Below are 283,208 nucleotides of genomic sequence, written 5' to 3'. Positions count from 1 at the left end.
AAATATTCACCGGAACAATATTAAATTTTCAGTGTGTATTCATAAATAGATACATATGTATATGTACATCAGAAAATAAAATAAAATAAAAATAGTTTTTTGAAAATTCTAACTGTTCATAACCCCATAAATGAAAAAAAAAAAATAAATAAAATGCAAAAGAACGAGTTTAGCATCACAAAGCATATTTTGTCCATAACAATTTGCTTTCTTCATCGCTGTCAGATGAAGAACATCGCATTAGCAATTGTAAATATTGTTATGACAATCACAGCTTCCTTCATATTTCCCTTGCTTTCGTCTATGCATCTAATGTAAATATGTTACCAAATTAGTTATTAACCAAGAAGCATAAAACATAAGATACCTTCAATGCTTTCGATTTGCATTTCGGAAACTGCAGCAACGGTGCCAGTCACCAGGCTGCGGTTCAGAAGTATATATGTACATATGTATATACCTCTATATCATTGGCCGATTCAATTGAAAAACATATTCCCTGTTGAATAACGTATATGACTTCCAATAAACTTTATAAATTTTATCTGAAATATATTTACTTACATTCTCCATTTTAATCGCAATTTGTATTTAAATTTAGAACTTTGACTCAATTGGCAAATTTTAATTCGCGTTTTTGTTTTTACTTTGCGATCAGCTGTTTCTCTCACTTGCAAATTCTTACAAGTAAAATTTGATCCAGTAAAAACTTGCAACTTCCCCTCAAAATGAAGTGCCATTTTGCTCTGTCACTTTCCCCTACCTTGCAAGTTTTTTGCATACATGAACACCAACAATTGGTACAAATTATATACAGATCTATTACCACAAGCTCTTCTTTTGCGTTGTGTTTTGATATCTATTAAATAACAGTACTTCATTAGATAAAAATATGTCTTTACTTCTAGTTAGGGAGACATAGCAAAATGAAAACTTTGAAGCCGTTTTTCTCAACTTTTTTTGGTTTTTTGAGTTGTGACGCTATTAAAGTAAATGAGCGATATATGTATAAGTATGTACGCGTATACTAGTGTGCTAATTTTTTTTCTAGATGTATTTCATTTGAAAATTCTTATAATTCTAAAAGTGCATTACTTCATATTTATTTATTTAATTTTATTTCCAATTGGCCGAAAATGCAATGCAGAAATATGTTTTCAGCTGTAGTGCAATTTCTAAAAACCACTTACTTATTACGTAAATAAATAAAGAAAGAACAAGCAAAGCATCATATTATGTATTAGCAACTACTTACTTATATATAAACCATACAAATAATGTATCAAATGGAACGCTGCAGTGATCCAGTGTTTGTAATTATCCATTAAGTATGAATTAATTTTATTTTATTAATATTTAAAGTAAATATATATACATAAAAGAAAAATACAATAACTAAAAACTATTTATGAAATAACTTTACAAAATAAATGTACACATATTTTCCTTCGAAAGCTCTCTTTCTCTTTTTTTACTTTTTAATGGCGACCAACAAGCAGACCAGCAAGCAGACAAATGTGTTTTTAGGCACTAGAATAGGTATGTACCGTATTTTTCCGAAAATAAGACATCCTCCGAAAATAAGCCATAGTTAAAATAATGTGACAAAAAGAATTCGTTAACAATGAGTACAAAATGAAGGAGCTATTCCGTCGAGTACAAAAAGTCAATCGTGGAAAACTCCAGTGTATGTATTTTGTAAAGAGAAGATGCTGGATCTACGTATGGTTCGTAAATGGCGTGCAGACTACGATTTCCTGTGTCAACTGGTGGACCAAGGAAATGAGAAAAAACGCAGAGTTGGATCAGGTCGGTAGCCGTTATTTTCTGAGTTGAAAGATTGCATCTGGGAATGGATGGATTGCAGGCAGGAGAGCAATAGCTTTGGTTGTGCGCAGGTCTGATATTGAAAAATTGCCGTTAAAACAGCAATTGAATTTGATATATCCACAGAAGAATTTAAAGCATCGTCATACTGGTTGGGCAACTTCCTTAAACTATATGAATTGTCTCTAACAGAGATCAAAAACATGGTTTAATCTGGAAGACAATGCAATTGTTAAGGGGCCCCGGTGATCAAGAAATTTCAAAAAATCGACTTTTTGTTTATTCGGTATTTCGAGAGTATAGTATCTTAAAAATATACTGTGAAATTTTCATGCGGAAATTCTCAATATTATAGCTTCTACAGCCCATTAACAAGGTAGAGAGCGGTCCGCACGCTCCTGTACCTCAAACTTTAACCTCGTTGATCTCGAAACGACTTTTTTCGGCACGGCGGGGATGAAAACAAAAGAACTATTCAACCGAATCACTTGAAATTTGGATATGTTGTTCACAACATTTATCGCTATCATCGGAAGTAGAATCATAATTTTATTTCAATAATTTCCTATTTATTAAACATAGAAAGTAGTGAAAAACCCGATTTTACGAACTTTTTTTCAAAAGTGCGCCATTTTGTCATTTTTTCATTTTTTCGATTTGTTCTAGTTCCGACTATAACTGCACTCTTTCTAATGAAGAATCTTCTTGAATTTTGTGTTTCAGATGAGTAGAAGTCTCGAAATCATCTACGCCGTCCGGGTTCGATTTTTCGAGAGGGTCATCTTCAGCGGCATTTTTATAATAATAAATATTGTTTCAAAAGTAAAAAAAAAAAAATTTTTATACGAGTGCTCAATAAACGTACTAATAAGCCCGAAAAGTTGAAACATCGTTTTTTAAATTTTTAATGGCAAAAAAAAAATCGTGAAAATAGGTGAAATTTTCGTGCTCTAGACCACCAGGTACCCTTAAGCGTGCACTTGCGTTTAAGTTTTTTGTTGATGGCATCGATTTTTTAAAATACCAACTCTCCAACATGATTGCTATGGATGAGACCGCGGTATTCCTATGCCAAGGAGCTCAAACGATAGTTCACCACAAGGCTTCTTCAATTCAATTTACGTTCCTTCTACCGGCTATTCGTCTAGATGGCAAGAAAATATCGCAATTTTTAATCACTAATGGTAAGAAAGACTAGATTCTACGTGTTTCAGGAATTTATGTAATTGAAAGTGAAACAGCCTGGTGCACCCAATCAGTCATAAGAAATGGGGATTGATTTTATGCTGCAACCACTATTGAGGGGTCAGAATAGAGGTTTAATAGTTTGGGACTCAACCAGTACTCACCTCACAGACAGTCCTCACCGCGCTAAAGGCATGAATAACTTTCTTGCGGAGAGGAAGATTGATCAAATAATGATTCCGCTAGGAATGACTGGTTACCTCCAGACACTTGACATTGCAATTAACAAGCCATTCAATGATGATTTGCGGATGGAAATCAATGAATTGAGAAGCAGTTGTGAATTGGGTAAAAAATGCATGGGACAAAATAACTGATAGTGATGTTTCCAATGCACTACGAACAGGCTACTTAGACAAGAAGTATTCATTTAAAGATCGATATATCGCAGAGAGAGATTTGGTTACCACCAGCTGAAGCGACTAACCACCAGGCCGGACTAAACTTACTACTACTAGCATTGCCCAGTGAGCAAAGTCAAGCAAGTAATCAAAACGAAATTAACATCTTAATTGGGAATTATCTCAGGAATAATGAAGTGCAACTGTTGCAAATTGACAACTAGACTTAGAAAAAAATTGGCGCGTACACTTCTGTTAGATGGGAGGGACCTACAGTTTTAAGCCAACTTCGAACGGCAGATATTTTTTATGCGGACCTTTTTCGTGACAGAAATAAACTATTGCCTGCCGAGGGGCGACCGCTACATTGTTAATAATTATTCTATCATTTGATGTTTTACGCACGGAAATTCGAGCCTACCTACGTACTCGTGAAAAGTAGTCACGTTCGAACCCATTCAAATACGGCGATCCCCCGGTACAGCTAAAAATGGCAGTTAATATCTACTGTGAATGAAAAATAATGCAACTTTTCAAGAGAAGAACAAGAGAGACTGGACAGTCTGACATTCCCACGACAGTCGGTTCTACGTAACCGGAACGATCAGGATTTATATCACTTCAGCAACATTCCACGTATATGTATGAAGAATGTTTATACTGCTACAACAGCAGCAACAACAGAGGCTGGATGCAATGCTAGTTTGCACTAACACGTTCGAAATGACATTAATTGTTTTGATATTTCGGATCAGTTTGAGAAATTACAATTTAAGATTTTTTAAAATAAATAATTATTTCTTAGCATCAGCGCAGCTAATACCCATATTTGTTGCCTGCGATTCATCTTTTACTAAAAAAACTATCCAATGCACAAATCAGCGGTCCTCTAATCCGCGTAGCAACCATCTGTCACACTCAAATTTTAATCACAATTAATCCCGATTTATACCGCCGTCTGTCTAGGCTGTACAAGGCCTCTTCCGAAACGCATCACGATTCACGTATGCGCACAACTGGCAACGCTGCGGATTTGACATATCATGCAACTAATATACACTCCAAATACACTCTGTCTAATGGAAGCGCGACTGGCAAAATTCAAACTTAGAGTTCCGTTATAAAAAAATGTAAATGCCTTTTCATAATGCGCGTTGTGCAATTTGTTAGGTGAAAAATTTAGAAAGCGTACGTTATTTTTACAAAATTAATTGCGAGTATAAAAAACGATTTGAAGTATTGTTTCTATATACACACAAACTAACTCCAAAAATTTCAGATAATTTTCAGATTTCAATAAATAAATGAGTGTAATGGTATACCGAAGTTAAAAACTTTGACGACTTCCCTGGATTAGGCCCCAAAAAAAATACCTCTCCAAAGCAAAATCAGAAGATTATTGTTTAGTTTCTGAGAAACCCAAACTTATTGTTGCGTGAAGCTGAAGCAGCTTTAAGGAAAAGTGGTATGAATGTCTGTCAGTGCAGAAGACCTCAAATTCCGGAGCAAATTGAAAAAAAAAACGCTGCTGTCATTATCACACATTAAAAAAAAGGTTTGCATGGGTTAAAGCAAATTCCTTTTGGGCAAATAGTTGCATATGTACATCGATTCTAGTGTTCTGCTGGTAATCGACAATTTCAACGCACTGCTAGGGCCTCCGCACACGGGTCGTATCGCCATCGTAGCGTATGCGATAAAATGTGCGCGAGGCATACGCTTCATTGCCGCAGACTTGTGTTCAAATGGCAAACCGCACATAGGTGTTCAGCTACTCGTACTCGTCCAAGGCGAATTTATTATTTATTATAATAAATCCACCTTGTACTCGTCACTGCAAGCATGCAGCAGGACGTTTATCCTACAGCAGAGTCGTCAAATGTCCTGTACGTTTGTAGTTTGTTTTTGATTTTCAGTGTTAGTTTTTGTTCTTGAATAGTCGGCTTCAATATTACTACAAGCTCTTTAAAAGCATTTTTAGACATTCTGTAAAATATCTGAAATTTATAATCATTGTAATCATTTGTGTAAGCAAAAGTCTGAAATTTCTAATCATCATCTTCTAACTCCCTTGTGGCAATGAATAATCTGCCTTTTGAGTTATTCCTAATGTCCGGATGCACCCGATGGAGGAGATAATACAATAAAATAAATTCCGCTTCATCTCTCGACATATTGACAACTCGTACCTACTTGTACGATAGCTAGTTGCAAGCAAGCGTGTCGTCATCGGCGCTACATTAAAAAATAATGTGCCGCTGACGTTCCGTGTGCGAAGGCCTTTAACCATCCAGGTAAGATTCATGTTTTAGGCTGATTCTCCGAAAAAAGGAATTAACCGTTTATTTGTGTTTACTGCCAATTTGAATACAGTTTTGATGAATAACATTAACCGTCAGCTGTAAAGGTGTTTGGAAGAAGTAGCTAACCCTGGATTTCGCAAGAAGACAACAATCTCAGGTATCGAAGCCGAAGGTGTGTAGAGTGGAAACAACAAAATGGTATTGAAATGTTGAATTAGGCTTCACAGTCTCCTAATGTCAACCCTATTTAAAATGTGTGTGCAAAAACTCAAGGGAAAACAAATATGGACGGCCACGCAGTTATCAAGGCAAAGTAAGTTGACTTAGTCGATGAGCTCCACAAATTGCTCAGAAATTAAAACAAAATTCATATGTACAGTGAGTCAATAAAGTTTAAGTACACCTTGTTATTTCTTACAAACACTAAGAATTAGCATAGTTATGTTAAAAAAAACTTCATGCAATATCTTTGTATCATTAAAAGAGTACATTGTTGTCATGAAAACCGGTTTTTTTGTTGTCCCCTCAATGAGCGCTAAAATTACGCAAAAAAAGTTTAAGTACAACACGCAAATTTGTATTGTTGCGTTGTTGTTTTTGTAAAAATAACGGATTTAAATTTGTTTGGGTGTTAGCAAACAAGTGTAGAAATGCGTTTGAAGCATTTTATTATTGATAATTTGTATACAGGCGCTACTTCAAAGTGGGCGAAATGGGAAAAGGTAAAGAAATATCGATGGAAATAAGAAAACTGATCATCAAATTGTATTTGGAAAAAAAATCATTGCGTGAAATTGGAAGAATTGTTGGAAAAACACATTCTACCGTACAAAATATTATTAACTTTCACAACAGCAATGGAAATGTGCAAAAAAAAACCACGTTCTGGTGGCCCAAAAAAAATTTCCGAACGGGAAAAGAGATATATTTTGAATGCCATAAAAGCTGATCCCAAAAAATCTGCTCCAAAAATACGTGGTGAATTGCTACAAGGAACTGCAACAAGCGTCAATCCTCAGACCATTAGAAATGTACTTCATAAAGCTGGTTGCAATGGAAGAGTTCTACGTAGAAACCCTCTAATATCACCTATTAATAAAAAAAAACGTTTGGATTTTGCAAAGGAGCACTTAGAAAAGCCAGATTCCTTTTGGGATAACGTATTATTTAGCGATGAATCTAAATATAATATTTATGGACCGGATGGAGCGACAAAAATATGGAGAAAGCCTAATGAGGAGATGCAGATAAAAAATTTAATACCGACTGTCAAACACGGTGGCGGTAACATAATGATTTGGGGGTGTATGGCGGCAGCTGGTGTGGGTAAAATGGTCTTTATTGAAACTACTATGGATAAGCATTCATATCTAAGCATTTTACGCAGCACCCTTAAGCAAAGTGCAACGCAATTGGGGCTCGATGAAATTACATTTCTTTTTCAGCAGGATAACGACCCCAAACACACATCATATTTAGTTAAGGAATGGCTCCTTTACAACTGCAAACAACTGCATACTCCCCCACAATCACCGGACCTAAATCCCATTGAACATGTCTGGGACTTGTTAGAAAAAAGAATTCGGAAACATAATATAACCTCAAAGGGATCGCTTAAAAATGCGTTATCAGAGGAGTGGGGCAAAATCGCAGAAAATCACACTAAAAGGTTAGTAAGAAGCATGCGTAGACGCTTACAAGCTGTTATCGATACAGGTGGAGGACCAACAAAATATTAATTTAATCCACGTTTTTTGCTTTTGTTCTTTTTTTAATATTATTTATAAAGTGTACTTAAACTTTTTTATGTGAAATCACGATAGTGCAAAGTTTTTTGTTTATTATTTTTTAAAGCTAGTATGTAATGAATTGAAAAGAATGATTTTATGTTCCTTACTTTATTTACAATGTGAAATATACAAGCTATTATAAATTTTTATGTAAATTGAATGAAACATATGAATTTGTTTATCTGACAGATGTGTGTACTTAAACTTTATTGACTCACTGTATATCGCTCATTTGCTGCAACGTCGTCATAACTCAAAAATCGCAAAATTTTAGTTAACATCACTAATATATCGGAAATAATATGTTTGATCAACTGACAAAGTGTTATATCCGAAGTTTTAACATTTCACGCAGCATCGCGATAGATGCCTTTCGCTCTAATTACATATCCTATTGCGTCGTATTTGCAACAACGTATTATCTCAGTTGTGCGTCGGCTTTTGTGTGGTTAACATCGTGAAGTTCTCTAGAAAAGTGTCATATTTCGTTTTGCGACAATATTAGTAAAAGGTAAGTTGACTTTTATATCTCTTTCTCTATCGTGTATATTGCATTATTTTAAAAATTTGAGTGAATTCCAGTAGTGATTTTGAGTGTTATGACGTTTTTGCAGAAAATAATAATTTTTATTTCAGTGGTGGGAATGGCTTTAAAAAAACAAGATGGAAAGGGTAAAAAATGCCAGATAAAAAGTACATCAACAGTGAATTTTGTTGAAATGAAATCAGACTCATTTAGCTCCAGCTCATTTTCTGAGGATGATGACGATTCCGTACGTGATACCACATACATTCCACCCTATATTGTCAGTAAGAGTAACAGTCACTGCGAACCAAATTCAACATCAGACAGTTCTGAGGCTAACACAACCGGTGTCGAAACTCCGATGATTTTAACGAGTCCACTAAAAAAAAAAATGTAAAGCGTAAACGAAATGAGAGGAAAAGGGGTAAGAAATGAAAACAAAAAGTTGAGAAATAGTAGAAAAGAATACAAAATGAGGTCTACGTGTCAAAAAATTCGAAAATAGAGAAAAATTTAACCTCCATGTACAGAGAAGTGTAAGCGAAAATGTTTTGAAAAATTTACAGAGGAACGGATGGGAATTTTTAGATCATACTGGGATTTGGCTATGTTCGAAAAACAGCGACTATTTATTCAGAATAGTATGGAGCTCATTCAGTCTAAATATCGTTATGTGCGCGAAGGTGCTACGAGAAAGAAGAGGGAAAATAATAATGGCATAAGAGCATTTTATACAAAACCTCAGATAGCGGACCGCAAAAAAAAGATCTGCTAGAATTGATACAGAAAAATCACATTCCTAAGTATTATAGACCTTTTTACGAGCAATTGTAATCCTTATTCAATTCATTTTTTTATTTAAAATGAATATTATTTTTTACATGAATTTATGTTTCTTAATTTTTGTACCTGAAGTAATATGTTAATTATTATGTTACAATAAAATATGCAATGAATGCAATAAATTTTATTTAATATCCATATTTTTTCTCCTATAATGTTTAGTAAGGTGCAAATATAATACAGGCACAAGTCAGAATTTGCAATAGGTTTTCAGCTTTAAAACTTTTTGTTATTTGCAGTAACGTCACAATTTTAATTATGTCAGACCATAAAACCTATTTTTGCAGCAACAACGTCATAAGAAAAACTCGGAGTACTTTTGAAGCTACAGAAAAAAGTCCATTATACATTTCAACCTTTAATTAACATATATGTCTTAACCAGATGCTATTTCAGCAAATTTGACCACAATCTTCTTTTCATATACAATTTTAATATATACAAAACAATTTAAAAACTGAAAAATGCGTCTCCTGTAAAATCACAATTTTTGAGTTATGACGACGTTGCAGCAAATGAGCGATATGTATGTAACTCGAAGATGGAAAGCCATTGTGGATAATGCTGGGGATGATACATTTTATTGAATATATTGCGTATAATAAATATTGTAATGCAGTTTTTTAGAATCGAATTGGTCAAATAGTTTCCAAGTTATGGGGGTCACACTTTCATTAGCCAGACTCTACATTTTGCTCATATATTGGTTGTATGTTGCGTCTTTTGCTGCAATAAAAATTATGGAAAACTTCCGGCTTAGCTGAATGGGCTTGTGCGTGCCTATTATTCGGGAGTGAATAGGTTCGAATCTCCGTGCATGAACATCAAATAATAAAAACACTTTTTTTTTTCTAGTAGCGGTCACCCCACGACCGGCAATGGCAAGCCTCCGAGTGTATTTCTGCCTTGAAAAACCTCCTAATTAAAAAACATATGCCATTCGGAGAAGTGTACTTGGTAGAGCCATAAGTCCTGTTACAACTTCAAATTAGTGTATAAGTTTAAGGAAACAATCACTACAAATTCATAACTGTGTGGAATATACATATAATAATAAACGCCATAATAATATTTCAGCGACCACATTTTAAGTATCATTTTTATGCAAAATGATGTACTTCAATCATCTTTTTATAAGCGGTCACCTTAGCCGAATGGATTTGTTCATGTACATGGGCGGAAATTCCCAATATTATAGCTTCTACAGCCCATTAACTAGGTAGAGAGCGGTCCGCACTCTCCTGTACCTCAAATTTTAAACTCATTTATCACGAAACGACTTTTTCGGCCTGGTGTTGTCAAAAAACAAAAAAAAAACTATTCAACCGAATCGTCTGAAATGCTAATATGTTGGTCACAACATCAATGCCCGTACTAGAATCATATTATTATTTCAATTACTTCGTATTTCTTTGATTAAAAAACTGAAAAAAAACCCGATTTTTAGAATGTCAAATTCAAAACGGCGCCATTTTGTAATTTTTTTTATATTTTTATTCTAATACGGGGCGTAGCTACAGTGCTACTGATTAATCATTTTTTTGGTTTTTGTGTTTCAGATAAATAGAAGAGTCATGGACAACACCGTCCAGGTTCAATTTTTCGGGAGGGTCAACTTCAGCGCCATTTTTGAAATTATTAAAATTAAAAAAAGAAGATTTTTTGTTCTCATTTTTTATGTAAAAGAAGTTAGATAAAAAGCCTGAAAAATTTAAATATCATTTTTCATGTTTTTATTGTAAAAAAAAAATCCTTAAAATACCTTAAATTTTCGAGCTCTTGACCACCGGGACCCCTAAAGCATTATTTGTTTTTTGAGTTTAGTGATGCCATTTAAACACAAGCGGATATCCTTGGGAATTCCTAAAGCACAAATAGTAAGGCGAACATGCAATCGACCAAAACAAAAGAAATCTGCTGTTGTAGTAACACCATCTTGTACGAATTCGCTTTGCCTAATACTTGCCTATAGTCACTAACTAGGCGAATTCACACAAGGTGAATTTGCTATAGCTACTGATTTGCGTTTCTTGCGATTTGCGAAATGCTGAAACAAGGCGAATTCAATATTTGTTTTCTAGTTGCTCAAAACTTTGCTTTGACAATCAAATGTACAGAACAGTGTTGTACCACCACTGCCACCACCTTTAATGAATGTGCCCTAGTATGTCGAAGTGTTGTTGTTTTATTTTTTATAATAATAAGAGGGCACACGTTTATGGACACACGTTTTTTTTGATTATATGAATGCATAGTTAATAATACCTAAAAAACATTTTATTAGAAGTATGTCTACGAACCTGTCATCCATTTTATTTAGTATTTACTTTGACGTTTTTCTTTACACGCGTAAAAATAATGATGTATTGCACAGAAAACACAGGGTTGTATGTCAAAAAAAAAAATTTTGGGAGAGAAATTTTGAATGGGAAACTCGCTTTTTAATTACGGATTGGGAGTTAAGTGCGAAAAACTAGATCATCTACTTATATGTGAACGTATTATGAGCAAACTAAACGATTACTAATATTTTTCGTAGAAGGTAAGTAAATAGATAATATGTACTGATATTCCTCTTTCTTCATAAAACGTAAGAGTTGCACACGAATTTATCATTCCAGGTATTTTCTGACTGTGTCCACAGGTCAGCCAAATTGCTGAATTTTACTTTTTTAATGGGGGGCTAAATATTATATCATACAAAAATATACCAAAAGTTCATTAAGCGATGCTATGGGTGTTTGTTTGATGAAATTTATCTATGCCAGGCTCATTCCCATAGCAGCCCTTTCTACGTTACGGGAATGACTCGGAGTTTTTCCCGACCAAGGGCTGTCATCCCAGTAAACTAGCCTTAATGCCCATACCATAACATTACCACCGTCACGCTTCGTAGAGTTCTGTGTGTAAAATGCTACTTGTTCGATGGGCACCAATTATATCTATTTCCATCAGACCCGAAACGGTAGAGCATTGATTCATAACCCCACAATGTTGATTCTTTTTTTGTAATAAAGAGCTTGCGTTGAGCTATGCACTCACGTAAATTTTTTCATCAATCGTCTACAATTTGTTTTGGAAAATATATTGATATCATATGGTGATGACACTTCACTCTGGATAGTACAGGAACTTTTAAATGTGTCTGCCAATGAGGCACCAACTCATCCTCTGTATTCCTAAATATGTTTAAGTCCATTATGAACTATCTTTCATGCTTCGGTATTTCCGGAATTGTGCTTGTAAAGGGTGGTTAAATTCCAAGGGCCGATGTTGAATGTGAACCACACCTAAACGTCAACGACACCGTTCTACTTTTTTTTATGGTTAGAAAAGGCGTACGTCGATAAGCCAGCAACAATTCAAGAGCTAAAGGATGAGATAATTCGGCACATTAACGGCATAGAACATCAATTATGCCTCAGCGTCATCGAAAATTTGTATCATCAGATGGAGGTGTGCCGCCGAGGCCGCGGCGGCCATTTGGCCGATATTTTGTTCCATACGTGATTGGGCCATACCAATATTATCATAATAAGAGAAATGCCAATAATTTCCTAAAAAAATTGTATTTTATTCAAAATCAACACCGGCCCTTGAAACTTAACTACCCTTTAGATGGTTTTATGCTCGAAATTAGCTATCGTTGCGCTTTATAACACCAGAGTCCTTTCCCTAGGATTTATAACACATTTTCTTGTTGTTTATCTCAACTTGTAGAAGGAATCTAATGTTAGAAAAATTTGAGCCCAGCTCTAACTGGCAGTATTTGCATGGAAATGAGTTTTATTAGGAAGAAAGCGATATATTAAACACCGATTAAGGCGGCACTTGTTCCCTACTTATAATAGCTTTCCAAGAAAAATTTTAATAATCATTTAGCTTGCTAAGAGGAAAACTTTAGAGAGAATGTTGTCTTGGTATTGAGCGCTAAATTCGTGGCCACCACTGTATATAGACAAGAAATATTGAAATTCCATGCTGTGAGAGGCTCAGGTAAAATATATATTTGTTATAACTGTCTAGCTTGCTATAAATTTGATAGACTGCCTGCAATGACTGAATGCTAATGGAGACAGCGAGTTACATGCAGCAAACGATCACAACAAAATATAAGAAATGCCACAGCAAATGAAGTCACCATGAGATATTGCATGCATTTGGGCTTACTTTAATTTCGTTCACTTTGCGAATATGCAAACTAAGCCATAAAAATGGTAATGGGAAAACTCTGCGTTTATATCTGTCATGCAAAGGCTCTTAGTAAAAAATTACCTGCCGTTCGGAAGCAGCATAAAACTATATGACAGTATTAAAATTCACACTATTCCATGAAAGAGGTGTTCGGTCAACCGCAGAAGAATAAATAAATATGCATAAAAACAATGAAATAAAAAAAAAATGAAATAAATTAGATACATCAGTATATGCATTTATATGAAATAAATTGTATACTTTGATTTTCACAAATGCATATGTGATTACGTTAGTAGTGTAGACGCCAGGTAATAACGTGATTACGTTCTAAAATTGTATTAAAATCAAACAAACTCTGTGATATGGCAATGCCAATTAGTATATTTCAAAGAGAGGGCTTCAGCAGCGACGAAATTAGCGAGAAACTAGTCGATTAGTCGCTCGAAGAAAGTTGGAAGAAAAATAAGTGTTGTTTGAGTGTAGCTGGAGTAAAATTTAAAAAATTTCAGTGCAATTCCTTCCAGATTGCACTATTTTAATCGATGCAAACAAATAATTCTCCGAGAAATTAGTAGCAAGCAAAGAACGTTAAAAACATTTGAAGTGCAACGCTATAGGTGTGGGCAATCGTGTCAGTGAAAATAAAGTCTTTGCGACGGGTAAAGTGCTGGTGCTAGATTTGAAGGAAGTTACATATTTTTAAAAGGCTTTGAATCGGTATTTGTCGCTAAAAAATCGTATAAAGTGAACAAATAACACAGAAGTGTTCTTCATAAGTGCATCGAAAGAAAGGATACAAAACAGACGCAGGCTGGAGTTTCAAGTATAATTCAAAGCGGTGAATATCCTTGTAATTTTCTTTGTGCTGTATAGTGCATTTGTTTCTGAGTTTAGTTAGATAGGATACATACTTATTTACTTGGGAGATTAGATTATAAGCGTCAGTTTCCTCAGGGAAATTATATGCCGCCTAATACCGGCTTTAGATTTGGCGTTGCTTTGTTTGCGTCTGCACGGAAAAGGGTGTGTGCTCTTACCAATGGAAACTTTTGCGGTGGCCGCGGCAGCGGCAGCTAAACCAACAACTATAGTGCACAACGTTTGCGCGAACTCCAAATAAGCAACAACAAAAGCTTGAAGGTTGCAAAAAGAAAAAAAAGATAAGAAAAAACCAAGAAGAGAGAGATTAAATAGAGCGAGCGAATGAGAAATCAAAAACAATGAAGAGAACGGAACTTTGTGTGTATTGCAAACGCAATTACTCATTTCTAATTAATTCCACTGATTAATTTTCTTAAATAAATGTCATTTCGATACAAAAATATCGTTAAAAAATAATAAAATGGTAGAGGCCATAAACATGAACAGCAGCGAAACAACTCTGTCAATGAGTGGAAGCATAAAAATGCGATAAGCAAAAACTCTTTGATTTAGTGGTCACGTCGGCGCCACAGTGTTTGTGCTTCCATAAAGCAAAAACAACAAAGCGGTTGAATCTGATAGAAATAAACTAAATAGCAACAACACTACCACCCTTTGCCTTTGTTATTGCATTATCCAATGCTTTTGTGTTTCTCTGCAGTGGGTGGTGGCGTTTGGGGTTGAAGGCATTGGTTAGTAGTTAAGAACAAAGTTGCCGGCATAGAGAGTAATATAAAAGGAAGGAAAACCAAGCCTTGGTAAACTATTATCAAGAGTGGAAAACATCAAATTGATAGCAACTAGAAAATTAAGTATGCAGTAACAAAAAAAAAAAACTTTCTTTATTGCTAAGAAATTTTCAATTACAAATCCGCAATTATGAATCATCAGCTATCAGGCTATGTTAGTTGTTGAATCATTTGTTGATAACAGAATCATAGTGTCATGGTAGTGCAAAAGCAATCAATGGAACGTCTACTTGTGTTAATGTGCACATATTCATACACATCTATTAGTGTCTTCAGTTATGAGTTATCATAGAAAGTATAATTTCCCGGTCCTTTTAAGGGACCAATGGAAAATACCTACATATTGCATTGTATTATATATTTTTTCTGTCGCCTGCCTACTCACAAGAATAGCATAGGCGATTGATCGGGGAGCTTATCCATTTGCCCTTGGCTGCAACTTTTTTCAGCGATGCGCCTATTCAGCGTACAATCAACCCTGTGCTTGTGGAAGCAGATACCTACAATGGTTAGCTTTAATGGCACTCTTTTCAATAGCTGCTTCTGGCTTTTTATATGACCAAAACAAAATAAAAATAACAGAAGTCAAAGAAACACGGTCTAGGTCGGCATTATGAGCTTTTTTTGTGTTTTTTCTTTGTGGCTTGCAATGACCATTGCATGGTCTTGTAATCGCTTGTTGGTATGTTTGTTGGATACGATGTCGACTACTTTCTATTGTTTCGTATCAGAAACGCAACTGCCGCAAAACAGAGCTTCATGAAGAAGACTCAAGCAAAATGCGATACCCAAACAAGCGAACTAAACAAATTTAGCTATAAATAATACAACTAAAATGAGTTAAATGTGCATACGTACATACATATTTAGATATGGATATGGATGTAGTATATACAGTGTCGAGCGAAATTGAAGCTCGTAATTCATATTGGACGAATTAAGGTAATACATTTTTACACGAATTTGCTTAATGTATTTTTGTATAGCAAAATTAAAGGGAAAAGATTTAGTTTATAAAAAAAAAAACAATGAACATTAAACAAATTCAGTTAACCTAATCTAAAATAAAAACAACCCAAAGGTATTATGTATTGAACAGTTGGTTGGAGTACGATGTTCTTATAGACGAAAAAAAATTATAAATCATCTCTCTAGGATTTAAAAATATATCAAATATAATATACATATATTGAAATAATAAAAATGCTGGCTTTTTATTGCGCGCCGGTAACCTTAAGCTCTTTCGTAGAATAAACTCTGATTGATGGTCTGTATTTAGAGAATACTATATTATAAATCATTTTGTTAGCGCTAAGCATTAAAAAATGTCTCTGTTTGGCCCTTAAACCGTGAATTTTTCTGATTCGTTGCCATCCTACTATTTTCGTTGTAAACTCATAAGCCTACAATTACTTAAAAATAGTGGATGCTGTTGTTGTTGTACCATATTTACATACGGGGAATGCTGTTGGAGTGACAGTCTTTGGCCGGATATAAATCCGAGTCGTTTCGGTAACGTCGAACCGACTGTCCTGGAAACGAAAAAAAAAATAGTCGTTCTGCCCATTTGTTTCTGTTTCTTTTTAATCTTAACTCTGAGTTTTTTGACTGGCCAGACCTTGTTGAGCAGATAAGTTTTATCGTGCGTCTTAGTTGTGTTCTAGTCTGTAAGATTTTTAGTATCACAGACTGGATAAATTGACTAGAATGCAGAACTCGAGTCTGTATGGTATTTACAGCGTCATAGAAATAGTGAAGCTAGTCGTGAACCAGGGGCTTCGCTAGTTGTGTGATACCTGCTGGTAGTGACTGGGAAAGGTTTCCTTTGCAATGGGGAGATCAAGTGGAGAAGCACTTGTCTTCAATGGGTAACTGGTATCCGTTTTCAAATCATATTTGTACTATCGCATTACCCATTAAATGCTTCTTTGACCTAGACTGTGTCTTGTATAGTATGTCTTCACACTGACTTCGAAGTACTAGATGACGTGCTTTAGTTTTATCGAATCAGAATCGGTAGTCAACGCTGCTCTTTTTGTTAAAGAATAAATAATTGTGTTTTGCGCATAATATTTTTGGTTATATTGACGGAACCAAATGTTTCTTCTGCATGCACACATATGTATTATATACGGTTAATGCTCTAGTGCTGTTTGTTACTGTACGTACGTACATACATATGTATGTGCATGTGGCTGAAAAAACCTTTTAAAAAGGTAGATGTCATTTTACATTGCGCACACTACCACATTGCGTTGTTGTTAATTTTGTTGTCAACGCTTATATGGCATAAAAAACATATTCTTGCTTGGTGTTGATTAGCGATATATGTATGAATGTTTGAATACTAAAGAGTAATAGCTAGATGTGGAGGTGTATATTCGCTTTAGGCAACTGGTTGATAGAAATTAACTGACCTCATTTATGTACGGGAACTCCATCAGCCACGCATGCTACTCTCTTTGCATTTTTTTAATGCAAACATTTCTATTCAAATCAGTTAAAACGAATTTTGTATCCAACTGACTAACATTATACATACATATGCATGTATGCATGTGTTCCTTGCGTGATGTGCAAATGTCAGCATCAGTGATTTTTAAGCAGTTTTTTCGAAATGATACAACAATAAAATAATTTGCGAATATTTGATTAAGGTTTTACTCTTACTCGTTTTTGTTGTTGTTTTTAGAAAGTATGATAAATCTCATTTTTTGCATGACTGACTCAAGTATGTTTTTTATGAACATTTTTTCTAGAGTTGACTATTTCGACATATGTACATACATACATATGTTAAGTAGAAATTTACTAAAATGAGTTCGGATAAAAACAATTAAATCCTCTACGAAAATGATGGATCCGTCAAAATTAAGTTTCACCTATTCGGTTGTTATAATCAAGGCGAAGGTGGTGTTGGTAAAACAGGTGAGTTGTTTTTTTTTTCTTTCGCTGTGTCCATGTGGCTGTCACCTCAGAATAAAAGAAGGCGAATTCATTATTTGTTTTATACTTTGCCAATACTTTGCTTTGGCAATCGAACGTACAAAAAATTGTTGTTGGTCTAGTGCCACCACCTTTAATTAATGCGCCTTGGATTGACCCGTTCAATTGAAAATATCGCAGTTGTAAGGGAAAACATTGAAAAGTCGATATAAAGATATGTTTAAACTTTTTTTTTTTTGACCTATTGTAAATTGTAATTATAGATATTAATGATATGTATTTTTAAGTGCCATACAATCAACAAAACAATTACATGCTTTACTGCAAGCGGAAACGCCGGGAAGAATAATTTAACGATATTTTGCAAAAATTTTAAAGCTGTTAGGCTAGTTTCTGTGAATTTTTAGAACATCATTTTTTTCTTCTTATAATTGAACTTTTCTACCACATTAAAATTATGCAAATATTTATAAAAATTTAAGGGGGAAGTCTACTGTGAATTTTTCAAAAAATCGATTTTTTTTTTATTAGCTTAAAAAATACTTTGAACCCTCTTAAATAAGGTACAATATGTGTTACAGCTGGCTAAATTTTTCTTCGCTGAAATTTCGACCTTTTCCCGAAGCGCTCCAAAGCGCGTACCTGCTATACTGAAACTTTAAACGCATTTTTCTCGAAACTAAGTTTTTGTATACGGTGTACACGATATCTCGAGTTCTGATAAATGAATCAGCTTAAAAATTTAATTATATATTCTCTGTAATAGTGTAATATCGTTATTTGTTAAATTGTTATAAACAATAGTAACATCAATTTTAGGCAAAAAAAAAGAAAAAAATTTCAAGAATTTTTTTTCAACGCCAAAATTTTTTATCGACATAATCCTACGTCAGACGAGAGTCAATACTATGTATATGATAACAATATTTTGTTTTTTTTGTTTTAGATCACCGAAACGTAAGATTTCATGTACACCGTTTAGGCACCTAAGAAAAGCGGACCTGCGCTTGCAGAAGTGCCACAGCGGCCATTTTGAATATTTTGACTTAAAATTTTTTTTTCAAAAACTTAAATATATAATAAAGATAAGAGTTTAAATAGATTTTATGTACGAGCAATATTTTGTTAGAAATAAAATCCGGAAAATAAGCCTGTTTTTTCCCTTGACACAGTAGACTTCCCCCTAATGAATTCTTCTGAATTTCGTACAAAGTTTGGAGTTTTGTTTCATATGGATTTTATGAAAGAAAGAACTACGTTTCGATTAAAAAATTAAATGTCATAGTTTATAATTACAAGAGGTGTGGGTTCTTTTCAAAGGATGTACATTAGGGCGGGTCGATTTAAAACTCGCTCATTGCTCTGTGAAAATCGTATTCTAGGGATCAAAATAAGAAACTTTGCCGAAGGAACCATACCTCTAAAACGAATTCTGATGTTCCCCAATTTAAAAATATCACCATTTTTGACCTTTACATGAAAAAATCAGCTAAATGGCTATGTTTTTTTCTTTATTTTTATTTATTTATAATAATATGTATTATTTATTTATAATAATATCTATTTTTTCTCTTAAACAATTTATTTAGTCAGAACATATGTAAATGAAAAAATTAATTTAAGTGAGCTCTAGAAAAGAAACTAAAAAGTTCGACCCAAATTGGGGGAAATCTGAATTCGTTTTAGAGGTATGGTTCCTTCGGCAAAGTTTCTTATTTTGATCCCTAGAATATGATTTTCACAGAGCAATGGGCGATTTTTTTGCCTCCCCACAAATCGACCCGGGCTAATGTACATACATATAAGGTGGATTTCATCTCGCAGCTTTTTTGTACGTTGTCCATTATACAATATTACCAACCAAATTGGGGTTGTTGTTGTTGTGGCAGTACCAAATTGGGGTAGTTGGCGCTGGTGTAGAATTTTTCAAAGCTCTAGTTTGTTTTTCCTTTACTTTCAAGCGGTGAGATTAAAAAAGGCAGCAATCTGAGCACTTTTTTTATAACCGTCGATTGTGGTAGTCTATTGTGGTATTACTTTTTTTTATTTGGAACTAAATTTTTAATTATAAAACCATCTGGACACGTGGGAAATTGGAGCAACTTGAACTATACTTAGCCTCGTATAAAGTCACCTTCCAATGGTCATCTCGATCGACAGATCTACCGACTTTGCTTCCGCGGAATCCACCTCCGATGCATGCTTGCGTATGAGTTGGCGAACATAATTTTCGTTAGGCTGAAATATTACTCTTCTCCCCGCTCGCCTTATTTTCGCTAGTCGAGTTGCGGAAATCCACTACAGTTTCTCGGCAGAAGTAGTCGTTTTGAGCTTAAACACCGATCACCAGCGCCGGGCCGATTGACCGATCTTTTATTAAGGGCGTTGGTTTAGAGGTTCGCCAACTAGTAAATCGATATGAGGGCATCAAATTCGTTGAAGCGCATCATGTGTATCACACTCGTGACTGCAAATCGTCATCGAACTCGAAGCGATATACCAACTAATTTATACTACATCCATTGCTTGCTAAGCTTCGTACAACTAGAAGCCTGCATAATCCGGCTTACACCAGTGCGTCCCTTGTTTTCACTCGATGTATTTCAGGTGCCTACCAACCTATCGTGCACCACTTTATGTAGTTATTTTTGAATTGTAGAAAAGTGAAGTGGTGCCACTGCCCTAATCCGGGCCCAACTAATAGGAGGTGTGGTTGTAGCAGCATAAACATTCGCCATACATAAATCCGAATCATTCCGGCAACTTAGAACCGACTATCGTGGGAACGAACCAATAGAAATCAAACGGCTATTTCTCCTTTCCTCTGTAGTGAAGACACATGCACACATCATGCACCATCTGATTCTAGAAGTACGACAGTACATCAGTACAATATAAACGTTATAGACCCCCAGATTAATTGTGGGCTGAACCCAAAACGTCCATGTAACATAAGATTCTGTTCCGTTCATCAAACTTCAATTAAATTAAGAGACGCAAACTACATGCTGAGAAGCATTAGGATGGTACATTTTCCCCATTACTGTAATTTACTTCTACATCTCGAAGCTTCTCCAACCACCGGGGTGAATTTCCCTGATTTTGTTGTTGTAGCAGCATAAACATTCACCATACATGTACGCGGGATGCTGCTGGAGTGACAGTCCTTGGCCGGATATAAATCCGGTAACGTAGAACTGATTGTCGTGGAAACGAGTTTCACTGATGTTGTTGTTGTTGTAGCAGCATAACATTCCCCGTGCATATACGAGGAATGCTGTTGAAGTGACAGTCCTTGGCTGGATATAAATCCGGGTCGTTTCGGTTACGTAGAACTGCCGTGGGAACGAGTTTCACTGATCTCATATGCTGCTGATGGCTGTTGGAAAGATGCAATGGAGAAGGATTTATCTTCTTTCGTTTGGTGTAGAAGAAACGTCTGGCGCGTTTTTTTTTAACTCGGCCAAAATTGCTTGTATAGTTACCTCATAAGTTAAGAAGCAAAAGAATACAAGGTGAAGTCCAAAATAAACAATACTGAGGTAAAATAGTATGACAGGAGCTATGTTCTGAGAACTTCGAGTTTATTTATTCAAAATAGTACCCTCTGGCTTCGATACACTGTTTTGCGCGATCTAAAAGCTTTTCGAAAGAGTGTTTCAGGTCATTGACCGGAATGTCCTTCAGGATGTCGGTACAAGCCTTTTGGATAACCTCTGCGGACACAAAACGTTTTCCTTTCATCACCAAATGCAATTTTCCGAATAAGTAGAAGTCAAAGGGAGCCATATCAGGTGAATGCGCGGAGTGATTGATGGTGAAAATGCGATTTCTTATTAAAAAACTCAGTCACAAGAGTGGATCGATGAGATGGTGCATTATCGTGCAATAAGCACCATCTTCCTCCTTTGCGGTATTCAGGGCGAATTCGACCAATGCGATGCAACAAACACTTCAAAATGCCAAGACAGAAAATTGCATTGACGGTTTGGCCCGTTGGCACGAACTTCTGCTTAATTGTAAAAACAAATGAGCATCAACTTGATTGTTGACTTCTCCAAAGGCTATTTTTTGGGTGGTGGCTCATCTGGGACCTTCCATTCGGAACTTTGACCCCTAGTTTCGGGTTCATATTGGAAACACCACGTTTCATTACCAGTTACAATGTTATAGAGGAAGTTCTCGTCTTTTCTCGCCTCTTTAATGAGGACTTTCGAATGTTGAGTTTTGAGCAATTTTTGGTCTTCAGTTAACTTGTGCGGAATGAAACGTGCACAGACCTTTCGGAAGCCCAAATGATCAGTTAAAATGCGATAAATCGATGTTTTGGAGATATTCAACTCCGATTCCATGAATTTCAAGGATGATTTCGGTTCATTTTGATAAATATACGAAGAATTTCGATGGAGTTTTTGGTAATCACTGATTTTGGGCGGCCCGTATGTTCATTGTCATTTATGTCCTCAACCATCTCTGATGCGTGTAAACCACTCATGAACTCTGGTACCAGATATACAAACATCGCCATCGCCAATATCGCATGTGAGACAAAATTTGATATTAGCTCTTTGTTCGAAACTCATTTTTGTACCGCTGACACAAACATACGGACACTTTAGACGCAATAACTTCGCTTCCACTGAACCGAATGTCACCAAACTTTCACTGGAGGTCAGCTAGGGATGTAACTTCCAACGCACTAACTCATTAAAAAGATGGCGCCATCAAAAACATTTTTATGACGTCAGTTTTGTTTATTTTGGACTTCACCTTGTATAACAAAAAAGTATAACTACTATCCTAAATATTGTATAATTTATCTATATTTTATGCGTTTAAATATAATCCAAATTCTTTTCCTCCTCCTTTATTTAAACTTAAGGAATGCGCATAGAAGAGCAAGAGCTTACGCTCAATGACCGTTCGTCAAGAATAAATAGGCTATTGTGCGCAAATGGGAATATATTTTATTGTGCACAGTTTATGTGAAATCAGGCAATGGCAGAATGGGGGCCACTGAATTCTGCCGTGCACAGGTGCAAACACACAGGTGCACATGGGGCGAAGCACATATTTATCGCTATTAGGAAATCGTATAGAAAAGTGACTGCACTATGTTAAATAAAAAATAACTACATCTATACACACATACCCACATACATACATACATCCATACATGCATTAATCTTCAATCAGTGTCCTACTGTTTTCGTGAGAACACCAAGTGAGTGTATTGCCTGCAGCTTTCTTTCATATGCCCCATGAATATATCCGTTTTTGCGCCTCTTTCCGTTTCATTCCGTTTTTTTTTTCTTAACTTTTCCTCCGCTTAATTGTGTAAATTGTGTTCGTTCGCCGCCTTGGAAAAGGCCTGAAATCATGTAGGTTTGCTGTCTGACTGGCTTTCTGTTCGGCACAAGTGCGACATGAATAGCGAAATCAAGTCAGCCGACAAGCACCAACTTGCCAGGAAAACGAACAAACACTTCAAGCCGCCAAGCAACTTTTATCTGTTTCCTTTTTCTGATTTTATTGTTATTACTTGTACTGTTGTCTGATATCTATATATTGTATATATGTATGTATATATATTTGCACGTAGTTGTAGCGTGGCCGGTTGTGGTATTCGGTCGATTGTTTGGTGGGTTTTGTTTAGCTGCAGGCTGCAGGCTGCTTGTTTAACTTCAAGCAGCTTTTTTGCCTCGTTGCTGCCTGTGGCTTCAGCGGCAAACGACAACAAGTTGCTCAGACTATGCTGGTGTCTCCAGTGTCATTGCTGCACGAATGCCTTGCAACGGCCTTATTACTGTAATCGGCGAGGAAATAGTTACACCGGGGAGGTGCCGCATATCTTTTGGCCTGCAACAACTATGCCAAAGTGAACCAGTGGGAAAAACAAAGACTCGTAATCGATGTGACAAACAAAAATGACGTATAGGACAGGTATTAGGAAAAACCAAAGACTAGGCGAGATCCGCAGCATTGTTCATGAAATGAGGGCAAAGATGTTTTTAGCTCAATCTTGCAAAATCAAAGCAGCTTAAGAGAAGTACTTGCTGAGATGACATTCATACATATTTATAACTAGTGGCCTAACTATCATCAGTTCCACGGGAACATGGCATTTACTTTCGAACCAAGTGGTGCTTGGTTGTGTTCTGTGGGGGAAAACTTTTTAGCAACTTTAACTAGTAAATCTGACAACAAATTCAGAGATTGGATAAGAAGTTTTAACTAGAGAATGACCTAATATCGATTTTTAAGATCGAATCAAACCGAATATTTTTAAGGGCCCAAGTTGCCCAAGTAATAAGCAAACGGCAGTCGCTGTAGCCGAATTTGTTGGTGCGCACTAACATGCGGTAGTGCCCGGGTTCGAATCTCCGTACAGGAACATAAATTAATAGAAAGTTTTTTCTAAAATCGGTCGCCCCTCGGCAGGCAATGGCAAACCTCCGAGTGTAAGTGTGCCATGAAAAAGCTCCTTTTTAAACAAATTATCTGCCATTCTGAGGCGGCACACAACTTCAGTTTACACAACATATAGGAGGAGGAGATCGGCCAAACATCATCATCATTCATAGTACTACAGCCAATTGTGAGTCTTACTTTCCCCACAATTCTTCTCCATGCATTTCGGTCCATAACCAGACTACGATAGTTGTTCACTTCTATGCTTCTTAGATCGTCCTCAACGTCGTCTAACCACCGCTTCCGCGGCCGTCCTCTTCACATTTCACCAAGCATGCGCGCATCTAGAACATTGCGAGGTATTCTTTCATCTGGAATTCTGTAAACGTGTCTTAGCCATCGGTGGGCTGCGATTTGGCAAACTGCACAACGTTTTCTCCTTGAAGTCTTCTAGCTCGCTGTCATCTCGATGCGATAGAGTCCTTGTTTTTCTCGTACTGGACCCAGTATCCAACATATAATAGGTCTATTTATAAGTTCGTGCGGTTTTACAACAGATGGCGTAACTTGATTATTATTCCATCGATCCACATTTCCAAACATTCATTGGAGAGCTACTGTCGTAAGGCACAAACGTCAGTATAAGTTTTTTATTTGAAGCGTAAACAACAATATTTTTACCACACTTGAAAATGTCGAATTTCGTGCCAAATAATGTGTTTTTGCGGGGAATTCTTCTTCATTATTTTAATATGAAGAAAAAAGCAGCCGAAAGTCATCGTATCTTGGTGGAAGTTTATGGTGAGCATGCTCTATCTGAGCGAACGTGCCAGAAGTGGTTTGCACGCTTTAAAAGTGGTGATTTTGGCTTGGAAGACGAAGAACGCGAGGGTGCGCCGCCAAAGTTCATGGATACCGAATTGGAGGAATTGCTCGATCAAGATCCGGCTCAAACGCAAGAAGAGGTTGCAAAAACTTTGGGAGTTGATCAATCAACCATTTCCAAACGTTTAAAAGCCATGGGAATGATCCGAAAGGTAGGCCATTGGGTGCCGTATGAATTGAAGCCAAGAGACGTTGAACGCCGTTTTATGGCATGCGAACAACTGCTTCAACGGCACAAAAGAAAGGGTTTTTTGCATCGAATTGTGACTGGCGATGAAAAGTGGGTCCATTACGACAATCCAAAACGTCGGGCAACGTATGGATACCCTGGCCATGCTTCAACATCGACGTCGGCGCAGAATATTCATGGCCTGAAGGTTATGCTGTGTATCTGGTGGGACCAGCTGGGTGTTCTGTATTATGAGCTACTGAAACCGAATGAAACGATTACGGGGGATGTCTACCGACGACAATTGATGCGTTTGAGCCGAGCACTGCGAGAAAAACGGCCGCAATACGCCGATAGACACGACAAAGTTATTTTGCAACATGACAATGCTCGGCCACATGTTGCACAAGTGGTCAAAACATACTTAGAAACGCTCAAATGGGATGTCCTACCCCACCCGCCGTATAGTCCAGACCTTCCGCCATCCGATTACTATCTCTTCCGATCGATGCAACATGGCCTGGCTGACCAGCACTTCCGTAATTACGATGAAGTCAAAAAATGGATCGATTCGTGGATTGCGGCAAAACCGACCGAATTTTTCACAAAGGGAATCCGTGAATTGCCAGAAAGATGGGAAAAAGTAGTAGTAAGCGATTTACAATATTTTGAATATTAAATTTGTAACCATTTTACGTCAATAAAGTTTCAAATTTCGAAAAAAACCGCACGAACTTATTCATAGTCCTATTACTTTAATTGACGCTTACACTCCCGTGTTTGGTAGAGCTCCTCCTTCTATTTGTGGTGTGCGTTGTTCCACAAATTGAGGGACCTACAGTTTTAAGCTGCATCCAGCCATATCCGAAAGGTAAATGGTTTGTGAGGAAAAATACACTTGGAGGTATGTCATTACCTGCCGAGGGGCGACCGTTATTAGAAAACAACTTTCTATCATTTTGGCGTTTCATGCACGGAAATTAGAATATACGCACTTCGGAATGGTAGTCCCACACTACTAACCCATTCGTCTGTGGCAGCCGAATGAAGAGAGTGCCTAAAAAATTAACATACCAAATGCTACTGACATTTTCCATTACATTTGCCAGCTTCACTGGCGATATGACTGCCATTTTGTTGTTGTAGCAGCATAAACATTCCCCATACTTACATACGGGGAATGCTGCTGGAGTGACAGTCCTTGGCCGGATATAAATCCGAGTTGTTTCGGTAACATAGAACCGACTGTTGTGGAAACGACTGCGATTTTGTCTCGAATCTTGCCTTTGAGATCTTTAAAAATCCCTATAAAAGAGTTGTTGTTGAGGCCAGAAGTTTTCCATAGCTTTTTTATGCGTTTGGGGTAGGTTTAATTTTAGGTTATACTGGCTGGCCAAAGCCGCACAGAGACCATTTTGGTCCAAAGCGATACGATATCAGAGTCCTATTTAGCGAAAAAATGCATTACTCAAGATGCGCGTCCTGTTCGCGAATTTTGGGAGCCGCTCAAGCTCCAGTTCAGGGATAGATTCTAGCCTTTCAAGGCTGAGAGCAACCAGGCAGCATGGTTTAGTTTTCGAGAGAGCCGGAAAGTAGCATAGGAAATGCATTTGCGGTAACACCAAATGTACTAACATACACAGATATCGGTTCTCCATTGACTGTTGCCAGCTCTAAGTAAGAATGAGCCAATTTTTTTGTGCAAACATGAATTTCTGCTCGTGCAGTTGTTTTATGAATGATTATTGTGATGATTATCAGTGCGCCCCTGCTATGGATTGTTACAGATTCGAGCTTGAACAATTTTTAGGCTAAATGACAAATTCTGCACACTGACTTAACAACTTTTCGATATTTCCAATATTCCTTGATGGAATGAATGTAAAGGACATTTGTATGCAAATTATTAAATCTGTTTCTGTAATAATGAGACATAAAGCAAGTCCTGCATATTTAAACGCACACTCTTCTAGGGTGTCTTATTAAGACCGCTTATTTGAGGTTGACTTGGAGGTTATAAATATATGGAACAAAATATCCGATAAAAGGTCGCATTGTGCGCTTTTGCCCTTTTGCGTTAAGGTGGTACTTTTGTCGAATCTTCCGACTACATTTTGGAGGACTCGATCCCACGGCAGTCGGTTCTACGTTACCAGAACGACCCGCAATTATATTCGGCCCAGCACAGTCACTCCAGCAGCATTCCCGTACATGTATGGGAAATTTGTATGCTGCTACAACAACAACAATATTTTGACATAGTGCGGCTTGTCTGTTAGTTCAGGAATTTTCTTCAATTATCGGCGCCTGTACTTCTCCATGTAATTCACCATGGCTTGGTGCGTGACTATCATTCGGAAGTGCACTGGTGTGGAAATCCGAGCGCTTAACACCAATTGATAGAAAACGTTTTTTCTAATGGTGGTCGCTCTTCGGCACGTTCGAGTATATTTTTGCCATGAAAAAACTTCTGCCGTTCGGAGGCGGCGTAAAACTGTAAGCCCTCCATTTGTGGAAAACATCAAGAAGCACACTACGAAATTTGAGTTTTACAAATTTTATTTTTGATCTGACAATGTTTTCTGTTTTCTTTTTCTCTACATGTACAGCTGCGGTCAAAATCTTAGTGGTGCACATACGTAAAATGGGTTGGGTTAATTCCACTAAAAATATGCACTTATTTATGAATTTTTTTTGGAAAGATAATTCATGTACATTTATTTATCCAATTAGTATACTGTAAACTCACATTTCAAAAATATTTTCAAAAATTTTCACAAGAAAATATTCAAAATTGAGCCGTTGACAGCAGATCTACGCAGACGTCTCGAAAAAAAGGCAATTTGCCGTGGACAGTTTTTCTCAGCATTGGATCATCTGAAATCAAAAAATCAAAGAGTTTTCATTAGGTAATCAATTGTCCGAGGTAACCCTGTCGAGTTTTTATTAAAAAAAAAAAAAAATTTCAATTTTTTTTTAACATTTGAAGTGGAAGTGCGATTTTTAGACGATAAATCGCATAATATTGTTTATTGTAAAATAAATAAAAATTGAAAAAAAACCTCCCAGGGTTACCTCGGTAATTATGAAAGATCGGTCGAGTAGATTCAGAGAAAAAGTGTCCACCGAATTGAAAAACGTCGTTTTCTAGAAAATCGATTTAAAGTTCGACCATAGCAGGTAGCCGAATCGTAGCGGCCAACGGTTATAATGCTCTAACTTTGTGAGTTTTGCACCGATTGACTTAAAATTTGGACACAACATTCTTGAGATTATGTACATTCATGTTCTCAAATAAACCAAACTCGATTTTTTTTACCCTAAAAAACGCCCCAAACAGTAGGCACCAAGGAAGTATAACACCAAAGAGTAGGCACCAAAAATATATTTCCTACAAGTTTACACCAACAAACAAGTGCCAAAAAGTCGGCAGTGTTATCTCTCACTAGAAATTAGCAACCACAAGGAAAAACTCAGGAAAAATAGCCTAAAGTGTATCTGAGAAATATATAAGGTATTGCTCTCTCTCTTTTTTTTCTTCTACGTCATATCTTTTTTCTCTCTCGCGGAACGAAATTGCCCAAAACGTTGCATGGCCTTGAAAATTTACTCTCCATTCTCGCCATCGACGCCTAAGAAGTTTCACTCCAAAAATTATTTAGTGTAAACCACTACCAAAATCGATAAACAAAATTGGTGCTAAATTTAACTAGTCGAACCAAATTGGACACCCAATATAAGTATTCCGAAATCTCACTGTACTACCGTACATATACTTTTGCAGTGCACTTGCAACTAAAGTCCTACTTGCGAAAGTAGCAGCAGAAATGCAATCAATGGAGCAGAAGACAGTTGACATGTTTTTCACCACATTTTTTGTTTTGCTGTTGCTTTCCTGTTGGTTGCAGTGCGGCCGTTGCTGTTACTGCTGCTGCTGCCTTGGCAGTTGGTTTTATGCATACTATATGTTGTTGTTGTTTTTTTTTTTTGCTTCTGTTAAATTTTTTTATATGCTTTTTTATTGTGCTTTTATGTATTTTCTTCATTTTTGAACTTCCGTTGTGGTATGCAACAAAGCGTAACCGATATTGCACCGAGCTGTTGCGAGCCTGCCTGCAAGTCAACAGCAGCAGAAGCAGCAATAATAATAATTGTGCATGCGAATCCCCCTGGATTTTGACATTTTGTATATAGTTGATGGCCAACCTGCGCTTGTTTTTTATTGTTTTTTAGACCTCTTATTAAAATGAACTGGTGTATTCATTTTGTCACGACACTCCGAATACCCAGAAGGGAACGAGAAAACGCATCTGTAACTACTCCCGTACTGAAATGATTAATAATATGATTTGGTTGATGGTGAAGGTATTCCGTCTCTCTGCTTAAATGGGAATGGATGATGTGTGAAGTTCTTCTCATTGATACATGAAACACTCAACATTTTGCACTTTAACGAGCATTTAGTTCAATACAAGCCATCTCATTTCATCCTACCCAGTAATTTTTACTAACTAAAATTTTCTTTATTAGTAATATTTAGTAATCAAAATCGCTGTTCTGCTTAAAGGTTAGGAAAGATTCACATGGTGCTTTTTAGTTTACATCGAAACATAGTATGAAAATCGTTAAGCTTAGTTCACTATAGGCCAAATAATGTGCCTAAGTTTTTGATCATTTTGGCGTTCGCGTACACATACAACAAACGAGAGCGTAACAATATGAGAGCTGAAAATTTATCTTGCAAAAATGTTTACAGCTTTTTCTTAGCAAGAAAAATAGCTGATCAAAAGCAGCTGGCTGCAATTTATAAAAATCAGAAATTTTTGATTTAGCTTTGGAAAACGTAAAAAGGTATAAAGAATTTAGATATAGAAGTAAGTACATTTCCTTTGGACTCTGCGGAATGCGCCTGAACAACACGCTATGTTCACGTTTTCTAAGTTTTCCATTTTTTTTTTATTTCACTTTTAATTTAATATCATCTGACCATATAAATGCACGTTTTTACTGGTTTTCTGTTCGTTTACTATTTTGAATATTTTTCTCTTTGGGGGAGATCAGTTGCCAATTCGCCAGAATTTCGCTGCTGCAAAAGCAAACGAATGCAACTTATGTCATACAAATAACACTTCTGTTGGGTGTTTGGCCGATCCTTTCCTCCTATTTGTGGTGTGCGTTTTGATGTTGTTCCACAAATGGAGGGACCTACAGTTTTAAGCCGACCGCGAACGGCAAATGGTTTTATGATGAGTTTTTTCATGGCAGAAATACACACGGAGGTTTGCCATTAGCCTACCGAGGGGCGACCGCTATCAGAAAATTTTTTTTTATCATTTTGGTATTACACGTACGAAGATTCGAACCTACCCGAATGGCAGGCTCGCACCAATCCATCCATTCGGCTACGACGGCCGCCCTTGTGTTATAGGTATAGCTAACTGAAATAAAGCGCTTACTTATACTTACGTATACATTGTTAAGAAATTTTGAAAGCACCATATATTGAGAATATTATTTATTTATTTTTAATTTAAATTTTTTTTTAGTTTCAATTTTTTTTATAGGTGATATATGTAGGTCATTCTATAACCCAGACCAAAATAACCTAAGTTTCAAACCTTGTACAAGGTTTAAAAAAATTCGACAAATTTCAAATTTTTAATCAGAATTAAAACAAATTTTTAATCAGAATGAAAACAAAAAATATTGGGTATTTTTATATGTTTTTATTTTATTTTACTAGTTTTTAATTTTATTATTGTATAATAATTTTTATTTAATTAATTTTTTTTTTTTTTATTATTTTTTTTTTTATTATATTATACTTATATATATTTTTTTAAATTTATCTTTTTTTTTAATTTATCTTTTTTATTTATCTTTTCTTTAATTTAATTTTTCTTCCCCCCGTTTTTTATATATTTTTGAGGATTTTTAAAATTTTTTACTAAATTTTAGTAAAGGATTTTCCAATAAGAGGTGTTTATTTTGATATTCAAAGAAAAATGCTATTTTTTAATATAGGTAAATGATCGGATGTTTATTTCATTATAAAGAGGAAGGTATGCCGTTAATAGTGGAAAATAACATCAGGCAAATGACCACCACGACCACGCTTACAGGACAATATCCTTTTCATGAAATTTTCCATAACCGAATTGCAAAGTGGCTGTCCTATGTCCTCGATAACCTCACGAATTCCATTTTTGAGGTCTTGAATCGACACTGAGCTGTTGGTGTGGACCTTCTCTTCCACGTGGCCCCAAAGAAAAAGGTCAAAAGGTGTTAAATCACAAGATCTCGGTGGCCAATTGCAATCATCTTTTCGAGAGCTAACATGGTCCGGAAACTTTTCCCGTAAAAGATCAATGGTTTCGTTGCTTGTGTGGCAGGTAGCGCCGTCTTGTTGAAAATAAACGTTGTCCAGATCAATACCATCCAATTCCGGCCATAAAAAATCGTTCATCATCTCTCGATAGCGCAATCCTATTCAAAATAACTCCTTTTATTGGAAACCCCTTTATAATAAAAATTATTGTTTGGTGTAGCTAAAATTTCTCTTTGATTTTACAATATATACTTTTTCCCTTGACGGAGTTGCGCATTTTCTCCATATGACGAATGCACAAACTTTTTTTTTTGTATACGGAGAAAATAGGAAACGGCGAGGGGTAAGATTATCAAAAGTCATTGAAAATTTTGAGCGGCTTCAAACTTGCACTATGTGTACTAAAATTGAATGCGTACCCGAATTTTGATTGAAAAGCTTGACATTTTGACGAAAATTTGACAAATTTTTATAAATCTGGTACAATAAATCTTATAGAATGAAATAAATAAATAAAAAAATATATATATATGAAAAAATGTATAAATAAATATTAAATAAATAATTGAAAAAATTATAAATAAATATTAAATAAAATAAATAATTGAAAAAAGTTATAAATAAAAATTAAATAAATAATTGAAAAAATTATAAATAAAAAATAAAAAAAAATTGAAAAAAATTATAAATAAATATTAAATAAATAATTGAAAAAATTTATAAATAAATAATTGAAAAAATTATAAATAAAAAATAAAAAAAATTTAAAAAAATTATAAATAAATATTTAATAAATAAATTGTGTTTTTATAATTTTGTTACGAAGTGTAATAGTCTTTAATATTTAGGCTAGAAACTTCATGTTTCCTGATTATCTTTTTTTTATTAAACATATCCAGTCTTCATTACAGTCGATGAGACAGCTGCTTCCTTTTTTGCTTTTATTCGCGCGCTCCTTTTATTGTCGGTTAGCAAGTCGCGAACAGCAGAATAACAATAACAAATAAATTTAATAAATGAAGATCTGGTAGTGGCGGTGGTGACTTGAGAGTGTGTGCTATTTGCTATTGCTGGCGCTTCGGTATTCGGCTAGGCTAGTTGGTGGTGGCAGCGAAAACGCTTGCATGCATGTGGATATGCATGTATGTATGTAGTAGAGCTCAGTAAATACTTTGTGTATCTAATTTTACGCCACTCGGCATCTACTATTTGGCTCACTTGGGTGGAAACTTGGTGTTTTCCGTTGCATTTTGGATGGTGGTGGTGGTAGTGGTGTAGTGTTGGTACTCGTTGTTCACATTGCCTCTCTTTCTACTTGCTGCTCAGCAATGGCAGTGGTGGCATAATTCACACTTGTCCAGCAGCACTTAAATATATACCAAAATAAACACTGAAGATTGAGTAACTGCAAGCAGCGAGGAACCAACCCCCGCCACAACTAACTCTAGTGGTGGCATTATTTATGCGGCGATGGTATCCATATTTGGTTATTACAGCTATACCACATATGTACATAGGTACATATTTGCTGAGGAGGTTATCCTGTATTGCTTGTTGGCCGTGTGTTGTTTGTTTTTCGTTGTTGCTTTCTCCTTTTCTTTGCACCGGCGACTAGGCTGCTTGCTCAGACTGCTGTTGTGAGAGAGTTTCTGAAACTAAAAAAAAAAAAAAAAAACAACAACAAAATACCCAACATTTGTTGTAAGGCGTCTGACGCGTACGCATATGTTGCGTGTGGCGCCCTGCATCCACCTACACACGAAGCGGAATTTTTATTTAAAATTCAGTTGCTTATTTTAATTGACATTTTATTTCACTTGCTGCTAGTTGCAGCAATTATATTTTTTTATCTGCATGGTGTTTAACGTACGTTGGTTGTTAGGCTGCGTGTGCAATGCGGTTTGGGTTTAGTGACGATCGGTAATTGCCCTGAGTTGAACGAGTGAATAGCGAAATTATTTTAATTGGTAATTATTTCAGAAATTGTATGAGTAACTAAACTCACCTATAAAATTTAAGTGTAAAGCTGAGCAGATGGAAGAGCTAAGTTACCATAAACTGAATGAGTTCAAAACTCTAGCTGATTGGTTCAGCACAAAAACTTGTAATGACTTTTTATGAAGATAAAAATGTATTAAGAAAATTTATTTCCTCTTAACTTGTTTTTCCCAACATGCATGCAGCGGAATGCAAAAATATTTCATTTGTTCTGCACACGTCTGCAATTCGTGGTAGATTTATGAATTATTGAAGTGGACTCCCTTAGCGAGGTTAATGAAAATGGTTGGTGCACCTTCATTACAAGGTTATATGCACGAAATCGGAGCAAAATTGTTTATATGGTTTTTTGGCTATAACTCGTCGACTAATTGATATTTTTTCAATCTGTAAAAGCCAAATTATTGCTAGAGACCTGTGCAACAATTACAATTTTTGAAAAAATTGATTTCGAAAATTTTTGTGGTACTTATGAAACAATATACTGAAAATCGGCATTTGACTGCAAACTTCGAAGGCCGATTAAAAAAAAATTCGAACTAACATAAAAAAACGGCGCGATACGGGTCTTCTAATTTCGCCTCTATTTTCACCCGCCACTCTCAGAATGGACCTAATTTTTGCTAACCTGAATTTGTTCCACAGTGATATGTTACAGCGATTCGCTTTGTCAATAAAAACGGTAGATCCCAATATGCCTCTGTTTATGAATAAATAATAGAAAAATATAAGTAAATGGTAAAAATAAAATAAATAAAAATAATAATCATAAATAATAAAAAAAAGTAAATAATAACAAATAAATAATAATAAAAAAATAATATAAAAAATAATAATACAATATAAAAAAAATAATATAAAAAAAATTTATAAAAAAATAATATAAAAAAATTTATAAAAAAATAATATAAAAAAAAATTTATAAAAAAATAATATAAAAAAAATAATATAAAAAAAATTATATTAAAAAAATTATATTAAAAAAAATTATATTAAAAAAAAAATTAAAAAAATACTAATAAAAAAAAGTAATAAAAAGGTAATAAAAAAAAATAAAAAAATAAAGAATAAATATTAGAAGCTATTCTTATGTAGCTAACCCCTACCGCATAATATTTTTTGTTAATTCGTAAGGTTTCATTACTGGCAATTAGAGGTGAGTCAGTGTAGTCCCACTAAAGAGGAGCAACTCCTCCCGACAACGACTTTTTCAATCATTTTTTGCAAAAAAGCTCAGAGTATTTATTATCTTAAAATAAATTACTTATTAATACTCATGCTGAAATGAATATACAACATTTTTTTAAATAAAAAAAATGTCTGCTCAAACGTGGCTCCTTTAATTTGCGCCGTGGAATGTAGCGCCTCAACTGAAATCAGACAAAAAACTTTCATTAAAATAAGCTAGTCCGCTTTGCCCTTACCTTTTTTAACGGGGGAAAAAAGAAAAATTAAAATTTAAAGTGAAAAAGAAAAAAAAATTACACTTCTTTTTATATACAAATTGATGAAAACAATATTTTTAGTGATAATTAACATAACATTTGCGGTACATGCAAAGGCCAATGTGTGAGAGAATGTCCCTGTAAAATTTTGAGTTGATATATTGATTACTTTTTGACTTATATTCGACAGCGCGGGAAAAAACGTATTTCGTGAAAAACACGATTAAAGTTTTCGTTCGACGCTTATCACTTCACTGACTTTATAAAAACTTTTTAGACTTTCTATTAAGTTTAAAACATTGAAAAGATATTATTTAGATTGTAAATGAATTTTTAAAGCAAAAAACAAAAAATGGAAAATTTGAAGGTGCTGGGATCTGCCCCCCTTAAGCGAAAATGGCCGAAACTTCTGGTGGATTATTGAATTGCCTTGCCATTATTTCCTAATAAAAGCCCGTGTGTCAAAGATACTCTCAAAATAATATATAAGCAAAATAATATAAAGGTGGTGGTTTATAAATTTTAATAATTTTTTGTACTGTTAAAATCAATTAAATAAAGAAAAAAACTTTTCATTGAAACTGCAAATAATAACCAACTAAATGGAAATTTTCGGCCACGGGCGTAACTGTTTATATCCACCAATGCACCCTTATAATTTTGTGTACTTAACGGTTGAATGTAATGGCTGAAAGGATGCTCAGAATGATGAGAGGCGTCGATCTAGCCATGTATGTATGTATGTCCCTCCGCCCATCCATCATAACGCAAACAAAAATTTCTATATTCCAATGAAACTTGGTGCACATTATTTTATGTCAAAGGTAGATTGGGATTGAAAATTGGCCAAATCCTTCAATAACCCTGCCCATTACCCATATAACGGTAATTTTTAAAAGAGAAACAAAAACGTGATATCTGCTATAAATAAAGCAAAGTTACTCAAATTTTCTACAAATGATGGACCCAAAACAATAAATTCGTTGCATGTACCACAGTACCACGCCCACTTTTGGGTAAATATGTGTATATACCGGTTACTTAATAAAATTCGCTCAAATTTAAAGTCGTAGTTCTCCTCGCCTCATTTTTATCCAATGTACATTTTTGGAGATCCTATAAAACCACGCCCTTTTTTTATATCTAAAAACTAATTTTCGTCCGTCCGTGAGTTTGTCTGATTATAAAAAACAGCCAGTCCAAATTAAATTTTATTTCAATTTCCGTGAATATAAAAGTTCGGTTTGGATGGAATTTAGCACTTCCTTTCTTTTTTAAATCTGTAACCCGCCGTCTGTGTGACTCTTGCCAGACAATCTTAAATATATAGGGTTATCTAATAAGAGGTGTTATTTTGATATTCATAGAAAAATGCTATTTAGTATAAATGATTTCATTATAAAGAGGAAGGTATGCCGTTAATAGTGGAAAATAACATCAGGCAAATGACCACCACGGCCACGCTTGCAGGACAATATCCTTTCCATGAAATTTTCCATAACCGAATTGCAAAGTGGCTGCCCTATGTCCCCTATGTCCTCCCTGGGCTGTAGGCGTACCTGTAGACCTTCTCTTTCACGTGGCTCCAAAGAAAAAAGTCACAAGGTGTTAAATCACAAGATCTCGGTGGCCAATTGTGATCACCTCTTCGAGAGATAACATGGCCCGGAAACTTTTCCCGTAAAAGATCAATGGTTTCGTTGCTTGTGTGACACGTAACGCCGTCTTGTTGAAAATAAACGTTGCCCAGATCAATACCATCCAATTCCGGCCATAAAAAATTGTTAATAATCTCTAATCTAATCTAAATAACACCTGTTATTGAAAAACCCTATATTATATTGTTTATAACAAGAAAAAAGCTTTAAAAAAATCTTTACGTTTACGTCAGCTTGACAGGCAAGTAGAGTTCCGCGGAATGCGCAACCTTCTGTATTCTCTCAACCTTGAATAGGCTAGGCTTAACTGTGGAACCCCACTTTTTTCCGCTAAAGAAAAAGAAAAGAGAGAAAGTTGATGTTTACAAGGCAACTTTTAAAGGAGTTGACAATATTGTAACACATTCCACCCCAAACAGATTTTATGACAACCTGTTTTACGGCAGAAATGCACTCAGAAATTTTCCATTGCCTGTCGTGCGTGTTCATCTTAAAAAAACACACTTTACTTATTCTTCTTTTTGAAGAGCAGTCGGTTCTACGTTACCGGAACGACCCGGATTTATATTCGTCCATGGACTGTCACTATTGCCGTTTATGCTGTTGCAACAACAGCAATGAATTTAGAACAAAAAATTATGAATTTTAATTTCAATTTGGCTCCAATTTGAAGAATTGTCAGTATTCTTTTTTGCATATTTGTAAGAGCCTATTTGAATTCCTAGTTGGATCTAACACATGGATGATTTATTTGGCTTGAAGCCTTGACAGGCGATGACGAATGAGCTGGCCCCTGGCCTTGGTGAAGAGGCGACAACAATTCTGGTCATTTTTCATTATTCTTCCACGGGGTTCGGATAGAACATGGACCTTCATCTTCTAACTGACTTAGTAATGGCATGAACACGTAACCGGTGAACCAGTTTAGAAAGCTATTCGATGTTTAATATTTTTTGGCAATACAAAAAAAAAAACCTAATGTGAAGGAAGGCTATGGCTATGATGATCTGTTTGCAGAAACGAGAGATGAGAAAAAGAAGGCTTCGTGCTAAGCAGCTGACCTATATATAAATATAATTGGCGCTTACACCCTTTCTGGGTGTTTGGGCGAGCTTCTCTTTTCTTCTTCTTTGTGGCGTGCGTCTTGGTCTCCCACAAATGGAGAGACCTACAGTTTCAAGCCGACTCCGAACGGCAGATATTTTTTATGTGGAGATTTGTCATGGCAAAAATACACTTGTAATTGCCTGCCGAGGGGCGACCGCTATTAGATATTACATATTTTGTTTTTAAAAAGCCACACCATCGACTCTTGTTGGTAGTTTTGTTATATAATTTTTATTCATTCTTTGCTTATTTTAGAATTTCTGGGATATCTTTGACTTAAAATAGGTATCCCGTTAGTTATATCGGTTAGGTAAGGTTAGGTTAAAGTGGTTGACTTGCAGTCACGCTTAGACCGTTTTGATCCATAGCGATACCGGGTGGAGTTCATTAGTTCTGCGTTTTGAAATAGTCCATCCGCATGGTTTCCATTTACCGATATTAGATGCTTCAGATCGTCAAAATGAACTGCGAATTAACAAATTAATAAACATTTAATAAAAAAAAACCTAGCCTGACACCAAAAATTATATTATAGAGATTCGATTGTTCTTAAGGTCCATGATAAACAAATACACAGGAAGCATTATCAATATAAACTTTTAATAACGAATTTCACCTTTATCTTACAGCTATAATATATAAAAGAAGTCAAGGCCATCCATCCATTGACTGCATAAGATTTCATCATTATGGCGTGGCGCTTCAAAGCATCGAAATACAAGAATGCCGCACCAATCGTCCCAAAGCCGGAGGCATGCATTCGCGACATTTGTGTCGGCTCCTACCAGACTTTCGGCAATAATATTGTCGCATCCGCCGCTTTTATGGCATTTAATTGGGAGCATACGGGTTCGAGTGTTGCAGTTTTGCCACTAGACGATTGTGGGCGCAAGAGTAAAACAATGCCGTTGCTGCATGGCCACACAGATACGGTGACTGATTTGGAGTTTTCACCATTTCATGATGGTCTCTTGGCAACAGCGTCCCAAGATTGTCTCGTCAAGATTTGGCACATACCCGAAAAAGGCCTTGAGGCATCGCTTTCAGATCCTGAATGTGTTTTTTCACACAAACAGCGCCGTGTAGAGACAGTTGGTTTTCATCCCACTGCCGATGGCCTGCTGCACTCCACCGCTGTCGGTTGTGTGACGCTCTTCGACATAACAACACAAAATGAAATTTTCTGTGAGTGCGAAAAGTGAAATGCACGAATTGTGTGTGTGTTTTTTGTAACTAATGGGCATTTGTTTTGCAGCTAACAACGAGCATCCCGAGGTCATACAGTCAGTTAGCTGGAAACAGGATGGCACAACTTTGGCTACAAGTTGTAAAGATAAAAATGTGCGCATATTGGATCCCCGCGCTGGTGATGCGCCCATTCAAATGATTGCTGAATCACATCAAAGCATCAAAGACTCGCGTGTCGTGTGGTTGGGCAACCAAACGCGTATTCTAACCACTGGGTTTGATGCGGCCCGTTTGCGTCAAGTGATCATTCGTGATTTGCGTAATTTCGCGGTGCCGGAAAAGACTTTGGAGCTTGACTGCTCGACGGGCATCCTAATGCCGCTCTTCGATCCAGACACAAACATGTTATTCCTTGCAGGAAAAGGAGACACAACCATCAATTACTTGGAAGTGAGCGACAAGGATCCCTATCTGACGGAAGGTTTGCGTCACACAGGCGAACAAACAAAAGGTGCTTGCTTGGTGCCAAAACGCGCGCTCAAAGTAATGGAAGGCGAGGTGAATCGAGTGCTGCAACTAACTTCCAACATGGTCATACCCATTATGTATCAGGTGCCACGTAAGGTATGTAACGCGTGCGAGGAAGTATCTCCTAAAATGTTACTAAATTTCTCTTACCTTTTGTATTTCCAGACTTATCGTGACTTCCATAGCGATCTGTATCCCGAAACAACAGGTTATAAGACCGAATTAACCGCTAGCGAATGGCTGCATGGTACCAACTTGCCGGTGCCAAAAATGAGCTTGGATCCGGCGAAGCGTGAGTTAGGCGACACACCAATAATTGTAAGTAAATAAAGCCTGTGAAAATGCGTACTCCATCAACGTCATTGGTCATGATTCGCTTACAAACATACACAAATTCAATTTTCCACTATGCATTCAACTGTTTTTGTATCCACTATTCGTACTCATTTTTTGTCTTGTTTCCAATCTCTATTTCTTTCTACAAATATTAACCTTAACTGATACATTGAACCACCACCGCGGACACCATTAGGTACATCGTGGTAATTTGAATGATTTAATTAAAAATATTGAAAATAAAAAAGTGTCCAACAAAACACCACCCCTAAAATCGCCAAGTAATGCAATGGAATCTGGTAATTTGTTGCAACAACGCAACGGCAATGGGAAAAACCACTTTCAAATGAAAACAAGCATAGGAAATGAAAAAGATGGCAGCGTCAAAGCGCTTTTGCACGCACACAGCATTAGCGAATCGGAGAAAGCCGAAGAGGTTGGTGGTGCCGGATTTACTAAATCTGAACTCATACGCAAATTTGACAACAAATATAAAACTGATTCAGAGAAGGATTTTAAAGAGTTGGAATTGACACGACGCTTTAGCCGTGAATCGCCGGCGGATGAGTCGACAGGCAGCAGCGAAGACGCTACAACCGATTTGTCATCGCCACCGCAACAACAACAGCGTGAGCGTGAAGGCAGCAGCGGTAGCGTTGGCAGCGGTGTGACCTCACCGCCCAGACCAATGCCTCGCACATCCCGAAATAATTCATTGGGGGATGCGGCTACCACAGCTGCATTTGCAAGTGGTGCTGGTGGCGATGAGGTCATGCCACGTCCACGCCCGCGCACTACCGCGGCGTCCGCTTACAAGGTGTGCAGGGGTTTGCTTGTATAAAAGAAATATGATAATGATGCGTCACTAGCTAGGCCAGATTGAAGTGCAGAAAAAAGTAGGCGACTAACGCAGATTTGTAAGTCGAATTAGCATACTAGTAAATTTGAATGCCAAAAGGGTTGTTGTAGAAGTAATGGGTTCGTTAATGTTTAATTGACCGAAGTAGTGTTTTAAAATAATTCGAAGATATTTAAAAAAAAAAAATGGAAGGAGTTCAAAATAAAAGGTGAACGGCTAGAAACCTTTTGAGCAGGTAACAGTTTTTTTTTGTTGTGTTTTTATGTAATTCGCCTCTTGGCCTTCAAGCTAAGACAAACGCCATACCAAATCTATAACAAGGTAATTCATAATTTTATTAAAAAAGGGGAGTTTTAGGCCCTTTTCTCAACTGGCGATAAAAAAATGTTCATTCGTGGGGAAAATAATATAACGGAAGTTATACCTGAACTTCGGAGTGTGCTCTTTTGTGGGTTAATTTATTTGAGCTCGATAACTCGTAAGGCCTGTTGGCGCACATCGATTTAGTGCAGCTAACTACCGTTCATTATTTTATTGCTTTACATAAGAAAAGATTGACCGCACAGCGATTTGCTAGGCAAATTAACCCCTTGCCAAGCAATTTAGCTCGACGAGACTCAGAGTGTTACGCATCAACGCGTGGTAAACGGATCAGACAAACTAACTTTCAATCTCGACCCAGGCTCGTGATGTTTATGTTTGATCCGACTACCTGCAAACGAAATCGGCTCGTCATATTTACGTTTGGCTCGACGATCTATTCACGAGCCTGGCTATTCATGTTTAGGCCAAAATTTTCATCATGAGTCGGACTCGTTAAAGCACGGCAGGGGGAGGGGTTAATGATAAACAAAAACAGACTTTGCTGCAATTTAACACAATCTTAATAGTTGAACAAAATACTGGCAAGGGCTTTTTACATAAAGGAATAGTTCGTTTGCTCGGTTAGTACTGTTGTTGTTGTTGCTGTAGTAGTAGTATAGTGTTGAAGTAGCACAGTGCTGCTGAAGTGACAGTCCTTGGCCGGGTATAAATCTGGGTCGTGCCGATTACGTACAACCGACTGTCGTCGGAACGCTCAATTAGTACTCTTAGAGTCCAGTTATTGGTTGATTAGAGTTACAGCCTCCATTAGTTAACAATTTTATTCCGATTTTGATGGCATTTATTAACAGAAAAGTAATTTTTACATGATTTTAGTAAAAGTGGATTAAAAGGGGTGTTTTTCCAAATAAATTTTGCTACAAAAAAAAAAGAAAAGTAAATTATGTTAAAATTAACTAATTTTGTTAGCAAAAAACAAGAAAAGAAAGATAAAGTGAGTTAAAAGGTGTGCTTTTCCGAATAAGTTTTGCTACCAAAAATAACAATTTTCTTTAATTTTTAGGGTTTTTAAAATTTTTTCATAAGGTTTTTTTTTTTAGGCATTTTTGAAGGGAAATTAAAAGATGAGATTAAATAACATCAATCTATAAACATTGTACACTAAAATTACGAAAAATGGCATTTTCCCCATGGGAATAAAATGGTAATTTTCAAAGCGTTAGCAACACTAGTAAATGTTAAAAAAAGAACAAATTTTAAAACAGTTGCCTTAATGGCTATATAACAAATTTAGGAGGTGGCATTAAGAAAACTACATTTTTTTGGGCCATCCTAATGCACGCATAACGTTCATAGGAATGCCAAGTAGGTATTTATATACTAGAGCTCTAGATAGCCGTGTATCGAGCAGTGCAAGTAGCTCTGTACTCGCTCGAAACTCGTTCATTCTACAACTGCTCAAATTTGTGTTCGAAAATATCGAGCCTTTGAACAATTTAAACAAAATTGTTAATTTTTTTATCAGCATTTCTTAAGCTTTCCAATGATTTTAGAACTGTATTTGAATAATTTGTAAAACTTAAAAAAAGTTATCTAAATAATCAAAACACATATCATTCAAATTGCTTGCAAAAATTCGACATACTCGAACTCACGTTCAGAAAAGTTTGATATACTCGAGTTCACTCGATTGAAAACTTTCGAGTAATGAGCATGAAACAGGTATACGACTACTCGTTGCTCATACTCCCGGGCTATTCGAAAATGTGCGAACTAAATCGAGAGCTCTGGTAAATACAAGTTTGCATTTTTTTCCATCAAACCATCACCGCTGAAGAAGCCAGTAAAATGATTAGCTGCTTAGTGAGTTTTAAGAGTAAAATTTGAAATCTGCATATTTAACTGAAGCTGATCTGCACTTCAACTGGAAGAAATTTGTACTTTTGAACCCGGTATATCCTCTTCCTTTTTCTATTTGATTTTTCAGTTGTGCAATTATGATTCGTGTCTTTGTTGCACATCCTTTGTTGTTGTTGTTCATTTAATTGCACCAGCGTTGTTATTATTGTTTGTTTTTTCGCTGTTTCGTTTTAAAATTTATGGTCGTCACGTTGTCTTATTTCCTCCACTTTTTGTTTTATATTTGTCAGTTCCATAATGTCCACTAATTTTCCTTTAAATATATTTTTATTTATTTATTTTCATCTTTCATCTAAACATCACACATTTCCCAGCTAAATCACATTAATGTGGTACAAAGCATGAGTTTATTTTATTAATAATGCTTTACACTTTTGCTTAATCCAGCCACGCCTTGGACCAAAGCCATTCTCAAGCAATTCGGGCGATGTTTCGTTCGACAAAGTCTTCGCTGTGCCAGTAGCGCCAGGATCACAAGAAAATATACATCACATTTCAACCGCAGGTGCAGCTGATAATGGAGGAGACACTTTCGTGGCGCCAGCACCAGTTGCGCCAGCGGCTACTCCAACACAAAACAAACCAGATTTGATTGTGGAAATTGAAATTAAAAGTAAGTCATTGAAATCTATCTGCAATTATCTTTTATTAACCAAATAATTACCAATTTATTTCATGTCATAGAACCCAATGTTGATAATGCCAACGAGAGCAACATACAAAAAACTCTGTCGACCTCGGAACGTCGGAAGGTAAGCACAAACAAAAACAAAAAATAATAATCAGGCACATCCAATAAAGAACTAAACAAATACTTTATGAATTTCTAATACCCAAATAAATATTTCAACTAACACTTAACTAACACATTTCGCTCTCACCTAATTAATGCTTCCCTCCAATTGCTAACCGTATTTTGGCAACACACACAAACACTCTACAACAGTCCTCGGCTGATGCTGATGAATCGCCCGATAAGGTTACTTTCTTTATAAATATTTGCAGAATCGCAAGTTCTATTTTGAATCGATGGTAATTTGCTTGCTTGTATTTGTTTAGATTTTCGAGCAAACTCATTCAGAATCCTCGGAGAATTCTACTGAAGGTGATGATAAACCTGATACGGAATTGCGTCGTTTCTCGGCTGCCAGGAGCAGCATTGCCGAGCGGCGGCGTTTATATGAGAATCGATCAAAGAGCACAGTGGAGGAGAAATCGCAATCGCCAGTGCCTTTGTAAGTACTCAATTATGTCTATTTAAGGGATAACATGGGTTTCGTTGGTTCAAAAAATCGATTTATTTTTTTTTTGGCTATTAATTTCTACAACATCTCAGGAATATTAATTTTCAAGTCGATCCGAATAATAAATTCGGAGATACAGCCTTTGGAATGTGTGCGCTCCAAGCCACTTTTATTGTTATTCAAAACTTTAAACGCGTTTTTCTCGGAACTGTGTTTTCAAAGTCAGTTGTCAAATGTTCTCAAAAACTACTCAACCGACCTTGATGAAATTTTACACAGGTGTTCGGAACCAATTTACTCGTGCTTGAACGAAGTATTTTGTTTTTTTTTTTTCAATTACAACTATTTAAAAAAAAACAAAGTGTCAAGCAAATTTGTCCGAAATTTTCATTTTTTTGCAAAAATGTCTGCCAAAATTCAAATTTTTACTTTTTTTCTTTCCTTCGTTCAAGCATGAGTTTATGGTCTTAACTAAAGAACTTATTTTTGTTTTTTCATTTGTGATGAGCCTGTCAGGAGTTATGTTTACAACGCGGACGCACCTTTTTCGAGGGGTCACCGGAAATGACGTCACAATGGAGGAGTTTTAATTTTTTTTTTTTTGAAATTTTCCAGAAATTATACTTTAAATATGTATCTATAAGACAGAAAAAAGTTTGCATTAAATAAATAATTTTTTACATAGAAAAAAATATTGAAAATATGCCTTTTTTATCCGACGAAACCCATGTAACCCCTTAAGAAAGTAATATTAGTTTGAGGAAAAAGAAATACCCAAGTTAGAAGTTTCATAATCATTAAAAAATCTCTTTTCAGGCGGCGTGAGCTTTCTAAGGGAGAACCCTTTAAACCCCAACAACAGCAACCCTCTTTAACTGCTCCTGTCACCGAAATTAAACGTATTTCTGCGCCTGAAGGCAAACTTTTAGAGGAACGTCGTCGCAATGTCACATCCGTTGTTGATGGTGGCGCTGCAATAAAGAAGTCGTCAACTGAAGCAGCCATTACTACCACACACAAGCGCACGTCGACCGTTTTCGGTAAAGTCTCGAAATTCCGCCATCTAAAAGGCACACCTGGCCACAAATCTACACACATTGAAAATTTGCGCAATCTCAGCCGCCAGATTCCGGGTGAATGCAACGGTTTCCATGCCAATCACGAACGAGTTGCTGTACCGTTATCGGGTCCTGGTGGTAAAATTGCCATATTCGAGCTAAGTCGTCCAGGTCGTTTGCCTGACGGTGTAATACCATCTTTGGTGAATGGCAGCAACATTATGGACTTTCAGTGGGATCCTTTTGATTCGTCACGTTTGGCTGTTGCTTGTGATGATGGCATCGTTAAGTTGTGGCGCATTCCCGAGGGTGGTCTCAATGAACCAACAAATACCACGGAACGTGAGCTAATTGCACATTTGGACAAAATCTACTTTATACGGTTTCATCCGTTGGCTGAAGACGTTTTGTTGACGGCTAGCTATGATATGACTGTAAAATTGTGGGATTTGCGTACTTTGGAGGAGAAAATTCTACTAACGGGCCATACAGATCAGATATTCGATTTAGCTTGGAGCCCTTGTGGCAAGTTGGCAGCAACCGTGTGTAAAGATGGTAAGTTGCGTGTCTATAATCCACGCAAGTCGGAGACTCCAATGCGCGAAGGTAATGGGCCGGTAGGTACGCGCGGTGCGCGTATCACCTGGGCGCTGGAGGGTCAGTACATCGTTTGCACTGGATTTGATAAGTGAGTAATAGATGAATTTGGTGCATGGCGCGATATTTTTCACCTATTTAATGCTTTTTTCATTTATTTTTTTCAGAGTGTCTGAGCGTCAAATAAGCGTATACAATGCACAAAAACTGAATGCGCCATTGAATACAGCCAGTCTCGACGTCTCGCCATCTATACTGATACCCTATTATGATGAGGACAGTTCGACTTTGTTTGTGACGGGCAAGGGTGACTCCACCATTTACTGCTATGAGATAACGGATGAGGAGCCATACGTTTGTCCTTTATCGCATCATCGCTGCACATCATTACACCAAGGATTGAGTTTTCTCACCAAAAATTATTGCGACGTAGCGAGTGTTGAGTTCTCGAAAGCGTACCGATTGACAAACACAACTATCGAGCCGTTGAGCTTCACTGTGCCACGTATTAAGGTAAAAGAGTGTTGACATATTGCAAATCAGTTTATTTTAATAGTTTTCCATGGATGTTAACCAAATAAATAAATATGATTTTAGAATGAATTATTCCAAGATGATCTCTTTCCACCAACTCGCGTCACCTGGAAGCCCACAATGTCGGCGGATGAATGGTTTGCATGCAATGATAGGAAACCGACAAAGTTGAGTTTGCAACCTAACGGCATGGAAGCTTGTAAGTGTTATTTGAAGTTGAAAATTTATAATTTTCACTATGCATTATGAACATTTTTTTTTTCTTCTTTAAAGTATCCTCCATTCAACAAGTGGCAACCGCCAAGAAGATTGAGCATGCGGGAAATGGCAACAGTACTGCGATGACAGGAGCAGAATTTGAGAAAAACAAGCAACAAGAGGTAAATAGGAGTAACATCTCATTTCATCTTGATAATTCCGAATTAAGGAAGGGAATTTTGTGGTTAGATGAGAAAACGGATATAAAATGTTTAAGTATAGGCCTCATCTAATCGCCACTTCTCTGCTCGCTATCTCTTTACTCGATTAACTTGACGAAAAATTTGCATGTGAAAGCAACAACAAAGTTATCGAGCCACTTGCTAACGCTTGGCAAAAAGAAGATGCCTTGTAACTACTTATTCTCGATCGGCAGAATTTGATGTGACAGTAAAGATAAGACGTAAAATAGGGAATCGACGATATCTTTTTTATAATAAGAAAAAAATCAACAACGTCAGGGAAAAGCTATCAAAAATTAACGAGAATTTTAAGCCATTTCACACTCACACTTTATTAATCTGAAATGTAATGGGCTGTAAAAGGGCGTATACATTTTTTTTTAAATTCTGAAATTTTGATGAAAATTTGTCGAATTTTTATAAATCTTCCACAAAATTTGAAACTTTGATTTATGTAATACTTATTGCAATTTTTGGGTGATTGGTCGAACTCTTCCTCCTATTTGTGGTGGCGCAGTTTAATGCGACCCGCAAACGGTAGATGTTTTTTTTATAAGGAGCTCTTTCATGGCAAGAATACTCTCGGAGATTTACCATTGCCAGCCGAGGGGCACCCGCTATTAGAAAAAAAATTTTTCTATAATTTGGTGTTTCGTGCCCGGCACCCGAATATATATACAGTGCACTCTCTCTTAAGTGGACACTGGGAGGTACACTGCAACAACAACAACAATAAAGGGTTAACGTGTTATGGGAGGGTTATCCGCTCAAGAGAAAACAATTTAAAAAAAATTCTTAAGGATTTGTGATATAAACTAAAAAAAGGGTCCGCTTAAGAGAGGTGTCCGTTAGGAGAGCGTACACTGTATATAAATAGACCTTACACCCTTTTAGGGGGTTTGGCCGAACTCCCCGTCTTATTTATCCCATTTTTGCTGTGAGTTTTGATGTCCCACAAATATTTGAACCCGAATAGGTTTAACAATTTTTAATCAAAATACTCCTCTAAATAATTATGTGTAAAAAATTTCATCATATAAATGTCCACTATGAGCAGTTCTACAGGTAAAATCCACTAAACAGTCGATTTGGTGAGAACATCGAGATATCGATGTTGAAGGTTGTTCAGCAACACTTTGCGCTACATCAGCAATATTCTTAACAAAACACCCAATTTTTGGTCTGCCAGTCCTTTTTTTATCCTCGACAGAATCAGTTTCTTAAATTTTCCACCCACCTTTGAATTGTTGACTCATTTGGACGATTATTTCCATAAAAAAATCACGTATTTTGCGGTATGTTCTTAAAGATCGACCATTTTCATAATAAATTTCAATAATTCAAAAAATTATCCACTTGACAAATGTCAAAGGTGGCATAAAAAAAGTTACCGTCTGGGAATTATTTACTATTGACATCTTTCACTTTTGAATAAACCTTTAAGACGCATTATAATAAAAGTGCGAGAGCATTCTTGAAAATGTATATGAATTTTTAAATTAATTGCTGACGGAAGTAAGAACTACAGGGTCGTTTGAATAGTCCGTGCCAAGGCACTGAGATGGCACTACTGGGGCGCATCGAAGTCCTGTTTAGCTAGTAGCATATCTTTAAGTTTCAGCCAGATCGGTCTATTTTTTCGAATAGTTTTCCTTTTCCATCACGACAACGCACCAGATCACGCCTCAGCAGTTGCGCTCGCAAAATTAATAGAAATAGGGTTCTAGGTCGTTTCCCCCACCTATTCTATAAATTGGCCCCCTTGGATCTCTCTGACAACTATTTGTTCCCGAATTAGAAAATTGTTGGCGGGGAAAAAGATTTTATTCAATCGAGGAGGTGATGGCAGATACGAATGGCTATTTCTGAGACTTAGCTAGATAGATAGATTTTTTACGAGGTTTGCACTTCGATTTCATGGTCTTTTGTGCCCTCTTGTCAGCCCAGTACCTCATCCAGACTCAATTCCCTTATTAAACCCCGGATAGAGCTGGGTTGGATTGAGCGTATGTGCCTTTCTTCTGACTGCAGTTGGCCGAGATGTTGCTCAAAATTGAGCTGCAGTAAACAGTCTTTTTGCAATAGCATCAGATCTTTTATTTATTTGAAGGCCAATATGTCCATGCGACCAAACCACCCCCACACTATGAAAACCATATTCATTTACCTTTTGTTTAAAAAGACTGCCACAGCAGTTGTGGGACTTACCTTCTTGAGTAGTAGGCATGAACTCAGACTATCAGTAAAAATACAAATCACAATTAACCACAACAGACGCATGAGTTGCCAGAAGATCAACATCATCGCGCTTAAGTTCATCGATTTTTTCAGCAAAAATGGTTTTAATTTTTTGGATGTTTTTAGCCCTGGACAAGGAATCGTCAATCACCGCCAAATTTTCAAAGTCAACAATCTTTGAGTTTACATTTGTATTCACAAAAATATCTTTAATCTTTTTGAAAACAAAACTATAACGGGATTTAACCTCTACAGAGTTTTCAATCATTTTTTAAACGCTAGGATTTATTTGTTTCAATTTCCAAAATTTCTTTGGCAATAAGCCAAAGAGACCTTTCAGCAGGTGGTAACTCATGGACAATCGCATACAGCAAGAGTGTAGTTAGAGCAACCGCTAAATTTCTCCTAAGGAAGCAGTTTTGAAAGTAACAGTTTCTGACAACGGGACTCCCCGAGAGTACCAAGGTTACAACAACGTTCTGGATACTGTAGCAGGTTAAACTCCTACTTATTCAGAATCGACCCCGACATACTAAACATATGTGCGACATGTGAAGGCACCCCGCACGACACTAACCACCTTTTCACATGCCCCATCAAACCCACTCATCTAACACACCTCTCTTTCTGGACCCAACCTGTCACAACAAGCAAGTTTCCTGGGCTTGATGAGCTAGACGAAGACAACCGGTGATTACACTACATTGACAGTGAAAAGTTACTGCTACAACAACAACAACAACAACAGTCTTATTAGTGCTCCTAAAATACTCAATTTTCGAACTTACAAAGCTGTTGTAGAACTTGATAGCAATCTGGGGGTGTAACCCAGCCCTGATAGAAGTCATCATCTTACAGAAATTCAAATTGAAAGCCGTGTCTTTGATCACCTGATCATAAAGCCCTCCTAGGGTCAATGATGAGCTCATGGGGATTTTGAAATCCTAAAATTAACTTCGTCTACACTTTTCGATCGCTATTATTTTTATATTTTCATATTAATTTTTATTCAAGCAGTAATCGGTAGCTTTTTATATCTGACATCTACTTTTCTGCTTTTCAGATTCAGAAGTCAGTGAGTGCCCGCCTGGAATACAATACCAAACTGGAGCAAGACGACATGGAAGGCGTGGATGAAAATGAGTGGCAAGAAGATTAAACATCTTTTTCAACAAAAATCATACCAGGTAGTAATAAGAAAAGGCCACGGTGCTGAACGCTTAGTACGTTCATGGCTAAAGGGTTTGTATGGAAGAGCAGGGAGGATGCAGTCAGCAGTTTAGCCCTGGCGTTTAGCAGTATGTTACGTTAAGTTAATATGAGCGTGCGTGTGTATAAGAACAGACAGACATTTGATAAATTGATAAGTTTTACATGCATGCATATACATACATACATACATACATACAAGAATATTTTTGCTACAATTAGAAGTTACATGCGTTTTCACGTTTGCAGACATTCTCAATTCTCATGAAACATTCTCAAAGCGTAAAGATATAGGTATAATATTTACCAATAACAACAACATTTTAACATTCATAAATTTTAAGTTTGATGATAAACCTCAAAAGGGTACCCAAAAACAATGCACGAAATGACAACTAGGACAGCAATAGCAAATATTGAGTTAAATTAAAAAATAAGTAACATTTCCAGGGACAAAATTCTTTAGAAATATTTATATAAAGGTATGTAACATGAAGACTGCATATAAATGTATTTTAGTTAGTTTGAAAATATTTATGTGACCCAAGAACTTTTCTTTTTTTACATTTACCTACATTTATACATAATGTAACTTCATTATTTTTAATCAATACTCAAGATTTGCCAAAAAGAAAAAGGAAAAAAAAAAGAAACCAACCGTGCATGTGTACATTTTCGCATTCCACATATGAAGCAAAAAGGAAAATTATACACGAAAAAGTATATTTATTTCGAAATGATTTGTATTCGGGCTGTTTACGAAAGAATATGATTATAATTATAATTATTGGTTTATACGATTTGACGTAACGTTGAAAATGATATTTTGACATGTGAACAAAGGAAAAGCGTTAGTTACACTGTTGCCATATGAAATGCAAATTCCTCTTGGTTATTTACAAATATTTAACTGCATTATATTTAAATTTATATTTATATACAAGTATATATGTGTATGTGTAGTAGTTTAGAAAGCGCGCATGTATTTTGCAATATATACATATATAAATATATATATATATATATATATGCATACATACACAATACATTTATTTAAGGCATACAAATTTATGTAATGTATTTTATTATAACTGATAACTGATACACTAATGAAATGATGATTATTACGATAATGACAAAGCTGATGTGACAACTTTTTCTCTTTAACATATTTATGATTATCTGTATATTTTAACCTTATAATGAGATAAACTTACAAAAAAAAAAAACAAAAAACAGTTTATATAGAACAATGGAAACTTATGCTCTCTAGTCTTCGTATGAAGAATTTTTTGAAATTTAAAAACATTCTCCGGCACTACTCACACACACTACCTTCAAGCAATCAAGCGATAAATCAGGACAACAATATTTTCAGCAGCAACATTAATTGTTCACAATAAGCTATGCTTATTTCGCCATATATGTATGAGAGGGGGGTATATGAAAATTAAATTTCGATTTACGGGGCTGCTATTTGCTGTTTTCGAACAACAATTGTTAGTGTGGTTTTTTTTTCGTTTCTTCCTGGTTTTTTGTTATTTGTATTTGGTATTTTGCATATTTCACTTTTACAAAGAAAACTTTCAATTTGCGTCTTTGATATTTTCCTACAAATCTATTATCTACTACATTGGGGAATAAGTTCGTAGCGTTTTTACCGAAGACTTTTATTTACATAAAAAACAGTAATTATAATGGCTGTACAACTAATCAATTTCGTATTTTTTTGTTAAAAAAACCATTCATTTAAGTATAAAAGTGAAAAAATATTTTATTCAAAATATTGTCCATCGGAAGTGGCAACTTTTTCCCATCTTTCAGGCAATTTATGGACTCCATCCCAAAAAAAACTTCTCTTCTTTTGCGCCGAGAAAGTCATCAAGCCCCATACCTTCAACATTGGTGAACCGTATTCCAGAAAGGTGATTTTGCATGGACCGAAACAAATGGTAATCAGAAGGAGCTATGTCTGGGCTATAAGGCGGGTGCGGCCTGGCTGGTTGGCCTGGCTTCACATATGATCTTTTACGCTTTGGGTTGTCGTAATGAATCCACTTTTCATCGCCACTGACAATACGATGCAAAAACGATTTCTTTTTGTGGCGATTAAGCAGCATTTCAGACATGCAAAATCGTCTCTCAACGTCTCTCGGCTTCAATTCGTGTGGCACCCAATTTCCTTGTTTGTGATTGTATCTGGCTGCTTTTAAACGTTTAGAAATGGCTTGTTGAGTGACTTCCAATGTTTTTCCAATTTCTTCTTGAGTTTGACATGGATCTTGATCGAGTAATGCCTCCAATTCTTCGTCTTCAAACTTTTTTGATGGACCTGATCGCTCTTTGTCTTCTGTGTCACAATCGCCACTTTTAAATCGTGCAAACCACTGCTGACATACTCCAAACTCTGGAGCATATTCAGGATAAGCTACTGAGAGTAAACGATGCGCTTCTGTTGCACTTTTCTTTAAATTGAAGAACAAAAGCAAACCCTGTTACTGTCAAAATATTGACTACATAAATAGATATGAGGTTAGTAACAAATTCGAAATTAATTAGTTGTACACCCGATATATATATATGTATGTACATATGTATATAATAATAAACAATAAGCTAATCAATTATATATTCGCCGTTGCTGTTTACAATCTCTTCCCACCTCTCGACCAATTTTTTGATGCCGTTCCGCCAAAAATCGCCTGATATCGGGTCAAAGAAATTGTTGAGCCAGTTTTTAAGGACCTCTTTGTTATCTTATGGTTTGGCAGGGAGCGGAAAAGACGGTAATCTGCCCGTGCAAGGTCCGGAGAATACGGCGGATGCTGAAGGACCTCCCATTCAAGCTCTTGCAGTGCGGCATTGACGACTTGTGCAATGGGGGGCTTAGCGTTGTCGTGAAGGAGTAGGGTGTGACCATGTCGATTAGGTTTTTTCAGTCGTATAGTCGGCCGCCGTAGCCGAATGGGTTGCTGCGTGACTACCACTCGGAATTCACAGAGAGAACGTTGGTTCGAATCTCGGTGAAACACCAAAATTAAGAAAACGTTTTTTTCTAATAACGGTCGCTCCTCGGCAGGCAATGGCAAACCTCTGAGTGTATTTCTGCCATGAAAAAGCTCCTCATAAAAATATCTGCCGTTCGGAGCCGGCTCGAAACTGTAGGTCCTTCCATTTGTGGAACAACATTAAGACGCACTCCATAAATAGGAGGAGGAGCTCGGCCAAACACCCAAAAAGGGTGTACGCGTCAATTATATATATATATATATATACCTATAGCCTCATTTACGCGGTGTAGCTGGCTAATGTAGAGCTCCTTGTTGACCGTGACATTGTTTTCGAGCATTTCCAGGGTGCACCATGCACGCCCAGTCCCACCAAACACATTTCATGATTTTCTTTGGATGAAGATCCGGTTTGACTCTCAGATTTGGCGTATCTTGTGGGAGCCAACCACTCCTTTCTTTGCTTCATATTGATGTATAGACACCATTTCTCATCTCCCGCGACGATTCGGTACAAAAAACGTTGTTTATGACGGCGGGCGAGATGCTGAGAAGCAATTTGAAGGCGACTTTCTTCGTTTTTTTTTCGTTGAGCTCGTGAGGCACCCAGGCTCTCAATTTTTCGGTAAATTCCATTGAATGAAGGTGATTGAGAATCGTTCTGTGATCGCACTTCATTTTTCCGCCAATTCACCACTAGTTTGGCAACCGTTTGCCTTCAAAAGTGATTTGAGACGTTCTTCATCGAATTCAAAGGCTTTCCGCTGTGGGACATTTCGTCGACGTCAAAGTCGTCATTTTTGAACTTCGCAAACCATTTCCCTGTATCCAATACTGTTATTTGTATAATTACTGGCCTGACTTTCGCTCCGGCTGTCACTTGTTTGGGACGACTTATTAAACCGATATTTGCGTTGTTCTTTGAGCCCAGTGCGACCGTTGCTCGTACTGCGGAACTGGTTGTTCCTGTCGGTCTGTTAGAAAGAGGACCGATCTTCTTTTTTTATTATTTGAACTAAACATTTTTGGACCCACGAGTGTCGGAGAAAAGATGTCTGCTCGCGCATAGCTCCGAACTACACGAGTAAGGCTAATTATTGCGGAGGGCTCCAGGTATCCGTAAGCTCCATTCGAGACTTGGTTATTTCCAAAAAGGGCCTCAAGCCTCCCAGATTCTCGGCACGGGTCGCATCACACTTTAATCCAGCCCTACACCCCTTACTACGTTAAAAATACTTTGAGTACTGTTGTGCTATTGAGGAGTATCGAACACTAACCATAGTACTCTTAACTTAGCTAAGTATATCCTAAAAATATGACAACTGTGGTACTTATTTCTAGCCGTTACTCTTGGGGAGGGTTCAGTGGAGGATTTTCGCCAGCCCTGCTTCAGCAGTCTCAGCACCTAAATCAAATCCATTACCTCCTTGAGCGATTTTAGTGGCTGTATCACTATGGTTAACTATTGATAAAGAGTATAAGCTAAGGCTATCGGACTCAGAGAGAATTGCTAGAGAACTATCAAAGCTTTGCGAAGTCGATGGACAAATACAGGAATCAATGTCACACTGATAATATTCACTCTTATTTCCTTCTGTTTTGATCTGAGGCTTCCTCTTTTTAAGATTAAGATTAGCTCTTTGTTTTAAGATACGAAATCCTGAAAGATGAGATTTCAACCCTACTAAAGTTGTAGTGTTATTTGGGAAGGCCTTATCAAGAACATTCTTTAATTTCCCTTCGTTGTACCCAGGAGATTTCATTCTCGAAACAAATAAAAAATTAAATAAATAACTCAAAAATACAATTAACAAAGTTTTGTAGAGCAGAAAGAGTTCTATCGAATGAACACTTACCCTTTGTCAAACAGCAAACAAATTGTTGTAAAATAAAAGAAAATATAAAAGCGCTATGAGTTTATTCCCCAACCCCACATTACCCTACACGCATTGCCGGTTATATCACAGAATTTTCATAAAAAAGTTTGGTAAAAGATATACCGCGACCGCCGCATTTCCGTGCATGACACAGGAAAATAATAGAAACAGTTTTTTCTAATAGCGGTCGCACCTCGGCAGGCAATGGCAAACCTCCGATTGTATTGTGCCATGAAAAAGCTCGTCATAAAAACCGTTTGCCTTTGGTATGTGCATAAATATGTTTTAAGCCCGAACCACTTCACCAACCTTGACTTATTTTATACAATGCAATAATTAAACAACAAACCATAACTAAAAAAACAACAGTATTGCATTATTTACTCTGCTGCCGCAAAAACATTTTCCAAAACCTTTTCTTTAATATATAGCGGAATTCGTTAGATGCCACTGTTCAATTTAATGTTGCTGCTGAAGAAAAAAAATTATGAAAATATTTAGGTATATTGTATGATAATACAAATCGCTGCAATAACGAAAAGACTTCAATAAAATATTGCCATAATGTTTACACAAAATTTTATACCAGAAAAGAAAAAAAATTATTAAAAATATTGTAGTATTTTGAAAAAATCTAACAAAAATATTTACACTAATTGAAAACTCAGAAAACTCGAAAAAAGGTTACATGAAAAATACGAAATAAATAAAACGCAGTTAGCTTGCATTGTAGCATGCAAAACGACACATAAATACATACTTACACACCTTATAGCTACAACTCAGGCCCACAATTTGGTGCTGCTCGTACACAATATCTTAAAAATAAGTATGAATAATACATCACTAAATGTTTAACAACAACAACAACAACAATATTACACCAACATGCAACGCATGATATCAATAACACTTGCAAGGCAACGTACATATGTACATACATACATACATATGTATGCAAAGATAATCTAAATTAATATAACACCAGTAGTTTTAGTACGACGAAAAAACAAAAAACAAAAAACAATCCTCAGAAGCGCCCCCATAACTCAAAGTCTCGTAATCATAAATAACACAATTTGACTGAAGTGTCGTAGAGGTGGACACAGACTCGAAAAATTTATTGAAATAATTGGTATTTCTAAAAATTAAAAACTACTACAATCAGTTCTGAATACCATTGTTTTTGTTATTTACTTATTTTGATAATTAAAAAAAAATTTTTTGTATACTTTTTTAATAACCTTAAATTCTTTCTGTAACTTAAAAAAAAATAGTTGTTTTCTTTAATATTCGTCATGCCTTTGAATATTGCACTTTTCCACTCAATAAATTAAATTAAATTTTGACAAATTCGCGAACGCATTCATCACATAAAATATAAAAATAAAAAATAAAAAATACGATATCGATTAAGCTTAACAATTAATAACAATATTTTATAATACGATATTAATATTTGAGTATTGGAGTAATAATAAAATAAATACATATATTTATATATCCAAAAAATCAAGGTTTTTCAATAAAACATATGCGAGAGGTGGGTAAGGGCACACTTAGGTAAACACCTGTGGCTTTTTATTACACCTTATTACACCCTGGCTTTGGTTTTAGCCATCCTTGGTGTTTTCTTAATTTTTATTTACGTGGCGAGATGACAATCCTCACAACGCCAGGGCATTCCACCGTCACTGGTGTGTAAGGCAATCGTAAAACTCGTGGATAACTTTAGTAATGTTAGCTTCCAATGCCTTAATCGCAACTGGTTTATCACAAGGCATTTAGAGTTACATATCCCTACAAATAAATGACCAAAGGTGTGATATCACACGATCTTAATGGCCAATCCACTGGTACGAGACGAGATCAATGTTTTCGTGGAAGTAAATCCATTGTTTCACAGGCTGTGTGGCAAGTACCGCCGTCTTGTTCGAACCAAATGTTGTGGAAATAACGAGCTTCCGGCATCAAAAAGTCGTTAGTCGTTTATCGTGGCGCTATAGCGTTCGCCATTCATTGTTGCATTGGCACCAGCCTCGTCTTTGAAGAAATATGGGCCGATGATTGCCCCAGCCCACAGGCTGCACCAAACCGTTTTTTTTTCAATGGATGTCATGGCTGTTCGTGAATGGCTTTGGATTGTTCTTCAGCCCAAATACGATAATTTTGCTTAATGACTTAGGCTTTAAGCTAAAAATGAGACTCATCACCAACTTATGGTGTAGCCTGAGTGCGCGATCAACATTTTTCACAGAGCGTGGATTTTCGTTATAAAATTTTACGATTTGTAAACGTTGGTGAAGCGTAAGCCTTTCCAGGGTCAAATGTCAATGAATACTTAAAAAAAATTATGTATTTAGTTTAACAGTAGTCATGTGGTACCTATAGATATCGCAGGCAGAATTGCCGCTGCACGTACCGCAATCAGACTGAGGGGCTCGGGCTATAAGCTCAATCTCACATATGGGCATTCAAGCATCCTCAGAAACTTTGAGTTCATCCCCTCGTCGACGGATCAACGTGTGCCCTCGCTTAGCGGAACTTTCTCCACCCATATTCCACCAAGGGAGAAGTGGACCGGGGGCTACACTTGAGGACAAGGCCTGGTTAACCTGTTCACGGATGGCTCGAAGCTGGACGATAGGGTTGGGGGAGGAGCATTCTGCAAAGAGCTCCCCATCAAACTCAAATTCAGGCTACCGGATCACTGCAGTGTGTTCCAAGCAGAGGTGGCCGCAATTAAAGAAGCAGCTGACTGGCTACTTACTTGCGTAATAACTGTTAAGAAGGTAAATATTTACTCCGATAGTCCAGCGGCAATTAGGGCCCTAGGCTCTATTATGGTGCATTCGAAACTGGTCAGAGAATGCCTGGTCTCTCTCTCGATTGCATCAGAATTCTTCGATATGAAGATAATTTGGGTACCTGGTCACAGTGGCATTGCTGGAAACTGCGAAGCCGACGAGCTGGCCAGACAAGGGACCTGTGAGGTGGTGTGCCCGCGAAAGGAGAGGACCAGGATGGGCTGCGCACCAACTCAGCGAGCGCTGGGTAAGTACACGAACGTGTAAGGTCGCGAAGTCCTTCTGGCCTCGTTTGGATAGGAGGCGTTTGAGGGATATTCTGAGGATGACAGAATCTCATCTCTCAAATTTCGTGGACATCCTTACGGGGCACTATCCGCGGGGTATAGGTACGCGCCGTGGGACTCGGAATTACTTCGAGCCATTTTTCGTCAGCTGTATGGAGGATGATCAAGCATCTTGGTTCTCACTATTTTTCTGCGCCTGCTGATATAGCAGGTATTGAAAACAAAAATCTGATGAACTTCATCAGCAGCATAAAGAGGTTAACACAACCGCAGACTAGTCCACAAACACACAACCCTGTTCCTTTCGTCCTTTTTCCTTCACCTCTGTTTCCCCTCTTGCAATGGTATCACAAAGGATGAACCAAACTTCTTTCGTCCAAGTGCACCCACTCTCTAGGCAACCATTACTACCTAACCTAACCTAACAGTAGTCGATCGTGATCTGTCAAAACAATAACACTATACGAAAAAGTACCTCCAATCTGATCACCTTTTATATCATCAGAGAACGAAGTCAATAGTGCGCATTTGATTTCCGTAAGCGATGAAGCCATGTCGTTCATGGAGAGAAAAAAGTGTATGAAGATTGTAGGCTTCTCTGTGAGAAACCACCTGACCACATTGGAAATAAACAGTAGCACCGAGTTGATCAAATTGTGTCTGTTCAACCTTGTCTGGTTTGCGGATACTCTCAGTTTTTAAACTCCTCAGTGTGGAATGACGTTGAGCAATAAATCGGCTTAATAGATTTTTAAAAACTTTGCCCAAGTAAGAAAATTATTCAAACAGATTTTGATTTATCGAAAGTTTTCGCAACGATTACTTTTAAATCGCTACCAGAACGCGTTTGGAACGTCTCATAGCTCAAACTACAAAGCACTGCAAGACACAGAGATCTGAAACACGCAAATAATTAGAACCCATTTTTGAAAGCTGGCTCCTCGCTTCTTCTTCTCCTGGCTCTTACTAACTTTAAAACCACTAAAGTAAAAACTACCAGAGTGAGTGGCTACAAACTCTGAACCTGCTTGCCTAGAGGAGCTACCGAAATACAATACTCAGGAAAGGATCGCGACGTCTGGGAAACGTTTCCACGACAGTCGATTCTACGAAGCCGGAATGACCCGGACTTATATCCGGCCAAGGACTGTCACTTCGGCATAATTCCCCGAATTGCCCGTGAAGAGCGCCGCGTTAGTATGGCTCGACTTCGTGCTTCCCAATCACAAGAGCAAAGCGGGGCAGCCCGTGAAACGGCTCGGTTGGCAATACGAAATCGTCGACTGAATAACAGAGATCAACAAGTAGATCATTTTCGACGCACAAGAAGAGAATTATCAAGTGCTGATTTGAATCGAGCAGCGTTTCGATATGATTGCAACACGTTTACTGCTTGCATCCTAGCGTTTGCATTGGGCCAATGAACGTTGAGTGTGAGTATTGTGGCGCATTGAAGTTTACCGGAGAAACGCCCGGATTGTGCTGCCTTAGTGGAAGAGTGAAATTGCCATTGTTGTTTTTTTTACTGTCCGGCGACTTTCGCCAAACAGTGGTAGTAATTCCAAGATCAACGGCTGCTGACGAAATAAACGCTTGCTTCAAATCATCGAATCTATGGCGCTCTGTGAAGAAACTTCAGCTGACAACAAACATGAGAGTTGCATTACTTAATGATACATCTACTGAAGATTTTTCTGAGCAATTACTCACTATCGGTAATGGGCGTGTACCTGTCGACGAATCGAGCAGATTGATTTCATTTCCTCAGAATTTCTGTAACTTTGTCTCATTGAAAGACGAACTTATCAATAAAGTATTCCCAACCATCATTAATAACTACAAAAATAATGAATGGTTGAGTGAGCGAGCAGTTTTAGCGGCTAAGAATAAAGATGTATATGCCCTAAACTACATAATTCAAAATGATATCATTCGAACAATCCATTCATTCAAATCCATTGACTGTGTAACAAATGAAGATGAAGCCACCAGCTATCCAATTGAATTTTTAAACTTCTTAGATGCGCCTGGCTTACCACAGCACAATTTACGTCTAAAAGTTGGCTCCGTATTAATCATGCTTCGAAACATAAGCCCACCAAAACTTTGCAATGGTACGCGTTTGCTGGTAAATAAATTGATGAACAATGTGATTTACGCCACGATACTCAAAGGAAAATTCGAAGGTGAAGAAGTTCTCATTCCGAGGATCCCGATGATCCCACCTGATCTTCCGTTTGAGTTTAAAAGACTTCAATTTCCGATCCGTCTTGCATTCGCCATGACCATTAACAAATCCCAAGGTCAATCCTTGAAAGTTTGTGGTCTGAATCTAGAAAATCGATGTTTCTCACATGGTCAATTATATGTGGCACGTTCACGGGTCGGAAAACTATCTGCGTTGTTTGTTCTTGCACCTGATAATAAAACAAAAAATGTCGTGTATCACAAGGTGCTTAACTGAAGTGAGCAATCTATTAATGCTTCATTGAAATACTTGATTAGTAAAAAAAATTAACTTAATCAAAAATATGCTTTTTTATTGCCTCTAGGGCGGAACAAAGTTCGCCGGGTCAGCTAGTATATGAATAGTAAATAGCCTCTTGAAGGCCAAAACCAAAAAATATTTTCTATTACACTTTTCAATGTGAGATTCGTTTTACACGACATTTAGTCGACATTTGATAGACTTTCCGCTCAAGAGTGCAATCGCAAATTGGTTTGGCTCTGAAATCGATTAAATAAATAAAAATATAGCGCAAATACAATATTTAAAATGACTACTTTATATATTTGTATTAAACTTTTGCACATTTACATACATAATTAACATCTAAATGATTTACTTCTTTGTATTTTTTTAAGTGTTTGTTCATGCGTGCCTACATTCGCAAACACATTTACATAATATTACCCATACTCTAAAAGACTCTTTTCATTACATTTTATAACTTTTATTTAATTCTAAAATAGATTTTGTATGTGCACGCGTACGGCGCAATAATATACAAGCTTACACTGCGGCTATTAATCACAGACTCGAATTAATTTCTTTTAAACCTGTATTGCTGCCGTTCATATCAGTTTGTTGACTTTTGAAACTTAGCACTAAAATCTATTTGGCCTTTCAGATTTTGCTATTTACACTTACAAGTCTATTTACTATTAAATTAAATTAATATATATAATTATTATATATATATCTATATACAGTGTACTCTCTCTTAAGCGGACACCTAAGGGACTGAAAAATATGTATGTTCACTTGTAAGAAAAGTGTAAAAAGTCAATAATATGTTACGGGAGGATTGCCCGCTCAAGAGAAAAAAATGTTCCAAAATTCTTAAGGATTTCTGGTATGTACTGAAAAAAAAGTGTTCGCTTATATGGGAGTTGTCCGTTAGGTGAGAGTACACTGTATTATAGATACCATATATGCATCAGCATAATTTACGAAGAATTTTAGAGATTCCGATCGTTTATCTTCGAAAATTATAATAGAAAGAAAGACCTTAAAACAGATATCCACGTCTCAAATGTGGTCACTACCATTATATTGTGTCGCTCTATGCGCTTTCGCTGTGAGAGAATTGTGATAAGTAGGTGGCGCTTGTTGGTGATAAATGAGCTCCGGAGGCTAGCAATTCGGTCTGTAAGTACCACCTAAAGAACGGTCTGTAGCGACAATCGACGCGCCCGCCACATTTACGTGCTGATGCTGCTGCTGCAGTTGTTGGTGTTGATGCTGCGCTGCAGCAACTTGTGGGGTGGCATTTATGAAAATGTTTGCTCCTGCATTAGGATGATGCTGCTGCTGCTGTTGCTGACCATGATGCTGTGTTTGCACCTGAGCAGTAGCAACGTTGTGAGAGGTAGTGACTGGGACGTTGTTGGAAGTGTTGAGATGCAGCAACTGTTGTGTTGCTGTAGGTTGCATTTGCAGTCGCAATAAATTTAATTGATTTGCGTTGATTGCAATCTGAAAAAAGTAAACAATTGATATTTAACTAGTGAATACGATTACAGATATTAGCTTCACTTACAGGGACGTTGGTCAACTCGCCTGTGGGTGTCACCACTTGCTGCAGCAGCTGAATTTGTGGTTGCTGCTGCTGCTGTTGATGTTGCGCCAAATTTTGTAAAATAGTAGCTTGTTGGTGCGCTGGGGTGGCCGGCGCGGGTGTAGCGGTGAATTGTCCATTGGGTCCTGCCGTCAATATGAGTTGTTGGGGTTGCTAATGGAGAAAAATTATATTTATAAAGGCTTAGCAGTAAACAGAAACTGGATACGAAAATCTTAAAGTGCTTAATTCAGTCAGTGTTCTATTTATTCCACCACCCTACTTACATGTGTTGTTATGAAATATTGCGGTTGCGCCGCTTGCTGTATGATTTGTAGCTGCTGCTGTGGTGCTGCATTTTGCCCGTGTGCTGCGTTCAACGCATCCGCTGTTGCAATGAAGTACTGCATTTGCTGCGGATGTGTAGCGGATGGTTGTTGTATAATTTGTAGTTGCTGTGGCGGATGCATTGTGGAGTGCGCTTGTGGCGCATTTTGTATTTGGGCCGCTGACTGCGCAAGTGCATCCGAGTTCAGTGCACTAAAAGTTAATACTTCTCCTTCCGTCGATTCCATCTTTATTGGTCCACTGGTTGTCGAATTCGACGTGTTTACCGTCGTGTGTTGAGAGGGGGTGTCCTTTTTGATTCCACTATTCGCACTAGGCTTGATATCTTCACGCGGCACAATATCAATAAGGAAATCAAATTGGTCATAATTTGCAATTGCTTGTGCAATATCTGAACGTTGCAGTGTACGCCGTTTGCTTTCTTCGGTATGTATCCAGGCGCGCATTGTCAGCTCCTGTATAAAATATTCACAGGCTTTCGCAAATAGAAGCGGCGCTTCAGCAGCTATCATTTTTGCGTTTTCGTCCAATTTCATTATCTTCTTTATGCGTGCAAGCGGCAGTGCTTGATGCTTTGCGTCCACTTGATTTATTTCTCGTACATCCGCCATGATATTCTGCCAGAAATTATCGATGGTGGGAGGGGGCTTACGGACATTTGTTATACGCGTGGTTTTTGGCGATTGTTTTATTTTAGGAATGATGGGCACACTGCTGCTGCTTACTAGCACATCACCTGATATGTTATATGTTCCAGACGATATGACTTGGATTGAGTTTGTCGAATTACTGTTGGGGCCATGACGGCCACCAGCGGTCGTAGTGGCTACATTTCCCGAGCCGCCACTACTACTCGGTGCGTTGGAGTAGGAGTGCGACATTTTTCCAATCAAACGTAATTACCTGTTACGGTGTATTAATATTATTTAAATATTTTCTCACAATAAAGTAAAATTGGGAAAAAATTTAGCAAAATATGGTTTTGGCGTCGAACTCGTCGCTGTCACTGTTGTGTTCCAATTTTTATTGGTTTCATTTATATGCTTCCTCTTCTTCAATGAACATATCACGTTGCTAACTTCATGTTCAGAAATTTATAGTAACAGAAGAACAACACTGATATGATACAATAATGATGGAATACGCCTCTTCTTTTCGCCAAGTGATAGCAAATTGCATAAATGCACATATCTTGGCAACGCCGTAATAGAGCTGCCTTAAAATACATGTGTTTGTAAGATAATGAGTCATACAATTTTAATTAGGTATAACTATACTCGGAGTGGCGAATCTTGCACGATAATTTTGTTGTTGCTCTCACACGCAAATTTTTCGTCAAGTTAGTCGAGCAGAGAGAATAGAATAGAAGATGCCAAATACATGATTGTATCTTCAAAATTCGGAGTGATATCATCTCTTCAAATAATCGACGAAAAAAATGAGCAAATGTAAGCGAAGCAATGGAAACTACTAAATACTACAAGGGTCTTCAATTTGTCTCTGGCCACTCTCATCATCCCTGACAAGTGGAAAGCAGGGAGAGTGGTCCCACTATTGAAACCTGGGAAACCCGCCAACCAAGGGGAGTCTTATCGGCCGATAACTCTCCTTTCCCCAGTAGTGAAGACACTTGAAGCCCTCCTACTCCCACTCTTCACGACCCACCTGGCCCCAGCCCCACATCAGCACGGATTCCGACGAGTGCACAGCACCACCACGGCACTCACCGCCATAAACGCCCAGATAAATCGCGGGCTTAACCAAAACCGCCCCTGCGAGAGGACTGTCCTAGTAGCGTTGGACCTAAAGAAGGCTTTCGATACAGTCAGCCATTCCACGCTACTAGATGATATTTATCAGTCGACACTCCCGCCAGGGCTGAAGAGGTGGTCCGCGAACTACCTGAGCGGTCGGCACTCGTCAGTGATTTTTCGAGATCAAATGTCAAAGCAGAGGAAGATTAAGCAAGGCGTACCGCAGGGTGGTGTCCTTTCACCCTTACTTTTTAACTTCTACATCTCGAAGCTCCCCCAACCACCAGCGGGAGTTTCCCTGATCTCATACGCTGACGATTGCACGATAATGGCGTCGGGCAATGACATCGATGGCCTGTGTTCCAAAGTGAACAACTACCTCACCGACCTTTCTCGCTTTTTCACTGCGAGGAATCTCCAACTTTCCCCCACCAAGTCCACGGCGACCCTCTTCACCACCTGGACAAAGGAGGTCAAGCTATCCCTTAAGGTAAAAGTCGACGACACACCAATTCCGACTGTGAATAACCCCAAAATTTTGGGTGTAACCTTTGACAGCTTGCTCTCCTTCTCTGCGCACACAACCGCAATTGCCACTAAAGTCCAAAATCGCAACAAGGTCCTCAAATCGCTGGCCGGCAGCACTTGGGGCAAGGACAAAGAACTGTTGCTTTCGACATTTAAGGCAATTGGCCGGCCGGTTCTAAACTATGCTGCGCCTGTCTGGTCGCCTGGTACTAGTGATTCGCAGTGGATAAAGCTTCAGACATGTCAGAATACCGCCATTCGGACAGCGACCGGGTGCCTCCTGATGTCACCCATACAACACCTGCACAACGAGGCACAAATGCTCCCAGTCGCGGAGCACAACAAATTGCTCAGCAAGCAGTTCCTGCTGGGGTGTTACCGCAGGTTTCACCCCTGCAGACACCTGCTTGAGCCTGAGCCGCCTCCCAGGCACGTCAGGAGACACCTCCTCGACTACGCTGACGAACTCCAGGACAAAACTGACCGAGACCTACTGGACCGGACAGTATTCAGACAGTCAATAAACGACATTCACCGGGAGTCCGTTACCACCTTCATGAACTCCCGTCCCGTGAATGCCGTAATCGGAGTCCAACCACCACCCATTGCAGATGAAGAGCTCCAGCTTCCCCGTGAGACTCGTGTAACATTGGCACAATTACGTTCTGGATATTGTAGCAGGTTAAACTCCTACTTATCCAGAATTGACCCCGACATACCAAACACATGTCCGGCATGTGAAGGTACCCCGCACGACACTAACCACCTCTTCACATGCCCCCTTAATCAGACTCATCTAACCCCCCTCTCCCTCTGGACCCAACCCGTCGAAACAGCATGTTTCCTGGGCCTACCCCTAGATGAGCTAGACGAAGACGACAGATGATATACCTACACTGACAGGGCAAACTATGCTGTTAAAACAACAACAACAACAACTAAATACGAAATTTATTCCCACGACAGTCGTTTCTAATCCGATCCGCTTTTATATTCGGCCGAGGACTTTCGCTTCAGCAGAACTTCCCGTATATGAATAAGGAATGTTCATGCTGTTACAACACCAACAACCAAATACAAAGAAATACTTCCACCTTCCCACGGCAAAATATTTAAAATTAATTTTAATTAGTTTGTTTCATTTAAAAATCCCTAATATTAAAATCACAATACCACCTAGCCATTCACTGAATATTTATAAACAAGTAGCTTTTCTTCATTTTGCTTGTTTATCTGCAGTGCTGACGTCATCCGGTTGTTAAAATCATGAAAAAAGTAGCAGTTTTCGGAGGGCGGCACCTTTTTATTCTCAATACTGTGGTAGAATAGTTATTTGAATCTACAGTGTGAACAAAATTTAGAGGGTGTGACCAACATCCGATAAGCGGCCCATAGTAGTTTTGAAGGATTCAGCAGATTTGCTGACGTATCAACGGACGTGACAGCGGTTTGCTTACGAAAAAACTGAGATTGAGTGTGTGACATACGAAAAAATCAACGCACTGTTTAGGCTTATTTGATACCGTCTGAACAACGGCAGGTAAAGGTCGTAAGACCTTCAAGGCCTTACATGTGAACCACCAGCAGAAGTTACTCTCAAAAGTTTGATTTGGATGGTCAAACCTTGTAATCTACCATCCTTGGACCCCTAGTAGAAATAAGGTCAGCAAATAGTCGAGAACTGACAGAAGCAAAATTTTATTGAAATATATGTATATTATACATGCCACGCGGAATGCGTGTAATCCCCATGAATAGAAAGAGAGGATGTAGGGAAATAAAAAATAATCTAATTAGCTTTTAATTTCAGAATTATACATAATTTTTGCTGAAACAAAGATATGTTTTATCTTGGAGTTCTAGTGAAATTGAGATAGAACTAAATTTTTGTCAGATTGATTTGAGTGATAAGATTTATTACTAGTATGGTGTTGGCAAAGATATTAATACAACAGCTTTTTTGCAACGCGCCTTTTACACAGGAATTCCCTACAAATAAATGCAGGATACCATCCAATACCCTCAGCAATCAGCCACACGGGCGCACCAACACCAACATCCAGAAGCAATACTTCCACACCACTTGAATTCCACAGCCATAGCAGCAATAGTTTAAACAATGACAGTGAATCGTCAGAATCGATTTCACAATTCTTCTCCACATTTTCCGATTCTTAAATATTATAGTAGTCATATCCTCATTTTAATGTTAAGCCGGCCAATAGTTATAAAAACAGTAATATTTTTGAATTATTTTCAGTTAAATATTTATAATTTGGTAAAAATGGATTTTTTATTATATATATATATATACATATGTATATTGGAATAAAAGTTGAATTTTTTTGAAAAAAGAAAAAAAGTAGTTAATCAATTTTTACATTCCTCTTTGCTTTCTTCAAAACTAAATTTTTTACTTGCTTAAATGTACTTACCTTAATAGCATTTGAAAGACATGAAATAATAGCCTCACAAGTTTCTATAACAATCACTCCCAGGGATCGTGGAGAAATTGCAGTTAAAAACTTCAGATCTTCAAACTTTTCTCCAGTCGCCAAATACCTTAATGTTGATGATAAGCGCATGTTGGGTGTTATTGCATCTCGCATACATGTATTTTGTTTTGCTATTAATGGCGCCACCATGCCCAAAAGCTCTTCAAATGTTTCCGAGTCCATTCGCATAAAATTTTTATGTTCGTCTTTACATGATAATTTTAATTCACTTAAAAGATGCTCATGAGTAAACTTTTTACGTTTTGCGTACAGGCTTTTCATCCACACTTTTTTTTTATCTCTTTTCTTCTTTTTTTTAACAAACCTGCAATAGTTGCAAGTAATAAAAATTCATCATCCGATGAAGACATATTTACTTCTAAATACAACTGTGGATTGATCGCTTTTTGTTTTGAACGTTACCGGGCAAACGACAAGCACCCGACACGCACACATATAAAGTGCTTGTCAAGCAATGCTGGATCGTCGCCAGAGGCCAAATCATCTGTAGTGTTACCACTATTTATTAACACAACTTTGAAACCAACTACTGCTGACTTTGGTGCTGCCATTTCTAGTTCTAGTTAACAGTGAGATGTGCGAACAGTTACTAATGAGTATCTCCAGTTTGAAAAAGAAATCCGTATTAGAATATTTCGTACTCAAGTCAAAGTAGAAGAGACTTGGTCTCTGAAAAAGTAGTTGAAACGGCAACACTGGGTTATTGTGTTTTTCAGTTTAACGTGAATGATCCCCAATTCCCTTTTTCTATTCTTAAGTATTTGTATCGCCCTGCAACAACCGGCACTGATTTTAATGTTTTGAGTTTGCTGCGCTGCCAAAGTCCTATAGAATCCATAAGAAATTTCCGTGTCTCGGTTCCTATTAAAATGGAGAGCCATTACTGGAAGCTCTTCGCTATTTCGAGCGCTTTCAAGCTGATGCTTGTTCCAGCGCCGTAAGTGTAAATCCCACGTTTATATGTTATCTACAAACATTACATGTGAGAATTGACGTGTCATTTAGCCATTCCACAGATTTCGAGGTACATCGCAACTGGCTAGCTATCACTCATTCTCTACCGCTTAAGGAGTGGTATTACGATGTGACCAGCGAATGGACACTTGACTATCCACCATTCTTTGCATATTTTGAATGGCTGCTGTCGCAGGTGGCTCATTTAGTCGATCCGGAAATGCTAGTTGTTAGAAATCTGAATTATGCATCTACAGCCACTATTTACTTCCAACGATGTTCGGTAATATTTGCCGATTTGTTATACGCATTTGGAGCTTGGCGATGCTTGCGCGTTTTGAACATCCCAAAAAAGTCGCAGCAACATTTCGCAGCGGAAGTGTTATTGTTGTTTAATGTTGGTTTAATTTTTGTGGATCATATACATTTTCAGTACAATGGTTTTTTATTCGGTATACTGCTGCTAAGTATCAGTTTTTTGCTGGAGGAACGGTACTTACTTTCAGCGTTCACTTTTGCCCTACTGCTGAATTTTAAACATATCTTCTTGTATATGGCACCTGCGTTCGCCGTTTACTTACTGAAGTTTTATTGCCTTGATGCTGGGCGCAATACCTACAAATGCATAGCTAAATTAGGTGTTGTTGGCTTGACACCCTTCATAGCTTCGTTTGGACCTTTTCTTAATCAACTACCGCAGGTGAAAGTTACTTTTTTCTTATTTTTAAAAAATTAAGCACATCTTTTCTTTTCAGGTTCTGAGCCGCCTTTTTCCGTTCAAGCGAGGATTAACGCACGCTTATTGGGCCCCAAACTTCTGGGCACTTTACAATGTCGCCGATAAAGTGGCTGCGAAATTGCTGGGTATTTCAAATGCATCTACACCTTCAACATCATCCGGTTTGGTGCAGGAATTTGAACCACTAGCATTGCCTAATATATCACCGCGTGTAACTTTTGTTTTGACGTTGCTATTCATGATGCCAGTGTTGATCAAACTTTTTTTCTTTACACCGAAAAGGTTCGGAAAACCGTTTTTTTTTCATTAAGATATATTCTAATCAGTTATTTTATAGAACATCGAAAGTCACTTTTCTACGCTCGGTTGTTCTCTGCTCATGTGCTTCTTTCATGTTTGGTTGGCATGTCCATGAAAAGGCGATACTTATGTGTCTCTTGCCACTTTGGTAAGTATTTCGTTCATTGGTGTGCTATTTTTTGTAATTGCGAGAAATCTCTTTCCAGTTTACTTTGCTTACTTGATTCAACGGACGCTAAATATGCTTTCTGGCTAAGTGCAGTTGGATATTTCTCCCTCTTCCCTTTACTTTTTCAGCCAAATTTGTTATTATTGCGATACGCTCTCTATATGGCCTATATGGCCTTCATGTATGGCCAACTTGTGCGCCTACATCCGACCGCACCCGATTTGAAAATGTATCGCATGGAAGACATCTACTTATTTGGTTTTTCATTGCTGCCTATCTACGAACACATTATCAGTCCGCTTTTGGGCCTACAAGAAAAACTGCCATTTATGCCGCTTTTACTGACCTCGCTTTACTGCAGTATAGGCGTCACATACTTCTTTATTTTGTATTATTTACATACTTTAGATATAAGTCTCAGTGCATTGTTTAAATCCATTCCTAATTCAATAGCTAAATCAAAATGTAAATCGAAACCTAAGGATAAGTCGAAACTTAGCTCGAAACCAAAGTCGAAGGTGCAATAAAAGTTACTGTTGTGTTGTAATTACGTAGTGGCTTTCTAGTGGATGCGACACAGCCCAACCAGGCGCTCGAAGTGCGTCTCGGGTAGCCGCGCATGGGCCGAACATTGACGTTGTCGTACAGCCAGTAAATATTATTTTTGAAAAAATACGTTTTGCCATTATTTAACGTTGCCGTTGCATCTATATGATTCGGTATGCCGGGCCAGCGACTCATTGACTTCGGATAGCCGTCATCTAACTTGCGCAGACGATCATTAAATCGCCAAAATTTCGTACCAGAAAATATATAGGTCCGATTATTTTTCGCTGAAAACAAAACGTCAAGTTTAAAGATTTTCAATGTGCTGCGAAATATTAACTTACGCCACATCATTACTGCATCAATGTTGGAAACGTAACTAATCAAGTTTGCTATCGGCAAAGGACTATCTTCAATAAGAGTTGGATGCATATTCTGCGCGTAGCTGAACACCCAATATTTGTCACCTAATAGGGGATATAAGTTAGATTTGAATTCTTTGTCGCAAAGTTGTAAGTGAAGACATTAGCTTTCGATACCTGTGAAAAATACGCCAGCTCCGTCGTAGCGTTGATAAGCTGCATCGATACGCTTTATGTCTGCCGGCAGAAATGGAAACATTTCGTAAATACTCAGGGGATAACTAAGCGAAACATATTTTTTTAATGAACAAAACTGATGGATTCATTTCTTAAAGTACCCATTCATGATGGTGTAACGCGGCGTTAGCTTGTAGACATATTCGTTCTTGAAGACATGAACCGTTCCATTTAAAACGCTGACCGCATCGAATTTGCCCTGGCAAATGCTTGGTATCTTGGAGAGTTCCGGCTTGATATCCGTTATTGCCGTAGTAGTGCGTAGCGTTGTAGAGCTTTCCTGTTCAGTTGGCTGTGTGGTATTGAATTCAAAACGATTCTGTAAGAAGAAAGTAAAGTAAAGTGTAAATATACAGACTTAGAGTAGAGATTTTTATCACTAATTCATTGCATATATAAAAATAAAACTGCGTTGATTAATTTGCTCTGTATCTTTGGAGGATGATTCCCTATTTGACTGCTGCTCAGCTGAGCGTGCCCAGGAATGATTACTTTGCATACGATTCAATCAGCTCACAATTTCCGACTTCTTTCAAGAGTCATCTGTGTTGTAACCAAACTTCTGTCTGGAGGTGCGCCGAAATGAGAAGGCGAACGCTGTGCTGTTGGGGTGACGATAGTCGGTTCTACCGGAATGACCTGGATTTGTATGCGACCAAGGACTGTCACTTCAGCAGTATTCCCCAATTATTTACGGGGCATGCTTATGCTGGTATAACAACAACAATTCACTATATAAACGTGTCCTTAAATATACTATCTAAAATATAATATCGCAGAAGCTTGCACGATGATATCCGATGAGGCGTCGCTTGGAGTGTTTGATAGTAAGATTCTGCGGAAGGTTTTGGACCTTTGCATGTTGGCGATGGCGAGTATCGCAGGCGATGGAACAATGAGCTGTATGAGCTTTACTACAACATGGGGCAGTAAATAAAAATTCAGGGACTTCGTTATCTGGGTCATATCGTCCGAATGGATACAAACGCTCCGGATTTGAAAGTATTCGATGCGGTACCAGCTGATGGTAGCAGAGGAAGAGAAGACCTGCTTGGCGTTGGAAATATTAGGTGGAGAAGGACTTGGCTTGACGTGTCTAATTGGCGCCGGTTAGCACGAGAATGAAACGACTGGCGCGCTTGGTTAAACTCGGCCAAAATCGCGTAAGCGGTTGTTGCGCCAATCAAGAAGAAGAAGAAATAAAATATCTCAGGGTCTGGTTGTACGTTGGGTTTGGTACCCGCCACTTAAAACAACTTCCAATGAAAGGTTCTGCAAAGCCCCACTTAAGATTGCTGGCTGTTTAATGCTACCGCAAGAGCAGAAACACGATATGCGATGATTCTTCAACATGTCACTAACCGTGGCACTTCTCACCTCATCTAACCTAACACTTATGTTTGGTGTTTGGCCTTCTTCTATTTGTGGCATGCACGCCAATTCATAGCGATTTGAAATCTTTTAATGCTTAGCTGAGATGCATGAGCTAAAGTGCTATATGACCACTACATATATCTAAGTAGAGTACGTATCGCGACAGCTATACCTCAAATACTTTGTATAAATATCTAAATGCTACCAATTCCCTCAGAACTCGGTCCCATGGACTTCATAAATGCGAGCTAGTCATTTTTCTTTCATGAGCAATCTTAAATTGTTCTTCACATGGCGGAGAGCAAGATTTCCCTCTCCTCAGATACTACTAGTGGAAGAGAGATTGAGAGGCTGAATCTGTTCGGAGGCTACCGTTATCATGAAAGTTATAACCCCAGTAGACAAAGAAAAGTTGGTTTGTGCATATAGACGCTTTGGGTCTAAGCCGTAGCAGGTTAGTGTAGCTGACGAAGGTTATATTTAATAATTTTCAACTATGAATTGTGTACTCCTTTTGCACCAAGATGGATGCGGTATTTCTTCTTTTTCTTGATTGGCGCGAGAGCCACTCTCTCGATTTTGGTCGAGCTTAACAAAGCGCGCCTATCGTGAAGCCAAGTCCTTCTCCACCTGATCTTTCTAACGCAGAGAACGGTTCCATATTTAGAAGTCCACTTAAGTGAGGAAAATTTCCGATCGCCATTCACTTGGGAGTGGCTAGAAATATTTTTCTGCTCAAATATTCTCTAGGTAGATTCCGAACTTCCGTTCGAGAGCGAGCTAAAGTGAGAAGGCGAAGCCACCCAGGATATCTGGTTATGCGCTGGGTTTGGGACCCGCCACTTATAAAGCGTTTCTTCGTGTTGGGGGTTACTCAAGGCTGGACTGGGCTACTATTTGAAACAGGTAAAATTGGGTAAAGAGGGTACGAGCCGCAGAACTTAATCGCTCAGGCACAATATTTTATAAGAGCGTACAATTGTTGGCGTATGCCGATGATATCGATATCATCGGCCTTAACAACCGCGCTGTTAGTTCTGCCTTTTCCAAACTGGATAAAGAGGCAAAGCGAATGGGTTTGGTGGTGAACGAGGACAAAACGAAGTACCTCCTGTCTTCAAACAAACAGTCGGCGCACTCGCGTATCGGCACCCACGTCACTGTAGACAATTACAATATAATTTCGAGGTTGTAAAAGACTTCGTTTATTTAGGAACCAGCATTAACACCGATAACAATGTCAGCCTTGAAATCCAACGTAGAATCTCTCTTGCCAACAAGTGCTACTTTGGACTAAGTAGGCAACTGAGCAGTAAAGTCCTCTCTCGACGAACAAAACTAACACTCTACCAGACTCTCATCATGCCCGTCCTGACGTATGGCGCAGAAGCTTGGACGATGACAACATCCGATGAAGCGACGCTTGGAGTGTTCGAGAGAAAGATTCGGCGTAAGATTTTTGGACCTTTGCACGTTGGCAACGGCGAATATCGCAGACGATGGAACGATGAGCTGTATGAGCTTTACGACGACATAGACATAGCGCAGCGAATTAAGATCCAGCGGCTTCGTTGGCTGGGTCATGTCGTCCGAATGGATACAAACGCTCCGGCTTTGAAAGTATTCGATGCGGTACCAGCTGGTGGTAGCAGAGGAAGAGGAAGGCTTCCTCTGCGTTGGAAAGATCAGGTGGAGAAGGACTTAGCTTCACTTAGTGTGTCCAATTGGCGCCGGTTAGCACGAGAAAGAAACGACTGGCGCGCTTTGTTAAGCTCGGCCACAATCGCGTAAGCGGTTATCGCGCCAATTAAGAAGAGAAGAAGAAGAAAATTGGGTAAATAATTACGTTCACCTTCTAAATATATAGCGGCCATATTTAAAATATAATATTTCAGTATTTAATAAGTAAAAATTCCTTAACCATGTCTTCAGGGATAATGGAAGAAAGGAGAACGGCAATCGGAGGATTCTTATTAGCTGGCGAAGCGCCTGCAATAAAGAACAACTTTTTTATAAATACATTTTTCATCCCCATAGTAGACTTAGATCCCGCACCTACCGAATGGTAGTTCTGTGTAAGCACACTCGACTGAGGTGGGCTTAGGTCATTCCGACCAATCACACAGTGGATATGAAGCATGAATTTACAGAGAAAGGATTTCCTTATGGCAGTCGCCCCTCGCCAATCAATGGAAGCCTCCGAACAGTGAACTCTCGACATTCATTGGCGCAACTCTCAGTGCATTTCTACTATCGAAAGGCTTACATACTTGCTTTACCTATAATTAATATACAAGCACAAATGCCTATTTTTCTCGACCGGAAAAGGCTTTCCTCTCTACTCACTTTGTGCTCGCTTACAGTTTCGAAGTCGTCATGAAAAGATGGCATTCTAGTTTGAGTTGGTTGTTTGGAACTCTCCTCCACAATGGCAGTAGTTTCGGTTATTTCCGGCTCCTCTGTTGTTGTTACGATATCCACATCATCCTCCAAAACCTTAGTCACTAAAATACGAAGTTTGTGTAAAAATATTTTCTAATTTGTTATTCACTCAATCTAATATTACAGTATATCGAATGCATTGCCAATGTGTCGTCATAATCTAACGTTGTGCCTGCACCCGACCCTTTATAGTACGGAAACATAATTGAGTTATAGTGTGGCGAATGGGCCAAACCCAAGCTATGGCCGATTTCATGAGCTGCAACTGCGTAAAAATCGACACCTGTTGCTAGATCGGTGGAGTTTTCTTGCCAGTTTTCATCCTCGTCGAAGTGGACATCACCACCCCAGGAGCCCATTTCGTAGGGATAAAAGGCGTGCGCGAGTATATTGCCAGGGCCATCAAAAGCGAAGCTGTGATGGGAGTAGAGGAAGAGTGAGGAGAAGTTAAAAATTACTTGTACATTTAAGAACATTTTCTCACGCACTTGTCTCCATGATAGCGTCTGGCAAACCCCACTATTATATCGGCGCTGGTGTCGTTGATGCGTTCAAATCGTAGTCCACTGTATTGAGCCCATAGTACAAGGGCGCGGGCAATGTCACGCTCCACTTGCGCTTGGGGGATTTTTTGAGACCAATTGGCTATACTAAGAGGAGAGTACAAGAAAAAAGGAAATTTTTTTGAAGCTGAAAGTAATAAGATTAATATGTTGAATTTAATAGGGGTATTTGGGCATTGATCCAGCAATTTGGTTGGCTAGGTCCTGTCGTCCGAATGGATACAAACGCTCCAGCTCTGAAAGAATTCGATGCGGTAAGTGTTATGTGGTGGTAGTAGAGGAAGAAGAAGGCCTTATCTGCGTTGGAAGGATTAGATGAAGAGACTTAGTTTCACTTGGTGAGCCCAACTGGCGCCGGTTAGGTCGAGAAAGAAAATGACTGGCGCGGTTTGTTAAACTCGCCCAAAATCGCGTAAGCAGGCAATGCCAAACTCCGGGAAATAGATTTAGAGGAATGAGAAGCTTGCCATGAACATCCTTAAAACATGGATGATTATTAATAACATCGAAGATGGAAAGTAAAGTTTTTGTAACTGGCAGTTAAACACAGTACGTGAACTTAAGTAGGTGCTGATATTGGCTGCGCAGTCTCATTGAAGACCAATAGTCATAAATGACCATCTGCTTTTCAGAGGCGGTGTAAAGACAATGCGTGACAAAGAAGTAAAGTGGAAAGGCCTCGGTTCAAACTCTTCACCTATAACTTCTTAGTAAGTGTTTCCAAAGTGAGTGAAGGATTGGAAAGAGCGATATTCTTCTCGGATCTTTGGTCTTAAACAGTCGTGCAAGTTTCTGGATTACGACAGTTTTTTACTAGTTGAGATCTATACTGCTACCGAGGCAGTGGAGTCGGCGTGTGAATTACTTGTTTTTACTGTAATGTGAATATGTTTATTGACAGTCAGACACCTTTAAGGCAGTAATAGCTGTCATGGACAATTTGCTTTATGCACGGCAATACAGAACTAAGATGGAAGAACCGTGTGCTAATGGAAGAAGTCGTCATTTGGGTGCCACTGGGTGTCTGGGCATTAGTGGATAGGCGGGAATAGGAGGAATGGGAATGTGCTGGTCAAAATCGGATAAGGTTATATTTACATATCTGCCTTCCTCTCCCAGACACCTAAGAGCTGAGGTAGGCATAGTTTTGATACTGAAGGCGAAACCTTCGTTGTGAAATCTCTGCACACTCCTCACACGAGAGGAGAAACCCATTAAATGCGCTTAGTCTATGCTGCACTGTTATTAAAATATGATTACTTTAGTACTCGTAGCAACTAACTCGCACTAGGCTGCTCACTTTTTATTAATCACAAAAATTATGCTTTCACATTCACACTTCCCATAGTTTCAATAAAATAAAGAAAGCAAAGAAATAGTCCTGGATGAAGGTTTGTGAATAATTGGAGCACACATCTGAGTTCTCAAGACTGAGAAAAAGAAAATGCCTCTTCAAGGCTCCCTGAAAACCAAGCAAAGACCGGATAGCAGCTTTCCAGAAACAAGGCAGGAAACACTAGAATATCTCACACAAATACTTTTCCTTGGATGCCAAGAATGGACGAACAATGCACAAAGTTTTAGCTCTTCTGGAATTCAGATAGATGAACTTATTAGGGAGATTATCTGTGAGACTAAGGTAACCCGTGCGTTAAACTCCTTCTAACAATACAAGTCAGTAGGGCCGGACGGAATTATACCAATATGTTACTACAGCAGTCAATAGGAATGATAAACATACGGTTAGCTAAAATCTTGAGGGAAGCTCTATCTTCAGAGTATATCCCTAACTCATGGCGGAAAGTGGGGGTGGTCTCTATCCCCAAAGCAGGGAAACCGGGTCATTATGCTGCACCGTTACTGTGGAACCTCGTCTTAAATGAATTACTTATCACCATGAGCAAGAAAAGGATCAAGATAGTTGCCTATGCGGACAATGTACTCATTCTGGGAAGTTTCTCTCGACTATCAGCGAACTCATCTAATTAGCGTTATGGGAACTCTCTAAGTTGGCGACCACAAAGGATCTAATGGTTAACCTAACCAAGACCGTAGTTCTGTTCGCTAGAAAATATAAGATATCGAGTTTTCAGTTACCGTCCATAGATGAAGTAATGCTAACCCTTGAGGATATTTGGTAAATAAAGGGGTCTTAAGCTTTATATAAATCCCTGTACGTACAATACGATCATCAGACTCATTCTGACTTATGAATCTTTCGTGTGGTGGGAGGCGGCGTAGACACAATCATACCTAAAGAAACTCATAAAATCTTCACCATGATTAGCTTGTGTAGGAATAACAGTTGTGCTCCGATCGACGCCTCAAGCGGCACTGAAAGTGATCCTACATACAGGGTTTGATTGAAAAGTAATGAGCCTTCCCGCGCGGAGCGTCTGCCAAGCGATCAACCGAATCGGCTGGTGGGGGAAAATTATCGTTGGACCTCCCCCTTCCACTAGAAACTGGTCCTAGTTCGCTGGCCACAGCGGTGCAGTCAACATCGCTCCGCGCGTGACAGCTGTTTTAAAAGTGTGTTAGGATTAAGTGTGTCGATTAAATGTTGTGTAAAGCTAAACAGTTTGTACCTCCAGGAAGCACTGTAAACGCGGACCCTTCATCACGACAATGCACCGGCGCACACTCTCTCTTTCCTCTGCCCCTCTGCATTGGCCAAGATGGGGGTTCCGGTGCTTCCCCACCCTCCCTACAGCCCAGACCTGTCCCCTCCGGACTTCCTCTTGTTCCCGCGCCTGAAAAGAAAGCTGAAGGGGAGGCGTTTCGACTCCATCGAGGCGATCCAAAAAACTGTGACAGCCGAATTGAACGCGATTCCGGCGGATGAGTTTTAAAAATGTTTCCTGCAGTGGAAGGACCGCTACCAGCGGTGCATTGACGCTCAAGGGTCCTATTTTGATTAATATTAGTTGTATAAGCCAAAAGATTTAATAAAACTGCTTAAAAAAATAAGCCTAATTACTTTTCAATCAAACCCTGTATTCCACCTATTGATTTATTGTAAAAGGATAGCGGCCATTTGATGTTTAAAGCAGAAGGCATGTTAAAACAGACTATCTGGTTCCCAGGATAGATCTGAACACAGACAATCAAATACGAATACCCGACTGAAAGGATTGACATACCAGTGGTAGAGATCTTTAGCATTCCTCTTAACGAACTGTACACTGCGATTGACTTGAGGTGGTCTCTGACTACTAACTGCAGGGTCTCCAGAGCGCCAAAACTAAATCTTAAAAGGACAAAATGCCTGCTTGCATACAATAGATCAACTACCAGTGTTCCCACAGGTGTTATAACAGGTCACTGCACTATTGCCACCCTAGCAGAAATTGAGTGGGTACAACACCTCCTCTGTGAATGGCCTGCACTTCAAAGAAACCTTGTCTAATATCTTGACGGTTATTTCTTTAAAGCCCTGGGAAATTTACAAAATGTCTCAATGGTGGGACTAGGTACCTCTTTAAAAAGATCTAAGCGGTTTAAGTAACTTATTTGGGGATGGAAAACAAATGCAGGTATCACAATGGATCTTATGGCCCCCGAGTTTCTTGTCTTAGACAAACAACTTGGCTAAACTAACCTAGCCTGACCACCCCTACCATATTTATGTGAGTAATATTTGTAGCCTCCTACTGCAATTTACTTACAGATAACTGATCCGCCGCTTCTTCCAAGTCGGCGCACCGACCACAAAACGCTTTTTACGTGTGGCAAAATCACTTTCCGCTTCTGAGTCACTTCTTTTGCTTCTGCTGCCATTGACAAATGAGCGTTGTGTGCTACTGGTGAGATAATAGGGAATGCCCTCAATGTCGGGAACACCGCAGCGTGGTTTGGTGAATAGCTTGAATATTTGAAAATAAATGAAAATTATAACGAAAACATTTCCGGTATTAAAATTGGAACTAATGAATTCAAGTTCAATATACTTCGCACGCTTATCACTATCAACAACCGCTAGGAAACATACATACAAACACGTACACGTACAAGTGAACTAAGCTCATATCATTTTGAATACCTCTAATGTTTCATTGTCCAGCTTCCCCGTCTGATTGAGCGCTCCATATTTTTGTACATTCTTTATAGCCTCTACAATCGCCGACTCATGATAAAGAGATTCCGAATCACTGGGATTGGGTTCTAAGTAGCCAAAGCGGCGCATAAAACTCAACTAAAATAGAATTAATTCAGCTTACTACTGATTTTGAATGTAGCTTTGTTTGTGTACTTGTGCATACAATTTCCGGTGGCGGCACTTCGATGTTCCGCTTTGTGCGCGGATCCTCTTGATGAGTAACATCCATTGTGTTTGTTGTTCCTGTATTTATGGGTGCTGATTGCGCCCCCCATATGAGCGACAGGTACGCAATTGCGAAGAGTATAAATGATGTCATAACTCGAGGAAATTAGAATTTTTCACGGCTTGCTGTTCGACTAGATTTACACGCACGAACCCTTCCACGCTGCGAGAGCGGAATTTTGCAACTGATTTGAATGTGCGGCCAGCCAAACGGCCAGAGGCGCAACATTATTTGGCGTCGGTAGCTTATCAACAACCAGTGCGTAAATATGCGTACATATGCGAGTGTGTGCAGTATGGAAATATAAATACAGAGCGTTTGAAAGCTCGTTTGATAGGTTGAGCCCTAGTTTGGCGGCTGGAGATCTGAATTTAAACATATGAAATGAAAAATGCAGCATACTTTGAAAATTAAGTAAAGAGTGTTTGTTTCATGGGTGGAGAACTTAAAACTAGTCGCACTGTTGAACTTGTGACTGCCGATTTGGCAGTTCTCGGTTGCTTTGAGGCTTCTTTGGTAACGCAGTTCTTCATGACGTGTGCATGCTGCTATGCCGGTATAGCAATACTCATGAGAGTTTCCTCTTCACGGGCGTCATCCCGGGGAAAAAAGACTCATGCCGAAACAGTGTTTAAAAATTATTCAAATTGTCTTTCAAAATCATGCTTTAATTCGCAATAACGCCTTCCCAATCTATTGTTGAAAAACTAATATATTCAGAAAACCCACCGTTTGGTGCGCTATCTAGGCTGGTGGAATCACTAGCCACCTGCTTCGCGCGATTCAGCCTCTTTCCATTAGTTGATTATTGGAAGCCAACCGGTCCATATTTTTTTCTTATGTTGGTAGGACTGTAAGACACACTTCTGTCACTTTTTAGCGCCATCGGATCATTAGTGTCTGCCTGGGCGGCCGGAAATGTGGGCAAACAATTCTTGGATTTTGCATGATGATAACGCGCCATCGCACCGAGCCCAAATTGTGCTGGATTATTTGATCAAACATCAAGTAAATACCATCGTGCAAGCACTGTATACCTACATCTGCCATGGCTCCGTGCGACTTCTTTTTGTTTCCCAAGTTGAAGTTACTACTTCGTGGAAGGAAATTTCAGTCGATAGAGGAGATCAAAGAGAGTGTGACGAAGGAGCTGAAGGCCATCCCTTCGTCGGCATACCAGGGGTTCATATAGGACTGGATTAAACGGTGGCACATGTGTGTTGCTTCAGACGCGTCATATTTTGAAGGAGATAAAATAAATTTGCCTGAAATTTAACTCTGTTTTGTTTTATTTAAACATTCCTGGTACTTTCATATCATAGGGCACATCCTTATTTACTGCGAAGATCACGTAAAAATTGGATGATACATGTACTTCGTCAAGTACACGCCAGTGGTCATATTCAACCATCTGTGAAATTTTGAGTTCGGTGGATATTATGGAAGGTGGATACTATTGTAAGGTCGCGAAATCCTTCTGGTCACGTGTGGACCGGGGACGCTCGGGTGAGCTTCTGAGGTTGACAAAATATCAGCTCTCGAATCAAGTGGGTTTTCTCACAGGACTCTATGAGCGAGGAGTGCATGCTGTGAGACTTGGAATTACCTCGAGTCCTTTTTGCGTTGGATGTATGGAGATGTGGTGGAATCATCTCAGCGAATTCTCCTTAGTGGCTCTATTCTAGCGGGGCTAAGATCCAGGTATCTTGACTCTTACTTCTTTGCTACGCGTGTTGATATAGCTGGCGTTGACATTAAAAAGCGGCATAAAGCGGTTAACGCAAAGGCAGCGCAGTCATCGTTCGTAATCCACACACTCTAAATCCACGCTTCTAGCCATCCCACCACCACCTCTCCCCGCCCTCTCCTTTCATCCCATCGGTTTTTCTCTTTCACCTCACCTCCTTCATAATGGTATCACAAAGGACGAATCCGTTTAGCTTCGTCCAAGTGTGCTCATTCCTTGGGCAACCATACCAACCTAACCTATTACCGAACACATTTTTTCTATGCTTTATTTTCTTGAAATATGTTTTGGTTGGCGAGGTTTGCTGACTGAAGATATAATAGAACTTGAAAGATAAAATATCGAGAGTGATAGGAAAAATTGGTTCCGGCAAAAAATTAAAGGAATACGGAAATACGTCCTAAAACCTTGCTGCCCACGACATCTTCAGCTTCCCTGATGAAAGCTAAAAGGTCATCAGCTAACGAATTCCTAAACCCTGGAGTTCAACTATACACGATTTCAAGTGCTCCGCCCACTTTACGGCTAACAACGAAGGAATTTTATTCCAAGTATGCACGGCCGTCTAAAACTCCTCAAGACAAAGATGAAAATTTCTCTTAGTGGGCAGACCTAGCAGGTGAATATAAAAACGCAATCGATAGATAACCAGTGAGTAACGACTTAATGCATTTTCTACCGAACTGATAACAAAGTAGTTCTGGTTGAGGCCCCCTAATGCTTTTGACTACTGATTTCCTCTCTGAGTTCGCCCATTTATAATTGTAAAGATGGTCGATAACCAGTTATATATATGTATATTTGAGTTATGATTTGATTTTTAAGAGCTATAGGAAAGTTTTTCAAAAAAACACACGTAAAATTCAGAAAAATGTATGAAATTTTTATTTAAATCGATAGTACAGTCCATATAATTTAATGTTTGAAGATTATTTCATGCAAATGTTGACCGCGACTGCCCTTCAAATGGTCCATCCGCTTAGTCCAACTTTGACATACTCTTTCCAATGCCTCGGCCGGTATCTCACATATAAATGTCGTCTTCCAATGCGTTAATTGAAGCAGGCTTGTCTGAATAGACATGAGCTTTAACATAGCCCCACAAAAAATAATGTAAAGGCATTATATCGCACGATCTGGGATACCAATTGATATGTCCCGAACGTCAAATAAAATGTTCACGGAACTCGCCTCTCAACAAGTCCATTGTTACGCGTGCTGTGTGGCATGTGGCACGGTCTTGCTGAAACCACATGTCATGCAAGTCAAGCTCTTGCATTTTGGGCAAAAAAAGTTGGATATCATTTCACGGTAGCGCTCACCATTCACACCTAAATCCTTTAGCAAAATTTTCCACGTTGTTGAGTAACAGAGGCCCAATTGCTGCGAACGGCGACGAATCGATAATTGATGGTCATCATTAACACTGGCCGATACAGCTGCGATATTTTCTTCAGTTCGCACTCTACGTAAGCGAGTTGGTGGTTTGATGTCCATTAATGTAAATTTGGTTATTAATAGCTCGAATAGCCGCTTCAGAGGGTCGATTAAACTGACCATAAAATGGAAAAAGCGCACGATAAATGTTGTTCCACAAATGGAGGGACCTACAGTTTCAAGCCGACTTCGAACAGTAGATATTTTTTATGAGAAGCTTTTTCTTGGCAGAAATACCCTCGCAGGTTTGCCATTGCCTAGTTAACCAGTTAAAGCTTTACAATAGTGACGGCTCCATGAACACATTGTCTCCTCTTAGTAGCACGTCGGCAAACTCATTGCCTTCGATGTAGATGGGGCTGGATACCCAGCGCTGCATCACCAGCGACGCACATTCAGTTGTCAGGACAACTTGGTTAAGCCAAGGCTTTTCTAGCTTTTTTTTTTTGAAAAGACAAGGGTGTATTTGAATTTACTCAATAAATTTAAATTCCATTTATTTTCTGCATTTAATTTGATATAATAAAAAAACAATATCGATAAAAATTTGCGCGGTACAAAAAAGTTTCTTCTTAAAAGGGTTGTCATTTTCGCCGCACTTTGCACTTTGCCGTACGGCAAAAGTAGGAAGTTGCCAGGTTTTGTTCATTGCGTCATGACGTACGGCACGTATGTATGTGGCGCCTTCGACTCATTGTGACGGGTTTATTCGCAAGAACTACTTTCATACCAGTTGGCGGTCACTGGGGTATGACGCATACATACTTCTGCTATAGCAGCTTTGGTTTAGTAATATAAGAGCCGCACCTCGCATTTAGAATAATCGTTTGATATCGAAGGTTTTACATGTAAAAAAAGCACCCATTATACAATATAATATTTATATACATTGCGTTTGTACGCAAGCAATTTTTTTTTAAATGTGTTATATATGTATGTATGTATGTATGTATGTATATATTACCATATCTTAAGATTAAAATGTAAGTTGATGTAAAAGTACTCGTACAACTATGCAAATAAGCAGTGAGATTAACGGTCAACTAGAAGCACACAATAACTGTATATTTTACTCTGAATAATAACAATTTCCAACACCATCTGTACATTTTGATAATAGTTCAATACTCATAATTTCCACCTATTTACTACATCTGACTAAAAATTGCATTCCTCTTTAGGATTAACTTTTTTTTAGCCACACAGCTGTTTGCAGAGATTCACTTTCATTTCGTTCTTTCAATCGATCTTGCCAAGCGCTTTGGCTTTCTCCTCATCTCAGTAATGATTACGACGCTTATTCGATGGGCAATACTCGGCGTATTCCTCCCAGGTGCAGCCAACTTTGGTGCAACACTCATTCGTAATCGATGGCGCATCTGCGCGTCGAGTGCGCAGTAAAGTGTTCACGTAATCCAGTTTTAGCCAGACGCGAGATATGGCTGCATAAATGGCGATATGTGAAATTTTTACTCAGATATGTAAATTGTAAGAAAATATTAAGTAATTTTTATAGAAAAAATTCGTCAAATTAAACTATTTGCATTACGTTTGCCTCTTTTCTGCATGGCTTCGTTCTCTGTGCGCTTGCGGTTGCGTCGTGTTAGCTGGTAAATATCCTTTTCACAGGCCCAATATAGCTGACGTATCAATTTGTCGCGGCAACGTGAATGTGTCTCCTGATGCCAAACATTCTCCCAATCCGATTGGGATCTGTAATGTGTAATGAAATATAGAACAATTAGATAGTTTACTTCATTTTTCTCTGTTCAAGTTTTTGTGCGTGCATAAGCAGTATAGGTAATTAATGAGCCTGGCGTTGCAACAGAAAAAGTGCGTATACAGGCTCCAGCACTCGAAGTGTAACCATTTAAAAAAGGCCATAAATTTAGTTTGGGAAATTACTTTTATTCAACTCAATGTAAAAAATGTGTGAAAATAATACAAAATTAAGAATCAACTTACTTTTGCTTGATATGACTATTTTTTGGTTTGACTATGGGCCTTGAGACGGTCCAGAAACGAATCGCAAGCTGCCCGACTGTGACTTGCAGGTATTTTGGCCACTCGCGTACAATGGCTTTTTTCAGCTCCTCGAGACTGGTGAATCTTTTAGTTCGGGCCTTGCACTCCAAAATGACCCAAAGAGAATAATCCATCGGATTCGCGTCTGGTGAGTTTGAGAGCCATTGTGTGGGCGTTATGAAGTTCGGAACGTTGTTTTTTAGCAATTCTTGGTTCACTCGAGTCTTGCGAGACGGTGGCGAGTCCCGTTGAAACGTCTATCGTCTGCCACCGAAATATTTGTCTGCTCACGGCTTCAAAGCAACCTCTAGAATACTTTCCCGATAATATTTCGCGTTTACTTTGAGCCTGGCGCGATGAAAACGATTGGAGAGAGCCCATCTGCGGTTACAGCGGCCCAAACCATTACCTGTGGTGGGTGCTGCCTCCTGGTGGCCAATCGGTGACTCGTCGGGGGTTTCGCTCAAGTGGCTTCTTCACTTTTTGAACCATTTCACGTGACGTGACGTTGCCGTCTTTTGATAACCACCTCAGTATCATTGTAACGAGTAATGGTGCGATATACAAAATCTTCATTTACTTTAAGGTGCTCGAGCTCACGAGCAATCACTGGTTGTGATTTTCCAGCCAAATATAATGCAATCGCACTATTATGTTTGAAATCCATTACTGATTTTCTTTTTTCGCGTTTACTCTCGGCAAAATGCTTCCGCGCGCTTGTAAACCATACTCTGGACTGTCGTTTAGCCAACTAATAGACTAACAAACTAACATCGAGTGCCGGACCCTGTACATACATCGATCGCAAACATTGTATACAATTAAATACCAGTAAAAACACTCTTATTCTTTCTATTTTTTTGAGGGGCATCTATGCGTAGGTTTGGGTGGCAGTCCTCTGACTGAACCCTCCGTGAAGTTAATGCCTGGGTAATGGGTCTCAACATCTTTGGTCTTCACACCCCCGTCTCACCTATAATAATCGAATTTTCGACATTTGATGTTGGGAAGGGGGTGAGGATGTGAGAACCAAGGCGGTAAGAGGCCTAGCTAAGGCCGTTTCACGGGTATGCATGTTTCCACTCAGTTCCTTTGTGATGGGCGAAGATATGCTATATATTTATTTACTTTTATCACTCTCTAGAAAAGACTGCATAATATTGGTTCGGGTACTGACGGGACACTGTCTCACCCCACATCAGGTAACCAAAATGCGATTATGGAAGAGCAAAATGTAACAAATGCAATAAAGCGATTGCAGGTGGTACTTTGGAATACCTACTTTACCACTGACCTGTTCTTTGTAGGACTCAACAAATGTGCCTAGGGTCAACATATTTTTCATCCTTGAAAAATATTGCTGACAGAAGGCTGAACGGCTTGTTAAACTCGCTTAGACGTGCATTAAGAATTACATAAAATAATATCTTCGACTCCAAATACATACCACTGGTAACACAATGGACCCTAGTGGTCTAAGTGCGATTTTTTTACAGATCAGCACTACCTCACCTAACCTAGATATAAGTTTGACAGGCAGCTAGGTGTGATGGTGTGAGTGCTTGGTATTTTTGCTTGATGGTATTGCCGGGGGTGCTATGGAAAATTAGAATTATTCTGGTAACATTAAAAACAATAAAAAATCGACAAAAATATATATTGGAAAATTTACAATGACAAATAGTTTTAATATATTTCTTAGCTATGATCAGGCTTTTTTATAGAGAAATATCTAAATTTGTACGACAGTTTTTAGATTTTTTGATACGATTTTCTATGAAATTTAATTATTTTGTTTTGCTTCGAAGTTACATAAAAGAGCGTTTTGAGATCAAGCGATCTCAGCTGTGGGTATTTTTTGACGACCTGTTGAGAGTGTTTTTACTCATGGATCTGCACAATGAACGCAAGCGATCATGAGCTGCATAGCATGAAGCCTTCTCCTTCGAATGTAGTACTTCTCGCTTCTGTAAAAGAATCAGTACAATGTTTGTTTTGCTCGAAAAATATTAAGGTAGAAGTAAACAACGAATGGTTGTGTAATTTCACTTGAAACTTAGAAAACTCGAGCTGATGTTACAACATGATCTCCGCTGACCAGGTAAAGTTCAGGTATTCAGCTCTAAAGTTGGCTCTGTACCCATTTGAAGGGGCTCCTTAACACATCCGCTTGTACACTCCATTCCGTGGTGGCTCATTTGTGATATCAAATGAGTCAAAATTCCTTAGACTATGTACAAACAGATACGAAACTCGGTGAAACACTAAAATTAAGAAACACATTTTTCTAATAGCGGTCACCCCTCGGCAATGGCGAACCTCCGAGTGTATTTCTGCCATGAAAAAGCTCTTCATAAAAAATATCTGCCATTCGGAGTCGGCTTGAACCTGTAGTCCCCTCCATTTGTGGAACAACATCAAGAGGCACACCACAAATAGGAGGAGGAACTCGGCCAAACACCCAAAAAGGTTGGACGCGCCAATTATATATATATAATATATATGTTCAAACAGATCAATCAGCTGAAGCAATTACGCTTTAAATTGCTTCACTGAGTTTGATGAGATGATGAAATTTAACTTACCGAATTGGTATTTGACAGCTGTTTCTTTGACAGAAAGTGTTTTGATTATGTTGCTGAAAAATTCGGTGCGAGGAAAACTTAACTTCAGAATGAATTTTATATTTTATAAAAGATATATAGTATATTGAAATTTCCCAGTCAATAAAATCGTGTGCCAGAGAAAAACTTGCTAAACCTTTAAAGTTTAAGGATGCAGCTTCTATGGCCAACTGATAGCTCAAAGTTGGATGAAAAAGTTGGTGGGAAAGTATTTTGAGAGGAGCTCTCAATCAACCAAAAATTTAGGCTTCCGAACTATTGTAGTGTTTTCCCAGCGGAGGTAGCCGCAATTAAGGAAGCAGTGGATTGGTTGATTACTTCTGTAATTACTGCAAAGAATGTAGATATCTACGTCAACAGCGAAGCGGCAATTAAGGTTTTGAACTTGTTGGTTGAGCGTTCGAAATTACTCGGGAAATGCTTGACTTATCGCACAATTGCTTGCGAATACTTCGATATTAGTCTCATCTGGGTTCCCGGCCACAGCAGTATAGAGGGAAACTGCTGGGCTGATGAGCTGGCTAGACAGGTGACTCTGGGGACGATTTCATCGCGAAATGAGATGATTGGGTTCCCTTGAAAACTTATGGGTTGTGATCTACTTCTGGAAAAACGTGCCTCGCGTCACCTCAGCGAGCGTTGGGCAAGTGCACAAATGTGCAAAGTCGCGAGATGCTGCTGGCTCAGAACTTCTAAGGCTAACAAAGCCGTAGCTCCTGAAATTGTGACATTGTCTTTGCTTCAAGTCCTTTCTGAAGGTGGATGAGGTGGAGTTATCTCAATACCTTCTCAGCTGCCTTGCTCTCGTCGGGCAAAGATTCAAACATATGGGTTTTCACTTTTTTGCTATACCTGCGGATATAGCAGGTTTAAATATAACACATCTGCGTTAGGAGTGCAGACTTCTGCAGAAACTGCTTCGATGAATAGGAACAGACAATGTTGCACTTTCCAAGCCGTATCTCTTCTCTATCCCGACGAAAATTCATCACTTTAGGTAGACAATTCTTTAATGGATTGTAAAATTTCAGCACTCGGATCTTCTAAAGTTTTTGATCAGTATTCATGCAAGTTTCCATACTTTTTCAGCACCTGCTGAGTTGACACGAGAGCCACTTTCCAGAAGCAGACCATAGATAGTCAAAGAGATCTCAAATCTCTCATTACGCGCGGAAACTACCTCACGGGTACCCCAGCAATTTCTCACAACCGCTACGACAGCAGTGCAGCGATTAATAGCTTTTACCTGAAAAAAACCGCAGTTGTTTGGGAGGCGAAGTGATATTACTTTTTGATACCTTTGGTAGAAGGTGAACACTTTCATACACTGGGTTGTACTGGTTGGTTGGACTCCGCACGTGTAGTTTTTCAAATATGGGGTATAATCACTAAGAACTGCCTTTAAGCTCTTTAGTTCCTACGGTTTCTGTGCACCACTTGCGGCACCTTGCTTTTCGATAATATCTATGGTAAGTTATTCAGAGGGTTAAGGGAGGTTAGCTGGCATCTAACTATGGGGATACACCAGGCGAAATTCTTACTGGAAGGGTACAACCAAAACGTTTTTAAAAAAACTCATAACTCTTCTCAAGGGCAAGTTGAGAATGCTCACGGATGTTCCTATGGACCACTGCAGAATGTGTAATCACCTGCACATGATCGGGATACGGACCACTGAATCTTGTCGTTTGAATGCAGCATTATAGCGCGGACCAGGTTGAGACATCTCGGCCAACTGTAGCCAGAAGAAAGGCACATGCGCTCAATCCAACTCAGTTCAATATTGAGTTTCATAACTGAACTGGGTCTGGCCGAGGTATTGTGATGAGTAGAGGGCACAGAAGACCATGAGATCGAAGCGCAAACCTCGAAGTAATCTAAATTATTCGAAATCACATTCACTACCTCAGCAGGGATTGTGCATAGAACTCCATTGACGTAGCGACTTGGAATGGCAAGGTCTACCCACTCTGATTGATTGTTTTAGGAAAAATACAGATCATAGATGATATATTGCTCCAATTGAGAGGAGTACAATACATTTTAGATTCAGTCATGTTTGTGAGAACTATTGGTGGACCCTTGAGGTGGTCTCTTGTGCTGAGGTGGTTTCAGCGCGTAGTGAGAGGATAGAGATCTCTTTGACTACCTACGAGCGGCTTCAGGAAAGGTGGGTGACGTGTGAACTCAGCAAGCACTGGAAAAGTACATAGACTTGGAAGACTGTGGGATATTTCTAGCCACAGGTGGATAGAAGGTGCTCTCAGCTCTTGAATCTTGTGGGCGCCCTTACAGGACACTGTCCCCGAGGTATGTATGCTGTAAAGTCCTGCGTTACTTTGGGTTTTTCCCAGTCCGCTTTGATCTGCTATTTCCCCTATTTAATTCTCTTCCAAGTGGGACCTTTTCAGGCAGCCATTTAATTAACCTAACCTCACAAAGGCAGAAACATCACATCAGCTGTATTAATTATTAGCTGCACAATGGAGCCTCGAAATAACTTGTCAAGACAGTAAACACTTTTTCAAATATTCTCGAAGATCACTCACTTATTGAAAGTCTTGTAGAGTAATTCCAACTACGTAAAACTTTTTATCGCACTCATTGAGCGGTATGAGTGTTTTAATTTCACTTTCTATACAAACCTTTCGCGAAATAATAGCTCTAATCCCTCCTCGGTATGTATAGATTCTACTTGCACGAAATACAGAATCAAGCAGCACACAACCAGACCACTGTTCAAAAGGTTTTGCGTTGGAATCATAGTTGAACGGCTGGGGAGTAACTTTTAATTATCTTCCAAATTAAATGCACTTTTGGTAAGACCAATGGAATGATGACACCAATTTAAGTACACTGCGCTCTGCTCCAGCGGAGTAGATCTGCACAACTGGACGAGTCAACGGCAAAGCGTAAACTGATTTTCCACCAGCAGATGCGGCAGCGTTTTGAAAAGTAACTTACAACCAATCCACCAAAAAGGCCAAGCCAAATGCGCAGGATGCCTGGGATTTAAAACACCTGCAACTACTGGTCGGTTGTTTGGTGTGTAGGAGTGCTAATAAGGGACGAGCGCCATATGAAATTTGAAATTACGACCTCGGAATATCCACTGCTGTTGTTGTGCGCTTGTTAAATTTGGCTCTGTTTATTTAATTTTATTGCTCTTTGTTTTTCATTATACCTATGCACCAACATACACACATAAACATCCACATACATGTGGATTTGTCATCCAATCTAATGAAGATACATCTGATTCTACAAGTGTGCTTGCGCTGGCTGCTTAATTCAGTTTTTCTTCCGTTACTGTGCTGCGTACGAGCAAATTAGGCGACGATAGGGTTGCACTCGTACGCTGGTACGTATGTGTGTGGGTAGGTATGTAAGTATATTCGGCCGCAAAATGCACAAAAGAATGGGTTCATTTGTTTCCTTTTGCGTGCAAATATTATATACTATATGCGAATTCTTATAAATATGTACCCACACACACACACACATACACGTCTACGCGTGCATATCAATTTGCCAGGTTAGACCAACACGATTGCGGACCAACCTGTTGCGCCATTTGCGCTTTTTCATTGTTTTCTAATAAACACCGTAAAAATCTGACAGTGTGAGCATGCGTTGTTTATTAAGTCTTAGCTGCATTCGAATATTTATTCGCTTAGTAACCCTGTCGGAAAATCCACCGACACTGATTATATAGTTCACTTTGGTATCGTTTTAAAGCAGGCACGTACGCCTAAGATTTTCGAAAAATCAGTATTTTAATAATTCGAAACTAAAGATCATCGAAAATACTTGAAACTAAAATTTGAAAAAGTCGAGGCAAGGAGTACCAGGAGATTTGGTGGCTCCTAAAACACTCAGGCTAAAAAGCTAATTGTATTTAAAGCTCTGGAAAGAGGGTAGATAGTCAAGGATTTAAGGAGAAAAGTACCAGAGAAAGAGATAGGAAAGAATAGAGACAGAGACAAAGGTAGTTCGACCCGTGAGAACTTTCCAGATTCTTTGGCAAATCTGTAAATATCTTCCAGTTTTAGAGAACGAATATTACTCAATTTCACGACATCGGAACCCAAAACTCGTAGCCGTGCTTTAGCAAAGGCAGGACACTCACAGAGAAAGTGCTCAGTGCTATCCGCCTCTTCCAAGCACCACAGGCACATTGGGTCTTCAATGATTCCAATGGTGGTCATATGCTGACCCCATGGGTTGTGTCCTGTAAGTCTACTGACCATCAAACGAACGTCTTTCCTTCCAAGTTTTAGTAGAAAGTTTGACAGCTTTCTGTTCGGACTTTTCACAAAACACTTTCCAGTTCTGCAGCGTTCTAGACCGGACCATCGCTCTCTATGTAGAGTAGATTGCCAATTCATGATTCCTGCGGAACTGATTCCGATTATTGGCTCTGGCCCTTGTGGGGGCACCGCTGATCCACGGTTGGCCAATTCGTCGACAATTTCGTTTCCTTGAACACCGGAGTGTCCTGGAACCTATATAAGTACAAGACTGTTTTGTCTTGCGACAGAATTAAACTTCTTCTTACATTTTTGAACAATCTGCTTCGCGTTCTCCAGGACCTTCAGTGCAGCCAGATTGCCACTGAAAACTCCAATCTGCTTCCGCTCCATCTTCGGTCGATTATCCATTCGGCTACTTCGGTTCGATAAGAAAAAATAAATTTTGTGATTTGAAATAGACTTTATTATTCAGTATAGTCTCCCTCCACATCAATAGACTTGTGTTCCAACGAGGTTTCAATTTATTTTTCAAATAATCTACCGTGCAAATTACCTTACAGACTAGACACAAATGTAAAGAAAAGCAATATTAAGTAACTAAATTTAATTTTTTTACAAAATTGATGATTCCAGTCGCCTTCCAACTTTTTCTTCTAATTCAAACTATGGGTGTAGATGGACGATGACGGTCTCGTATGTGGGGACAGTTCGAAAGCGAAGTTCTCTTTACTACGGCTCTACGTTATTGGAACGACCAAAAGGATAAATGCGCTACGGTTTACAGTGTTTCGTTAGCATGCCAGGTGCGCAGAACTCATCCCAACTAGGAAGTAGAAAAGCGTTATTGATTAACGCAATCTACAGCCCCAGATCACTAGCTAAATTTTTTTATTCCGCTATTCCGGCATTTGTGGAACAACATCAAGGCGCACACCACAAATACGAGGAGGAGCTCGGCCAAACACCCAAAAAGTGTGTTCGTGCCAATTACATATATTATCTATATATAGTATATATATTCCGGCATTTACTCTCGAGAGGACATTGATGTAAATTGTTGGGAAAGATAAAAAAAAAACGAAAGGCTCACATTAGGCATCGTTTGCAAGTGATAACCTAGTGAGTATCTAATTACTGGTGGCCTAGTTCCTAATTGGAAAAATAATAAAAGCATTGAACTAGAAATTTTTCGCAAGCCAATTCACGTCATTCTTGCAGGGATCTACACAAACACGCATACATACCTATATATATTAACTTAGATACATATGATATGACGACCCTCTCTTTCCAACGGCGTCAGCAAAATGTAGCAAGCTTAGCCTGCCAACTCATGCTTTCCGTGGAGCCGGTGTTTGCTTTTCTATTATATTAGCCTGTTTATAAATTCGCATAAATTGTGTGATATTTGTACAGTCTCACTGTATTCGCTAGCAGTCCTCCTACACTCACTTCCTGGCTTGTTTACTGTGCAAAATAATTATGCTACGTAGGAAAAACAAAAATAAAAATTCACATATTTACTTCCCGAATACACTGGCACGACATAAAATGCACACAGATTCAATTGGCCAATTTGTGCCACACAATGACGCACTTGAAGCTCCTGCCATTTATCCGCTCCAGCGGCGCAATATTCACTGCAGCCTCGTTTCATCTACGTAGTGAGAGCACTTAAGTGATGTTAGTTTTCAAATGTTTATCTGTGTATGTATGACATGAAAACTCGAACTTGTTGAACGCGAAGCTCTCGCGCAAATTCTATTTGAAGCATCTGGAGTACTTAAAGTGTGCTTTGCTACGAGTATTGACATTTAACCTATTTGCATTTTATATGACTTTTCGAAACGACTTTGGTGAGTAATGCTTGTAAAAAGGATAAAAAAGGACTTGAGACAAATTTAAGAGTTATTGCCTTTTTAAATATAGATATTTATTTTTTCGGTAAAAACAAGTTTGTGGGACCTTTATCAGAATATTATTCTGCAAAAAAATACAAAACAAAAAAACTAAAGAATTTACAAAAAGTCATATACAACAAAATGAAAATTACTCATTGCAGATATGTGCCAATTAATGCCTGCTGAGCACGACAGCGTACTGAATTTTTCTCATATAGTGGCTAAAAGAAAAAAATTCATAAAGAAAAAGAAAAAAGAAATATTTATTTACAGTCACTCTATGGCAACGATCTTATATACATATACGTATGTATATATATACTTGTATATGCAAATTTGAATGTTTCTTTGTATATTTGCAGCTGTGAAAATCCTTGTAGAATTCCTTTGGGACGGCGAGATATTTATGTACATATAAAAATAGTATTTATTGCCCGCTTAGGTTGATGCTCGTTGCTTATTTTACAAAGCATAGAAAATCGATTCCATTTCAAGTGATTCAAGTAATTGCACATTATTGGCAATTTTTCTAAAAGTTGGTTTATTTAAAAGCTTGGGTGTATAATAAGCCGTAAACTGAGATAATTTTAATAATTTTCAAATTTACTTAATGTTGCAAAGACTTGGAATAAAAAACATTAAAATATTGCGCTTGCCAAGAGCTAGCATGCGTACTCGTATATTACGTCCGTTTGCAAATCATTTGAAGCGCAGCTACGCACATTCGTAAGCAGATACACCACCTATTGCACTGATTTGCTGCACGTATTTGAATTTATGGAAAGTAACTCGAAAGTTATGGGGACACCATTATGAAACTTGCAGGGATTATTGAGTATAAATAGTTTCAGCTATTGTGTTACAAAAATGATAAAAAAAAATTCCAAAAATTTTGAAAAAAATTAAACTTAAAAACATAGAGGGGTGGATTTTAGAAATGGAACAATCAACTTTTTTCCAAATATTTTGAAACGAAATAAAACTAAAAAAATCTGAAGGGTGCAAACAGATAGAAATGGAGCAAATTAATTTTTTTAACCTAAGAAAGAAAAATTATCTGAGGGGTGGTGTTTTTCAGAAATGGAATACAAAAATTTATTTTGCTAAAACTAAAAAAAAATTTTTTAGGTGTGGTGTTTTTAGAAATGGAATAATATTTTATTTTACAAAAACTTTTTAAAAATAAAACATAAAAGAAATCGGGGGATGGAGTGTTTCAGAAATCGAAAAAAAATTTGAACAAAAAATAAAACTTAACCAAATTTTTTTTTAATATGTTTTATACAAAATAAAAAAAAATAAAAATGTTTAAAAGAAGGTATTTTACTTTAAAGAGCTCTATAAACTCTATAAAACTAAAAAAATTCCGAGGGGTGGTGTTTTTTAGAAATGGAATAAAATTTATTTAAACACATTTTTAAAAAATAAAACATAAAAAAAAAATTCAGGGGGTGGTGTTTTTCAGAAATGGGGGAATTTTTAATAAGTTTTATACAAAATAAAAAGAAAATTATAAAAACGTTAAAAAGAACCGAAGGTATTTTATTTTAAAGAACTCTATAAACTCTGTAAAACTAAAAACAAAAAAATCCGAGGGGTGGTGTTTTTTTGAAATGGAATAAAATTTATTTTTCAAAAATTAAAAAAAAAAAATCATAAAAAAATTCATTTTTTCAGAAATGGACAAACAATTTTTTCCAAAAATTTTGAACATAAAATAAACTTTCAAAGTTTTTTTTAATATGTTTTATGCAAAATAAAAAAAAAATTATAAAAATGTTAAAAAGAACCGAAGAAATGGAACAACCAATTTTTTTCCAAATATTTTGAAATAAAATAAAACTTAAAAAAAATCTGAGGGGAGCAAATAGAACAGAAATGGAACAAGCTGATTTTTTTAACTGAAAATTAAAAAAAGGTTAAACAATTATCCGAGGTGGGGTTTTTCCGAAATGGAAAAACAATTTTTTTTTCCAAAAATTTTGAACAAAAAATAGAAGTTTTCCAAATTTTTTTTTTATACAAATGTTTTTCTTTCATACAAAAAATATTATAAAAATGTTAAAAAGAACCGAAGGTATTTTGCTTAAAAAACTCTATACCAAAATGTTCAACATTGAATAAGTCTGAAAATTACCATATTAAACTTTTTTCAAAATGTCTTTAGTTTAGTTTCCATTATTTTTGCATACACTTTTTGTGCAAATGGTTTAAAACTGTTTTATGGTCAATCTTTAGCTCCTGAGCGATTCTACGACTACTAACACGACGGTCAACTACCATCACAGAATCACAGAAATGGATTTTGTCGACATATTCTTTAACATCAAAAATGCCCGAACGGAATGGACGAAACCAAAATTAATTGCGCGTAATTAGCAGCTACAGTATCAGCACCATAAACGCCGTTCACCATTTCAGTGGCCTGGTTTGCCTTTTCACTTCATATCAAAGAAAAACTGTAAAATGTACCCAGTACCGAATTGTTTCATTCACTTCCATTGTTAACACCCTGTAATTATATTAAAAACCGAATGGAACAAATAAAAATTAGCAAACTAATTTTTTAGTGCGAAAAAAAACTTGAAATAGTTTGATACTTTACGAGATATCAATCATTACAGCCATCTACCAAGAAAATAATGGATTTCTTTTTCCCCAAACTAATTTAACCAAATTTTCAAATAAACATTTCTTTTAGCAGAATTGACGTTGCTAAATCAGTCCAGAAATATTTAGAGGGACTGAATTGTGAAATATTGCCTCAGCCGCCGTCATCCCCAAACATTGCACCTTCGGATTACCATCTGTTGCGGTCAATGTAGTCAGCCCTTATTGGAGGGCGGTTCACTTCTTACGAGAGCATCACAAACTGGCTCACTGAATGGATCAGAGAATCAAGTGCTGCCTGAAAGATGAAGTAAAGTTGTAGCTTCCAATGGCACATGCTTCACATAATATCATGTAATATTTAATTGTTTAAATAATTCGTAACTTTGGCTAAGAAAGGACGGAAACTTATTACCATACCCAATATATGTATGCACAAGGGGGCATGAAATTACTCACCCCATCGGAAGGTTTATAATTTTTGCAAATGACATGCCCGTCTATCATGAAGTTCACAATAAAGATATCCATTACTCAAAATCTTTTTTTATTTAGCAAATGAATTATACAAAAGCAAAATGGGATGTATATTTGGCGCTTACAGTCTTTTTTGGCTGTTTGGCTCACTGATCCTGAACCATTTGTGGTGCGCGTCCTGATGTTTTTCTCCAAGTGGACAGACTTACGACTTTATGCCGCCTCCGAACGGCAGATGGCTTTTCTATAAGAAGCTTTTCAACGCAGATATACATAAAATCGGAGGTTTGCCACTGTTTGGAGAGGGGCGATCGCTAATAGAAAACAACTTTTTCTATCATTTCCTGTTTTGAGCCTTTGCACTACCGGATGGTTGGTTGAAGTGGTGATTCATCCAGAATCCAACTAGTGATTCCGCAACATTTCGTTGCCACATCTATATCCAGTCTGTGCGGTTCGGGAACCTTATCAGGCTGTTGACATCTAAGCTAGACAGTTTTTCGAGATTCTCGAACAGTGGTTTGCCCAGGGTCGACATTCTCTCCTTCCCTAAGGACAGGCATTCGTTTTCTTTTTCTCTGTTTGATTACAACTGTGACAGTGTGTGTTGTGAGGGATGCCCATTTTGGCTGCTTGTTCCCCGATAGATCAAAAGCCACTTATGATTGCCGTGAGTCTCCAGGCGCCCCGTTGTTTCATGTTTATCAATGTTGACGTTCGTTATAGCATGCCATCTGGTCTCTTCATCTATAATCTGCGATTTGGAGGTATTTTGAGAAAATTGCATTCTTGATTCCACCCAGTGCACCACCGATTCTGCAACAATGTTACTCATGGCAGATCCCCTCTTGCAGGTGAATTGCTTTTTCGTTACCTTAAATGTTCCGAGGACTCAGATTAAGGTAAAATTATGTTTTTTCCTCAAGGCGGTAAGGCTATTTCTGCTTTTTTCCACCAGTTTAGGCGTTGTTGTAACTGAATCCAGTCCTGGATTGCAGCTTGGCTCGAAAGAATAGTGATATTACCCTTTGAAGGTAAATCTGCGATTAGTAACCTACAAGATCTCCCAATTGCTAGTACTTCCACCTGGAGGATACTGCAGACATTAGGAAGATGTGCAGGTTTTTCAATTTTAAGTCTATCGGGATACTTGTATATACCTGTTCCAACAGCACAGTTCATTTTTGAACCATTTGTGTAGACTGTTGTGCCGAATTTTTTTGGTAGACGTCCTTTACTCAATTCCTCCCCAGATGGAAGGAGTGTGGCAAAATTCCTGTTGAATGTTATCGTCGGTATGATATAACCCGTCTTCTTCGATGATATAACCAGCCCTCTCCGTGGTATACTGAGTTTTTCGCAATAAAAGACTGGCATGACTATACGTTTTTCCTTTCTAGCGACCCGTTTCATTTAACCTAAATGCACTCATGGTTGCCATCATCTTGATCTATGTAGATCTGTGGGAGTAACGTGTGTCAGTGCACTAAGAGGTGCTCTAGGACATGATCTGATTGCACCGACAGTTATTGGGTAGGAAGATCTTTGTATTCTGCCAAGTAGTTTGATATTGCAAGCTTTCCACCTAACTACCATTCCATACGACAAAATTAGTCGCATAACCGGCTGGTAGTCACGTACTATTCGTTCACGGCGGCCGTTATATAACTATGTTATAGGTCTTGGAGGTGGTCATCAAAAGACTGCAACGTCACGTGAAATGGTTGAAAAAGTTAAGAAGCGACTTGAGCGAATTCACCGGCGAAGTGCTAATCAAATGGCGAAAGAACTGAAAATATCTAACCGTAGCATCCGCGCATACTGAAAAATTATTTCAAAGTCAAGCCTTATAAGATCCAAAAGGCGCACGACCTCACCAAACAGCAACAAGTCAGACTTGAGAGAGGGACGGAATTGTTTCGCTTGGCCGAAAGTGGTCAATTTCCGAACAGTGAGTTTTCTGATAAGAAAATTTTTCAAAAATTGAGCAATTCTTCAACTCCTAAAACGATAGGATTTACTTGACCGACCGTTCATATGTGAATTTGAGTCATCGATCAGGCACCAGGCGGCAGCACTCGTTGTAACCGTTGACTGGCGCTCCATAATCGTTTCCATCGAGTCTGGCGTCAACTTAAATGTGAAATATTATCGGGAAAGTATTCTGGAGGTTGCTTTAAAGCCGTGGGCAGACAAACATTTCGGTGGCAAACAACGTTTCAATAGGACTCGACGGCACCCTCACACAAAACTTGAGTGAACCAAGAACGGCTAAAAAACAACGTTCTGAACTTCATAACGTCCACACAATGGCTTTCAAACTCACCAGACGCGAATCCGATGGATTATTCTCTTTGAGCAATTTCGGAGAGCAAGGTGCGAACTAAAAGATTAACCAGTCTCGAGGCGCTGAAAAAAGTTATTTTCCGCGAGTGGGCCAAAATACCTGCAAGTCACATTCAGGCAGCTTGCAATTCATTTCTGGATCGTCTTAAGCTCATAGTCAAGACACGAATCTCTTTGGGCCATTTTGGCGAGCAAAGTCCGAACTAAAAGATTCACCAGTCTCGAGTCGCTGAAAAAAAGGCATTGCTCGCAACTGGATCAAAATACCTGCAAGTCACATTCAGGCAGTTTGCAATTCGTTTTTAAACCGCATCAAGGCCGTAGTCGAGGCAAAAGGTGGTTATATCGAGCAAATGTAAATTGATTCTTAATTTTGTATTATTTTCACACATTTTTGACTTTGAATTGACCAAAAGTAATTTTCCAAACTAAATTTATGGCCTTTTTAAATGGTTACACTTCGAGTGCCGGACCCTGTAGTAAAATTTAAAGAAACAGTGATTTTTTAATACTTTTCTTTATTTACAGAATATTTAAAACAACTATGCATTTCAGCGTATTTGTGTGTATGAAGAAAAAGGACAATAGATAGGAAAAATCAATGAGTTCCTAAAGTTATATAAATATACATATGTATGTATATATGTACATATGTAAACCAATATTTCTGTTTTGAAGAAATTATATTTTTCCATATATGCAATGCAATATATGTATATATATACATATTTTTAATAAATAAATGAAATAAATAAATGGTGGTTAAATTTCAAGGGCCGATGTTGAATGTGAACCATTTTTGAACCTAAACGTCAACGACACCGTTGGACTTCTTTCTTTGGGGTTATTTGAAAGAAAAGGTGTACGTTGATAAGCCAGCAACAATTCAAGAGCTAAAGGATGAGATAATTCGGCACATTAACGGCATATAACCTCAATTATGCGTCAGAACCTCAGCGTCATCGAAAATTTGGACCATCGGCTGGAGGTGTGTCGCCGAAGCCGCGGCAGCCATTTGGCCGATATTTTGTTCTATGCAAATTGAGCCATACCAGTATTATCATAATAAAGAGAAATGACAATAATTTCCTAAAAAAATTGTATTGTATTCAAAATCAACACCGGCCCTTGAAACTTAACGGGTGGTTTACATTTTCTTACGAGAACAATTTTTTTTTTGATTTAGTAAAGATGAGTGACTGACTGATCTGTAAATAGTATTTTAACAAATATTTGCTTTCACTGCAATTGTGTCAGGCATTTTATTGTTGCGTTCTTAAATTTACATATGTATGTACACATGTATGGATGTGGGTAACATTGATTTACAAATTTTTACAAATTTTCACAATTTGCACAATTTGCACAGTTTCCACAATTTCAACTTTCGTTGTCTTTATAACTACTCGGAACTAATTTTTAAAAAATCTAAATTTATTTTTGCTTAAAAAATATTTCCAAATAATGCTTACAACTCAGCTTAAAGGCTTTCACAAATACATACTCGCTACACACTTTGTTCTTCTTTAGTGTAAATTTCTACATACTAAATTTAAAAGTATTGTAGTTTATGAAGGTTTCTATTTATATATTTTAGCCAATCACATTGTACACATTTTTTTTGTCTACCACAAAGTTATATAACTGCGCTTGAATTTATACAATTTAAGGTAATTTGCTTCTCGTTAAAGGGGATTTATTATTATTTTTTAATTTCTTGTATTGTAATTGTAAACGTAACTGCACATATAATGTAGCTATGTATGCATGTATATATGTATGTATGTATGTATATAGTAACGGTTTGCGTTTTCTCTAAAATACCTCTGTCTAAATGTATGTCTAATATGTAGGTGCGTACTCATGTACAAAAACGTATTGTGTGCATTTACAAGTACAAGTACATATAAAACATTTCGATGTGTCCTGCTGCTATTGTAGCAAACTGGCAGCATACCAACGCATACTAACTTACAAAATTACAAAATTTTTTACAATAATACGTATTAAGGACTATTGTAGCAAAATACAATATGAATACCTGTCGCCTAGGAAACTTAAACGCAGCCTCGTTACACTCATACTATCTTATATATGTATATGTATGTACGTACAATATACTAAGTATTATGCGCATGTGTACGTATGCATACACAACAATAAAATAAACAATCCGAGCTCACTGCTATTCACATGTAATGACTTGTTTGTCTGCCTCTCATTTACAAATAATTTTTCACAGAATTCTGGAATTTTATTTTTTATTTAATTTTTTATTATTCTCATTTTTACAGCTACTTATTCTGATACAAACTATACACCTACATCTGCACTTATAATAGTTGCAATGAGTAACTAGAAATGTTGCCTTAATTTTTAAGAGTTTTTCTTTTCGAGCAAATTGTCGATTAATTCAAACTAGCTGCTTTAAATGGTTCAAATGAAAATTCCGAAACAACAGTTCGAGTTACTCGTTTAGCCCGGCAAGCTTAGGTAGCTTAATTGGCCCGGGCTTGGGCTCATTAGCCCGGGTTGTCCGGGTGGCCCGAGTACCACGAAAGTTTCTAATCTAAGAGTGTTTTTGTTTTTCTAGTATAACTATTACCGTTATTTATATATTCATTTAATGATATTTACATAATTGGAAAACCTTTGTTTACCAAGAAAAGTTTAGTATTTTGTAATATTCAGTGAATTTGCAAGTCCTTACAGTCTTACTAAATGGTCCTTCATTATCATCCCTTTGTATCTGTTAAATTCCAAGCATAGTTGGCCTTACGTTAAAGGAACTACTCGTGTTTTTATCAATGATAAGAATTATCACGTCAGCAGCATTCTAAAAATATTTATAGGTATTTTAAATGACGTTGCAACAACAACAATAACAATACATCCATTACAACTAGTCTTATAGAAAGTGGTAAAATTGTAATCCAACGATATTCGGATTATCTAAGCCTTAGCTTAGAAGTGAACCCTAGCATGTGAATTAAATATTCTAAAGTTTTAACTTCGGTGCTTTTCCATTGAATTGGATGAATGAATTGAATGGAACTGAGCGCGTATGTAAAGGGGCAGTGCCATGAAGTACGAAGCTTAGATTTATTCTACTTCATTTGGCTACAAAAATGAACGTTCTTATATTTACTGAGCGAGAATTTTCAAAATGTAATTATTCCTGTAGGAAAAGGACACCCTGTAATTCAAGAAACAATTTTGCGCTGTTTAACAACAGAAAATTTGAATTTGTATTTAGTTAAAGTATGATTATATGATATATAACACAAAACACGTCAAAAAAAAAAAATAAAATGAAATGAAAAAAACATATTTGTGTCATCGACCACCCTCCGTATTTTCCTAATCTATCACCATTCGACTATTTTCTGTTCCCTAAATTGAAAACTGCCATGAAAGGTACGTTTTATGATGATATTCCAGCAATTCAAGCAGCCGTGACACAGGTGTTAAAGAACATTCCCTTAGATGACATAAAAGAGTCCATGCAGAAATTGGTTGATCGTTCTGAACGTTGTATCGAGTTAAATGGAGACTATTTTGAATAAAAAATAACTTTCAAACACAGTACGATACGTGTTTTATTCTACATCTGAAAAGTTATGTTATTTATTGAACATACTGTGTATTTAACGCCAACCCTTGTACGGCCTACTACCCAAAAGCTTGGAAATGATCTTAAATCAATATGATTGGAAAGACTTAAGCTAAGCACTACTCTATTGTCTGTACTTTTGAAGTTATTTCAAAAGTGGCTCATGCAGAAAATCACGCCCTTTATTCATGAGAAAATTATTATTCCTCAACACCAATTTTGAGTTACAGCAAAACTAGTACAACTGAACAACTTCATTGCACAGTGCCCTTTATACGAAAGTCCTTTGAGAAGAAACAGTACTCCACTGCACTGTTCTTAGACGTAGCACAAGCATTCGAGGAGGTATTGCAACGCCGCCTAATTCACAAAATTACTAGTTGACTGCCTTCAAATGTACATCGCCTGCTGCGTAACTCCATGACTAATAGAGAATTTGTTGTAAGGCAAAACGGGGTGCAAATGCAGAGGGTGCAATGTAAAGCCTTGCGGATCATTACGGGAGCTCTATGGTACATACAGAACGCTAACAGTCACAGAGACATTTGCATACCTCGTGAAGTTGATGAAATAGTGCGGTTGAGCAAAAAATACCTACAAAAGATAGAAGGCCATCCCATAAAAGTAGCTCCAGGTCTACTTCTAAACGAAGGTCACACACGATTGAGAAAATAAGACATCATCAAGTCTGTACTATCGTAATTATCTCATCTCGCACGAGGGTCCATCCACCAACGCAATGGAGTCCCGATCATTCAGGCTTTCAGTACGGCCTTATTGTCATGAGAGATAAAGCAAGTTTCAAAGATGGCTGGAAACTAGGCCTTTCCGGCTCTCTCCAGACAATTCCATCACAAAAAAAAAAAAAAAAAAATTGCACGCAATTGTCGTGAGGGACAAGAGAAGCTTTAAGAGAGACCGGAAACTAGGCCTTTCCGACTCCCTCCATCCGATTCTACCACATAAAAAAAAACTCGCACGCAATCGTTGTGAGGGACAACGGAAGCTTTAAGGGAGACTCGAAACTAGGCCTTTCCGGCTCCTTCCATCCACATTTATCACACCCGAAAAAAAAAAATCTTACAGTATGGCCTCATGGTTGTGAGAGATAAAGGAAGTTTCGAAAGAGTCTGAAAACTCGTCCTTTTCGGATCTCTCCATCCAGATCTAACACATCCGAAAAAAAACTTGCATAAGCGACATGCGGGATAATCGAAACTTTAAAGGCGACTGGAAACTAGGCCTTTTCGGTTCTCTCCAGCCCATTCCATCACACAAAAAAAAAAAATCGCACGCAATCGTTATGAGGGACAACGGAAGCTTTAAGGGAGACCGGAAACTAGGCATTTCCGGCTCTATCCAGCCAATTCCATCGCATAAAAAAAAAGTAAAACGCACGCAATCGCCCTGAAGGACAACGGAAACTCTAAGGGAGACTGGAAACTAGATTTTACGGTTCCACATCTATCGCTCCCTTCATCCACATCTATCACACCCGAAAAGAAAAACCTTGCACAATCGACAAGAGGGACAAAGGAAGCTTTAAAAGATACTCGAAAGTAGGCCTTTCCGGCTCTCAGCTACGAAGAATCGGATACTGCTTTCTGGCTCTCTCCATTCATTCACTTCCATCACGTTCACATCCGACTTAAACATATATCTACAGATATACTTCATTTGAACAAATAATTAGTTTCTTACCACTGGCAATGAGACAGTTTACTCTAGCACATAAGATTTGTAAACTTATTATTAGTTGCATATGCAAGAAAGATTCAATAAATAATGAAAATTTGAAAAAAAAATCCCATCAATCGGTTAAAAAAAATTCAAATTATGCACTAATTTATTCTATGTGAAACTAATAAGTTTGCATATTAATCGAGAATTTGCTCTTCCCAGTATTGTTTCAATTAGTTACGACTTTACTGTTATTTTTATCACTTATTCTAGAGTCAGTTTGGCTGTTAAAACAACTAATTTAACCCATTTTTTACATTTCAAAAATACATATTTACGTATGTACATATGTAGTATGCAAGAATAAAATCTTTAAGAAACCGATAATTTGGAGCATTCATTCGTTGGCTGCTTGTGGGGGGCGTTGGAGGCCCGATAATATACGCCTATGCACGTGTTGTAGTACAATACATTAACTATTCATATGCATATATACATATATGTGGATGTACAGTAGGTTCTGTTTTTATGCGGCTTTTTTTTATGCGGTTTTGAAATAGTGCGGTTTTTTTTAAATTACAAAATGCATGTCGACCTATCGGGAATTGTACATATAACAAGATTCTAAACCAGCTAAGCAAAAACTCATCACAGATTACATCAGAAATGCTAACCCTACAAGTATGGAACCGCCTGCATAACTATCTAGATCAGACGTGTACATTTCCTAAAGTGACGAAAGTGATTTTACGCCAAATCCTAAACGAACAAAACGCGCAACATGTGGGTATTGTCTGATTCTATTTCTGACTTAAATTTATTTTTCGATTCTGACGTTTCTTAAATAAAGATATCATTTTCAAAAATACAATATTTTGTTTATGCGATTTTATTTAATTATTTCAGATTCATGCGGTCTATGGAACGTATCTATAGTAATAATATGGGACTAGTGCCCTTTTTTATGCGATTTTATTACAATATTTCAGATTTATGCGGTTTTAGCATTTGAAACGTATCTATAGTTTTACTATAGAACTAGTAGCTTTTTTTATGCTGTTTTTTTTATGCTGTTTCTTGCGGAACGTATCTACCGCATAAAAACAGACCCTACTGTATACGTATGTAAATAAATATTCGAGCATACACGCACACATTTAAATATTTATATTACAGTAAACAAATCAGATTCGATTGGCTGCAGTGTCGCATATGTGACATGCATCAATATTAGTGTATGTATGCACATATTATAGTTTGTATGTGTGTGTAAATATTTATTAATGCACGCGTGCATGTCAATACATAAGTATGTATTCAAATAACTATAGACACCTATATAAGTACATATATGCATGTATGGACGCGCTTATTTTTAAGCTCTACATCACATGTGTATGTATGTGTGTGTCGGTTTTCCGTATAAATTTTGTAATAACAACAAACCGAAGTGAATTAAAGTTGCACTACCTGTGGCTTGTCGCAGCCACGAATGTCACTGCGTGTGTTGCTTGAGCTGTTGCTTGTGGGCTTGCGGTCGACTTCTGCTTGTAGCCGGTTGCCTCTCCATTGCAGACTTATAACATTTCCACATTAGAGGTGCCATTGCAGTTGGTTGTGCGCGTCGTTTTGGTGATCTGCTGGTTGTTGATTAGCGGCGGCGGAGTACCACACCAAACGACCTGAAAATGCAAATAATACGAGAGAGTGTGAAGAGAGAGATAGAGAGAGGGAGAAAAAATATAACAATAAATTTGAAATTTGCATCAAACTTCCATAACCTACGTTCTCTTTGTTGTTATTGTTGTAGTTAGCACTCACCTTCCGGAATGCTTTGCGAAAATTCTCCGACAGGAAAGCATACAGAAACGGATTAATGCAAGAGTTCGTGTACGCCAGTACGTGCGAGATGATTTGAATTATAACCGTTAGGTGCGTGGATGCATACATATCCAATGCCTTTAGAACGAGTATAACCTGCGAATAGAGGAAGTATGGTTGAAGAAGGATCAATTGAAATTGTGTGAAATCTAGCAGGGGAATGGGGAAATACACTTGTCAGGTGTGTCCGTGCCAGAGTGGCGGCACAAATTCGATTAGCTAGCGAGCAGATGTGCGAGTTACGTTGGCGCAGCGCACGTGTGTGTGCTAAGGGCGCCTTTCGCATACAAATGCATACGAGTATAATCCACTCCATGCAGATTTCTATGAAGTGAAGTAAAAATTTGCATGCACATATGTTATTTTTTTAAAAGACAATTGCTTATGACACAAGCGGACCATATGCACATTGATATTATATGTACTATATTTGTGTGTGTGTGCATGTGTACTGCGGGTCTTAAGCTCTCTTATGCCCCACTTCATGTTCACTACTGGGCTTTTCAATGAAGAGAGCTGCTTCATATATGTACAGCAGCCGTGGTAAGGCAATCAAAGCCTCGTGAGAGATTATAGAAAATTAGACGGAAATATGATGGGCTATTGCCAGTGTCTAAATTAGCTCTTGTGCTATATTAATAATTGAATTTTTGCTTGACTAGCTGAGATTTAGTTACAGGCATTTGTTTTTGTTAAGAACTCCATTTCGCCAACGGAAAGTACACTTTGTTATTGGGTTGACAACTAAGTAATTGTGGATTTGTTTTAGAAAATCAAAGACAATTTTTTCATGGAACTAAATAAGTTTATTCTGTAATGTATTGCCTATTTTGATCAGTGACTTTTTGCCATCTTTCCGGCAGAGTCGTCATCACACGTTCATAAAACTTCTGTTTTTTATTAGCAAAACACTGAACCAGGCACGATTTGACATCATCATCATTATTGAAATCAGATGGTGCAAGGTCAGGACTATATGGTGGATGTGGTAAAACATCCCAACCAAGCTCCAATAATTTTTGCCAAGTGGCCAAAGATATGTGTGGCCTTGCATTGTCGTAATGGAATACAATACTTTTTCAATTTGTCAATTCGTGTCGATTTTCTTTAACTGCATTGTTTAATTTCATTAGTTGTTCAATGCAGGCATCAGAATTGATCGTTCGTTTGGTGGTAAGAGTTTAAAGTAGATAATTCCTTTGTAATCCCACCAAACTGATAACGAAATCTTTTGATGAATATCAGCTTTTGATGTTGTTTGAGTTGGTTCACCTGGCCTGCTCCACGACCTATTCCGCTTGATTACGTTTCTTTAGCAAATCGCAGCTGTTAATTGGGTGCGCTAAATGCGTTTCTTTCAGTTCGTGAGGAACCCACGTATGGAGTTTTTGAACATAGCCAAGTTGTTTTAAATGATTTTGAATGCATGTACTCTAGGCCGAGTCAATTTGTGGGGAGGCAAAAAAATCGCCCATTGCTGTGTGAAAATCATATTCTAGGGATCAAAATAAGAAACTTTGCCGAAGGAACCATACCTCTAAAACGAATTCTGATGCCCCCCAATTTGGGTCGAACTTTTAGTTTCTTTTGAGGGGAGGCAAAAAAATCGCCCCTTGCTCTGTGAAAATCATATTCTAGGGATCAAAATAAGAAACTTTGCCGAAGGAATCATAACTCTAAAACGAATTCTGATGTCCCCGAATTTGGGTCGAACTTTTTAGTTTCTTTTCTAGAACTCACTTAAATTAATTTTTTCATTTACATATGTTCTGACTAAATAAATTTCTTAAGAGAAAAAATAGATATTATTATAAATAAATAATAAATATTATTAAAAATAAATAAAAATAAACAAAAAACATAGCCATTTAGCTGATTTTTTCATGTAAAGGCCAAAAATGGTGATATTTTGAAATTGGGGGACATCCGAATTTTAGAGGTATGGTTCCTTCGGCAAAGTTTCTTATTTTGATCCCTAGAATACGAATTTCACAGAGCAATGAGCGATTTTTAAATCGACCCACCCTACATTGTACTCGTATGTAATACATGAAGCTTCTCTGCAATCTCACGTGTTGCACTGTAACGATCCGAATCGATTATTGCTTTGATTAGGGCGTCATCAACTTCAACTGGACGACCAGAGCGTTTTTCATCTTTGAGTGAAACGAAATTTGGCAAGCCAATTTTGACACTGCTCTTCTTTTAAGGCTTCGTCACCATAAACAGCAAATAACTTGTTATGAGCTTGCGGTTTTCCCTTTGCGGAAATAAAAAAGCAAAATATGACGAAAATGTTCCTTTGGATTTTCCAGTTTTCAACGAACGCCAAACGAAAACTACGCAATCGACCAAAAAACTTTGTTTACTGATTGCCAGCTGAAATATTGACTATCAAATAAGAAAATGAGTTTTACATTTGCATTACGTCTGCAAACCTAAAAATTCAACTGAATCCATCTATGAGTGAAATCCGCAATTACTTAGTTGCCAACCCAATAAATAAATATATCACTACACCTTGACACTCCCACTTTCACCTTTCCTAGTACGGAGTACTTCAGAGGATGGGAGGAAGTGATTGATGTTACTCTACTGTCTGAAAATAGCTTAGTAAGGGTAGATAACTGGAGGGTATCCAATAAAAGGTCCTTTTCTGATCCTCTACGATTTGGATCTTAAGGTAGATCCACCCCTACCGTATCGAAATCCTTTAAGAACCAACTGGAAGAGGTTCAAAAATGTAGTAAACAAGAGGATAGGAGGGACTCCTATCCCTCAAATCACTCTCACGGAAAGCCTCGAGAGTAGGGTCATAACACTGGAAAAGGCATTTAGTAGGGCCTACAAAATGTCCTGCCCCATAAAATTTAGCAAAAAAACTCACCATCCTTGGTGGAGCAGTGAGCTCTTAAAACTAAGGGAAAAATCTAGATCAACGTTTAACCTCAGCTACTCGACGGGAAATTGGGAATTGTACAGAGAAAGTCGGAGACAGTACAAGAAGGCAATCAGGGCCGCCAAAAAAGAGAGCTGGAGGGAATTTTGTTCGTCAATCGAATCCACTAGGGATTCTGCTAGGCTTAGCCGGGTTCTTTCCAAAGACCACTCTATGGCTTCTTGGGTCAAGAAACCTGATGGAACTTGGACTGCTACAGCAGAAGAATCGCTAGAGCTTCTGCTAAACACGCATTTTCCGGGATGCAGCGCTTACGAAAGTGAGAGGGGAAACATTAGGCGGAGCCAATATAATCCACAGCATCTTGCAAATGAAATCATTACCAAAGAAAAAGTTGCATGGGCAATCAAATCTTTCTCACCCTTTAAATCTCCGGGGCCAGATGGGATCATTCCAAAGATGTTACAGGAAACCTTGGACTGTATCCTACCATGGCTAGAGGAAATTTTTAAAGCGTGTTTAAACTTAGGCCATATTCCAGACAGCTGGAAACTAGTCAAGGTCGTCTTCATACCAAAAGTAGGTAGAAGAGGACATGAATCAGCGAAAGACTTCAGGCCAATCAGTCTCTCGTCTTTCCTGTTAAAAACTTTTGAAAGGCTTTTGGATACGCACCTCAGAAGCTCTTTGGAGAGCTCTGGTATATCAACTGCACAACACGCATACCTTAAAGGCAAATCTACGGAGACGGCGCTTCACGAGGTTATCGGAACAATAGAGGGCTCTCTAGAGAGCAAACATTATACCATGGCGGCATTCTTGGATATCGAAGGCGCCTTTAACAATGTTAGCACAGATGCCATCCAACGGGCGTTGATAGACCTGGAGGTGGACAGTTGCATTAGTAACTGGGTCATCTCCATGCTAGAAACGAGGATCATCAAAGCTAATATGGGTAATATCAACATAACCAAGAAGGTCCACGGGGGCACTCCACAAGGGGGAGTATTATCTCCACTTCTTTGGCTATGTGTGATCAGCAAAATCTTAACAAAACTTGACGGAGGTGGGGTAAAAGTGGTGGCGTACGCTGATGATGTGGTGTTAATGGTGTCAGGACTGTGCCCCAATACGATCAGTGGGATCACCCAAAGGGCGTTAGGCGAGCTTAACTCTTGGGCCACAGGATGTGGGCTAAGCTTAAACCCGCGTAAAACAGAACTTATGCTTTTTACCACCAGATACAAGGTACCAACTTTCACCCTACCAAATATCAACGGACAAACTCTGTCACTATCAACCAGTGCAAAGTACTTAGGAGTAATTCTGGACTCCAAACTTAGCTGGAAGTTAAACGTCGAAGAACGGGTAAGGAAAGCAGAAATTGCTTTATATGCCTGCAAACGTATGCTTGGAAGAAGATGGGGTCTTCAACCGAGGCATACATTATGGCTGTATAAGGCGGTTATACGACCCATTCTATCGTATGGTTCGGTAGTTTGGTGGAAAGCTCTAGGGAGAGAGTACAATACCAAATTACTCGGCAGAATACAAAGATCAGCCTGTGCAATAACGGTCGGCGCAATCAGATCATGTCCTAGGGAGGCTCTGAACGCACTGACACACGTTATTCCAATAGACCTACATATTAAGAAGACGGCAACCATGAGTGCGTTTAGGTTAAACGAAGCGGGCCGCTGGAAAGAAAACACTTATGGTCATGCCAGTCTATTATTGCGACAAACTCAGTTAACCTCGGTGAGGACTGACTACATCGTCCCGATGGTAACGTTCAATAGGAATTTTGCCACACTCTTTCCATCTAAAAAAGAATGGAATAAGGGATTCTCTCTAAACAACTTCGATACCACAGTCTATACAGATGGCAGTAAAATGGATTGTGGTGTTGGAGCTGGTATATATTCTCATAGACTTGGAATTGAAAAATCTGTGCGTCTCCCTAATACCAGCAGCGTCTTCCAAGCGGAAGTACTAGCAATTGGGGAAGCCTGTAGGTTACTAATCGCAGATTTTTCTTTTAAGGGCAATATCGCTATTCTTTCGGATAGCCAAGCCGCAATCCAGGCGCTGGACGCGACTATAACAACCTCCAAAGTGGTGGAGCAAAGTAGGAATAGCCTCACCAACTTGAGTGAAAACCATAGAGTAACCTTGATTTGGGTCCCGGGACACCGGAACATAGAAGGTAACGAAAAAGCTGATGAACTGGCAAGAGGGGGATCTGCCATGAATAGCGCTCTTGCAGTACCAGTATTCACTCCACTAGGTGCGGTCAAGAATGCAATTTCCCTAAAATACCTTCGAATTGCAGATTGTAGATGGAGAGACCAGACGAAATGCAAAATCAGCAGAACGTTATGGCCCACCTACAACCTCAAGCAATCGTTGACATTAATAAACATGAAACGACGGGACACCTGCAGACTTACGGCAGTCATAACTGGCTTCTGGTCTATCGGAGAACAAGCCGCCAAAATGGGTATCCCTCACAATACATACTGTCATAGTTGTAAACAACCGGAGGAAAAAGAAACAATCTTCCATTTCCTCTGTGAATGCCCTGCCCTATGGAAGGACAGAATGTTAACCCTGGGCAAACCGCTGTTCGAGAGTCTCGAGCAACTGTCTGGCGTAGACGTCAACAACCTAATAAGGTTCCTAAACCGCACAGACTGGATATAGTCCTGCTGCAAATAACTGTTTAACAATTTGGTAACGAGGATGTGGCAACAAAATGGTGCGGAAGCGCTAGTTGGATTCTGGATGAATCACCACTCTAACCAACCAACCAACCAACACCTTGACAATTTACTTGCTTCTTATTTGATGCTTAATTGGAAATTAAATAATACGAAAAAGTTATTATTGAGAAATAATTATTTAGGAAAATATAGTTGATTCTAAATACTACAAAAACTATATAGTTACTCCCAATCCTCAAACTTTATGCAAATTGATTTTTTCTAAATTTACACTAAATTTGAGATTTGGATTTATATGATTTTTGTAGTATTTAGAATGTTTGCAAAATCTCAGTTCTCGAGCCTCGTGGCTTTTCTCACAGGATACTATGCGCGAGGAGTGCATGCTGTGAGACTTGGAATTACCACGAGTTCTTTTTGCGTTGGATGTATGGAGATGAGGTGGAATCATCTCAGCGCCTTCTCCTCAGTGGTCCTACTCTAGCGGGGCTAAGATCTAGGCATCTTGGCTCTTACTTCTTTGCTACGCCTGCTGATATAGCTGGCGTTGACATTAACAATCTGATGAACTTCACAAAGCGGTTAACGCAAAGGCAGCACAGTCATCGTTCATAATCCACACACTCTAAACCCATCCTCGTAACCATTTCCCCCCCTCTTCTCCCCGCTCTCTCCTTTCATCCCATCGGAATCTCTTTCACCTTACCTCCTTCAAAATGGTATTGTTAAGGACGGATCCGTTTATCTTCGTCCAAGTGTGCCCATTCTTTGGGTAACCATTCCAATCTAACCTAACCTAGAATGTTTGCACTTACTTCCCATCGACTCTTACATTATTTCCATCGGTGCTCAAAGTGCAATCAGGTTAAAGGAGGTTGGCCTCTGGAGGCAATCTCTCAAAGGACATGATAGCATTTTCCGGCAGTTAACCACGTATTTCTTTGAACTTCGGACATATCTCTTTATCGTAAAACTGAAATTTGAGGGTCGGGCCAACTGGACAAGATTAGAATGAGTGTAAAATCTGGACCAAAGCCGGTACCTCTGTCTTCACTGACGGCTCCAAGATGGAATTTGATTTGAATTGAATTTATCTATTTCGTTAAAATTGCCGAATGCTCCCAGAGTTTTTCACGCGATCTATTTTTTTCTTTGCGATATTTGCAATATTTTCTGAGATATTAAAATTTTTTTCGATAGTCAAGCCACGATTAAGCCTCTTATGACGCCATGATGCAGATCTAACTCAGCCAACTCCTGCAAGGAGGAGGAGGAGATCAAATCTCTTGGATGTGCAGTTAACATTTCTCTGATTTGGGTTGCAGGACATACGAACATAGAAGAAAATGAAATTGCTGATGAGCTTGCCAGGAAGGGGACTGAATATGTCTCAGATGCCAGTCATAGGCATCCCCCCGACTGTTGTTAAAGGGGAATTGCACATTTTATTTCTCAAGAAAGCGGAAAAAAGATGGAGCTCCATTTCTTTATGTGATGTTCCGAAAACCCTGTGGCCTCAGTCCAATAGACGGAGAACTCACAAAGTCATGGGGACTTAACGCCATTAAATTTTCACACACGCGGAAAAGCTAGGTTTACCATTTAACCCCTATTGCAGAAGCTGCGGCGACCTTTCAGAGGAAGAGACTTTTGAGCGCTTTTTCTAGGAATGTCCGGTTATGGCAGCTAGACGATTAAGATCACTGAGTGCTCCTCTCTTCGACAGCCTCGGAAAGTGTTCCAACCTAAATCCCATCAACCTTCTCCAGGTGGAGGTCTCATAATGGTAACAAAACGGTGTTTTAGTACTACTTGGGGAGTGCCAGTTTGATACTTCAACCTATGACCGATTCATAAAAAATGATTAAAACTAAACGACGAACAAATTAATTATCAAAACTTGTTAATACAAGCAAGTCTCTGAGCTATGATTATTTAACGCAGTGTATTACATCTCAAGATTATAACAATGTTTTTATTTATTTATTTTTTATGTGTTTTTGTTTCTAAAGAAATAATGAGCTGCTTTAATTTTTTTAACTGTGCGTCACCTACCAGGCTTAGGCAAATCTTTGCCGCCAAAGAGTAGTCATGTTTTAAAACTTTGTTTTTTTTTGTTTTAAAGCAGCTCAGACACCTCTTTTGCCAAACCTCTTATTGAGGAGCCATAGCAACTCACATTTTGTAGTCGCCTTTTAAGTATTTTTAAGTCGATTTACCAAGTGTATCCAAAAACTTTTCCAATTTAAGAGCTTACTCAGCTTACACAACCACGCGCTCAAGCATTAAGCTAACTGTATGCTGTCAAAAGGCGACAGCAATCTGTAAGATGAGCTGTTGTTGCTACTCGCGTTGAGTTGCTCTGTCTTAAAGTCAGCACACGTAACAAAGTTTCTAGTATTTTTGAGGCGGAATTTCAGTTACATGCAGCTGGCGGCTGTCAGCTCATTTTCTCACAGCTTTCATTTGGTCTGCTCCCTTTGCTTCGTAATTCTTCCCAACGCCCGAAGATATGCAACACATTTTTGATAGGATTTGTATTTGCTTGGTTATATTCTAATTTATGCTTTATAGACATTGAAAATTCACCTTTTTTTAACAAACGTCGTACATTGGATAGTATATGTTGAGATGGTCAAAAACAAAAAAGGTTTTGTGAAAAAAAAACATTCATCTTAAAAAATTTTTAAAAACAACAATGAAAAGCACCAAAAACACAAAAATGTAACTGTTTAAGTAAGTTAAAAAAATATTAAAAACCAACAATGAAAAGCATTAAAAATATTCTCCAAACAAAAACAAAAAGACAACTTAAAACAAAAAAATTAATAATATATTTATTTGTTATTAACAACTTTTTAGTTCAAATATAAAAAAACGAGATAACATTTTTGTTTTTAATTCAAATTATACTTATATACAAGGTGAAGTCCAAAATAAACAAGACTGAGCTAAAATAGAAAAACAGGAACTTTGTTCTGAGAACTTCGAGTTTATTTATTAAAAATAGTCCCCTTTGGGCTCGATACACTGTTTTGCGCGATCTAAAAGCTTTTTGAAAGAGTGTTTCAGGTCATTCACCGGAATGTCCTTCAGGACGCGGGACAAGACGTTTGGATGGTCTCTAGGCACGGACGCAACACGTTTTTCTTTCATGGCCGAATGCAATTTTCCTAATAGGTAGAAGTCACAGGAAGCCATATCAGGGGAATGCGATAAGTGATTGATGGTTAAAATGCGATATCTAGTTAACAAATCAGTCACAAGAGTGGATCGATAAGATGGTGCATTATCATGCAATAAGCGCCAGCTTCCTCCTTTGCGGTATTGAGGCGAATTCGACGAGTGCGATGCAACAAACGATTCAAAACGCCAAGATAGAAAATTACATTAACGGTTTGGGCCGTTGGCATGAAGTTCTTGTGCACAATTCCCTTGGAATCGTATAAACAAATTATTTTTGACTTCTCCAAATGCGATTTTTTGGGTAGTGGCTCGTCTGGGTTATCCCATTCGACACTTTGACGCTTAGATTCATATTCAATGCAGTAAATGACGTTCTCGTCTTTTATCGCCTCTTTAATAAGGCCTTTCAAATGTTGAATTCTGAGCAATTTTTGGTCCTCAGTTAACCAGTGCCGAATGAAAAGTGCACAGACCTTTCGGAAGCCCAAATTATCAGTTAAAATGCGATAAATCGATGTTTTGGAGTTAGTCAACTCTGATTCCAGGAATTTCAATGATGGTTTCGGTTCATTTTTGATAAATTAACGAACAATTTCGGTGGAGTTTTTGGTGATTACTCCGGTGATTGGGCTTCATTGGGTTCATTGTTATTTATGTCCTCACAACCCTCTCTGAAACGTGTAAACACTCATGAACTCTGGCACGAGATTGGAAATCATCGCCATGAACTTTTTTCATTAGTTCAAATGTTTCGGTAAACGTTTTACCGATTTTAAAATAAAATTTGATATTAGCTCTTTGTTCGAAACTCATTTTTCTACCGATGATACAAACATACTGACCCTTTAGACGCAATAATTTCGCTTCCACTGAACCGAATGTCATCAAACTTTCACTGGAGGTCAGCTAGAACTTCCAACGCACTAACTCATTACAAAGATGTCGCAGTCAAAAACATTTTTATGACGCCAGTCTTGTATATTTTGGACTTCACCTTGTATAAGTACATATTTTTTAAATAAATCATTGGGTATCGCTTGTACACACATTTGTGAAGGGAAATTAAATTATAAAATTAAATAATACCGATCTGTACACATTTTACATCAAATTTTCGGGAAACTGCATTTTTCCCATCCCTATGATTTTGAGAATGGTAACACAAATGACATGTCAAATGTGTTCATAATTTACTTAAAGGTTTGACATTTACGAAATGGGACGCTATACGCTTGAACAAAATTGAGAAATATTGAAAACCTATTTCCAAAGTGGTGAGTCTTCTTTTCTGATTTTTACATCGGTGGCTACGTCAATAAGCAAAATTGTCGAATTTGGGGCTCAGCAAATCCACACGTTACTGTAGAGAAGCAAATGCATCCACAACGAGTCACTGTTTGGTGAGGTTTTTGGTCTGGCGGCATCATCGGGCCGTTTTTTTTTAAACTGAGCGAGGAGTCGCGGTTACAATAAATGGCGAGCGTTACCGTGACATGCTCAAGGAGTTGTTTCCAAAAATTGAAGAGGATGGCATGGACGACATTTGGTTTCAACAGGACGGTGCAACTTGTCACACTGCCAAAGTTACACTCGAACTTTTGGCTACCGTTTTTGAAAGCCGAAATTCCGATATCAATTGGCCCTTTGGACTATTTTTTGTGGGGAGCCGTTAAGGACAAATGCTATGCGAACCATCCAGAGACGATTGACGCTTTAAAACACGAAATCGAAGTTGCCATTCATGAAAATGGAGCCCAAACAATCGAAAATGTGCTTAAAAATTGGGTTGACCGAATGGCCTACTGTAAAGTCAGTCGTCGCAGTCATTTGAACGATATTATTTTTCATTCATAAATGACAATGTTCAATCTTCAAAATAAAAAATAAAGTTTGAAAAAATATTGATTAGTTTTTTGTTTATAGCCGATTCGAAAAGCAAATTTTACATCTTCTGCAACTTATACTGCAAGGAAAAATTGAAGGAAGACGAGGCATCGGAAGAAAAAAATTATCCTGGTTGCGAAATATACGTCAATGGATCGGAGTCCAAAATATCGGTCATGTTTTGGAATTAGTCCCAAACAGAGACGCTTTTTCAAATATTATAAAAACTTTATAAAAATGTTTTTATTTTTGTGAGCATATTTGTTAAGCTTTATTGAATTCATTTAATTTTGTATAAACTATAAAATTCTATAGTTACATTATATTTTATACATGATCGCTTACATTCGGTAACGAATTGCAAATAGAGAGAGTCAGGTTGAATTTTTGTTGTATAAGTTTTCGTTGATATTTTTCCTAAATATATATTAAAATTATTGGTTGAACTCTTATCTTACTCCTTTATAGTTTTTCATTTGAAAATACCCTTGCACATATACTTATTTCTGTGAGGTACATCCAAAGCCAATGGCTGCAAATTGGAAATTGAATTACTTTGAAGTGTTGGTACTATTTGATTTGATGCTATTTATTTTGCATTGACTTGCTGTCGACTCAATTTGCCATGACCAACGCTTTCACATTGATTTGCCAGAGTTGGCAGCGTTTCAATTCAAGCGCGTTGATGTGGACAAATGTAGACAAATGGAAACGAGAACAAGTAGATATATGTGTGTGTGTGTATATGGGCAGATGCTTTTCCTTTTTACAGATTTTAAGTGCAGTTTTTCATAAAGGTAAATCCTTGCTTTCCTTCTAATGTAATAGGACTATGAATAAGTTCGTGCGGTTTTTTTTCGAAATTTGAAACTTTATTGACGTAAAATGGTTACAAATTTAATATTCAAAATATTGTCCATCGCTTACTACTACTTTTTCCCATCTTTCTGGCAATTCACGGATTCCCTTTGTGAAAAATTCGGTCGGTTTTGCCGCAATCCACGAATCGATCCATTTTTTGACTTCATCGTAATTACGGAAGTGCTGGTCAGCCAGGCCATGTTGCATCGATCGGAAGAGATAGTAATCGGATGGCGCAAGGTCTGGACTATACGGCGGGTGGGGTAGGACATCCCATTTGAGCGTTTCTAAGTATGTTTTGACCACTTGTGCAACATGTGGCCGAGCATTGTCATGTTGCAAAATAACTTTGTCGTGTCTATCGGCGTATTGCGGCCGTTTTTCTCGCAGTGCTCGGCTCAAACGCATCAATTGTCGTCGGTAGACATCCCCCGTAATCGTTTCATTCGGTTTCAGTAGCTCATAATACACAACACCCAGCTGGTCCCACCAGATACACAGCATAACCTTCAGGCCATGAATATTCTGCGCCGACGTCGATGTTGACGCATGGCCAGGGTATCCATACGTTGCCCGACGTTTTGGATTGTCGTAATGGACCCACTTTTCATCGCCAGTCACAATTCGATGCAAAAAACCCTTTCTTTTGTGCCGTTGAAGCAGTTGTTCGCATGCCATAAAACGGCGTTCAACGTCTCTTGGCTTCAATTCATACGGCACCCAATGGCCTACCTTTCGGATCATTCCCATGGCTTTTAAACGTTTGGAAATGGTTGATTGATCAACTCCCAAAGTTTTTGCAACCTCTTCTTGCGTTTGAGCCGGATCTTGATCGAGCAATTCCTCCAATTCGGTATCCATGAACTTTGGCGGCGCACCCTCGCGTTCTTCGTCTTCCAAGCCAAAATCACCACTTTTAAAGCGTGCAAACCACTTCTGGCACGTTCGCTCAGATAGAGCATGCTCACCATAAACTTCCACCAAGATACGATGACTTTCGGCTGCTTTTTTCTTCATATTAAAATAATGAAGAAGAATTCCCCGCAAAAACACATTATTTGGCACGAAATTCGACATTTTCAAGTGTGGTAAAAATATTGTTGTTTACGCTTCAAATAAAAAACTTATACTGACGTTTGTGCCTTACGACAGTAGCTCTCCAATGAATGTTTGGAAATGTGGATCGATGGAATAATAATCAAGTTACGCCATCTGTTGTAAAACCGCACGAACTTATAAATAGACCTATTAATTACAAATAATTTTTATAGGTTACGCTATGCGCACGACTTAGTCATTATAGTAAGAGCGAGATTTGATAACAATCTGTACCAGCTTTGAAAAGACGATGAGTTGGTGTCTGGATAGGGCTCAAAACTAACACCTCTTATTCGGCCATCGTTACTATCACAAAGTGAATATAGACAAAGGTAGCGATGGGATTCAAGTCGGCGTAGTTTACGAAATTAGGTCTCCAGGCCATATTCGAACCTCCCCTCTCGACGAAAAAAACTAACACTCTACAAGGTTCTCATCATGCCCGTCTTAACGTATGGCGCACAAGCTTGGACGATGACAACATCCAGTGAAGCGACGCTTGGAGTGTTTGAGAGAAAGATCCTGCGTAAAATTTTTTGGACCTTTGCACGTTGGCAACGGCGAATGTCGCAGGCGATGGAACGATGAGCTGTATGAGCTTTACGACGACATAGACATAGCCCAGCGAATAAGCTGGGTCATCTCATCCGAATAGAACGCTCCGGCACTGAAAGTATTCGATGCGGTACCAGCTGGTGGTAGCAGAGGAAGATGAAGGCCTCCTCTACGTTGGAAAGATCAGGTGGAGAAGAACTTGGCTTCACTTGGACTGTCCAATTGACGCCAGTTAGCACGCTAAAGAAACGACTGGCACGCTTTGATAAACTCGGCCAAAATCGCGTAAGCGGTTATCGCGCCAATTAAGAAGAAGAAGAAGGCCATATTCGAGATGACAAATTTCTATGAAAAAGCTGTGTTGAAGCAAGCAGTCCAAAGCGATAAAGTTCCTTATAGGTTGGTAGGTGAAATGGTTAAAGTACCACGCTGACACTCCTCAAGTAGCACTAAAGCGCCGTTTTAATACCTTTATGAGACCTCTTACGGACAAATATCTATATCCAACTAGAGCTGTTGATGTAATGGAGAAGATTGATGTGATTTGGGTTAGTGCACTGCTTAGTGGCTGTCTAAAAAAGCAGCACCCAGTGACTTACATCATCGGCTGATAAGCCCTGACATTTACAAAGAAAGTGCTCAACAGTTTTCTGCTCTGAAAGACAGCTTCTGCAATAGGGGTTAAATGGTAAACCTGGCTTTCCTTCGTGAGTGTCGATATCCCAATGAGCGAAGGGGTTGGAATGAACTTTGTGAGTTATATGTCTATGGTACTGTGCCCAAGGGGTTTTCGAAAGTGATTTATTGATTTGGATCTGTGCTGTCCTGAGACATAAGTTGTGCCACCCCCCTATAACAACAGTCAGGTGCATGTCGATGACCGGGTAGGAAGTCTCTGAGAGCAATCCAGAACTCTCTCATAGTGTGCAAATGACTGGCAGGGCACCCCAGAATACTGGAATGCATCTATGCCATGATATAGTCTAGAGACTAAGAGAAATCTATCGAGTGGTCCCTTGGTTCTCAAGAACTACTCTATTGATAGTGCGACAAAAATTAACCAAGCTTCAAAGTCTAGCGTATATTTATATTATCTAGGCTTGGCAGCCGCATCGCACATAGAGACAACGATGCCACTTAGACCACGGAATGTTCCCGTTGTAAGTTATATTATATTATCTAAGTATAATGAAAGTATTGCACGCATGCAGCACACAAAAGTCAGCCCAATGAATTTTAACGAACATAGAAAAGGGAAATTTTTATTATCACAGAGTCGGCCAACTACCCATAAATGAAATCAGAAGGGTTACTAATTCTCAGAAAAGGTTCCAAATTGTGATGAACAACAGCGCAAGTCTGAGTATTATCGCTGTTGATAAACATCTAAAATAGCGCCCTCTGTAAGGATACACAGACGGCTCGCAGGTACCAGAAGGTATATGTGCATTCGCTCTCGGGGCAAAAATGTCTTTGTTGCCGGGAAATTCTTTGAAACGGGGTAACGCATCATCAGTCTGTCAAGCTTCGATCCCATCTCACGAAGAAGATATGACACCTGTACATGTTCTTTCTAGGTTTAATAAAAACACTGGGTTTCGATAAAGTATCGTGAAAAGAAAAACTCACAGTGGGTTTTCTCATTTGTTCCAGCTCTTCAATCATTTCTAGAACTCTATTTTCGTTCTTATTAACTGCTTGACTTCTAGCGAAAATTCTTAGTGTAGTTTAAAAACCGTTGTAATCCATAAACACCGTGAGCAACGCTTTCTTTTTTGACTGAAGACGACGTGTTTTTTTTGAGCTCTCCACTAACTCGCCTGTTGTCTGGATTGCGTGTCATACTCATAAATCCACGTGTCGTCTCCAATGATATGGTATTTGATGGCAATGCTGGATCGCCTGTTGAATGTTCAGCCTTGGAAATCATGTTTTTGGTGATATTGAAGTGACATTTTTTTTACATGAAATTCAGATTTTTTCGGATCAAATTTACAGTAACACGGTGCAGACTCAAATCAGTGACTGTTATGCCCTGAACGGATTCATAAGCAATGTTCAAGTCCTCTGTCTGCTCTCTGATGGTTATTTGCGGTTATTGATCAATTTTTCTTTCACTTTATTGATGTTTTCATCAGTTTTCGATGTCAATGGCGTGCGCCTACGTTCGTCATCCTCGATGGACTCATGATCTCTTCTGAAGCGTCCCTGCATCATAAACGAATTTTTCTTCAGAGTATTCGAAGTTACCGAAACAGTTTTCTAACATTTTCAAGGGTTTCGCACCATTGAATCTATTTTTAATGCAAAATTAAATACAATGTCGTTGTCACAAATTCAAGTCCAAAGTCCAAGTTTTAAAACTCTAAAAAGTCGAAAATCCGTGCAGAGGTAGATTTACTCAAGACGGCGTAACTTTTACAGATGCCAAGCCATGGCAATACAATATTGGTAGGAAAGCTAATCACAGATGTGACAACCGAACACAAAAAAATAGAACTCAAATTAATTGACTTAGAACGTCACCTGGCGGTTGTTGCGGGAACTTTTTGATCAATGTGGCATTTCTTTTTTTTTTAGATCCCAAAACGGTGCAAAAACTTCTATTCCAGCAAACTTTCTGCATCGGCGTAAGCGCAGTTGTGTATTTTGCTTGTCACCTGTGGCAACTCTCACATTGTGTAACCATTTTACAAATGCAATCATTAGTGGATTAGTTCCTAACTAGTAATTTCAAAAGGCTGCACCATTCTTCCTCGCAGTGTGGGAATTGCGGTGCACTTACTACGTATTTTTGTAATTTTTTTATGAGCTCGCCTTTGTTTGTTAAGCTCGCCTGTCGAACATATGGCTCTCAATTGACACAAATTATAGTAGTGAACGTGCACAGGCAAATGAGAATGGATGGCATGCATCCACCTTCTTTTGTGCTTCTGCCCGTTTGCTATTTCCAGCTAACTAATTGTTCATTGAGAGGCGACCGCGTGACAAAATACGATACAAGAATTAAGTACGGAATGCAATCAATACGCTGGTACAGGCATGCCGAAGTGAGAAAATTGAAAAGCTTTGCTTGGCAAATAAGGACAGCTGGCATTGGACTTTGCTAGCTAGCGTGGAAAGAAAAATGAAAGAGGCAGGTAGGGAATCGAAAAGTATTAACCACAGCAAATCAATGTAATTGAAGGTGAAATTGCATTTCGTATGTATGTATGCATGTGTATGCATATAAGTGAGAAACTAAGTTGCAGAGGCGACGGTTCAGAGCAAATGAATGAGCACACAATGCCAAAAGGGAGTGAACAGCTGCAATTATACATGATTTTGATACATAAATACAAGCACACCTACATATAAAACACACCTATAAAAAGTTAGCAGTATTGGCTGTTTATTACGACAAAAATTGTTCCGCTTTTGCCCATTTTCATCAGAAGGTCCTCCGCAGATCAAATATTAATGGCTACCCAGAAAATTTGCACCCTCTGCAATTTAAAAGAGGAGGTAGATATGCAGCACTTTTTAGGAAGATGTCCGGTACTGAAGGAGATCAGAACAAGATACCTAAACGCAGCGAAGCTAAATGAAGCAGAAGTAATAGATATACTTAATGTCCACAATTGGAAAAGACTAACTTGCTTTATATACTCAGCTTTAGGTTAGGTTAGGTTGAAGCGGTTGTCCTGTGGGACACACTCAGGCTCATAGCCCATTGTGATGCCGCGTGGGGAACTTGCCCCTATCTCTCCTAAAACCAGTGTGTGCTTTTCAACAATTTTAAAATATCTCTGATTTCTGTAGAACTGAGATCTTCCAACTCATCAAAAAATTGTTCACCCAGAATAGTAAACCTGCGTCTGGATAGAGCAGGACAGTGACACAGTAGGTGCGAGATTGTCTCTTCATCGCCCTCATCTAGACAACTTCTACAGAAGTCATGTGTTTGCATACCCATCCTTTGGGCATGTCTACCTATTAGGCAGTGCCCCGTTATGACTGAGATCAATGTGCTAAGACTGTGTTTATTTTGGCTTAGCAAAGATTCTGTGCGTTTAGCATTTAGAGTCGGCCACAGTTGACGTGCGATTTTGCAGGTGGCTTCATTGCGCCATCTTTCGTTTGCTTTCTTTACAATTTCTTCAAGAATGAGTAGCTTATATGTTTGTAAGGGTATCCCTATGTCATTATCTATGTACTCATCAGACAATTTAGTACCGAGTCTCGCTAGTTCATCGGCTCTACAGTTACCCTCAAAGTCGCGATGGCCAGGAACCCATGTTACCTTTAGGTGGAATGACTCAGCCATCTCGTTAAAAGATGTGCGGCATTTCATGACCACCTTGGAGGTTGTCGACTGTTTTGTGAGGGATTTTATCGCCGCTTGGCTATCAGTGAAAATGTAGATATCATTTCCGGATATCGCATCACACTGTATCAGTGTCGCGGCTTTTATTATTGCCATCAGTTCAGCCTGAAAAACACTACAGTAGTCCGCCCATCCTGCCCTCGAGCTTTGAGCCATCTGTATATACATGGATGGACTCGCCCTGTCTCACATTGTCCCGTTGCCACTCTTCCCTTGAGGGTAGGAGGGTCGTAAACGATGTAATGGCAAGTATGTATAGGCGGGATTGCATAGTCCACCAGTTTGGGAAGCCCCAAAGTGCCAGCCAGGATTTTACCGTGACCATAATCCGTGTTTGACCACTTATTTAGAGTATTCAGTCTTATTCCCGCCTTCGCTATAGAGAATTTCATATTGCAGAGTTTAATTTTTGATTAATTTTTGAGCTGTGACAGACAACATTGTTATTGCCACAAATTTATTATTCCTTTCTTTAAAAGGTAAAGGTAGTAAAAATTATTAAAAAGTAGAAGGTTTTCAAAAAACGCGTCTAGGTGTCGTTTTAAAATAAAACACGTAAAAATTTAGATTAACTCAGGTTCCACTATTTCTTTCTAAAATAGAGCTCCTAACATAGCAAAATTACAAAATACAGCTCTCTGCCAGTTGCGGCTTCCGAGTCAGCTGAGACAAAATGGAGCTCGTGGTATTTACTAGAAAATATAAATCTCCACACTTTAGGCTTCCCAAATTAAACGATCACGTTCTCCCGCTTTCATCGAAAGTTAGGTATCTTGGAGAGATACTTAAATCTAAACTCCATCGGGAGCTACACTTTGAAAATCGGGTAAAGAAGGTCAGTATGGCTTTCGACTCCAAATCTATGAATGAGGACTCCAGTCACAGGTCGTGCTTTGGATGTACACCGTAGTGGTTCTGCCAATTTTAACGTATGGATGCCTGCTTTAGTGGGAAGTTCTTCGGAACGGCTATAATATCACTAAGCTGAGGAGGTTACAAAGAACTGCATGCATTGGCATCACCGGAGCGTGCAGAACTTGCCGCAGAGCTGCCCTCAACATCATTTTGCACCTACTTCCCATCGGCTTTATGTTATTTCCATCACTGCTCAAAGAGCAATCAGGCTGAAGGAGGTTGACCTCTGGAGGCAATCTTTCAAGGGTAGTAATATGGGCAGTTATAACCGTATCTGTGTGAACTTCGAACAAATCTCTCTATTCGCACATTGAAGTTTGAGGCTCGTGCTAGGGCAAACTTTCCAAGCAGGCAGGATTTGAACGAGGTGAGCATCTGTACCGAAGCTGGTACCCCTGTCTTCACTGATGACTCCAAGATGGAATCGGGAGTCGGAGCAGTGGTTTTCTTTAAACCAGCCAATTTATCTATTTCCTTAAAACTGCCGAATACTGCTAAGGTTTTTGAGGCAGACGTCTTTGCTATCCTGCAGCCATACAAAATGCTTAGGGAACATTTTTTTCAATAATTAAGCCGCGATCAAGGTTCTGACGACGCAATGGTGCAGATCCAAACTAGTCAACTTCTGTAAGGAGGAGATGAAATCTCGTGGGTATGCAGGTGATATGCCTCTGATTTAGATTCCAGGACATAGGAACATAGATTGGAATAAAGTTACTGATGAGCTTGCCAGATCATTCGTTACCCGATCATTCGCATCCTCCCGACTGTTGTTAATCCCCACCTTATTTATCAGGCAGCTCAGATGGAGCTCCATTACTTCGTTTGGTACTTCGAATGTCCTTTGGCCCCAGTACAATAGGCGGAGAACTCAGAAAGTCCTAGGGGCTCCAAGCTGTTTTCAATTTCTAAACTCATAGCTGCGTTCACCGGTCATTTAATACCCATTTCAGAAGCCGTGACTGTTGAGCACTTCAGAGAAGGAGACTGTTGAGCACTTTCTCTGTAAATGGCCGAGCTTGGCAGCTAGGCGATTAAGGTCATTGAATGTGTCTTTCTTCGACAGCCTGGTGCAGTGCTCCAACCCAAATCCGATCAATCTTCGCCATTACTGCAACTGCTCGGACCGGTTGCAGATATCTGCCTGTTGATGGTCTCATAATTGTATCAAAAGGGCGCTTTAGTGCTACTTGGAGTGTGTCAGAGTGGTAATTCAACCATTTCACCTATGTTACCTATCTACCTATTCAGAATCTATATTCTAACGTGCATATGAATTTTTTTCGTTAAAGAAGTTTTTTTCGTACGGTGTAATATTTATGGAATTATATTTGTTTTTATTCCCCATTAGAATGACTAAACTCGTATATGCTGAATTATTTTAACGAGCTTAATATAAACACACAAAACATTTTCTGCTTGTTCCAATAGAAGAAACTTTACTCAAATATTTGCACAATCGTAATATGGGTGAGTGAATTTTACCAGAATAACATAAAATATTGATGACTCTAAAACAATTGTAAACAAGTTGATACATTTAGAATAAATAAAACATACGCACATATATTTGAAAATGATATATGCAAATTTTCTAGAAATGGTGTTATTAACTAAATAAACCAACAAACTAATTGGCGTTTGCTAGAAAATAAATAATAATTCACAACTGCCTTCTAAATAAATTCATGACAATCGATATGTTTGCGTAGTGAAAGATAAACAAATGACAGCAAATTAAACAGCAGTTTGTAATTGACTATAAAATCAAAGCAATTAGACATTTCGCAATAAAAATTTTAGACCAACTTCGATTCGTATGTACACACTTGTATGTGCACACAGGTATATGTAATAGTACTTAGTATTTAGTAGTAGTGGTGGTGGTAGTGGTAGTAGTCAACTTGAGTCGCCTTAAGTCAACTTGAGCATAAATTCAGATAAGAAAGTTGGTTTGAATTTGAATGAATGAATTATGTTATAGAACTTTCCAGGAATTTATAGTACACAGAGTTTTAGCTTTTCTCATTTAAATGATTTATTTAATTTGGAACAATAACTTAAATTAATTTATTGAGAAACTTATATCGGTAAAGTAGGAATAGGCTCACCACCTTGGGTGGAAACCTAAAGTTACTTTAATCTGTGTCCCGGGTCATCGGAACATTGAAGGAAACGAAAAAGCGCATGAACTGGCTAGAGGGAGATCTGCCATAAGTAACATTGTTGCAGAATTGGTGGTGCACTGGGTGCAATCAAGAATGCGATTTGCTCAAAATACCTCCAAATCGCAGATTATAGATGAAGAGACCAAACGACATGCTAAAATAGCAGAACTTTATGGCCCACATACAAGCAGAAACAAACGTCAACATTGATAAACATGAAACGACGGGACGCCTGGAGACTCACGGCAATCATAAGTGGCTTTTGGTCTATCGGAGAACAAGCAGCCAAAATGGGCATCCCTCACAACACACACAGTCACAGTTGTAAACAAACAGAGAAAAAGGAAACGAATGCCCGGCCTTATGGAAGGACAGAATGTTAATCCTGGGCAAACCGCTGTTCGAGAGTCTCGAACAACTGTCGGGCTTAGATGTCAACAAACTACGAAAGATTCCTAAACCGCACAGACTGGATATAGTCATGCTGTAAATAACCGTTAAACAAGTTGGTAACGAGGATGTGGCAACAAAATGGTGTGGAAGCGCTAGTTGGATTCTGGAAGAATCACCACTTTAACCAATCATATCGGCATAGGCCTCTTTTCTACGATATGCAGTTGGCTGAAAGAATAATTTAGCTACGCTACTGTGGCACACTTCGACAGTGTATGGTGTAAGAAAAATAGATATCTTTTTTTTTAGTTTTATAGAATTATCACTGAAATTTGTGTGATATTTTGTGGCAGCCATAGCCAAATGGCTTGGAGGGTGACTACCATTATGCAGAGCCTAGGTTCGAAACCTCCGTCATGAAACAGCAAATGTTAGAAAAAGTTTTCAAATAATACGAGTATTAGGTGCGCAACTAAGTTCCCGCTGTTTGTCAATAGATGCCGCCACCAGTGTGTGCTAGTCGATTCTAACATAACCTAAACGTCGTAAACCAAGCTTAGACATATGGTAAACAAACTGCTTCGACACATTAGTGATTTTGTTTTGGTGTCATATACTTTTGGTTTTGTGAAAATGTCTGATTTTGTGCTGAATAATCGTCATTTGCGGGAAGTGTTGATTTTCCTCTTTCATTCGAAAAAAAAACGGTGGCTGAAGCGCATCGAGAGCTACAAAAAGTTTATGGAAATACTGCTTTAAGTGAAACAACGTGCCGAGATTGGTTCCGTCGCTTCAAAGACGGTGATTTTAATGTCGACGCAGGAAGAGCTTGCTTCAGTATGAGGAGTTACCCGCCAATCCATTTCCAAGCGATTGCATGCTTTGGGAATGATTCAGAAACAAGGATCTTGGGTTCCTTATGAGTTAAAACCAAGGGACGTTGAACGTCGTGTTTTCGCCTGTGAACAACTGCTTCAGTGTCAAAAAAGAAGGGGTTTCTTCATAGCCTCGTGACGGATGATGAAAAATGGATTCATTACAGCAATCCAAAGAAAAGAAAGTCATAGGGATAGCCCGGTCATGATTCTACGTCGTCGCCTCGGCCGAATATTCATGCTGCGAAGGTTATGCTATGTATTTGGTGGGACCGAGTTGGTGTTATTTATTATGAACTGTTAAAACCAAGCGAAACCATTACTGGTGATCGGTATCGACTTCAATTGATGCGATAGAACCGAGCACTGCGCGAGAAGCGGCCGCAATACGTGGAGAGGCATGCAAACGTGATTCTACAGCATGACAACGCTCGGTATCACGTTGCCAAAGCCGTTAAAACCTACCTGGAAACACCGAAATAGGAAATCCTACCCCACCCGCCATATTCTCCAGGCATTGCGCCTTCTGATTATCACCTGTTCCGATCGACGGCACATGGTCTAGCTGATCAGCGGTTCCATTCATATGAAGACATCAAAAAATGGCTTGATCCGTGGATAGCCTCAAAAGATGAATAGTTTTACCGTGACGGTATACGAGATCTACCAGAAAGATGGAAAAAAGTAGTAGCCAGCGATGGGCAATACTTTCAATGATTCACTTGTAACCATTTTTTCCGAATAGAGTTGTATTTTCATAAAAAAAAAACAGCGTGAACTTAGTTGCGCACCTAATACAACTGGCAGAATCACAACTAAAAAGTTAGAAAAACTATCAAAAATATCTACTGATTAATAACACATTAGGAAAATCAAAAAGGGTCGGTTTGCTGGTTTTGTTGGCAAATCGTATGGAAAAATTCAAATAATTCAAAAAATTTTCTCGACCTTGGAATAGCCTATTGTTGTTGTTGGAACAACATAAATCATTTCCAATTTGTGCAAAAATTCTGCTGAAGTGACGGTTCTTGGCTTAATTGAAATCCGGGTCGTTCCGGCAACATAGAAACGACTGGAATGCATTCCGCATTCCTCAGTTTCGGAAATACTAAATATAGGTATTTCAAAAAAAAGTATCGCATTAGTAAAGCTAAGTAAATAAGTGTGTGATTTCTGGCTATGGAACGTTCTTAAAATGCAGCATAACGGGGAATGAGACTATGTTGACAAACCAAAAAACCGAAAAGTAAGGCACATATCATACCAAGGGTGAGTAGAAACCTAAAAAATTGCGCCAAAGACACTCGAACACAAAGCCACTTTCTTCGATTAGCGCGACTCCTTCACCGCCCCAAACTGCTATAAATAGTAAAGAGTGATTAATTTACAAATATCATATTTTAAATAGAAATAAAACAACGAAAATTCAAAACGGGCAATTTTTATTCTTTTTGTTTATTTATTTTTTAAATGTTGGCCGCAACTGCGCCTTAATTCAGTCATCCATAAACACAAATTTTGCATGAATCATTGGAGGACTTCAGACGGTATTTCGTAAATAACTGCAGTGAGGTTGGTTTCCAATAGCTCAGTCGAAGCTGGTTCATCACAAAGCATTTAGATTTTACATACCCCCCCAAATAAAAGTCCAAAGGAGTGATATCATACGATCTTGCAGGCCACTGCGTACGTCACTGGTACGAGACAAGAGATAAATTGCTCGACGGCACAGTAAATCCATTGTTTCACGGGTGTATAGTAAGAAACGCCGTCATGTTTGAACCCAATGTTGTGGAAATCACAGGCTTCAATTTACGACACCAAAAAGTTGTTTATCATGGCGCGAAAGCGATCGCCATTCACTGTCACATTGGCGCCAGCCTCGCTTATGAAGAAATATGGGCCGATGATTTCTCTAGCCCAGAGGCTGCACCAAACGGTTTTTTTCAATGGATGTCATGGTTGTTCGTGAATGGCTTTGGGTTATTCTTTAGCCCAAATATGATAATTTTGCTTATTGACATAGGCAATAAGCCAAAAATGAGACTCATCGCCGAACACCATAAGTTGGTCTGAGTGTGCGATGAATACACTCACAGAGCGTCGATTTTCGCAATGCATTTGTACGATTTGTTAACGTTGCTGAGGTGCAAACTTGTGAATACTGAAAATGTCAGTGAGTACTGAACAAAAGTATATATTTAGTTTGACAGTAGTCACGCGTGTTCTGTCAAAACAAAAAAAAAAAAACAAAAACCTATTGAAAGAAGTACCTCCAATCTGGACACTCTTTATTATTTGGGAAGTAATTAGTAAAAGGAGGCTGGATTTGAGCAAAAATTATTCTTTAAAATTTTTGTCCTAAAAGATGTGAGTCTTAACATGCAAAGCTTGTTTATTAGGCTAAAAATGTGAGCTGTTTAATATCACAACCCCCCCTGTTTTAGCAAAAGGTGACTTTTGTTTACTACATAAATAAACTGAGGCTACCTCTACAGAGACACCGTTTGGAGTCCATAGATACGATTTCACGTGAGTCGTTATTTGAGCCAATAATGGCCATTTCGGAAATCGAGTTTAACAAAAGTTTTGAGAATGAGAAGAATTGTTCGCGGGCATGTGTCTCGCCTGAGGGGAAAGTGTGAAGTAGATTTGGAGGAGTAAATATAAGCCAAAAAAAGATCATTTATCGCTTATGCTATTATTTTGTAATAAAAAAACAGCTCATCTAAAATATAACAAAACTGGAGGGTCGTCGAGTCTATACCTTGAAAATATTATAAAAAAATCGATTTTGAGCGATGTTAAAGTAAATATATTGTAGAATATAAATTTTTAATTCTATTATCATTACAAAATTTTATTTCAGAGCAAAGCAGTTCAAATATGGACATTACATTTAAATTACCTCATTTTCCGTATGTTAACAACAACAAAATAACTTTGCCATTAGTGTCGTTGGCGTAATTAACTACATGGAAAATTTGTATGTATGCCTTGTTTAACGTAACTGACAGTGCAAGGCCCAAGAACGGCAATGTTAAACGGTAATACATCACTCTTTCTGTCCTTCCCTTTCTCTTTTTTCTCTGTCAGTTTTTTTGTTTTATTAATACATTCGCGTTCTTGTGCATAGCTACCTACATACATATATATGTATGTGTGCATGTTTGCTTTTTCGCTTACATACAGCCTTTACCAAGGCACAGCTACGCACTTAATTCTCAGGCATGCACGCGTTGATATATAAATGTTGAATTCAATATCACTCATACGCCATGGCGAACCTGCAGTCACGTGAGTTAAATGATTTGCTGAGTGATTTCATTCAATTTTGTACTTTATAGCTTTTGCCGCTTAAGTGAAACGGTAAAATAATCTGATAGCTGCAAGATGGGAATGTTAAACGAAGTTATGGAAAACTTTCATACGGTTTTAAGCACTCAGCAGTTGATGAGAATTGTGCTTGCATTTGGATGTGTATGTTTAAGTATTTAAGTGGTGTCAGGAAGTCAGATGGCTCACCAGCTTTTCACTGAAATTTACGACCTTCATTTCCCATTGCAAATATGTACACATTTCGCTCGGGTTTATTGTTGTCCACTAGCACACTCTGCGTAGTGTCATTCATCAATTGTATTTTTGCCAAGTTTAATTTATGTCCTCGCGAGTGCCCTTTCACATCAGCCATAAATACATGTCTATCAATAAAATTGACTGATATAAGACTGTGCGGTGTTTGAAATTTCTGCTCAGATGTGTTACATACATAGTGGCCGCCGAATATGGGTATGTGGGTGTTTTCGCGCTTTAGGGAGGGTCGCGATTTTACGGCTGAATCAAAAAATGACTGGAACTATTGAAGTGGGGGAAATATTTTTTATTTAAAGTAATGAATATATTTAAAATAATAAAATGTTATGCATTTTTTCGTAATCCCAGTGGTTATTAAATCCAAATTTTAGACAAAAATTTTTCTATCTCGAGCCATATCAATTTTGCAGTCTCAAAATCATACTCGAGCTTGGCTTTTGTTAGACTTTTTTACATGATTCTCATGGTTGCTGGACCAAGTATATTGAACTTTGACATTTTAAACCTCTGGAGTTTTCTGGTCACTAAATATTGTCGCTTATAAACAACTTTGGGTCCTTGAGGAAGTATTTCGTGGCACTAAGAAATGATATCAATTTTATGAAGCCAAATTTTTGACTCTTTATTTATTCTTCAAAAACCCTTTTTTTGACAGTAAAATACCGCTTGTAAATACGATACGATGGTAAACAATTTTTCTTTGAGCTGCAATAATTTGCTGTGGTTGTTGACATTTAGAAAAAATGGCATTGACTTATATCTCTCCCAAAAAATCAGTCAATTCTGCCCAATATGCGAATGCCCCCTTTTTCCTTAGGCATGCTTTGGATCAGGTTAGTCTACAATGCGCAAGTCAAGAAATGATAGACCACAGAGCCTACTTCGAGATAACTCGAAAGGCCTAGCCGAATAGGAATGAGCATAGAACTGGTTGCCTCATCAATCTAGACCAGCCTTCTATTAATACAGATGTTGGTATCTTCAGTGGGCATTACCGAATGGGAATAACGTATAGGGGGTTCCCTCTAATAACTTCTGGCGCAGCTGTAGGAACAAGTAGAAATGGACAGCGTTGAACACTTTTCCTGTAACTGCCCCGCTCGAGCCGGAACGCGATATTGCTGTCAAAACTTTTACTTCTCTGGATATCTGGCAGACTTCGAATCGGCAGCCATTCATAGTATTTTATCGCTTACCCGAAAGACGAAGTGGTTTTTCCAGACCTAAGAGACTTACTCTACGCCCACTGTAGCCTAACCTAATTTGACAACTGATTGGACCTTATCAGTGTGGCTTTAGCCTTGGAAAATTCTTATTTGACCAGATATTCACAAAGTGCCAAGTTTTAGAAAAGATCCATGAAAGGGGAACCGATGCATACCATCTTTTCGTCAGTTTTTAATCCACATTCGACAGCATGAAAAAAAAGTTCCCTATATGCCGTAACGTTTCAATTTACTATCCCCGCACAACTAATACGCCTATGCAAGATGACGTTGCTCAATACCAGCAGCGCCGTCAGAATTGGGAAGGACCTCTTCGAGCCGTTTGATACCAAACAAGGTTTCTTACAGGATAACTCGCTATCGTCTGACTTCTTTACCTTCATCGGCCTTAATAATCGCACTGTTTGTTCTGCCTTTTCTAAGCTAGGTAAAGGAGCAGAACGAATAAGTCTGGCCAATCGTGTGGAGAGCGAGGAGAAGACGAAGTACTCCCTGTCTTCAAACCAACAGAGGGCGCACTCGCGTGTCTGCGCCCACGTCACTATTGAAAGTTATAAGGTTGTAAAAAAGAAATCCAACCGAGAATCTCTCTTACCAACAAGTGCTACTTTGGACTAAGTAGGCAATTGAGTAGTAAAGTCCTCTCCCGACGAACAAAAGTAACACTCTACAAGGCTCTCATCATGCGTGTCCTAACGTATGACGCAGAAACGTGAACGTAGATAACTTTCGATGAGGCGTCCCTATTAATGCTTGAGAGAAAGATTATGCGGAATATTTTTGGACATTTGCACGTTGGCGACGGCGAATATTGTAGGCGATGGAACGATGAGCTGTATGAGCTTTACGACGATATAGACATAGCGCAGAGAATAAAGATCCAGCGGCTCCTTGGCTGGGTCATGTCATCCGAATGGATACAAACGCTCCGGCTCTGAAAGTATTCGATGCGGTACCAGCTGGTGGTGGCAAAGGAAGACGAAGGCCTCCTCAGGTAGGAAAGGACTTGACCTCATATGGTGTGTCCAAGTGACACCAGTTAGCACTAGAAAGAAACGACTGGCGCGCTTTGTTAAACTCGGCCAAAATCGTGCATGCGGTTGTTGTCAATCGAGAAGATGAACAAGATTTTTCCTTTAACGCAATGTAGACAAGTTTACTTTTTCAATGAGCTCAGAGCTGGATAATATTCAGCACGTTATTCAGTGGCGATACTGCTAATAATCCGATCGTCTAAAACTTCTTCCTCCAAAATTTCTTTCAAATTATTATCTAAAAATCCTTTTTATCGACTTCGCTCTATTCATCAGAAGACTCGTCAAAGTCAAATTCCGAAACTACATCTTTATGCGCTTTCCAAAGTCTTTACGTGGTTTGCTCATGTTCTGTTATCATCATTATCATGTTTTTGTTATCACCGTGATACTAATTAGCTTACAAGGAACTGCAGTAAAAAAATTTGGTTTGAAACAGTTCCACTTTTTTTAATTTTTCTATTAAATTTTTTTTTAAGTTTTTAGTATTAAAACTGCGTGCTTGGTTTGCTTTTAATTATAATTTAAAAGTATTTTTTTATTATTTTTTTTTTTTTACTTTTTGTACTAAATACCCAGGAATTCGCTTTTGGCTTTGGTTTGTTTTTCTACGAACTATATTACATTAAACCAATTCGGCGCGTTCTTTAATGAGTTCGTTCCTTTTGGCTCCAATAAAACGGTACAAAAAACTAAAGCTGCCTATAAGCAAGTTTGATGCCGAAAGAGTAAAAAATCTTGCCTCAGAACTTTCGGTTTTTAATCACTGTACAAATAGTATTTGGATTTGTTTTTTCCCCCCATAATTCTGGGTTTTTCTACTTCACAAATCAACACAATCTAATGTGCATGTAAATAGTACACACACACACACACACACATACTTACATGCCCGATTTCCTGTTAATTCAATATTTTGTAGTTTGCATTTTGTGTTTTTGCTTTTTCTCGTTTTCTTGGAACTTACATGTATAGGCAGCCAGCATATTGCAAACGCAAGCACAACCACGACGACCATACGAGTTACACGCCGTTTGCCCTTTCTGAAGAAGCAGAAGAAATGGAAGAAAGAGAGAGGAATGCAAATTAGCGTACAAATCAAATCGAGTGTGTTATGTGAAAGGATGAGGAGGATACGAAAGAAAACAAAAAAAAACAATATTTATGAATGTCAAAAGTCCTCGCAGAAATTCTTGGTTAAAAATCGCATTGCATACCATTGCGTTGTAATTGGATGCCTTTGTTACAACAAATTGAGCATCCGTGCGGTAAATAAAATTGGTTCATATGTACGTATCTGAATGTGCGCATCGTTTCTAGAACTTAGTTGGCTCTAATTTTAGTAAAGTTGTATAAAAATAACAGATTTAAGCCGCCCACTCCTGCTGTGCGGAAATTAAGGGACATTGTAGTTTTTGCCCACTTTATGAATGAATAAATTTGCGTAAGTTTATATTACATATTTAAAAAAAAGGTTCTATCAAACGCCTACGCCGTCAATAATCCGTATATTCCTACATTACGTATGTATGTACGTATGTGCGTCAAAGCTGCTAGGAAGGACAAAATATCTTTTAAAATGCATACGCAATACATTTATTTCTGTTATATACAGTCAGCGTCAAAAGAAAGTGTACAGCATTTATTGAGCAGTTTTAACGCTTTGTTTATTTCTTTTTTTTTACTTTTTTTTATAAAAATATATTTCACACTTTAACCAAATCCACATAATACAAAGTCTGAAACTTTTTATAAAACTAAATTAAATTCCATCAAAATGGCAACCTCTTTTTTAACAGAATTGTTAGAGAAATTCTGCGTATGCAGTTTTATAGCCCATCGAATTTTAGTATAACAAAATACACGTTTGAAGTGGCTCAACATTTGCTCTGATTTCTGACACTTTTTTTCGCAAAGGTGTTGCGCATTTTCTTCCACATACAAAAATGTCGCACCTCCAAACAGCGAAGGTTGTTTTTGACAAACTTTTTTATGACAGATCTGAATTTTGAGCTTTGTTATTGCCTGTAATAAGTCTGCTTGGCTTGAGTAGTACAAACTCTTTCTATACTTAAATGCCTCGAGCTCGGTAGGCCGGCCTCAAATGAATAATAGACGCATGTAGAGACACTCATTGCTTCACCACTCATTTTTCGACTCGATTTGGAAATATGACCAGAACAGACTTCTGCGCCCAGACTGACAAAAATTTCGAATCAAGAACCACACTACCCTTTTCCGAAGGTGTTTGATGTGCTAGATCTGAATACGAACTCAGATTAGCTGTAATATTTTCGAGATGGTCCTGGTTAAAAGTGCAAAAAACAGGTTTTTGGATTTTATTTGAAGTTATCTAGCATCACAAGATAAGTTTTTGACAGGCTGTAACGGTCTATAAGAGCAAAACTCATCAGAGCAGGTTTTCTGGATAAATATTTTTTTTCAATTCTCTTACGGAACTACTATATCTTGGGGATGGGACCAATCGTGCGCTTCATAAGACCCACAAAATGGTACCACGAAGAAAAATAAGTATCGAGAACTGAATGTGCTAAGGACTGACATTCACCACCGATTAATTTGGCTCCCAGAACACAGTGGCATAACTGAGAACGAAGTAGCGGACGCACTGGCGAAAGAGGCTGCGGCTACGCTATTAATAGGACCCTTTCTATAAGATGACACACCATCAAGGAGAAGCTTAGGAGTGAGGAGGTTTGTTGGCACCAAACTATGGGGCCACGCCAGGCGAAATCCTTATTGGGAGGGTACAACCAAAAGTAGTTTAAAATACTCATAGCCCCCACCAAGAAAATAATGAGAGTGCTCACGGGTATTCTCACAGGCCATTGAAGACTGCACTGTCATCTGCACATGATCGGGATATGGTCCACTGACTCTTATCGTTTCTGCGAACAATCCCAGAAGACTCCAATGGATCTTTTCCTTGCATACAGCGCCATTGAGCAGAGAAATTAGAGACATCTCGACCATTCACAGCCAGAAGAAAGGCACATACGCTCAATCCAACCCAGTTCCAACCGGAATTTAATAAGGGAACTGGACCTGGATGAGGTATTGTGAGCAGAGGACATACAAGACCATGAGGTCGAAGTGCAAACCTCGTAGAAAATGTATCCTATGTATTTATCTATGTCGCCAGAAATATCCGATCACATCACTCTGTTTCACCACAGCGGCAGTTTATTTTAAGTCTGTATGTGACCTTAATGTCCTCACCTCTCATAAAGATGGTAGCTTAATCAATGCAACAGGCTCGGCATAACATAAGTACATATTGGAGACTATCTAAAAAGGGGCTGCAGGGGTACAATTGATATTTCTAGAATACCGCAATGTAAAATTCGTTAGTTGTTGTATACATAGGAGGAAGAGGAGGCAGCGCAATCTAGCCATTGTCTCCCTGATGAGTTGTGACAAGCTGGCACGCATGCATCTAAATACACCAAAATTTGTTGTCAATGCGGTGGCAATGTTTTCCCACATTGCATATGTAGGTGAGTATTACCAACATCCATAAAGTTTTATTGCAAACTGCAAGCTATTTCTGCATTCTAATTCTAAGAGACTTGTAAACAACATTGAAATTGGTCACAACAGTGATACCAAAGGGAAAATCGTTTACATTTCCATTTGCAAAAATTGGGGAAAAATGTAAAGTTGGAAAATATGTATATACATACATGCGTGCATGTGCTGGAATGTAAACTCAATGCTGCCTTTTCAATGGAACATTATCGAAAACGAAATTTGGTGACTATTTTGAAATTTGAAAATTCCTATCCCAGCAAGCGGGTAAATATGCATCCTACGCATCATGTAAGAATTGAGAGGGTGGCAGATTCACCGCCCACAAAGTCAAAGGCATAGCTCAGACAAATCCGAGAAAAGTAAAATAAGAGAAGTTTTCAAAAAACAAAAAAAAAACTTGATTCATTTGCCATATGTGAAACTTGGGCCTGGGATAATTTTTTGTGGAACAGTTTAGAAAAACTTTGACATTGCCACAATAGGTCCAATATGCGACGCTTGAAGAGCGCTGCTCACAAACTTCGTTGCGACAAAGATTACCAAAAGAATGTATAGAATTGTAAGGCAGGTATTACTAAAGAACATTAAAGACAAGAAGCTGGAATTCTGGGTCGCTCCTTTAGTAAAACTAGAGAGGGAAATTATTCTATGGAAATATGGGAATAAGGTTGGAGCACAGCCCCAAGTTGTTGAAGTAACAAACACCCAACGTCCCCTTTCTGTGTTAACCTCGTAACTTAATATTTTTCGAAATTGAGATTTTTAGTGAAAAACATTCCTTGGTACTCCTGTTACGTAAAAAAAACATACAATGTCCATAATGATTACAGATTTTCTTTCAGTGCGTTTCGATTTTTCTCATATCTACATGTTGGAATTCAAAAACCTCGCATCTACTATAAGTATCGCCAAAAATAAGTTATAACTTTTCATAGAAGTTAGGTAACTCTAAACATTTTTATCGATTTACTGAAAATTATGATTTCGTAGATACTAGGTTAACACAGAAAGGGGACGATTTAGAGACAAAATGCTCAATAGTTTCCTTTTCTGAAAGGTCCCCACAGCTCCTGCAATAGGGGTTAAATGGTAAACCTAGCTTTTGTGCGTGCGTGCCGATCATCTAATGTCCGTTTAACACAGCTACGAGTTTTTGAAAGTGAATGGCGTAGAGTCCTCAGGACATCCTGAGTCCTCCGTCTGTTGTATTGGGGGCAAAGGATTTTTTGAAATAGCACATGAAGAAATGAAGCTCCATCTCTTTTGCGTATTCCTGAGAAATAGGTCGTGCAAGTACCTTTTAACAACAGTCAGGGCGATGCCAAGGACCGGGCAGCAGGTCTCTGAGACCAATTCAGTCCCCATCCTGGCAAGCTCATCAGCAATGTAATTTTCCTCTATCTTCCTATGTCCTGGAACCCAGATCAGAGAAATATTTCCTGCACACTCAAGAGATTTGGTCTCCTTACAGGAGTTGACAAGTTTAGATCTGCCCCATGGCAACGTCAGAGCCTTGATCGCGGCTTGACTATTGGAAAAAATTTTAATATCTCTCTCACTTTTCACTTCGCAAAGACTTCTGCCCGAAAAATACTAACAGTTTTCGGCAGTTTTAAGGAAATAGATAAATTGGCTGATTTAGGGAGAGGCCCTACTTCGATTCCCGATCCCATCTTGGAACCGTCAGTGAAAACAGAGGTGCCAGCTTCGGTACAGATTTTCCCCTCGTTCTAATCCTGCCCACTTGAAAAGATTTCCCTGCCCCGACCCTCAAACTTCAGTTTGCGGATAGAGAGGTGTGTCCGAAGTTCCGAGAAATACGGTGATAACTGCTTAAAAACTGCTACCATGTCCCTCGAGATATTGCCAGTGGACGCCCTATTAATGAGATTTCAAACACATGCAAGTTTTCCCGGATGACGTCTGTGCTTTAGCATAAGCCAAATCTCTTGCGCTTGTGCAAAGGCTCGGAATATTCGGTACAGAAGTGATACACGATGCAGGGTACAGAGACAAGTTGTTAATCCTATGAAGACAAATCTGGGTATTCATATGGAAGTTTCTGGCAACTGTAGGAAAGTGACAACAGAAACCACTAAATCTCCTCATTTGAAACAAAATATGCAGCAAATGTTACAAAATGCAACACAACAACAAGAAAATGGACAAGAGAAGAAACATATATCGAGTCGTAGAGCTCTTTTGAACACCTGGAGCACTCAAATTTTCAGCCCCACCTTAACTAAATCCCAAATACGCAAATTGCCACAAATAATTGCTTATCAACAGCAGGACGCCTCCCCACAACCTTCAACCAAAAAATCTATACAAGGTAACGCTTGGCAAACTGTGGAGTCAAACAAGCGACAACTCGATAGCTCAGGTAAGCCCAAATCCTCTCAAAAACAAGCTAAATTGGACGAACATTGGCTGGACAGGTCTGAGCGCACCCAGAATAGATTTTCTACTCTGGAAATTCAAGAAGAGGGATATCCTAAACCTCGAAAAAAAAAAACAGCAACGGCCCGCCAATATTTGTTGACAAAGTCAACAACAGTATCTCACTAATGAAGCTACTAAAGGAAGTTGACCAAATCTCCTATGGTTTGAAGCTCATTAATGGAAACCAGGTCAAAATATAATACAACCATTTACCAGAAGTTTACAAATTATTTTCACTCTAGTGGAGGAAAACCAACGGAACTCCATACTTATAAGTCTAAGCAAGAGAGAAACTTTAAGGTAATATTCAAAAAGATGCACTCTTCCATTGCCATGCAAGATATTTCACATGAGCTGAAAGTGCTTGGAAATTCAGCCGAAAATATCTACAACATCAAATATAGAAGCTCGAAAAACTACTCTATGTTGATTGTCGAACTAAAGTTGATCCTGAATAATAAAGATATGTATCAAGTGAAGTATCTGCTCAACACGAGAATTGTCTTTGAACCCCCACGTACGAAAAGCGAAATTCCCCAATGCGCTAAATGCCAGCAGTACGGCCACACTAAAACCTACTGTCATGGAACACCAGTTTGTATCAAATGCGCTGGAGGCCACTTATTCTCAGATTGCTCGCGTAAAAACAAAACGGGCACGTAAAATGCGCTCTTTGCGCAGGAAATAACCCAGCTAATTATAAAGGCTGCATGGTGTACAAAAACATGCAAAGCTTAAATATCGGCCACTGAGAAAAAAAGGGTGATAATGAAGCACCTCTCGCCACAAAGTTCACCCAAACCCAGCTGTGTCAAGCAACCGCTGCACCACAACCCGAAGTCTCTTTGCAAAAATAACTTTCAATCCCATCTCCTTTGACAGACTGAAGGGGAAGTTAAAAACGGATTTATTATGCTAATATGCAAAAATCTGAAAAAAATATAAAAATATAAAACTGGGTTAATAAATCTACCTTAAGAGATGAGCTGTGTTGACCAAGCCAACACACTTCGATTATAGTAGAACAATCAGTTGAGTGGCGCTCCCCGCTCTACATGTTGTTCGTAGACTTTAGAGGGTGTTCAATACTATAAAACGAGACGCAATATGGCTGGCACTGAGTAGAAAGGAAGTTCCCGCCAAGATAATCCGCTTCATCAAAGCCCTCTACGAGAACTCCGAACTGGCAGTGCTTCACAAATGCGATATTAGCGATCCACTTACTATCAACGCAAGTGTAAGGCAAGGCAGTCCCTTGCCGCTCCTTCTCTTTGCCATTGTCCTTGATGACGTAATGAGCCAACTGATTCCATCGCATGGAGTTTCACAAGACATCTTGAGGACCTGGACTTCGCCGATGACATCTGCCTCCTCCCTCACAAACTCTTTGACGTGCAAGCGAAGGTGGACAAACTAGTCGCGCTGGCACGCACTGTCGGACTGGAGGTCAACATCGCCAAGATCAAGGCCATGAGAGTTAACCACAATAACGCAAGGCAGATTTTGGTTGACCGATGCCCGGTGGAATTCGTTGAAAGCTTCTGCTACCTCGGCTGCATCGTCACGGCAGATGGAAGAGCAGATAAAGATGTCAACTGCAGGCTAAACAAAGCAAGGGCGCACGCCCCAAATAGGAGGAGGAGCTCGGCCAAACACCCAAAAAGGGTGTACGCGCCAATTATATATATATATATTTTGTTGTTTCTGGTTCTATAACATTTCCTATGTGAAGAAAATGCGTAATATCGACAGGCAAAAGGGTGATTTTTTAACCACTTCAAACTTGCACTTTATTGTACTAATAATAATAATAATAAATAATAATAATTAGTAAACTATAAAACTGTATACTGAAGTCATTTTAAAACTGTGTCTGGAATTTTTCTAATTTTGTATAATTGATTAATTTGAAAATTTTCTATAAAAAATTTGAAAGCTCCATTATATGTGTATAGGTATATGTAATATGGTTTTTGTTAGACATTGCGCTATACTTTCATAGAAAATAATGAACGGCCAAATAAAAAAAGGAAAAATAGTCAAAACTGGTCAAGTATTGATGCCCCATCGTTTTTTCGTTGAGTGTACTGATTTGAAGAATAATTTGCCTGCCCGTCCTCGAGAAGGATATATATCATAGTACAGATGTAGGTGTGAATCGTTGGGTAGTTTGGATATGGAAATTTTTCTTCATTTCCCGCGGAAACGGCATGCTGGGCCGAAAATTCCAAAAATTAATTTCCATAATTAAATTTCTTGTCGCATGCGTCAGCACGCATAACTCTAGCGGATTTCTTAAAATACCCAGAAATCAAGTGATTGATGGGATTTAACGGATGCTCGTTCGAATTAGCAGCTGAGTGGTTTTACACAGATTCTTGCGGCTACATATTAACACACATACACTCCGACATGTTGTTACACAATTTAATGCAATGCCGAGACACGTTTCACTACTGCTGCTGCTGCTGCTGTGTTTATACTTGAAAATCCGATGCGGATAAATGAAATAACGAAGGATCTGCGAAACATGGCTAGCGGATGTTAACAACTCACTTCGGTATTTCATTTGTTTTCAAGTATGTGCGACACAATACGTAACGTGCGTATGTCTATGTTTGTGTGTGAATTATAATTAAATGAAATGAGCAAAGTTGAATGCTTAAAAATTCAGCTTTTCTTGCTTGGCAGTTTGAGTTGCTACGTCGCCATTTGCTTACCTCGATTCCGCTGATGGTTTACAGCCAGGCGCGCTCTTCCATAGGCGTGCCAACATGCACATATACAGGAAAAAGATCAGCGTCAATGGTGTGACGTAGGACGATGCACAGAAGGACACCTATACAGAAGAAAGAGAAGAAGCGGGAGAAAAGGTTAAAAAATGAGCCTGGGAAAATTAATTTAAATACTGAAAATTATGATTTCTTTTGCGAGGCGCGAGTGTAAAAATTTGCATCGTTCGAAGCGTTGTATGAAGGTAGAGTAATTTTTCTTAATGTTCAAAAAAAAAAATCTTTTTGTTAAAAAAAAAATTTTTAATCGTTTTTCTAGTAATGACCATTTTTTCTATACTCAGTACACAGCTTGTATGAAAAGAAAAATTATAAAGGTAGAATGTAAGCTTAAGGTAGCCTCTAGAATCAGTTTGTCAATGTTAGTTAAACGCTGCTTTTCACTTAAACTCCTTCTAAACTCTCAATTTATCAGAGTTACACTCAGTTTGAAAATTCACCACAGTTAAATCAGCACTGAAAGGGCCCTTAGGTGTTTAAATTACATAGACACAACTTTGATTGCGCCTAAAGTTATTATACATTTTTTTCTATGGATTCTTATTAGTTTTTTTTGAAATTTCTTTCAATATCATCTCTCTTTCTCTTAATTCCTGTGCTCCCAGATGTTGTATAGGAACTCTACAAAACGCTTCCAACAGGATACCTGCTCTAAGCCCCCTACTCTTGAGGGAATCACACTGTCAATTAGAGAAGAGAAGAGCTACCTAGGACTAGTATTAGATAGGAAGCTCTCGTGGAAACATACGACTAATGATAGAGTAAAAAAAGCAGCCACAGCCCTCCATACATGCAAAAGAATTGAGGGACCATGTTAGCTCTCGAAGAGGTGATCACAATAGGCCACCGAGATCTTGTGATTTATCAACTTGTGACTTTTTTCTTTGGGGCCACGTGAAAGAGAAGGTCTACTCTAGCAGCCCAGGGTCGGTTCAAGACCTCAAAGATGGAATTGGTGAGGCTATCAAGGACATAGGGAGCCAGTTTGCAATTTGGTTATGGAAAATTCCATGAAAAGGATATTGTCCTGTAAGCGTGGTCGTGGTGGTCATTTGCCTGATGTTATTTTCCACTATTAACGGTATACCTTCCTCTTTATAATGAAATAAACATCCGAACATTTATATTAAAAAATAGCATTTTTCTTTGAATATCAAAATAACACCTCTTATTGGAAAACCCTTTAGTACATATACGTAGATATGTGGGACATGTACATACAATTGTGTTTTTTGTACAAATAATGTTTTTGTGTTTTAAATACATATTTTTTTACCAATAAAAATTAACAAGACACCTTTTTTCCACTTTTTTTCAAATTAATTTTTCTTCCACAAAATATTGGTTTTTTTTTCAAAGAAAAAATCAGTAAAATTAAGAATATTTGCGTCCAAATGTATGAGAAATCCTGTATATATCCGTGCTATATTAATATTGTTTATTATGTCTAAATGAAGGCGATTCGGTGTATAAACTTTTGTATCGAATAAATTTCTTGATACCAATAAAGTAATGGTTTCACCCTGTATCCTCATATAGTCTACTACTGTGCGCTAAATTAGAATTCAGTGCGAGATTCTTATATGTTTTCCAAATTATGACTCATTAAAAATTTCACGCCTTTGGGCGGTGACACACTCCCCCAATTTTTATGGAACTGGGTGTCACAGTAATGATGAATATCATTTTCTAGGTGAAAGCCAGAATATCTAACTGTATAATAACATTTTGATTTTCATGTGTATTTCATATAAAAGAAGGAAATTTTCATTGCGGAAAGTTGAATTGTTTCCCCTATTTTCTCAGTAAAATTTTTGGACTTCAATATATTTATTTATGTACACTTTACACCATAGAACTTTTCAACAATATTCGTCGCATACCATTTTATATCACTTTATGACTTAACAATTTTGAAATTTTATTTGGCTGTTTTCATTACCGATTTATTGTTTTTCGATTACATTGTTCTGGCGCAAAATAATATCGTAAAATATACAAGTGCACTCTCCGCATATCATATTTCCCCATACAAGTGCGCGTTCCTATACAATCGCGCTGTCAAGTTTTATAAGCATCCGCCCGCATTTCCATATGTGAGTGCTTATTCCACTTTACAGTTTTCGTATTGTTGCACTTTCCAATTCATTTCATTCGCCATTTTCAGTTTTAACACCGAAGCGTTGACGATTGTTGTTGAATTTTGTCCTTAGTTGAAAATTTATAGCATGATTTATTTTTATGCTGAAATATGTGCACATACATACGCACGTACATTTGAGGTAGAAAATGCGTCGCTTTTCAATATTTTGCTTAAAATTCTACCTCTGCGATTTGTAGGCAAGGCTATGAGCGCGATGAAAAATAGAATAGCGAAGCTTTATTGCTCATTTTTCAATGAGTGCTTTTCCACGTACAGAACTGCAGTGGGAAGTCGAGTTCACAAAAGAATTATTATTATTATTTACTATTTTATTTTCCGCTTTCTATCAAAAGTTAACATTGCCAGGTCACTCAGTGAAAGGAAACTCTTCAAGTGTCTCATCCATTCAGATTAACCTTTAAAAAATGCATTTTAAATTGAATTGGTTTTAGTCATACAGATTTAGATTTTTATATAAAAAATGTCATGTTTTATTGCTGTGGAACTAAAATGTCATGCAATTTTAAACTGAGCAGCGAGAAATTCTTAAGTTTTTTTATTCAGCAACGCCAGAACGTCATTAGAGATTTGCGTTTTGTCATGGAGAAGTTCATGTATGAGAAACGATTGTGGATGGCGCCTAACTATGCATAATAGTGAGAGTTTTGGAATTCTAATGACCTGCGATTCTTATGACTGCGGCTAACAATATCCAGTTCACATGATATATTCCACACAGCTACACTTTTTTTCCAGTGTTAATTAGATATGTGCCTTCAAACAACGATATTCCGAAAAGTTGAAGAAAACTTTTTATTTTCTTCTGAGGAAAGCTGCTGGAAGGTTAGGTTAGGTTAGCCTGGTTGGCAATAAGCCACGCATAGACCTTTTGGTCCCTAGCGATACCAGATGGAGAACGACCTCTATGAACACCTAAAGTAGACATCATGTAGGATGTCAGCGCTTTTGGCGAATCTAAGTAGGGCTGGGAGCTCCGCTTTTGAGACGTCTTCCAGACCCTCAAACAATGGGGCTCCCAGGCATCTTAGTCGCGTTTTTGATAATGCCGGACAAACGCACAGAAGGTGTAGGAAAGCTGTTGGAAAATCACATGGAATGCTTGTGGGGATGCGAAGTGAATCTAAAATATTTTCAACATCCCATGCAGAGAAATATGTAAATATAAGCAATTAATCCCAACGTCCCCAGGTTAAGAGATACTTTGTTCTGCGTTTTAAGGAATCAGCGAGTTTTCATCTGGTATTAATTTCTAAAACAAGGGGAAATAACCATAAAGCAGAGCTAGCAATAAAAATTGGTCGAATGTTTTTTACTTTGCTGCAAAAATGTCAAGAATTTCAAACAGGCAATACAAAGTAATTTTCTTTAATGGCGCTGAGCAAATTGTACAAAGAAGATGGGAAAGTGTTTAGCTGGGTACTTTAACGCTATGCAGCAGATTCAGCAAAATTGCATGATTAATTTTGCGCCACCTTGTATTATTTTAAATAAAATATAATGCATATCTAAATATATAATTTTAAAATAACAAATTAGTCGATTTTCGTAGCGCAAATGGATTTTTGGCTTCGTAGTGCTACGAAAAAGTGAAAAATCGCAAAAAAAAAAAATTTCTTCTGCAACAACCTCTAAACTACGACTTACGAAATTGACTGTTGTTGGTTGGTTGGTTGGTTTAAGTGGTAATTCTTCCAGAATCCAACCATCGCAGTCAATCGCACCATTTTGTTGCCACATTTTCGTTACCAACATTTTTAGCAGTTGTTTACAGCATGACTATATACAGTCTGTGCGGCTTAAGAAGCTTATTCGGTTGTTGACGTCTAAGCCAGACAGTTGATCGAAACTCTCGAACAGCGGTTTATCCGGGGTTAACATTCTGTCCTTCCATAGAGCAGGGCATTCGCAGAGGAAATGGAAAATTGTTACCTTTTTCTCTGTTTGTTTACAACTGTGACACTATGTGTTGTGAGGGATGCCAATTTTGGCTGCTTGTTCTTCGACATACCAAAAGCCAGTTAAGACTGCCATTAGTCTCCAGGCGTCCCGCCTTTTCATGTTTATCAATGTTGACGATTGCTTGAGGTTGTAGGTGGGCCCTAAAGTTCTGCTAATTTTGCATTTCGTCTGGTCTCTCCATCTACAATCTACGATTCGGAGGTATTTTAGGGAAATTGCACTCTTGACTGCACCTAATGGTGTGAATACCAATTCTGCAAGAGCGTTATTCATGGCAGATACCCCTCTTGCCAATTCATCCACTTTTTCAATATCTTCAATGTTCCGATGCCCCGGGACCCAGATTAAGGTAACTTTATGATTGTCGCTCAAGGTGGTAAGAGGTTAGAGGTTGTTGTAGCCGCACCCAGGGCCTGGATTGCAGCTTGACTATCCGAAAGAATAGCGATATTTCCCTTAAAAGGAGGTTCTGCGATTAGTAGCCTACAGGCTTCCCCAATTGCCAGTACTTTCGCCTGAAAGACACTGCAAGCATTAGGGAGACGGACTGATTTTTCAGTTTTAAGTCTATGAGAGTATATAGCAGCTCCAACACACCCCCTCCATTTTACTGCCACCTGTATACACTATAGCCAAAGGGGTTTCCAAATACCAAACGAAGTAATCGAGCTCCATCTGTTCTGCGCTTTCTTGCGAAATAAGTGGTGCAATTCCCCTTTAACTACAATCAGGAAGATAACGATGATCGGCTAGGAAGTTGCTGTTGTTGTAACAGTATGTTATACTATACCCTGTCAGTGTTTTGTAGATCACCGGCAGTTTTCGCCTAGTTCATCTAACGGTTGGTCCAGGAAACTTGCTGATTCAACCAGGTTGGGTCCAGAGGGAGAGGTGTGTTAGATGAGTGGGTTTGATGGGGCATATGATATTTTTAGTATGTCGGGGCCAATTCTGGATAAGTAGGAGTTTAATCTGCTACAGTATCTAGAACGTAATTGTGCCAAGGTTATGCGGGACTTTCAGGGAAGCTGGAGCTTTTCGTCTGCTAGGAGGTTTTTGGCACCAATTCAGTTGAGGCCTTGCGGGTAAGCTCATCAGCAATTTCACTCTATTTTCCTATGTCCTAGAACCCAAATCAGAGAAATGTTAACCAATGCACACTAGGCCGGGTTGATTTGTGGGGAGGCAAAAAAATCGCCCATTGCTCTGTGAAAATCACATTCTAGGGATCAAAATAAGAAACGTTGCCGAAGGAATCATACCTCTAAAACGAATTCTGATGTCCCCCAATTTGGGTCGAACGAAAAATCCCAAACAAAATCGACCCGTTTTTGAAGTGGGTCACTTACGACAACGTGAAGCGCAAACGGTCGTGGTCGAAAAGCGGTGAAGCTGCCCAGACGGTGGCCAAGCCTGGATTGACGACCAGGAAGATTCTTCTGTGTGTTTGGTGGGATTGGCAGGGAATCATCCACTATGAGCTGCTCCCCTATGGCCAAACGCTCAATTCGGACCTGTACTGCCAACAACTGGACCGCTTGAATGCAGCACTCATGCAGAAGAGGCCATCTTTGATCAACAGAGGCCGAATTGTCTTCCATCAGGACAACGCCAGGCCACACACATCTTTGGTGACGCGCCAGAAGCTCCGGGAGCTCGGATGGGAGGTTATTTTGCATCCACCGTATAGTCCGGATCTCGCACCAAGTGATTACCACCTATTTCTGTCCATGGCGAACGAGCTTGGTAGTCGGAAGTTATCCACAAGAGAGTCCTGTGAAAATTGGCTCTCCAAGGTTTTTGACAATAGGGAAGCGAGCTTCTATAAGAGGGGCATAATGAAGTTGGCATCTCGTTGGGAACTCGTCATCGAACAAAACGGCGCATATTTGACTTAAATCGCATTATTATAACCAATTTTATGAACAATTGAAAATTCAATAAAAATACCGCAAGACTTTTTTGACAACCTTATATTATTTAAAATGGTTTATGGTTTATGGTTTTTTAAGCAAAATAGATGAAAAAATATGGTATAAAAAACTACTTTGCGTTCAAGCGCCTCAAAAGCATGCAATTTCCAATATTTCTTTACCACAATTAGGTTCATATTCTTAGGAAATATGTTGTTAGCAAAAAAAAAAATTGCTGTTGATTTCAGAGAAAAATTGCAATTTCAGGAATTCCTACCAGCAAGACACTCGGATGGCGATCGTCCATGGATAGCACGCTCTAACGCCACTATCTCCCGCGGAAATAGCTTCAACAAAATTTAAAAGTGCACCTAAAAATATAAATAAAATATCCTCTAAACTTAAACAATTTCTGATTATTCCTTCTTTGTTAAAAAAATTCTCGAAAAAAACCAAAATTTTGGCCTCCTAAACTGGTTTCCCACCTTAAGAAAATGCAAAAAAAAAAATCCAATTGTTTGAAAATTCGGACTACCCCTAGTTCCTTAAAATTCTTATTTCTTTTCCATTGAGTTAATCAAAATAAAAAACAAAGAAATCTTGCATCAATTGCCACTGTCGTTACTCACTAAAGAACTCAATACTGCAGTAAAATGTTCTACGCACATGCATATGTGAGTACACATACCTATACTCATACGTTTTTTAACTTCCTTCATTTCATTCGCATTCGCAGGCGCGTACACTCCTACTTAGGCAAATCCAGCAATAAATTTTAGTCCTAAAAGTTTTACTGCTTTTAAATGATTAGCTGCTTATACCGTTAATTTAAAGTGAAATCTCACAAGCTCTAAATTACTAACTAGGGCGATAAATAAACATTTATATATGTACATATATAAGCGCACATATTGCGCAAGTCATACACAAATTTTAACAAACCGGAAGCTAGTCATGCCGACTTATTTCACTTGTCAGCAAATTCTTAGCAAAGTTTATATGCAGCATGTGCTGCTTTTGTTGTTGCTGCTGCTGTCGAATGCAAACTTATAAGTATTTATTATGTTGAATGAAATGACAACTGCTGCTCGACTGTTGGAGTGGAAATATTTACGCATATTTCCACTACGAAAAGTTTGACGATAAACTTCTGGAAATCTTAATGCTAAGAGAAAAGTGGAATTTTGAATAAAGCAGATACATATGTATATGGTACACCTGTGTTCACACAAATTGCAGTGCGATATAATGCAATATTTTGACTATTATTTTTTTTTTCTATATCTTTTTTTTAATTCAGTTTGTGCTACAACAAAAATCCACGAAACTCAAATTTTGATCCTTGGTTTTAAAATCGGTAAAACGTTTACCGAAACATTTGAATTGATGAAAAAAGTTTCTGGCGATGATTGTCTATCTGGTGCCAGAGTTCATGAGTGGCTTACACATTTCAGAGATGGTTGTGAGGACATAAATGACAATCAACAAACTCAGTAATCACCGAAAACTCTCGATGGAGTTCGTACATTTATCAAAAATAAACGAAATCATCGTTGAAATTCATGGAATCGGAGTTGAATATCTCCAGAACATCGATTTATCGCATTTTAATTGATCATTTGGGCTTACGAAAGGTCTGTGCACGTTTCATTCCGCACAAGTTAACTGAGGACCAAAAATTGTTCAGAACTCAACATTCGAAAGACCTCATTGAAGAGGCAAGAAAAAACGAGAACTTCCTTTACTTTACTTTCTTTCTTTGGAGAAGTCAAAAATCAAGTAGATATTCATTTCTTTATACGATTCCAAGGGAATTGTCTCCAAGGAGTTCATGGCAACGGGCCAAACCGTCAGTGCAATTTTCTGTCTTCGCGTTTTGAAGACTTTGTTGCATCGTATTCGTCGAATTCGCCCTGAATACCACGAAGGAGGAAGCTAGCGCCTATTGCACGATAATGCACCATCTCATCGATCCACTCTTGTGACTGATTTTTTTCCTAGAAATCGCATTTTAACCATTAATCACTCAGCGTGATATGGCTCCCTATGACTTCTACCTATTTGGAAAATTGCATTTGGCCATGAAAGGAAAACGTTTTGCGTCCGTAGAGGCCACCCAAAAGGCTTGTGCCGACATCCCGAAGGACATTCCGGTCAATTACCTGAAACACTCTTTCGAAAAGCTTTTAGATTGCGCAAACAGTGTATCGAGGCCAGAGGGGACTATTTTGAATAAATAAACTCGAAGTTCTGAGAACAAAGCTCCTGCCATTTCTATTTTAGCTCAGTCTTGTTTATTTTGAACTTCACCTGGTAAGTACAAGTTTATTCCATCGTGTAGTAGAATTAAGCTTCATCTTACATTCTTCAATAAGCTTTGAATTTTGCTTTGCATTCTCTAGGGCCGTTTGCGAAGCCTGACTGTCACCAAAGACCCCAATCTGTTTTCCGCTCCATCTTCTCTCAATTACTTATTCTACCCCTTTCAGAATGGCAAAAATTTCCGTTTGGACAACAGTTGCTTTTCCTCCATTAGCATAACGATCTTTATTACTATCGCTTAAGAGTCATCCTGCTCCAGAACCTATTTCATTCTTGGATCCATTGGTAAAGAAAATAGCCGTAAAATTTCTTTGAATGCTTTCTGGATTGCTCCATTTTTCATGCAATGAAAGTTTGACAACAAATTTCCCTCCAAAATAAAACTATAGGCATAAGATCATCCTTAGTTGCCAAAAACAGTGGATACTGCCAGGATAGCATCTGAAAGATTTCTCTGTGTTTCGAAGTTCCATCTTCGTACCGTAAATCATATTTATGGAGTCTACTCATTACTTTTATTGCTTCCTACTGTATTTTAAGATCCAAGGTGAGCAAATCGTGTATAGCATTTTGGGCATCGCCGGGGGTTGTACGCATGGTCCCCGTAATGCATAAAATTCTTTGCAACCTGTGTAGTTCCCGGAGTGTGGACTTAACCATGCTCCATCGCCACCAGACCACAGAGGCATAAGTGATGATTGGTCTGATAAGTGCTATGTATATTCATAGGACCACAACAGGTTTCAGACCCCAGGTTTTACTTAAAGCTCTGCGCCATTGCTGAAAAGTCATTAAAGCGCGATTAACCTTCAGTGAAACGTGTGTCTCCCAAGCCCGCTTCTTATCCAAGATTGCTCCTAGATATTTAACTTTCTTAGAGAGACTCACACCTTTCAGTGCTGGCACACTAAGTCCATCCAATTTCCATTGTCTCGTGAACAAGACTAAGGCAGTTTTTTTCGGATTGACGGAAAGACCTCGTCTTGTGCACTTTATCCGGAGCTCCTCGACTTTATCCGGAACTCGCTACACTTTCATACAAAGCCCTCGTCGGGATTTCTTGTACTATGTATCATACTATCATCGATTTTGGTTAAGTGCCTCATTCAGGTTTGATAGCTGATGGGAATAATAATCAGCAGTTATCGTCTGGTTTGGTTCCAGAAGTAATAATAAACAATACCGGCCATATCCCACCAAATAGACAGGAGAATATTCTTGGGGTGAAGGCCACCTCTAGCGGTCGGTTCTGGTGTTTCAGTTTTATCCATTGGCGTTTGCGAACAGGATTATTGTAAAGGACAAACTTTTCATCACCAGTAACGATACGGTTCAAAACACTTTCCTTTTCAAGACATTGCAGCAGCAGAGAACACACATTCACTCTCAGCTGAAGGTAGGCGACGGAAAGTCTATGCGGAACACATTTTCCCAGATTTGAAACCTTTCCTAACTGAACCAAGTGCCTGAGAACTGTTCCATGCGATGAATTTAACCTCTGAGCTATCAAATCGACTGTCAAATTTGGCTTAGCTTCCACGAGTTCGAGCAAGGCGTCGGAGTTAAAGATTTCAGGACGACCAGCGCGCGAGGCACCCGCCAAGTCGCAGTTACCACTTCGGAGTTTAGAAAACCACTTTTGCGCAGTCCTTACACTCACGGTATCCTCTCCATGAACAGTGTTTATTTCTGCAGCAGCAGTTGTTGTATTTTTACCACTTTTATAAAAAAAAAACAAAATATGCCTCTTATACACGTTCGAAGACTCCATTTTATTTTTTAACAACACGTGCTTCTATCGATTGCTTCTGCGATTAAAATCACTTGTTGAATGCACAATATATCAAAGAAAATATAAATAGTTCCGTTATATTCCGCGAATAATCTTTTGTATGCAAAAATCGCACAAAAGTGAAATTATGGGTAAAATACGCACGAGCTTATGGACTGACCTGATACTTGTTAGAAAAAAATAAATAAAATAAAAATATAATAAAATAAATAAAATAAAAATATAATAAAATAAAACTAAAAATACATAAATAGTAAAAATTTTAAAAATGTTGTGCTGCTATTATTTTGAGCGCTGGTGCGTATTAATTATGCTGATAAACTTATATAGGCAATGGGAATTTGGAAGTTTGTCAATTGTTATATTAAAATTTTTAATGACAAAAGTTGCAAACTGAGAACTGAGTACCGAAAGATTTTCTTTAGTCGTCGTACATAAATATTGCATGGAATTGTGAGTATCAGAAGTGATATTTTATGGCCATATAAGTAAGTACCTGTATATGTACCGCATCATGCAGGCTTGGAAAGAATAAGTGTACAGCCAGCGAAGTACGGACCAAATCCAATTTTGCAGTTTGCACTCGCAGCTAAAGTAGTGGGTATTGAAATCTAGGAAAATATGTAGTCAACATCCACATAAGAGATTGGTTTTGCAAAATCATTAGATGAAGACGAATATTTAGAAGAAAAGGGCTCGAGAGCTGCAAAAAATAACCAGTCCAAGAGGAGATTGCTAAAAAGCGCATTATTTAAACTTTTCAAAATATTGGAGACATTCAGAATAACTTATAAAACGAAAACGGTTCAGTTAGGTTAGATTAGGTTATGGTGGTAGTCGGTCCGTATGACCAACTCACTTAGACCTTACAGGTCCGTTGTGATAGCACTGTGCGACACGGGAACCTTGTTTATTTATATTCATGAAACCATTTTGAGGCTCTTGTAAAGTGCAGGATTGGTCTAATCCCCACGCAAGGCAGTTCTGTAAGAGAATTGAAAAAGTGTTTACCTGGACAACCTGCTCTGATTTAAGCTATGGCTGGACAATTGCAAAGGAAGTGCTCAGCTGTTTCTTCCTCTTCCTTATCTCTACAACTTCTACAATATTCATGGGAGAATACTCCTAGTATCAAGGAATGCCTGCCAAATAGCCAATGACCGGTGACACAAGCCACGTCCTTCGATATATCATCTGTTGAGAGGCTAAGCAACTCCTTTGTTCTTTTCTTGTTTATTTGCGGCCATAGTAGCCTAGCTATTACGCATGCACCTTCATCTCTCCATGGTCTATTGGCCTCTTGGATAATTTTGTTTTTCATTGTTGATTTACGCGTGGTCATAGGTATCCCAAAGATTCTTTTGTCCTTAAATCACTAGAGATGCATAAAAAAGCTGTTCTTTGGACCTTACTCAGGATTTTAGCGTAACTCGCTTTTTGAGCTGGGAGCCACCATACAAGTATTCCACAAGAATGATAGAAAGAAAATTGCGCCCATCCGAGGGTGCGTGACGTCACGTTTTTCTGAGTTGTGCAGTATAGCCAACCATTTGCTCTTTGCAATAAATTTAGTGCTTTTTATACCCAAAATGCGAAAATTTTGAAGTTTCTTTTTTTTTAATTTAAAGCTACCGAAACTTTAAGTTAAAAAAAACTGTTATTATACAAAAAAAAAAGTTGAAAAGGCCACTCTGAGAAGATTTTAGTGCTAATGAAAATTAGTTGGTTCCTATAAAATTTGATATTTTGAAAGTGTGAATTTAATTTTTTGCTCCTTTTAAGGTTATGCAAGAATATTAAATATCCCTCTCTCAACTCTTCTTAAGATTGAAAACCATTTTACCCATTTTAAAAGGCGCCTGAATTTACTGAATGCGGATTAAAACCATAGAGGGGCAATCGTTTCTTCCGGCCATCAATCCTTAATGGGGCATAGGGCATCAAGTGATGTATTCGTTGTAAAAATAAGCCACAAAATACCAGAAAATACTAAAGAAACCATTCTGACATTTTTACATCACATTTACATTTTAGTTACATAACCTCAAATATAGCAAATAAGTCGTTTCCCTAACAAAAGATTCTCGCTTAACAAAAAAACTCATAAATTAAATTGTACATACGCCTAACACATTATTTAAAAAAAAGCACACACATTCTAAAGACAATTTGTCACTCATACAAAGTTCTTTAAGTGATTCAATAAAAATTTGGTGTTTTATTTTCTTTAAATGGGCATTTTAGTGCGTTTTTATATCCAAAGCTAGGCAACACTGCAGTAACGAGAGAGAGATTTGACTGCCGAAAGCAGAAGAACACCAACAACACCTGCAATCGCGGGCAGTGCCACCAAATGTTAAAAAAAGTAAAGCTAAATAAAACTGAGTGAATTATTTAACTAATTATTAAAAATTTTAAAAATATTTTAGAAAATTATAAACATTACATTTTAATAAGAACAGGCTAGAAAACTGTCATGAGGAAAGAACTAAAACTCTGAGACTAAATAACAAAAAAAAGATGCTAAATCAAGTTATGAAAATGGTAATCTGGCCATACTGGTGCTAATATCACGTAACTCGTTGTCAAATTCGCTGAGAGCAAAGTAACGGGACCACGATAGGCGCCATCTCATTATTCTTTCCATCATGAGTATTCCATATATAGGGTGGGCCATGTAAAATTTGCTTTTTGAATCGGCTATAAACAAAAAAAACTAATCAATATTTTTTCAAACTTTTTTTTATTTTGAAGATTGAACATTGTCATTTATGAATAAAAAATAATATCGTTCAAATGACTGCCATGACTGGCTTTACAGTAGGCCATTCGATCAACCGAATTTTTAGGCACATTTTCGATTGTTTGGGCTCCAATTTCATGAATGGCAACTTCGATTTCGTGTCTTAAAGCATCAATCGTCTCTGGATGGTTTGCATAGCATTTGACCTTAGCGGATCCCCACAAAAAATAGTTCAACGTGCTTAAATCACAGCTCCGAGGCGGCCAATTGATATCGGAATTTCGGCTGATTATTCGGTTTTCAAAAACGGTAGCCAAAAGTTCAAGTGTATCTTTGGCAGCGTGACAAGTTGCACCATCCTGTTGAAACCAAATGTTATCCTCTTCAATTTTTGGAAACAACTCGTTGAGCATGTCTCGGTAAAGCTCGCCATTTACTGTAACCGCGGCTCCTCGCTCATTTTCGAAAAAAAAATGGCCCGATGATGCCGCCAGACCAAAAACCGCACCAAACAGTGACTCGTTGTGGATGCATTTGCTTCTCTACAGTAACGTGTGGATTTTCTGAACCCCAAATCCGACAATTTTGCTTATTGACGTAGCCACCGATGTGAACATCAGGAAAGAAGAAGAAGACTCACCACTTTGGAAATAGGTTTTCAATATTTCCCAATTTTGTTCAAGCGAATAGCGTACCATTTCGTAAATGTCAAACCTTTAAGTAAATTATGAACACATTTGACATGCCATTTGTGTTACCATTCTCAAAAAAATAGGTGGTTCAAAAAGCAAACGCTATATGGCCCACCCTGTACTACGATTGGTCTAACTACCGAAGTGTAGAGCCAATGTGTAACGCAAGGTGGTAACCCTTATTTAATGCCGACCGCTTTTTTGCAAGTATATAATGCAACGTAACGAGTTGCCTTGAATGCCTTTAAATTATCTACACTTTTCCACCGAATTAAACTTACCATCAGGTTGATTGAACATAACTAATAAATTAGTCAAATAAACTTTTAGCATCTCTAATAAAATTACAAACACACCGATGCCCAGGTCCATAAAAAAGGTAAAGCGTCGTAAATGAGACAATCAAAATAGTAAAGATCAGGCCGCATTAGGAAACCTTTTGTAAGCTGTCAATTTATTTCGCCTTGAACAAATTCAAGCTGTGACAAATAGTTTTAAAATTGGTTTAACTGTCGAAAAATGTATTAACAGTTACAAGCAGTTGCACAGCTTGTCAACACACATAAAATATATTTATATGTATATGTAGGAAAAGAAAAGTAAATGGAATATATTTACACAATTGAGTTGTCCGAACATGAGTGCTAACACCATGGTGACGACCAAATGCATAGTGCCAATAAGAGAAGTGATATTACAAAGATTTATGTGCGTGTTATATTTCATCCCTTCGACAGCGGCGGAGCAGTAACGCCGACAGCGCTCCGCTTCACCAGATTCTTGATGGCTGAGAAAACACGAGTGAGCGCTCGTGAGCGCATGAGTGGGAGTGAATTTGTACGTGTGTGACTATGATAGTTTGCACAGCAATGACAGCACAGCAATAAGGCGATTAGGATTTTATTGAGCTTTGGGTTGTAAAAAATATTACTGCCAGCAATGACAACATTGTCACTATTGAAACGCGTGAGTAAATACGAAGAATTGCTAAAAGTGTGAAGTAGTGAACATACATACATACATAAATACATACATACATTCATAGATATGAACATTAGATACCCTATGGCGCAAAAGTTTAAGAACATCAGCGTTGAAGTGAGAAATGGAATTAAAATTTTTATGATTTTTCACAAGCGTATAACAATGCAGCTCACATAACGGTTGTAGGTAACAGCATAAAGGAATCGAGATGGGTATAGAGATATGCATCTCAAAAAGCGCATAATAATGAGAGGAGAAAATTTAGCAATGTCTCTCTGTAGGGGACATTGAAAGTTGTCAATAATTGCGCGCACCTTACTTGTAAAAATAATTAAAAAAAAAATAAAAATGTGATATATCTGTTAAAAATAAAGCGAAAGTATATAAATTTGGTAAAAATGATGAACCTTGCGTCACCTCAAAGGGAATAAAATGTTTGTGTATCGCACTATAAAACGTTATAATGATACTGGTAGCATTGCAAAACGCTATGGAGGTGGACCAAAAAAAACGCAATAACGCCAGAAATGAATCGAAACGCGAAGGCTCGAAGTGGAAGACAAATGACCAAAGAACTGAAAATACCGCAAGACAGCATTCGACGCATATTGAAAAATGAGGTCAAGGCTTACAAGTTCCAAAAAGTACACAATCTTTCACCCCAGCTAAAAAAAAGTTCGGTGCGAAAGAGCAAAGGAGTTGTTGCGCTTGCACGAACGTGGCGAATTTCCTAACATTGTGTTTTCTGATGAAAAAATGTCCCAATTGAGCAGTTCATAAACACTCCAAACGATCGTGTTTACTTGACCGAACGCTCATACGAGAATTTGAGCCTACGTATGGCCACTCGAAGCAATTTCCCATCGCAAGTAATGGTTTGGGCCGCAGTGACCGCTGATGGACGCCCTCCAATCGTTTTTATCGAGCCTGGTGTCAAAGTGAATGCGACTTATTATCGGGAAAATGTTTTAGAAGCTGCTTTAGAGCCGTGGACATGCAAACATTTCGGTCGTAGACCATGGACGTTCCAACAGGACTCGCCACCGTCTCATAAAGCTCGTGTGAACCAAGAATGGTTAAAAAATCATGTTCTACACTTCATTTCGTCTACACAATGGCTTTCGAATTCGCCAAACGCAAATCCGATCGACTGTTCCATCTAGTCCATTCTGGAGAGCAAGGTGAGGACTAAAAAATATGCCAGTATGGATGTGCTGAAAAAAGCGATTATACGAGGATAGGCCAAAATACCTCAAGACCACATTCGTGCAGCATGCGATTCATTTTTTCACCGTTTGAAGGCTATCGTCAAGGCAAAAGGTGGTCATATCGATCTAAAGTGAATATATGTTAAAATTGTAATCATTTTTGAACAATTTTGTCTTGGAAATCAATAAAAACTAATTTCACACAAAAATGTTATGGGGTTTTGAATTGGTAACAGTTCATATCGTTCACCCTGTATATTTAAAAAAAACACTCAATTATGTAAAAAAATTTAGTTAAAATGTACGAATATTTCTCAATAAAGGCTACTTATAATTGAAAGGTGGAAAGGAATGACCCAAGGTTAGGTTAGGTTAAGTGGCTGATCTATAAAAAGATCTCTAGGGTTCATTCTATTACAAGTCCTAGACCTCTAGGGTCCATTCTATTACCAGTGCTTTCTAAAGGGTGATTTTTAAAGAGCAATAGGAAAGTTTTTCAAAAAAAACACTCGTAAAATTCATAAAAATGTATGAAATTTTTATTTAAATCGATTATTATTATTAGAAGGCTATTACGCACTGCGACCAGAGCGGATCTATTGTGAAAGGCCTATTTTTGTATACCACCAAGGTGATGATGTCTCTGTCTGCCCAACGTAGGACATTCACAAAGCACATGTTCTGAGCTTTGTATGTCCATTTCGCAAAAGCGGCAGACATTGGTCTCAGATAGACCAATATTATTTAGATGATACCTCAGGCTGCAGTGACCTGTAAGATATCCTGTTAAAAAACGCAGATCTACTCTGCTTAGTGAGAGTAGCTTGTCGATTTTTTTCAATGATTTGGACATGAGGCGGGTCGCCGCAAAATTCCTACCAAAACTGTTGAATTTCGACCAAAAGCAGCATCGCATGAACATTGCTAAAGAGATGTTGGGCTTTGTCTGCGACGACCCAAATTTGCTCCAGAGGGTCATAACTGGTGCGAATAGTGGGTTTATGGTTATGACGTGGAAACCAAAGCTCATTCATCTCAATGGAAGCTACCGCACGCACCAAGACTGAAAAAAGCGCGCCAAGTTCGGTCGAATGTAAAATTTTGCTTACCGTTTTCTTCGATTGCCGGGGCGTTGTGCATCACGAGTTCTTGCCACAGGGTACAACGGTCAATAAGGAATATTACCTGCAAGTTATGCGCAATTGGCGCTAAGCAATCCGCCAAAAACGCCGGGATTTGTGGAAGAACAAAAATTGGCTCTTGCATCACGATAAGGCCCTGCTCACACATCGTTGCTTGTGCGCGACTTTTTTTCCAAAAACAACACACTAATGATGCCACAGTCACCGTATTTCTCAGATCTGGCCTCTTGTTCCCAGAACTGAAGAGGCCCATGAAAGGCCGACGCTACGCTACGATTGACGAGATAAAGACGGCATCGAAGGAGGAGCTGAACAAGATAAAATAAAATGATTGAAGTGCTTCGAAAACTGGAGAAAGCGTTGGCACAAGTGCATAATATCTCATGAGGATTACTTTCAAGGGGACAAAAGAGATATTAATGAATAAATAAATAATTTTTGAGAAAACACAAAATTCGCGATACTTTTTGAACACATCTCGCTTAAGCTATTTGGCCCCAAACTTCACTAAGATTATGAAAATTGTAGTGGGCTTAAACTTTTGTGCAAAACTGTATTCACTGACGCACGGGAATGCCATTTTAATCAGCAATATTTGCACTGCACTTATCACTGACTATTGCTTCAATGGCATGTCCTAATACATATTAGCCCTGTTCCTTCTCATCCTCCTTCATTTCCTAGCACCGGATGCTTGTTTAGCATGAAAGCGAGAAAGCGATTCTACAAACAACCTTCCGCTGGCATTAAAAATAGATTGTCAAAGCAGAATATGAATAGTTGAGAAGAGTAGCAATTGTTGCTCTCAGCGTTCGATACTCGTTTGACTTACTTCCTGCATGAACTTATAAATGTTTATTAGCATCCGTATTATTGGTTCCGTACTAGTGAACTTTTACCTAAATTGAAACTTTGTTTGATTGTGAGCCTTTTTGGAACTGTAACTCGTTTTTAAACAGAAAGTAGCTAACTACAGTCAGTTTATATTTTTCTGGGAGCAGTGAATTTGTGGAAAAATGTATCATATAAAAAAATTTTTTTTGATATGAAAAAATGGGATGGATTCTACATACCAAAAAAAAATTTTTTTCATATAAAAAATTTATCATAAAACAAAAAATTTTTTTTTTTCCATATCAAAATTTTTTTTCATAAAATTTTTTTTTTTACTATGATAAATTTTTTATATGAAAAAATTTTTTTTTGGTATGTACATAGAATCCTTCCCATTTTTGCATATCAAAAAAAAATGTTTGTTTTTATATGATACATTTTTGCACAAATTCACTGCTCCCAGAAATTTTTTTCATATCAAAATTTTTTTTATATGATAAATTTTTTATATGAAAAATTTTTTTTTTGGTGTGCAGAATCTATCCCATTTTTTCATATCAAAAAAAATTTTTTTGTTTTTATATGATCAATTTTTGCGCAAATTCACTGCTCCCAGAAATTTTTTTCATATTAAAAAGATTTTTTTTATATGACAAATTTTTTAAAGGATTTTTTTTTTTTGGTATGTAGAATCCATGCCATTTTTTCATATCAAAAAATTTTTGAATTTTTATATGATAAATTTTTGCTCAAATTCACTGCCGCACACATTTTTTTCATTTCAAAAATTTTTTTTTTGGTATGTGCTTAACATAGGTACGGAATTCCACGAAGGTCAATGATCTGATGTGCCTTTTTTCAAACTGAGAAAATTACACAACAAAATAAGAAGGTTTTTTGTAAGATTTTTTTGTTATTCACATTTTTAAAAATTCCTTTTTACTTTTGTAAAAGATGTTATCTTTTTTTACCTAGCGCAAATTTGTCTAATTACTCTCACGGATTTCTTTCGTTTCCCTGCAGGGTATATGCAAACTGGGTAAAGGCGCATTGGCATTCCCTTGGTTTGATTTTGCTCGATTTCTTGCTATTTGTCAGTTAATACACTTCCATACGCACTTGTTCACATACATACCTATGTATCTGTGTGTGCCTATATTTTCCCCATTTCCAACTGAGCGATTGTGTGCAGTCAAGCGGCAAATAATTGCTGTGTTAAGTATGGAAAGCGCTTTCAACAAACACTTCACTCCATTCACCATATTGATAGACTGATGTAGCTTTTTTATGTTGGCAGATATACTTTAGATTATTTACAAATTTTCTGTGAAGTGCGCCATCAGCGAGACGATTGTGAGAATAATGCAACAATGCTAACAATTCGCTCAGTCCACTGATATCAGCACTGAAAGTGTGGATGTGTGTATGTATTGTGGGCCGTAATGTGTTGTAAGTGGCATTGATATCTGTCCGTATGCTCTTAAGTGAGTACATAGAAAGTAGCAACTTGGCACACCATGGCGTATGAGCAACCAATACTTGAACGCATCTGTGCTGAATTACAATAGTAACCATTTGAACAAATCTACTACTTCAAGGAGCATTAATTCCTACTCTGCAGATAAAGTATGTGCGATTATTATACCTATATTCTGCTGAAATCACTTAAGCCTTGTAGTGTTTGTAAGAGGTTTAAAATGCGATGTCAAATCTGGATAGAAGAGACTCCACTCAGCATATGGTATGAGAAAGTATTGTGATGATTTGGAAAATAGGGGATAAGAGTTTACCTCTTATTTCTTGGTACCTCTTATTTCTTAGTAAACTCTTATCCCCTATTTTCTTGGAGAGCGAAAGCAAATAGTGCCAGAAATATAGTGTTAATAAAATTCTCAATTCCTTCACGACGGCATTCAATCTAATTCACTTTACAGAATAATATTTGATATCACAAAATGTCCAAGAAACATCCTGCAGATTTAGATTTAGTGCTTAAAATATTTCATATTCAGCTTAAGTCAATTGTTATATTTAATGAGAGGTATTCACACGTAATGAAAAATTTAAAATTTGAAAAAGGTGAGCCGGGAAGCGCCGAGAGAATGGTAACTCCTAAAACGCTCAGGCTAAAAAGCCTATATGTTCACAGTTCTGGAAACTAAAAGTGTTGATAGTCAAGGAGGAAAGAAGAGAAGTGACAGAGAGAAAGATATAAGATAGCATAGAAACAGAGACAGAGATAGCCTCTCCTGTGAGAATTTTCCAGATTCTTTGGCAAATCTGAAAATACTCTCCTATTGGAGAGAACGAATATTAATTCATTCTCACGACATCGGAAGCCAAAACCCATGCCGATCCTTCTTAGACATTTTCTCCATGAGGGACATAAGTTTCTATGTTCTCCATTAGCGGAGAATCTACCACGAAGCACTACAATAACGAATAAAGAATACCCCCTTGGGGACCTTGGTTGCCCCTAACGGTAATTAGTTCGTCACTTAGTAATACTGTTGGAAGAAGTATTTCAGGAAATGATTGACCGACTATTAATTGTCTGATAAAGAAGACGTCAAAAGGTGTGACGACAGGCTTGTTAGCATACACTAATATCTTACCTATGTCATTTATAAAGAGTGGGTAATTTTTAAGAGCCGATGTTGAATGTGAACCACACCTAAACGTCAACGACACCGTTGGACTTCTTTCTTTGGAGTTATTTGGAAGAAAAGGTGTACATTGATAAGCTAAAGGAGCAATTCAAGAGCTAAAGGATGAGATAATTCGGCACATTAACGGCATAGAACTTCAATTATGCCTTAGCGTCATCGAAAATTTGGACCATCGAATGGAGGTGTGCCGCCGAGGTCGCGGCAGCCATTTGGCCGAAATTTTGTTCTATGCAAATTGGGCCATACCAATATTATTATAATAAAGAGAAATGATAATAATTTCCTAAACAAATTGTCTTTATTCAAAATCAACACCGGCCCTTGAAACTTAACCACCCTTTATAAAAAATTTTGAGCTTGATTGCTCGTGGATTCTGTGATGAGTTACGGTTACGCTGGCTGCCGCTCTCTACGAAGTGCAGAGAGGCACACTTAGGTCAAGTAGCTTATTGTGATGCCACATTTGTGAGCTCTGATTCCGTCCCTTTGAATTCTAATTAGTTTCTGAGTAAGAGACGCTGAGGGCTCCGATTGCTTATATCTTTAAAGTGAGCTAGGCATTCAGGGAAGTAACTTGTAAGTTGGAGATGTCGCATTTTTGACAGGGCGCAAAAGTGGCTGGGTTGCTGCTCTATGCTCCTCCCCCTACACCTTATCTACTGGTTGCTTGTTCAATGAAAGCTGACCTAAGCTGGAATTTACTAATTAGAAAATGAACTACTTCCATGGCTGCTCGTTTGCTAGACAGCTTCCAGGAATGTCTCTGTGCCTGTAGACCCCTTCTAGACTCATACCTTACTTTAAAACCAATTCGGTCAACAAGTTCTTGCATTCGATGACTACTTTCGAGAAGGTGCTATTGCAATAGGATGTTTTATATGCAGTCAGACTCTTAAAACCTGGTTGTCGAGCGCACCCCGAACCACTTTTCTTTTTGCGGTTAACACAGTCTGAAGGACGCTACAGTGGCCCGCTAGTCCTAAGATGAAGTTCAGTTAGGGCTGGTTTGGGTGGATTCCACTGCAAAGTCCGGATGGCGGCAGATTTTGGCTGCAGATTCATAGGACCTTTGGATTCGTTCCCATATGGATTCGTTCCTGCTTGTAGTGAGATTTTTAAGCTCGATAAGCTTTAATAGAATAGCGTCTTGAGTTTTTGGTCTGAACTTAAGTTACATCCACCCCAGAATTGCTTTCAATGTTGGTGCGCTGCAGCTAGCCTAGAACTTAGCATACAAGTCTATAGGAAGAACATTCAGAATAGCTTTGGTGCAAAAGGAAGACAGTTCAATCGAGTACTAGCTGCGTATGACACGTTTTATATTTTGCTGACAGTTATTGCTTTTTTTAAAGCTTTTCACCAGACAGGGACTATAGAGAAAAGGATGTGTTTGACTACCAGAGCGAACAGCCAGCGGCTTTGGCTGGTGTCTTCACTCTACGGGTACCTTGCCTACGATTCCATATAAGGCAATGTTGACTCTCCTGCATCGACCTTTCAGGTTTCGGTTCCAGATTAATATAGCTTTCTATTAGGAATGACACCGATGTGTTTTTTCTCCGTAGAGAAAATGCGCCCGACCCCGTTTATGGTGGGTGGCTGCAGAGCAGATTGATTATGATACCGCCTCATGACTAGTATTTCGTAGTAGTAGTTCTATAGTAGCTTGTTCAGAACTTGAATATAACTTCCCGGTGTTGGAAATGCAATGCCATCGGCGATGGCTACTCGTATTACCAGGAGCTGCTACCCAGTAGTTTTAAAATTATCATGTTAGCTGTAAGGCTCCAAAGAGGGTGAGGAGAGCTCGTTCTTAGATGGAGCCTCTAGTTAACTGCATGGTTATGAAAGAGTTACCCCTCCTCTTCTGAGAAAACTGGTCTGCTCTCTTAAAAAATCCATACCATCCATGCACCACCAGAAGTCACTTCAATCTTACTTAGCGTAGAGAGATGATAACAACCACCAGAAAGACGTGGTTAATGGATCGTCGTATGCGGACGATTGCTCGGCGTCGGCTGGCCGCTAACTCTTGGGGCAAAGGCAAAGAAATGTTGCTGGCGACGGATAAAGCTACAAACTTGCCAGAATACTGCTATCAGGACAGTCACGGGATGTCTCCTGATATCCCCCCTGCATCAGCTACACAATGAGGCATTAATGCTTCCTGTTAAGGAGCACAACAAAATGCTCAACAACAATGCTGCTTGGGTGCTACCGCAGGTGTAATCTCTGCAGACATTTGCTTGAGCCTGAGCTACGCCCCAGTCCTGTCAGGAGATATCTCTTTAACTACACTGACGAGAACCAGGACTAAATACAATTAAAACTACGGGACCGGACAGACGAGCACTAAACGACATTCATTCGGAGACCCTTAGCACTTTCCTAAACTCCCGACCCAAGAATGCCGTTGTCGGAGTCCAATCACCACCATTTACAGACATAGAGCTTCAGCTTCTCGCGTGACCCGCGTAACTTTGACATACCAAATGTATGTACAGCACGTGAAGGCACACCACACGACACAACCCATCTCTTCACATGCCCCATCAAATCCACTCACCCAAGAAACCCTCTCCCTCTGGACCCTACCTGTTGGAATAGCACTCTTTCCGGGCGTACTGTTAGATGAGTTAGACGAAGGCGACCGCTGACTAAATCGCACAAACAGGGTCGAGTAAGTTGTTTCAACAACAACAACATCGTGATTAAGAGCTGCTTTTGTGTGGACTCGCAGCGTTAATTCTCTAAAGGCAACCCATCATTCCATTTTCGAAATAATCATAATTACGTGAGTGGTAGTATCCACTGACTTGAATGTAGGCACAAATGTGAGTAATTAAATTAAATTACCTGAAATGCAACGAGATTCCAGATTTCTTCATGCGAGGAGAAGACGCAGGCTGTGTAGTTCCGCCCTTTGAAATAGTAGAGTTGAACTGAGTGCGATAACGCCACCGGTATAGCCGTCGTCACTATCAATACCCAGGCAAAGATTATAGCGCTGAAAGGAAAATCGTATAAATAAACGAGAACTTCATCCATTCTCCTAAGCCGCACAAATAACTTATTTTCGTAGAACAAATAGAGAAAATTCGTGCAACTAATTGCATATCGCGAACAATGCGGCCAGTTAATGTGCAAATAATTTCATTTACTCACAGCATTGCGTTGCGCTCGGTGCGCAAGGACATACTCGTCACCGGATGCACGACAGCCAAAAACCGATCGAGGGACATCAGCACCAGCGTGTAGACGCTGCCATGACAGGTGACCACAATCATGTACTGCACGAATTTGCACCACAAATTGCCGAATGGCCACTCGGGCAGCACGTAATCGGTGGCGGTGAAGGGCACACAGAAGATGACGAAGAGTATATCCGAAATGGCCAAATTGATGATAAGCAGGTTAGTGGTGGAGCGCATCTGTTGATTGGCGACGACCACTGCAATGAAATTGACGATAGAGAGATAGAAAAATAAGTATAAACAAGACACAAAATGGGGCATGTGTAATGGTAATTAAAAATAATTAGCATTTGGTTTTTATTTTTTATTTGTTGCAGACAAAAACTATTATTCACACTCACACTATCCTCTGCAAGTATTTCTTTTTATAGAGTTATTTCAAGTAAACCCAGATATATCTGCCTTGTTGTATAATTTGATGTTTGCAATGAAGGGATGTTTAATTCAGCAATTGACGTGGCATAAAACACACTTCAGAGGCAGCAAACCTAACAAAAGGAAAGCTTGTCTTCATCGGCTCGGATTACGAAAACACATGTACGAGCACATTAGGGTGTTCCACATTTTTCGTATGAATGAATTTCGAACTAAAACGTTTTGAAATTATTGCTTTTAACGATAAAATAGACTCAGTGTCTTTAAATTCCTTTAAGGAGGTCATAGTTTTTTGATTCTTATTCACTACGTTCGGGAGCATAAGGCCTCGACTAAACTCTTCCATCGTACATGGTTCGGGGCTGTAGGTTTTGAGCGTCCCACGTGATGTTGGAATCTGCTAGCTCATGCAACATCAAGCTTCTCCAAGCAATCTTTCGCGGATGGTAAACTCTGCTCCCTTTCGCGTTCTAGTCCAGTGCCATTCTCGTGATGCTATCTGGTGGTTTTCTATGGGTGTAACCTGTCTATCGCTACGGCTACTTTCTGCGTTTGATTTGCCATAGGAGCTCATAAAAGAATTTAGATTAGGTTAAATCAGGCTTGGGGTTCCTCCTTAGTAAAACAAACATCCGGTTTAGGAGCTTGCAAAACAAATTTGTGTTCTTAATAAATTTTGATACTAATGGAACTGATATACTTAATCTAATTAAAAAAAGCTCGCTGAGCATTGGAACCATCCGCCCAGATACAGCCGTGCAGTACCAGAGAAGATGATGTGTGGTTTCTTGCTCCTCCACATCACAGGGAATTTCAACACAAGTCGTTTTAAGAAGCGCTCAAACTCGGAGTATTTCAACGAATAAAGTAAAATCCAACTAGAATTGCGGTTCTTAGGTTAATATTACGTCGACTGAGAGTAAGGGAAGATTTCGTGCTTTAGTTACTTATTTTCGAACAAAGTTGCTGAGCTATTTAGACAGATAGATTCCGCGTGCCACAGCAGAACGCAGATTGCCTTTTATTGATTGCGGTTTGTAGATTTTTGGCGAAATATTTGACATATCTCTGGTATACCAGGTGTATACCTATGAAATGAGAATTTTTCTTTCGATTTCAAACGTTTACTATCAAAAAAATGTGGATGCCGCGCCAAAAAAATTGGCCGTCTTTGGCCGCAAACCAATCATCGAGCCATTTTTTCGCTTCTTCATGAGAATTGAAGCGCTGCTCGGAATGTGCGTGGCCCATCGATGCAAACAAATGATAATCGGAAGGCGCCAAGTCTGGTGAGTAAGCCGCATGCATCAGCGGTTCCCAATCGTACGTCTCCACCAATTCCCGGGTCGCTCTTGTTCGATATGGCGGTGCATTGTCATCAAGAAAAGTTACTTTGTGACGCCGATCGGCATGTTCTGGGCGTTTTCGGTCTATAGCGCTATTAAAATCGGCCAATTGTCATTGGTAGCGTACACCGTCAACTGTTTCCCCTGGATTTAATAGCTCGTACCAAATCATACCACGCTGATCCCAGAAAACACACAGGATTGCCTTGCGGCCGAAGCGATTTGGTTTGGCCGTTGGTTTTGGCTTGTGGCCGGGCGGACCATACGATCGTTTACGCTTGGGATTGGATAAATACACCCATTTTTCATCACCCGTAACGATTCGATGCAAAAAAGACTTCCTTTTGAACCGGGAGAAGCGTTTTTCTTCAATTGATAGCAGAAAATCAACGATGTCGGCAAATCGTAGTTTGAAGGCACGAAATTCGACACTTCTAAGAGCGACAAAAATGCATTGTATGAAACGTAACAAACAATCAACTGGATATTGTTGACAGATGACAGACGAAAAAAACAAGATATTTGGGAAGGTTTAAAAATACTCCTAGCGACATCTATGGACTAATAGCTGAAAGTCTCACTTCATAGGTATATAATAGGACTATGAATAAGTTCGTGCGGTTTTTTTCGAAATTTGAAACTTTATTGACGTAAAATGGTTACAAATTTAATATTCAAAATATTGTCCATCGCTTACTACTACTTTTTCCCATCTTTCTGGCAATTCACGGATTCCCTTTGTGAAAAATTCGGTCGGTTTTGCCGCAATCCACGAATCGATCCATTTTTTGACTTCATCGTAATTACGGAAGGGCTGGTCAGCCAGGCCATGTTGCATCGATCGGAAGAGATAGTAATCGGATGGCGCAAGGTCTGGACTATACGGCGGGTGGGGTAGGACATCCCATTTGAGCGTTTCTAAGTATGTTTTGACCACTTGTGCAACATGTGGCCGAGCATTGTCATGTTGCAAAATAACTTTGTCGTGTCTATCGGCGTATTGCGGCCGTTTTTCTCGCAGTGCTCGGCTCAAACGCATCAATTGTCGTCGGTAGACATCCCCCGTAATCGTTTCATTCGGTTTCAGTAGCTCATAATACACAACACCCAGCTGGTCCCACCAGATACACAGCATAACCTTCAGGCCATGAATATTCTGCGCCGACGTCGATGTTGAAGCATGGCCAGGGTATCCATACGTTGCCCGACGTTTTGGATTGTCGTAATGGACCCACTTTTCATCGCCAGTCACAATTCGATGCAAAAAACCCTTTCTTTTGTGCCGTTGAAGCAGTTGTTCGCATGCCATAAAACGGCGTTCAACGTCTCTTGGCTTCAATTCATACGGCACCCAATGGCCTACCTTTCGGATCATTCCCATGGCTTTTAAACGTTTGGAAATGGTTGATTGATCAACTCCCAAAGTTTTTGCAACCTCTTCTTGCGTTTGAGCCGGATCTTGATCGAGCAATTCCTCCAATTCGGTATCCATGAACTTTGGCGGCGCACCCTCGCGTTCTTCGTCTTCCAAGCCAAAATCACCACTTTTAAAGCGTGCAAACCACTTCTGGCACGTTCGCTCAGATAGAGCATGCTCACCATAAACTTCCACCAAGATACGATGACTTTCGGCTGCTTTTTTCTTCATATTAAAATAATGAAGAAGAATTCCCCGCAAAAACACATTATTTGGCACGAAATTCGACATTTTCAAGTGTGGTAAAAATATTGTTGTTTACGCTTCAAATAAAAAACTTATACTGACGTTTGTGCCTTACGACAGTAGCTCTCCAATGAATGTTTGGAAATGTGGATCGATGGAATAATAATCAAGTTACGCCATCTGTTGTAAAACCGCACGAACTTATTCATAGTCCTATTACCTGGTAAGAATCAAGTAACGTAGTATCGAGATGAGCTAAGGCAGTCATCTCAGCCGTGAGTGGGAAAATATTTTGAATGCGAAGGAACTTCTTATTCAAACTCTTGTACTTTTTTTTTGAGGACGACATTGCAAATCATTATTACATAATAATTATTCTTCCGACTTTGAATGACAACCATTTTGGGCTCACAATCGCAAAAGGGAAAAATATAAAAAAATATTTAGAAATAAAAAAACTAAAATTATTTTTTTTAATAAAAAATCAAAATAAAAATATTAAAAAAAGAACTTAAAGAAATGGGAAAAATCTATTTTTTTAATATCGAAAAAGAAGGTATACAAATTGAAAGAAAAAAACATAAAAAATGTACACAAATTAAAAAAAAAATAATGAAGGCGTCAACCGGAACAAGTAGAACTTATCCTATTGTTTCCGTGAATGCCGTTTTACACTTAGGTTAGGTTAGCCTGGTTTGCAATAAGCCACGCATAGACCTTTGGGTCCCTAGCGATACCAGATGGAGACCGACCTCATTGAATACCTAAAGTAGACATCATGTAGGATGTCAGCGCTTTTGGCGAATTCAAGCAGAGCTGCGTGATCCGCTTTTGAGACGTCCTCCAGACCCTCAAACAATGGGGCTCCCAGGAATTTTAGTCCCGGACAAACGCACAGAAGGTGCTCAAAAAGTTTTCTCAACATACTCTCTGCATTTCCTGCATTTGTCCGTGCTAGCAGCCCCTATCTTGTACGCATGTGCCGCCAATAGATTATGACCTGTTAGCATACCTATGATAGTTCTGCAGTCCTTTTGCGAGAGCGTAAGTTATGAGCTTTTTGCTTTTATTGCTGCTTGACTGTCCACGTATATATTAATTGTTGAGTTCTTTCTTGTTCTAGTGTAGGCTAGGTCCGCGGCTTTCCCCACAGCAAAAACTTCGGCTTGGAAAATACTGCTGTGGTCTGTGGTCTGGCAGCTTTATAGGCTGCCTTATCCCTAGCTTTGAGCAGTAAATACCCGCTCCCACTCCGTCTAAAGTTTTAGAGCCGTCCGTACAGATGTGAAAAGTTCTATGGCCAGGCTTTATGCCTTTGTGCCATCCCTCCTCTTCGATTGTAGTGCGAAACCTTCTCTCCCAAATAAAGTACGGAGTCATGTAGTCTGTGCAACCCGAGCTCCACTTTCCTATTGAGCTGTGTTCGAAGGTTCTGCAGGTGAATACCCCAGCAGCCACTAACATTCTCGCGGATTTCTCTGCCAGGTTTTCCGCCATAACGTCAATAGGTGGCACGCTGAGTATCATTTCCAGCGCCGCCGTTGGAGTGGTTTTCATCGCTTCTGTTATGCACAGAGCAGTGAGTCGTTGAATCCTTTCCAGTGGCATTAAGTATGCAAGTTTTCTTGTCGCAGTCCACCATACTAAGGTCCCATACAGCAATATCGGTCTAACTCCGGCAGTGCATCAGAGAGGGCGATAGACCCCAAGTAACGCCCAGCATTCTTTTACATGCGTACAACGTATTACTGACCTTTTTCACCCTTTCCCCAATATTGTGCTGCCACAGAAATCCGTTTTGCACTTACTTTCCATCGAATTTTATTTCTGTTATTTCCATCGCTGCGCTCAAATTATAATCAGGCTAAAGGAGGTTGGCCTCTAAAAGGACATGGTAGCATTTTTAGACAGTTTGCCCCGTATTTTTCTTAACTTGGAGCAGATCTTTCTATTCGCAAACTGTATTGTGAGAGTCGTGCTAGAGCAATCTTTCCCAGTAGGCTGTGTTCATTGACGGCTCCAAGATGGATTCGGAAGTCTTTGTAGGAGATTTCTCTAAATCAGTCAATCTGTCTATTTCCTCAAAATTGTTGAATACTGCTAGTCTCTTTGCTTAGACAACAAGGAGTTATTAACATTTTTTCCAATATTCAAGCTGCGGTCAAGGCACTAACGAGGCAATAGTGCGGATCCAAATTCGTCAACCCTGTATGGAGGAGATCAAATCTTTTGGGAATGCAGGTAACATTTCTCTGATATGGGTTCCACCGCATAAGAACATAGAGGGAAATGAAATTGCTGATGAACTTGCCAGGAAGGGGACTGAATTGGTTGCAGAACCTCTAAGCCGATTATCAGCATTCCTCTAACTGTTGTTGTAGGGGAATTGTGCAACTTATTTCCCAGGAAATCGCAGAAAAGATGGAGCTCCATTTCTCATGTGTTATTTTGAAAGCCGTATGACCCCAGTACAGTAGTCGGAAGACTCAGAAAGTCTTGGGGATTCCACGCCATTCAATTTCCAAAGCTGTAGCTGTCTTTGCAGGTCATTGGACGATCGGTTCACACGCGGAAAGGCTAGGTCTCCCATTTAACCGCCATTGCAGAAGCTGTGGGGACATTTCAGAGAAGGAGACTGTTAACCACTTTCTCTTGGCAGCTATACGATTAAGTTTACTGGATGCTTCTTTCTTCGCCAGCTTCGGAAAGTGCGCCAACACAAATCCCATTAATCTTCTCCGTTACAACAACAGCTCTGGTTGACTATAGATTTGTGCCTGTTGGAGATCTCAGAGTGCCAGAGTGGTACTTGGACCATTTCATCTACCTACTTATAGCCACTTATAATTGTGACTTTCTATGCTGGCTCTTGATGTCACAGACTGACATATTTCCTTGTGAATTTCTGAGCGTGGAACTAAACAGACCAAACGTGATATTAATATGATGAAACGAAAGTGCCCATAAGTGTGAGTTAACCTCACAATGAAGCGAGTTTTGGTTGTGTTCTTTTCCAACGAAATGAGGTAAGTCTCTCTCTCTCTCTTACGTACCAGTAAACTGCAAGCAGACTGTTTACTTTGTATGACAGCTCGTTTGGATGTTCCAATCTTCGCAAAGCCTTTTATCTTGCCCAGTTCAGGTCTTGCATCGTGGTGGCGCCAATGGATAACAGTTTTCAAAATTTTACTACAATCTTTTGCTGGCATATTGGAGCAATAGGCGAGAACAACTTTTTCCTCTAAACTAATTCCAACACACCCTAACTCACTGCCAGTTCCACATTCCTTTGTGTTAAGTACCGCACGGTTATGAGCAGTAGGCGTTCCAAGTACGAGTACTACAATCCTTTTGTAATTACGAGGCATGTGAAGAGTAGTTAGTAAAATATTGTTAGTGTATGGAAAAAGAAAGCTAGAGGTAGAAAGCCAGGCAAATAATGACAAAGCGACAACAATGGTACGCTTTTAGACATTCGATTGAGGGAAATGAAAATGCCAACAACAGTAGCCAATTTGTAGCGCTACTGTATGTATAATTCAACCTAAAATTCCAAACAAAGGAGGTCCTTTTCAAATATGTGAACAACTATGATTCTACATATGTGCATATGTGTGCCTGTTTGCATTATTTTGGTACATTTTTTTATGCTATAATAGGAAACTGTTGAAAGCCTGCTTCCATTCTTTTGAACATTTATTAAAAAGTATTCAGACAGCAAATGCCTTTTCTTCCTTTTTCCTTTCAACGCGTTTGACAATGGAATCGAACAATTTGGCATGAACATTTAAAGCTTTTAAAAACTAATCTTATTCACAGGAGCATTTAGGGGTTTTTGAAGGAGTGTGAGCGCTCATGTGCCAGACTGTCTGACTGTTAAGCTAACAAAAAATTTGAAGCAATTTAAATGTGACTTAAGTAAGGAAATTTAAAATGTGAAGGAATCGATAGTCACTTAACCATTTTACAACTTGACTTCGACATGTGGACCTCATAGAACACTCTTCAACACAATAAAAAGAGTGCACATTAGGGTCGTATATCTCGGAAAAACACTCAAGCGATAATGGGGAAAGGCACGCGATAACGGATAGACGGGACACTGCTCGCCGACGGCACTGAGATTGGCTGTAACAGGAGCGAGAAAAAGGAAAAGAAGGGCACCCTAAAATTCTACCAAAAATACTGCGGATATCCTTGATCCTTACAGAACCTTCAAGTATTTTTTGTTTTTTTTTGTTTTGTTTTTTATTTCCCTTTTTAAATTACAATCTGTTAAATTTAAACAATAAGTGATTATTTTTAAAGTAGTAGTGGAATTCTTTGTTCTCTAACCAATGCTAGATAAACATTCAATTTTGCTTCAGATTTTGCTACATTATATTATTTTCTAAGTGTTATAATTTTTATTATTAATTTTTTTTTTCTTTATTGTTTTGTTAAATTGTGAGTTCTGTTGGAGTTAATCGATTTAATCTTCGTTTTCCTGCTTTCTCCGATTGTGGTAGTTTGCCCATTTGTTCATTTTGATGATTTCTTAGTCGTTGTATATGCTTGATGCTGCATTTTCTAATTGTGTCATCTATTGTGTCGATATTGAGGTCACTGTGGATCACGTCGTTTGGTATATACCAGCCTGCTTTTGTTATTGTTCGAAGTATTTTAGATTGGGTCCTTTGAATTATTTTGATATTGAATTTTTTTGCTGTGCCCCAGATTTCTATCCCATATTTCCAAATGTGTGAGATTATAGATTTATATATCACTACTTTGTTGTTAAGGCTTAGTTTTGAATTTTTAGCCAACAGCCAGTATAGTTGTCTGAACTTTTTTTTGATTTCATTTCGCTTGTTTTCTATAAGTCGTTTCCAATTTAGTTTTTCAGCTATAGTTATGCTAAGGTACTTTGCACTAGGGTGGATTTTTATTTCATTGCTTTTTATTGTTAGTTTGTGTTTCTTAGGCTTTCTATTTGTATAAATTACTTGTACCGTTTTATCTTTGTTGACCTCTATACCCCATTTATCGAGCCATGATACAGTGTCATTTATTGTTTGTTGAAGAATGTCAGCAGCTTTTTTTTCTATTTTGTCTGATGCCATTAAAACCGTGTCATCCGCGAATGTGGCTATCATGCAATTTTTTGTTGTTGGGATCGGTATATCTGCTGTAAATATCAGGTACAATAGAGGGCCTAGGACACTACCTTGGGGCACACCTGCTGTCATTTGCATCATGCTTGAGCGTTCGTCTTCAAACTTTATAAAAAAATGTTGGTTTTCCAGATAACTTTTGAGAATGGTGAAGTGATTCCATGGCAATATTTCGCTTAGCTTGTGCAGAAGTCCTTTATCCACACCCTGTCAAAAGCTTTTGCAATATCTAGGTAGACAGCTATGCAGAACCTTTTATTATCCATATCATTTAGTATTTTGTTTATAACTCTGTGGACTCGTTGCACAATTGAATGCTGTCGTCTAAATCCAAATTGATGACTTGGTATTAGATCTTTTTCTATCAGAATTTCGTCTAATTTAGCAAAGAATATTTTTTCAAACAGTTTTGAAAGAATGGGCAAGAGACTGATGGGGCGATATGATGTCGTTTCTGATGCATTTTTACCTGGTTTGGGGATTGCCGTTATTTGTGCAATTTTCTCCAGAGGTGTGGGAAGCATTGTGTCCTTAATATGCTGTTGAATATTTGTCGTATATAAGTGATTGCTACATCAGGTAGTTCTTTTAGTATTTTACCATTTATTAGATCGTATCCCGGTGCTTTTTTACTGTTCAGATTTTTTTTTTACATTTTGTTCAATGTGCTGATTGTCTTTTTCGTTTGAGAATATTGTTTTAAAGTGCTCAGCTAGTGTGTTTGCCTTCTCTTTATTGGTCTTTGCCCAAGTTCTGTGTTGTGTTCTGATGGAAGGTTTATGTGGAACTGCTTTGACTAAGTTTTTAGTTGCTTTAGATAGAGAATAATTGTTAACTGCCGTGGCCCCCAAGTTATGTATGTAATTCTAAAGATTTTTATCTTGGTGTTGTTTTAATAATGCTTTTAATTCAATTGTTGATTTGTTAAGTTTTGCCTTATCTTCGGGATGTTTAGTAGTTTGCCACTTTTTACGGAGTTTCCTTTTTTTGGTGATATGTATTGGAATAGACTCTTTTTGTAGATTTTTTATACCGATGGATCCAAGATGGATTGCGGCGTCAACGCGGGTGTATTTGCGAAAGACCTCGAAACTTCCAAGTCCTTTTGCCTGGCGAACTGGAATAGCATCTTTCAAGCAGAGGTTCTCGGTATAAGAAAAGCTAGCCAGATAATGGTGAATCATCCACAACAACTAACAGAAGCACGTATTTGTACGGATAGTCAAGCAGCCATCATTTTATCTATAAAGACACCAACAACGAACTCAAAAATTGTCAGGCAATGCAAAGAAGAATTAAATGCCTTAGCAGGCATGACAGACATCACTCTCATCTGGGTACCTGACCATAGGCAGATAGGTGGAAGTGAGAAGGGTGATGAACTGGTAAGACAGGGGGCTTCCTCTGGTGTATGCGAAGTGATAGAAATGGGCTGCTCCCGAAGCGTTTACAAAAGGGAAATCTTTTTGCAATACCAGAAGATGGCTGTTGACGGATGGATCAACACCAAAACCTGCAAAATAGCGAAGGACACGTGGCCAGAGTACACAACATGTTGAGAACTGACGAGCTATTACGAGAACCAAGAACAGACATCTATAGAATTACATCAACAATAACCGGCCATTGGCCTATCGCAGATCATGCCAGGAAGATGGGGTGGCCGTATAACGATAGATGTATGTAGAAGCTGCAATCAAGAGGATGCTAGGAAGACAGTCTTCCACTATCTGTGTGCGTGCCCAGGTCTGCGTGCGCTACGACATAGAATCCTGGGGAAATTTTCAATGAACAACGTGGAAGAAAATAGGTAACATAGGCAGATTTATAGCCAAATCAGGATGGTTTGACTAAATAACGATAATGGTTATACGGGTAGGCTTGTCCCCCAGACAACACCACCACCAAGCAACCATCTCTCCCAATTCTGTAAATTTACTTCGCTTCTTCTTAATTGGCGCGAGTCCCCCTCCTTATTGGCCAAGTCCTTCCCCACCTGATCTTTCCAACGCAGAGGAGGCCTTCCTCTGCCTCTGCTAACACCAGCTGGTACCCCATCGAATACTTTCAAAGCCGGAGCGTTTTTATCCATTCGGACGATATGACCCAGCCAACGTAGCCGCTGGATCTTAATTCGCTGCGTGTCTATGTTGTCGTAAAGCTCATACAGCTCATCGTTCCATCGCCTGCGATATTCGCCGTTGCCAACGTGCAAAGGTCCAAAAATCTTACGCAGAATCTTTCTCTCGAACACTCCAAGCGTCGCTTCATCGGATGTTGTCATCGTCCAAGCTTCTGCGCCATACGTTAGGACGGGCATGATGAGATCCTTGTAGAGTGTTTTCTTCGTCGGGAGAGGACTTTACTGCTCCGTTGCCTACTTAGTCCAAAGTAGCACTTGTTGGCAAGAGAGATTCTACGTTCGATTTCAAGGCTGACATTGTTGTCGGTTAATTGTGGCTCCTAAATACACGAAGTCTTTTACAACCTCGAAATTATAACTGTCAACAGTGACGTGTGTGCCGATACGCGAGTGCGCCAACTGTTTGTTTGAAGGCAGGAGGTACTTCGTTTTGTCCTCGTTCACCACCAGACCCACTCGCTTTGCCTCTTTACCCAGTTTGGAGAAGGCAGAACTAACAGCGCGGTTGTTGAGGCCGATGATGTCAATATCATCGGCATACGCCAGCAATTGTACGCTCTTATAAAATATTGTGCGTGAGCGATTAAGTTCTGCGGCTCGTACGATGCTCTCCAACATCAGGTTAAAGAAGTCCCGCGACAGCGAGTCACCCTGTCTGAAAACTCGTTTGGTATCAAACGGCTCGGAGAGGTCCTTCCCACATCTGACGGCGCTGTTGGTGTTGAGCAATGTCATCTTGCATTGCCGTATTCGTTTTGTGGGGATACCAAATTCAGGCATCGCGGCATACAGGTAACTCCTTTTCGTACTGTCGAATGCAGCTTTGAAATCGACGAAAAGATGGTGTGTGTTGATTTTCCTTTCGTGGGTATTTTCCAAGATTTGGCGTATTGTGAATATTTGGTCGATGGTAGACTTTCCAGGTCTAAAGCCACACTGATAAGGTCTAAACAGTTGGTTGACGGTGCGCTTTAGCCTTTCACACAATACGCTCGCTAGAACCTTATAGGCGATATTTAGAAGACTAATCCCGCGATAATTGCACAAATTGCAGGATCGACCTTCTTATGGATTGGGCAGAGCACAGTTAAATTCCAATCGGCATAGAAGCTGATGCTTGCACCTTACCAGCTCCTCGCCGCCATGCTTGAAAAGCTCAGCCGGCAGTACGTCAGCGCCCGCGGCTTTGTTGTTCTTTAGCCGCGTTATCGCTATTCTCACCTCGTCATGATCGGGTAGCGGAAGGACAATTCCGTCGTCAACGATTGGGGTATCGGGATCTTCACTTTCTCGGTGACATGCGCAGCTGTCACTGTTTAACAGGTTCGAGAAGTGTTTCCTCCATAATTTAAGATTGCTCTGTACGTCAGTCACCAGTTCGCTGTCTTTGTTCTTACAGGAAAAATTTACTTATTTGCAGAAAATTTTGAAGACCCCATGCAGCTCGTGATATTCTTGGTGTAGTCTTACCCTTAAGAGCTAAGAGAATTGGCAAAGGGAATTACTTATTTTTGCCCTTACAAGCTACTGTCCACTGCTTGTCGTTTAGCAAAAAACACTTTTTTAAAAACATGTATTATAACTTTTTCTAGTTTGCTTCGTTAGAAAATAAACACATATTTTTCGAAGCTCACATTTCCCGGATGGTTTCCATTTAAAAATACATTTATTTCCAGCTACGTACTTAAACAAATTTTTTACAAGTTTCTGGCATGTATTTCCACTTGTTGTCTTACTAAGCTCAAACACAAATACGCACTGTACATATTCGGGCAAACCTAAGTATGTGTGCGTGTGTGTGGCTGTTAGAGGATGTGTGTATATGTACGTACAACAGCTAAACCATGTCAACTGTGCGGTTAACAAATCCCAAATACATTTGGTTAAATGAACACAAATTAATATATTAATGCTTCCTTCCTTGGCTCAACTACCCTCCGAAGGAGAAACACAAATTTCAGCTTAAATGCTTGCACACATCGCATTGTATTCCAACCGAAATATACATAAAAAAGCAAAGCCTATAAGTCAAGTTAAGTTGTGCAGGTACATCCTTCAACATCTAGACGCGTAAGTATGAGTGTTTCCCCATTGCCGACTCAGTTGTACAAACTGTTTCAAGGTGAAACACTGGGTGTGATTGTCACATCAGCAAAATGCCAAGGAGAAAAGTGGACAGTTGAGGGTACGAACGTTTGCCGTGCCACACTGCTGTGCACTTTTAACCATGCGGACATACTCGTATACATCTACGTTCTATATGCACTGTATACCTGTATGTGTGCGTATGAGTACGTGCCCAACAGGGAGTCCATTAGTAACAAACTGGTTCATTTCGGATAAATTTAGAAAGATTTTGGGTTTTTTGTCTCTCTTTTTTATCTGAGCTAGCAACTGGCGAATATGAGATTGGGAAGTGAGAGTGGTCGCCACTGCAGGGCATTTCTTACAATTTGGAATTAGTACTAAATTCGACATTGGAGTTGGATTGGATTGTTTTCGAAGGAGGGGCTAACTTGAGCAGATAAAAAGAAAAATTATCCATTTTGACATTTTCAAACGAAAGGAAGGAGAGTTCGGCGCAAAACTAATCATCCAATTTTTTTTTCAGTTACCTTTTTACCAAATAAAAATAAATAATTTTGAGTGCTCCAAATCTTTGTTTTGACATTTACGCGCTCCATTTCTATTTTTTTTTTATTTCCATTTCTACTGTTCTAATTTTTCTATTTGTATGCTGCAGCTGTCCAGTTCACTAGCGTCAAATATGATTGACGTACGGCGCCACTGGCAAAAATTATAAATCTCCCGACAGGGTGACTAATTTTGCGCCACCTTGTAAAAGGAAGCAAAGAGATATTTTGGTCGACCAGCGGCGTATGAAAAATTCCGTAAGATAATAAGAAAATTCCGCATATCGTGAGTATCTAACCCTGATCAAGCTGAGTAAAATGTGAGCGCCAAGATTCAGTTGGAAGCAGATTGTAAGGGATAAATTAATTATTCTCTCTTACCGCTTATTCGATTTTATAGAAATATATACAATATAATTGGCGCATATACCATATATTTATATAAAATCGAATAATAGTCGAATATTATATAATCGAAACACCCTTTTTGGGTGTTTGGCCGAGCTCCTCCTTCTAATTGTGGCGTGCGTCTTGATGTTGTTCCACAAATGGAGGGACCATCAGTTTTGAGTCGACTCCAAACGGCAGATATTTTTATGAGGAGCTTTTTCATGGCAGAAATTCACTCGGAGGTTTGCCAATGCCTGCCGAGGGGCGACCGCTATGAGAAAAAAACGTCTCCTTCATTTTGGTGCTTCACCAAAATTCGAGCCTGCGCACGCCGTTATTCGATTTTAGCTGGCTTCAAAAATGTGTTGAAGTCATTTGTTTAATCGAGAAAACAGTCGCCTTTTTCAAATATCAAATGAGATTAAGTTTCTTTTCAACTTAAAACTTTTACTTTCACAATATTTGCATCCATTCGTAAGACATAACCTAGACGGCAAATTTTAGGACTGTATTAAGTCTACATTAAGATTACATTTCCATCCTTGTTCAAAGTGAAATCAGGCTGAAAGAGAGAGACAATCTCTCAACGGACATGGTTGAAATTTTAGGCAATTGACACCGTCTTTCTCTGAACTTCGGATACATCTCTCTATCCTCAAACTGAAGTTTGAGGGTCATGCCAGGGTAATCTTTCTAAGTAGGCAGAATTGGAACGAAGGGAACCTCTGTCTTCACTTACGGCTCGAGGATGGAGTCCGGAGTCGGAGCAGGGATTTTCTCTAAATCCGCCAAGTCATCTGTTTCCTTGCAACTGCCAAATACTGCTAGTGTTTTTCGGGCAGAAGTCTTTGCGATCCGACAGCCATGAAAAATGCTTATGGATCGTAGAAGTGAGAGAGATATGAACATTTTTCTGATAGTCAAGCCGCGATCAAGAATTTGACGATGACATGGTGCTGATCCAAACTAGTCAACTCCTGTAAGGAGAGAACCAAATATGTTGGGTGTGCAGGCAACATTTCTTTGAGCTGGGTTCGAGGGCATAGGAACTTAAAGGGAAATGAAATTGCTGACGAGCTTACCCGGAAGGGGAAGGGGGAAAGGGAACTGTATTGGTGTCAGGGACCTCCCACTCGATAATCGGCATCCCCCCGACTGTTGTTAAAGAGAAATTGCACAACTTATATTATTTCTCAGGAAAGTGGAGAAAATATGGAGCTCCATTTCTTTATGTGCTATTTCGCAAACCCTTTGGTGTAGTACAGTAGGAGGAGAACTCGGAAAGTCCTGAGACTCCACGCCATTAAATTTTCATACTCGTAGCTATGTTTACCGGCCTTTGGCGATCGGTCGCCATATACGTGAAAAAGCTAAGTTTACCATCCGCATTGTAGAAGCTGTGGGGACCTTGCAGAGAAGGAAACTATTGTGCACATTCTCTGTAAATGTCATGGCTTGGCAGCTAGATGATTAAGGTCACTGGGTGCTCCTTTCTTCGACAGCCTGGGGTAGTGCGCCAATAGCTCTATATCAACAGCTCTTGCAGCTCATAATGATATCAAAACGCCGCTTTAGTGCTACTTGGGGAGTGCCAGAGACGTATCTCAACCATTTCACCTATCTACTTACATTAGGTGACCCTACAGCGGGCCTATTCACTCATAAAAGAAATTTGTATTTCATCTATCTGAACAGGGGCTTGTGTCTTCAACTGTGTCACTGTAGACAGTTTAATAAAAAAACTGTGTTCCCAAAACCTATTGCCTTCTTCTGCAAAGTGCCCCACATGAGGCCCTTTGCTTCATATAGGAACAAGGGGAATATGCTTATATATTATATATACCACTAACCGTTCTGTGTGTCTTCTGAAAATTTACAGACCACATAACTTAAGAGGAAGTTAAGAAGCTTAACACGTTCACGCCGGCGCTGTCATTCATGGTCTTCGCCCACAGACGGCAATGTTTACATCTTTTCGCTCTATCGGACGGGAGCGATTGCAGGTCATAAAACGAAATTTTTCGTAAGGGTAGTCGTTTATGGCATCTCATCTCATAGGTACCCTCTAATAAAGTACCATTGGTGGTACGCGCTGCCAGATGGTGCAACCTTGTGCGGGCCACCGGTGGTACACGCCGCCCCATGAAGCAGACTTGTGCGGGCCACCGGTGGTACGCGCCGGTGTGAACGTGTTAAACATCAAGACGCACACCTTAAATGTTAGTTTCGAAAAAGCAGACTAACTGAAAATAAGGTACTGAGCTTGTTTCTCCTCATTTTAGTAAGAAAAATCCTGTATGCTGCGATTACTCAACCCTGATAGCTATTCAGGTGTAGTTAGAAGTGAGTGCCAAGATGTCGAAAACTAAGCCTCGAAATATCCAACCGAGTAAGGCTAACTGAAAAGTAAATGCTGAATTGATTTTAGTCGATAAGCCAAAGGGTAACCAGCGCAGAAGAGATTCGATCCCAATATCTTCTAGTTATCCTCTAGATAGTCTTATGCTTGACAAGATATCAAGAAAAACAGTTCAAAAGGAAGGAAAAGAGAAATATAGTATGCATGACACAGTAGGTGACACATTATGCCGGGTGTCATGCATATAAAGAAAGTCTCAAAAATGCTGTAGTTATTTGGAAAACTCATTGCTGACTCTCGGAAAAGTCCGCGGAAGGTCATTGACGATTTTGCACGTCGTCTAGAAACGGTTCCCTACTGGGACGTGAATGTTCATAAATACGTGCATGCACTTAAGCTGAACATTCATGCTGCCGGTGAGCTGCTACCTTCATATGTTATTTATGTTGTAAGGACTGCAGGTGCGTTTGTGTGGGTAACAATTCTTTTTATCAACACTGCCCCAACTATGAAGGCGGAGCGTAATTTAAGTTTTAAAGAGGATTTAAAAATAAAATTCCACGTCTGTATAGGTTAGGTACTCTTAAGGCTAAGACAACGGTATTGGTGTTTAATGACGCAAACTGACCAACGGTGTGATTTGTGGATGCGAAGTAGTCAATTTAGGTAGTTACAACGATGTTTTACAATTTAAGCAAACGCTGCTTAAATTTGTTAGGTAAAAATTCCAAGTCTGACGGAAAGAATAGAGTTTTACATATCAGATATTTACATTTCAAGATAATAAAAGTCAAGGCTTCAATAAATAAACTGATACTAAAGATTAAGATCGTAAAAGCGGACTGCTATTTTAAGCGTCAGTTAGGCTCCACTCAAAGCTTTATCTTATTTTGAGGCTAAGTTCTTAACAGTTCTTAAGTGTATAAAGAAACTAAACTTATTGGGGACGCTCAATCGCATTCAGCTTATATGAGTTTCGCGCTACCAGAACATTAACGGAATCAAGATAAGCAGCTGATTATTAGCTAAAAAAAGCCATGATCTTAAAATTACGAGGGGTGCCTTTTATATGTCGGGATTTGGCAACCCTGGTGTTGCAATCTGGCAACTGACAGCTGTATCCCAAAGTTTGACATTTTCTGGCTTTTACGTACTCAGAAAGTTTTGAAATACCAGCGCTATTTGTGTTGCTTACAGTAACTTAAAAGATTCATCTCGGTCCAAAAATGGAATTAAATCGTGAACATTTTCGTGCGATTATTTTTTACAACTTTCGACGTGGATTAACTCAGCAACATTGCATGGATGAACTTAATTCATTTTTTGGCAATGAAGCTCCATCAAGGACCAGTGTTTATCGATGGTATGGTGAATTCAATCGTGGTCGTGGTTCACTCCAAGACGAATTTCGTGAAGGTCGTCCAAAATCAGTTGTTGTTCCGAAAACCATTGATGCTTTGCGCGAACTGATATTGCAAGATCGTCATGTGACCTATCGTGAGATTGAGACAATCTTAGACATTAGGGTGACCAGCATACATTCAATATTGCATAAACATTTGACTGTCAAAAACTTGTTCGCGTTGGATACCACACAATTTGTCAATCGCTCAGAAAAAGGCTCGTGTCGATTGGTTGAAGGAAATGCTCAAAAAATACGATCGCGAGGCTTCGAAACACGTCTATGACATCGTGACAGGTGATGAATCATGGATTTACGCGTATGAGCTCGAAAGTAAATAGCAGTCGACTGTATGGGTGTTTCAAGATGAGCCAAATCCAACAAAAGTTGTTCGCGCACGAAGCACTTCCAAGCAAATGGTCGCCTGTTTTTTCGGAAAAACTGGACATGTAGCAACCGTACCACTAGAACAACGCAGAACAGTAAATTCTAAGTGGTACACAACCATTTGTTTGCCAGTTGTCTTCCAAGAAATTAGGAAAACCAATCGCCAAAGACGGATCACTCTTCACCAAGACAATGCGAGCTCTCACACATCGGCTCAAACAACTGCATTTTTGAGCACCCAAAACATCGAATTAATGGGTCATCCGCCGTATAGTCCTGACTTGGCACCGAATGACTTCTTTTTATTCCCGTACGTAAAAAACAAACTGAGAGGTCAACGTCAACGACACCTGAAGAAGCGGTTGCGGCATTCAGAATGCATGTTTTGGAGGTACCTCATTCGGAGTGGCAAAAGTGCTTCGACAATTGGTTCATACGCATGCAAAAGTGTATAGATCTTCATGGAGAATATTTTGAAAAATAATAAAGTAATTTTCGATGATTAAAATTTTTTTTTGTTCTCTAATCCCGACATATAAAAGGCACCCCTCGTAATAGGATGTGAGCCTTTGGTGGCGATGGAATAACACTTCTTCGATCAAAAGCTCGGAGGCGAAAAGCAAACCGTAGCAACAAAAATCCACCCCACGGTGGGGGTACGCCAAGCAAAGCCTTTACTGGGAGAGTACTTTATAATAAAGGGTGATAGGTGTAGAGGTTTCGGATTTTTAATTGAAATAAAACCACAAAAATTCAAAATGATTGGCAATCTTTATTATTTTTGTGTAGAACTATTCATGCCAATTATTTTTCAAAGATAATCCCTTCCAAATGTTGGCCGCAAATGAGCCGTAATTTGGTCATCCGTAAACAACAATTTTGAACGACTCGCTGGAGGATTTTGGTCGGTATCTTGTGACTAACTTTAGTAATGTTGGCTTTCAATGCCTCAATAGAAGCTGGTTCATCCTCAAAGCATTTGAACTTTACATACCCCCACAAATAACCACACCTTTGATATCATACGAACTTGGAGGCCAATCTACTGGTCCGAAACGAGAGATAAATTGCTCTCCGAAACCACCACGCAGTAAATCCATTGTATTACGGGTTGTATTGCAAGTAGCGCCGTCCTGTTGGAACCAAACATTGTGGAAATCAGGGGCTTCAATTTTCGGCATCAAAAAGTCGATTATCAAGGCACGATAGCGATCGCCATTCACTGTTACATAGGTGCCAGCCCCGTTTTTAAAGAAATATGGGCCGATGATTTCTCTAGCTCCTAGATCCCCCAAACGGATGTTTTCAATAGATGTAATGGCTGTTCTCGAATGGATTCGGGTTGCCCTTCAGCCCAAAACGATCATTTTGCTTAATAACTTAGGGATTAAGCCAAAAATGAAACTCATCGTTGAACACCACAAGCTGACCTTAGTGCGCGATCAACCCTTTTTCACAGAGCGTGGATTTTCGCTATGAAATTGTATGATGTGTAAACGCTGTTGAGGCGTAAGCTTTTTCAGGGTGAAATGTCTATGAAAAGTGACAAAAAGTATATATTTAGTTTGACAGTAGTTACTCGCGGTCTATCAAAGAAACCCTATTGCGTTTTTTTTTGTTGGCACAACTAGCAAGCACAGCAAACAGACACAATTAAGTCCATTATACTGCACTCGGACTCCCTTTTAATTTTCTTTAAATCTACCTGACCTCCGAAGAAATCTGAGTAGGTCTTGCGGTGCCAAGGAGCCAAGGCCCAGAGCCCATCCTAGCTAAGGAGTCAGAGATCTCGTTACCCGCCATACCCACGTGTTCCCGGAGCCATGTTAGCATCGGCCTGGATTTACAGTACTCGACTACCCTTGATGTGGTTGAGGGTCTGTCTAAGGTCATGAGGTGCAGCTTGGCTGTCATTGCCGACACATATATGGTAGATCTGCCTCTTCATCTGTTTTCCACAACAAAATTCATCGCTTTATGAACAGCATACGTTTCCGCTTTAAACACAGATGCGTGCACTCCAAGAGAAAGTGCAGTTTTGTCCCTCTGGATTCCACGTAGACCCCAGAACCGGAGCCGTGCTTGGTCCTGGAGCCATCCGTGAAAATATAAAGGGCTAATTTTTAGAATTTGACCACAATTGATCCTCTGGCAGCATCCCACTGTATCTCTTTTCAAGTACGACTTTCCATACCTTCTCTGTTTTTCAATGCCAGGTAGGGGCCGTACCAGTTCGCATTGTATTTCAGCCTGCAGATGGCCTTCAAGGCCTCTCCTTGGATGAAAGCATCAAGTGGTGGTAGATCAACCAGAGCATCTAATCCTGGGCCTGAAGTAGTCTGCTTGACTCTTACTGACACTATGAGTGAAGTGCCTTCTTATTGCATAGTTCTGAGCTTTTATAGCGGGCAAAAGAAATGGGTGCAAGTGGCCAACCACACATTTGATGTATATCTAACCTTTGTGTATGCATTTTATTGTGCAATATCACTAAAAGATGCTCATGTAAACGCCCTCCTCTCCGACGAGCCTTTTTGTGTTTGCCAGCTGATTTGAAAGAATTTCGAACATTCTGTTTTCGAGGCTTTTAGAAATGCACAAAAGTCCTTCTAGGTATCGTATCTAAATATAACGTACAATACACTCTTTGCCACAAGCCTTTATTGAACTATTTTTACTACTCTCACATGCAAAAGATTCCGTACATTTAAAGGTGTGGTACATTTTTGAACCGCAAGCATTGAAAAGGGAAACAAAAGTCGCAAATCGGAAGGAAGCAATTCGATAAGTAAGGGGGTGAGTTCATACACCGCGTCACTTGCCTTGCCGTGGAATGGCTTGAGTCAGTCCGTTAGTTATACGGACTTACGATAAAGCCAAATACAAATACAAACACAAAATTATTTCTGAACGACCTTGAAATCTAATTGCCAGCACAAAAACCTACTCAACAAAACAGAGGTACCAAACATGGCATCACATTTTTCACATTCAAGCAGCGTACAAGCGTATTTTGTATAAGTACTTGTACACCTACATACCCCTAGTGCATACTTAAGTGCATGAAGGACTACATACATACATACATTTCTAGCACAAGTACACTTCACACGTGCACGCTTAAACACCGTTACACCTGTGCTACCGAAAGGGTAAGCATTTTTCTCGCTTTGCTGCATGCTTTGAAATACTTTTGCCTTTGTTAGCTTCCGACACTGATTATAGAGCGTGGAATGTGATAGCTTAAACATCCACAATTTTCCGCACAAGTTGCATGTGAATGTAATTTCTTTTGATTTAGTTAAATCATATCAATTTTCTGCTCCAAATAAAAGTCACTGTAGTCTAGTGTATATGGGTGCAGAAATTCGGTTAGGTTAGGTTAGGTGTAGTTGTAGTCATTGAATGGTGCCCCTAATCTACTAGGAATCTAGAAAGAGATGCCTCATGTTAGAAAGTGTCCAGATAAGCCACCTACTACGATTCTTAGATCCTTCCTTCGATTTCGGTTAGTAATCTTCAAATCGTTGGTTTGTTGGTTCCTACGCCAGTCTTGAATGAAAAAAGAAATGCTAAAAAATGGCTTAAGTTGGACAAGATGTCTCTGCCATGTTAATGTTAAAGCAAATGGAAAAGCGATGTTAGTTAAGTTTAAGCAATACTCAAATGTTAATGCTAATTATATTATTTAAATATGTACAATGTAGGGGAACAAAGTTAAACGGTTTAACTAACAAAAAATTAGTATTCCCCTTTATAGTACTGATGGGTAGTGAAATTCTAATGGAACTGTGCAGTTAGGTGGCGTAATACTCTCAAACTGTAAAAAAAAAACAATGTAATATTTTTAGGTAATAAGCTTTTAGTTTTTATGTTAAGAGTTTACTTCTTAAGTTGACATCGCTGAATAAAGACTTGATTTTTATTAAACTACCCGTTGTTCTAATTTTGTTATTTAGCTCGCGCGACATGCCCCTGTTTCTAAAGGCGAATCTTTATTAAAAGAAAAACATAAGTATCGGATTCTTGTTCTCTCAGATGAAAAAAAATAAAAATAAAAATGTGAAGACAAGACAAGACAAGGCTTTTCGACGCATGCAAAAGCAGTTGATGAGTTTAAATTACATATTTTAGAGTTACCTCGAACAGAGTGGAAAAATGCTTCGAAACTATTGAGATTCAAAAGAAGCGAACATATTTTTAAAAACAAACACAAATCTTGAAACTTTGGTAGTAACTCTCATATACAGCCATGGTTATATAAATAGCACATTTAGACTTTGAAAGCAAAGAGTTGAATATGTTTTTAAATTATTATTTTCTATTGGAAAAAAGCAACATAAAAAATAAAAAACTTATCTACTTTGACTTTAAAACAAAAAAAAATAGCCAAAAAGAATTTCAGTTCTGATTTAATTTACGAGAACGTTGAGAACTCACGAAGCCTCCTGGTCACATAAATAGTACATCCTAAAAAATCCAAATAAAAGCAAAAATAGTAAACAAATCAGATAGTTAAGTAATAATATTTTTTTACCAGATTAGTATTTTGCACTATATCTACCGTTTTTGATTACTTCTTCAAGCCGTCGCCCCATGCTTTCTACGAGCTTGTGGCATCTTTCATTTGGAATCGAGTACCAAGCCTCCTCAACTGCGGCCCACAAATCATCAAAATTTTGTAAAATTTTTGCTAGTGATTTTGACCCTAACAGCCTTTCACAAATTTTCTATTGGATTGAGATTAGAGCTCTGCGCCGGCCAATCCAATACATTAATTTTTTCTCTTCTGAGCCATTGATTCACTGTCTTTGCAGTATGCTTTGGATCATTGCCCTGCATAAATGTCCAATTTAATGGCAGAAACTCAAACACAAATGGCTTCATTTTATTCTGGAGTATATCCAGATACTGAAATCTATCCATTTTACCAACCACGCGAACAATCGGCCCAACACCATGCCAGGAAAAAGCTCCCCAAACCCTGAAGCTTCCGCCGCCGATTGAAGAGAAATTTATGAGGTTACATTTAGATTTATTGGACCTCATGACCTTTTGTGCCCTCCATTGTGCCTCTCAATTTATAAAGTTATAAGTGTTTGAGTGTGCAGACCGGGTTTTTATATTATTCGACTTAAGAGCGTTTTTCTGAAGCTTGTCGAAAATAGTCGCCGAAAATAGACTATGATCACCATAGCAAAAATCTACCAATCCAGTCGTTTTGAGATTTTGCCCCGTACTTCCTCACGTGAGAGCCTCTTTGTGTTTTTTTAATCATTTTAATCTCACAAGCAGAGGCAGCAGGGGTTTTCTCTAAATCAGACAACTTACATATCTATTTCCTTGAAATTGCCGAATACTGCCAGTGTTTTTCAGGCAGAAGTCTTTGCCATCCTGCAGGCGTGGGAAATGCTTAGGGAACTTGGGAGCGAGGGAAATATTAAGATTTGTCCGATGGTCAAGCCGGAATCAAGGCTCTGACGATGTCATGGTGCAGATCAAAACTAGTAAACTCCTAAAAGCTGGAGATGAAATCTCTTGGGTATGCAGGTAAAATTTCTCTAATCTGGGTTCCAGCGCATAAGAACATAGAGGGAAATGAAATTTGTGATGAGCTTACCAGAAAGGGAACACAATTGGTGTCAGAGATCTCCTACCTGGTCATCGGGATCCCTCTAACTGTTGTTAAAGCGGAAATGTACAACTTATTTCTCAGGAAAGGGCAGGACACACGGAGCTCCATTTCTTCATTTTGAAAACCCTTTGGTCCCAGCCCAATAGATGGAGAGCTCAGAAAGTCCTGGTACTCCACTCTGTTCAAACCAAAGCCGAGTCAAAATCTTGACGAAAATAGCATAGATCCAAGTGTTGTCGATATTTTTATATAATTTTTTTCATGAAATACCTTCGGTAGCACTCTTTGAAGTATGGTGAAAATGCTCCGTTTATTCTTCGTGATATATCTTCCACAAATACAGTAGAATAAATTAGGTAGACTTACACCCTTAAACTACCTTTTAATGAATTCAAAAATACACCAATACTTGAATGAAAGAATGTGCGTTTTTTAAATCAGCCTCGGTTGTTTTGTACCAAAACGTAATTTTTTTTAATATCTCGATTGCGTGGAATCTGCTAATATACTATCAGTGCCAGAATAAAGTGTAAAGCGCATATTCACTCTTAATTATTTTTATGGTAATATTGTTCATACTACAACAAAAACCATGTAACGGAAAACAAAAGCTATAAAAAATCTGCTGCATTTGTTATAGGGAGAAAATGCGTTACGCTGCAGCAAAAAAAAAAAAATTTTTAATCAACACAAATTTCTAACCACTTGACACATTGTTAGGCTAAAATTAAATAGGCCCTAAAATTGCATATCTAGATTTTTTCTAAAAATTCCAACCAAAAATATTAGAAATTTTGCAGAGAATTTATCGAATTATAAAAATATTTTTCGTACAAAATTTGAAACTTTACTTCATATGTGTTTTGCTTTAGCATAAACTATATTTTTATAAGAACACACAAAAACAAAAAAAAAAAAATATTAATAAAAATAAATAAATATTTTGCCGCTGGTAACTTAATATACCCAATTATACCGACTTTACCAATTCAGGTTTGTCAGTAAGTGTAGGCTAGCGCCATTTCCAAAATAATTAATTAATTTATTTTTTATTTATCACTTTCCACAAAATATTTGCTATATGCTGGATTTTCACAACACTTAACGAATTTACATTAATCAACCAAAACAATGCAGAATTGAGCAAAACCGTAATCAAACTACTAGCGATTATTTTCACCCAACAATAATTTCTCTCTGTGATTATAAATACTGCCTAAAATGTTAAACTTCTAACCGCAAATCTGTTAAACAAATCTATTCATTTGCCCATTTATTTACATTCGTTTGATACAACACATCCACACCCACACCCACACCCACACCATACGCAATCCAAATCATTTATGCAATCAAGTATTGAATTATCTTCATGAACTCACCCAAAATGACGAGTGCATTGCCTAGCAGGCCAGCAAGTCCGATGATGCCGAAAAATACAGGCACAATGGTTGACACAACGCGCTCTAATGGGTCAATTTCGAAATCCAACAGATTGTCGGGGGGGAAAGTGAAATTACCATCACCACCAAACGCAGCCCCATCTTGGCCTGGCAGTCCGGTGAAACTCGCGCTTGTACCTCCCATAACAATGCCATTGTCCATGGTGCTGTTAATGCAGTCGTAGGTGTTGCTGTATGACCAGTCGGGTGGGCAGAGCGCTGGCAGCGCTGCTATTGTTGGTCGCACAACTAAGGACGTCGACAGCGCGACCATAACTGGCGCTGTTGGGCTGAGCGTGGGCGAGAGACTCTGATTTTGCAGCATTTTTGGGATATTCATGTATTTTGCGTTGTTTACATTTCGGTGAGAATCACTTCAAAAATCGTCACGCAAATTGCTTGTAGAGTGGGCGTTAATGGGGAAATCAATGGTTGATTGTGTTTGTCGTTAGTCGGCGATGTGACAGGAATTGATAATTGCAGCAAATTGATTGTATGGAGAGTAGATTTTTCGGCTTTTATTTTCCAATTTTAATGCACTGGGGAAGAGATGAAAATGTAAACAGCTGTAAGTACAATTATAATTCCCTCGTAGAGAAGTAAATAACTTGCATTAAATGTTGTTGGTAGTAATAATATGATTAAGAAAATTTAAATTTTAATAAAGCCGAATGTCGGCTTATATTAAAGATCGTAAAAATTCATGGGTTTGAGTTTTACAGGAGAGTTCGATTTTTATCACTTTCACTGAGAATTGAATTTTCTACCGAATTTAAGCAGCTCTAATTGTGATTATTGTACTTAATTCCAAAAAAAAAAATATTAAAATTAAACGTAGTTAAATGTAAGTAAATATTATATATGTGTATTACCTTCAAATACGGGTTGTGTGCTGCACTGCACTGTTGCGAAGCGGAGGCTTATTCTCAATATTCGAAAACAACAAAAGTCATATAAATTATTGCTAAATCATTTGAACGGACCAAAGAATTTATTTTGCACGCCCTTAAGCCTACAAATTTTATATTTAGAACGATGTGTTTGCAAAAAAACAAAACTGCTACTGACAATTTAATTACGACAATTGCCAAAGGGGAGAATTTTAAGCCATCAAAGGCGATTGCAGCTGAAAGGTAAATCAAGAATTGTACAGCATCGATTGTACAACATGAACCCAGAGGCAAATTCAAATTCACAGGATACCTCGAAAAGTTGTGAATAAAAGAAATTTGGAGAAGAGGAAACATTTGCTCAAGGACAAAAGTCATGGTGTCGAGCAGAGGGTGCTAAAAAGCATAAATATAAGGAGGGGAAAAATCAAAGAATTGAGTATTCCACCGACTGACGTGTAGGGTTATCAATTCTATGCCAAATCGGACACGGTGGTTTAATTGAACTTTGAAAAGAAAATCCACAAAAAAAAGAAAAGTCTTATTTACACCGTACTCATATCTACTACGTACCTATTTTATTGACCACATGCATTTTTTCCTTTTGTTCTCATTCTCTCTACTTTAAGTTTTACCAGTTCTTTAAATTATTATTTATATTGGTATTGCTAGTGTATATGCATTTAAATTAATGGCCTATGTGTATCTGGATCTGTGTAAGATGATGAAAATACATACAGTTCCCGTAGCCAACTGCTGTTAGCAAAAATTAAATAAAAAAGATAACTCTTAAGGGTCTCCCATTGGTGGAGGGAACGAACTAAAATTTTTAATAATAATAATCTGATTTTGATAGTTCTACTTATGCTGATCTTTCAAATTGCTAAGAATTAATATACAATACATTTTTTCGATTTTTGTTATATATTTTTGTAAAAAAAATTTTAAAACCAATTTTTTTGTTCTATATTAAAAAAATCTTTGGAAAAAACAATGTTTTTCAGATAATGTTTTGAAGAACAGATTTTAAGCAATGTATAAAAAATGTATTTAAATACCTATAATTTATGTAAGAATATTTTTTTAATATGGCGGCCAGCGTAGCCGAATGGGTTGGTGCGTGACTACCATTCGGTACTCAGAGGGAACGTATGTAGATTCGAATCTCGGTTAAGCACCAAAATTAAGAAAACGGTTTTTCTAATAGCGGCTTGAAACTGTAGGTCCCCCCATTTGTGGAACAACATCAAGATGAAAACCACAAATAGGAGGAGAAGCTCGGCCAAATACCCAAAAAGGGTGTACGCGCCAATTATTATAAGAAAATTTTTTTAACAAAATAATTACAAAACCTTTTTTTTTAATTTAACAAAAACAAAAGAAAAAAATTATTTATATTTATTTATTTATTTAAATTTAAATAAAAATTTAAAAAATTTAGCAACTTTAGTATTAAAAAATAATGCTAAATAAACCAAAAATTACTTTAGACATAATTTATTCCTGAAAAATTTTAAAGAAAATTGGATGGGTGTCAATAAAATTAGTTATATATTTTTAAACAAAATTTTTATAAATTTATTTCTTTTGTTATACATTTTTAAAGAAAAATTTCAAATCAAAGAATAGGGTTTATTTAAATATCATTTAATTAAGAATATAGAAAAGAAATTAATAACATTATAATTACATTTTTTTTAATTTAACTAAAAACCCAAAACATCATGATTTATTAAAAAAAAAATTTTAAATTTAATAATTTTGATACTAAAAAAAGTTAAGTGAACCAAATACTAATATACTTTTGAAGAAATGACCAAATAATTCATAAACATTGCAAAAAGCAACGAAAATTATTATAGAAGGTAATATATTTCTTCCAAATCGCACTCAGCGTATACAAGGTGGCGCAAAATTAATAATCATAATTTGTATGGTCCACTTTGCAACTTTCTTTTGGAAAGTCTTTTGTTGAGTTCTGTGGTGGCGTTCCGATTACTTTTCCACAATTAAGAAGCAGTCAAATTTTTAACCGTTGGATCTTTGCAAGGTGGCGCAAAATTAATCATCAATTTTTTTTTGAATACCTTTTTTACTAAATAAAAAGAAAAATTGTTGAGTGATGGAAATCTTTAATTTTATCCTTACGCGCTCCATTACTTGTCTGTTTGAGTACTAAAGCTGTATAGTTCACAAGTATCAAATATGACTGACGTACGACGCAATTTGTATATTATAAATTGTATAAATAGTACGTCTTCGGAAAGGATGATTAATTTTACGCCACCTTGTTTAATAGTCTAATACCGAAAAAATTCATAAACATACTTCTGTGGCTTATTTGATTTTTTGTGATTTATGGGGAAAATTACTTAGGTTATTTACATCCATCCTACAAATTTAATTTTTTTGTGTGAATAATTTATTTTAATAAAATATTGAATTTTTAAATTTAAATTTAAAAAAATTAAAAAAAAAAATTTGGAAGAAAAAAATATTTTTATTTATAAAAAACGTTTCTTTTAGATATTTTTTTAGAATGAATGTGAAATAAAAACAATTCAAATTTAAATGAAATTTTAAGAAAAAAATATTTAATAAAAAAATCGAATAGTTTCTATTATCGTCGACAAGCCAGCAACAATTCAAGAGCTAAAGGATGAGATAATTTGGCACATTAACGGCATAGAACCTCAATTATGCCTCAGCGTCATCGAAAATTTTGACCATCGGATGGAGGTGTGTCACCGAGGCCACAGCGGCCATTTGGCCAATATTTCATTCCATACGTAATTGAGTCATACCAATATTATCATAATAAAGAGAAATGACAATAATTTCCTAAAAAAATTGTATTTTATTCAAAATCAACACCGGCCCTTGAAACTTAACCAGCCTTTAGTATTTAGGCGTTATATTATTATAAAAAAACTAAAAAAAAATTAAAATAAAAATTTTTAAGAAAAAAATTTTAAGTAAAATCAAAGTGTCTTTCTTATTAAGCGCACAAAACACGCCCATTTTTATAGTATTTAGGCGTAATATTATTATAAAAAAATTACAAAAAAAAAATTAAGAAAAAAATTTCAAGAAAAAGTCGAAAGGTTTCCTTACGAAACTCAGCAAAACGCGTCCATTATTATTTGGTTGAATAATAAAATTACTTTCATACTGATAATATTTTTTCTAACACCAACAGCACAATTTTTATAGTTTTTTTCAGAAAATATTAATGTTTACTTTTTATATAACCAGTAGGCAAAAATCGATTTGTAGAAATATTTTTTAATGCAACTTTTTTTTAATTGCTTTCCACAAAAAAGGCAATGTTAATCAAATAAATTGCTCAAATTAGCTATTCATCATTTCATAATCCACAACAAAACACTTTCATCATTAAAAAAATAGAAATAATTAAATAATCATATCCCACTAATCAATCATGTTTAATATAAGTATTTTTTGCTTAAATTTCAAACCGAAATAGTTTCTCTATTTGATACTAAATATTTATTCTCTGTAAGCTGGTGTGTAAACATGCATAAGTATGGGTAAACTGATACACCCAAACTTTAATTTGATTACTTTTATATTTGGTATTCCCAGCCCATGCAAATCAGATTACAAATATGAAAGAGGATCGCCAAAAGCATGACAGAGATGTGAGCTGTGTAACGAGTAACCGTAGCCCATTTGCATAATAAACATTTCGAGTTGAAATTTTCAAACCATCGCAGCTGCACATGTTTGCATCCAGCCAAATAAAATGAAAATAAATATGAAAACTCTTAACAACCTTGTGGTGTGCTAGGACATGTGCGCGATACGTAGTTATATGAGCCTGTGAAGTATAGTCTTAGTCAATAGTCGACGTCCTATTCTCAAAATAGGAGTCAAATATTTAACTAATACCAAATCACTCACTGGTGAAGGCTCATAACTATTATTCATCAGCTCATCACTGGTCTGTCACAGTGCTCTTCTACAACTCCACGATAGAGGAATTTGCGTGGCGCAGCATTTGTACCATATATGGAGCAGTGTGGAAACGCTAAGGGATGTCTCGAAGTTGGGCGGTAAAATTGGAGAAGGAGCTCGCGAGGAGCTTGCCATTAACTTCATGTTTAGGCTTCAAATACCTCGGTGGTGTGCTCCAAGCGGATGTTGAATGGCTGCTGACTATTGTAGCAACTTTCAAGGAAATAAACATCAACATGGCAGCTTTTATCAGATCTCTGTGCGCGGTGCTGCTGCACTAAAATGCCTGAGAACCCTTTCCGTCGTATCCGAATGCTTCGCAGCTTCTATGGGTACCTGGACACAGAGGCACTAATGAGCTGGCTAGGTAAAGCACCTGAACGGTGAATTTTCACTGCAAAGGGAGTGCTAAGATTTCCTTGACTACGTGGTCTACTCCTGAAAATACTAAAGTACTAAAATTTGTTACAACTGCGTATCTCTGCAGGGTACGTAAGGTTCTCGTACTCTCTCAGCAGCATCCTTCCACATGTGTTGACTGTTGATGGCATAGCGCGAATTGGATATTAGTGGAATTAATTAAATTGCTTTCTATGTAGTCTCTCATTGTTTTGTGAGGCATCTCGTTGATTGTGATTTTTAGTAACAGCTGGCTCAAATTTGATGGAAATGATTGACATTTTGCGAGTATTTCATTTTATCGCATGTAGATTTAATTGTTTGTTCCGTCATTGTCTTCGTCACGCTTATCTGAGCTGTCATTTCGACCTAATAATTTTACCTATTCCAATTAATTGGGAATTGCAAACTCAATCGGCAGCTGATATGCCGTGACGTATTCCTTTTTTTGTGTTTGAAGGCTCTTGATTACTTTTTGCCACGTATTAGGCTGCTGCATTAGGTGATTGCTCCTGTGTGTTATTCGAATTCATACGTACATACACCTATACATACACATATACTCAATCCTCTTGGTCCCTGGGATTATACGGCGGCGGATTTTGAATATTTTAGTATTTATTTCATGGAAGTAAAAAGCATTTAAAACAAAGTCTGATTGAAAAAATGTTTTTGTAAACAAAACAAGTCGTTGTGCAAAGTGGTGCAAAAAAAAAATGTTTTCGTGAGAAACTTTGCAGAGAGTTTTGTGTATACTAAGCAGACTTAAAGGTCCAAAAATGTCACGTGACCATCTGCAACAAAATATTTATAGATATCGAGGATGTTCATAAATAAGTGGTTCCACAGGTATCCCAAAGTTAAAAACGTTGACGATTTCCCCGGAGCACTAAGAGCCCTTGTTAATCCACACTGCTCTTTGAAATTAATCGATGAAGTAAGACAAAACTGAACAGGGTTGCAAAACACAAGAAACCTGGTTGTTGTTGTTGTTGTATCAGTACCTTTTCCCTGTCAATGGAGTGTAATCACCGGTTGTCTTCGTCTAGCTCATTTAACGCTAGGCCCAGGAAACTAGCTGTTTTGACAGGTTGGGTCCAGAGGGAGAGGGGTGTTAGATGAGTGGGGGTGATGGTGCATGTGAAAAGGTGGTTAGTGTCGTGCGAGCTGGCTTCACATGTTTAGTATGTCGGGGTCGATTCTGGATAAGTAGGAGTTTAACCTGCTACAGTATCTAGAACGTAATTGTGTCAAGGTTACGCGGGACTCTCGGGGAAGTTGGAGCTCTTCGTCTGCAATTGGTGGTGGTTGGACTCCGCTAACGGCATTCGGGGGTCGGGAACTTAAGAAGGTGGTCGTCCCGATGAATGTCGTTTATGGCCTGTCTGTACCCTGTCCGATCCAGTAGAACTGACTTGAGAACCTTGTTGCGATTCTGTACTTAAGTTGCAATAGCGGTTATATGCGCTGAGAAGAACAGCAAGCTGTCAAAGGTAACTCCCAATATTTTGGGGTTATTAACCGTCGGAATTTGTGTATCATCGACTTCCACCTTGAGTTGTAGGTTGACCTCCTTGGTCCAGGTGGTAAAAAGGGACGCCGTGGGTTTAGTGGGGGAGAGTTGTAAATTCATCGTTTGCCTTCTTGGGTGCCTGGATATTGTGGTATTGCAGGGAACTTGTTGGCTAATAAACTGGCTCCTGGAGGCTCTGCAAGCATACCACTAGGCCCTGAACTCATTCTAACAGTCTATTGTGCATGGATTGATGACTTCATGAGGTTTACTAATAGAAAATTTTGATCTGAGTTCCGGCTCCAGCAGAGTAGCCAAGTACCTTGTAAAAGAACCACATAGGAAATTAGCGACCTTTTCTCTAAAACTTTATAGGAACGATCTGACAATACTGCTAGGTGTAGTCACAGACCACAGCCCCTCTGGTCAACATATGTCTACCAAGGTAATCATTGGCGACCGAATATGTCTATCCTGCCTTGAAAATGAGGACACTGGAGAGCATTTTCTCTGTAGTTCAGCGTTCTCTAGGATCAGACATAAGATATTGGGTTGCGCTGTACTGAGTATGGCTAAAGCTCATAATCTTTCTCTTCCGGATCTCTTAAGATTCATAAATGAATGCAAAAGATTTGCGAAAGAGTGGCCTCAATTTGATTTTTCCGTCTTACCATCCTGCCTCACTATGCTTTCTACTAGATTACAGGGTGTAGTAGAATGATCTTCCTGAGTGAGTGCTTATGTAGACGTGTCCGATGCCTTACAAATCGAATCTTTGTACTCTAATCTCCCCGGACGAGGCGTACCAAATTGGAATTGTATCGGAATTACCCAAAGGGGTTCAATTCCGACTATGGTAATCGCTGATAAAATGCAATAATATCTTGTTCCCACGTAGTAATTTAGGCAATTAGAGCCAAGATGTGTAAAGCTTAGTCTCGCCAAAGCAGTGCAGCGGAAGATTAGGTACTCAGGTGCTTTCATCTCGTCTCTCAGATCTCATCTAAGTTTCACTGCACTGATGCTTAGTGGACAATAACTGAATAGGATACGCCACCATAATCAGGAGTTCACGAGATCTTATAATATCTTATCTTATCTTATAAGTAAGAGAGTGAATGAGCTCGTAGACAAGAGTTTATCTTTGTGCTTGTATATGTGATGGTGTACCGAATAATTGAAGTTTAATGAGCCTGAAACGGCTCGGTCTTGACACGGCAGACTTTCATATGCCTGTGGAATTCATAGTAGGTGAGATGTTTCCTCACTGACAAAGTTTCGTAAATTCGTGTTGGAAAGAGTGTGCAATTCTGCTGAGCCTATAGGCGATTGAGTCCTACCTGTGACGCTAAGCATTCGCCAGAGAAGATATGTGCGTCTGCATTAATTGCTATTCCTAATCGTATTAAGCATAATGATGTTTGATTGGCATAATACTTTCTGCCGTGGCTGTAATTTGACAGGAGCGGAGAATAAGGTACAGCATATTCCCTACAGTTCCCTCCAGAGAGATTTGCGAGTTTTCTGGTAAAACTTTGCTTTCACTGTCTGACAGAGTTGCGAGATTTCTGGTTAAACTTTGCTTTCACTGCCTGACACAATTGGGCGCTGTGAACTCGCATTTGCCACTTGAAGCAAATAGCCAACCACATTTAGTGAGAGCAAATGATTTTTAATAAGTTTTATAAAATTTTGGTTTTGAGATACACCTAAATATATAAAAGCATCCCTTGAAAAAGAAAAATAAATAATTATAAAAGTTTGACTCCGTTGTCCAACTATCAAATGAATGCGAAATGTAAGAAAACTTTCAATGTTGTATGGAAAAACGCATTGTTTGGCGACTTCAAATTTACGCTACACTAAAATGAAATGGTCTATTAAACTACATACTCAGAATTTTTCTAAAGTTTCTTATTAAAAAAATTTTATTAATTTTTAAAATTTAATTAATCAATATAAAAAAAACTGTGATGTTATTATACTTTTTTGAAATTTCTTAAATTTTTGTGAATTTTGTGCGAATTTTGGAGCTGTAGTTTCTAAGATAAGCTATATTTTATAAAAAAATAACAAAAATAATTATTAATATTGTAATTATTGAAAAAAAGATTAAGTGACTAAATCACGTGTGCACTACTGAGCATGTAAACATTTAGATTACTCATACGCCCACGTGTCCATAGGGAAGATGCTCACAAATTGATAAATATTTGACAGATATATCGGGTATACAACTAATTAATTTCGTATTTATTACTAACCTCATATCTATTTATGTAGTCAATATTTTGACAGTGATAGCTATTATATGTTTAAGCACGCCAAAAAATTAAGTAAATTTTATATGTCCCAGTGAATACTAGTAAACACACAAAATTTTTTTATTACAGTCAAAATGTCAAATTACATTCCAACAAAACAGCAATTGCGGGGAGGTTAGCTTATGTTCTTCAATTTAAAGAAAAATGCAACAGCAGCACATCGTTTATTCTCAGAAGCTTATCCCGTATATGCTCCAGAGGTTAGAGGGCGATTTGGACACAGACGACAAAAAGCGATCAGGTCCATCAAAAGAGTTTGAAAACAAAAAATTGGAGACATTATTCGATCAAGATCCATGTCAAACTCAAGAAGAACTTGGAAATACATTGGAAGTTACTCAACAAGCCATTTTTAAATGCTTAAAAGCAGCCGGATACATTCACAAACAAGGAAATTGGGTGCCACACGAATTGAAGCCGAGAGACGTTGAGAGACGATTTTGCATGTCTGAAATACTGCTTAATTGCCACAAAAAGAAATCGTTTTTGCATCGTATTGTCACTGGCGATGAAAAGTGGATTCATTACGACAACCCAAAGCGTAAAAGATCATATGTGAAGGCAGGCCAACCCGCCAAAGCGTCACCAAAGCCGAATATTTATGGATTGAAGGTAATACTCTGTATTTGATGGGATCAGAAGGGTGTGCTGTACTAGGAGTTGGTAAAATCGGGCCAGACGATCACGGGAGAGCTATACAGGCAACAATTGCTACGTTTGAAGCAAGCAATAGCCGAAAAACGGCCAGAATGGGCGACCAGGCACGAGAAATTGATTTTCCATAATGACAATGCTCGGCCACATGTTGCAATGCCGGTCAAAAATTATTTGAACAATGCCGGATGGGAAAATCTACCCATCCGCCTTATAGGCAAGACAAAGCTCCTTTTAATTACCATTTGTTTCGGTCCATGCAGTATCACCTTTCTGGAATACGGCTCACCAATATTGAAGGTATTAAAAAATGGCTTGACCACTTTCTCCCCGCAAAAGATGAGAAGTTTTTTTGGGATGGAATCCATAAAGAAAGATGGGAAAAAGTTGTCGCTTCCGATGGACAATATTTTGAATAAAATATTTTTTCACTTTTACACTTAAATAAATGGTTTTTTTTTAACAAAAAAGTTCTAAATTAATAAGTTGTACAGCCATTAATTATAACTTTTTCTATAATTTTGGTTTTTCATGTACGGAGATTTGATCCTACGTACTTCCGAATGCTAGTCACGTATCAAGCCATTCGGCTACGGCGGCCGCCATTCGACAGATATATCTATAAGTAGAGCAGTAATTATTACAAGAAAATAAAAAAGTTTTAAGAGGACTTAGAAAACAATAGGCGAAAAATGTGCAAATTGGGCCCAGTCAGATTTCTTGAGAAAAATTTAACTACAAGGTAGGTAGGCAGGTAAAATGGCCACAGGCACACTTCAAGTAGCACTTACGTGCCATTTTGATACCATAATGTGGACCATTACCTGTGCAAAGAAAAATTTTTTGGAAGAGAAAACCTTCTACAGCCATCCAGTGCTGTTGATGTAGTGGAGGAGAGAAAAGGGATATAAGCTGGAGACTTTTTTCAAGTCATCCCCAAACCCAAAGAGCACGCTAAGGAATCTCAATCGTCTAGCCACCAAAGCCGGACATTTGCAGAGAAAGTGTTCCACAGTCTCTTTCTCTGTAGGATTCCCACAGCTTCTGCAATAGGGGTTGTACGGAATTCCAAGCTGCTCGGCATGAGTACCGATCACCCAATGACCAGCGAACACCGCAATGAGTTTGGAAATTGAAGGCGGGGGATTCCCATCACCGTAAGCGTTCTGTTTCTATCGTATTGGGACCATAGTGTTTTCGAAATAGCACACGATGAGAGAGACCTCCATCTGTCTTGCGCTTTTTTTAGAAAGAAATTGTGTAGTTTCCCTTTAACAACGGAAAAGGGGACACCGATGTATGAGAGGGGGGCAGCTGAAACCGGTTCTGTCGACCCCTTCCTGGCAAGCTCGTCGGCAATTTCATTTCCCTCTATATTCCTGTGCCCAGAAACCCAGATAAGGGAAATTTTCCAGCATGTTCGAGCCGTTTGAGTTCCTCCTTACAGGAGTTCACCAGAAGAGAGCTGCAATACGGCGGCGACAGTGCCTTGGGCGCAGCTTGGCTATCGGAAAAATATTAATGTCTCCCTCCCAACAGCGTTCCCGAAGCATTTTGCATGCCTGCAGGATCGCGAAGACCTCCACTTGAAAAACGCTGCTCGTTTCCGGCAGTTTAAAGGAGACTGAAAAGCTGGCTGATTTACAGAAAACCCCCGCTCCCACACCAGATTTCATCTTGGATCAGTCGGTGAAAACACAGGTATGAATATCCGTGCCGACTCTCTCCTCCTTCCAGTCTTACCTGCTCGGAAAGATAGCCCTAGCACAACCCTCAAATCCTAGTTTGCGGATGGAGAGATCGGTGCGAAGAACAGAGAAGTAAGGGGAGATCTGCTTCAGGATGCTACTATGTCCTACAGGAAATTGTCTCCAGAGGCCAAGATACTTACTACAAGACTCATTAAATAAATTTCAACCATCTTGCTCTTTAAAGCATACAGAAAGTTGAAATTGACTACCGGTGGAGAAGAAATGTGAGCATGATGTGTTTTCTATTTTTATTTTAAAATTTAAGCTTATCAAATTAGCATATTTTTGAACTCAATGCGTAGCTGCGTCTTTTTTTCCTATATACTTTTTTTACAACAAAAAGTCCAGTTGCTTGTGCTTGTTTTTGGATTTTTCAACAAATTCAGTGTCAGGTGAAAAAAAAAAAAATTAATAAAAGTTTTTGCAAACAAATAACAAAAATTATTCAACCGAAGCGCCGGAAAGAGAAGGTGGAATGGAAAGTTATTTGCAAAATTTTTTTGTTTGTTTATCCTTCATTTCCGTTTGTCGCTTTTCTATCTATTTGTTTTGTGTCGGAAATATTTGAAGGCGCTTAATTTCGAACGAGTTTCTATTTTATGTGGTAGTTCAATGTATGTGTAGTTAAGATTTTTATCATTTGTTTGCACTTGCTTGTGCACCTTTTTAAATTCTTTCATTTTTCATCTGTAGCAGACAAATATTTGAATGAATTTTGCATAGTGATAGATGCTGTGGTTTTGTAGTATTAGCATTTAGCATTAGATTTCCGGTTAAGCCCAACTGGAAATAGTAATGCATTTGCTGCCAATTTTTGAAACACACTTGACAATTTTTTGGATTGTGGTAAGTGGAAATTTGAAAAAGAAAAATTGCTTGAAAATGATATTCGTCTTAAAAGGTGTGCTCAACACAAATATAAATATAAATACATGTATATACCTATGCACATTGGGGTGGCTAAACTTTTTTTTTGACAACGTTCCTAGCAAATTCGGATTCTATATATATATAGGGTATATACATATATATAGGTACTATTGTGGGCAAAAAGTAAGGTGAATTTACTTGTCAAGCTTCGCGGGATTAAAATTTCGCTCTAGTTATTTTTTTCATGAGTTGGCAGCACTGTTCATAACATCTGGGCCAACTTTCATGTGAATGTCATTATCAGTAATAAATTTACGCTTGTGTTTAGCAAACGACCAAGAGTACATTTGTCGATTTTTACAATGTCTGATTTGATTGAGCAGAGAAGTGCCATCAAATTTTGTTTGGGGAATGAAATTTCGGCTGTGGAAACGTTTAGCATGTTGCAGAAGGCATTTGGTGATTCGACCATGTCGCAGATGTTTATAAGTGGTACAAAGACTTCAAAGAGGTCAATAAAGTGAAGGAGTTAGTGCTCAAAAATCGTCGGTTGACTGTTAAAGACCTTACTGATATGATCGGAATATCAGAAGGATCTGTGAAAACCATTTTGAAAGACCATTTGGACCTACGAAAAGTCAAATCTCGTTTGGTACCGAAAACTCTCAATTTCTTGGAAAAAAGTCGTCGCGTTGATGTGTGTGAAACAATGCTTTCAGACTATCAGGACAAGCTCAAATGCATCATTACGGGAGATGAGACTTGGATTTATGCTTACGACCCTGAAACAACCGACCAATCAAGCGAATATCGTGCTAAAGGCGAGGCCAGACCGAAAAGAGCGCGTCAAAGTCGTTCAAAAATAAAGGTCATTATGACAGTTTTTTTCGATTTTCGTGGCGTGGTGCACTATGAATTCCTTCCACCTGGCCAAACTGTTAATAAGGAATATTTTTTGAGCGTTACGCGTCGTTTACGTGAAGCAATTCGTCTAAAAAGACCAGAATTATGGGCCAACAACTCTTGGTTTTTGCATCACGTTAATGCACCGTCTCCCACTGCGCTCGTTCTTCGTGACCATTTCGCCAAAAATTCCACACATATCGTTCCGCAACCACCGTATTCGCCTGATTTGGCTCCGTGTGACTTCTGGCTATTCCCAAAACTCAATAGACTACTTCGGGGAACGCGTTTCGAGTCGATTGAGGAGATAAAAGCTGAATCGAAGAAGGTGCTGATGGCTATACCGGAAATGGACTATTTGGTATGTTTCGGGGATTGGAAAAATCGTTGGCATAAGTGTATTTCATCGAGAGGGGATTATTTTGAGGGGGATGAAATTGATTTACAAGAATAAATAAAGATTTTTCATTTTACAACCAAATTCACCTTACTTTTTGCCCACAGTGTATACTATATATAGTATATATGTATATCTTCTAAAAAAAGTCCACTAAAGCATAGCTTTAAAGTGAATTTCGAGCCTTAAAAAACTATGTTTAATTAAGGGGTTATATACAGTTACAAGTTTCAAAAAATGGATTGCTTTTATTTATTTTTATTAATGTACATGTGGGCCGTGTAAAAATTGCTTTTTGAATCGGCTATAAAAAAACTAATCAATATTTGTTTAAACTTTTTATTTTATTTTGAAGATTGAACATTGTCATTTATGAATGAAAAATAATATCGTTCAAATGACTGCCACGACTGGCTTTACAGTAGGCCATTCGATCAACCCAATTTTGAAGCACATTTTCGATTGTTTGGGCTCCAATTTCATGAATGGCAACTTCGTTTTCCTGTTTTAAAGCATCAATCGCCTCTGGATGGTTCGCATAGCATTTGTCCTTAACGGCTCCCCACAAAAAATAGGCCAACGGGCTTAAATCACAGCTTCGAGGCGACCAATTGATGTCGTAATTCAAAAACGATACCCAAAAGTTCGAGTGTAACTTTGGCAGTGTGACAAGTTGCACCGTCCTGTTGAAACCAAATGTCGTCCATGTCATCTTTTTAAATTTTTGGAAACAAAAACTCGTTGAGCATGTCAGGGTAGCGCTCGCCATTTACTGTAACACTCACCACTTTGGAAATAGGTTTCAATATTTCCCAATTTTGTTCAAGAGTATAGCGTCCCATTTCGTAAATGCTAAAGTAAATTATGAACACATTTGACATGTCATTTGTGTTACCATTCTCAAAGAAATAGGTGGTTCAAAAAGCAAACGCTATATGGCTCACCCAGTATATGTATATATAATTGGCGCGTGCACCCTTTTTGGGTGTTTGGCCGAGCTCCTCCTCCTATTTGTGTGTGTGCGTCTTGATGTTGTTCCACAAATGGAGGGACCTACAGTTTCAAGCCGACTCCGAACGGCAGATATTTTTATGAGGAGCCTGTTTTTAAAAATTGTATACCACAACAAAATATGAATGAACGAATAATACGAAGTCTGAAACTGACTTCAAATACGCGTCAAGTTCGCAAAATCTAGTCCTCTTTGTCGACGAGCTACGCAGAAAAGGTTCAAAGCATGCCGAGAAGATATCAAGCAATACTCGACAACGATGGAGACTACACAGCTTATAGAGTAATTGCTACGCGTAGTTTTGTACATACTTTTATGTAAAAAAATTGTAAATAAATATATATCTTTTATACATTATGAATAATCCCGGTTCCATTTTTCTGACACAGACTGTATGTGCAAGGCTAGTTTAATTTGAACTGGTTGACTTGCAGTCACGCACAGACAGGTACGATCCATAGCGATACCAGCTGGAGTTCATTAGTTATGTGTTCTGAAATAGTCCATCCGCATGGTGCCTGTTTGTATTGCGAATTTAAGGAGACATTTCCAATCTGCAAACATTCCAACTGTTGAGATATCTTACAAACTATCAAACTGTGGTGTCCCCAGAAATTTAAGCGTGTTTTGAATAACGCAGGACATCCGCAAAAGAAGAGAGGTGCTCTACATTCTTCCTTGAGCCCATCTACCTAAATTTTCTGCATTCCTCGCTGTCCGAGATTCGTATCTTATGAGCTTTCCCCGCTAGCACGCCTATCTGCTCTGAAGAATGATCTTGGATGTTATACTGAACGATGTAATTGCCTGACTACCTGTGTAACAGTTAACCTTAAAGCTGGTCCGGCAGTGTCACAAGCTAAATCTTCTGCCTTTCTAACTGCTAAAATTTCAGCCTGGAATAGACTGCAGTAATCTGGACGCTTATACGACTTTAGGTCTAGGTAGGTATAGTAGGTATAGTGGTTGTCGGTTGACACACTTAGGCCTCCTGTAGGCCCATTGTGATACCACCAGGGCTGTCCCCTCTCCTCACTCTACATTGTCCTCATTGAACCAATCTGTGGCTTTAATAAATCTAATAAGACTTGTTATTTTTATATGGGCTACTTTTGCCAAGTTATTCAGGGAACTTTTTCCTAAAATATTGAACCTTCTTCTATCCAGAGCCGTGTACCCAAATAGAAAGTGTTCTATAGTCTCTTCTTCTTCAATGCCCGAGAAGCTTTCTCATGTTCTTCCTGTTCAGCTTCGGTTTGTGCGGCCCATGTTCCATTCTGGCCACGTTATTCTACTTGTTCCACAGGTCAGGGACTGAGACCATAGCCTGTTGGCAGTCCTGATAGTGTGTTGTATATAAGCATCTTACAAGTTGCTAAAGGTATAGGTATGTTCGCTTTGTCTGGTTGGATCGGTAATGTGGTACCTGATCTCGCCAGTTCATCTGCTTTGCAGTTGCCTTCTATGTCTCTAAGACCCGGCACCCAGAGCAGGTTTATTACAAAGTTCTGTAATAGTTCTGTCAAAACGTCGATACATTCCTTTACTGCCTTCGAGTTAATATTAGGCGATTTTAAAGCTTTCAGGGCCGATTGGCTATCTGAATATATGTTTATATCTCTTATGGTGAGGACACCTTCATTTAGGGCTAGCAGGCCTTCCATGATAGCTAATATTTCAGTTTGAAATACACTTCTTTAGGTCTAACTCTGGACAGTATATCGCAGCGCCTACTCCACTAGTCATTTTAAAAATGTTCGTCGGTATAAAAGCTAAGTGTATTGCATTTTGAGCTAAAACCCTTACACCATCTTTATTTTTCGATGGTAGTCTTGAACCTTTTTTCTCCTTCTCCGGAGCCATATAGTCCATATTGTCTCAATATGGAACTATGCCCATAGGTCCTGTATAAGAGTTTGTTTATGGCTTTTTGTTTTCTTGCAAAAAGATCTATCGGTGGTTCATTATCTCTAAAAAATAAAATAAAATAATAAATAAACATAATTTTTGTAAACTGCAATTAAATGCTCGCTTAATAATTTCTAGGGTGCTTACCCTCCAAATTAGTTGGCTCTTTTAACTCTCACTCAACCCTATGCGAATTCAATTCACTGAATTGTGCGAACAATTGAACTTGCAAATCGTGAGATTTTCGTTTAATTCGTCATTTGAGCTACTAAATGTTTTTCACTTTAATTTTGTCAGAGCATTTTTTTCATATTTCTTTCACCTGGATTCAACACATAAATTCTGACTAACTATACAATACATTTTACAAAAATTAACTATAAATTAATAAACTGCAAAAATGAGTGACAATAAATGCATTGCTACTTCATAATTTTGCAAATTTATATTCCATTGAACTGGTCAAAATTGCAAAATGAGTTAGCTGAAAATTTGCGCTTTCGTTAGAACTAATGGAGGCCAATAAAATTGTGGCAGCGGCTAAATATAACAGTATTATGCACATTTCTAAATTTTCACTTCTCTGCTAATTAGAAATTGTTGGCGCTTTCTATAGAATTTGCAATTGCCATGCAAATGACCATGTGCATGCATGTATTGGTGTGTATTTATAGGGGCATGCGTGTGACCAACTCAGTGCGCACCATATCTATTTACGAGGAGGTGCGAATACAAGTCGCCACTGAAATTAACATCAAGCTTATTACGCTTCAGTTAATTACCGTTAGATGAATGTCGTTGGCTTGTTGGGTGGTGTGTGAGCTATGAACGACTTTGTGAAATTAATACCAGACTACATCGCTCCATATATACTTCGATACTGTACTAAATTTAATGATAGAAACGTAATTTTGATGACCTGCGAGTTAAGCAAAAAATACGGCGTTTTGAATAGGGTTGCCAGCTATGTACAAATTTGGTGAGTTAATATATCAATTAAGTAAAATGCTAGAACGCATTTAGCGAATGCAATAAATAAATAAATACAAGACGTAAAATTCGGAAGATGGTTGCTAAATAATTAAAAAAAAATTAAATGTTGAATTCTAATTTCAGTAAATTTATCCTTTACTAGTACCTCATGAAGAGTATTCGCATAAGCAAAAAATACGGGCTTTCCAGTAGGGTTGCCACTTGTTCAAAAATGTAGTGAAAAGCTTTTAAATGAAAGACGTAATTTTGTTAATGTGGTTTCCACCTAATTAAAAATATTAATTAAATAAAATAATTTCAGTTAATTTTTTCTTTACTAGTACCTGATAAAGAGTATGTGTATAAGAACAAATTTAGATTTAAGGATGCCACCTGCCCAAAAATTTAATGAAATAATATTGTAGAGTGAATTATTGGAACGCATTTAGTGAATGAAGGGGTTTTAAATGGCAGAAGTAAAATTTTTAATAGGGTTGCCATCCACCTAATATTTTCAATTAAATACAACAATTTAAGCACGTCTTTCTTTAATGTATCTAATGAACGGTATTTATTTAAACTTTAATCATGACATGTTTTTCAAATAGGTTGCCATCTACCTAAAAATTTAAGCGAATACATAGTTTTAAGGTATTTTAATGGTTGAAATGTGGAAATGAAATGTCGAAACCCAACTTCACCGTTCCAGGCGAAAAATACAATATAAAATTTTGAATTAGGTTGCCACTTGTCCAGAAGTTCAGTGAACTAGTTATATAAGTAAAGTAAAATATTGGAACGCATTTAGCGATTGAAGGGCTTTTAAATATCGGATGGAAAATTTGTAATAGGGTTGCCGCCTACCAAAAATTTTGCATTGAATATAATAATTTTTTCTGTAAATTTTTTCTTTAGTTGAAGGGTATTTACATAAACTTTAACCCAGTAAAATTTTTGAAGCGGGTTACCACCTACTTGAAAATCTTAATCGAATTTTCATGAACAAATTTTTTTTTTCATTTGGATAAAGTTTAAAACTTAGATTAATTAAGTTTTCGTAAAGGAATGAATTATATTTTTATAAAAAATAGTAATATAAATAATCAAAAAAAGAATTGTCAAAATTTGCCAAGAAGTCCATGTGCTATAATTATTAAGCGCACTGTATATACATATGTACACTAAGGATGTAATTTTTTCCCGTTTTTATGAATCCGGCATTTTTGGAGTCACGTTAGTACAACCTTGAGATTCCGGGATTAGTGCCGAGGTTTAGATATTTATAAGTTTGCCACAACTTGATTCGAAAAAATGTCTTCAATACAGATTGGGATGCTTTCCACCATGTAATAAATAATAATGAAATGGATTTTAAATATAATTTTTTATTCAGAGTGAAAATGAGAGGTACTCACATCTACATACTTTCAGATAGCCAAGCGGCTCTAAAAGCCCTTCTATGAACAACTATCACCTCTAAATTGGTAAATGATTCCCTAAACCTCCTAAACACGTTAGGGAAACCTCAACATAGTACACTATGCTGGATTTCGGGACATGAAGGACATGAGGGAAATGAAATGGCTGATGACCTTGCGAAACAAGGAGCAAATATGCAACTTACTGGTCCTGAGCCTTTCTGTGGGCTCACCAAAGGCCACATTAATGAATTCCTTAGGAAATGGGAAGAAAGAAAATTTGCTGCACACTGGCTAAACTGTACCGGTAAGCGTCAAGCCAAACTAAGTCCCAACAAAGGAATATCTGGCAAGCTTCTCTCACAAAGCAGAGCAGATCTGCGTCTTTTAACAGGACATCTTACAGGTCACTGCAGCCTGAGGTATCATCTAAATAATATTGGTCTATCTGAGACCAATGTCTGCCGCTTTTGCGAAATGGACATAGAAAGCTCAGAACATGTGCTTTGTGAATGTCTTGCGTCGGGCAGACAGAGACTTCATCACCATGCAATCTTTGGAACAACAAACCAAAAATTGTGCTAAAATTTTTAAAAAGTCTAAAACTCTAGGGTTACAAAAATAGGCCTTTCACAATAGATCAGCTCTGGTCGCAGTGCGTAATGGCCTTCTAATAATAATAATAGAGTGAAAATAGTTTCCTTAGTAACAAAGCAAACAAATATTTAAATGCACTTAATGTAGTGATATACCATCTGCGATGTATCACTAGTTGTTTTATTTAGAAATTATGAAAGTAAAAATGTTAGTAAAAGATAAAATTTAGTTTGTAGAAAAAATTGATTGATGCACCACTCGTCGTTTACGTCTTCTTCGCTCGGCCGCCGAAATACAACTTCACTTCGCTCTTGCTATTCATCAACAGTGATGCCAGACCCCTTCCCACATTAATAATAATTCAACGAATACATACCCCATAAAGTAACTGAAGGTATGCCGAAAAAGCTCAGTGTAAAAACCGAACAACTATTGTAATTTACACATTTTGTGGTTGAAGGATTTTCATATTATATATTTTTTAAGCTCGCATCCTTTAAACGGAATAAGCACAAAGTAGTAGGCTTAAATACCTATATATTCATTTATGCATAATTAAAAATTCGAGGACTTATATAAAAAAAGTAACAAAAACAAAAATGTTGAAACATTCAAATATTTGCTACAAAGTTCAAGTCAATTTTGCTTTTTTTGCTATAAAATCGAATTTCTCTGCCACCAGTTCAGATGCTTCGGAAAAAGTACAAATCCCGAGAATCCTGGGATTGACATCACTAATTTATATACAGTTAAGTACACATAGTTAAAGAAAGCGAATATAGCACTTTACACGTGTAAGAGAATGTTAGGAAAAAATGGAGTCTCCAACCAAAACTATCCAATTGGTCCTACACAGCCATTCTAAGACCAATACTAACATATGCGGCACTAGTTTGGTAGCCTGCAACAGAAAAGAGATACAACAAATCTAAGCTGAACAAGATACAAAGAACAGCGTCTATCATAACTACAGGAGCGCTTAGCACCAGTCCAACTGAAGCGCTCAATGTACTAACTCATTTATTACCATTAGACTTACATATAAAAACAATCGCCGCCTGCAGCGCGGTGAGACTCAGAGGTATAGGAAGCTGGACAACAAGGTCGTACGGTCACAGCAAGATCCTCTCACAGGGATCCTCGCTGCTCAAAAAGATATCAGACTACACAGTCCCCGACCTTAAATTCAAGAATGACTTTATGGTACGTTTGCCACCGAGAGTCGAATGGAGCAAAAGGAAGGTGATTTGAAGATACGACATCGAAATCTATACTGACGGTTCTAAGATGAACTGTTGTGTGGGAGCTGGCTTCCATTCAGAGCCATTCAACCTATCTCAGTCAATTCGACTTCCTGACTATGCCAGCGTTTTCCAGGCAGAACTTTTAGCGATCAGAGTAGCATGCAAATCACTAAAAGTCTACAAGGAAAAGTAGCTATATTCTCAGACAGTCAAGCAGTTATAAATACCTTAGACTCCAACTCCATTTCATCCAAACTAGTCCTACAGTGTAGAGAGGAGCTGGAATTGCTTAGCCATTGGCTTGAAATTACTCCGATATGGGGGTTCCCGGTCATAGGAACATACGTGGTAATGAGATAGCGGATGAGCTAGCAAGATAACGTTCGACAATAGACTTAGCAGAGGCGGTTGACGGGGTTAACGCATAGAAGGAAAAAGTTTTTAAACAAGTTTATGCTTATAGATGAAGACCTTCAATCACTCCCTCAGAAGGAGCTGGTAGAATTCATAAGCATACTTAACAGTCAATAGACAGCATAGGGTGCACAATAGATCAATATGGTCGCAGTGCTAAAGGCCCATTCCATAACCCTTTACTACCATTAACCATTAGCAGAGGCGGGGGCAGTCAGTATTCACCCCATTGAACACAATAAAAGCATCCATTGCTTCACACTATCATGCCTAAGCTGAAAGAAGATGGAAGCAACTAACTACATGTATTACAACAAAAAACACATGGCCGTCGTACAAAATCCAAAGGACGAATCATCTGTTAAGATGTTCTCGACCAAACATCTCACGCATCACTGCATCCCTTATAGGTCATTGGAAAGTGCGGGGAGCATGCAGCTAGACTCAACTTCCCTTCAAACCCATCTGCAGAAGCTGTCAAGCGGAAGGGCTGAAGGAAAGTCTTTTCCACTACTTATCTGAATGTCCAGGGCTAGCTAGGGCACGACTCCGCTCTTTCGGTAAGCCGTTCTTACAGCAAATTAAGGGAATCTCGAGATAAAGGATTTGCTGTTATACTTGGACCCCACGAAATGGATCTGACTTGGAACAAAAACAAAAAAAAAAAACGACATCATGACACGAGACAGTGGTAGTAAAACGGTGCTGGTCACTAATTAGGATTATTTCAGAGGAAATATTTAGCCACTCCAACAACAACAACAAAACATATCATAGTTTCATAACTTTATTCCTTGTACTATATATCAAACTATTATAGTAACTTCACACCTTCAGTAATATTCACAGGCCAATTGTAGCCACTTTCTTTGCTTTCTGCTTAAACTCTTTGTCTCTGCTTAAACCTTCTGCAGCTGAAGCTTCTCATTTTAACACCTTTTCTTTTCAAAATCATTCTAACGTCTACGTCCCTTACTTACCAATTCATATAAGCAATTTTGCAGGCAACACCAGCAGCAAATTTGCACAAAGGCAGCGATGCAAATGCATGTGAAAATGTGAAATATTTAATTACTCGCTTGCATGAATATGCTTTTAAGTGTTCCAACCATTTTCGGTTGTTCATTGCCATTGGTAACCACAGTTAGTGGCCAAGTAAATGCTGACAGCCAGCAGAAAGTGGTGAAATGTAATATTCGACTGCTTGGCTGCTTGGCGGCGATGGTAAAGATCGTTGAAGCAAAAGTTTTGGTTTAGACGTTGCGGTACTTGCGAACGTGGCGGTGCACGAGACCAAAGGCATTGTTTATACACATTTGTGCTGCATGTATGTCCTCACGCTACAGTGCTTTCTTACACGTACTTACATATATTTATAAGTATGCATACCCACACTTTGGGTTTCCCAGCTACATTTGCTTGCTCGCCTTGGCACTTCGTTAAATTCATTTCCTTATAAACGAGTGCTTGTGTGTATCAGCACTAATGTTGCTAGTATCTCTATTTACCGCAATTGCGTGAAAGCATTTAATAAGAGAAACGGTAGCTTTTCATGTTACAGGCAGTTAATATTTTGTGGGAGATTATTTCAATGAATCTAAAGGAGTTGCGTGCTTTTGATATCCGTGATAGTAATTGTCTTTGAAGGAGCAGGAAAACTAAGTTAGCCAATTTGTTCCAGTAGCCTAGGAGAGTGGGCTAAAAGTGGTTGTGGGTTATTGCGACGCGCTGGCCTTTATATCTGGATAATCATTCTATGTAAGTTTATCATTAGGGACTCCAGCTAAGAATCTAATCTTTGTGTGGTAATTTATTCGCTCGCCAAACAAATTTGCTCCTTCTCTTCTTTGAATTATCTCACAAAAATCTTTAAGTTATACCACAGTTGATGTGATATGGACGTTTCAAATGCATTCTTCTTCTTGATTGGCGCTATTGACAGATAATAAATGATTCGTTGGTTGATGTGGTTGTGTGATTTTTTGAAAAATCTCATAATATGACCGTAATCCGAAAGCAGAGAGAATTTTAATGCGAACGACTTACCGATTCTTAACAATCTAGTGCCACTTTAGGCAACTCTCTAGAATTTGGACAGACTCGTCACGCTAGCTTTGGACTAAGTAGGCAAATGAGTAGGAAAGTCCTCTCTCGACGAACAAAACTAACAATCTACAACACTCTCATCATGCCCGACCTAACGTATGGCGCATAAGCGTGGACCATGACATCATCCGATGAACCGACGCTGGGAGTGCTTGAGAGAAATATTCTGCGCAAGATTTTTGGACCATTGCACGTTGGCAACGAGCTGGATGAGCTTTACGATCACACAGACAAAGCGCAGCGAATGGATACAAACGCTTCGGCTCTGAAAGTATTCGATGCTGTACCAGCTGGTGGTAGTAGAGGAAGAGGAAGTCCTCCTCTGCGTTGGGAAGATCAGGTGGAGAAGGACTTGGCTTCACTTGGTGTGTCCAATTGGCACCGGCTAGCATGACAAAGAAACGACTGGCGCCGCCTTGTTAAACTCGGCCAAAGTCGCGTTAGCGGTTGTCGCGCCAATTAAGAAGAAGAGAGTGACGCTGGCACGTACTGTCGGACTGGTGGCTAAGACAAAGGCTATGAGAGTCAATCACAATAAAGCAAGACATATAATGGTTAACGGGTGCCCGGTGGTAATTGTCGAAAGTGTTTGCTACCTTGACTATACTATCACAGCAGACGGCCGAGCAAATGAAGATTTCAGCTGCAGGCTAAACAAAGCAAGGGCGACGTTCGGGCGAATGCATAGAGTATGGACGAGTTCGCAAATCTACATGAGCTCTAAACTGTGAATATTTGGCTTATGTGTGAAATCTGTATTGTTGTACGGAAGTGAAACATGGCTGGCCTTTAACACCAACACCAGTCTGGTCTGTCTGTCTGTTTATCTGAATATTTTGGCCGAACACCATCAGCAACGACGCGCTGTGAGGATTTACGAATGAGTAACCAATCCTATGACAAATCAAACGCAGAAGGAGGCGATGGATAGGTCACAGGCTTTGAAAACCACCTGATAATATCATGGAAATAGCACTGGACTTGGGTTCACAAGGGAGTAGAGGCCGTGGTTGGCCAAATATTACTTGGAGAAGGTCAAGCAGGGTCAGCAGCTCAGAAGCGTGGACGATGGAAGAGTCTTGTTGAGGCCCTATGATCCCGAGCGGAATGAATAAGGGGGAAAAAGTAAGTCAAGGTTTTCTACTATTTTGCATTATCTAGCCAGTCCAATCGCTTAATCTATCTTCGCTTGAAGCGAAGGATGATGCTGACGATGATCAGTGTGGAAATTTTCTCAGCGAATCTTGGAATTTTGTGGGGCTCTTGCAGCTACAATAGCTGACCAATGTTTTTCTTCATAATACCACCTTTGTCGCGGCCGCCGTAGCCGAATGGCTTGGTGTGTGACTACCGTTTTGAGTACGTAGGTTCGTATCTCCGTAATGATTTTCTGAACGTAGAATTTTAAGCAAATTTTTTCTAAATTGTTTCGAACGACGACTCATTTTGCAGAACTGCTATGAACATTGTAAAAAAATAAAAAAATTGACATAATTGTATTCGTACAAATGCGTACAAATAAACGTAACTTGATCAATTCTATTGCGATTCCATTTACATACCTCCTTCTCTATATCCATACAAAATATCTATCAAACAAGTAAAATTAAAATTTTCTTTTGAAAAATGCAACCATTACATGAGTATTTTCTTATGGCGTTGTCTCGTTCAACTATCTTCAGTAAATCAACTTTACAGACAACCTACTTCTTTACTGCAATTTTTTCCAGTAACAAGAAAAAAAATATTTTTATTTACATTTTTTTCAGTAATCAGTAAAAAATTACGGGTAATGCAAAGTAAATTGCTCATATGTTATATGGCTAGAAGTATTTGCGTGGAGCTTCTCTCTGTGCAACAACTGATGTTTGTTCTACAATAAAAAGGAATCTGCAGGAAGACCTTAATTGTCTCGCAGTGGGCGTGGGTTAAGACACTCTGTCGTATTACAGGTTCAGGGAATAGCTTACGTATTTTTCGAGTATTTCAACAAGCTTAAATTGATGGCATTTTATTAATCAAAAATGTAGTCTAGCAGTCGCCAACAAAGATGCTCTGTTCAGAAAGAATTTTCAGAGCTTTAATCTATGTTGTATTATGAAAGCTTAAGAGTTTCACTATGTAGACGATATCAGGTATTTGGTTTCCTAGGTGTCATTTAGTTTAACATTCCATAAGCAGGGGAAGTTTTCAACGCTAAAACGCAAAACATCAAATAATTTAGTAAAATATATCATTGAAACACTGCAACAGCCAACAAAAAGTTGGGCTAAGATGTCTATAGTCTGATATAGCGTTTCTAATGACTACATCATTTTTTTTTGTTGCTGACATTATTGTCCACAGGTGGCTTTTCCCTCATTGCCTAGTAGATTTTGAAATGTATTTTTCCCCATGCACTAGTACTCTATGGGTATAAGAGGAGATATATGATTCCCTACTTAAACAAAGTAACCTTTCCGTTGGAAATGCTAAATGAGCGTATTATATAAAATAATTCTTATAGCTTCTTTGAATATGAGTGAGTTTGTAACGGGCAGATTTTATATAGCAAGTTTTGCGTTCATACTTATATTCATCAATAAGTTGACTGCGTATTATTATATGAATACTTATAAATAAGTATATGTGAGCATTTACTTAATGATTAATTTGCTTCCGTGGCCTCATCTTTGCATCCCAACAAATGGTACCTACCTAAAATTCAAACCTTTTTGCCAAAGCATATAAATTCATTGAAATGCTAAAAAGTCTTTTACTCTAACCCAGATTCATCAAAAAACTTTCTGTCATAAGCAGCCGTAGCATCTGTGTAGTCCTTGCTTCGCCAGGCTGCAGTGTCCGGTGTCTTCCTTTCAAGCATCACATTGTGTTACTTGAGTGCGTGCCACACTTTCTGCTAACTTTTGTTCTCCTTCTTGTTGTCCCCCTTCTACAGTTTGAGTGTGAATGTATGTTCTTTATTAACAACAAACAAAACTTTCAACAAGAACCCACATCCGACCAACTCTGCGTATACGCAACTAAAGGAAATTAAAGCAAACAATAGCAATACATATTGACATACACACAGTTGTGGACATTGAAACCTAGACAACTAAATAGTGGCTTTAATATTTTTCTCCGCCCATTTGTTTCGCGTTTCATGCAACAAAAAATATCTGTGCTATTAATATATGTATTATTATTTTAGATATTTTGTTGTTTCAGTAGCAATTTGGTGAATTAATTTGGTGCGAATAATTAAAGAAAATTGGACTTTGTGGCAGCATAAAGAGGCTAACGCAACCGCAAATTAGTAACCGTTCATAGTCCACAAATACTCAACCCTCCCCACCCTTTTCCTTTTCATCCTATCGTTTTTTCCTTCACCTCTTTTTCCCCTCTTGCAATGGTATCACAAAGGATGACCCAAACTTCTTTCGTTCAAGTGGGCCCACTCTCTGGGCAACCATTACTACCTTTCCTAACCTAGCCTTTGTGGTAAAATGCGGGAAAATGTTGATTAAAAAAGCATTCACGGTTTTCCGGGAATGTTTGGAATTGTGGTAAGCTGAATAAGCAGACAGCCGAATGAGTTCAGGAGAACAATACCTGTAAAATTTCGAAATTTTTTTTTTTTTTTTCATAAAATGTTAATTAATCCTTTAAGACTATGTCAAAGAAATTTAAGAACATAAATTTAAGTATTTCTTATATTACAGATCGTCAACCGTGATTACTCTATTCTTTGCGTTCGAGCGCTGGAAGAGTTATACTTACTTTGCCGACTTTAGACGCGTTTTTCTTAAAACTATATTTTTCGAACGCCAGTACACGATAACTCGAAAAGTTATTGACCGATCTCACTGAAATTTTGCACACTTCTCTTTTATGATATTACTTTCTATGTGAATACAAGTTTTCGAAAATTTTTTGAAAAAATAATTTTTTCGAAGCAAAAGTAGTAGGAAAATTCACCACGAAATTCATTTTTTTTAAGCATTTTATTCCGCGAATTTTTTTTCCATTTTTGTTTAATTCATATAGAAATTATGACGTTAATAAAGAAAAAAAATTTAGGCTTTTTATATTCAGGTCGTTGACGCCAATGCTGCAATGCCTGCCGATTGAGAAGCCCCGCTGCGAACGTTCTGGAAGAATTGAGTGTACATCCGCCATTTTAAATGATTAAAATAAAAAAAAAATTTATATTACTTTAATGTATAAATAAACTGTATGCCAATTTTGAAAAATATGTTGGCTTCTTCATTCTAAATAATTTTAATGAAAATCAGGGAAAATATGGCTGTTTACAGGTATCTGTCCCCTGCAAGCCAATTAGAAGAAACTCACAGGAGTTGGCGATAGGCGGCCGGGATGTCTCTAAAAACTGTATCTATGGTTCGATTCAAATATATGAATATAAGCTATACTTGTGTATGGGAAAATATTTTGGTCAATAATTGACTTGTAAGGTATTCCATTTGTGGGAAAACCTCAAGACGTACACCACAAATGGGAAGAGCAGCTCGGCCAAAGACGAGAAATGTACGCGCCAATTATTTATTTAATTTGTTTTTAGGTGGCGCGGGGGTCGAGATACGTGGAAACATATCTTTTGTGTTCCGATTGTGGTCAAATTCTTAGCTGGTATTTTATTTTTTTTTTTATTTTTTTTTTGTCGGGACGACTAGCAAGTGCAGCACTCAGACATTAATTGAGTCCATTGTACTACACTTGGATTCCCTTTTAATTTTCTTTAAATCTACCCGATCTCCGAAGAAATCTGAGTAGATCTTGTGGTGCCAAGGAGCCAAGATGGTCGCTTCTAACACATCAGTGCCAAAGACCTCAAACCTGATTCGGGCGAAGGCGGGGCAGACACACAGGAAGTGGTCCGCCGTCTCATCCTCCTCTTCACAAGCTGGGCAGAGTACACTGTCTGAGATGCCCAACCTTTCCATGTGCTTTGCCCACAGAAAGTGGCCCGTCATCAGTCCAACCAGCCGTCTGCACTCCCCTCTGCTTAATGACAGAAGGGTTAGCGACAGTCGATCGGACATGACAGGTAACATCAGTTTTGTCCATCTGCAGCCTCTCTCAGCCTGCCAAGCTCGCTTGTGGGTAGTAGTTACCCATTTGCTAACCGTGGCCGTCGCTCATCGCTTCTTGAACTGCATACAACTCCGCTTGAAACACAGATGCATGCATTCCAAGAGCAAAGTGCAGTTTTGTCCCGCTGGATTCCACGTAGACCCCAGAGCCGGAGCCATGCTCGGTCCTGGAGCCATCCGTCAAAATGCGAAAACAGTGTTTGCCGGGCTCATTTTCTGAGTCTCCCCACAACTGAGCCTCTGGTAGCATTACACTGTATCTCTTTTCAAGTACGACCCTTGATGGCATGGAGTCAAGGGGCATGAAGAGAATCGTTGGATCGATGTCCATGCCTTCTCTGTGTTCCAATGCCGGACAAGGGCCGTACCAGTTCCCACTGTGTTTCAGTCTGCAGATGGCCTTCAGGGCCTCTCCTCGGATGAAAGCATCAAGTGGTGGTAAACCAATCAGAGCATCTAGTGCCGGGCCTGAAGTAGTCGGAAAAGCTCTGGTGGAAGAGATGGCTACAGGGCGTTGTAGCCTCGATAAGGTCCTCCTGACTCCCACTAGGGATAGTCTACGCATCCAGACCACTGATGCATAGGTGATAATGGGTCTTATCATAGCCGTGTAGATCCATAGGACCTTGCTAGGAGAGAGACCCCACGTTTTCCCAAAGACACCTTTGCACTGCCAGAAAGCTGTCAGCGCTTTGGATGCCTTTGTCTCAACGTGTGATTTCCATAAGAGCTTACTATCGAGGATTACTCCTAGATATTTAATTTCCTTGGATAGCTGGATTGTGACTCCTTTTAGCCTTGGCAGAACGAGTCCGCCAAGCTTCCTCCTTCTGGTAAAGAGGACAATACCAGTCTTGGCGGGATTTGCCGACAGCCCATTCGCACAACATCAAGTGTCAATCAGATCCAGAGTTTTCTGCACTTTCCTGCAGATGTTCATAAGCGAAGAGCCTGTTACCAAACAAGCAACATCGTCCGCATATGCTTGTGCGTAGACTCCCGAATCGTTTAAGGTGGTGAGTAGAGGATCGATTACCATGCACAAGAGTAATGGAGACAGCACACCGCCTTGGGGGCAGCCTCTGTTAACCCCAGATGACACCAGCAGATCTTCCTCTGCTCGCACCGAAACGATTCTTTGGGCCAGCATCGAACGAATCCAATTTACTAGCACCCGGTCTACGCCGTGCCTACTAGCAGAGTTACACATACTATCAAAAGTGGCATTATCAAACGCCCCCTCTATGTCTAAAAAGATACCCATAGCGTAGTCCCTCCTGTCGATGGCCAGCTCTACCCTAGCAACAAGGTTTTGCAGTGCCGACTCGCAGGATTTTCCACTCTGATAGGCATGCTGAAATAGAGACAGAGGGTGAGCCTTCAGCGACTTCTGACGTATGCGCAGTTCCACCAGTCTTTCGAGACTTTTCAGCATGAAAGAGGTCATGCTGATTGAATCGGACAAAAGGCAACTTATTATATATATATTAAACTATATTGATGTAAATTTTTATTAAAAAATATTGAAAATTGACAAATTTATGTAACAAATGGATGCGTGGGACTCCACGTCATCACCAGCTTCCCAGAACGGGGACGCCAAACCATGCTGCGGTAGCAAAACCGAGCGATGACACTGAACACACGTTTTTTAGTTGTGACAGATGGCTCGCGGAAAGAAATGCTCTGAGGGAGCAGAGCGGCGACATCGCACCGAGCAACATAATCAGCAAAGTGCTCGAACGCGGGGCCAACTGGAACGCGGTAAAGAAATACATCGAGAACGTACTACGAAAAAAAAAGTTTGACCTCGACCCAGTGCAACAAAGCGAAGCCGCACAGATAGAGACACAAGAAGACGAGCCTATAGCATGAAAGCTGGCTACAAATAAGGTGGGCCCAGACGTGGGTGAATAGAATTGGTCCTTTAAGGATGCCGTTCTGGGCGCTACTGAAGTAATATAGAAAGCAGTTCCGGGAAGGGTGTCTCCCCAGAAGGAGAGGAGCGATCGGTTTAGTGGCCACACCACACGACGCAGTAGGCGACGGTCGCTGTAAGTCTGAAGGCATTTGGAACCTCACCCACCAAAAAAAAAAAATATATATAACGAGTTAAAAAAAAAAATGAAGTCATCTGGTGGCAGTCTTTAGAGGATTGAAGTTTTCAAGAAAAGTATGCTTTAGACAATTTTATTAGCGGTTTTCTCAGGCAAAACCTCCATGTTACCAACGTTGGGGGATGTCATACCTTGAGAAAATGTTAACAAAGTCCAGACAGGATTGAGTTACCATAAAACTGTCGCACAGTGTAACTTTTCTGTTCGAGATCCAGTACACCGACTTAAGTATATGATGCATCATAAGAACAATTGTTGTTTGGAACTATTCAGAAGTTTTTCAATAAAAAAATAGCTGCTTTCTACCAGTGTTTGCCTGCTTGTCCGCAACTGTATAAACTCCATATGAAGCAAAAAATTGACAGCGTCTATTTGACAGGCATGTCTGACAGCCACTCATGCGTAGAAACATATCAAAAATGTATCATGACTGAAGTTCTACATTCAAAGTCATTAAGTATTTCCTATTTTGTAAGAATTTCTTGTATACCCCAGACTTTTTATTGTTACGCGCCCGATTTCAATCATATCGAAATACTTCGATAAAGAAACCGCCACTTGATGATTTAACAAATTAACCCTAACAACTGACCCACTTGGCCACTAACACATTCCAACATGCATATATGTATATGTAAGTATAGTACAAAAAATAACTTCTATGCGCACTACATTTGCTCCGCAGACTTACACTCGAGGGAATGCAAGAATATCAAACATTGTGGTCATTTATTACATACGTACACTCTTGCGATTTTGCTTCTGATGGATTTTAGTAGTTCATGAAAGTTTGTAATTTTTTATGCAGTAACAACAAAAAAAAAAAGAAAAGGAATGTTGACAAGAAAAAGCCCAATGTCTGAAAACTGCAGTGAACTAAAATGATAATAAATTCTTTTTTTCTCCAGTGGGTGGCGATGGTCCAATGAGCCACAGAATGTGGACACAACTGTCAGATAAACGAAGTAACTAGTAAAGTTTGTTGAGAAAGTTGGTTAAAAATTTATGTGTAAAGTAATGCGAAAAAGTCGAAAGTGAAGACATCGAAACTGGAAAAGGATAATTTAAGTGGAACGAAAACTTATTTTAGGTTGCAAAACACTTTTACAATAGTACTTAAATTCCAAATGATGAAATATACAATACAAACTGTATTTAGTAACTGTTCATTTTTCTCTGCGCATAAGTTTGGGGGTGTGAAAATTTGTAGTTGGCCAAATGGCGTCGTTCAACATAGGGGGCGCAAATTTCTTCAAATCGGAAGTGTGATTTTTATTTTCTTTATGGTTTTTTGCTTTGAGCCAAGTAAATATAAATTTAATATTTTTACCATTTTCGGTGTTTTTTAACAAGTTTTATAACTAACAGAAACAGTACGAACACAGTTTTTTAGAAGGCTGACAATCCATTGCCGAACACAAATCCATATCATTCTGGAAACGACCAACCGGCCAAGAGTACGATTTCAAATAATAAATTTACAATACAATTAAATAATACAAAATAATAAAAAAAATTTCAATTAGTTTGTGTATCGCCATCAACTCTGCTCAGAATCGGATTAAATATTTATAGGCTTTATAACAAAAAGTGGTTGCCGTAGCTGAATGGGATGGTGCGTGACTACCATTCGGAATTCAAAGAGAGCATAGGTTCGAATCTCGGTTAAACACCAAAATAAATAAAATGTTTTTTCTAATAGCGGTCGCCTCTCGGCAGGCAATGGCAAACCTCCGAGTGTATTTCTGCCATGAAAAAGCTCCTTATATAAAAAAACTGTCGTTGGGAGTCGGCTTGAAACTGTTGGCCCAATTGTGGAACAACATCAAGACGCACACCACAAATAGAAGGAGGAGCTCGGCCAAACACCCAGAAAGGGTATACGCGCCAATTATATATATATATACCTATATCAAAAAGTGAGCTGAAAGAACATAGCAAAAACAATAAATTTTGAGATTTGAAGTATTTTCGGTTCTTTATTACAATATTAGAATGCTTTTTAATTTTTTAGAATAATAAAGAATTTAAAAAAATTATTGGGAAAAAATTTTGAACAATTTTTTGTTATCTTTGAAATATATTCGAGTATTTTAGACACTTTTAAATTGTTTATGATAAAAAGTGCTTTAATAAATATTTTTTTGACAAAAATTTATTTTTTTTTGTTCAGAATGTTTGGGGAAAACTTTTTTATTTATGAAATTTAATTTTTTGGGACAAAAAAATACTTAAAAAACAAAAATTTGAGAAAAGATAATATTTTAATATTAACATTTTGTTGATCATTTCTGAAGTAACTTCGGTTCTGTTTTTTTTTCTTTGTTCACTCCTCTCGGGAGCATAGGGCCTCGACAAAACTCAGTCTTGCGTTGGTTGGGAATGCCTTCTTACTGCTTGGAGCGCCATCTGTGTCTCGCATTTTTCTGGCTGAAGAATCGCACAGATGGTTGAGGACTTCGCTAAATTTGGTGTGTCTGCGCTATTACCGCGGTTGCTCGCTTCCTCTTGCTGGCGCCACTGATACAATCTGTAACTGTGTTGTTTTCTTTGTTTTACCAGCCACAATGGAAATAATGCGTAGACTATTGTGCGGGAGTAAGGATGGTTTTTGGGGTTGAGGAATGCAATTGGACGATCGTTTTTTTTCTGTTTTTAGAAACAGAGAAAGTAGGTAAATTTGGAAAAGTGGAAGGACCGTGCTTTACAAGGGGCTCCAACCCACAACCTCTGGGATGGCAGGCTAGTGCACTTACGCTAGACTACCGAGGCCGCATTCTGTTAGACCCTGTTAATTTTTTTTTTTTTTTAATTTTTAATTTTAATTTTTTAGGATAAAAAATACTTAATAAAAAGTTTTTTTCTAATTTTTTTGTGTACAAAAAAAAATTTTTTTTGTTCAAAATGTTTTGACAAATTTTTTTTTGATAAAGTTTAATTTATTTTGTTCAAAAGTTTTGGGAAATTTTTTTTTGTCCTTTTCCCGCTGCCCGGCGAAAATTTTTTGTTGTTATGTCTGAAATGTCTTCAGTTCTGTTGGTCACTTAAATTTAATTTTGTAAGAAAAAAAATACATAACAAATTTTTTTTGGATAAAAGTAAATTTTTCTTGCTTCAAGTTGTTAAATTTTTTTTGTTATTTTTGAAATACTTTACATTTTTGATTTAATGTTTTATACCATTACCAAATTTTTTTTTGTTAAAATATTTAATGTTAAGGGTATTGGTATAGAGTATTTCAAAATGATATGTTTCCGGTTCTTTTTAAAATTGTTGTTACTTTTTTTAATTTTTAGGGATAAGAAATGCTATTTAAAGTTCTACGGTAAATAAGGATTATTATTTGGAAGTTATGCGACGTTTGAGAGAGAAGGTGTTTAGAAAACGGCCCAATTTGTGAAAAGAAAACTCATGGATCTTTCACCATGATAACGTACAGTCTCACAAGGCTCATATTGGGAACACTTTCTTGAAAAAAACTAGACAAACATCATTAAACAACCACCATATTCACCGGATTGAGCCCGATGTGACTTGAGTCGATAGAAGCCATTAAGAAGAATTCGCTGAAGGAGCAGAAGAAGATCTCTTCAAACGCAATTAAAAAGTGCTTTGATGACTGGACTATTCATTGGCAGATGTGTATTGCTTCAAATGGAGTCTATTTTGAAGGCGAAAAAATAAATTTTGATGATTAAACATTTATTTTACGTTTTGTTAAGGAATTCACGGTACTTTTTTGACAGAATGTAGATTCGGCTTGCTTCTAACCATTTAGTACAGAAGTAGTGCAAATTGCATAGTAAGTACATAGATATGAACGCTTTCCGGAAATCGGGATTCATAAACATAAATAAATTTCAAGTACACATTTTTCGCTTGACTTCATTTCCATTGTCAACTGTTACAGTCATTTCATAAAAATGATTTTATTGAAAAAAAATAACACAATGTGAATACATTAAGTCTATTGACAGGAAACATCAGGAACACGAAAGCGTGTGGGATTTACACATGTATGTGTGTACTTATACATAATTATTTTTATGTACTTTACATTTGCATAATCAGCGAGTCGACATCACGTTCCATTGATAATCAACAGGTAATGACGCACTAAAAACGTGAAAAATATTCAAAGTGGTTCTAGTAGTCACATAATCATGGCCGCCCACGAACACTTTCGTAAATACGGAGGCAAACATTGAATTCTGTAGCCATTCACGCCTTTCAGCAAGAAACGGTAATGTATTGGAATCTATGGCCAGGTAATACAGATGCAAATGTGTGTATTTATTTTATGTTAATTTCACAGTACAGGTAAGAGAAGAGTTTTTGTTTTTTGGTTGTTTTTGATATAAACTTAAATACTTGAATTGTAATAAATGAATTTTAATGAATAATAATTACTGAAAGTCCTGGTGAAGTTGCGTTTTTTTACTCTTCAAATTCCTTTAGTAATATTACGTAAAGACATGTTTATGACTTTAAGTTTGTTGGAAATTTTCCATTGTATAAACTTCCAATTATCACCCTAAACTGAATCGGTTCATCACATTCATACTGAATAGATACCCATAAAGTTCTTGTTGAGTTCCACCCAAGTGTTGATAGCCGCTAAGTGATTTGAAAAGTTAGCAATAAATCAGGCATTAAAACCTTTTGCAAGACTTTTGCTGAAATAAGTTGAGATTACTTAGGGCTGAGCCCGACACGCTGCAGACCAGGAACGTATGCCACGGGAAAGTTTAGCATCAGGTGTTCTTATACCTATGAAACGAGGACCTTAATCATACGTGCATTAAGGTCCTCGTTTCATTTGAAATGGTGTTTTTGGATGTTTCTTTAAAATCGTGTAAGACGGAAAGGAAAAAAAGATTTTTTATTATCGTTTTCAGTATTATATTTTTGGTTTATTGTTTAAAAATAAACTTTTTTTTGCCCCTACGAGCTTCGTTAAAAAATTTGTGAGCTTTCAAAATATGCTCCTCCAAAAAAAGTATGTCGCTGGCGACACGGATTCTTGGACTCACAGGTGTCTGAAATCAAAAAGACACAAAGGTTCCAGTTCAGTGTGAATGTCGTTACCGTTTGAATTGCGATCCTAAAAAAACAAATATCACAAAATGGCGGACGTTCAAATATGAAAACCCAGTTTTTAACCTTTTTTTCACTTTAAAGTTCCGAATAAAAATACTAAATTTTTTTTTGGAAATAACCGTAGTTTACACGATAATGACATCAATTCTGCGACATTTAAATTTTATTTCATCAAAATCGGTTTAGTAGAACCGCCTATATCTGTGACCATTGTCTATGTGAAGACCATTTTTTGAAATCTGACAACTTTTTCAACGAACTTCGTATGGCCAAAAAACAATTATTTTTTACCAACGGTATGATTACTGAGCATAGTCATAGCTATTAAAACAATAGATAATTACAAAAATTTTTTTTAAACATTTTTACAAAAAAATAAATTTAGAATGCAATTAAACAAATTTTTTTTGTAATTTTTTTTATTTTAAAAAATAAATACGAGGCATTTTTTTAAATATTCAAAATCACAAAGCAATAGTTTAAGGTGTTGTAAGATGCCGGATCTTCACCCTGTGTCGACCATCTTGAGCAACTTAATAAATTCTTGATGCTCTTTTGGTTTCCTTGGCCTGTCTATATGCACTAGTCCCTGTCTATATGCACTGCTACAAATATTAAAGGAAAAGTACCCAAAAGCATAGAAATGAAAAGTTTGTTAAAAAAGTTAGCAGGCAATACTGTTTTTGTTGTGCTATAACAGGTCGGCAAAACAAGCCGTTAAGTTTGTTGAAGTACCAAAGTTTTTTCAGACGAAATGAAAAGAAAAGATTGGGTAAAATGGTGAAACCTTTGCAAGCAGACGAAAAAGTTAGCATGTATCGTAGGGCGGGTCGATTTAAAAATCGCTCATTGCCCTGTGAAAATCGTATTCTAGGGATCAAAATAAGAAACTTTGCCGAAGGAACCATACCTCTAAAACGAATTCTGATGTCCCCCAATTTGGGTCGAACGAAAAATCCCACTTTGACCCATTTAGAGATCTCCAATCGAGTCCAAATGTATGACCGATCCCCACTAATTTTGGACGGCCCATCCACCCATGCCAGTGGCACACCCCCTGGAACTCCCCTGGGGGGTTCCCCATACAATCATTTCAAAATATCATCATGTTTGGCCTTTACATGAGAAAAGAAACTAAAAAGTTCGACCCAAATTGGGGGACATCAGACTTCGTTTTAGAGGTATGGTTCCTTCGGCAAAGTTCCTTATTTTGATCCCTAGAATATGATTTTCACAGAGCAATGGGCGATTTTTTTGCCTCCCCACAAATCGACCCGGCCTAATGTATCGGTTTTCGGCTGCAACGGATATCGAGATCGGAACAAAGCGAAGTTGTCTAGTGATGCTCTTCCGAAGACTATCGAAATTTTCCATTGCTGGATTGCTGGAACGTGCACGAGGCGGGCCATCATTAGGCTGACGATTCTATGCAAACAGAGTAAACCATTTTTTATTTAAAAAGTGTAGTTTTATTTAAACGAATTTTGATTTAGATCACATACCAATTGTCTAGAATTTCGCCTGAAGAAATAATCGGCCCATCTTAAGGAAGGACTAGTTAAGCTGGACAAATTCAAATCCCACGCCAGTGAATTGCTTTCTGAGAATCAGATCAAAAAGCTGAAAGACTAAACCAAAACAATTCATTGGGCTTGGGGCGATATGTCAAAGGCAATATCCAAAATTCGTGTATGGATTAACATAGGTCTTCTGAGAATAAGAAAAAATATTTTTTGTGGGAGTTTTATAGTTTTTAAGATTTAGGTTATCGAAATTTTTGTATCAATTTTTTACTACTTTCTCCGAAAGGGGATGAATTTATAACCATTTTCATTGTTTAATATTGAACTACGGTAAAAGGCAAAAAAAATCCTTATGTCATAATTCCCCCCTTCAATAAGTAACAAAATTATACAATTTTTTGAAAATTTCTTTAAGTTTACTACTTCTTATACTCAAGTCAATAAATATAATCAAATAAACTAATTTTCAAAAAAAAAAAAATGCTTAGCAATGTCCAAAATATTTGGAACCTTAACATGGAATCGCTCCGTTGTTCTACCCATAACCGCGATTATCCCTTGCACCGCAGCCTCTTTGCGAAAGATTTCCTTTCAGTACATAACAGCCAGATAGCAGTGCATACAGAAGACAGTGGCAAACGAAGGCTACACAAAGGCCGAGGAAACCTCACCGGAAAAATTCAGACGTCAAAGGATCAATCCGTTTCCTCTGAGACACAATAAAAGCCGGTCACAAGCGAAATCATTCCAATTAAAAATAAAGCAAAAAAAAAAAAAACAATAGTAAAGTAAAATATTATATTACTTTCATGCGAGGCTGTAGAAGAGGATGTAGAACGAATAATGCTTCAGAGATCCAGAAGTGCATTTATGCAACATTTTCGCTTTTGCAAAGATATAATTCTGTAATTTGAATATCTTAACAATCAAAAGTTTTCTTTTCCATTTACTCTTCCTTTCTTTGCATTTTCATTTTTTTTTTTCACACGAATCATAACAAGAGAATTTTTATGTTTCCTTTTACTTATTTGCATAAGAAGAAGAAGAAGAAGCGGTTGTACTTTTTACAGCAAAGATCTTTTCAACTCGAAGAGGTGAAGTTGATTACCTTTTCTTTTTTCTTTGAGAGAAAGTTTTAAAAATGAAATTACAAAAAGATAAAAAAAATATGATGACATTCAACTATTAATCATCGTAACAGCAAATTAATCACCCTATCGGAAGATTTATAATTTTATGAGAATTTATTATTTAATGGCACCGCACGTCAATCATATTTGGAATTTGTTAACTTGACTAGTGCAGTATGTAAACAGACAAGAAATGGAGTGCGTAATGACTAAAATAAAGATTTCCATCACTCAAAATTTTTTGTATTAAAATTGAAATTAATTTTAAAAATGATTCAAACACAAAATTGGGTCATTAATTTCGCGCCCAAGACGGTGCAACTTTGAAACTTTCGATGAGCTGTGGGAGAGCGCTGAAGAAGAGAATAGCAATTATGTCACCTCACCATCTGTTTCAGCCAAATCCACTGAAATGATATATCAGGTCAGTCCATAAGTTCGTGGGTTTTTTAAAGGTGGTTTTATAGCTGATGGGAATAATAATCAGCAGTTGTCGTCTGGTTTGGTTCCTGAATTTCATAATAAACAATACCGGCCATATCCCACCAAATAGACAGATAATCTTCTTTGGGTGAAGGCCATCTATAGGGGTCGGTTCTGGTGTTTCATCTTTATCTAGCCATTGGCGTTTGCGAACAGGATTATTGTAAATGAACCATTTTTCCGTTCCAGTAACGACGCGGTTCAAAAAACTTTCATTTTCAAGCCGTTGCAGCAGCTGAGAACACACATTCACTCTCTGCTGAAGGTTGGCGACGGAAAGTCTATGCGGAACTCATTTTCCCAGCTTTGAAACCTTTCCGAACTGAACCACGTGCCTGTGAACTGTTCCATGCGATGAATTTAACCTCTGAGCTGTCATATCGACTGTCAAATTTGGCTCAGTTTCCACGAGTTCGAGCAAGGCGTCGAAGTTAAAGACTTCAGGACGACCAGCGCGCGGGGCGTCCTCCACGTCGCAGCTACCACTTCGGAATTTTGAGAACCACTTCTGCGCAGTCCTTATATTCACGGTATCCTCTTCGTGGACAGTGTTTATTTCTGCAGCAGCAGTTGTTGCATTTTTAACACTTTTATAAAAAAAATACAAAATATGCCTCTTATACGCGTTCCAAGATTTCTTTTTATTTTTTAACAACACGTGCTTCTATCCGCGATTAAAATCACTTGCTGAATGCACAATATATCAAAGAAAATATAAATGGTTCCGTTATACCTATTCCGCGAATAATTGTTTGTATGCAAAAATCTTACAAAAGTGAAATTATGTGTAAAATACGCACGAACTTATGGACTGACCGATATTACCAGGTTTGCTATTTAGCTATGGTGAGAAAGAAAACTGTGAGGGGAACTTTGGCTGCCACATCATTTGGGGATTCGGCAGCCGAAGTATGCTCAATCGTTTCACACATATTCGCACACTTGTCCAATCAATCATTGTTCAGATGGCAATGAAGTTTCATTGGTTGTCATCCCATCAGCTGATTCTGTCAAATTCTCTCAGAGCCGAATAACGGTCTACTAAAGAGTTTGCCTTTGAAATATTTTTGCCATGATGTGTATTCGTAACTTTCTGTATTCTCTCCGCAAAGAGCTAAGAGTAGGGCTGTTACTCAGAAAGAATTGTGGTACTGTCTTCAAAATCAAAAATTATTTATGTGGCACGCAAAATATTTTGCCTCAGTTATTATGATTGCATCGGAGTACTATGAGTTCAAACTTTGGAAAACAACCTGTATCATAAAAATATCGTCAACTACTTACCTATCTTCAAACATTTTACAATTCCGTAGTTGTTCGAATTTATAGTTAAAGAAAAAATATTTTTTGAGTATTTGCTCCAGTTGGTAGCCTTGGGACTTCTGTACAGCATTGCGCTTTTAACTGGCCCTTTGATTTTAAAAATAATAAACATATTCAGATTTTCAGATCAGATGTTGAGTCCTCAGCGAAGGCACTTCAGTTGTTGATCATGATAAGTGAGTGGTTGGTTGTGAGTGTCAAGTCAAGAACCTCTCGTTGTACAGCGTTTGCACAGGGCGGTTTCTTGCACTTGTTTATAATAGCTAGATTTGTTTGGATTAACAACTCTAGAAGTGATTCACCTCTTTTATTTGTGTCTGTACTCCCCCCACCCAATGATTAATATCTTGTTGTGTGTCTTACAGTAATTCACTAAGACTATGACATTTGGCGGTGGTACTACTTTGGCGTCCCCTGGGAAATAAGCTGAGGCAATAACGACTTCTTCCTTCTTTCCATCAAAGTCCGTTTCGACTAGTACCGTTGCCGTGTGGCCATCCATATATTCATTAAATGGCACATGCTGAATGTTGGTGTCTATGATAAGCACAGCCCTTGGATTGACTATGCCCACGTACTGGATCACCTTTGTGTCTTATACTGTGAGCCATTGATATGGCCTCTGGTTAACCAAGGCTCCTGTATAAACCCTAAGTTGTAGTTTCCCCGGCAAACCTCATGCTAAGTTCGACCGATGCGGCCTTAGCGTGATGGAGAATTGCCTGGATACACTTAATGTACTGGCTATCGGGTTAGGGTTGCATGGAGTGCTTTCGTACTCTGCATCCAACTCCACAGCTTCCATTGTGTTCGCCAATGCATCAGCATTGACGGGTGCAGCCTTCAGTTTGAAAAGTTTAATTTCTTCTAATCAGCATGGCTTTACGCCTGGAAGATCAAACTAGAGAATATTACGCTTTTTTCCGAATTTTGTTTTTCTGCCTTTATTTATCGAGCTCAATCCGATACATCTATATTGATTTTTCGAAGGCTCTTAGCAAAGTAAACCACTCGCCCTTAGTGTCTAAACTAGCTGATCTTGTCGTTAATCCCAATTTATTGTCTTGCATGAAGTCATATTTGTCGAGACCACGTTATGTTGTTTTTGTGGTTGGTTCCACATTCCTTTTTTGCGTATTTGCTGTAGCTCCTTCTTCTATTCGTGGTATGCATCTTAATGCTTTTCCGAAAATGAACGAATCTACAGTTTGAAGCCACCTTCGATCGGCAAATGGTTTTTAATGAGGAGATTTGGCGTGATGATATACCAGAAAAAGCAAGCCCAAATGTCACTGCATGGACACCTAGCTGAGAATGTCCGGTAAGGGTACCTACGAAATTCGGGAGCTGCGGCTTTGTTAGCTTTAGAAGTTCTTTCGAGAGCCCTCTATTTACAGGTGAACCGAAGGATCTCGCAACATTGCACGCTTACGCACTAGCCCAGCGCTCGCTGAGTTGACGCGAATCCCATCCTTCCAGGAGTAGACCACAAACCATAGGTTTTCAAGGGAACCTCAATCGTCTTTTTCCGTTTTGCGATGAAATCGTTCCTAGGGTTCCCTGTCTAGCCAGGTCTTCAGCCCAGTAGTTTCCCTCTATGCCGCTTTGACGAGGAACCCAGATGAGCCTAATATCAAATCAGTCAAGGAAGAAGTCCGGCATTTCCCGATTAATTTCGAATGCACAAACAACGAGCCTCAGGCTCTAATTGCCGCTTGATTGTCAGAGTAGATACTTACGTCCTTTACAGAAATTACAGAAGTGAGCAACCAATTCACCGCTTTCTTAATTTCGGCTAACTCTGCTTGGGAAACATTACAGTAGTCTGGAAGCCTACATTTGAGCTTGATGGGGTGCTCCTCGCAGAATACTTCCCCACCAACTCTTCCGTCCAGCTTCCAGCCATCCGTAGATTTAAATGAGGGCAGACCTTTGGACCCTCTACTTCCTCTAAGAAGGTCCAAATTCTTAGCAGATGTCTTCCTTTCCTGCGAGTTTCACCAGACAAGGAGTCCGTACAACAAAATTGGTTTATCAATTGTGTTATATAGCCAAAATCTAACTTTAGGCGTGAGGCGCCATCTTTTGCCGTTTGTGCGCCCACAACCACACACGGCGTCTGTTGCTTTCGTAATTCTCTCCTCAATGTTGGGTTTCCATGTTAGCCCTCTGTGTAGGATGAGCCCCAGGTACTTTCCCTTGTTAGACAGCACCAATGGAGCGCTAGAAGTCAGAGGATTTACCGAGAGACCGACATCAAAGTATCTAAAAATTTCCCCCTGACAATAAGTGCCACGACATTCGCGTAAGCAATTACCTTGCCAAGAGCCTGCATCTCCAGCTCCTCTGGTGAGTCGTTAAGCACAACAACTCAGATCTAATTTTGTGAAAATCTTACATTTAGATGCTGAATATTGTATTTCTACTGCTAATATTTTAGTTACCTAATTTGGTTTGTTTTTCTTTGCATTTTGATCTGGTCTGTAAGGTGCTTTGTACTGCAGATTGTTAAAATAAAATAAAAGAAAAATAAAATCAAAATAGTCTGTGAGGAAATTTTTATATTTTCTAGTTTATAACTAAATAAATTTTGCTTGCAAAAACTTGTTGCTGAACGCCATCCAAAAAGATTGCAAATTTTTTAGTAGTTGAATGCAGCCGCGCTTAAGCAAGCTGCAGTTGTGCATAAAAGCAAAGAAAAAACTAATTTAAAATATACGCAAATTTACTCTGCATTTTACGCCACATTTTTCCCATTTACCCTGAATAATTGGACACACTTTTTTGCGTTTTTGGGGTTGCTGTTAAGTGGTTTCTACTGTACATAAGTACTCGTATGGAGTAAGTGCAATTATATTGTTAGAACTAATTTGCATATGCGCACGGGTCAGCTCGTGGCCTCCATTAACTCATACATATTCATGCACCATCCACCAAAATAAAGAGAGCATGAAGTGTAAAAAAAGTACATTTTTATTATTTAAAGAGGAACTTAGCACAAAGTGAATTTGAATACATTTACTCTATTTTTTTTTTCTTGTGTGCTTTGTTCAGCCAAAAGAGAGGAAAAAGTTGTTCATCTATTCAGAAAACTAAAGTTGAGTGAAAAAAACTTTCATGACTAGATTTTTAATTAAAATTATGCAACTTAAAGCGAATTTGTAATTTACTCAGCTGTTAATAAAATATTAACTTAGAACGTTCGAAACAGCTGCAAGCTGCGTAATGGAAAATAAAATCTTTTCACTTGCTAATGAGATGCTATGTGGATTCATAGAACTACAAGTGTTATTTAAGACTTGAAAAAAAAAATTGATACGAATATATTTTGAATGAAAACTTGATTCTGAAGCATAAAATGTTCAGTAGTTCTAATTTACTTACAATTTCCAAGCATCACTTCCGTCCATCACGCACCTTGACGGTGCTAGACTTTTTCTTCATTGAAGCACTATGAAACACTATTACAACGAGTTCCAACGTGGCCGTAGATGTCTGCAGGTTGCGTTTCGTGAAGGCCGCCCAAAAACGGTTGTTGAGTTAAAAACAATCGATGCTGTGCGTCAATCGATTACGCAAAATTGTCATGTGACATATCGGAAGATAGAGGCTTTCTTAACCCCTTGCCGTGCTTTAACGAGTCTGACTCGTGATGAAAATATTTGGTTTAACAGGACGGTACAACCTGTCACACTGCCAAAGTTACACTCGAACTTTTGGCTACCGTTTTTGAAAACCGAATAATCAGCCGAAATTCCGATATCAATTGGCCGCCTCGGAGCTGTGATTTAAGCCCGTTGGACTATTTTTTGTGGGAAGCCGTTAAGGATAAATACTATGCGAACCATTCAGAGACGATTGATGCTTTAAAACAGGAAATCGAAGTTGCCATTCATGAAATTGGAGCCCAAACAATCGAAAAAGTGCCTAAAAATTCGGTTGATCGAATGGCCTACTGTAAAGCCAGTCGTGACAATCATTTGTAAATGACAATGTTCAATCTTCAAAATAAAAAAAAAGTTTGAAAAAATATTCATTATATTATATATATATATATCATATTCCCTATATTTGTTCATTGTTTCTTGATGAAGATTAAATTTCCAACCCCATCTGATGACATTCCTACCTGAACCATCGCAGCATGAAGACTTCAAAATGCGATATCTCAGTGAAAACTTAAGATATTTGAGGAAACTCAACGGGGTTTAAAAGAGGAAGACTTATAATTTAAAATACCGTGTCTATTTTTTTATGAAGAGCAAAATCTTCGTACCTACATAACTTCAAAAATGGGCAAAAACAGCGTTTTTAAACCCCGGATTCGGATTCTACGCAAATTACTTCGGAAATGACACTACACTTTATGGAACATTCCGAACCCATTTTTTTGCAGACCTGTGTAATCTATATTTCTAATTAAATTTCAAAAATATTGGAAATAAATTTTTGTTAACCTTAAAATTTGAATTAGCGAAAATGTTTGGAGTTTCAACATTTTCGATTTTCATCTATTGTCAACTTAAAATAAACGGAATCCTTATTAAACTAATAATACTTTTCCATTAACAGTCAGATTAACTCCCAAGCATGATCTGATCAAAAGATATTACAATATATATACCGTTAAGCGTAAAAATACTCAAATAATATGTTTTCGAGAAAGTTTGGAAATTCCTTCTTTGAAATGATGAACCTTCACCGAATGTATAGCGACCCAAAATGATATGTTTATCGAGTTTAATTTTTCATGTAAACTTGTGTAATTCGTAAAATGTTCAGAACTGAGTGTCAAGCAATGAGGTCCATTGAACGTGTGGCGAAATTGTGTAAAATATACAGTGTTTGCCAAAACTAAAGCACCCCCCTAATGGCATTTCAAATAATGCTAAATCTCGCAATCAAACATCTTGAAATATGGCATATACATAGGTCTGTCATGTGTTTCCTTGTTACTTAAGTATTTATAAAATATAATACCAAATATACAGCGTTTTGGTTATACTGAAAAAAAAATTGAAGTGTTCATATTATTTAAAAACTGAATGGTCAAAACTAAAGCACCCACATTTTTTTTTTAACTACGGCTTTGTTTTGTTGTTTTTAAGTTAATTTCTCTTCCTAACGGTATTTAAAGCTGAGTCAAAGTTCGTTAGAATAATTTGTGTAAAACACGTGCGGATTTAGTAGGACAAAACATTTCATACGGGAAATCAGCAAATATGACCAGAAATGCGTATTCAAACGAATTGAAAAATAAAACAATAAGTGATTGGCAAATAGGTTTATCGCGACACAAAATTAGTGAGAAATATTCAATAAATAGAATTCTAATATAATATCGCGACTTATAAAAAAATTTGAACAAACGGGTTCTATTTCTAAAATCCATAGTGGAGGAAGGCCACGAAAGACTACACGACAAGACGACTCCACGATTAAAAGAAAAATTCAGAGTGATCCCACAGTCTCTTCTGAACAAATAAAACTTGATTTAAGTTTGCCGGTAAGTTCTAGAACGATCAGAAGACGAGCAGTGGAGGCCGGACTTTTCAGTCGACGACCTGCTAGAAAGCCATTTATTTCCGCCAAAAACAAAAAAGCGAGACTCGAGTTTGCGAGTTTGCATATTAATTGGACAGTTCAAAAATGGAAAATTGTATTATTCTCTGATGAATCCAAATATAATTTGAAACATTCAGATGGAATAAGGCGAGTAAGAAGGCCAAAGCAACAGCGACTAAATCCGAAGTATTGTATCGGAACTACCAAGTATGGTAGGGGGAACATTTTGGTCTGGGGTTGTTTTTTCTGGCCTGGGTACCGGGCCTATTCATCGAATAGAGGGAATCATGGACCGTTTCATGTACACAAACATCCTTAAAGATGTAATGCTACCACACGCTGAGGAGGAAATGCCACTGAGATGGAGGTTCCAGCAGGATAATGATCCGAAGCATACCTCTAGGCTCTGTAAAACGTGGTTACAGCAAAATGCTATAGAGGTCTTAGACTGGCCAGCTCAATCTCCCAATCTCAATCCCATGGAGAATTTGTGGGAGATTGTAAATTCGAAAATTAATAGGGAAAATTGCAGCACAAAGGAAGCCCTGTTTGAAGCGGTTAAAGAAGCCTGGTACAACATTTCTCCGGAAATTATTAGTAACCTAATATCTTCTATGCCAAAAAGATGTTCTGAAGTTATCAAAAATAATGGGTTTAGTACAAAATACTGAAGAATAAAAACAATTATTTTCGCTTTTAATGGGGGGTGCTTTAGTTTTGCCCAGACAAGTTTTGATTAATATTAATATTTTTTAATTTAATGTTTAATATAAGAAATGTTGAACATTTTTTGTTATGTTTATTAATCACCAAGATAATAGGAAGAAACAAGGTGTAAAAGTAAGTAATATTCGATGTTGTTTTATTGAGTTATTTGACATTATTTGAAATGCCATTAGGGGGGTGCTTTAGTTTTGACCAATACTGTAAGTAACAGTACAGTTACTACTGGGAATATGTTGTGCGGCACAATACTTCATGCACGCGATGCACAGAATGCAGAGATGTTTCCAGCATTAGACCTTTAATCGGCTTTCAGCAATTTTGAAGGAATCTGCTGATTTGCTGACGTAACAGGAGATGTAACAGCGGTTTGTTTGCGACAAAACTGGGATGTGCTGGTGATATAAGAGAAAAAGGTACTAATTCTTCGTTCATGTTGCTTAATTGGCGTCTGAGCAACAACTGATTGGGCGAGTGTGTAAATACATCCCAAATGAGCGGGTAGAGTTCTGTTATTGAATCCCCTATGATGAGGCAACAGAAATTACCATGACAATTTTGCTTCGTATGGCCAAACCTTGTAATGTATCATCCTTGCTTCATACTCGTATCTCACTGAAGCCCAAGTCGCCCACTCTTGTTTGATCAAAAGTTTCTTTACTCGCTAAATCACCGGCCTAAATATAACGACTCAGTCAATTTACAAGCTATTCCTTAAGTGACATAAATGCACACACACACACTTATACATAACTTTATGTGTTGGCTTGCCAGTGAGAGGCAGATAATAGTTTTTTCACTTTATGATTGGCGTACTAAATTTACTAAATGGTTTTTATCTGGATTGAAGTTGCTTATTTGAATTGAGTGTAACCTTTTGAGAGAAGTTAACAGTTATTGCTGTTTCTTAATGCCGCGGGCTACTGCTGGTTTGGTTATTATGGGCGGTGTGATGCGCTGAAATTATGTTAGAAAACGCATTAGGGTGGAGTGAAAAATTTGAGAATTTGTTTTTGAGTGCTTTGGTATTGCAATAGTGTCGCAGAGTACTTTCGCATCGGTGTCAAGATATTTTAATTTATGTAAGGGAGAATGGGGAGTTTTGAGACGGGTTTTGTTTTTGGACCCGTTTTACTCAAAATCTTAATATTCTGCATATGTCAACGATGGAATCTTTAGTCAATGAATACTGGAAGCTATTGGTATGGCCTATTTAACAAAACTACAATTTTCCTTAAAATTAAAATTGTATATAATCATATAAAATATAATACAAAATACAAAAATGTGGGGAGTTGTGAGACACCATGGTTTAAATCAATAAAAATGACTTATTTTAGTTGTTAGTTCTTTATTAAGATGAAAAATAAAAAAGAAAGACAATTGTTATAAAAAAGTGTATAAAAAATGCAATGCCATCAATCTGATGATTCGCAGTGAGAACATGTATAATAACCAGTTCGTAAATTGGCGCACTTTAGGTGCACAGCTCGATCGCATACATTGCAATGAATTGAGTTGTTTCTGCTTAACTTAAAACAATAAAAACTCAAATTTAACCAAAAATTTCATGATATATATATAAACCATGCATGAATATTGCGAGGTACTTATGAAAGATGCGTTAAAACGTCGGAAAAACGGTGTCTCACAACTCCCCACATTTGTTGTCTTACAACTCCCCAAATCGCTTTTTTTATAAATGGCCGCGTAGTCATAAACACATCGAACGTTCATGCCCAAGTGAATGTGTAAATTCAAAGCTAATAGGACAATTAATAATTTGTATATATTAACATTTGCAATTCGCTTCAACAACTGATCGAATGTATCGCAAAACAAATGATGAAAAAAATTTACCGAGAAGTTCCAAAACATAGTAACTGGAGAGACGCGTCGAATGCGTATAAAAATATGACCAATGCTAGCTGAAAAGTGAGATCGCATCGAGAACACTTGTTGACACTTAAAATCGAATGTAAACAAATGAATAATGCCGAACGGTAACAATGTCTCACAACTCCCTATGTCTCACAACTCCCCATTCTCCCCTATATGCAAATCTTGCAGGCCCCGGGCACTTTGTCCATATAAAGGAATTTATGAAAGTCCGCCAAGGCAGAGAATTCACGCAATACTGGATGGAGAGTCTAAGAGAGCGGCAGGTTAAACAGTTTATTCTTCCCTCCACAAGAGCATCAAGGCAGCAAATAGGCTCTTAATCATGGATTGAGAGGGTCTATGAACTCTCACTGGATACTATACGGAACAGTGTAGTCTGTGTAATGGCTATCATTTGAAGAAACTAAAACTAGCAGAAAATCTCCTCTGTGAATGCACAGCTCACGCAAGTCGAAGACTGCTCTTTTAGGGCATGCGACTCTAAATCCATTGGAGATATGGAACAAAAATCTTGAGCAGGCATTACAATTGATTAGATGCATACACTTTTAGGTTTGCAGTTAAGCAAACTATATCTTAGCAGAGATCGCAGTGCATTATGGCCCAATAATAATAATCATAAAGACTTACTAAGTGAAAGTAAAGGCACAGTTCAATTCAATGAATAACTGTTAATCGATTCCGTATGGATCGGCAACAGTCTAAGTTTGGTTTAGAGAACGACTGCTATTTGTACCTTCTACTCTTCATAGATGTTACTATGGATTCCTACACTCCAAAGAAGAGTAGCTGGAGGTCATTTCTGCATAGTTGTGTGAAAAGAACCTTTTGTGGGCTATGGCATTCTTGCAGCCATCCAGTGATGTAACATAATCACACCTACACGCTCAAATCCATTTTCACAACTTACTGTTAATGTCAGCAAGCAATCAGGTCAGATTTTTTTGTTTTCTCAATGTCCATTAAATATTAATTTAATAACAATAAATAACTTGAAACGCCGCAGAGCAAAATAAATAAAAGCGTCAAGAAGAAAATTTTGTGAGTTATTCCTTAATAAAAATTAAATGGTAAACCAAGAAGGAAAGAAATAAAATTTTATGTGCCGAAAAAAAGGTAGTACTAGTGGGATTAGTTGAGAAATACCAAGAAAATCCTTGAAAAAAGAAGTTGGTTTCACTCATCTGAAGGCAGTAGGCGGCGCTGGTTTACGCTGAATAGAGCAGGTGGCACTGTCGGAGCGTAAAATGTTAGTCGCCAATTAAGTTTTATCGACTATACACTCGGTATGACTATTAAGGGGTATGGCTATAGATACGTGTAAAATTTCAAAAACATTTTTTTTCCTAAAATGTGGATTATACCTTTAAGAATGTGACAAAAAAATTTCAGAACGTAAATTTAAGTATTTCTTATTCTATAGATCGCCAACCGTGACGACTCTATTCTTTGCTTTCGAGCGCTGGGAGAGGTATAGTTACGTTGTATTCAAACTTTAGACGCGTTTTTCTCAAAACTATATTTTTCGAATTGGCGTACACGATAGCTCGAAAAGTTATTGACCCATCTCCCCAAAGCAGGCTACAGAGAAGTGTGTGTATCACAGGTGCCATGAGTACGACATCTGGTGCCATTCTGAACTTGCAACCTCTAGATCTTCAAATTCGAAAGGAAGCAATGAAGGCGGCGTACAGGCTCAAGTTAAACTGAGTCTGGTGAAATGAAGAAAACATTGGCCACTGTCAGATATACCACCAGTTGTCGGAGCGGTGCACACTGTTCTCGACGCCGGTGGACAATCGGGTGCCTGTCGTTAGCTTCGGTAGGAAGTATGACGCTGTGATCCCAGATAGAGATCAATGGTTAAGTCTAGAGAAACTATCAACGGGATATCAGCACACTTTCTACACCGACGGATCCGAAACCAGTGATGGAAGCGGATCTGGATGGTACTTAGACGAAGACATTAAGTACTTCTATGCCACATGACAGATGACCAGGGTATTCCTTACGGAAGTCTATGCCATCTTGAATGTGGCCTAATGGCTAATTGAGAAAAAGTGGCGGGGACTTTGTTATTGGAATTTGTAGTAACAGCCAAGCTGCACTGAAAGTCCTTGCTAACCCACACTGCTCTTCGAAGTTAGTCGGTGAATGTAAGACAAAACTGAACAGTGTTGCAAAACACAACAAAGTTTGTCTTATTTAGGTGCCTGGACATTGAGGTATTACAGGGAACGAGTTAGCTGATAAATTGGCAAATGAAGGCTCTGCAAGTATGCCACTTGGCCCTGAACCCTTTCTAGGTGTCAATTCTGCATCGATTCAAATATGGATTAAGGACTTCTTGAGGTCTACCCACAGAGGTCGTTGGTCTGAGTTGAACTCGTGCAGAGTAACCAAGTGCTTTGTGAAAGAACCAAACAGGAAAACAGCGACCTTTCTCCTAAAACTCAGCAGGAAGGACTTGAGAGTACTGGTGGGTGTAATCACAGGGTACAACGTCTGTGATCAGCATATGGCTACCATGGCGGTCGTGGACAGTCCGATATGCCTATCCTTTCTTGAAGATGACGACACTGCGGAGCATTTTCTCTGTAGCTGTCCTGCATTTTCCAGTATCAGACTTGAAGATTGGGTTGCGATACACTGAGTATGGACAAAGTTCATACTCTTCCGGATCTCTTAAAGTTCATCAATGAATCCAAGAGATTTGGGGAAGAGTGACCTCAAATTAATTTATCCGTTTTTACCATCCACCTTTTATCTTTCCTATCTCTATTCCTTCTATTGATATCTATCCGGGTGTAGTACAATGGTCTACTGACTGAGTGCTTGGACTTGTCCAGCCCCCACAAATCTAATCTAATCTAATGACCGATCTCCCTGAAATTTTGCACACATCTGATATTTATGATATTACTTTCTATGTGAATACAAGTTTTCGAAAATGTTTCAAAAAAATAATTTTTTCGAAGCAAAAATAGATGAAACATTAGCCCCAAAAAAATTTTTTTTTAAGTATTTATTCTTCAAATTTTTTTTTTCTATTTTTTTTAATTCATATAGAAATTTTGACATTAATAAAAAAAAAAATTTAGGTTTTTAGTATTCAGGTCACTGACGCCGATGCTACAATGCCCGCCGATTGAGAGGTCCCGGTGCGACCTTCCTGGAAGAATTGGGTGTACATCCGCCATTTTAAATGATTAAAATAAATAAAAAAAATGTATATTATTTTAATGTATAAATAAACTGTGTGCCAATTTTGAAAAAAATATATTGACTTCTTCATTTTAAATATTTTTAATGAAAATCAGGGAAAATATAAATAACGAGTCTGTGGAAGTACACATGCTTTAAGAACCAACTGCCATCAGATGTTTAGGGGGAAGCTTCCTCTTTCGATTGCTGTACCTTTCGCTTCTGTAAGCAATTCAATGAAGTCATAGCCCTCGTAAGCGCTGTTGCTTTTTTTCGCCGGAAGAGATGTTTGGTTTAAAAATAAAGAAACGAATTGCTTGACAATATAATAATTAAAATAAAAAAAAAAACAAAATAAATAATTGGCGCGTACACTTCTGTTAGGTGTTTGGCCGAGCTCCTCCTCCTATTTGTGGTGTGCGTTTTGATGTTGTTCCACAAATGGAGGGACCTACAGTTTCAAGCCGACTCCGAACGGCAGATGTTTTTTATGAGGAGCTTTTTCATGGCAGGATACACTCGGAGGTTTGCCATTGCCTGCCGAGATAAGTTAAAATAAGTTGCTATAATTCGAACAAAAACTTAAAAATAACTCTACTCAAACTTTAAATTAATCAACAGAAATTATAGTGTATGACAATGGATGTTTATGGCGTGCATATATATTTGAATGGTTTAAACCTTCGCAGAAGATTCATGATCGTTTGCCCTTCCACGTCAGAAACGTATTGCCATCCATCGAATAGAATCTTTCATAGGCTCTTGAAGTTCAAACTACTATTCAGTATTCTGAGTTTCAAGTTTTTGCTGAGTTTCTATGAAAGAATGGGGAAAAACGACACAAATTGTAAAGGGATCAGTAATGGAATATTCACCAAAATCATTCACCAGCTTATTTCGCATTGTCAACTAAGAATTTTTGTAGTCAAGTGCATATCCCATTATTGTATTTTGTAAGGAAAATCTGAAACTGTGAAAGAGGAAGCGGTACGCGTCATAGAGATCTGATATAAGAAGACTTCCACAATCGCATCCGACTACTTTGGATTCCAGAACTCAGGGGTATAATTGGGATCGAAGTAGCGGATGCATTGGCAATAGAGGCTGTGACCTCGTTATTAATAGGACTAGAGTCCTACCTTGTTATGGGCCAGCACACCAGAGTACACCAGCCAGAGTAAAGAGCTAAGACTAAGGTAAATGAACTGACACCAAACCAAGAAGCGCGCTAGGCGAAATTCTTATTGGGATGTACAGCCAAAAAGAAAAAACTCATAACCCTCCCCAAGGATAAACTGAGAATGCTAACGGGCATTCTCACATGCCATTGCATTTTGCGCATTCACCTGTCCAGTATTCGTACATGGTCCGCTGGCTCGTGTCGTTTCTGCTACCAATCCTCGGAGACTCCAATATACTTTCCTCTTGAGTTTGGCACTATAGCACGGAGAAGGTTGAGACATCTCGGCCGATTGCAGCCAGAAGAAAGTCACTTACGCTTAGCTCAACCCAGCTCTATCCTGAGTTTAATACGGGAACTGGGTGTGGTACTGCGGAAAGTAGAGGGCACAAAGGCCCTGAAGTCGAAGCGCAAACCCCAAATTAAATTTATTTATCTATATGTATATGAATCGGAATACACATTTATACATATATTTTAATAAAACTCTATAATAAAAAATATTATTACAAATAATAAAAAAATGTATATAAATATTAAGTGCAAAACAACAAAAGAAAAAGCAAAAGAAGGAAATACCAATACACCGATGCCCTTGTAAATATACAAGCAGCTACAAATACCATCGCTAAAACTCTAAAAAATATACACTTTTATCGCCCGACTACGAGTACTTGGCGACAGAAAGCCGCAGCCATTTCTCTTCTCTTGCTCTTGTTGCTTTGTTACTTACTTCTGTGCAACAACATCTGTGTCAGTGGCGCCAATTTCCGCTGTGGCAGTTACGAGCCAGCTTGCTGAAATGTAAGTAAAAGGCCCCGCAGAAAACTATACTAGGAACAAACCGCGTTACCTCTAGTGAATTTAGAGTCGTGGTTAATTCGCACTACTTCTCTTTTCCATTTCCCCTTTAACTACTGAATTCTTCACAGCAATACCCTGGGATGTGTCAATTGTCTTCTCCTGCGTCGCTTTTCCGATCGCCCAGAAGCGGTGTTAAATTTTGCAAATTATATTTATGAGAAACCAAATGGTAACCCACGCAACTCAACATATAAATGGAAGTACTTAGAAATTCGGAAAAGTATATCAAATTTCCCACCAAAAACTTTTTGAATCTTTTGATTGGCAAGGGTTGGTGATGGTATCACAGAAAAGCCAAAGGCAAGCAACTAAGCGCACGTGGCTGCCTTGCAAATCGATTGTCTTGCGAAACCACAATTTTGAGTATTGGTAGGAGAAAAAATAAACAAAAAAATTTAAGCAAATGTAAACAAGTGTAGAGGGAGCACCGCCTACGAGGCGTATTTTGTTTTAGAGAATATTTTTATTATTATGAGGGATGCTCGCATCATGGATTTAGAATATTTCTCTATCAACATCGCCGATTTCTTCATTTTCATGAGGTAACAGTTTGACATCTGCAGTGACCTTCTTTTGTGCCACTTCTTCAGATACCCTTGCCGCTACGTCAGTCGTATTTTGATCACAGGAAGCTATCAAGCGAGCTTCTGTAGCTGAGTCTTCTGCAAGTTCTGCGGCTGTTTTTAACCTCGATCTCGTTTTAGCCACAGCTTCTTTATTCGCGCGTCCTTTTCGTAAGTGGGTTGCCCTCCTTGATTGCTTTTATTGACTGGTCGTCGATGCTTATATTCAGTTTTCAGCTCCTTGCTGCGGAGTACTCCCCACAGGTATGACGCCTATTCTGGGTGTTGATGAGGTCCAGAAACTTCTAAAGAGTTTGAAAACATTATTTTTGAATTTTGAAGGTAGTTCGTAGTTATTAGTTGATGATATTTTTTCGCACTACTGCTAAATTTGACTAAAAGGAGTTAGCGGCTTTTACCGTGGTGGTGATGACTGCTGGCTGCTGATAGCTACGCACGATGTTGTTGTTGTTGTAGTATTTATCGCAGAAAACATTTCTCGTAGACATTTGGCATATGTGAAAGCCTTAGGTGGAATATAAATAAGCAGCGTTCCGGTAATGTAGGACCTACAATTGTAATAACGAATTACTGGCAATAAACTTCATTGCTTTCTTGTGCCTGATGAAACAAGTATACAGAATTTCTTTAGAATCCACAATGGTCTGAACATCAAATATTTTGGCATAAATCCAAATTTTTTTTTTCTTATTTCAAAAAAATAGGTACGCAGTATTAATTGAGACAAAAAAGAAATAAATTTATAATGGAAGAATATAAGAAAGGTATCTATTTTTTAACTTAATGAAAAAAAATATGGTTTATTGTGTCATATCTGTATAGTATGGAGTTTTGTTTAATAGCTTTTTTAACCGAAAATTTCGTATTAACCTGTGTTCTGTGGAGTGAAAGTTGTGTGTATTGTCCCGTATTGTTCCAGATTTTTATGTTCGGTGGAAGTTTGGGGTATGTTCTTTAAAAGCATGTATGTAACATTTGCCCGTTTTTGCCCCATTTAAATATATTTGTAATTTTCAGCAACCTTTAAATTCCAACACGAAGAAATGCTTGGATTTTGGATAGAGGGCGATCGCAAAACTAATGTTGTTTTGGACTGGGTTTTTAAAAAAATTAATACTAATGAGTTGAGTTTAAAGAAAAAAGGTGAAATAAGAAAAAAAATACAAAATTTATTAGCATATGTTAGCGAAAAATTATCAAAATGTAATCGTATGGTTAATAGATTTAAAGAGAAATACCCCCAGTGGGTTTCCGCAACAACTATTATTGAAATTTCTGAGAATGATTTTGAAAAACCCTGTTCAAGTAAAGCAGGACGACCAAAGGTTAGCTATACAGATGCAAAAGATCGGCTTAAGAGGAAGCTGGCAAGTGATCTTTCTTGTGAAAACAATGACGATGTTGCTTTTTTGATTCATGCAACTACTGTTCCGACAAAAAAATCAAAACAAAGTTAATTGCGTAATTCCTGTTGGTTGTTTTGGTGAAAATGCGTCAGAAGCTCGAAATAAATTATACAAGAGAGATCGCATCGCATACAAGAAAAAATAATATGACTGATGTTTTCAATAGAGCAATGGATTCTTCAGACCCCCTTCTTTCCAACTTGTCTTTATCCGCTAGAGAAAAATACCGGAAAAGAGAGAAGCTACCAGAAGAAGTAATACAATTGCTTGCACCTTCAAGTGAGCTTCAAATTTTCAACCACTTGCCAGGGGGATCTGAATACGATTCGGAAAATTCTAATTCCGATATATCGGAAGCAGGCGTTGTGGAGAACGCTTTAGTTTTAGATACGGAAGACTGTGATTTCGAATGATTTGCTTGGTACATATAACTTTTTATATTATATTCAAGTGAATTTAATAATTCTGTAACTTCTCTCTCATTTCAGATGTACAGTTAATGCTATTATAAAAATAATTGTTTCAGTAAAAACATATGTAAAAATATTTGGATAATAAAATCATTTGACCACTTTTGCCTATCATATGCAAATTTTTCATTTTATGAAACCAAATTTTTACTATAGGTCCAAGGGAGGTACTCCTAGGGACTGGCCGATTTCAACTATTTTTGGTATCGTCGATACGTATTACGAGACTAACATATTTACCAATTTTCGTTAAGATATCGCAATTTTTGGAGCTGAAATTCAAAAATTTTTACTATAGGTCCAAGGGAGGTACCCCTGGGGAATGACCGATTTCATCCATTCTTGGAATTTTTCTTAATTAAGTCCTATATAACCTGTATGCGAAATTTCAATGGCCTAGTACCACTCCTTCTAATTTATGCCAAAAAATTTGAATTTCAGACCATAGTGGAATCTTAAAAGCAAGTGAGCATAGTTTTTAATTTTTGCCTTTTTCAGAAAATTTTTCGTGAGATCACTGTCCGCTATTGGCCCCTATTGACACTTCGAGGTTTAGTTTTGGGCACCAATTGGACAGCCGCCATTGCCGAATAGGTTGGTGCGTGACTACCATTCAGGACTGCGTAGGTTCGAAGCAAAATGATAGAACAAGTTTTTTCTAATAGCGGCCGCCTATCGGCAGGCAATGACAGACCTCAAAGTATATTTCAGCGGTGAAAAAGCTGCTCATAAAAACCATTTGCCTGTCGGAGTCGGTTTAAAACTGTAAGTCGCTCCATTCGCGGAACAGTATTGATTTATATTATTTTTTTGATTTTTTTTCCTATTTTCTTTTTTTGTTTTTGTTTTTACACCAGTAACGTTCAATTTCCGAAAATTTTTAGCCTTCGATTGTGTGACACAATTTGTGAGTTTAGCTTAGGAAAACGTAAAGAGCCTTTTAGATGCCAAGCATAGTTTGTTTGTAGTCTGTAGTTCCATTTGAATGATTTCTATAGGTGATTGCTTATTATTTAGATAGAAATCATTCTTTTCGTTTCTCTACCCAACTGAAGTTGCTTGTGTCACGCCTAAAGTTGCTTACTTGGGGTATAAAAAATCATCACCATTTGGTTTTGAGCGATTTATTGCGTCTCGATAACATTCTTTCCCAGTTTAAGGGGGTATTCTGGTCTAGCCGCCTTAATTTAAGGTATTTCTAAAACTATGATTAAAAAAATGAAAAACATTGAAAAGTATAAAAAAAGTAATACAAAAAAAATTAAAAAATCGTGGAATTACCGGCTGGTGGAGTGGGGGCTTCATAAAAAACAGTGATCCATGGTTGACATGATTCCAACCCGTTTATTGGCCTAAAACAAACAAATTAAAAAAATACTTCATTAGTTAGGATGTCGCTATCGGATTACGCCAAATCAAATAAAAAAATAATTCACAAAATGTCGTCAACATAAAAAAAAAAAATTGTTTAACCTCTTTTTTACCTTTTCAATTTTTTTAAAAATACTTCAAACTTAAATTTTTCAAAATCCGTTGCAGGCGCTATAGACCAATGTATAATACAAAATTCTAATCAAACTTCAAAGTGATCGGTTAAGTCGAACTTGAGATATCATGACGATCATCTCAAAAGAAAGTAGTTTTGAGAAAATCGCGTTTGAAGTTTGAGCAACAATTCCAACAGAATAACTTAGATCATAATATGTATTTACTACTCACTCACTCTAGATGTACATATATATATTTATTTCCAGGTATTTATTATAGAAGTATAAAGTATATATATATATATATGTATAGAATAAAGAAAGTTTGTGTGGGATACAAAAGATTTTATGGAAAGAACGAGTCCTCAAGTCCCCGGTAACATCTGCCGTTCATTGTGCGATTCGCTCGACTCGGCCGGCTTAGACGCTACGTCACAAAATCCGCTGTATCTCCGAAAATAATTCGAATTTTGAAAAATCCGTTGGAGGGCATATTTTTGAAGGTCTAAACTTTGAAAATATGCAAAAAATCGATTTTTTCAAATTTCTAGACCAGAATACCCCCTTAAGACAAAATGCAATCCTATCTTTTCCTTTGTAACTCCTTTTTCAAATACAGTGCAAAGCATACTAACAAAGATGACCCAATAACCAAGCAGAGTTATTTATGTACTCGTATATGCAAATCACTGACTTCTTTTACTGTATGCCACTATCCAACTAGTATATCTAGTTGAAAAGTTTTCAAAAAGTAGTGCCATAAGGTTTTGCAATTACAAAAAGTGCTGTTTTTTTGGAATGGAGGGTATATACATATGTTTAACGTTGTACTGACTAATAAATCCTGGAATTATGACTCTGGGATGTGTTGTTGTTGAATGCCATGAATGTAATGCCAATAAGCTAATTGATAATTACAACTATTGTAATGGGACTCATGAATACAGTGCATGACAACTAAATAATTGATTGAGCTTTAATTAATGTAAATGAATACCTGGAGTTTTGAAATTTACGGCACAGCGAAAAGGATACTTTGACTATCTTTGTCAAGTGGATGAGTAGAAATTTTCGAAAATATTGCACATATTTGAGTATTTCACGTATCTTCGAGATTATTTATCGAGCTGAAAAATATTTTTTTATCACTTGTTTTATTGTTTGCTTTTATTTTAGCCCGCAAATGATTTATTTTCCACCAGGTGTGAACATTTCATGAAATATTTTATCAATTACTCAATTCAGTAATTACACTTAATTCCACAAGTAAAATTTAATTCTATAAAAATTTCGAAATTTTCTATACAATTTTTCTGTTTTAATTTATCTTCACTTTGCCAACACTTTATCCTTAATTTTATAGTATTTTCTTACTTTCACTTTCACTTTACCAAGTCAACACACGCGCCACAGAGTGTCGAAGTTGCGTGTTTTTCCTCAACTCAATCTCTTCAGCGAGATTTTAATTTATGTGATATTAAATATTCTTCTACCGTTGACTATTCGTTGCACATCCGCTCACTAAAACAAATGAAAATAAACTAAATAGTCGCGTACAAAAACAGTAAAGCTATCAACCATATTGTTACAGTTGCCTTTGGGATAGAAATGGATTCCACATCCTGTTAAGAACTGAGAACAGCGAACGAGTAAAAGCTGCGCTCTAAAAGTCTGCTGAGTGAAAGCAAAGAGAACTGCTGGACCAACACCACTGAGTGGAAATCGTTGTTAATTACATCTGCCTATGCATGTGTTCGGCACAAAATATTTGTGAGTTCACGCGTTTAGCGGTCAGTCACATTGAAATTCGGCGAGTTATCCTTAGAGTTGATATAACTGAGTACAACAGAAAAAAAAATAAAAAAATAAATTACAAAATAAAAAATGTCGACCTTATTGTAAGTAAAACAGAGTTTGTAAGGCAAGACACAATTTTTAAGCAATAAAATGCAAAGGAATGAGCCAATTAGTCTATGTAATGTTTTCCCACTTGTACTGCCCAGTGAGCGAAATCGACGAAATAATTAAAATTGCGCTTCTAAGTATGTCTGATGCTGAATTTCGCTGCATAAGGAATTTTTTTTAACTCACATAATACATTTTTTCTCACATCACTTAGGGGGTAATTAAATTCTAATGGCATTTTTTAATGGTTTTTATTGTCCTCTATATAATTTAAATGATCTCAACGCTGAGTAGAGTGGGCTCAGCTTATCATAAAATAAGATGAGATGATGCAGATTTGAAGTGACGGGAATTGCTTTAAGTATATCAGGCAAGTTAGGCTAGGTTGGGTTCGTGATTGACCCCATTTACTTGGGTTGCCGTGGCCGGAAAATTAAATTCATTTATCGTGGAAATACTGCTAGAGGAAAGGGTAAGCAGAAGAAAGGAATAGGTAGATGGGGGAAAAAGATCAAGCGTTGACTATTTCTGGTTGAGTTAAACGTTTCGTGTTGACAATGGAATTCAGCAGGCGGATTATATCTGAGTCTTCTACTTTAACAGGAGCATCCAAAGAGGGACAGCTAATATGCTAAGATACTTTCAATCCAATCTTGTGAAATGGAACAGCTGGGAAAAAGGTGCTGAGATGTCATCGAGGCTGCTGCCGCTTGGATGCTAAATGCCAGTAACACTTTTGCATCACCGCTCGAGGTGCGCGACGTACTCAACGGCTCCATAATACCTTTCGTCGGCAAGACTTTACTGTTTGTTCTAATAAAAAAGAATGTTACAGGATTAACAAAAGTATTTATTTTCCACAAAAAATTATTCATTCTGAGATATTTCGTTCTTGGTGATAAGAGAGAGTTTTTGTTCGCAGATTACTCCATCGAATCATGCAAAAGGATTAAACAGCACAAGAGAACTCTCTAGTGAGGTATGGCTATCATATAAATATAAGTAAAACGAGCTCCATCTCGTTCGGAGTCATACATCAATCCATGCATCAATTTGTACACAGTACTTTACTTTTCATTCTCTAACATACAATGCCCGAATAGAACGACCACGATAATCGGTAGTTAAGGTTTTGCAAGCCTCTGAAGATCCATCGAGAGTTTCAGATCTAAAAGGATCTCGGGACTATAAAAGCTGGTGTGCATGCCCAGCGCTCATTGATAGAAAAAATATATTTCCAAGAGCAGCCCATAGGTTATCAAAGGAATTCGAACCCCTTGCTTGCTGGGGGAGTCATCTCACGGTTCGTATGTCTGTCTATCTGGCTCATCAGCCCAGCATTTCCCTACAATGCCTCCGTGGCCAGGTGCCTATATAAGCTTAATTTTATAGTATTCGCCTTCTCCGGCTAGTTTCGGGTGTATCATTATTGAGCCCCGCGGCCTTAACTTCCGTTTGGCTGACACAGTAAATGTTTACTTCCTTGAAAGTAGTGACACAAGAGAGCAGATAGTTAATAGTTACTTTTGATAGAAGTTATCTTAGGAAGACAGTAGCCCAATGGGTTGGTGCGTGTCTACCAGTCGGAAGTGCGTAGGTTCGAATCTCCGTGCATGTAGCAGTAAAATGGTAGACAAAGTGCTTTCTAATAGCGGTCGTCCCTCGGTAGGCAATTGCAAACCTCCGAGTGTATTTCTGCCATGAAAAATATTTTCATAAAAGCCATTTCCCGTTTGGAGTCGGCTTAAAACCGTCTCGGAAGGTCGATTAATGTACGTGCCAATTACTTATTTATTTTTGTTTATCTCCGAATACCTTACAATGGGTGGTCTTGTAACCTGAATTTTAGCTTGAAGAGAGCTTCTCGCAGAAGATTCCTCTTATAGTTTCACTCCTTAACTTCGAGCCATACTTAAAAAGGCTCACGGAGTTCGGTTACCAAATGCTGCACGACGCTCGTTGCTCCTTCGTGTGATGTGGATGGTTAAGATTCCGCTTGGACTTTGCGTGATGTGCATTCATTAGTCATTCCGAATCGTTTTGTTTCTGCAGCTACTTCAAATACTTCACCCTGCTAGAACGCTCAAGCGGATCTCTCCCTATTGAGGTGCGCTGAGCCCTGTGCATTTTTATATCCTGGTAAATAAGACGAGCTCTATCTTGAGTGGATTACAAATAGCCGGCAGGCCGCATTTCATTATATAAATGCGTTTTGCGTTTACGTCAACTCCTTTAGATGATCCAGAAACTTCCCATTATAACAAGAGCCCTACTAAATGCGTAGGAAGCTCTTCTAGAAAGTCAAATGGAAAAGGGAAAATCGCGAAGGGGAAAAAATTATATTGAACTTTCACTATTCTTTATTATGCAGTTCTTCATTATGTAGATATCTAAATAACGGAAGTCAATAAATAATTTTTTCGATGGTAATGTTTTTTCTCTAGAATTCTTTTTTTTCAATTTTTTAAGCAGTCCAATGTATTTGCCAATATTTTCGGTCACAATATGGTGTTCAACATACTAAGTGACCGGAATAATAGGCCTCTATTCATGCCTGAATTACTTTTTGCTTTTTAAATGGGTGACTAAGCTCAGGGCTCTCTTCCAATTTTGAAATAAAAAGTGTTTCGCTTAGTGAGTGATTTCCCAGAAATAGCATTCATTGCTAATATTTGTTTTCCCAGTATACCCATACGCGTATTTTAACAAAAATATAAATATTAACGAGTCTCCATATGTTTGCTAGAAAAATGGCAAAGTATTTAAGTCACACTTCGCAAGAACTACTTGTTGGAATGCTGATGGCGTCGACAACATTTGATGTGGAAAACCGCATTTGCCTCTACTCATGGACTCCTACGCTTCAAGGTTCTCTTATCTCTTGACATTAAACGCATGCGCTTTTCGTATTCTCTTCTCTAGTGGTTTTCATGAATGAAATTGGGCTTGGCATGTCTCGTCGAAAGGGTGTGTCTTTTACGCACTGCTCGGCTATCACTACACTAGACAGTACCCTGCAAGAAACTCTATCAACACTTATCAAAGGGGTGAGATTTCAGTAAACTTATAGGCCCGTCTAGTTAGCGTTCCTTCTTCAACTGTTCAATGTTACTCTTGAGTTGTTCTTAATTTGTGCTTAATTTAGAACCCAAAATTAGACGAACTGAAATTTGCTGTAAAGCTCTTTTCTACAATTTCTGAAGCTGTTTCAATAAATGAATTATTTTGATTTAAATTTCGGTAAATTACGGTGGGTGATATAATTACAGCACAGCGATAAGGAACACAGGACAAGTTTTGATAATTTATTTGTTTTTAATAATTTTTTTTTATATACAAAAATGTGTGAAAATAATACAATATTAAGAATCAATTTACTTTTGCTCGATATGGCCACCTTTTGCCTTGACTATGGGCCTTGAGATAGCCCAGAAACGAATCGCAAGCTGTCCAAATGTGACTTTCCGGTATTTTGGCCCACTCTCGAACAATGGCTTCTTTTAGCGCCTCGATACTCGTGAATCTTTTAGTTCGGACCTTGCCCTCCAAAAGGGTCCAAAGAGAATAATCCATCGGATTCGAGTCTGGTGAGTTTGAGAGCCCTTGTGTAGACATTATGAATTTCGGAACGTTGTTTTTTAGCCATTCTTGGTTCGCTCGAGCTTTGTGCGACGGTGCCGTCGAGTCCTATTGAAACGTCCATGGTCTGCCACCGAAATGTTTGTCTGCCCACGACTTCAAAGTAACCTCCAGAATACTTTCCCGATAGTATCTCGTATTTACCTTGACGCCAGGCTCGATGAAAACGATTGAAGAGCGCCCATCTGCGGTTACAGCGGCCCAAACCATTACCTGTGGCGGGTGCTGCCTCCTGGTGGCCAATCGATGGCGATAGGGTTTCGTTTTAGGAGTTAACGAATAGCTGAATTTAAAAAAAAAATTTATTTTTTAAGTAAATTTCCAAAAATTGGAAGGATTGTTGTGGCGTTGAAAGTTTCCATGCCAAATCTTACGAAACAGAAATGTCAACACACTTTGCGTGCTGTCTCTCAACTCAAACCAGCTGTTGAACCATAGTTTAGATATCGATAGTTCTCATGCAGCTATGAAAACATCCGATATTTGCAATGTGCTTGCGCTTTATGTTTAATGAAGGTTGAACAGAAACATTAATCGCTTTAAGTTTTCAAATATAGTTTTCAATTAATTTATAGCTTAATATAAATAATTTTAAAATCGCGCCTTCCACATATTTCTTTTTATTTTGGCGAAAGGATTGTAAGTGTCTTTTCCACACATTTTGCTGTGAAAAACTTTTATTTTCTCGGAAAGGTAGTTTGAAAGAGTTTGACAGCACCCTTGGGTGATTAGAACTTTGAGCGGACAGTCATTGCATAACAGAAGCCGTCGTTTGCAAACTAAAAACTTTGTTGTTGACCCTGGCAAGTTATGCTCATTCTATTAACATGGAGTATTAGGTCGGCATATATGAATGTAACATAGATTAAGGTGGCTCACCAACATAAATTGCTGGCTTTTCAATGAAATTTTAAAATTTATTATGCCTTAAGACTTCTGCCAAATTAATGCGGGAAAATATGCTGGCTGAATAATTTTTCCGAAATTTGGGTTAAAAGGAACAGTTTTGAAAACATATGAGAACATTTTCTTTTTGTATTTATTTCAAGTAATAGATGCGTTTAAGCTTAAAAATCTTAAAAAAAAATTTGAAAATAAATCGGAAAAATATTTAGTTTTACATCAGCTCGATAGAATTGAAAATTCCTCCGAAAATCGGGTTAAAAAAAAAATTGTTTTGAAAATATTTGAAAACATTTTTTTTTAATTTATTTCAAATAATAGATTAGTTTTGTCTTAAAGGTGTGAAAATATTTTTTGAAAATTTTACGAATATAATTAAAATAATGAGATTTTTTATGCTACATATTTTTTGCTTTTTTTTTAAGATAGAAACCCTTTATTATTCAGCCAAATCTTAAGCGATTTTGACCTCTAAGGCATCAATGGAAAGGTATTTGCTCAAAAGAATTGAAAATTTCTCCAAAATTCGTACAAAATAGTTTTAAAAATATTTGTTTTATATTTTTTTCAAGTAATATACAAGTTTCATCTTAAAAATCTGTAATTTTTTTTTGAAAATTTTAGCAATATAATCAAAATAATGAGATTTTTTTTGGAGATAGAAAACCTTTATTATTTAGCCAAATCTGAAGCGATTTAGACTTCTAGGATTGCACTGGAAAGTTATTTTCTATAGGTAGTTTTCTTGTTTTCATTACTTAAATTTTTCTTAAATCTAAGTTCCACAACAAACAAAAAAATCAAAAGTAGCATAAAAAATTTCATTATTTTGATGCCATTGGTAAAATCTTGGCATATTTTTATTTTAAACTCAAACTTTCCTATGATATTAGCCAGGGCGATTTATTAGAAAAAAAACTAATGTAACTTTGCAGTTACTTTCAAATCAGCGCAGCTCAATAACGATCTTAATTTTGCTGGAAGTCTTAAAATACAATAAATTTCATAGTTCCGATGAAGAACCAGCACGAATTATATTTTGCATGTATAGTCATTAGGGCGGGTCGATTTAAAAATCGCTAATTGCTATGTGAAAATCGTATTCTAGGGATCAAAATCAAAAACTTTGCCGAAGGAACCATACCTCTACAACGAATTCTGATGTCCCCCAATTTGGGTCGAACGAATAATCCCACTTTGACCCATTTAGAGTGCTCCAATCGAGTCCAAACGTATGACCGTCCCCCACTAACTTTGGACGGCCAATCCACCCATGCCAGTGGCACACCCCCTGGAACTCCCCTCGGCGGTTCCCCATACAATCATTTCAAAATATCACCATTTTTGGCCTTTACATGAGAAAAGAAACTAAAAAGTTCGACCCAAATTGGGGGACATCAGAATTCGTTTTAGAGGCATGGTTCCTACGGCAAAGTTTCTTATTTTGCTCCCTAGAATATGATTTTCACAGAGCAATGGGCGATTGTTTTGCCTCCCCACAAATCGACCCGGCCTAATAGTCATGCACCCTAATGCACACACTTTCACAAAATGAAACAAATTTAGTGGTGAGTATAAAATTGTTAGCAAAAATTATATGTAGTAGAATTTCAGCGTAATAGAAGAGCCTTGAATGCATTGCACAAAATCTAATTTGTTTAGGAAACAATAAGGATTAAAGAAAGTATATCTTTCCTTTTGAATCAAGGGTTCGATTATATGTATTTTGGAATAAATTAAATCGACCGTTTTTCTATTGCAAAGCATTTTATGAACTCGTCAAAAATCACTTAGGCATGAGCCTTCTTGGCAGAATTGGAAGCAGATATTTCAAGCACTAAGCATATTTCATTCTGCTCCGTTCCTTTTTTAAGCCAATATCAATCAAATTTTCATAAAAAATTTACGAAGAATTAAATTGTAGTAAATTGATTTTGTGAATGTATGCACAGAGTATTAAAAGCTGGATGGGTTAAAAATTTTAATCCTTGGTAAGTAGTTTGTGGCGCGATTTGTAGAACCTTTCAACTTATTCATGCACGCGCACGAACTACTCCTCTTACTGCGATTGATGCGGCATTAGGTTTTTATTAAAATTATATTACTAACTTTTCGTAATCCATAAGCCATCTACATACATATTACTTATAATATTTGCTTAGGATGTGGTCACAAAAGATTCGACTTGCGAGCAAATCAGTGGTACTTTCAAAGGTGAGTATCAAAAAAAGGTTTTTGATTTCACTTACTAAAAATAATATAAGCTTTGCAGTTCAACAAAATATGTTGGGTAAAGTAAACATTTTTGACCATTTTCGCAAGATGTTTCTTAGTGATTCATAAGCGGGGGAACACATCCCTTCCCTATCATGCTAGAGAAAGAAGCTGCCTTAAGAACACTGAGTCTTAATAAAAGGCGGGTTCGATTCGACATCTCTCTGCTCGCTATACTTGGGCTATGCTCGCTTGATAAAAAATGTGCATACAAAAGCAATAACAACGTTATCAAACACGATTCGCCACGAGCGAGTGCGGTTATACCTCATAAAACTCACTATTTTCAATGCTGCCAAATCTCTCTTCTAATATTAGGCAAATTTCATTAGAGCAAATTTTGTTGCCTCAACTTTTTTCAACTAGCCATTTCGATTAAAGAAAAACTACACGAGGCTAGCTAAATACCAGAAGCGACAGATAAAACCATCAAAAATTAAATGTTATTTTTATAAAAAGAAACCTCCTTTACGATTAAATCTTTAAAAGCAATTTTCATGATTTTGGTTTCATTTCAACTTAAATTCGCGCTAAATTTGATGTATGAATGTCGGCATGCACAATACATATTTACTTTATTATGCGGTGTATGTGTGTACATATGTGTGAAATCCATTAGGGGATATTAGCGAGCGAAATAGGAAACTGTTTGTTTTCAATATTTCCGTATCCTGCTGCGCTTTTTAAGGGTTTCATACTGTCGGCTTGGTGTTGGTTGCTGTTCACATATTTGTTTTTGTTTGCTTAGAGCAAATTGCATTGGCTTTTATTAGCCTGTAGTTTATATGATGTAGTTCACTTAAGCTCCAACTGTGCCTGTGCCGCTCTTTTATGAAGATTTTAAATTTAATTATAAAAGTGAATAAACTGAAAATTTGTGATATGAAACTGCATTTAAATCTCGTAAAATACAATATATATAACCTGCTTCCTGGCTCTTTAGTTTGACGAATGGCAGTCTCCTTGTTCTAGGCGCGATTAGAGGGAATGAGAGTAATGATGGGAACGGGAAGCGGACTGCCTCGTAAAATGTGCCAATATGTCGATATTGCATGCTGCAGTATAGACTATACTTTTACTATACGGCGACATTAAGCTTCAGAAAAGCTCTTTAATAACTTGGTGCTTTGTGAAATCTTTGGGTATTTCGGCATTTGAAGGTGGACAGGCTATTTTCAGTAGTACTACGACCATCGTAAAAATTGATTAAAATTTACTTGATGATTTCAGTCTGGTAATATATAAGTAGATGTAGCAGATGAGACACGCTCTGGTAGGCCAATCGTCTACTAAATTATGAAAATTGAATGGTCGAATCGGCGTGTGAACATTTAAGACTTTTCATAAAAGTATTAGTAGAAGTAAGAGCAAAATTAAAATAAAAATTTAAAGCAAAAGTAAAAGAAGAAGCAAAAATAAAACTAAAAAAGAGAAATAAATAAAAACCAGAAGTATGAAAGTAAAAGTAAAATTAGAAGTAAAGGTAATAGTAAAAATATAAACATATAAGTAAAATTGCAAATAAAAGTTAAAGCAGAAGTATTTTTAAAAGCATAATTAATTTAAAGAAAAATGAAAAAAAAAAATAAACGAAGAAAAAACAAATTAGAAGTAAAACAAAAACTAAAGTTAAAATTAAAAGTAAAAGTAGAAGGGAAATTAAATTTAAAAAAATTAAAAATAATAGTAAAAATAAAAGTAAAATTAAAAATAAAAGGAAAACTAATCGTCAAAATGAAAACAAAAGTAAAAATGAAAGAGACATTAAATTGAAAAAAAAAAATTAAAAACCAAAGTAAGATTAAAGTAAAACTAAAAATAGAAGAAAAAGTAAGTGTAAAAATTAAGAAAAAATAAAAGTGAAAGAGACATAAAATTAAAAACAAAAGTAAAAATAAAAAAAAATTAAAAATAAAAGAAGGAAATGTAAAAATTAAAATATAGTAAAATTAAAAAATAAGATAAACGAAAACATTAATTAAAAAAAAATAAAATTAAAGTTAAAATTAAGAGTAAAAGAAAGAGGGATATTAAATTAAAAAAAATTCCAGGTAAAAATAAAAGTAAAATTAAAAAAAAAAAATACCAGTCTAACGGTTAGACGCGATAGAAGTGAAACCTTCCGTAAAACAAACTGAGAGAGAATGAGACGAAAGCAGCATTAGGAGCGGGATAATTATACATAGGTTCATTATAATATTGCTATAAAGTTCATATTTTATTTTCTTCATTTTATTATTACTCATCCTAAATGTTTTCAATTTCAACAAATGATACGAGTGTGATTGTCAACATATCTTTGAAATACCGCGTCAATTCTTGTTTTTGATCTCATTCTCTCTCAGTTTGTTTTACGGAAGGTTTCACTTCTATCGCGTCTAACCGTAAGACAGGTTTTTTTTTTTCTGTCGAAATTCACGACACTTTTCTGCATTATTTTTCGGCATAATTGCGGTAAATATTTAAAAATGAAAATATTTACGAATATAAAAATACGGACACAATACAGCACACGCGGTTGCTATTATGAGCGTCGTAACGCGTATAATACACAGACGTACTAACAAACACGCAAACATTCGTAGGACGCTTGGTTTGAATTTTTTATACAAATGTATGTATGCTATACTATGGCCTAGCCTATGTACGTACATACATATTTGTGTTCTGAACTTCCAGCAAAACAATGCTTATTAATATACACATATGCATCTACATACAACCGCACACACAGGCCACTCACTTTATTCCTGTAAATGCGTATGTCGTCCAAAGCTAAAATTCTATGCCTAGCGACTACAAGAACAAAATGCATTAATAGGCGCAGGCGTAGCGGCCATCATCCTAGTTGCCATAGCGCTGAACAGTCACGGCGGCGCCGAACAGTTTCAACTATTGTACTGTGCAACAAAAACTCATCATCAAAAAATTGATTTATAAATTCGAGCTCATAGTTCTAAGAGCAAGTACTTTCATTCATAAAACGAGCCGCCCATATGCTAATTTTCTCGACAATTCGAACATAGTCAATATTGGAATATTTCGCGTAGAATTATTTGCCAATATTCAATTTTTGTCGAGTGCCCGCGGCTCCGTAAATATGTTTGCACCCATATATGTATGTAAATATATGTTTCTAAATGCTCGACAACCGCAGCTGCCTGTTCAAGGTTACTGTACATTAGGCCTGGTCGATTTGTGGGAAGGCAAAAAAATCGTCCATTGCTCTGTGAAAATCATATTCTAGGGATCAGAATAAGAAATTTTGCCGAAGGAACCATACCTCTAAAACGATTTCTGATGTCCCCCAATATGGGTCGAACTTTTTAGTTTCTTTTCTATAACTCACATTCATTCATTTACATATGTTCTGACTAAATAAATTTCTTAAGAGAAAAAATAGATAATATTATAAATAAATAAAAATAAAGAAAAAAACATAGCCATTTAGCTGATTTTTTCATGTAAAGGCCAAAAATGGTGATATTTTGAAATTGGGGGGCATCAGAATTCGTTTTAGAGGTATGGTTCCTTCGGCAAAGTTTCTTATTTTGATCCCTATAATACGATTTTCATGGAGCAATGAGCGATTTTTAAATCGACCCGCCCTACTGTACATGCAATGCTGTGCCTATGAATGTGCGCTGGATTTCTTGAGAAATTTTACCGTATGTTTTGCTGTGGCGAGGCACATATGTACATACACACAACATATATACATATATCCGCATATATACATACATATATAAATTCGCAAATTTAAATTTGCTTATGCCATCCTCCTGTGTGCCTGGTAATGAAGCATTTTCTATACATACATATATATACGTATATCTTTTTTCTTCTTCTTTTTGGTGTCGCTTTTTCGTTTCACTTTTTCTCAAATCACTCCCAACGATTCTAAAGAAGTTTTCACTTCAAAAATGAAGTAAATGTAAAAATTAAATTAAAAATAAAAGTGGAAATAAGAGTAAACTAATATAAAAACAAATTTTAAAATATAAAGACAAAAGAAAAAAAATAAAATTAAGGTTGAAAGAAAGTAAAATTAAATTCAAAGTTAAATGAAAACAAAAAAATTGAAACGAATGCATTAATAAAACTAAAATTAAAAACTAAAGCTGAAATAATAGTAAAATTAATATATGAAAAATAATAAAGGTAAAATTAAAACAAAACTAAAAGTATAGGTAAAAGTAAAATGAAATTCAAATTAAACAGAAAATTGTAAAAATAAAAGTAAAAGTGAAAGAAAAATTAAGTTAGAAATAAAAGTAGGAATAAAAGAAGAAAAAAAATAAATTCAAAATAAAAGTAAAAAAAAAAACAAAAAACAAAGTAAAACATAAAACATCAAAATTAAGAAAAATAATAATATTAAATAAAAGTAAAACTAACTTAAAATAAAAGTAAAAATAGAATTGAAAATAAAATAAATATTAAAAGTAATGCTTTGCAATATGAAGGCAAACATACAAATAGTTACTTTTAGACTTTGAATTTGATTTTAAAAGTTGGTCGGACCATTTGCCAATTAAATTGATGTTGGGTGGAAGAGCCTGCAAAATGTCAAAATGTTGCTTATTACCAAAGATGAATTTGAATATCCAAAAAATAGAGAAATATCAAGTAAACTTAAATAAGAATATAGGAATTATAAGTAGAGTAAAAGATATTAATATTCAAGATCTCCAAGAAGCAATAAAACAGTAGTCGATAAGGTACCAAAGGAAATCAAAAAGGTTAGGCAAGAATGAGTGGTTTAACAAAGAATGTGAAGAAGCAAGAATCTCGTCATTTCCAAGTTTAAGTGCCCTTAGAGAAAGCTATAGTGAAACAAATAAATTGTTATACATACTTAAAGGCAAATAAATATTTTAAAGGAGTATGTAAAAAGGAATAGAGAAGAATGGTATAACAGGCTTATAGAAAATATTAACAACATTAAAGATAGCGCTAGCTAGTGGAAATTTATTAAGAAGATAAAGGATGAAGCTTTGGAAATAAGTTCCGCCATATCAACGCATGAATTTAAGGTTTATTTTGCAAATTTGCTGAGCCCTACTGCTAATGACAAGAAAATTTTTTATGCACATAACTTCCACGCTGACGATCTGCTTGAGGCGAAGTTAGATCTGTGCTAAACAAAGTTAAATTAAACAAAGCTCCAGGGATTGATAGAAATCCTTACGAGTTCTTAAAAAATGCCACCAATACTTTCATTGCGTCTATGGCAAGTGCTTACACTAATCTTTACGAAAAATGCAAAGTAGACGAGGGTTTTAGAACCAGCGTAGTTTTTCCTATCTTCAAAAAAGGGGATCCTGCCCTGGTAGGAAACTACAGAGGAATTTCATTCATGAACTGCATTGCTAAAGTTATGATGGGCATAATTAAAGAAAGAATAACCTCTTCGACCGAAAGGACTGGTATCTTAAACGAGTCTCAAGCCGGCTTCAGAAAGAATTACTCCGCAGTCGACAATATATTTAATTTAGCCGCTATTGTCCATTTAAAATTCGAAGAAAAGAAGAAAGTTTTTCGCGTATTTTGTCGACTTTAAAGCGGCATTTGATAGAGTCTCAAGAAACGCCTTGTTATACAGGGCCCGCCATCTATCGTTACGGATTTGAACTAGGTATTATTTGAAGAATGGTAACACTTAGCTGTCATCTGATTTGACAGAAAATTAGTTTTATTCTTCCGCTGAACGAAAATGGTTGTGTATAAGCTCAAAGAACGCTGGGAAATATTGCAACATTACTTTGAAAATCATGGTAATCTTGCAGAATGTGGAATGTGGGAAGAAGAAAAGCACCGAATGAAGCGTATGTGCGTTACTTTGCGAAAAAAGTAAGAGAAACTGGGTTGCTTATTGACAAAGCAACGCGTGACCGACCAAAAACTGTGCGTACTCCCGAAAATATTGCTGCTGTGGCCGAGAGTGTTCGTGAATCACCAGGAACATCAGTTCACCGTCGTTCTCGACAATTGGACATTTTGGAGGCATAATTGAGACGAATTTTGCGTAAAGACCTTGGTATGGTAGCCGAGGCAGCCATATGAATGAAGTTGTGTTCCATTATTAACCGGAAGAATTGTTCTTCAAAATAAAAAAAAAAGTTTGGAAAAATATTGAGTAGTTTCTTTTTTATAGCATTTTTAATTCCGTAAAGTTATATGGCGGACCCTATATAAGCTGCACCATATAGGTCTTGCAACGAAACTAGTGAAGTTCATAGAGAATATATACAGCGATACAAAGACAGTTGTATAGAATGGCTCAGAAATTTCAAATGCATTCAAAACAAACTCAGGCGTTAAACAGGGATGCTTATTGTCGCCAACTATTTCCCTTTACATAAACGATTTACAAGAAAGCTTAGAAGGAGGATTAAACATAGAAGGGGAAAATATTAGACTTCTAATTTATGCGGATGATATCATTTTGTTAGCGGATCACCCAGGCAAACTACAAGAGATGAGTAATAACCTTGAAAGCTACTGCAACCTGTGGAATCTTGAAGTAAGCCGCTCAAAGTCTCAAATAATGGTGTTCAGAAAAGGTGGGAAACTTAGAAGTGGTATTATAGTATGGAAAAAATACAGACTGAGTCTCGATATACTTACTTAGGAGTAGAAATAACACCTCAGATGAATTTTAAAAAACATATTGAAAACAGAACAGCTGCAACAAAAAATGGTATTAATGCTTCGTGCGCTGGCCTTTTAGAAAAGAAAGAGATTTCAATTGAAGCTGGATGGCAAATTTTTCTTGGAGTTTGTCGTTTAATACAGTCATATGCAGCACAGGCGGGGACTTTTGGATGGTTTGAAGAAGTTGATATACTGCAAAAGTATTTTGTAAGGTGAGTTCTGAAGCTACCGTCACATATGCCTACATACATACATACATACTTTTTTTGGAAACCGGCATACAAGAAAATCATTTGTTCACTTTAGAACTGTTCCTTAAGTATATGCACAGAATATTGTTTATATATTCAGAAAATCAACTGCCACATTACCTGTCCAAAATTGTTATAAAGAAAGAAGTCTTCTGGATTAGAGATTTATAGAACTTATTAAGTAAAAACGATGTTTTCTGGCGAATGGATAGCATAAAATCAGAAAAAGCAAAATTGCTTTTAACAAACCACAGCCAGGCAAGGCTGAATGTGTGCATACAAAAGGCCTTAAGTACTAGTAGGATATAAAAGGAATTAGATTGGTTGTTGTTGTGTATTTGTGGTGTATTTAAAAAAATATGACTTAGAATCTTGCATGTGGATAATGAGGACTAGAGGTGACATGATAATTTTAAATAACAACAGATTTCACAAATAAAATAAAATTTGCTCTATGTGTAATTTAGGCGAGCTTGAAAACATAGCACATTTTCTGGCACGCTGCCCAATATTAAGAGAATATAGAGTCTTTTTCAGAAAATTTACCTTAAATGATTCACAACTGATTGAGATTCTCAATGAGGAAAGTGATCATGGGAATAAACTTTTGCGTAAACCGTAAACCGAATAATTGTTTTGCACGAAAAATAAATCGACAGACGGCTTATGCCATTGTCGTTAAATTATTGTAAATATTTATTTTTTTCTTAATATTATATTACAATAAGTAAATTTCAAATTTTGTATATTTTACTTTTATTTGCAATAAAAACTACTACAACTACAAGTAGTTACGAAAAAAATCTGTATCAAATTTCTGTTATCATTTAATATTTTCCACCCTGAATATAACAAATTTTTCAATATAATTTGACCTTCTTCAAAAACAACAATCTTTAAAACGTATTTTCGCTGTTGTCATTCTTCAACATATCCAGCAGCTTTGGGAATGATGTCGCCCCATTAGCCACAAAAGGCTTAAAGATGTTCATATGAGCAGGCCAATTATTTCCTCCTTCCTGCTGCCACGTAAACTAGTACTTGTGCATTTAGGTTATAGTATGTAGCGTATAGTGTACATATATATATGTATGATAGTTGAGCGAAACCGTTGCATTGCATGTTGTAATTTCTCTTCGCTCTTTTATCCCTGAAACGAGTGCAAAATGTTGACAGTGAGTAACAATTTCCGTGAAATGCTATATTGCAGGAGGCTTTTCATCTCACGTTCGCCATGACCTCACTCTGCCTCCTTCAAGGCCTAACGTTGTTGGTGAGAGCTTATAAAATTTAAAGGACAAGTAGTCTTTAAAGTGGAAAAGCACGCGTATGTTGAATTAAAGTAATATTTTGTGACAATAGGTTTTTAAAATTATAGTCTGAAGATAAGAGTGAAGAGCTTTATGAGGGGAAGTTATAATGGTTAGAAATGGTATGCGAGTAAGGTATTACAAAATTAATGCTGGTATAATTATGAGCATTTCGTGATTACGTACGATAAGTTTAAAAGCTATTGCCTTGGAAATATGACTAAATATTAAGTTCGGGAATAAGCTCGTAGCGTTTTTACCGAAGACTTCTATTTAAACATAAAACAATAATTATATCAAAAAGTTAATCAATTATATATTCGCTGTTGCTGTTTACAACCTCGTCCCACCTCTCGATCAATTTGTTGATGCCGTTCCACCAAAAATTGCCTGGTCTGCGATGTAAAATGTGCTGATCGGTTGGTTCAAGGTCCGGAGAATACGATGGATGCTGAAGGACCTTCCATTCGAGCTCTTGAAGCGCGGCTTTGACGACTTGTGCAACATCGGGCATGGCGTTGTCGTGAAGGAGTATGGTTTGTCCATGTCGGTTAGGTCCTTTCAGTCCAATAGCCCCATTCTTGCGATTACATGGGCAAATACAGGCCGTGTTGGCCGTGGCATTTTTTTCGAGCATATCCCAGTGTACCATGCCCTCCCAGTCCCACTAAACACATATTATGATCTTCTTTGGATGAAGATCCGACTTGATTATCGGCTCGGGCTTGATTCTCCTGGTGCCTTCCAATCCTTTCTTTACTTCACATTGATGTACTACTGTGGGCAAAAAGTAAGGTGAATTTATTTGTCAAACTTCGCGGGATAAAAATTTCGCTCTAGTTATTTTTTTCATGAGTTGGCAGCACTGTTAATAACATCTGCACCAAATTTCATGTGAATGTCATTATCAGTAATATATTTACGCTTGTGTTTACCAAACGACCAAGAGTGCATTTTTCGATTTTTACAATGTCTGATTTGATTGAGCAGAGAAGTGCCATCAAATTTTGTTTGCGGAATGAAATTTCGGCTGCGGAAACGTTTAGAATGTTGCAGAAGGCATTTGGTGATTCGACCATGTCGCAGAAATATGTTTATAAGTGGTACAAAGACTTCAAAGAGGGTCGAGAACGTGTTGATGACTTGGAGCGCTCCGGACGACCATCGACGTCAACAGATGACCAACACGTCAATAAAGTGAAGGAGTTAGTGCTCAAAAATCGTCGGTTGACTATTAAAGACCTTACTGATGTGATCGGAATATCAGAAGGATCTGTGAAAACCATTTTGAAAGACTATTTGGGCCTACGAAAAGTCAAATCTCGTTTGGTACCGAAAACTCTCAATTTCTTGGAAAAAAGTCGTCGCGTTGACGTGTGTGAAACAATGATTTCAGACTATCAGGACGAGCTCAAATGCATCATTACGGGAGATGAGACTTGGATTTATGCTTACGACCCTGAAACAACCGACCAATCAAGCGAATATCGTGCTAAAGGCGAGGGCAAACCGAAAAGAGCACGTCAAAGTCGTTCAAAAAAAAATGTCATGATGACAGTTTTTTTCGATTTTCGTGGCGTGGTGCACTATGAATTCCTTCCACCTAGCCAAACTGTTAATAAGGAATATTATTTGAGCGTTATGCGTCGTTTACGTGAAACAATTCGTCTAAAAAGACCAGAATTATGGGCCAACAACTCTTGGTTTTTGCATCACGATAATGCACCGTCTCCCACTGCACTCGTTCTTCGTGACCATTTCGCCAAAAATTCCACGCATATCGTTCCGTAACCACCGCATTCCCCTGATTTGGCTCCGATTGACTTCTGGCTATTCCCAAAACTCAAGAGACCACTCCGGGGAACGCGTTTCGAGTCGATTGAGGAGATAAAAGCTGAATCGAAGAAGGTGCTGATGGCTATACCGGAAATGGACTATTTGGCATGTTTCGGGGATTGGAAAAATCGTTGGCATAAGTGTATTTCATCGAGAGGGGATTATTTTGAAGGGGATGAGATTGCTTTACAAGAATAAAAAAAGTTTTTCATTTTACAACCAAATTCACCTTACTTTTTGCCGACAGTAGTATAGACACCATTTCTTATCTCCCGTAACGATTCGGTAGGAAAGGCGCTGTTTACGACCGCGTGTTGCTCGATGGCGGGCGAGATGCTGAGAGGCCATTTGAAGGCGACTTTCTTTGTTTTTTTTTCGTTGAGCCCGTGAGGCACCCAGTCTCTCAATTTTTCGGTAAATCCCATTGAATGAAGGTGATTAAGAAACGTTCTGTTATCGCATTTCATTTTTCCCGCCAATTCATGACTAGTTTGGCGACCGTTTTCCTTCAAAAGTGATTTGAAACGAATTCAGAAGGCCTCCCACTGCAGGACGTGTCATTGAAGACAATGCCGCAATTTTTGAACTTTGCAAACCATTTTCGTACTGTAGACCTGCCTATAACACCTTCTCTGCATATAGGTTAGGTTAGGTTGGTATGGTTGCCCATGGAATGAGCTCACTTGGACGAAGAAAAAAAGGAATCGTCCTTTGTGATACCATTATGAAGGAGGTGAGGTGAAAGAGAATCCGCAATCCGTTGTCCATCTAACAACTATTTTCAGATATCCCTGCATCAAGTTGTACAGAGCATCCACAAGTTTTCCTCTAACGATTAGTGCCACGTCATCCACGTAGGCAATTATCCTGCAGTCCCCTTTCATCAGCTCCTCCAGCAAGTCATTTACGACAACAACCCAGAGGAAAGGCGAGAGAACACCACCTTGCGGAGTACCCCTACTCACCTGCCGGTGGCTGTCGCTAAGAATTTTATAGATAAATCTGATATGGTCGGTTTTGACCCCCAGTTTACCCAGAGATCTGGTAACTGCCTCCGGGAGGACGTTGTTAAAAGCCCCCACAATGTCGAGGAAGGCGCCTACCGCAAGCTCCTTCTGAAAAAGAGACTCCTCAATCTCTTTCACAATTGTGTCCGATCTGCCCTTGTAATAAGCATGTTGGGTATGCGACAACCGACCCCGCGGAATTTCGCTTCTTATGTGCAGGTCAATCAGTCGGAGACACTGATTGGCCTGAAGTCCTTAGGGCAGATATCCGAGCTCTTGCCTGCCTTGGATATAAAGACAACCCTCATGTCCCTCCATTATCTCGGTATATAGCCCCTGGCTACGCAGCTCGCATAGATAGGGCTCAACCAACGGCATGATACCTCGACAGATTTCTGCAGTTGTGCAGGAATGATCTCTACATATACACGTAGCAAATGTCCTGGGCTGCTTCGGCAAATTTTTGACCTCGATGAAAAGCACAGAAGAGCAGGGGTCGAGTATGTTGATTATTGAATACCCAGGAGATTCCATTTCTAAGCTTCAAAACTAATAAAAAAAAAACATAACTCAAAAATACAATTAACATAGTTTTGTAGAGCAGGAAAAGTTCTATCGAATGAATACTTATCCTTTGCCAAACAGCGAATCTACCCTAATATATTCCGCGACCAAATATATACAGTGCGCGCAATAGCTAAAGAGCAAGGACTTACTATGTAGAAGCTTTTACAATTTTTTTGGCTCTTAGTTATTTGTGGCGCTTCGTTCCTCCCTGAAACCATAGAAAATAATAATAATAAAAATTTAATTTTAATATTTTTTTAATTTAATTCAAGTTTATTCTCTTACAAAAACCACAAATAAAAAAAGTAAACAATAATTTTTCATCAAAATTTCCAAACAAATTTTCAGAATGTCTAGAACAATTTCGAATAAGCAGTTTTATAGCGCACTGAAGTTTAATGATAGTTAAAGTGCAAGTTTGAAGTGGCTTCAAAATCACATTGATTTTCTTGCCTTGTGCATTTTGTCCATACAACGTATGCTAGAAATTTTATTTATATAACAGAAAAGGCAACAAAGCCTATTCGTAGCATGCCAAAGATCTATTAAATATAAATATTTGTCATACAAAAATTTTTTGATTTTGCGCATCATTGAAACTTTTCTTATTTCAATGGTATGCCAATTATAGTTAATAAAGAGAAAGCAAAGCTTTGAGGCAACAACCCACGTGCATATCATTATACATTTTTTTATATATGTATTTGTAGTATACCCGCATTTTCCTATTCAGATTTAGTCACCTTGAGTATTGTCATATTGAGAGACTTTAGTTTGTTCTTCTTCTTTATTTATTTTTCATCGAATTACTCAGAGAACACAATAGCCATTTGACTTCTTGGAACTCGACACAAACTTTGCCTTTATGTTTTAGCTTTTTGTTGCACAGAAATCAATAGAAAATGGCAAACGTTCAGATAACATCGCAATTTTAAAAATAATCGCAACGTGCAACACTACACTTCGTTAGTGCAGTGAGAGGCAAGCCGTGGGCTACATACCTACCCATATGTATGCATATACATATATATACATATACTTATAGATATTTAAAATCACTGTAATGTATAATAATCTATTGAAAAAATATGGAGATGAAAGGGAAAAATGATAGGGAAAATTAGAAGAATTGCTGTAGGTTCTCATTCAATGGAACTGTCTTGTTACGAACAACGTGCAGGCCATTTTGAGCTTCAAGAGGCGGTCAGCTTGCACAATTATTCTCTAATGCCGAATGTTGAGTCATGCCTGGCAAGGCATTTTTAATTGCAAACCTTGTCAGAGTTTATTATAAGCAACGTTACAAGGGAATAGTTACGACTCCGCGTTGAGAGAGTACAACAGGTTTCCAATATCGCACTACGGCTAATTGGGTCGCAGGGATTTTGACAGCATCAGCAGTTGAGCTGACTAAATTAATATACTAAATCGTTTTTTTTTGTTCTTTTTCTTTTCTCTTTTCCATTACACTCCTTTTATAAATTAACCTTATCTAATTTTTAAATTTGGTTTAAAAATCTTCACTTTTTTTACACTTGCACCTTAGTTCTCTCATCTACATTTGTGGCAAAGCGCCCCAAGTGAGCTCTCCTAAAAACTTCGGCGCCTCAAGTTTTATGAAATTTGGTGAAGATGATTTAATATACAGCAGCATAAATAGTGCAAAAGGAGGGTGGGAAAATATTTAGTGGCTGAAGAGATGTAGAGATTAAAAGATTTAGATTTTTGTTTGTGCAAGTTTCGTTGAATTGTTGGTCGAATGATTAGCTGACTAAAAGCAAATGAAATAAATGTTTTCTATAACATTTTTTTTCTAGTAACCGATAAAATTTTTGTAGTTTAAAAAAATATTATTTAATATCATTAAATTAATTAAAAAATCATTTACTTCTTTATTTTTGGAAATTTCGACAATATTTCATGGCAGAATTTTGATCTTCAATGTACGAACTGATCGACGATGTACATTTTCCATACACTACTTGGTGTTTTGTGGAGCAAGTGCCACTTGATCAATTGTGCAGCGCTGTGGGTGAATTTTGTTTTTCGATAAGAAGTTTGGTATCATTTTAAAGAAAAAATTTTCAGTTAAAAAAATTTAAATTTTGTCAAAAATCACATAAAAGTTAAACAACAGAAGTGAAGCTTTCAAGGCAGACAAAGAAAGAGGGGGAGACCCGAGAGAGATTGAGGGAGAGAGAGAGAGAAAGAATATATATCTAAATAAATTCACAATATTTGCAGAGAATACAAATAGACAAAATTTACAAAAAACGGAGAAGGGTCAACCGATGTAGGTAAGCGCCGGACACAAGCCGTGGCAACAACGCGCACTACTCCGAGCGTTTATCGCACGCACAAGCGCAGCGATTCCAGGATCGCAGCAACGGCACAAATTGCCGCAAGGCAATACCAATAAATCTGACGCCGGAATGGATAGCACTTTATAGTACGCACAAGCACTAGCCCCAAACAAATAGGCACCAAAAAAACGGCAAAAAATTGTGACCAAAAAACGCGCCAAATAGTAGGCTCCTAGGAAATATAACGCCAAAAAGTAGGCACCAAAAATATATTTCCTACAAGTTGGCACCAACAAACAAGCGCCGAAAAGTAGGCAGTGTTATTTTTCACTAGAAATAGCCTAAAGTGTATCTAAGATATATATAAGGCATAGCTCTCTCTCTCCTTTTCCTCTACGTTTTATCTTGTTTCTCTCTTGCGGAACGAAAACGCCCAAAACGTTGCATGGCCTTGAAATTTTACTCTTCATTCTGCTCGTCCATCGACGCCTAAGAAGTTTCACTTCAAACATTTTAAGAATTATTAACGAAATGAAAATTAAAAAAAAATTTCAAAATTTGAAATTCAAAGTTTTTTTAAATTTTGTTTTTCATTTTCCCAGCATCTTTTCCAGGACAAAATTCAAGTTTTGTCCAAAAAGTCGAAATCTAAGTAAAAATTTAAAGAAATATTAGCAAAAACAAATTAAAAAAGATATAAATCGATCTTTTTTTCTCGGAAAGTGCAGATAATAAAAAAATCGAAAAGGTCGGAAGGAAAAAAAAAGATAAAAAAAATTGTTCACATCAAACACTTCTTTTATATGTTTTTCACTGAAAGTTTGGTTTCGCTTGAGTATAATTAAAAAACAAAAATCGAAATGGTCGATATTTGCAAAAAGATTAAAGAAATTAAAAAAAATGTAAAAAAAAAATGTCGAGTTAAAAAAAAAATTATTGGAAAGAGCAGAAAAAGTTGTATAGAACACATTTAAAAGAGAAAAAATTGCACAACTCAAACAAAAATTTACTCCTTTCTCTCGGCAACTGTTCCAGTGAAAAAAAAATTCAAATTGTGTCAAAAATGTCGAAATTTGAATCAAAAATTTAAAAACCATTAATAAAAACAAATTATCCAAAAAAAACTTTGCATTTGGAATTCGGAAAGTGAGCATAATTAAAAAAATAAATAAAAATCAGTAAAGTTAAATGAAAACCTTTTGACAAAAAAAAAATTTTCGAATTGGTTTCACTTTTTTTTTCTCGAAAAGTACGGTTTCATTTGAGCTTAATTAAAAAAAAAGTTTAAAAATTTGAAAAAGATAAAAAAAATTAAGCCTAAACATTTTTTTTGAATTTTTTTTTTTTACATTTTGTTTTTATCGGAAAGTACGATTCCATTTGAGCACAGTCTAAAAAAATCAAAAAGGCTCAAGAAGACTTGAAAAAAGTTGTTTTCGTGGAAAGTATGAAAATAATTCTGTAGAAGACATTTATTTTTTATTTTTCATAGTCCGATAATCATTTAACTTCCAATTCGCACAACACAAAAAAAAAAACAATTTACGCCGCTATATCTCGGCAACCGCTCACCACTTAATTCTTCAAACTAAAAATATTTTGTTAAAGAAAAAAACTTCAAGTTTGTAAAGAAGTTTTAGCAAAGAAAATTAAAGAAAAATTCGAATTTTTTTCCTTCATTTTTTTTTCTCGGAAAGTGAGCGTAGGTTAAAAAAATTGTTTACAAAAAAATTTCGAATTTGCTTTATATCTTTTTTCTCCGAAAATACGGTTTTATTTGAACATAATTTAAAAAAAATTAAAAAATTCAAAAGATTAAAAAAAAAACTTATTTTAAGAAAGTTTTTTAACATTTCTTCGGAAAAAAAGTCGAAATTAAAAAGAAAATTAAATGGAAGACTATTTCGAATTTTTTTTATCGGAAAGTACGAAAAAAGAAAGAAAATAAATTATTTATTTTGTTTTCTCTTAGTCCGATAATCATTTAACTTTCAATTAGTTTTTTAGAAAAAAACATTTGACACCTGTCTGTCGGCAACCGCACAATATTTCTTCACCCTATTTTGCACCAAAACCGAAAATGTCGAAATTTAAGTAAAAATTAGTAAATAGTTAAACAAACTTTACAAAAAAAAAAAAATTTCGAATTTTCTTACATTTTTTTCTATAGGAAAGTACGGAAAAAATTCTATACAAAACATTGATTTTGACTTTCTCTCAGTCCGACAGTTCAAAGAAAATAAATTTGCGCAAGAAAAATCTAAATTTTGAACATCTCTATCCCATCGCTTACCGTTCATTTTCTCACCCACTTTTGCATAATTTACTCTACTGTGTAGTTAGCAGTGTATCTTTATGAATCTTCATCAAAATCGAGGTGGTGAAGGTTCGCTTCATACGTTTTGCCCCATTTACTTTTTCGCAAAGCTACTCGCACGCTCAGTTTTTTCGCTTCAATCAACGCAAATTTTCTATCGAATCATTTTTGGTTTTTAGTGGCTAATTGGAAATTTTAATTTTATTTAAATTTTTTTTATTATATTATATTGAAAATATTTTTTAATACTTTAATCGAACCCGATATGCATTGCCAATACGTCCGACTCAGTCACGGTTGTCGTTATTAAAATAAAAAGTATTGAAAATTAAGTGGCATTAACTATAAAAGAGAATTTTAAATCTGCAATACATAACAGTTTTCAATATCCACCATGAATATTGAATAACTTGTACTATTGAATTACAATATTTAATTAATTGCGCAGAACTCGATAACAATTTTTAATTAGTATACCGGTAATGCAATAAAGTTGAACGCACGTAATCAAGTTCTGCTCATTGACGTTGAATGAGAAAATTAAATTTAAGTTCCTGTGCTGTTGTAATGATAGCAGAAGCATTTCATACGAGGCAGTTAATAACGGAAATTCACAAAATTTGTTAAGGAGAGAAAAACCATTACGTTTATTCTGAATATTTATAATTTGTGGTGCGTGCATCCGTTGTTGGATGTTTGGTCATTTTAACCCCTTACTTGGATGAAATGGCGTGCAAAGTCACAAGACACAATTGAGTGAAATATTTTTAGTGGAATACCACAAAGATAATTTTTTTAGAATATATTAACCTGCTATACATCCTCATATTGGTCTTTCAGAAACAATTTTGGTTCAATGGATTTCGATATACCATAGTGAACTTTTTAGAATACAGCAACTAATAACACAGATTGCACTCAAAAGAGCCACATGAAAAACTGACAAATGTACGAGGTGTGTTCAAAAAGTATCGCGAATTTTTTTTTTTTCAAAAATTATTTATTTATTAATTAATAAACAGGTGATTTCTCGCTTTGGAAAGCGATGACGTGTGTCAAACGACCAATTCAACATAATCCGCCAATAAAACAACAAAATGTTATTCACATTGGGGCTAAAAGCGATGCAGAAAAAGCTGACGTATTTGCCAACCACCTGCAGAAAATCTTTCAACCGCACCGAAAAACAATAAATTTCACTCCGCCATCAACTGTACAAGAGTTCGTTAAAATAAAGCATTTCAGTATAGATGAAGTTGCTACCGAAATTTCTAATTTAAAATTAAGGAAGAGTCCACGGTTCGACTTAATAACCGCCGAAGTTTTGAGAAATATATCAACTAAGGCGCTAACGAAATTGACTTTTATAATGAATGCATGCCTAGATTGGAAATATATACCATTCCAATGGAAAGTATCCGAAATAGTAATGATAGCTAAACCAGGCAAAAATCCGAATGAAGTGTCATCTTACCGGCCAATCGCTCTGTTCCAGTAATGGGTAAACTATTCGAAAAGCTGTTCTCCAAACGCTTAAAATCCATAATTGCATGTAGAAACATCATACCCTCACATCAGTTTGGCTTCAGGGAAAAACACTCTACCGTCGAACAAATACACAGTATAACACATACAATAGAAGACGCGCTAGAGAGTAATAAAGTCTGCTCAGCAATATTCCTTGACGTTGCCCGGGCATTTGATAAAGTATGGCACGAAGGACTACTTTGTAAATTAAAAGCCCTTCTTCCGTTGCAGTTCACTGACATTTTGGAATCGTATTCGGAAATAAAACAAATATTAGCCGGAGTACCACAAGGCAGCATACTCGGCCCAGTACTGTATCTATTCTATACCGCAGATCTGTCAGTACCGAAAATGTGCAAAGTAGCTGACGATACATGAATCTTAGCTGTTGGATCAACTGAAAACGAATCCATCCAGAAACTGCAGAAGTCCATTGACGAAATAGTCACATGGACTGAAAATTGGAACATAAAGCTAAACGAAACCAAATCAGTTCACGTGGATTTTACTAATAAAAAAATTATCTACAAACCAGTTCATATTTTGTCAACAATAGTGCCAAATGCTAATAGTGCAAAGTATCTAGGCATGACTTTAGATGTAAAGCTCAAGTGGAAAGAGCACGTGAAAATCAAAGCTGCTGAGCTGAATCTAAAGACGCAAAAACTCCAATGGCTAATTGGCAGAAACTCTGAGCTATCAACTCAAAGTAAACTCCTCATTTACAATCAAGTGCTAAAGCCGGTGTGGACCTATGGCCTTCAATTATGGGGATGTACTGCAAAGACCAACATCGACATTATACAGCGCCTCCAAAATAGAGTAATCAGGGGAATCATTAAAGCTCCCTGGTACGTGCGTAATGAAGATCTGCACAAGGATTTAAATTTAAAAACCGTCTCAGACACAGCCAATCTCTGTGCAGTTAAGCATGCTGAAAAGTTAAAAAAACACATTAACGCAGAAGCTTCCGTACTAAGCGATGAAGCAACTGTAAAAAGAAGATTAAAAAGAAAGAATCCTCAAGACTTAATTGTCAATATTGTTTCAGCTACTTCAAATTGTGAAATGAAAATTACTTATTAATTAGTTTTATACTAGGTGTAATCTTTATGGAATGTAAATAAAAAATGTAAGTATAACATTTCAATAAAAAAAAAAACAAAACAAAAAAAAATTCATTAATATCTATTTTGTCCCCCTCAAAGTAATGCCCATGAGATATTATGCAGTTGTGCCAACGTTTTTTTCAATCTTCGAAGCACATGAAAAAATCATTTTTCTTTATCTTGTTCAGCTCCTCCTTCGATGCCATCTTTATCTCGCCAATCGTAGCGTAGCGTCGTCCTTTCATGAGCCTCTTCAGTTTCGGAAACAAGAAGCCAAGCCAAAACATCGCGCACAAGCAACGATGTGTGAGCAGGGGCAGGGGCGTTATCGTGATACAAGAGCCAATTTTTGTTCTTCCACAAATCCGGGCGTTTCTGGCGGTTTGCTTCGCGCAAATTGCGCATAACTTGCAGGTAATATTCCTTATTGCCCGTTTTACCTTGTGGCAAGAACTCATGATGCACAACGCCCTGCAATCGAAGAAAACGGTAAGCAAAATTTTACATTCGACCGAACTTGGGGCGCTTTTTTCGGTCTTCGTGCGTGCGGTAGCTTCCATTGAGATCCATGATTCGTCACCAGTTATGACCCTCTGGAACAAATTTGAGTTGTCGCGAACAGAGTCCAACATCTCATTAGCAATGTTAATGCGATGCGGCTTTTGGTAGAAATTGAGCAGTTTTGGTACGAATTTTGCGGCGAAATCATTGAAATAAATAGAGTTACACAAACCAATCGATATTTCTAGACCGTCAGCAACTTCTCTAACGGTTATTCGACAATTGGCCAATACCATTTTCTTCACTTCATCAATTTTTTCGTCTGTTGTTGAAGTGCTTGGGCGTCCGGCACGCCGGCACGCTTTTCGTCGTTCACATCTTCTCTGTCTTCTGAAAAAATTTTGTACCACCGACAAACGTTGATTTGGTCCAAACTAGCTTCTCCGTATGACACAGTCAACATTCGGAATGCATCCGCGCACTTCATTTCGTTTTTCTCACAAAATTTGATACAGGTTCTTTGATCCATCTTTTTGAATAGGTAAAAATCGAAGACGAGCCGAAACACGTGCAAGCAAAGCAGCTGCCAACAATTAACTGAACATTCAAAATGGTCGAACTCGTTGGTATGAGAGTCATGAGAGAGACATGAGAGACATGAGTACCAACATATCGCCACAAAAAATCGGAATTCGAATATACGTAAACTGCGAAAATTCGAAATTCGAGATACTTTTTGAACACACCTCGTACCACAACGTAAAAAATTAACGAGTTTGTCAATATCCCAAACGTGATTCGAAATTCTGCATACTTTTAGTTACAGCTGTAGGTATGCATGCAATCGGGTCTCACTTCCATCTGCAAGTCCAAATTTGCTCAGCGAAGCTCAGAATAACTGCTGAAGCTTTTAATGCAGTTTCAATTTATTTTAAATGAAACTCTTTCCACAATAAATATTTCACGTTTTTGACATTTTTTTAAATGTGAAGAGAAAAATGAAAATGAAAGAAATCGGAATGAAATATTTAAAATTTTGTGTTGCCCTCATTCATTGTTATCAACTATGTACGTACATATTTGCGTTTAAGTGAATGGCGCGCGGGTAAACGGATGGCTAGTCAAAAGGCCGGAAGCGATAAAATTGTGCAGAATGGCTGAATAAAAACAGAAAACAAACAGCCATAAAAATGTGCAGAGTGGCTGAATAAAGATAGAAAACATAATTCGGCGAAAAGTTTGGTTGCGAAAAATTAACAAAGAAAAAATCAAAATTTATGGCACAGAAATCATTTGCATGCACATACAAACATACTAGTTTGTTGTAAAAGGTGGGGCAAAATTAATCACCCTGCTGGAAGATTTATGACTTTTGCAAATGGCGTCATGCCTCAATTATATTTGACACTTATGAGGCAAATAGCTGCAGTGTACAAACCTGAAGCGCTTAAAGGTCAAAATAAAGACTTCCAAAATTATTTTTGGTTTATTTAGTAGAAAAGTTATTCAAAAACAAAGTTGGATAATTCATTTTGCGCCACCTGGCATACTTCCATTGAAATATGGCTTTCGAATCCTCTGTGAATTTCTGCTCAGTTTTTGGCAAAAACATTGAAAAATAGTTTTCGTTGTTTTGTATTTGTGTTTTGTTTTTCTGGTTTTGTATAATTTCCACTCGATGCTTTCGTATTTATTTTCGCGTAACTCTTTTCATGAATGATATTTTGCTTTGTACTCGCCATCAAGTTGAAGCTGCTACAAATTAACTACAGTTGACAGACTCGTTATTTTCTAACAGATTATAAGAGATTATCGCTCACCCTTGCTTCCTTTTTTCTGTGGCACTTATTAGGCTCTCTCCCTAAGGGCACTTTGCTTTCGCTTTGTGTTGGTAATTAACCACAATTAGCAGCAAAGTATTCTAGGAAAAGTGGTGAAAGAGCGTGTAGGAAGAGCAAAAATAAAAGCATTCTTAATTACTTCAAATTTAAGAATACACAAAAAAATCGTTAAGTGAACGTCTGCTTTTAAGAATTAAATTAAGTGCAAAGGAAAGGCAACCATTTTGTGTATTTTCTTTTAAACAATTATGACAAGAAGGTATGAAAAGTATGTATAATTTATTTTTTACTTAACTGCTGAGGGAGGCGAAACGTTATAAAACCTGAACGCAAGCAATTCGATATTTGCTTTTTTTTCTTGTTTGGTTAAAAGTGATTAATTTAGACTTTGTGTAATACTTGAATTGTTTTTGAGGAGATGGCTTTTATCTTTGGCATACATGGAAAAATACTTTCATATTTTGGCGATAATAAGTGCTTACGAGTACAGTGTGTGCTATAAAAAATCGGGCCATTCAAAACAGTATTCAATGTTAAACATTTTTTTTTTTTGTTTTTTATGCTATTTATTAGCATAGCCTACACAATAACAAGAAAGAACTCAATAAAAGCAATAAGCTCATATTGTATATATTAAGTCCAAAAATGTTCAACGGAGCAGGGAGGCCATTGAAAGGCTAGCCGCAAACAGTAGGCTGCATATCTACTGGGTACTTGGTCCCAAAAGCATAATGGGGAACGAAATAGTAATGCACAGAGGATGTTGAGGAAACTTTTTGAACACCTTCTGTGCGTTTGTCCGGTATTATAAAAAACGCGTTTAAAATGCCTGGGAGCCCCACTGTTGGTGGGTCTGTAGGACGTCCCGAAAGCAGATCTCCCAGCTGTGCTTAGATTCGCCAAAAGCACTGACATCCTACCTTCAGAATTCATAGAGGTCGGTCTCCATCTGATATCGCTAGGGACCAAAAGGTCTATGCGTGGCTTAATGCCAACCAGTGTAACTTAACCTAACCTATTTATTATAAAATAAATTATTTTTATATTTTTTTTTAATTTTATTGAAGTGAAACTTCTTAGGCGTCGATGGACGAGCGAGAGTGAAGAGTAAAATTTCAAGGCCATGCAACGTTTTGGGCATTTCCGTTCCGCGAGAGAGAAAAAAGATGTAACGTAGAGGAAAAGGAGAGAGAGAGCTATACATTATACATATCTTAGACACACTTTAGGCTATTTTTCTTGAGTTTTTCCTTGTGGTTGCTAATTTCTAGTGAGAAATAACACTGCCTCCTTTTTGGCGCTTGTTTGTTGGTGCAAACTTGTAAGAAATATATTTTTGGTGCCTACTTTTTGGCGCTTATTTCCGTCTGTTGGCTAGTGCTTGTGCGTACTTTCAAGTGCTATCCCCTCCGGCGTCGTATTTGTTGGTATTGCCTTGCAGTAATTTGTGCCGTTGCTGCGGCCCTGGAATCGATGGGTTTGTGTGGGTGATAAGCGCTCGGAGTAGTGCGCGTTGTTGCCACCGTTTGTGTCCGGCCTTTACCTACACCGGTGGACCCTTCTCCGTGTTTTGTAAATTTTGTCTATTTGTATTCTCTGCAAATGTTGTGAATTTATTTAGATATATTTTCTTTCTCACTCTCCCCCCCATTCTCTCTCTTACTATGCTACAGGCATTTTTTATTTTTATAATTCCTTTTTATTATAAAAATATATTCGTCTTGTAACAAACGGAATGTATTTTAATTTAAAAAAAGTAAACAAAATATTAAACTAAAACAGCAACAGAAGTGTTTTGGGTAACCGAAGGCCCAATAATGTTCGAAAAATTTAAAAGAAATTTACTAAAATTCTAAAAAAATGTTTGCTTAAATCGGATGAATTAGGTAACTTTTTGGAAATTAAAAATAAATTACAAAAATTAAGAAGAAATAGCGTAATTTAATTTTAGAATTTTTATGTGCTATTAAATCCCCAAACTGTTTAAGAATTTATGTAATCCAATATGGGAGTATTTTTTAAAAACTTCAAAAAAAAAGAAAAAAACTTTTCGTAACTAATCAATATTCATTAAAATAAAAAGAATAAAAAACAACGAAAAGAAATGTTTAATAGGTTTTTTAGAAACTTAAAAAAATTTACAAAATGTCAAAAAAAAAAATTCTGGCTTCACAATTAAAAAAAATAAATTGGGTAAAATTAAAAAAGGAAAAGCAATGTGATCAGTGTTACTATCTTTTAGCGGAGCCAAAGTCCAGTAATTTTTAAAACGCTAAAATTTACCAAAATTAAAATGAAAGAATAATAATAATAACAATGTATTCAGCGTTTATATTTTGGAAATTGTTTGCTAACTAAAGTCGCAAGCTTTTTAAAAATCGTATCGTATTGAAAAATCGTTGAGTGACTGAAAGAGAAATGAAAGGGTTTTCCAATAACAGGTGTTACAAGTGAATGCATTGCGCTATCGAGAGAGCATTAACGATTTTTTATGGCCGGAATTGAATGGTATTGATCTGAATAACGTTTATTTTCAACAAGACGGCGCTACGTGCCACACAAGCAACGAAACCATTGCTCTTTTATGGGAAAAGTTTCCGGACCATGTTATCTCTCCAAGAGGTGATCACAATTGGCCACCGAGATATTGTGATTTAACACCTTGTGACTTTTTGCTTTGGGGCCACGTGGAAGAGAAGGTCTACGCCAACAGCCCAGTGTCGATTCAAGACCTCGAATATGGAATTCGGAATTCGTGAGGCTATCGAGGACATAGGGCGGCCACTTTGCAATTCGGTTATGGAAAATTTCATGAAAAGGATATTGTCCTGCAAGCGTGGTCGTGATGGTCATTTGCCTGATGTTATTTTCCACTATTAACGGCATACCTTCCTCTTTATAATGAATTAAACATACGATCATATATATTAAAAAATCGCATTTCTTTGAATATCAAAATAACACATCTGTTTGGAAAACCCTATAGAAGCCTTATGTTCTCTCTCGGAAAACTGTGTGCACAATGGCTGCACAATAGAACAAAAACACATTCGAATGCGACTTTCTCAGCAACATTTAGAATGTTTTCGAAAGGATAAAGTGTGCGTCCATTCATCACTTTGGATGAAACTAGCGTCTGTCCTCATGATATTAAATCAAAGCAAGGCTAAAGAGTGGTATTAACCAGATTCTTTGGCTCCGAAACAAGTTCGTGTCCAGAAATCGGCCAAAAAGGTGTTAGCATCAGTGATGATGAGGTCATTACAGCTGTGAAAGCGTATTTTGCAGCCCTCCCAGGTTCTCACTTTAGGGATGGAATTCATAAATTGGAATGTCGTCGGAAAAAGTGTTTTGATGTTCAGGGAGACTATACTGAATAATAAAATGTACATATTTTAAACGATAAAATGGAGTTGTTCTTATCGTACCGCAAAACTTATTGAACAACTTAGTACGATAGAGTGATTAACCGTACAATAGAACTTGTACGCAATCGTTCATTGATCCAATTTCTACTGCTATATATTTAGCTTTATTGGCACTTATATTACCTATACTTTCTAAACTTACCTCCACTTTCCACTTACTGTTCTTTCGCTTCCCATCTTAAATTTGACCTTTTACGAGTATTGAGTGTTTGGCTGAGCTCCGTTTCCTATTTGTGGTGTGTGTCTTGCTGCTGTTCCACAGGGAGGGATCTACACTTGTAGGTCAGCTCCGAACGGCAAATGATTTTTATGCACAGCTTTTTCATGACAGTGACATAAAAATGTAAAATAATAAAGAAAGATCTTGAATTATTGCAATGAGCGTGTGCGGCTTGTCATTTTCTAAGTTCGCAATCCACAAAGCATTCGGGAATTTGATGAACCCACTTTTCCTCACCTTTGACTTACTTTCGAAGTAAATTGAAAACTTGAAGCCGGTTTTCGCCTTATTTTGCTTTTTCCATTTTGCACTCTTCCACGCTCCTTGTATGTGTGTAGGCATAAAAACTGTAATTGGAGTTCAAAAATGTTCAATACATTAGCAATGCAATTCACTTTCTCATCGTCTTAAACAATTTCTAATTAATTAATATTAAATTAATTCCCTCACCAGTGAAAGTAGGCGTGGGTGCTTCATATCTGTGTATGTGCCACTGCTCCAATGCTTTGGATATGGATTACCAAAATATTGTAAAGCGCGCCACTTGGAAGCAATAAATCTCTATGGCAAACTTAGTAAGGCTGAAATCCAACCAACTGCAGGCTAGCCAAACTTTTTGATTGAATTTACATATTGATTGATTCAGTTTGGTTTCATTGGATATTTGCCTGCGTAGGTAGCAGAATGATTCGACTAAATTCCTCCGTTGCTACGTTTTTTTTTGCGTTAATTAAATTTACCTAGACACTTTAATCTGATTTGGTATTGTGCACTTAAAGCTTTGCTGATATTTACATATGTGTATGTATATATATGCATATACTTGAGTATAGGACTGTGACTTTGATTTATTAAAGTTTCGAAGAATAGAAGCTGTTTAAATTTGGTTATCCTTAGAAAAACAAAAATTAATGGGTGAGTTGAAATTATATTAAATTATTTACAGCAAATATTATTTTTCAGCTCACAGAAAATCCAATAATC

General features: G+C 37.8%; 6 protein-coding genes across 11 annotated transcripts; 2 read left to right on the top strand and 4 right to left on the bottom strand.

Annotated features, from left to right (window-relative positions):
• Nucleotides 1-13,487: 13,487 nt before the first annotated feature.
• Nucleotides 13,488-52,208, top strand: LOC128857993 (coronin-7). Of its 4 annotated transcripts, XM_054093871.1 has the most exons (14): nucleotides 13,488-13,910; nucleotides 38,319-38,874; nucleotides 38,945-39,501; nucleotides 39,571-39,723; nucleotides 39,938-40,558; nucleotides 43,232-43,457; nucleotides 43,529-43,596; nucleotides 43,791-43,823; nucleotides 43,904-44,079; nucleotides 44,905-45,834; nucleotides 45,911-46,256; nucleotides 46,341-46,476; nucleotides 46,551-46,657; nucleotides 50,019-52,208. In XM_054093871.1, exons 2-14 carry the CDS (start codon nucleotides 38,379-38,381, stop codon nucleotides 50,112-50,114), a joined length of 3,945 nt encoding a protein of 1,314 aa, XP_053949846.1. In that variant the 5' UTR covers nucleotides 13,488-13,910; nucleotides 38,319-38,378; the 3' UTR covers nucleotides 50,115-52,208. The 4 variants fall into 4 exon arrangements, with proteins under 4 accessions (XP_053949846.1, XP_053949847.1, XP_053949848.1 ...); XM_054093872.1 differs by lacking the exon at nucleotides 43,791-43,823; XM_054093873.1 differs by lacking the exon at nucleotides 39,938-40,558 and having other exon boundaries at nucleotides 13,489-13,910.
• Nucleotides 52,209-60,906: 8,698 nt separating this feature from the next.
• LOC128857992 (nuclear transcription factor Y subunit gamma) lies at nucleotides 60,907-63,585 on the bottom strand. Its single transcript, XM_054093870.1, has 3 exons — nucleotides 62,492-63,585; nucleotides 62,187-62,378; nucleotides 60,907-62,122 (listed from the first exon to the last, which is right to left on the bottom strand). The coding sequence occupies exons 1-3, from the start codon at nucleotides 63,431-63,433 to the stop codon at nucleotides 61,781-61,783; spliced, it is 1,476 nt and encodes a 491-aa protein (XP_053949845.1). The 5' UTR covers nucleotides 63,434-63,585; the 3' UTR covers nucleotides 60,907-61,780.
• Nucleotides 63,586-68,006: 4,421 nt separating this feature from the next.
• Nucleotides 68,007-70,062, top strand: LOC128857991 (probable dolichyl pyrophosphate Glc1Man9GlcNAc2 alpha-1,3-glucosyltransferase). Of its 2 annotated transcripts, none has more exons than XM_054093868.1 (5): nucleotides 68,007-68,287; nucleotides 68,356-69,004; nucleotides 69,060-69,325; nucleotides 69,381-69,491; nucleotides 69,550-70,062. In XM_054093868.1, the coding sequence occupies exons 1-5, from the start codon at nucleotides 68,220-68,222 to the stop codon at nucleotides 70,037-70,039; spliced, it is 1,584 nt and encodes a 527-aa protein (XP_053949843.1). In that variant the 5' UTR covers nucleotides 68,007-68,219; the 3' UTR covers nucleotides 70,040-70,062. The 2 variants fall into 2 exon arrangements, with proteins under 2 accessions (XP_053949843.1, XP_053949844.1); XM_054093869.1 differs by having other exon boundaries at nucleotides 68,013-68,287; nucleotides 68,367-69,004.
• LOC128857989 (matrix metalloproteinase-2-like) lies at nucleotides 70,008-79,533 on the bottom strand. Of its 2 annotated transcripts, none has more exons than XM_054093866.1 (10): nucleotides 79,299-79,533; nucleotides 79,079-79,231; nucleotides 78,705-78,901; nucleotides 74,962-75,123; nucleotides 74,598-74,887; nucleotides 74,378-74,535; nucleotides 70,759-70,976; nucleotides 70,598-70,701; nucleotides 70,403-70,525; nucleotides 70,008-70,345 (listed from the first exon to the last, which is right to left on the bottom strand). In XM_054093866.1, the coding sequence occupies exons 1-10, from the start codon at nucleotides 79,452-79,454 to the stop codon at nucleotides 70,008-70,010; spliced, it is 1,899 nt and encodes a 632-aa protein (XP_053949841.1). In that variant the 5' UTR covers nucleotides 79,455-79,533. The 2 variants fall into 2 exon arrangements, with proteins under 2 accessions (XP_053949841.1, XP_053949842.1); XM_054093867.1 differs by having other exon boundaries at nucleotides 79,289-79,449.
• A 3,980-nt stretch (nucleotides 79,534-83,513) lies between these two features.
• On the bottom strand, nucleotides 83,514-90,084 carry LOC128857988 (probable insulin-like peptide 7). The gene is made up of 3 exons (XM_054093865.1): nucleotides 89,840-90,084; nucleotides 84,095-84,258; nucleotides 83,514-83,987 (listed from the first exon to the last, which is right to left on the bottom strand). The coding sequence occupies exons 1-3, from the start codon at nucleotides 89,956-89,958 to the stop codon at nucleotides 83,824-83,826; spliced, it is 447 nt and encodes a 148-aa protein (XP_053949840.1). The 5' UTR covers nucleotides 89,959-90,084; the 3' UTR covers nucleotides 83,514-83,823.
• A 15,381-nt stretch (nucleotides 90,085-105,465) lies between these two features.
• On the bottom strand, nucleotides 105,466-191,651 carry LOC128857987 (allatostatin-A receptor-like). Its single transcript, XM_054093864.1, has 7 exons — nucleotides 191,063-191,651; nucleotides 166,106-166,391; nucleotides 165,797-165,947; nucleotides 142,447-142,565; nucleotides 134,700-134,775; nucleotides 105,896-106,051; nucleotides 105,466-105,756 (listed from the first exon to the last, which is right to left on the bottom strand). Exons 1-7 carry the CDS (start codon nucleotides 191,460-191,462, stop codon nucleotides 105,652-105,654), a joined length of 1,293 nt encoding a protein of 430 aa, XP_053949839.1. The 5' UTR covers nucleotides 191,463-191,651; the 3' UTR covers nucleotides 105,466-105,651.
• Between the last annotated feature and the right edge of the window lie 91,557 nt (nucleotides 191,652-283,208).

Source organism: Anastrepha ludens, chromosome 3, assembly GCF_028408465.1.
Source record: "Anastrepha ludens isolate Willacy chromosome 3, idAnaLude1.1, whole genome shotgun sequence".
Lineage (NCBI taxonomy): Eukaryota > Metazoa > Arthropoda > Insecta > Diptera > Tephritidae > Anastrepha > Anastrepha ludens.
This window is presented reverse-complemented; position numbering and strand designations above follow the sequence as displayed.

Excerpts from the sequence above, each read along its gene's own strand:
- LOC128857993 (XM_054093871.1), top strand. The coding sequence starts at position 38,379 with ATGGCGTGGCGCTTCAAAGCATCGAAATACAAGAATGCCGCACCAATC. Across the intron at positions 43,597-43,790 it reads CGACCTCGGAACGTCGGAAG|TCCTCGGCTGATGCTGATGA; the intron begins GTAAGCACAAAC and ends ACTCTACAACAG. Across the intron at positions 46,477-46,550 it reads ACCTAACGGCATGGAAGCTT|TATCCTCCATTCAACAAGTG; the intron begins GTAAGTGTTATT and ends TCTTCTTTAAAG.
- LOC128857991 (XM_054093868.1), top strand. The coding sequence starts at position 68,220 with ATGGAGAGCCATTACTGGAAGCTCTTCGCTATTTCGAGCGCTTTCAAG. Across the intron at positions 69,005-69,059 it reads TTCTTAATCAACTACCGCAG|GTTCTGAGCCGCCTTTTTCC; the intron begins GTGAAAGTTACT and ends TTTTCTTTTCAG. Across the intron at positions 69,326-69,380 it reads TTTTTCTTTACACCGAAAAG|AACATCGAAAGTCACTTTTC; the intron begins GTTCGGAAAACC and ends GTTATTTTATAG.
- LOC128857988 (XM_054093865.1), bottom strand. The coding sequence starts at position 89,958 with ATGATTCCAACGCAAAACCTTTTGAACAGTGGTCTGGTTGTGTGCTGC. Across the intron at positions 84,259-89,839 it reads GAGCTATTATTTCGCGAAAG|ATCCCAATCGGATTGGGAGA; the intron begins GTTTGTATAGAA and ends TACACATTACAG. Across the intron at positions 83,988-84,094 it reads CATGCAGAAAAGAGGCAAAC|CCATATCTCGCGTCTGGCTA; the intron begins GTAATGCAAATA and ends CCATTTATGCAG.
- LOC128857989 (XM_054093866.1), bottom strand. The coding sequence starts at position 79,454 with ATGACATCATTTATACTCTTCGCAATTGCGTACCTGTCGCTCATATGG. Across the intron at positions 78,902-79,078 it reads TGGACAATGAAACATTAGAG|CTATTCACCAAACCACGCTG; the intron begins GTATTCAAAATG and ends CAAATATTCAAG. Across the intron at positions 70,702-70,758 it reads CGTTACACCATCATGAATGG|TTATCCCCTGAGTATTTACG; the intron begins GTACTTTAAGAA and ends TGTTTCGCTTAG.
- LOC128857987 (XM_054093864.1), bottom strand. The coding sequence starts at position 191,462 with ATGAATATCCCAAAAATGCTGCAAAATCAGAGTCTCTCGCCCACGCTC. Across the intron at positions 142,566-165,796 it reads GGAATCTCGTTGCATTTCAG|GTGTCCTTCTGTGCATCGTC; the intron begins GTAATTTAATTT and ends TCTTCTGTATAG. Across the intron at positions 105,757-105,895 it reads TTCGCAAAGCATTCCGGAAG|GTCGTTTGGTGTGGTACTCC; the intron begins GTGAGTGCTAAC and ends TTGCATTTTCAG.
- LOC128857992 (XM_054093870.1), bottom strand. The coding sequence starts at position 63,433 with ATGTCGCACTCCTACTCCAACGCACCGAGTAGTAGTGGCGGCTCGGGA. Across the intron at positions 62,379-62,491 it reads AATATTTCATAACAACACAT|CAACCCCAACAACTCATATT; the intron begins GTAAGTAGGGTG and ends TTTCTCCATTAG. Across the intron at positions 62,123-62,186 it reads GCGAGTTGACCAACGTCCCT|ATTGCAATCAACGCAAATCA; the intron begins GTAAGTGAAGCT and ends TACTTTTTTCAG.